The sequence below is a fragment of the Adelges cooleyi genome, unplaced genomic scaffold, assembly GCF_023614345.1.
Source record: "Adelges cooleyi isolate 19-005CV unplaced genomic scaffold, UGA_ACOO_1.1 ACOO_flye_CR_arks_rails_tigmint_CR_PRNA_376, whole genome shotgun sequence".
Lineage (NCBI taxonomy): Eukaryota > Metazoa > Arthropoda > Insecta > Hemiptera > Adelgidae > Adelges > Adelges cooleyi.
This window is the reverse complement of record NW_026096053.1, coordinates 8,431,205-8,719,562: the sequence shown is the minus strand read 5'-3', so window position 1 is coordinate 8,719,562 and position 288,358 is coordinate 8,431,205. Positions and strand designations below refer to the sequence as shown.

At 32.4% G+C, this 288,358-nt stretch overlaps 14 protein-coding genes and 1 long non-coding RNA gene across 24 annotated transcripts; 9 read left to right on the top strand and 6 right to left on the bottom strand.

Moving 5' to 3' along the window:
• The first annotated feature begins 802 nt into the window (after nt 1-802).
• LOC126840580 (uncharacterized) lies at nt 803-4,344 on the top strand. Its single transcript, XM_050576429.1, has 5 exons — nt 803-968; nt 1,066-1,649; nt 2,973-3,014; nt 3,090-3,131; nt 3,447-4,344. Exons 2-5 carry the CDS (start codon nt 1,100-1,102, stop codon nt 3,767-3,769), a joined length of 957 nt encoding a protein of 318 aa, XP_050432386.1. The 5' UTR covers nt 803-968; nt 1,066-1,099; the 3' UTR covers nt 3,770-4,344.
• A 5,468-nt stretch (nt 4,345-9,812) lies between these two features.
• LOC126840766 (sodium-independent sulfate anion transporter-like) lies at nt 9,813-18,532 on the top strand. 2 transcript variants are annotated; one of them, XM_050576707.1, is made up of 13 exons: nt 9,813-10,128; nt 12,318-12,537; nt 13,590-13,837; nt 14,107-14,302; nt 14,555-14,775; nt 14,857-15,064; nt 15,169-15,336; nt 15,427-15,588; nt 16,646-16,786; nt 16,866-17,011; nt 17,675-17,839; nt 17,921-18,081; nt 18,162-18,532. In XM_050576707.1, the coding sequence occupies exons 2-13, from the start codon at nt 12,429-12,431 to the stop codon at nt 18,196-18,198; spliced, it is 1,962 nt and encodes a 653-aa protein (XP_050432664.1). In that variant the 5' UTR covers nt 9,813-10,128; nt 12,318-12,428; the 3' UTR covers nt 18,199-18,532. The 2 variants fall into 2 exon arrangements, with proteins under 2 accessions (XP_050432664.1, XP_050432663.1); XM_050576706.1 differs by having other exon boundaries at nt 9,814-10,128; nt 13,584-13,837; nt 18,162-18,529.
• A 1,097-nt stretch (nt 18,533-19,629) lies between these two features.
• LOC126840606 (coiled-coil domain-containing protein 137) lies at nt 19,630-21,498 on the bottom strand. Its single transcript, XM_050576464.1, has 3 exons — nt 21,258-21,498; nt 20,496-21,000; nt 19,630-20,414 (listed from the first exon to the last, which is right to left on the bottom strand). The coding sequence occupies exons 1-3, from the start codon at nt 21,332-21,334 to the stop codon at nt 20,169-20,171; spliced, it is 828 nt and encodes a 275-aa protein (XP_050432421.1). The 5' UTR covers nt 21,335-21,498; the 3' UTR covers nt 19,630-20,168.
• Nucleotides 21,499-22,567: 1,069 nt separating this feature from the next.
• Nucleotides 22,568-30,548, bottom strand: LOC126840512 (sialin-like). Of its 3 annotated transcripts, XM_050576307.1 has the most exons (9): nt 30,261-30,548; nt 28,392-28,477; nt 27,154-27,608; nt 25,855-25,942; nt 25,562-25,785; nt 24,557-24,709; nt 24,356-24,488; nt 23,572-23,810; nt 22,568-22,901 (listed from the first exon to the last, which is right to left on the bottom strand). In XM_050576307.1, exons 2-9 carry the CDS (start codon nt 28,465-28,467, stop codon nt 22,710-22,712), a joined length of 1,560 nt encoding a protein of 519 aa, XP_050432264.1. In that variant the 5' UTR covers nt 28,468-28,477; nt 30,261-30,548; the 3' UTR covers nt 22,568-22,709. The 3 variants fall into 3 exon arrangements, with proteins under 3 accessions (XP_050432264.1, XP_050432265.1, XP_050432263.1); XM_050576308.1 differs by lacking the exon at nt 28,392-28,477; XM_050576306.1 differs by lacking the exon at nt 30,261-30,548 and having other exon boundaries at nt 28,392-28,643.
• A 502-nt stretch (nt 30,549-31,050) lies between these two features.
• On the top strand, nt 31,051-36,695 carry LOC126840623 (sodium-independent sulfate anion transporter-like). Of its 2 annotated transcripts, none has more exons than XM_050576487.1 (12): nt 31,051-31,181; nt 31,499-31,577; nt 32,487-32,734; nt 33,160-33,355; nt 33,417-33,637; nt 34,447-34,654; nt 34,721-34,852; nt 34,967-35,128; nt 35,423-35,563; nt 35,684-35,829; nt 35,933-36,097; nt 36,170-36,695. In XM_050576487.1, exons 2-12 carry the CDS (start codon nt 31,508-31,510, stop codon nt 36,353-36,355), a joined length of 1,875 nt encoding a protein of 624 aa, XP_050432444.1. In that variant the 5' UTR covers nt 31,051-31,181; nt 31,499-31,507; the 3' UTR covers nt 36,356-36,695. The 2 variants fall into 2 exon arrangements, with proteins under 2 accessions (XP_050432444.1, XP_050432443.1); XM_050576486.1 differs by having other exon boundaries at nt 34,721-34,888.
• A 1,675-nt stretch (nt 36,696-38,370) lies between these two features.
• LOC126840622 (sodium-independent sulfate anion transporter-like) lies at nt 38,371-43,799 on the top strand. Its single transcript, XM_050576485.1, has 12 exons — nt 38,371-38,490; nt 38,606-38,717; nt 39,289-39,530; nt 40,024-40,440; nt 40,634-40,841; nt 41,285-41,449; nt 41,524-41,685; nt 41,754-41,894; nt 41,962-42,107; nt 42,885-43,049; nt 43,127-43,287; nt 43,363-43,799. The coding sequence occupies exons 2-12, from the start codon at nt 38,615-38,617 to the stop codon at nt 43,412-43,414; spliced, it is 1,962 nt and encodes a 653-aa protein (XP_050432442.1). The 5' UTR covers nt 38,371-38,490; nt 38,606-38,614; the 3' UTR covers nt 43,415-43,799.
• Nucleotides 43,800-48,418: 4,619 nt separating this feature from the next.
• Nucleotides 48,419-49,361, bottom strand: LOC126840624 (uncharacterized). Its single transcript, XM_050576489.1, has 2 exons — nt 49,000-49,361; nt 48,419-48,848 (listed from the first exon to the last, which is right to left on the bottom strand). Exons 1-2 carry the CDS (start codon nt 49,104-49,106, stop codon nt 48,506-48,508), a joined length of 450 nt encoding a protein of 149 aa, XP_050432446.1. The 5' UTR covers nt 49,107-49,361; the 3' UTR covers nt 48,419-48,505.
• A 3,972-nt stretch (nt 49,362-53,333) lies between these two features.
• On the bottom strand, nt 53,334-54,617 carry LOC126840471 (uncharacterized). Of its 2 annotated transcripts, none has more exons than XM_050576230.1 (3): nt 54,257-54,617; nt 54,021-54,138; nt 53,334-53,563 (listed from the first exon to the last, which is right to left on the bottom strand). In XM_050576230.1, the coding sequence occupies exons 1-3, from the start codon at nt 54,283-54,285 to the stop codon at nt 53,351-53,353; spliced, it is 360 nt and encodes a 119-aa protein (XP_050432187.1). In that variant the 5' UTR covers nt 54,286-54,617; the 3' UTR covers nt 53,334-53,350. The 2 variants fall into 2 exon arrangements, with proteins under 2 accessions (XP_050432187.1, XP_050432188.1); XM_050576231.1 differs by having other exon boundaries at nt 53,334-53,560; nt 54,257-54,615.
• A 676-nt stretch (nt 54,618-55,293) lies between these two features.
• LOC126840776 (transport and Golgi organization protein 11) lies at nt 55,294-58,034 on the top strand. Of its 2 annotated transcripts, none has more exons than XM_050576717.1 (5): nt 55,294-55,593; nt 55,674-55,877; nt 56,389-56,489; nt 56,754-56,905; nt 57,563-58,034. In XM_050576717.1, exons 2-5 carry the CDS (start codon nt 55,691-55,693, stop codon nt 57,774-57,776), a joined length of 654 nt encoding a protein of 217 aa, XP_050432674.1. In that variant the 5' UTR covers nt 55,294-55,593; nt 55,674-55,690; the 3' UTR covers nt 57,777-58,034. The 2 variants fall into 2 exon arrangements, with proteins under 2 accessions (XP_050432674.1, XP_050432672.1); XM_050576715.1 differs by having other exon boundaries at nt 55,297-55,609.
• A 2,151-nt stretch (nt 58,035-60,185) lies between these two features.
• Nucleotides 60,186-62,266, top strand: LOC126840775 (uncharacterized). The gene is made up of 4 exons (XM_050576714.1): nt 60,186-60,651; nt 60,740-60,924; nt 61,742-61,908; nt 61,965-62,266. Exons 1-4 carry the CDS (start codon nt 60,477-60,479, stop codon nt 62,143-62,145), a joined length of 708 nt encoding a protein of 235 aa, XP_050432671.1. The 5' UTR covers nt 60,186-60,476; the 3' UTR covers nt 62,146-62,266.
• A 28,657-nt stretch (nt 62,267-90,923) lies between these two features.
• LOC126840867 (mucin-2-like) lies at nt 90,924-143,261 on the top strand. Of its 2 annotated transcripts, none has more exons than XM_050576850.1 (3): nt 90,924-91,504; nt 139,427-140,133; nt 141,637-143,261. In XM_050576850.1, exons 2-3 carry the CDS (start codon nt 139,481-139,483, stop codon nt 142,553-142,555), a joined length of 1,572 nt encoding a protein of 523 aa, XP_050432807.1. In that variant the 5' UTR covers nt 90,924-91,504; nt 139,427-139,480; the 3' UTR covers nt 142,556-143,261. The 2 variants fall into 2 exon arrangements, with proteins under 2 accessions (XP_050432807.1, XP_050432806.1); XM_050576849.1 differs by lacking the exon at nt 90,924-91,504 and adding an exon at nt 127,627-127,916.
• Nucleotides 124,596-126,121, bottom strand: LOC126840744 (uncharacterized). The gene is made up of 3 exons (XM_050576671.1): nt 125,882-126,121; nt 124,998-125,349; nt 124,596-124,924 (listed from the first exon to the last, which is right to left on the bottom strand). Exons 1-3 carry the CDS (start codon nt 126,119-126,121, stop codon nt 124,596-124,598), a joined length of 921 nt encoding a protein of 306 aa, XP_050432628.1.
• A 13,132-nt stretch (nt 143,262-156,393) lies between the features above and the next one.
• On the top strand, nt 156,394-195,356 carry LOC126840380 (uncharacterized). The gene is made up of 13 exons (XM_050576063.1): nt 156,394-156,523; nt 166,885-167,012; nt 181,830-181,870; nt 182,734-182,782; nt 182,864-182,959; nt 183,918-184,120; nt 184,216-184,335; nt 189,332-189,430; nt 191,437-191,602; nt 191,676-191,837; nt 193,108-193,209; nt 193,279-193,383; nt 193,989-195,356. Exons 2-13 carry the CDS (start codon nt 166,904-166,906, stop codon nt 194,141-194,143), a joined length of 1,407 nt encoding a protein of 468 aa, XP_050432020.1. The 5' UTR covers nt 156,394-156,523; nt 166,885-166,903; the 3' UTR covers nt 194,144-195,356.
• A 1,899-nt stretch (nt 195,357-197,255) lies between these two features.
• LOC126840270 (insulin-like peptide receptor) lies at nt 197,256-243,157 on the bottom strand. Of its 3 annotated transcripts, none has more exons than XM_050575904.1 (6): nt 242,646-243,157; nt 207,839-209,110; nt 203,387-203,684; nt 200,104-202,683; nt 199,216-199,713; nt 197,256-198,895 (listed from the first exon to the last, which is right to left on the bottom strand). In XM_050575904.1, the coding sequence occupies exons 2-6, from the start codon at nt 208,269-208,271 to the stop codon at nt 198,700-198,702; spliced, it is 4,005 nt and encodes a 1,334-aa protein (XP_050431861.1). In that variant the 5' UTR covers nt 208,272-209,110; nt 242,646-243,157; the 3' UTR covers nt 197,256-198,699. The 3 variants fall into 3 exon arrangements, with proteins under 3 accessions (XP_050431861.1, XP_050431862.1, XP_050431863.1); XM_050575905.1 differs by lacking the exon at nt 242,646-243,157 and adding an exon at nt 242,445-242,547; XM_050575906.1 differs by lacking the exon at nt 242,646-243,157 and adding an exon at nt 242,459-242,541.
• Nucleotides 243,158-258,808: 15,651 nt separating this feature from the next.
• Nucleotides 258,809-284,156, top strand: LOC126840927 (uncharacterized). Its single transcript, XR_007686113.1, has 3 exons — nt 258,809-258,931; nt 259,235-259,296; nt 283,793-284,156. It is a non-coding gene; the product is annotated as an uncharacterized LOC126840927 (long non-coding RNA).
• The last annotated feature ends 4,202 nt before the right edge of the window (nt 284,157-288,358 follow it).

Below are 288,358 nucleotides of genomic sequence, written 5' to 3'. Positions count from 1 at the left end.
AAAGACATATAATTATTTTAGATCAGCGGAATCTGATAAAGATACATTTTTTGTTTATATTGACTATTTTAAACAGGGAGTAAAAACGTTTTCGAAAACTGTTTGAAAAAACGTTTTTTTACATTTTCTTTACACAAATTAAATTTCGGTAATTTTTTTACAAGTTTTTACTCCTTGATTTAAAATGTAATTTTGTATTTGAAATGCATTTTGGTAACTATTTTGCCCATCTCTGATAATATATTAATTAATAACAATTAATAATCACAATAGTTATTGTTGTGTTATCAGTTATCATGTTATATGTACGAGTACATCTTCTTAAACAGTTTACAGTAAAATAGCTAGGTATACAAAATTATTGTAAATTCGTATTTTTAATATCAGAATAGGTATGCGTTTGAGCATTTAATAGTTAATAAAAGTCAAAACTGTACAAAACACTAAACACTTAATAATTGAAGTATAATTATTAAATTCTTATTTATTATATTTACCTATTTACTTCAAGTTCTAAATTACTTCAGAGAGTAACATTGTAACAATTATACAATAAAATATAAATACCTATAATATATTACTCGTTCACAATTTTGTTTTTGGCTCTAGGGGGGTTCGAACCCGACCCCCTCCCCCTCCCAGCCCGTAACCTTAGAAGATGGCCGCCGCGTTTTTGTGTGTTAATTATTATCAGTGTCCGGCGCCTGATTTTGGTGTCTGCGCGGTTGGCAATTGGCATTGTCAATGGTGTCAGCCCTGTCAGGTCACTGTCTGCAGGTGTATAAATTATAATGTATATACTATATTCGTTCCTCCTGATCGGTAGTCCGTTGCGGTTGAACAAAGCATGTTGTTTATAGTCGTTTGATATTTAGTTGTATAATGTGCGGTTTATTGTAATCAAGTAAAATACAATATAATATAATTTATACCTAGTTATTTATTATATGACAATCGATAAAATACAGGTAATTATTTATCGCAATATTATGGTATTAAACGAAAAATGAATTTATTTTACTATTATAAATAGTAATAATGACGGTATACTCTTGTCACTTCTAGGTTCTGTGATAAGTAGGACAACACTTATTGCAAAATGGACAAGTCGTGTGGCTGTTGTGGTGCTGTTAATATCGAGAAATTAGAATTTACCAATTTGCCAAGAATGAGTAATGTTTGGAAAAAATGGAGAAATAGCTACAAGCTGTTTGCAGAACAGTTTCCAGATCAAGCCAACGTTAGTCATTTTCTTGCACACTTGGATGAAAAGTGTATGGAAATCTATGACAATTTCGGATTTGACTCAAAATTCGATTTAGAATGTGTATTATATAACTTTGACAACTATTTTACACTTAAGACAAATTCCATTTACGCAAGATATAAATTCAACAGCTTAAAGCGGAAGCCTACACAAGATGTTGTAGACTTTTACTCTGAATTAGATGACCTTTCTATAGAGTGTAACTTTTATGAGGAAGAGCGAAGAAATATGATTCGAGACAAATTAATTGTGGATAATATGTCAGATGTTGAACTGCGAACAAATTTGCTGCAAAAACCAAACTTAGATTTATTTGAAACACTTGAAATTTTGAAGACAAAATCCAAAAAACCGATCATAAAGAAAATTCCAAAAATTCAAGGTAATAAAAACAACATTATGACTAAAGCTCGGATATTTATGACTGCATATTTTTTTAGTGAAATAAGATTTATACCCAAATATTATGAAAATTTGATTTACTAAGACTAGATTTCAAATTAGCAAACTTATAATGCATATTTTTGCATATTTGACACTTGAGCATATATTTGTCTATAATTTATTATAGATTTAATAGGTAGCATATTTGTATTCTATACAAATTGCGTAATTATACTTAATTATTAAAAATGTGCCATTTTTTTATTATCTTTTATCGTGTTTACGAGTATGAGCTAAATAAATTATACACAATTTGAGAAAAAGTAATATATGAAAATTCTGGTTATACAATATTGTCCAAAAGTTCTAAAATAATTGTCATTGTTCTTTTAATTTTAAAAACTACCAAAATAATTGTAATTCAATGTTATCCTGATGTATAAAATACCTTTTAACTAATTAACCTACATAAATGTTATTTCAATTATGTCAAGTCAGCTATTTAAAAACTCGGCTAACATATTTAGCTGATTTCAATAAAGTCATATAATTGTATATTTTGACATTTATATATGCATATTACCATACCTAATCTTAAATATAATTACCCCAAATTTTAATTAACCCTACTTGTGTCAAAGAGTTGTAAACAAAACAAGTTTTACAAAATTATATATTCTAAGCTCTAAAAATGTTTAAATATATTCATAGTTAAATTTATATTTCTCTTGATATTATTATCGGTTAGAAACCCATTTAGCCAAAATAGATATTAACTTTTTCGGAAACTTATAATTTTAAACTCTAAACCGATAGTAAAATATTTAGTTACCAATAATGTAAAAATGTATATAATATTTTAATTTATAATTATGCCAAGTGAATATTTATTTTTATTTAATATAAGTTATTAAGTGCTGTGCAGCACCGACCACCAATATTCAGTTGTTTTTCGGTAGTCTGCAATATATTATCAAGTATTGCCTAATAAAGCTTTTAAATATTCCATAGAGATGGGAGGGCTCAGTTTATTACTATTCCATCCCCATATTATATTATAAAATTCCTGGACAATCCACTATATACTCGGTTCAAAATAAGAAGCGACCTCGGCGGCTATCTAAAAGCCACATAAAAAACCGGTTTTCAGGTAGCCGCCGAGGTCGCTACTTATTTTGAACAGAGTATAGTCATCATTTATTTTCTGTAATAACCAAATAATTATCAAATTCGTTACTTAAAAATGATTAATGATTCAGTTTCATTTAAGTTACCTGAACATATTTTATGTGCCTATTTATGCTATTATATTCTGTTTTAGAATCAACCAGTACTCATGATATGGATAAGAAACAAAGTAAAAGTAATATTTCAAGATACCCTCCACAATTTTTATGTGCATATTACTTCATTACTATAATATTAAACTCTGTTTTAGATTCATCCAGTACTGATTATGTGGAAAGGAAACAATATAAAAGTAATTTTTCCAAGACACTCTCCACCATGGTTGAAATATACAGGTTATTGCTCTTCGTCTTCAATTGTTGTCTTCAGAAATGAGATGGCAGCATAAGCGGATATTAATTTTTTTACTATTAATATAGTATTTTTTTACTATGTACATATAATATAATTGGTATTGGCTCCCGTTACGTTGACATATTTGTTTTTATCATTAAATATTTTATGAAGAAAGGGTATATGTGAAATAACCTTATATATTTCAGTCATGGCCTCTGCGATTTTTGATGTGCCTATTGTGCTACTGCTCTAATATTTTATTCTGTTTTAGAATCACCAGGCACTAATGATGTGGATAAGAATCAAAATAAAAGTAATATTCCAAGACACCCTCCACGAAAATTCACAGCTAAAGAAGTCAAGTATTTAACAGACAAAACTAAGAAATATAAAGATCTGTCAACAATTGATAGTTCAGTGTATGACCGTATTATTAAAGACAAACGTGCAAGCTTTCAAGACTGTTCAATTGAACAGATAAAAAGAAAAATTAAATCCATTAGAAACAATGAAACGAAATCCTTAAGCGCAGTCTTTGAAGATATTAAGTTTCAGATTAATCCTTATCTTCCTGTACCAAATTGGAAATTATAATTAGAATATCTACTACATTTTAATCCACGTTGTAACGTAATCTATTATCATTTTTATGTAATGTATAGTTTATAAAACATTTCTTAAAAGTTAATTCAATAATTTATAAAATATTTATATAAACCTTATTATTTTAAATTTAATATTAATTTATTTTTTTAAATAATAATATATTCGAAAATGTCAATAGTAAGTTTAGTAGACTACATTAGATAGTAGACCTACAAACGTGGAGCTAAGTTCTGTAGACATAAAAAGTAAAGATTCTGCCAACCACTAATTGTATGTATCTCAATACTGTAGTTAAGTATCACATATTTTCTAATATTGTAATACCTAATGGATATACAGATTTCATATACCAACCCATTTGATGCTAGATATTTTATTTCGATTTAGTTTTAACATCCCCTACTCCTCATAACAAAACATGTGTGCATTTAGTGGATAAGATAACCTCTAAATTCTAATTGGCATTACTTAAGTATTTGATACCTAATAATATTGAACTTGTTTAAGTCTAGTATAAAGTTTTGTGTCAATCAGCTTGAAAACTTAGTTTTAGTTATGCTGTATGCACTCTATTTTTATAAATAATTGTTGTAATTATAATAATAACATGTGATTATTCAACCATTATTTGATAACACTCATATTCTGTGTATTATTAATTTATTATTTTTATATAACTTTGTGTAAATATTTCATAGTTAGGTTGAACTATGTAACTAAAGTTAACAAATAAAATATTTTACAGTGAGATTTTTCCTATTTATTTGATATATAATTCTTTATTTAAAAATAAAAGAAGTTTTTACAATTCTAAATATTTAAAAAATGTGTTTTAGTTCAAAAAATTATAGAATATTAGACAATTATTTTTAATTTACGTAGTAAAATTGTGCTAAGGCGTTATTCTTGTAATTCGTAAATATAATTTAAAATTTTAACATTGAAACTATTTGATAATATCGAATGTAATAAATATATATTTATATATTATATATGTATAACAAATTATGTTATATTATAATAAGGCGTAGATGAAGTTCAATGGCACGTATATCGAAAGATATCTATTACTCAAAGCGTGTGATTAATGAAAGTGCGAAAGTCAGTTCAGGATCATTTTGTAAAATTAACTGAAATAGTTCTAAAAGTAAGGTTGATTCAATAATCAGTCCTAGTTTCATCACCAAGTATAAAAATTCAATTTTTTCATTATTATTCAAACATAATTTATCAAATACATTTTTATATTTATTTGTATTCAGTGCAGTGTGGCAGGGACATAGAACCAATTGCAAAGGCTAAACTAGAGCTAATAAAGATATGCCCATAGAATACTATGGTTTCTATATCGGTGAAAAATGTCTATACCTTGCTGCCAGTCCTGGTGTGTAAACATTTCTACTATATTGTACACATTATTAAAATGATTTAGTTACGTATCTCATTTACTAGACTAGTAGACAATTATCTGCTTCATTAGTTGAAATTAAAACTCATTTTGCAGCTATAAATACACCAAGCGTTTTCACTGCTATCGAGACTGACAAAGTATATACATTGTATAGGTACATGGGGTTATTATGTTAATATGTTAAATAGCCTTTCTCATTGGTTTAGATTAATAATGGTTTAAAATTACTATTATTGCAGTCTAATTTATACTTGAACGTGTTAAACTGGTGAGAACAGCTGTAAGTATAATAGGCTATAAAGTACTAATGGCGCCGTTCTTACCGGTTCAATTTTAAAAATTAAATTTATCAATACTTCAATCATAAGTTAAATCATCCTTAAATGGTGAGAATTTTTTTTTTTATAGATTCTACACAAAATAATTACTGCCAGTAATGGCCAAATTGTGCCTACACTAGAAATTAGTTTCCGATGCTGCCAATAGATCGCGTATAGAGTTTCATGAAATAATTAGTCGTGTATTATAAAAGGGAGTTTATAACGTCAACAGGCTGGCCACTGGCGTTCTCAATCTATACTAGTTTTAGATACAAATCAATGATATCAAATTTTAATAAAATAATAATTTTCTAAAAAATAGTCTCTCGCTTTCTTAGTACAGCTTTCCCAATAGATCAGATGTTTTCTTAACTTTTTTTAAAAGACGAGACATTAGATTGTGTTTTTTTTTAACAAATTAAAAATTCAATTTTTGAGTTTCATAATATTAACATCAAATACGGCTTTTATAAGGCTAAAATGACGGGTTTTGTCAAAATTCTAATTTTTTTGATCCCACTTCTTAATATACGAAATAATTTCAGTTCTAATTTAAGTTTTTGAAAAAAATTGTCTGAACTGGATTTCTTGAAAGGTAGTATGCGTGGCTGCAACAATATTTCAACAAAAAAAAACCATTGTGGCCTAATTAAGTTTTGTAGACTGAGCTAAATCAGAGTTGAAACGCCTAGTGGCAAACCAAAGTATCTACTTACTATTTTAGTAGACAATAAAATTATAATATATATTGTTTAAAGAAAGTATGAATGTAGGTTTTGTCCATTAGGTATTTGAAGGCCCTTTTGATTATTAAAATAAAAAAACTACCAACGTCTAACGCACATTCCTTGGAAAAATTTCATATCATTATATTATTATTATTAATTTCTAATTAATAATAGAATAATTTCTAAACAAAAAGAGTGAGTATTAGATTTCATATATTTTGCTCATACAGATCTCGGCAATAACTTAATAAATATTATCGTTTTTTAATTGTCCAAACAAGCTAACGTGTAGTGATGATCTTATATACATGCAAAATAATAATAATTATTATCTCGGCTATTGGCATAAATGAAAATAACTTGGTAGTCGATTAATTTCAATTAATCACATAGAAAAAAAAACGACCGATGGTTATTAATTCCGCTTTGCCACTTTATAAATACTAAACACTCGTAAATATTATTGTCAGTGCCATCAACTCATTAATAAACTATTTTTAATTATTCCTTCTCATTAATTTGTTGTTTGAAAAAAACCAAACAAACACTTCAATTTTCATCAATTGCAACAGTATTAATGAATAAATTGCATGTCTAATGTCTACGCCAATAAATCACAGGAACTTTAATATTTGATCACAGGAGCCGGCGACCAGAGAGGATTGAACATTTCAATAGTTCTAGTGTTGCTTTTTGGTCCAGATAATTACAGTACAAACCAAGTATATCAATGTAAACCAACAGAGTTGGAATAATATTTTAACTGTCGAGTGTCCAAAGCTTAGGCATTGAAGTTAAAATAAAACCACAAAACATGGCCTCTATGACGAATAATACATCTTATTAAAATAATTATGATGATAATTAGATAATAGCTGTCATCTGTGGTGTATGGTTGCGGCTGAAAAAAAAAATTAAAATTCTGTACAAAATGATAGTCTAGGAAAAAAGTCAACACTCAAAACATTTGCCACTACCACGGCTTTCGGCTGGAGTGAGAGTTCGACAATTTGGAAAAAGCTGAATAAGGCCAATTACTTTTATTGGTGTAACTACTGGCTGTTAATTGTAGTTCTTAAATTTATCACACATCACATAATATACGACTTTTAATATGTCGTAATATAATATAAATTACACACATTTTTACCCAAGAAACTTCACGTTATAAAATTTTCTCAATTTCCCTGTGCTATTAGGAATTGAAAGTATTAAATAGTAATTTTTTTTCTATAAAATAAGTATTTGATAATATTTATTTGAAAAAGCAAAATAGTTTTAAGGCTATTTTATAGGGCAACATTACAACTACCTAGTTAAATAGCAGCCTATAAATTATTTGATTTACCTATTTAAATCACTGATTTTTTCACTTTTATATAAAACAAATAACTTTTTATAAATCTGGAAGTATGTACCTAGTACTATACTATGTATTTACTTCACTTTTAAACATATTTTCGTCATACGTAGGTGTGTTTATCTATTAATTATTTTTACATATTAAATAAACCCATAAGTAATTCGATTTAGTTGTCTTGTTTTTTTCTAAAAATATTATGGATTATTCATATCAATAAAATTCAAAATTATAATTTTACAATAACACGGAAAATACGTCACCTATCTATTTTGTGAAACATTACTTATATATTATACTTCATTCACATTGCTGATACAGATCTCATAATTCAATTAATTTTAATAGATTTAACTAGGTCATCAACATTTCATCAACTTTTGACGCCAAACCTCTATATTTTGACGTTTCATAGCAAATGTATCATTTATCTCTCGAGAGGATAAACAATATTTAACTTTTTAATTTCAAGTGCCGTGCTACACACATTTTGTATGTTATACAAGTGATATTATGTTTATGATATATTTACTAAAAAATGTATTTTATACAAATAAAACATAATATACCTATAGAAAAACCATACTTGATTTTCTTTTTTAAAATTACTTACAAGTTAGCACAGGGTCTAAAATAGTTTAAGTTTAAATTAATAAATTTTATTAGGTAGATGCTAGATAATATCACTATTATTTCTGTTGGTATGTAATACTCGTTACTTTATAATTCATACCAATGTACAACTTACATCTAGATTTCTGAGACTTGTGCTCTGTCACTTATGTATTTTATAAACATTATTCTATTTATAAATTTGTTATTATTTGAAAAAATTCGCTAATAAAAAAAGACTCGGGGGAAGACCTTTTTTAACGGAAATATTCTTTCATTTTAATTGGTTTTACCAATAATGAATGGTTTATAATGTCAGTATTATTTAACTTAACTAGGTAAGTATATTATAGAGTCAGGCGAGGCCATTCCAAATGAATGAGCTAATTGTTAATACCTACGTAAAAAAATAAAACTTTTGGTGATAATTTTATAAAAAATAAAAGACAATTAAGATAATTTAGAACATGTGTGGCACAAAGTACAGATTAGATTTCATAAGTGCACTTAAAATATAACATAGGTACTTAAGAAACATCCATGTGGTGTACAAGTATTGGAAGTCGCTCAAAACGCATAGTTTCACTGGAAGTTTTACTTGTAAGTTTATTAAGTACGTGTATCTCATATTCTATGTGAAGAATTTTCAAACACTGCTCCTGTAAAATTAAAAAAAAAAAAAAATTAGGTTTTTAGTTTTTTGGTTTTATAATAATGTGTTTAAAAATAAAATATCTGTTTAAATTTCAAATAAAAATCATCGAAGATGTAAATTATGTACGTTTTCACCTGTAAGATAAATAACCGCAGTGTTAAGTGATAGGTATATTTATATATAAAATAAAATTTTTTTACGATCGTTAATAATAGAACAGATAAGTACACTTAATATATCATATCGATGGTATTATACAGCACGATCGATTTAACGTGAGACACCGATATTTTTATAAAATAATTGCAATTTTGTAGTTTTTTCTTCAAGTCACATATTAAGTATGGGTTAAATTACAATATTAGACAATAATCAATATTCAAATTGTATTATTTTTTATTTATTTCCAGAGCTCTATCAACTTTTAAAACTTATGGGTGGAGTTTAGTATTGTTATTAACTTCGCCAGCCATTACTCCACCGCACTTAACGTTCCGCCCTAAATTTTAAAAACTTTAGTTACATTAAAAGTTTAAAACCAATTACCAAAACTGGTTATCTCGACCATTCGACATTGTTAATATTAAAAGTTGATTAAATACCATACTTTGTCATTTAAGTTTTAAAATTTGATAGAACCCTGAAAAAAAAACTAAAAACGTAAATATCTATAGTAATTTGATCAATATTCAAGTCTTTTGTAATTGGGCCAGTCCCGTATTTACATATAAATAAATAAATATTGTAAAATAACAAAAAACGAAAATTTTATCAAAAAGAAATATCGCAAAATTGCATTTTCCAAGACAATTGATTATGCCTTGCGTTAAATTGATCACCCTGTATTTACGCCGTCTAATAACCCTCACTAAACACACACGCACACGCAAATCGTCAATCATTATATCATAGCAGTTGCCAGTTAGATGGACAAAAACGACGCTTAGTATATCGGAAGACTCGGCCTTGTGTGCACGGTTTCGTTAACGATTTTAGGTTTAAAACAATAAAATAAAATATCAATATAATATTATGTCGTTGTTATTCGGTCGGCGGTAAAAATATATAAAAAAAAAAAAATAATAATTATTAATTTTTTTAAATCACACGCGTAACGATAATATTACTATCACATGATATGTTATGAGAGTTTGTCTTGAGATCGTGACAAATACCATATTTTATTTTATTACAATATAATAATAAATCTGTGTGTTACCGAAGAAGAAAAAAAACTGGTCTAAAATTAATTTTTCCTCGGGTAAGTAACGTTTTCGTTTTAAATTTAACCGATCACATCGTGTCTGCCTAAGTATATATTTTTTTTAGTCGGTAAATTCACCGTACACTTAATTTTGTATGAGAGTTTTAACGATTTAATAGCCCAACAGCGTAGCCGGTTTGTGTTAAGTCACAATGTTACAGGTGTGTACTTATGGTCTAAATTCTAAAATAACACCGACAGTTCATTTAAATATAATATTATGTTTATATATTTATAAATATAATTACATTAATGGGATAGCTGTTAATTGTACACGGCTCGAGCGTTAATAGACGATGTAATTACAAATACCTGTTGTGTACATTCAGTAATAATATTATTAAATTAAATGATTCCTTTTTGGCCTAGACAACCTGGATTAGGGATCATAACCGAAATTAAAAATAGCGATAGTAACCCATGGTGGCAAAATGACAATTATCATGCACACCAATTTATGGAAAGTCACATTACTACGTTTTGTACATTTCACAGCGGTTGTTCTATAATAATGCACTTAACCCTTTGAGCCATAGTAGTATTATATTGAAAATTGAAATCACCTTTTAAATTTTTTTTTTTTGCTATTGTTAATTGTGGTATTTTATTGAAATCATCGTCAAAATAATTTGAGATAAAAATGTAATGTGCGACTCAAATGGTTTATGTCAACAGTCAATAATAATAAACAAATAGTCTTGTGCAATATTATAATATTATTTTATGGCGTTGATGTTAATCCGTTTTGTTGTTGTTAAATATCGTAGATTGAATTTAACGATGTGACTTTTCGTTTTTAATTTTTTTTTTTATAATTTTTCGATACTTGTAAATGTGACATTTTAAATAAGCGCATTTTTTTAGAGTAGTCAGTTAAACCGACTAATTTCTCGAAGAGTGGTCGAATTTAACCAAAATCAGGTTATGCGTGGGTGTATTTTTGTTATACAATAATCGATTGTTTCAAATTTTAAATAATTGTTTCTACCTAATTGTTACTATGTTTGTGAGTGTTAAAATCGGTTTCCAGTAAACGCTTTGTTGCAAATATAACTTGTAATAAAAAGGTTACAGATTTTTCTCATACCGTAAAAAAAAAAATTTCTTTTTTAAAATTATCATATAAAATATGTTTATAATAATAAAAAAAATGTTACGATATTTCTGAAATAATTGTTTTATGCTTTACTGTCTGGGTCGTATATGGTTTCTATCGTTAATCATGAAAGTAGGTTTTGGGTTTACTTATTGTTATACTGATGTTTTAGTTAAATTTATTTTTATCAGAATTCGTGAAATTGTTAACCAGTATACTCCTTTGCCTCCATATTAATAATATACAGATTAAAAAACGTTTCATTTTTCAGAAAGCAAAAAATGCTCTCATTTCAAATAAAAGTCGTAAAAAACATTTTCATCGTATTTTTGAATTTATATTAAAGCAAAAAATAGAATATCATATTTAATATTTAAATTTGTTCTCGCGGGTAAACAAAAATGATACTATTATTGTTTTTTTTTATAAATTACAATTTTTTTCTTAGGTATTATTGTTTTAACCTTGAATTGAAATGTTATTTTTTGTCAGATGTTCATTCGTTTGAAGTTTGCTTTTAATTTTTATAATCATGGTTAATGCGGCCTCTTAATAAAGATTATTGAATAGACTATCAAAGAATTTTATTAAAAATTATTGGCGACTATTATAAATAATTTAGTCAATGAAATTTGTTTGCTGCTGGTTCTAATCATGTTATTAGGTACCTATGTAATAGATACTATAATACCTAGTTGATTGTTGTGCTTATAATTAATAAATTAAACAAGGGGAGGGGTTGTGTAATCTTATATGCAATATCTGTTGAAATTGCTGCAAATCGTTTTCCGTGAATTTATTATGACTAGATAATAATTTATAGGTATTTATCATAACAAGGTATCTAATTTCGCTTGAATTTATGTAAATTCGTATTAAGTAAACGAAATGCTGTATATTCAAATAATACAATTTTACGTTTTTTTTCTATTTTATTCCCAACTTTATGTGGTAAATGTGATAAAAATCGTGCGGAATGGTTAGTTTGCGTGCATCGACTTTTCACTGTCGATTCAGAACATTATTTACCGAAATATTCAGGTATGCATTTGATTAATTTTGCATTGTACCTATCAAATGTCTGTTGCAGTTTGCTGTGGTCATTGCGAATTTTCAAGATTATTTGTGCCCGTCTGTAAACGCCGCAGTTGTCATAGTTTTGTCATTAATTGGTATGCCAGCAGTCTAAAGATCTCTTTCAATGACACTTACCAAAGATGCAATTGACTCACAGCAACGTAAACGCAGCTCGATGGACTCCAAAAGCAATTTACAATCGGAATATGCTATAGGCAGCAACGATTTTATACGTAAGCTTCGTATCTTTTGTGTTTATAATAATTATTTTTAAGGGAAATAAACTACTTATTAGTTTAAGAAAACAGTGTAAATTATTTGTTTGTCAAAATATTACCAAAAAGTACGGATTTATTGCACATATCCTCTCATAGGATGTTTTTTACACAAATATATCATGTTTTTAACAAGAATAAATAAAAAGGAAACTACAATAACACTGTACATAACAAAAAGAACTAAACTACGTTTTTTTTCCGCTGAATTCGAATTTGGCCTCAGTTTTTATTTTTAAATCGTCTTTAAGTTGTAAAAAACGTTGTTTTCTGATATTATCAACGTGTTTTGTACACTGAAATGTGTGTTTAAGTTTATTTAAAATAAAGTTTAAGGTTCGGTGCGAAGCTGAAAAATGTATTAATTTTATAACCACTTCTAAACCACTGGAACGGTTTTTATTTTCATTATTTTGCTGATGTCAAAACTCACCACATTATTGTGAACAATTTTTTTAAAATCCTAAATTTTGTTTAGGAAAATTGCTTATTATTTTGGAAGCTATTTAAAAAACAAATTTACGTACTAGAAAAAAATTGAATTGTCATGGATTTTCTAAACTTTAAATATCAAAACCTATGGTAAATTTATCTCTAGCCAAAGTAGAGCCCCGACAATAGCAAACAAAGTATCATCAAGTTAGGTTTGTCCAGTTATCATGACGTAGTCTTGTGTTCGAAATTCGTTCAAAAGATGTATTTTTTATCTAACAGAAAATACTGGTAATAATAGTCATCGTTAATTAGTTAGCTAATCCTCGGTTATCTTTAGCCAGATAATGTAACAAATATTAATAACATTATCAACGCGTTAACCAACGGAGCTAATACGAATAACATACTATTTCCAAAAGTTTATATAAAATATTTGAATTAATTAAACATAATATATTTTGTACAATACAAAGTTAGTTATTGTTTACAGTTTAATAAAAATATAGATTGATTAAATGTTGAATAATTGTGTTTTACGTGTCCCATGCAGTTGTATAGTTATTATTTAGTTGTAGATGAAGTTGCCGATAAACCCAAAACCAACGTTAAGCAGAAACTACAATTGATATCGCCTTGTATTATCAACAAGGCAAAAAATACTTTTACGTACAAAAATATTACGAAGAGGTTGCCAATACTGCAATGGCTACCCAAGTACACAGCGGAAGACGGACTTGGAGACCTTTTGGCCGGCATCACGGTGGGACTAACAGTCATCCCACAATCAATGGCTTACTCCGCTCTAGCTGGACTACCGCCTCAAGTAAATAAACCGATTGATTTTGTGAAGTCAGGTCAGCTTTTGCAACCCTTAAATTACCGTTTCTTACTCCAACACGCCAATACATTTTTCGCTGCACTTTATTTTCAAACGTCCTAAGCTTCCTTCATGTTTCTTCCTCCTATATAATCATGATCATTTTCAAAGGGTGTCTGATTAAGATAATACTGTCTGTGGTGAACTCATTCCACGGGCCATGTAAATATTATGTTACGCCTAATGATACATATTTTGTAATATGATAATTTCAGTATGGCCTCTACAGCTCTTTCGTAGGATGCCTAATGTACGTGTTCCTGGGGACATGTAAAGACGTTCCTATGGGACCAACAGCTATCGTATCGCTAATGACGTACAATACGCTTCACGGACTAGGACCTGTATACGGCACCCTTTTATGTTTTATATCTGGAGTCATTCAGCTGCTGATGGGAATCGTGGGCTTGGGTGCGTTTTAAATAATTATATTTTTTTTTATGACGCTCATGACCGGTCGAAAGCTCTACTTAGCCTAGTCCGATCGCCAGTGGTAAACTTTTTTGCTGCATCATCTAAGGTTATGCCAAGTCAGTGATAGAGACCGCCCGTGACCGGATTCGATGCTCGCCGGCACTGCCGTCTTAATCTACTCGGCCTATAGGTTTCCCAAAAAATAATACAATTAAACGAGTTGATGAGTTTGGAAATTTTAATTTAAAGGTTTCCTGATTGATTTCATATCTGGCCCTGTGAGCTCAGGATTCACATCAGCAGTTGCGATACTCATCATCGCGTCCCAAATAAAGGACTTGATCGGCGTCAAGGGCGGCGGATCTACGTTAGTGGACATGGTGATTTCGTTGTCCAAAGACATTGGAAACTATAGGCCAGGCGATGCTCTGCTGGGAGTGGCATGCATTATCGTAATATTATTGTTGCGGGTAAGTCCACCACAAAAAAAGTGGTGCGCGTACGGGTTGAATTTTGTTTCCTACCAATAACCAGTTCTACACGTTTTCAAGGGACTCGCCCTATGTCATGTCGGACCAAAGACCGCCAAAGAACAGACGACTGCCCAGAAAATACTTAATCGCTCAATGTGGTTGATTGGAACTTTCAGGAGCTCGATATTAGTGCTTTTCTGCAGTTATTTAAGTTACTTGTTAATAGAAAAAACCGGACACGACGTCACTTCGGACAACGCACCGCCTATACCGTTCAAAGTAATAGGTACGTGCAATACTGTTGTTGCTTACTATCCAAAACACAACACATATAAATAGTATATATAATATTATAGTAATGGCAATATAGTAATGTTTTGTTTACTTCAGGTAAAATTCCGTCCGGTTTGCCCAGCATTGATTTCCCGGAGTTCAGCGTTGCTCAGACTAACCATACCGCTGTGGGATTCTTTGAGATGGTGTCCAAAATGGGATCCGGGGTCATTGTTTTACCATTAATAGCGTTGCTAGAAAACATATCTGTGTGCAAAACGTTCGGTCAGTATTTTTTTTTTTGTTTTGATAACGCAACATACTAGTCGGCTAAACAGATCCATTAAAAAACGTATGTTGTTTTAAAAATTCAAGCGAACGGAAAGACCGTCGATGCCACTCAAGAATTAGTCGCCATTGGTTTGTGCAACATCGGAAATTCGTTTGTTCACGGACTTCCCGGATCAGGTTCCTTTTCCAGAAGTGCTGTAAACAACGCTAGTGGCGTCAGAACTCCCATGGGAAGTTTGTACGCTGGTGATTTTTTTTTATATCATATTAATACCCACAATTACTAAGTGATCTTTTCGATGGTACGATTTCAGAGCATGATGAATTTCTACATTAGTATTGTACAGGCAATTTTTCACTAAAACTTAACATTAAGCTACAATTTTTAAACGTACTTATTACCACAGGAACGAGGGATCTATTTTGATATTTTATGAGGGTCGTTTTTTTTCAACTTTTATGTACGCATACAGGATCTATTTTTGTACAAAAACAAATGTTTCAACTTCAACCAGAACTTGCCCAAAAAAATTCCAATCTACGTTTTGAAAAAACATTTGAATTCTCCATAACATTTTTAAAGCATCGACCGTGGCACAATTTTAAAATTATTTTTAGTTAATTAATTATTTAAATGTAAGAAACTGAAATTTTTTTTTTTTAACTAAAATAAATAATTAACAAAACATAATTTTAAAATTATGCCACGATCGATGCCTTGAAAATATTATGAAGAACTCAAATATTTTTTTCAAAACTTCAATATGAATATCCTTAAGAAAAGTACGTTTGAAGTAGAATGCGTTGTTTTCGACCAAAAATACCCATGTGGCCCCTTAAGTGTATTTTCTCTTTTATCCCTTTTGTTTGGCAATTGAGCGAAAAACGTAAAAAATGATGGATTCTCACGCGTTACTAATTTTCCAATCGTCTGGTTTTCTCTGTTATAGTGGTTTGATAATAATAATAATTGTTCCATATGTATATCCTCTTCCTATTTGCCGGGGAGATAAAGTCGGTAACCCTTTGTACGCAAAACAATGGTACCTAGAAATAATCCATTTGTGGTGTCATCTTGTTCTCGGTCGGCGATCAAGTTTCAAATTGTCGAGGTTTTACTAAAAATTTCACAAACCTAAAAACTAACTTTGATTAATAACAATATAATGCCTTATTCTTTATTGTGATACTCGGTTATACAGCCATTATACAGACCCGTGTACGATTTCGTGGTGAAGGGTTATTTTAATAGTTCACTGTTCAATATTTCTATAATTTATTATAATATAGCATGTTATTTTAGGAGTATTGGTGATCGTAGCCTTATTAGTTTGCACTCCGTATATGTACTACATACCAAAAGCATCTCTAGCGGCCATCATCATTGCCGCTGTTTTGTTTATGGTCGAAGTCCGCGTGGTCAGACCTATTTACAGATCAAAAAGTAAGTTGTTGTAATAATTTACAAATAAAATACAATAACGAATCGAGTTGTACAGTTATTTCTTATTACTTGTTTTTAGAAAGCGACCTCATTCCCGGGCTGGCTACGTTTTTCGCATGTTTGGTGTTGCCGTTGGAGATTGGAGTTTTGATAGGCATTGGATTGAATTTGGTGTCAATTTTGTACCACGCAGCAAGACCGAAAATCCTAATAGAAGTACACAAGGTAAAAATTATATCATTATAAATATCATAACATTTACATATAACGTTAACATAGGTACTTCAGCGGATTTTTAGCCTGACCGGGAAATATTAGATGGTGGGCAGTTTAGGTCCTTTGAATCAATACAAGTGCAAGTAACCATTTAATATTTCTACTATAGCATATTATCCATATGCGCTGAAGTCTAAAGGCTCGCCGCACATATAGTTTGAATATTAAACGAATACCTACACTCATTAATACGCACCTTACAATATTTAAGGTATTCCGTGGTTTAGAATCTAAAGAAAAGTCGGTAAATCTCAGTTTTTATTTATCTGTTCGCATTATACAGTGTTACCAACCTATTTCTATTTTACAAACATGAATGTGGCGTTTTTCGGAGAGAATATAGATTTGTGTAATAAATACTATGCTAAAAATGTTTTTAAAATGTCATAACATGCCTGCCGGTCAACGCCTCAATCAGAATTCTTAGATTTTGCTAAATTATTTTTTTTTTCTCATCACGCATCAGTCATCTTCATTCAATCTACCTCTATAGTTAAGCTTGTAATTATTTTAGTACCTAATGTCAAACAAATTACAATATTCAAATCTAGTTTAGAATTCCTAATGCCCCACATTTGTATAATTAATAATTAATCATGATTGATTTTTCAGACTAGAGACGGTATTAGTTATTTGATGGTAACGCCAGACCGATGTTTGGTATTTCCTTCAGTGGACTACGTAAGGAATCTGGTGGTAAAGCATAGTCTGAAAAGAGATCTGCCTGTGGTGATTGACTGTTCACACATTTATGGCGCAGACTTTACAGCGGCAAAGGTAAATACATTATCATTATCATCATTGGTTTACTAAAGTTTAAAGATAATTAATACAAGATAATGTGTTTTTACACCGTAGGTGATTGAAATATTGACCAAAGACTTTTCCAAAAGAGGTCAGGCCCTGTTTTTTTACAACTTAAAACCTAGCGTAGTGGCCGTGTTCGAAGGAGTCCAGCCTAAAGATTTCTTCACCTATTACCATAGGCACGAGCTAGACGTTCTACTTAAAACGCAAGCGTTAGTATAAATACGTATTTTCCTTCCATTGATCGTTAGCACACAAGAACACTGTTCAATGTTTTATTTTATTTTTTTAGACAAAAATCGATGCAAAACGATAACATCACGGTCTGATCTGACTTGTCCAAGTGCACTTTGTTACTTCAAATATTACACCGAACAATACGTATAATACGCAAGATTGTTAAGAGAATAATATTGTTATACAAAACATTATATTCTAGTATTATTTTTATAATACTACAATATAATGCTTTATAATAGTATTTATAATACTTTTTTTTTTTTAAATACCATTGACTGTGAATTATTTTTTTAATTGGTAGACACTTTTGTAATAGTTATTTAAATGTATACTAGTATACTATGTTTTAAGCATTATTAGTAGAAAATATGTTCACCAAAAAAAGTATTAATTATAATATAGTGTATTGCTACTGGCTTTTAATATTAATATTAATTTGTTTTTTATCATTTCAAATTTCAATCGCTAATAACCGTTTAACATGTGTTGTGGATTTCCCAAAAACTATAATCGAAAAAACATTTAATTCTTCATAATTAATTATTAATTAAACATGTCTAATATAAAAATACATAAATATATCTGTTTAATTATAATGTTTAGTCGATTAATATTAGGAAATAAGTTTGAATTAGTCTCAATTTAATTTCTAAGGCAAGAATATTTACAAACGAGTCACAATGAATTTCCATGTGTTTTGTAACATAACCAAAAAGGAATTAAAAATGTAATGAACATTTTATTTTCTAAAGAATAATCATAAGAATATAACAAAATAAATAAACATTTGTTTTTTAAACTACATATAAATTTGAGAAAAAAAGTTATTTTGATTACGGCTGTTAACTTTTCTAAGCAATGTGTTAACGTTTTTTGAAAATTTAACAATGTAACACACTTTATTGTAAGAAAAAACACATGCTATTGTCAGAACACTTATTTCAAATAGTTTAATATATGAACACATAAAAATGCACAATCACAGCTTATTCTAGTAGTTCCGAATAACGTTTTATGAACATTAAATATTTTCCTTGTTAAAATAATAAAAGAACAATTTGTTTGGATTGAGTTAAACGTCAAACAGAACCCTCAATCAATATACCAAAATCCATGTTTCTCTTGTGCAATACTTATACTGTAACATTAGATAATCGTACAGATATTTGCAACTGAAGTAAACAATATCTAAGAAATTTGGATCAAGCAACAAAACTAAATACATCACAATATTTTTGATATTTTCAATATGTAGTCAAATATATTTTTAAAAATACGGTAAAAGATAATATATCGACACAAACTTAAATGTTTCAAAGTTGTTATTTAATATATTTAAGCCGTATTTGATGGGTTCTTGAAATTAAATTTGACCATTGTTTAAATTAAAGTTAAAACAATTTCAATAAAAGTAAATATTAATATTAAATACATTAATTGTAATTAAAAAAATAATTTAAATAACAGGTTGTTTGAAAATTCAGATAAAAATATATTAAAACAATATAATATTTTTTATTTATTTGATGCAGTAAATAAAAATGTGTTTGATGACTAAATAAAAAAGTATTTCAAATAAGTTATAATTTTCAAACAATTATTATTTATTTGTTATTTAAATAAAAAATGCACAGGTCTGCTTTATGACATTTTTGAAACATTGAAATTTGCAACATAATGTGTTATTTTAAACATATTTGAGCGTTTTGTTATTTGGGAATTCTATTTTTGATTTCAACTAAAAAAAGGTAACAAATTATATGCATACTTTGTTTAGGTGGTTTTACGTTTTATGAAAAAGTAATTTGTTAAGTCACAACTTGCGGTAATTAATATCAGATGCTCAAGGTTGTTGAAATAATTATTGCCGGTATTTCAGGCCTACACAGTTTAAACGTTCTAGGCAACAACCAAAACAATATGTAAAATATGTAATATGTATTTTGATACTAATTGGTGTAGAGTTATTATTCAAAATAACTATTAATAACAGTTTCTGTCGCGTAGACAGAAAATTAAAATACTTGGTGACATTTAACATTTTAATATTTACTTTTATTTACATATTTTTAGTTATAACATTTTTTTTCAGTTGTCTGTAAGCCGATACGGCTGAATCCCTTTCTTTTTCCAACATACGTCTATCGGACAGTGCTAACTCCCTCCGTTTTCCCGTAAATGCTTTGCGTTTAATATCATTTTTACTAGGTTTTTTTAGGATCACATTGGTTATTTTTTTCACTTTGGCCATATTTCCAGGATCCGCCAACATAGACTTCAAGAATAAATCGTCTTTACGGCCAGGCTAAAACAAATACGGATGGACATAAATTTCACAAATTTCTTTTAATAGTTGAATGACATTAACATATTATACAGTATTTACTCGATTTTCAAATTCGTTGACTACGGCTTTTCTGGGTTTCACCAACAGACTTGGTGGACAGTGCACTGTTTCTCCAAATGCAATATTATCTTTTATGTATTCTTTATCGTGTTCAACTTTATTTTGAACTTCTTCGTCGTGTTTTTGCTTTTTTTTCTCTTTCTTTTTTTCTCTTTTCAATTTACTTTTCAGTATCCTTTTGCGCTTGGCTTGTAACAATTTTTCTTTCGTCGACTGAATAGTTACTGGCTCATTAACGACATCAGTAGTGGAGACTGTATCATCGATTTTTTGTTCCTCTTCTCCTCCAATGTCAAATGCACATTTTGGCGATTGTCTTGGTAGCCTACTGCCACCGATGTTTACGTAATTCAATGATTTTTGTTTTAAAATAACTTTTGCACTTTTTTTTGCGAGTTTTTTCAATTGTATAAATTCTCGTAAACTTCGCGGAACATCTTGATATTTCGGATCTTTGGGAGGCTTATTTGTTTTACCCTTTAATCTGAAACAAATTTAATATAGTTAAATAAAACGAAAAATAAATTTACTTTTATTATATTTAATTAAAAAATTAGGTGTAGAGCTAACGTTACGTAGTTAAAAAACAAAATAGCTGCCAGAAATGTACAATTATATTGTTTTAAGTACGACAAAAATAAGAACGAAATAAACATTTTTTCATTCTTTTGTAATAATAATGTCAATAAATATAATGTTTGTTTAATTAATAGTTATATAATTATTAACTTAGGAACTCACTCTTCGTTTCGCTTAGCAATCTGTTCGAATACATCCTTCACACGTTTCTGTTTTTTACTTTTAAATTTTCGAGCCATTTATTTGAATACAACTAAAATATATTAGAATGATAGTATCGATTCGAAAATTCTAACTAATAATGGCTAGTTGAATATAATTATTGTAGACAATAGTTTTTAAGTTTTAAAAATTACACAATTAGAATTTAAAATACAGCGCACATGTTCATTCCATTCCAATATATTTGTTGATATTCGCACGTGTTATCAGAATTGTGATAATATACAAATGATAATGCTTATCAGTTAGAGCTTATCGTTTTATTCCATTCCTGGTTATAACCAAGGTTTAAGAGGACGTCACACACCCGTTATTTTCTTCAACAAACCCGACTTGCGTGAATTAATTTTACAAAGGCTATAATCAAAACTAAGAAACCAAATTTTTACGTAATATAGACAACAACATTGTCCGTGTTCTACCATCGCCTTTTTTTTAATATTTCAACCAGTTAACGAATAATTAATTAATTAAGAAAGGACTTTTTTTCCTTTTTTAAAAACGATATGTATTATATTTATCGAAAAAATACGGATGATTGAACACCGATAATTTTATCATAAATAATATGTATGAATTTCTTTCCTTAACTATATATGAAGCCTGAGATAAATTAATTCGCGCAAAGCAGTTTTAAAGGGAAAAAATTGGAATTTATCCTATAGAAATGACTGTGATAGTCTGACGAAAAAAAATGGCAATCAACAAAGTATCCTCATTACTGTATTAATAAGTATGCATTATAGTTCAAACTCTAAATTAAGTTTTTTCGAAAGATTAAATTAAAAAATTACCGTAATTTTTTATTGTTATAAGCTGTGTAATGCTGTAAGTAGTGCTATGGATTTAAGCGCATATATATAGATAAAAGGTTAATGCAAATAGTAGCAAAACATAAATCCATAGATTTTATAATATTATAATTTATATATTAGTAAGTATACTGATACACGTTCAGCTTATTTAACTTCGATGTGGTTTTATAATAATTGTTTTTTAACGCTGTTCGTTTAACAAATTGTTAAAATTTATTAAAATATTTGTTATTATTTATTTATAAAATTAACTAACAGAAGAAATATCATAAAATAAGAACTATGTTTGACACAAAGTGTACAATCTAATAGTACAGTGTCCGAAAATACCATACATTTTTATCAAAATTCACAATAAATTTATTTAATTAAAAAAAAATGCACAGATTAAATAAAACAAATCATATATTTTATGATAAAAAATAAATATCAAGTTATTAAAAAAAAACAAATCACTTCGGTTAGTAACAAAATTAAAAATATTTAGGTATATACATACAATAAAAAAACATCTACCTAAAAAAAATTCATTCGAAATAAACAGTTAACCTAAACGTTTCATTTTCATCGACGTGTGTTAATCTGTTATTTGTGCATTGTTCATTTTACCAAAAGTCTTCAGTTTATTGTCTAGATTGTTTCCCAAATTGTTGTACGAATCGTTCCAAGGTTGGAGCTTGGCACTTCCAAAAATTATAAAGGTAATAGTCGAAGTCATCATTATGATCAACATTATCCAAAACACTAAACGCCATTCTAGTACAGTTCTCTGAAACAATCCCAAGTGAAATTTTAAAAGGCTAATTATACTAATTTTTAATATTACAAATTATTCTCTGAACCCTCGTTTGTAAAACGTTTTATCAACCCTCATTCTCAATATTAGATCTCTCCTGACCCGTATTTCCTATAATGACTAAATTGTACAGTATGTTTGGGTTAAAGGTCACTCGAGGATCTTGGAATCGATACACTGCTGATTCCCTTGCTTTCTTAACCGCCTCCTTTAATTGTATGCAGTCTGTTTTTAAGGAGCTTTGTATAGGCAATATTTCAGAAAACATTTTTATTATAAATTTCGACCATGTTAATTAATTTTCCGGTTAATTTTGTATAAGTTTCAAGGTATTATTTTTAATTTATGTAATTTTTTCTAAGAGTAAAAGTCATTTTGGCTTATTTTGGGCCAAGCTAGACAAAATTTCGACTACCTACTTAGAATGGTCCAATTCAAACGTCAAAAAAACCAACCACGTGCAAACCCCTTAATATAGGCACATGAAACGTCTACTTTGGTCATAATCTTCTTTCCGCATCTGCTCCTTTTTCGTCTCTCTCAATTCCCACTTCATACTGCACCTACTATGTTCCTACTATGCTCCACTATTGTTTCCATAATAATTACGTTAAATAATACTTATAAGTTGAATGATAATTACTTGTGTCGTTAGAACTCCTGTAACGTACGGTGAAATCATTCCTGTCATAGATCCAATACCGTTGACTAAAGCCATTATCGAGGCTGAGTAGTTTGGCGACAAGTCCAAAGCGTTAATCCTAATGCTGGAACAACTAAAGCCCATCATAGACATACCCAGCGTGAAGAAAAGCGTCGTTGCAACTGTGTCACATCCCACAAACGACGCGGCCATCACCCCGTAAGCCGGCAATATGTTACCTAAATCGCAAAGACATCAATTTAAGACATAATATATGTATATTTTGCAATTTTAGTTTCGACGAGGAGCTGAGATACAAGCTGAGCTGAGCTGAGTATTTACAAGGATGTTTTTTTAAAATTTATATTTTTGTGTCTATCCACATTATGTTCTAAGCCGCTTAACCTATATTTTCGTGTAGCAACTCTATAGATCAGAAATCGTACCTGTAAGGTACTTTGTTGGGCCGAAAAATAAAAAAAATTCACCCCTCCCCCTTCAAAATCGAGAAAAACACCCTCAAAAATTACAAATTTTTCAACTTAAAATTATGATGCTCTATAACTTTTTTAAAAATAGTCAAATTAGTTCCAAATTTGATGAAATTATTCTTTAAACATAGTAGAACCGATTAACATAACTCAATTAAAAAAAAAAAAGAAAGTTAAAGGCGTAAAAGGTAGTAACTCGAATCCATATATAAAAATGATGAGGAAGGGGGAAGGTATAAAACATATTCTATAAATTACTTCAATTCGAGAGGTTTTTTTTATTACTAATTTACCGACGGCAGCAAAAGTTTTCCTAACAGCCGTGACGGACATGTAGTTTTTTTTTAACAGCCAATCGCACAAGATGCTCGAAGAAATCGACGTGATCCATTGCGCCATGAACGGAATCGACGACAATAACGCATTCTGAAAAAAAACAATACTAATAAAATCGATCGCCGTTAAAAAAAAAAATATTCACACAAATCATTTACTTGTTTTATGGAAAAATGTAGCACGTCGTTTTGGTACTTTGGCAGATCTGTCATTATAGTGTAAAAAGCCCAATCGTGTCCACATTCTATTACGATTAGCGCCCAAACGGGCCAGGACGTCAATATGCGTTTCCACGGAGTAGGCGCTAAATCCTTTTGAATTCATAAAAATATAGTATTTTTTTTATATAGTATATTATGTTGTTTGATGATAAATTTATTTGCATACACAGCATTTCCTATTAGACAAGACTTGTCAAAACGATAGTTAAAAAAAAACTAGCCCAGTTAATCTTTTTTGGAGATGGGAATACCTCACTAAATTCTATTTCCAACTAAGATTAGGGTTTAGCCGTCCAAATATTATCATTATGATAAAATCGTCTCCAATAATAAAGAACTACACTTGATTAGTATTAAAACGACCTAAAACATATTCTATACATAGGGTACTGGTTAAAAAAACAGGCAAGTCACTAATAATGGCCATTTTGTTGTTATAAAATTCGTTTTGATATGAAATGATCTGTTCTTTCATTTCAAACATGATTTTCAAAAATAAATTTTAATTGTTTTTTAAAAAGTTTTAAACATTTTTTAGTATTATTTAAACATGATTTTCATAGATTTTAAAAAAAATTGATTCCTGGGTTTTTCCCTGAATCCTTTACATTAAGTCTAAAATTAATCGAAATTGTTTTGACATATACATCTTTTGGTAAAAATTGGCGTCATAACACGTTTAGTGTCTCGTTGAACTACCACGGTTACAGGGACGGATCTAGAAACGAAAAAAGTGTGGGGATATTTAAATATATTATATTATAATAAAAACGATACAATTTTAATGGATAAAAATTACTAAGCACGTAAGGGAGATCCTTCAGCACTCATATCCCCTACCCCTTGTATCCACCCCTGCATGGTTACCAACGGGCTATAAACAACGCGTTGACAACATATTGGATCATATAACTTATTTTTTCTCTATTGCAAAATTCTTACTTCAATTTTTTCCACGTTTCCAATGGACTGTTTAAGATATTCTCGTTCTTCCTCCGAAATGAACGGATGCGACTCCGGATCGTCGTAGACGACCATGCACCAGACACAAAACCAAATAATCGAACAAGACCCGTATATATAGAACACGTTAGGCCAACCGCCGGGCACGTAGACAATAATCATACCGCTCAACAGGATTGCCAGTATGTTTCCGATTTGAGCACCTGATTAACATTTTTTTTTAAAGTTATAAAACAATTTTTGACTATTATTTTAAATAACTGTTCGCTCACCAGAAAATACAATGGTCGACAGTCTTCCTTTTTCAAGCGGCGGTGCCCATCGCGCCAACAGCGTACAAAGCGCCGGGAAAGTCGAACCCTAATATTGATATTTTGTTAAAGAGATTAACACAGTATTATACAGAGGGTTTCAAGAAGGATAAGACACTCGTTTCCTCTTAAAATAATGATTGCGGTTTTGTAGTTTTTCTTTTTAAGAGATACTCTCATTTAGTTGATGTCGGTTTACTATATTCGAATTGTTATCTTGTTCATTTTTATCCAGAGCTTAATCGACTTTTGACACTTAAAGGGTTACGTGTATTATAATTTAATTAACCGTTTAAATTAAAAATTATTAGCCGGATAATTGCTTTTAAGGTTACTGAAATTTTAAACGATTTAAGAAATTAGGAAGCGCGGTAGATAATAATACGTGCCGATAAAAATACATTTTTAACATTAAAAGTAATTATCCAAAATTGGTTATTCACAAGTCAACATTTACGGCAAATTAATTTTAATCTAAAAAGTTACGCTAAATGTATACATTGCCATTTAAGTTTTGGACATTTTTATAGAGCGCTGGAAAATACTAAAATAGCTAGTACAGTGGGGTCGAGGCATAGTGGGAACGGGGAGGTCACAGGTCTATAGGAATTGTTATAATTAAAAGTGATAAAACCACTTTTAAATAAACGCTTCACGTCGAATCTGTGGTTTAATAAATTGAAAAATATGTTTTCACATTTACATTTTTCGGGCGTTTTCCTTGATTTTGAAAGGAAAGAAGGGAATTTTTTTAATTTTTGGCCCAATAAAGAGCCTTTTATGTACGATTTATAATCTATAGAGTTCCTACACGAAGAAATCGGTTTAGCCGCTCAGAAGATATCGAGGGTATAGACGCAAAAAGAAAAAACACATCATTGCGCATTGAAGCTAAAATTTAAAAGAAATCACTGAATATTTTTGTCAAAAAAAAAAAAAATCTGTTGACGGAAAAGTAATAGTAAATAGTAATGGCATTGAGTATATATTCTTAAAATATATACTCAATGGTAATGGTTATTATTTATTTAAAATTCTCAAAAAAATCGATCACTATCTTATTATATTATAAAATAAAAAACACATCAACTCCGCATCGAAGCTAAAAATGTGTAAAATTTAGTAGTTTTTAAATATTGTAATGATAACATATACAATATTATTTTAAAAGATATCGAGCGTCTTATCCTTATACTGAATCACCGCCATGTATTATTTTTGCGAATAAATAAATAATAGTGATTTTGTATGATATTTTACCTCGCCGAGACCTTCGACGAACCGCAAGGCCATCAGCGGCGTCGGACCGAAATGAGCGACGAACGGCGTGAGCAACGTTAGCACCGACGAGCAGAGTACGCCCAGGCCCATGATGTACTTGCCGCCGTACTTTTGCGCCAAAATGCTGCCCGGTATGTGCGTGATGATGTAGCCGTAGAAGAACGCCGACAGGACCATTCCTTGCGTCGGCTGGTCCCAGTCGAATCGGTCGCCGTAGTTCTCCACGACGGTGGTGGTGTTGCCATCACCCAACTTGACCGACGGCGGCACCGGGCAATAGATGGACTTTCCCTTGTCGGCCGCCGACTGAACGTTGTTGACGGTCGCCAGCACCATCTGCGTTATGGTGACGCTCAGCGAGGCTCGCATCAGCATGGTCATTGTCAGGCCCAACGTGGCCATGGCGGCCATGACCCATCTCTGAGGGAAATATTCTGCAAAAAAACACAAACCACCATACATTTTTCAGTCATTTCTATATTCCTACCCCCCTTCCAATCTAATTGTTTATAAATCTACTTTTGACACAGTAACGCATACATTTCATTGACTTTTTAAAATGAGAATAATGTACTAAACATTTTGACTGGTCGATTTACCAGTTTTGGATAACTATTTTTGAAGTTATTGAAGTTTCAAGTTTAGGACAGGAGGAAAGGTGGAGTGTAGTATTATTTTTAACTGCGCGCATTTCCCAACCGCACTTCGCTTCCCATTCTAACATTTAACACTCTTATACATTTTAAAATTGTAACTAAAAACTGGTTATCAACTAGTCGACATTTTAGTAAAATATTCTTAATTTTAAAATTTAATGACATATGTTGCTATCAAAAAAACTAATTTGGTAGGGGGGTCGGAACAAAAAAATTTGTGGAAAATTGTCATCACATTATATAAAAAAGAACTCTACGCGCACTTCCCCTCCTAAACTCTCCTAAACTTAAAACTTCAACAACTCCAAAAATAGTTGCTCAAAACTGGCTATCAACCAGTATATACATTATCATGCTATAATATATACGTTATCATTTAAGTTTCAAAAGTTTATATAAAAAAAATTAGTTTGGGAAGAACAAAAATAATTGTGAAAATAGAAATCAAATTGTATAAAAACACTTTGACAAAAAAAAATTAATTTCTTTTTAGTTATTAACCCCTATGAAATATTGAATGGTTCACGATCAAATTATCGTTTTCTATCAAGGATTACTCACTAATATTTATGGCAATGTTATTTTTATATTCTTCGTCCGATTTGTCAACGGTCTGTATGGAGGTTTTCATTTTCATATTTTCTCATCTGCGCGTAAGATTTTAAACAATCGAATAAAAAGGAAACAAAAGGCCAAGCCAACAGTGGACAATCAAAAATAATACAGTTGAGTGAAACGTTTTTTTTTATAAGATTTTACAAAACACCATATTATCTTTGATTATTTCAACCATTTAAATTCATTTATAACGACAATTACTCGTAAATTTAATAATTGTAACGTTGCGCTTGTAATAAAATTAATGACAGCCGCAGACTATTCCAAATCGGATAAACAATTTTAGCATCTGGCCATACAAACTTATCGAAAAATCGTTTCAGCAATTATAACAATTATCGTGTTTATCAGGCTCGTACAATGAAATAATTTGGTGTAATACAATATGATAACACCGCGTAGAGTCTTGGTCGAATATTTTTGCACAAAAAGTGTTTATTTTTGAAGAAAAAATTTAAATAATAAAAAAATATCAAACATTCTGTTGCAAGTTGCCAACGCAAGTTTCATACTTTTAAAATAAAAATGATGGCTTTATTTTCCTTAAGACACATGGTAGCTGTTGTTAGTGTAGTTAGATGTGTTAATTAAAATCCTCTGAATGTAAGACTTTTTCAATTGAAACTACTTTGTTTTATGATCGTTCAAAATGGGCTTTGCGCGGAACATAAGAGGATTTTTGGAAAAGTAGTTTATAAAATCTACCCATGTTTTGTTACTTTTTTGTTTGTTTATTAAAACTTAAAATAAAGGCATTAAAAGTCCGAGCGTTTTAACTATAAATAAATACGATTAGAACAATTACATACTATTTACCACTAATAGTATTAACCAAAGCTATCCTACAAAAAATAAAAAATAAATTATTCATTTGCAAGTGGTTAACAGTAAACGTATAATTTTTTTTTTTTAAACGTTTGGCTACAAAATTACAATGACATAATAAAGTTTATTCCGTTTATCTTTTACTGGTGTTTTAATTCTTATTTCAACTGCGAACGAGAATAATGGATTTTATTATTTATAATTACATGATTCATCAATGATAATTGATAATGACGACCGACGAAGACTAGAAAGTAATTAAATGTTGATAAGAACCGACGAAGAAATTGTCTGTTTTCACATTACATACAAACAATACAAATTCTTGCGAGTGCCGTTTAGTTTTTTATAAGCGTGCAAAAAATATTTAAATATCAAAAAACGTGATTAGATACTATGATTTCGTAAGGGCCAAACAATTGATTAATAGGGGATAAAAAAAAACTAAGATTATCACTCTACAAATAAGACGTATATCGGCTAAGAAAAACAACACAATAATAATAAATGACGACACTATTTAACAACGGTTAAAGCCTAGTAATTATAGAAATAAATGTTGTTAAGCTGATATTTCAATAAAAAAAAAACAATGGTTAAAGCTAATCTCCACGATAATAAATTATTATTCATTGCATTGTGTAAATAATGCAAACACTCGTTTATTTACAATCTGATGGTCGGTATAAGACGATATCATATAGTTTACTGGTTTATCGGAAATGGCCTTGTTTGAATTATTTTGAAAAAAGCTCTTCGCTCAATATCATATTTTACCAAAAAAAAAACGTCAGCCGCTTGTAAATGCATTTGACGAATTTAAATTTGAAATCACCGGTTAGTCGGTAAATACTGTTAAAAAAAAAGCAGATGCAGTGTTATAAATAAACTATTATTCAGGAAACCCAAATAAGGCCACCAAAATTGTACGACGGACAAACAAAACTGAGCATTTTGAGTAAAATTTTAATAACTTTAAAGACTTACTTTGGTCTAACATTTCTGTAGTGTTACAACGTGATAAGAATTATAATAATATTTTCCGTTTGTGTTTTGCTAGATGCAACTAATTTATTAGTGAGTTCATTACGAAAACAAGAACAATAAAATTAAATAACGATACATTTTTAAAAAAGTAATATTTGCTCGAATAAAAACCAAAATTTAATTGTCTGAAGTGTCTTTTTGTACATCTTTCGACATGCACGTTATTTGCTATTGTGGGATCATATTCATTGTACCTATCATCTACATTCTTACAAGTTGTATATTGTAGGTACACCAACAGAGTTGGCAATAGCAGTTGACCAACGGTTGGGTTCATATTATTTGATTAGAGTTTATGTACAAAATATATAAAACGGGCAAGCGTTGAATAGTATCACCTAATAAAAAAAACCAGTTTTCGACTATCCGTGAGTTATTTTAAATCATGTTATACAGAGTGGTTTATTTGTTTTCGGAATTCGATTATTGTCATAAACTTTGTTTTTATACGTAGCAGCGTTCCTTTTAGACTAGAAGAGAAACATTATTTACAAGCGAGCTTAGAAGTTTTAATTTTCCATTTTCTTCGGATAATGTTTTGGTTTTACTTCTATTGACGTAGTGGGCCGTCATAAAAAACGTTTATCTCAAATATACTTAATGATACCTTAACTAGTCCATATAGACCTACAATAAAATGTCCCTACATACCGTATACTACTACGGTTTGTTAGAAAACACTTTCATTAAGTTGTTTTAAGATATTAACTCCAATAATATAAAGATAATACAATAAGTAAACAGCAGTTGTGTATAAGATGTGAACACCCAACACCGTCCGTATGCATATTTAATAATCAGGGCTAGGAAGTTGTAACATTTATACATTTTTTTTGGTAATTCTTAAAACATCTAACCCAGGTAAGATACAAATGTGTTTTACATTTCCCTAAAGTCATAAACGACATTTTTTTTTGTCAATTTTTGCATAATATTTACATCCATTTTTTTGGCAATTTTATTTTTCATATTTTCTAATACTTAAATGCTATTTATTGCGCAAATTTTAAGAGTATATTAAAGCGCTAAAAAGTATTTTTTAAAATTTTTGGTAGTGCTATAACTTCTGAGTCCAGTTAATAATTAATTAAAAAATACAAACGTGTTCAATTTATATATTCTAATTTTAAACTACCTACTTGTTTTACTACCGTGTAATATAAACTATGTTATTATAGGAATAAAACATGCCTATGAATATATTTAATGGTAAAAGACACAGTGGATCATACGATAATGGCAGTTCTGATTTTAATTGTAAGTAGTTATCGAAATTTACTTAAGCTTTAAACATTTTAAACGTGAATGCACGCGGGAAAAAACCTTTTGCAGCAAGAAGAGTTTGATCCAATTCACATGAAATAAACATGTATTATTGTCAGACTAACTTATACATTTTTCAAAATAACTTTTATTCAGTGAATACAACTATAAAATATAATACTAATCTAATAAAAAAAAAAACAAAATTAGTCTAAGCATAAATATAATTACACGAATGAGAATTAATTAGTATTAAAATGCTGATTTGATAGGAAATTTATAGATACCCAAATTTAACGCATTGCCTAAGAAATCAAATAATTTTTCACCCAAGTTTTTTCGAGTGTTAATAATTTCCTAGAAAAAAATAATAAACCTAGCAAACAAATATGATTTATTGGCATAAGATTATGATTTAAGATAATTTATTTATTATTCCTAAGCTAGTTAAAAAAAAAATGTAGGTCTATTAACTCACGAGCATACCCTAAACTTCTGCTATCTATTTTTTAAAAAAATTTTAACATTCCATAAAGAAGAGACTAGGAGAAAATTTCTGAATGAAACATAAAACATTATAATCCAATGTACTCATTTAGGAGTTACGTGGGTGATAGGAAGGAAGTAACTCAGAAGAAAAGAAAAAAGGTTCAGACCCCCCTCTAGAAACTAGCCAATTGTTAAGTAATACAAATCAAAGAGTAGCGTTGCTCATGGAAGTAGGAGTGAAGTGAGGTTATGAACTAAAGAAATAGCAGACTTGGCCACAATGTAGATATCACTACTTTAATAGGCTGAATTTTTTGGGAGGGTGTCTGGAACTTGACCCTTTTTCACTGTTATGTTTTTGTTGGAGATTTTTTTCACGTTGACCGTTGACGTTTAGTTATTTTGATTTTTTAGTAGGCCAGTTGGAGGCAGACGACAAAAACTCTACATACGGACGAAATTCCACAAAGACATGTTTCGTTAAGACGACTAAAGAATTGTTTACCTACAAGTTTTTGATTAAACGGCTACCGATACTGCAATGGCTTCCAGTATACACGGTGGAAGACGGACTCGGAGATCTTATGTCCGGCTTGACGGTAGGACTTACGATAATCCCACAATCGTTGGGTTACGCCACAATAGCCGGTTTACCGCCTCAGGTAAATTTCAATTGGCAATCACATAATAGGACGACATTTATCAGAAGGGAACCAAACTTGATCCGATCAAATAAGATTCGTGTCAATCCAAAATTTGCGTGCACGGTCGTGTCGATAGAGTATCAATAGTGATGTATACAAAAAAAAAATAGTTAAAGTCAGGGAAGGGTAGGTGCCTAATTATCGAATCTAGAAACAAGGATAATCAACTGATAAGTCGCAGAAAATCAAACGATCATAAGACATGATCCATTGTCTTTTCCACGAGGAATTCTTTTTTCACAAACATAATTTTACTCTTACTTTCCATACTCCCCATCCTAAAACATTCAGTCCTATTCAAAACTGCTCTTGACTCGGGTTTTCTTGTAATAAATGCCGTCGTCTGATCGACAACCGTGTAAGACTTGACAATCATTTTTCAGTACGGCCTCTACGGTTCATTTCTTGGCAGCATATTATACGTGTTTCTGGGAACTTGCAAAGAGATCTCCGACGGTCCATCGGTCATTCAATCGCTGGTAACGCACAAAGCGCTTAACGGCCTTGGACCATTGTACGGACATTTCTTGTGCTTTATGACCGGACTGATTCAGTTGGCCATCGGAAGCCTAGGACTAGGTGCGTGCCGTTCGAACGGAATCATCAAAATAAATATTTCAAACCTTTGTTTTTTTCGTAGGATTTTTCGTGGATTTCATTTCGAGCCCGGTTACTTCGGGATTCACGTCGGCGGTCTCGTTGTTGATTTTGGCTTCCCAAATAAAACACCTTTTGGGAATCAATGCGGTCGGTGTCACTATGCTGGAAGTAGTCGTTTCGGTATCGCGAGACATAAGACATTTCAGAATTGGCGATACGTCGCTCGGGATCGCTTGTATTATAATTTTGCTCTCGTTGAGAGTAAGTCGTAAACGATATAATATATATTATCTGTATTTTTCGCACAGAACCACTCGAAAAGTCTACTCGACCGAGTAAACACTTGACCTAACCTAACCGAATACCCAAAGCGCAGTTATGATATGACGGGTGCTTGCGGTTATGTTAGCTTTTATTCGACCATACAACCTAACATTTCTATGATTTATCAAATATATGACCACAGACTATATAAAAATGATCTGTGATATGCATAGATATATATATATACAAGGTGATCAACTTATCGTGAACCACCTAATATATCACTGGGTTTATTAAGAAATTAAATGTTTTCTTTACATAAGGTTTTATGCAATGTGAACTCAATTTTTCTACAATTTTTTAGTTTTTACCCTTCTCTCAACTTTTGAAATTTAAATGGTAACGCATACATTTCATTGACTTTTTAAATTGAGAATAATGTACTAAACATTTTGACTGGTCGATTTACCAGTTTTGGATAACTATTTTTGAAGTTATTGAAGTTTCAAGTTTAGGGCAGGAGGAAAGGTGGAGTGTAGTATTATTTTTATCTGCGCGCATTTCCCAACCGCACTTCGCCTCCCATTTTAACTTTTAATCTCTTGTATGAAATACTCTTATTATCTAATAATTATATCTAATAATACTCTTTCTATGAAATCAGTACACAAAATGGCTGCCTCCCAAGTCGGGACATTTTTTAACCTTAAAACGCGTTCCATAATATATTGAATTCAGTGTTTACGGGTTTAGCTGGTTATTATTATTATTTTTTCAAATAAAATATAAATATTATACTTTTCAAGAGCCTCGTCGAATGTCGTGTCGGACCGAAAAACCCAAAAGAACAAACCAATTTCCAAAAATATGCCAACCGCGCCATTTGGATTGTCGGTTGTTTTAGAAACGCAATTGTTATTATTGTTTCTACCTATATTAGCTACGCTTTAGTCAACTCGACGGGACACAGTGTCACTTCGGATTTGCCACCGCCAATACCTTTCAAAGTAATAGGTGTGTGTATTAAAATTAACCCGCAAAGTACGACGTTTCAGGGACATTTTTTTTTTTACTTTCTAGGTAAGCTCCCGTCGGGTTTGCCAGGTTTTCATTTGCCACCGTTTAGTTACACGCAAAGCGACGAATCCACGACAGACTTCTTCGGGATGCTTTCCAACATCGGTTTCAGCGTGATAGTCGTACCGTTAATAGGTATAATGGAACACATATCCATATGCAAAACGTTTGGTCAGTACAATGTGCCATACCGTCGACCGTGTATCGATGACGATGCTTTAAACGGATTATTGATTTGATCGATTCTAGCAAATGGCAAAACGGTCGATTCTAACCAAGAGATTATCGCGATCGGCTTGTGCAATATTGGAAACTCGTTTGTCCTGGCGTTTCCCGGTACGGGATCATTCTCTAGGGCGCCTATAACTAGCACCAGTGGCGTTAGGACGCCCATGGAAGGTCTTTACTCAGGTAACATGGCCGTTTTAACGATAATTGTGCATAAATTGTGTTTACACAGAAATGTTACAACAATAGTTGTTTATTTCTTATTATTTTTAACATGGATATGTTTTTGGGCTGGGGTCATTCCCCACGTCACGTCACGTCACGTCACGCCCAAAAACATGGCCGTGATTCAATGTTTTTTGTTGTCGCCCCTTAGATACAACGTCGAAATCACTATAAATTACTTAGCGCTTTAGTCGTGAAATTTAGCGTTTTCCATTCGCCAATGGCGAGAAATTGAATAAATTCTACTTTTAGGCACTCTGGTGATATTAGCGTTGATGTTTTGTACCGAATTTTTCTATTACATCCCAAGAGCGTGTCTGGCAGCAGTTATCGCGACTAGCGTTGTGTTTATGATAGAAGTCAACGTCGTCAAACCCATTTACAGGTCGAATAGTATGTAAAACCCGATTGAATTACAGTTGTATTAATCGCATATACCAACACTATTATTATAGTAATATTATATGTTTCGATTAGAACGATAAAACGTTTTTGCTTTTTTACCCAATACAGAGAACGACCTTATACCGTGCTTGGTGACATTCATCGGGTGCCTGTTACTGCGCATAGAAATCGGAGTTATGATCGGCATTTGCGTTGACATGGCAGCCATCCTGTACCATGCCGCAAGACCTCAAGTTACCGTTCAAGTGAAAACGGTCGGTAACACACATAAATAAGATATTTCGGGGACGTCGTCACGATGATACTATGTTCAACCAAAATAATTGTTCATTTTTTAAAAATTGTTTTGCGTTTTAGTCAGGAAATGGCGTTCAGTATTTGACGATAACGCCCGACAGGTACTTGGTGTTTCCGTCGGTTGACTATGTTAAAAATCTTATAATCAAACACAATAAAAAAAAAAACCTGCCTGTCGTCATTGATTGCTCGCACATTTATGGGGCGGACTTTACCACAGCGAAGGTCTGACGCGCTTGTCCGCTTGTTTTAGGAAGTCGGTTTGAAACTAATTAGAAAAAAAAAATGTCAATACAGGTGATAAAAGTGCTGACTGATGGATTTTCAAAAAGAGGACAAGCCCTGTTGTTCTACAACATGAAACCTAGCGTGGTGGCCATTTTCGAAGGAGTCAAGCCGAAGGATTTCATATCGTATTACCACAATAACGACCTAGAGTATCTATTGAACAAGCAGACTTCGTTAAATACCATATGTGCTTAATAAAAATATACATATTTTCTTTTGTATACATACAATATAGTCGTATAGATACCATTTACGTAATGTCGGTTTATTGTCTACAATTTATACAGTAAAAAGCAATTTTGTCCACCTTTTTAAAATTCTTACATAACACGCAGTGTAGTATTATGTTTGACAAAGCGAATTATTTGTAAAAATAAAATACTTAGTGTTTATTCACACCCGCGCACACACTGCACATGCATATTCAGATGTTTACCATAATAATACAAAATGTAAACTGTCGCTGTCTTTAAAACACACGACCGGGTTCATTAATGGTGTAATGAATCATAATAGACATTTTAAGTGGTTGTTCAAACATCAAACAGTGGCCAGTGATTAGTTCAATTCACCGTTAAAATTACCAATCCGTTTGTTCGTGCGACCCAGAATTTGCATAATTAAGCACCTCTGTAAGTTTAACAGTTATATGGCAGTTGACTCGACAACGGTTTATTTTTTAACAAATCAATTATCTTTACAGTTAATAAAAGTAAAAACATGAATCGTGGTACAGCACAATAATCACAGCGTTTTCTAAAAAAAAAAACATTTTTATCAACTTACTCGAGTGGTTTTTTGTTTCCTATAAGATATTATGCTTTTCTTAAGTAATACTTCATTTTTATTTTGCAAAACGTTTTTAGTTTATGTTCTACTGTTAAAGTAACTATTTATATTCGGCTATTCATCGAATAACTAAAATAAAATAACTAGGTAGGTACATAATAAAACTGATATGGACACTTAGGATTTTTACAGAAAAGTATCTTTAATTATACGACAAATGAATTAAGTAATTTTTATGTTTTAATATACCTACAGTAATTAGTATACAGAAAGACGCTTAATAACTGACTAATGTTGTACTTATTGTGTGACTAATACTAACATTGTAAAATTAATAAATGACAATTGTTGTAAGTAGGTATGATAATATTATCTACGCCAGTCAACTGTTTTTTTTTTAATTTGATATAATTTTAAATGTCAGGTTGTACGTTTCAATATAACTCATAAGAATAATTAGCGGTACAAAAATTAAAGATAAGATCTCATTCGCTTTGTTGTATCAGATGAAACACGAGTTATCTGACCAAAAGAGAATTATAATAATAAAATAATATATTATATTAATTAACAGACAAGGGAGAGACACGGTGTTCCCCGAAAATGTATCCACTGTAGAAGAAAATTTAATTTTTTTTTATATGAAACTATCATTTGTGTCGTTTTACCTGTTATTTTTACAGCCCAAAATAAAACATTAAAACTTTTATGTGTGAATATTTATTAAAATTTAAAATATCTATTTGTATAAAAAATGGTTTACTCGAATGTAATAATTGGTCAATAACCAGTTTTGAAAATACAGTTAGATGGTTAGATGGAAAAAAATATGTTTAGGTACCTAATCTAAACCTCTCTTCAGTCGTCCTTTATAGTAAAATATAATTTTCTTATGGCTATTTTTTGGTTTTACGAAGAAAATGTATAAAATTCGTTTTTTCAGCGTTTTTCAGTATTGAAATATTTAAAAAGTAAAATTTTTTTTTTCTTTAAATGGTATTTTCCTTCTGAGAAAATGTAGTGCACCCTGTACCGCCTCGTAAGATGCGCCCTGTATGCATACATATTAATTTAATTACATCAAAAGCATTTTTTTTTTATAACTGAATGATAATATTTAATGTTTTATTAACGACTACTTTTTGTTTTATAGCCGTTTATTATCAGTTATAGATAATATTTTAGATTTTACACATAATTACATAACGTTCAAATAATTTCCCACTCGTTGTGGGTTGATTTAAATTATCGCAGAGTATACAGCTGTGAAGCCGTAATAAGTTATTAATTATTATTAATATTACATTACAGACCTTGAATGAACACTGGTCGACACGACTAAAACCTTAGTACGTTGACCGACAGACCCGATTGACCTAGTGTGCCTTCTAGGTACGTTGCAGCAGCCGCTCATCTGCTGATCTCAGTTCAGTGCTATATTATGTATATTATGGTTTATCAGATCAACATATTATTTTGAAAATCGCATAGTTGTATAATAAATTAACCACGCGATAATTACCATTACTCATAAACATATGGTATGTAATTACTTTCCGTGTTCACGGTACACATAATTTCTTTATTGCAATGTTGTTACTTTGATTTTTTTTTCAAATGTAATTAGAGGTTTTTTATATATATTTAATTGTTTAGATTATTTAAATGGACAACCCAAGTTTTAAAAACGACAACAATTATGAATTGCGTCAGGAAACGACAGAAAACAACGACCGTCTGCGCCAGTTGGATGACCGCGAGATTGTTTGTAAGTATGCTTTTCGAACTTAAGTAGAACATCGGTTATAAGCATTTCTTATTTAAAAAATGTTCACCTGTGCGTTAAGCCTGTTACCTATGCGTTTATTTGTATTCTTTATATTATTAAGAAAGTTTTATCCAGCTTGATATTAAAATAGATGCACTTATTCTAATAAATATAACCAAACACAGGTTGTCCGGGTTTTAGAATAAAAAAATAGCGCGTGGAATCAAATTAAAATGGCAATTTTTATAATCACAAATTGTGTTCACACGCGAGAAAATCCTCATGCCGGACTTGTATAAAAATAATTTACATTACAATGTATGGGCCAAAGTCCATGTGATAAGATATTTTTTTTATATCTATTGTCTATAAATCAACGTTTTTGTTTTATTATTTATTAATTCGGTGTCCTTATCCAAAACAGTAGTATCTCTGTTATTAAGAAAGTGTTTTTATAAGGAGATGCGTGTGCCCATTAAAATATATAAGTATATATTTTTTAATCAACGCACGTTGTCATAATATTACGAGTTAATAGACCATCTATTTTAATAATATTGCCAATTAATAGTAACTATTGAGAACTTGGAGTTGACTCCACAAAATCAACGAAACCACTTTCGGAAAAGAAACGTTCATCAATGGCCATCGACAATAGCGGATTACTCAGTTGCCAAACTGTACATTCTACAATGGTTGCCGGAATATTCGTCAACCAAATTTGTAGGCGATTTGTTGGCCGGATTGACCATAGGCTTAACTGTAATACCCCAGTCGATGGCATTAGCGAGCATAGCTGGATTGCCACCACAGGTGAGTGCATATAATATACACATTTTTCTTAGCATTATTCGCCAATGGAAGTTCATAAACTAAATAAACAGTATAAAATAGAGCGAATAGACTTGATCATTTTCTACAGTTCCAGTGAAAACGTTCGTAACTTATATACTATTGACACATTATTCCTTAAAAACTATGTATTTGCTAGAAATTCGAATCCACTGCAGAGTTGTTTTCGGAGCTATGGTCTCAGCCTCATTACTGCGATAGCATTTCAAAACGAAACAGCTCTCAGCTCTTAAAATTCTATTATTCCCTTACCCCCACGCACTCAACGAGACCACCTATGGGTGAGGTTCTTGACCGATTCAACCAGAAAAAACACGGGACCACCTTAGACTGTCCCAGAAACTCAGCGGGAACTTCCATTGGCTGTGACTGTTAGGATTATGGATAATAATTTACAGTTGTGTACCTAATGAAAAAGGATCTGACTTCATTTTTTTTATTATGTCGTGTGTAGTATGGCCTGTACAGTTCGTTCGTCAGTCCATTGGTATATGCATTGTTCGGAACCAGTAAAGCGGTGACTATGGGTCCATCGGCCATAGTCGCACTGCTGACTTACAACGCCATCCGAGACCGCGGTCCGGCTTACGCGACCCTGTTGTGCTTCCTGAGCGGCTCCGTCCAGCTGTTGATGTCGTTCACCGGCATGGGAATGATTATGAAATTCATATCGGAACCGGTGTTCAAGGGTTTCACTTCGGCAGTGGGCATTCTCATCATTTGTTCGCAACTAAAAGACCTGACGGGCACCAAGGGCCACGGCGCCACCTTGTATCAGATGCTGAGTTCGTTTTCCGGAGACATCAAGAACCTCAGCTTCGGAGACACAGCGATAGGAATAGTGTGCATTATAACGTTGCAAATTTTAAAAGTACAACTCCCATAATTCGAATCATAAAACAATTTATTTAAATTTTGCATCAACTGTGACACCTCTTCTTTAACTTCAACTCGAACCAAAAATGGATTGTTTTATCCTTAGAATTCGATATAAAAGTTATTCATTAATTTGTTTATTTCTGCAAAAAAATATCTTTTTAGCCACCTGATATTGTTTTTTGCAGTCTCTAAGCATAATTCGCGTCGGTTCGAAGATAAAAGAGTTACAAACTCCTACTCACAAATTCATAAACAACAGTCTTTGGATAGTCGGTGCATTTAGAAACATGTTTGTTGTCATCTTATGCAGTGCTATCGGCTATCATTATGTAAAACATTCAAACCACGACATCACGTCCAGCGTTAAACCTCCTATTCCGTTTAAAGTCATCGGTAAGTACGCTTGTGAAGTATTAGTCTAGTATGTATTACTTGGTGGTATATTAGATGATCGACCAGAACGACATTTAAGTCAGGCAAGTGTGCTTTCAGGACTCGAAAATGTATCTATCCTTTTTCGAAAATACTTCTCTTAAGCGTTTAAACGGTTGCGCTATCTTTATCAATTTTAACCTTATTACATTTATACTCAAATGTACTACATACTGCTAGAGCTTGTGATATATAAAACTACTGTTTTAATAGTAAATATAGTAATGGTAAGTGTCTTTAAAAATCAGGATCCGTAAAAACGGTAGATGCAAGATTTCGATTTGTCTCTGTTTCGAGATACCTATATTGAGACCTGAAACACCGACGTTATGATGTGGGATATTCTGTAGTGTACATTTTGAGATTCGCCATGAATACATAGTTTGCAAATCTTTGTCTTTCAGATAAAATACCGGTCGGACTACCGCAGTTGAGTTGGCCGGAATTTAACAGAAACGTGGACGGTAGAGTAGAAGGTCTCTACGAAATGATCTCTAACATGGGCCTCAGTGTAATCGTGGTACCACTCATCTCGTTGCTGGAAAACATTTCGCTTTGCAGGAGATTCGGTATGTCGAACTACTGTAATAATTGTGTAGTCCAATCGCGGTGAGAGTAATCATTGGCGAAATTGTCGTTTTAGCCGATGGTAAACTAGTAGACACGAACCAAGAACTCCTGGCATTGGGTCTGTCAAATTTGGGCACTTCATTCGTACACGGTTTTCCCGTGACCGGGGCTTTGGCCAGAGGTTCCCTGAACTATGCCAGCGGCGTTCAAACACCACTCGGAGGGCTGTACACGGGTACAGTAATTGTTTGCTTACCATAATACTATCGAACAGAAACGACTTTAATGTAATTTAAAGTTTAGGTTTATCTGTGATGGCGGGCTTGATATTTTTGACGCCATACTTTTATTATATACCCAAGGCTTCGCTGGCGTCCGTCATAATTGCCACATCATTTTGCATGATCGACGTCGAATCCGTCAAGCGGATTTACAAGTCTAAAAGTATAGTTTTGCATGTCTCTTAAACACCGAACCAGTTATATTATAACCGTATCCGTTTGTTTGATAGAAAAAGATCTGCTCCTCGGGCTGTTTACGTTCTTCGCCTGTCTGGTGTTTCCGTTGGAAATGGGAGTGGTAGCCGGTATTGTCTTCGACATCGGCTTCATACTGCACAGCGCTGCTAAACCCAAGATAACAGTCCAAATGCAAAAGGTAAAAAGTCAATAAAACGTTGTTATAAGTGCCTCCTCTTCGTCTCGTATCATACAAATGGAGTAGGCCAGCTAAATCCTCACCGTCCACAATTCTTTATTGACGGACATATCTTTTTCCACGCCACACATCTCCATGCATTTGTTTATGATCTCTATCTCTAATCCGTTTTACTATTTCGTTTTCTCCCTTTGTCTAACATGTCCAAATTTGTGCCTCTTTCATTTTCCTTGCTTGTTCGGCGCTTTAAAAACTTGATCTTGTATACTAATTATTCCTTATCCCATCTGACGTCATACATCCGCCTTGACATTGGTTTCAGCTACTTCTATTGTTTTTTTGGCCTCACTAAACGGAACGTTTCCGTCACATAACATTCCTATTTTGGCTCTTCCGCCTCACCATCTTTTACCCGTCTATCAAACTGTAATGCAATAAGATCATATTGTAACGCCCTATACTCAGCAACGAAGTAATCAAGAAGGCGAGCGACTTTACGACGACCACTTTAAATAAAAATAAATACTTTTTTATACATATCAGATAAATTCTAATCTGACAATGTGGTAATATTATAATTGATGGATAATATGTTATTCTATCGCATGGTTGCTGTAGAGAAACAAATTAAAAATATTTAGGCACGAGAGAAATGTAACTTTGTCATTGTGGTCACACTGCAGCTCGGCTTTTCGCTTGCTTCATAATATTTTACTTATTGCGAGTACCTCCTGGTACAATAATACAGTATTTACGGTAAATAATAATTTGAAACAGAGCCCCGACGACGTTAAGTACTTGCTTATGACTCCGGACAGATATTTGATTTTCCCTTCTATCGAGTACGTGAGCAAGTTGATAGCTAGCCATAACTGCACCGAAAAGATTCCAGTGGTGATTGACGGAACAAAAATATTCGAAGCGGACTTCACGACGGCCAACGTAATTCCGGGTTTACACTGATTATTCGGCTTTTGTTTGTTAATTTATAAGATGTGTACCTGTAATTTGATCGACAGGCGTTTTCAATACTCTCCAAGGACCTGGGTAGAAACGGACAGAAAATGTACATGTACAATCTCAAGTCTAGCGTGATCAACGTGTTTAAAGGCATTAAAAACAACAGTATTTCCATATGCTCGGATAAAAAAGAAATAGAAGAACAACTAAAAAATCAAATGTAAACAATACAACTTATGCTTATATTATTATGACGTGTTTGCTGTTTTTTTTTTAATCTTGGCGTATTTCACAGGATTGCACTGCAAACCGCAGGAAAAGTGGTGACAAGATCAAACTTGATATGATTAGGCACTATTTTTTAATAAACTGCTTATAGTTAACTTTATTAAACTTGACAACTATATAATGGTAATTGAACAATATGGGCTTCTATATTGAAAACTGTATAAACATATAAAGTAATAATATGGTCCAAGAGAAAAAACGTTAGATATTATAAAGTGAAATCCATACAACAAAATAACGGGGAAAGAACAGAAGATTAGGTTCTCGCGAAGAGTAATAATATAAGTATGTCTTTTATTTTATATAATATATTATTATAATGTAAATGCTAAAGCTATATAACAATCATGTGAAAATCAACACACACCCCTTTATTAGACGATTACAAATGTATTAGGTATTTTTTTTATATGTATTAAAATGTGTAGAAAATATTGTTATATTATTAAAATATATCTTTAGTTTTTGTACGACGATTTTTAATATTTTTTGCTCATGAAATAGTATTTAGGAAAGTAGTAATTTGTCTCGGTCATCTATAGTAAGAATACTTTTACAATTTAATGGTGTCGTTTATTTTTGGAATAAGTTACTGAATAATGAAACCGATAGCTCCGATATACTTGATATCCTTCACATTATTTTTTATACGTTATACAGGTTTGAAAGTTTCCAGTCGGTAATTGATATACATACATACTAAATATTTAATCTATGTATATACATAAATAAAATTAATATTGCACAAAATGTAAGTAATCGGTGTTTATTTAAAAAAAAACCAGCGATTTTGGATTTTTAAAAGTCGTTAAGACGTATTGTATTTTAAAAAAAAAATTTTATATAACATTTAAAGAGATTTTGAAACACTAAAAAAAAATTACATTATAAATAAACGTAAGATGGAAAAATATATCCTTTTCCTCGATACTGTTTCCAAATTTCCAATTCTTTTTTCATCCTGAGTATCGTTACGTCATTCCTTTTTTTAGCGCAGTCTTTAACGGAGCACTTTAATACTTGGCTACAATAGATTTTAAAATTATCATAAAACCGTTGATAACCCATGTAAACTCTAACTAAAAAACAAAACAAAATGTTTAAATTTAAATATAAATAATATTATGTTATTGTAGGGGCATGATGTGGTGCAGTCTCGTGTAAATCAAACATATTATTAAATGATATGTAACGTGTGTACTGTGTAGTTAATATTTACCTTCATCTATCTCCAAACATGGAGTATGGTTTACGTAACTAATCGCGATATCAAATTCATTTTTGTTATCAGTCATGTATTCGGCAAAATCCCATTTTGTAACAGTTGGAACTAATTCATCTCTTCTTAAACCGATGCTCACCCATGTTCTACAAACGTTGTACGCATTTATTATTATAATCTGAAAATTGTTTTCAATGCAAAGTTTAATTCCATCCGATTATAAAATTTAAATATAATTATAAATTTGAATATACGTATAACGTGAGTTATACACGTATAACTCACGTGCTAATTAAAAAAAAAAATATATATATATATATATATATATATATATATATATATATATATTATATTTTTATTACTATATTATTAATAAAAGTATACATTTTATTTATTTATTACTATTATTTTGTTAATAGGGAAATTGAACTTTATAATTTTCGTATTTTTTACTAAAAATAAAATAAAATAAATAACTTGGATTCCAAAAAAAATTAAAACTTAAAAATTGTTATTTTTTAAAATTAATTTAGAAAATATTTTAGTTAAAGTAGCTGGCATAACTGCTTCATGAGTGTACACGTCGCATTATTACAATTTTTAATATTTTATTGTTCAAACTAAAAAATCAAAATAAAGATTATATAATTTAGTTTTTGAAAATTATGATTCTATGTTTTCATGTTTTAGTAATCAAATGAATAAATTATAATTTATATACAATTTATTATAGACTTTTATTTATGATTTTAAAAACAATTTCATTTGTATTTAGAATATATTATTTCTTATGTTTGGATTTACAAATACAAATAATTAATTATTTAATCAAAGTGTGGTAGAACCTAATACAGGGTGGGCCACAAAGATTTGACAAATTAAATAACTTTTATTCTAGTGAATATTTTGTAGATTTTTTTTTAAAATAAGTTATACTCATTTGCGCTATAAGCACCACGGTTTTTATTGCACTTACCTGTTTTACTTTTTTTTATTTTTTTAAAATTTTTATTTTTTTCAAGCCAATTATATACCAATAATTTTTAAAAAATAGTTGAGAAAAATTTGTATTTTTATACATCCGTTCAAAAGTTATATTCATTTGAAAGTGAGGATGACTAATGACGGGAGGTGGAGTGCGGTAGAGTAAACCGCTAGAGTTATTTTTATCTGCGCGCATTTCTATGCGTATGCTATGCTCAAAGGCTTTAAGCTATAATAATAATAATTTCCTAGATAAGAATGGCTATTTAGGAAAACTTTTTCCTTTATTTTATAAATGATTCAGAAAAATATTGATAAAAACCTAATAGTTTTAAAATTATATTATAAATTACCCTCTCTTTAGCCTCCATATCCAGCTCGGCTTCGGTTTTCTGTCCAGGTGAAGCTGAACCGGAATATTCATTTATTTGTATTCTATGCTCAAAGTCTTTAAGCTATAATAATAATAATTTCCTAGATAAATATGGCTAGTTAGGAAAACTTTTTCCATTATATCATAAATGATTCGGAAAAATATTGACAAGAGCCTAAAATAGCTTTAAAATAATAGTATAAATTACTTTATCATTATTATTTTGCTCTTTATGTGCAGTTGAACCTGAATCTTCATTTATTTGTATTCTATGCTCAAAGGCTTTAAGCTATAATAATAATAATTTCCTAGATAAATATGGCTATTTAGGAAAACTTTTTCCATTATATCATAAATAATTCGGAAAAATATTGACAAAAACCTAATAGTTTTAAAATAATAGTATAAATTACCTTATCATAATTTTGTTGGGTTTCAATTTCCTCTTTAGGTGCAGCTGAACCTGAAGCTTCAGGCTGGTCCGTATTCGTACAACTAGCCGCTAGGATAAAGAATAGAAACCAAATAGACTTTAAAAACATTGTGTTATTCTATAAAGTATAATCTGAAGTCAAACTGTGAGGTAAAACGAATGAATTTTACCGTCTTTGAATGTCTATACTGATATATAAATATATAAAATATTAGATGTGGTCTGGATTCGAATTGACAGTATTCGCGAATGGAGTGTACTTTATTCTTGGATTTATATACACAGATGTCATAATATGTTTTTTTCAGTTGCTTTGTCGTTTGACATTTTAGAAAAACAAAATAAGACATTTTTAACAAATACCGTGTACGCAATATACAGAAAACGGCCATTTTACAAATTTTAACACAAGAGCAAAAAAAAAAAACAGTCTACAAAATGTAGGTTTTTGTCAGACAGACCGAATCAGATAGAATATCTTATAAAATACATACCGAGTTATTACTAGCTAATAATAATATCCTCAGTTGCTCAGACTTCAATGTATAAAAAAACAAAGTAATTGCTTTTGAAAAAAAAAAAATGAACAGTAGGTAAATAGTAGGAACTTTATGTTGTAATAAAATTTTACTTTTTCAAGCAAAGTTTTAGAAATTAAAGTCTGAAAATTAGACCAAAGGTAGAATTGAATTTATAACATATACAATTTAGACACTTATTAGAACAAGGGCCCGTTTCGGTTTTTTTTTGTAAAATCCGTTTTTTTTATAAACATTATTTTTTATTATTATTGTGGTAGAATATTGGACCAGTATGCACACCGGAACGTACTGTAATAAGAAAACATAATTTTATTTTATTAGAAAATCGACCTAATAAGTGTTATTTTAACTAAATTGTGTTTTTTTCAAATAAATGTTTAATTATTATTTATTTTGTTTTGACCACTTAAGTTCATTAAGTAATTTTGTTCGGCTTTTTCATATAAATACTTTCTCATATGCGCTGTTTGTATTGTAGTATTTTCATAATATTTTTTTTAGGTTATATCTATAACTTTGAAATTAATAAAAATATTAATGTTTGTAATAATTATCTAGAATTTATCAAATTACTTAAGATGGATATTTAATTTAATGTAATATAACCAAAATCCGAATCATTCGTTGTCCAACTTTGACCAAAAAAAACTTCAATTTTAAAACACTTTCAACCTTTCTCCCGGGGGTAGGGAGTTTATTAAAATATTTTCGAACACATACAATTTCGACACTTTTGCACACATGAATGTTTTAGTATATTACTTTTTAACTACCATCAATAAATATTCATAAATGTAGTATTAAATTTTAAGCAGAAAAATACGCCGATCTAAAGACAAAATAATATACAAAATTGTCAACGTTTGAATTTTTTTTTTTTGTGCACTTCATTTTTAGTAAAATATTCTTAATTGAAAAAAGTTAATAAAATATCCACGTTATCATTTAAAAGTTTATATAAAAACAATTAGTTCGGGTGGGGTTAAAAACATAAAAATTTGTGAGGTATTGAGATCACATTGTTTAAAAGCATTATGCAAAAGAAAAATTCAATTACTAATTAAATCCTTTGAGATTTAATAGTGAGATTCAATAGTGGCTCACGATAAAAAATCACACTGTATAATATCTATAATAAAAACGCATGACAGTAATAGGATAACACAAGAAAATGTGATTTTCAGAGGACATAAGACGGCAAACGTTTTTTTTGTACATCTAATTACATATTTTAGTTTGAGGTAATTTCGTTAGATATATTTCAAGATTAAGTCAATATAACAACGTGACATTATGACATGGATGACAAATTTAACAAAGGAACGGATTATCCATGTACACAATGTTTAAAATAACATAGTTACAATATTATAAACAAATAGTTTTAAAAAATAATCATAGTAATAAATAATAATAGTTAACAAAAATGCGCGTTGAGTTAAAATAAAAATAAACAAAAACGCCTTACTAAGGTTACTAGGAAACAAAAATGTAAATGTAAATAATTGTTTTTAAAAAAATGTGTTACGGAAATCAATAGGTTTTTTTTTTGTTAGCCAATCAAAACAAGATTAAGCCATACATTTTTGTAAAATCTTAGGGATTTCTATTAGTCGGTTGGCGTCCACACAAGAACAACGTGGCTCTTAGAATGTCTTCCCTTAAGTGTTGTCGGAATACCGATTTGAACGTGCACACGAGAAGAGTTTCGGCCTTATCCCGAATGTAGTCCGGAAGCGTTGTGTTCGTCTGGACGGCTAACCGGACGTTGCCGGCCGTGCGGTCCCTTATAGCGGAAAATGCCTTCTTTAGCCATACGTGGAATTTTTCATCCGAGTTGCCAAAGTTGCTGAATACGCAAATTATCACCGATCCGTTCGCCGGCAACATGAGGACTTCGCCGACGGCCATGGGTTTTATGTTGATCTTCTCCAAAAGTCTGAAAACAACAAAATAATCAGGGAAGACTTTGAGCGCACCCGAAACGGTCTGGATTTCAGAGTGTTGGTAGTGTTATCATGTTAACTGTACGGGTGGTGGGGGGGGGGAGATAATTCTTAACCAACGAGTGTTATCAAAATTCAAATTACAGGGCTTTGAATGGATATTTAGCGTCCACCAGCTCGACGACTTCGTCCCTCCAATCGTCCATCAGCATGACTTGCATGTCGATGAACATTACAATACCGTAGCCCATGACCAGCTGCCAAATATTTTCCTCTATCGTCTTTACGGCCAGACTGATTGGACGATTTGTGGCAACGGCTGTTGAAAAAGCAAAGGTGCATTGTGTTTAATACATTCGGAGAGTAGGTAAGAAGTACTTAAAACAAAATGTCAATCAAACGGAATGTATCCGAGTAGTCGGATACTAGTACATCCGCTGCACGGAGGTATAATTAAGTGATGGATATGTCTTTATGATGTACTAGTATAATATAGGATCCTGGCACTTTGGTACCTCCATTACTAATCACTTATCCCTAATCGTTTATCTATTATCTCTATTATCTCTATTATTACTTCCCAGGCTTCTGTTGATCGAGTGAAGTTGCCGGTCGTCACTGGGTTCGCCGCACAACCAAAGTTCGCCGTCCCTTTTGTTGAACACTGAGCGGAATTCTGTTTGAAAATCGCGCGCGAGCAATCCGCGCTGCACCGCCAAACACCTGTAACCGGACAGGCAACGCCGGATCATCCGAAGTCCTTTTTCCATGTCGGCCGACCGCCTGCGACTGGATTCCGCGGAACGTGTGTCCAAAAACAAGCAACAAACGTTTACCACGTTCATTCGGATTATAAACACCAGGGCGAGTTTGCCGTACTCACGGTTGAAGCGCAACAGTCTACAACAACGAATAACATCACACATTGCGCGTTACTTGGGAAACGTTTATGGCTACAACAATAAAACTATAAAAAATTAACACTCGTTTTCTGGACAATTGTAACAACGCGTTTAAGTTTTCACTCCCTCGTGTAAGTTTGGAACAGTGGCATATTTACAAGAGATGAGGTGATCAGGGTGAAATTTGGAGCCTCTATTTTTATAAATATATTATTACTTATCTGTTTGCTAAGTAGAAAAATCTTTTTTTAACGTACCTATACATTTTGGACGATATGAGACAAAAAACAACAACATTTTTTTGAAATATATTAAATTTGTCCCAACTATTAACTACAAAAGTATAAAAAAAAATAATTAAAAAAAATAATACCTTCCAAGTTATTGTTGACTGGGACTTGGGTCATAGTTGACCAATCACTCGGTAATAGGTACTAGTTTAAGTGTTATATTTTTATAATATAGTGGTATAGCGTAAATTTTCATAATCCTATCCGCCTGACAAACATGTTTTTATGATAAGAAAACTTTTAAGCATAAGCACTAAGTACATTTATAGTCTATACAACTATTTTTGTATTTGAATTTAATAATTTTTTTTTTTATTTGGAAGTGTGCTCATCGCTTTCAGTTATATAATAGTTTTTAAAAACGTTTGACCTCGTTGTGTTAAATGATTTTTGTCTTAAATGAATTTATAGCTATGTCCATTTAATATACCTAGGTCAACCAAAAAATGTGTGTGCGCGCGTTCAACGTACAACCGGTGTTAATTTCTTAATAATTAGACTTTGGAAAATGAACAAGTCATTTTGGTCTCATTAGGTATATAAATGTTTCACAGAGACACATACAAATGCACTAGTTACGTTGTAAAATTACATTTGGTAAAACGACAATAATATTATGTTCCTTAAATTATTCCTTAAAGCTGTTGTTAATGTTATTTCTACAGTCGTTATTTACGTAAGTCGTAAAGCTTTCCTATTGTCTTGAATTTTTAAAATAAAAGGCGAGTGAGTCATTATTTTTTATTTGTATTTTGAACTACCAAAGTTATACAAATGGTTTCTAAGTTATTCTTAACTTTTTAAGAGGAACTAGTTTTTGTTAACTGTCCAACTTCGCCTAGTGCACGCTTAACCTACATATTACAATGCACTTAACATCCCGCCTACATATTTTTTAAACGCCAAAAGTATTTTTTTTTCTTTCAAAATTTGACCAGGAAATGATTTTATTAATTAAAAACACGTGGTTATTATTACTCATGAAGGAACAAGTATTTCAAATGTACACTGTTAACGGTTTCAGACCAATGGCCGTTATCGAGCATTTGTGAATTGACAAACAAGATGATGTCCACTCCTTCCTTCATCTCCCATACGTTGTTTCTGATTCTTCTTACTTGCGACATTTTTTTTTTTATTACTGTAATTTAATGCAAAAAAATATCAATCGAACTAATAAAATAATTTAAAAGGGTGTACGCCCAGATGGCCATAAGTCATCGAGAGAGTGACAAATGAAGAGGTACTAGATAAGATAAATGAAAAACGACAGTTATGAAAGAGTATTGAATCCAGAAGAGATAAGAAGATAGGACACATTGGAAGAGGAAGACCAAGGGCCAAATACATGACCCAATTAATGTAGGATATGAATAAAGGAAAATACAAGGACCTGGACGAATTAAGCTACAATAGACAAGCATTAAGAGCTGCAACGAACTAATCCAAGGACTAATAACTCAAAAAAAATTAAAATAATGTTAGGTAGGTACTATTTTGTTGGTTATACACTGTTATGTTACTGTTGTACGTACCGTGTTCTGGAGTGTAGGTAAGCTTAAAAAACAATTTACTATTAAACAATATGTAATAAATAATACGAAAATATTTATTTTCTTCGGTTTCATTGGCAATCGTTTTCACAAAATGTCTTAAATTTAATATGTCAAATTTTAAATATGCGTGTAATTATCAATCGTACGTTGGAACAAAAATAAGATTAATAGAAAAAATTATAATAAATGAGAAAATAAAAAGTTGTTCAATCATGTAAAATTATAAGTACAAATGGTAAATCAACGATGGTTTTTACAATTTTACATGGAGAACATAACAAAATAAAACTATCTTTTATTTCTATGATACTACAATACATATGATAGGTTCATAATAATTGAGTATAAACTACTAAGCAGTATATTATATAAATAATTTATACAAGTCAGAGATTGGGAATTATGATTGTTATTCGACATGCAATATTGTAAGCCATTATTAGGTACTGAGGTAAAAAAAAAAAATCCTACATTTATTGAACATGTATATGTACAAGTATTAGAGATAGTGCAAATGCAAAAACGCTTTGTAAAATCGTGGATTTTATTAAAATATATACTTCAAACAGGAGTAAATCTGTTAATTTGTTAATATGTTTTCAAAATATTATTCGTGTGTACAAATAATGTTTGGGACAACTCAAGACAAGTATTTATTGTTATTAAAATTATATTTTAAATACAATATAATATAATTTTTATAATAATAGCTGCAAGATAAGTTATACAATAAATATTAGCAAACTTCACTTTTTATGATTAATCACCACAAAATGTGATTGTTCGTAAACGCAAATACTGTTAATTTCACAGATCAAGTTTAAATGTTGACCAATTTCACAGTGGCAATTGTATGTAAAGTGCGTTTGAAAATATCTCAAATCCAAAGTTACACTTAAAATATTCAAGTTTGTATAATTAAAAAGCAATTATTTTACAAGTGTGTAATAATTACAAAGAAAAAATGTTTGTATACAAAGGATAGATTAAAAATATATGTTTTAATATGTATTTGATTAACAAATATACAAACTATGCTTAGACGTCAAAATACAGGAAATGAGAATACTGTTGGAACAAAAATCAATTAAAATTAATATTGATTGAACATGTTTGTATATTTTTTAAATAGTCTTAATGACATTATAATTGTAAATAGTGGAAAACCTTGAAAAATAATACAATTATACTACATCTGTCATTTATATCTTATCAAGACTTATAATACAATAAAAATGGCATCTTTATTTTTACTATGATAAACATGGAAATGTATAATAAATAATAATAAAAATAAAATTGAACAATTTTTTTTTTATGGTTATTATGCCATTATAGTTTCCTCATAGAAAAAGAGAAAAAATAAATATTTGTAATTCATTTTAATTAGATAATTGTATACAGAATAAATATATGTACTTTTTTCTTATATTATTGTTATTATTAATTTAATTTAATTAATAGATATTTAAAGCATGTCAAATTGTTTTTGTCACTAGGGATACATAGACATTAACAACAAAGAAGTATACTGCCTAAACCTAGCTGAAATAAGACACCTCGTTTCAACAAAATCTTAAAATAATAATTAAATTATCGAATCCGAATGCTTAAAATCTGGAAACTTTTTAACATAAATTATTAAATACTAATCGGAAAATAATAATAATAAACACATTCCACGAGTGACTTTTGGCAGTAAATATTAATAATTAAAGAAAAACACAATATTCATTTTACAATAAATTTAATTCTGGCCCTGTCGATGTAACCTTTCGACATACAAATCAAACAACAATTTATTACTTTCATAATAATATGGATTTTGGTCTGAAGACAGATCTGGATCATACTGTAATTGTTCTTGATTTTCATTGCTATTATTATGTTGGGCTTCTAAATTGTTATAATTAACTGCAACCGAATGTTGACTATTGAATAATGACGTTGACGCATCCTGCTGGGTGAAAAAAATTATATTAAATTATATTATATGTGATATTAAAATAAAAAAACAAATTAGTGGCCGAAAGCATTTTTCCTTGTTTTGCTACAATGTGGCTTAAACTAAATAGCGGACACGATAAACCTTTTTTTTTATATTTAGTTTAATATATATTCTATATTTTATCTTGTAACTTGATGAGGTAATATATATACATGTATATAATATATACTACGTTTATATATATACCAATGCCTTTCCCCTCATGATTACCTCATTGTAGTTACAAAATAAATTAACGAGAATACAAACTGAATTCAACAGCTAGGGCTCGGAAGAAAAAAAAGAAGATAACAAAAGGACAGCGAATAGAGGAACAGAAAAAGAGAAATCAGGGTGGGTCAGCCAAGGAAGGAAAAGATAAAAAAATGTATTACTGGAACAACAAAAAAGTAATAAAGACAATACTAACCCCGTGGATATTGTCATTTAAAAGATCTCCAGTTACAGGTGCATCTAATAAATACATGCTGTGCATGCGCTTTGACAGTGGTTTATAGTCATCATCATAATCTTCTAGGGATCGTTTCCTTAAAAAAAAAATCAAGTTTTTATATTCAATATGCCAGTCAGTCAGTATATCTGTATAACGACTACATTGACCGTATATTGATAATGTCATACGTGCTACAATTTCGATATAACTACCTGAGAACTCGAAGCGCATCGGCAGCCATTGTAGATGTAAAAGTGTATCGAAATATGATTTAACGAGATCAAAAGAATTGTTTTTATACAATGAATAATGTTAACTTGTTGTTGTCATGACGTTTGTTTTTGGTTATTGTTTGACTTCGACGAACGGAATGCGTTTGATCAGTAAAATGCAATTGCCCAAAGAACTATTACATTGTCTCTGCGTATTTAATTGGATACTGTAACGTTACCCTATTTACCAGGCGAGTTAATCAATCATGAAAATATTTTAAGATCTCAACTTTTTGAAACCCACGTCTATGAAAAAAAAAAGGTTTCTCGAGCTGGAAAATTAATAAATGCGTAAATACTGATAATCAAACATCAGCTGACTCATTGTATTTGTTGATGATAACGCTGGAAATCAGCTGATCGACAATTGCCAACAAATGACAATAAATTAGTAAAATATACCTTTATTAATAAAATCATAGATTTAAATATACTTAAATAATAATCTATGATCAAACAAACAGGAAAGCGGACTGTTCAAACGATTGAGTTGCCTAAGAACACACTAGTTTACCGGTCAATACGCGAGTACAATAGCAAATAGAAAATTTGAGGTTTGATATAGATTTAAATACAGAGTAGAAGATAATATGTAGTTCCCAATTACCAGTTTGTATTAATAATTCACCAGTTAATAATACCAATTCATATAATAATTTTACATGGCAACTATCCAATAAGTAATAGGTATGCCGGTTAGTTGTGATAACCGCATAATGGCAGTTGCTGATGGCGGTCAGCCGAATATTTTTTGAGGAGAATGACCGGCAGCCATGTTGTGAAAATTGATAACGTTAGTTGTGGGCATACCTTTGTCCTTTTATGTAGTACAGCTAATCCATAAAGACCATAGTGCATATATGTCATATAGATATTGATTGTATTTCTATGGGATAATCGAATCAACTAATTCTTAATTCTTTAAAGTTTTATTAACACATAGTTGTTTTCTTTTCTTTTAATATGTTTTATTAAATAGTACTACAATGTATAAGAAGTTCTTTTTAAATTTTACACAGCATACTTTATAGTTTATAAACTTTATACATTTTGGACTTCGTTTTCTTTATCAGTTAGATTTTAACGGATGTTTTTCTTATCACATAACATTGCATAGTGTTTTCTGCAGCCTGGAGAGCTGCTATAAACGTATAATCTGTGTAAAAGCTAAATAATATACATTTTCGAAATTAATTCAACTTAAATTTTATAAAGTTTTATCCAAATAATACATTTTAACCAAAAAAAATTGTGTATCTGGTTTAAGTATCCATCAAGTATCTAACTTTAAAAGTAACGTTTATTATTTTCGGTTTAATACCGTTCTGATTGTAAGCATTGTTTTGTTTTTTTGTAGTATTTTAATTTTCAATAATGGAAGACTACAATGGATATGATTCGAACTTCACTGAAGAAATTAGTAAAAAGATGCAAGTGCCAAAGAGCATAAGAGCAAACGGAGATTATTCTAACTTCCGGCCAACTAGTTTTTACTCTGACGAAACTAATCCCTATGGCGATAATTTTGACATGCAAGTTCCTGAAAAAATCGTACTTTTAGGTAAAAACCAATTTTAGTTAAATGTATTACCTTTTTTTGGTAAGTTACAAGCTTATTGTATCGTAATGTTTAGCTAGAATTGTATATGTATGTGATACCTGTATTTTTTTTCTATTATACACTTTTAGTTTGCAAAATTTGTTAAATATGTTGGCTTAACATACAATTTAATCAGAAAATATTAAATCAAATTGCCTTTTCCATCCCTTCGGACTAAATGATTTAATCAGTGTCTTATTGCAATATAAACTATTGCGTTTAATCCCTTTTTTAAGACTACATATTTCGTTAAATAAAACTTATTTTTTTATTATTTTTTTTTCAACAATACTTCAATACTTACGGCAAGACAATTCTAGTTCTGTTGTTATAGCTATGTTATGAAAAAATGAGTTTTTCTTTGTAAAATCTACTAAAAGGATCTGTTTAAGTATATTTTATTCATAGTATTAAATGTTTTAAAGTGTTAAGAGCTTTTATATAAATGTATGTTTTCATTTAACGTGCATAGGTCACAATCAACATATGGGTACTTCATCAAAACCAAAAGAATTTGCGATAGACGATATAATCATACCACAACCCCCACCTGAAGAGATACTTCGCGTTCAAGTAAGTTTTCATGTGATACAGTGAAACCTGTCTTAGACTGAACCGCACAGAACTAAAAGAAAATTCTGTATTGAGCAGTTTTCGGTTTTATTGAGGGTCTGTCTAAGACAGGTTTAATTGTTATGATACAAAGTGTTGACTTTGTTTAGATAATAAAACATTTGCTAATTTTGTTTTACCATTAGTGTGTTATATACATAATTGGCTACACACAACTATAGCTAATAAAATAATAATACTAATACCTTAATAATTGTGTTGCAGACTCCACCGTCAAAGATTACTATGTCGAGACATTACTTTCCATCTGTTTTGGACGATTTTGATAGAAAGCACACGCAGTCCGAACAAAGTATTCCACCAGAAGTACAACAATCTGACGGCGTTCTTAATTCAGTTCAACAAGGCGATTTAAAGTATGAACATTTTTTCTAGTATTATTAAAATATAAATTACTATTTTTTCATTTAAGATTATGGTTTTATATTTTTTATAATTAAAAAAAATTCAATGTTAAAACGGGATTAGGACAGGGAGAAAAGACGCACTGTATGATATGCTTTTTATTTAGCATTGCATTGGAATCAGTGGCTAGAGGTTTGTTAGACACTGACATAGGGATTAGACTACAAAATAAAAAAAATTAATTTAATAGCATACGCGGACGATATTGTGTTAATTGGAAATTAACACAATATCTTTCCAAGACAGAGGAGCAGAATTACTTAAAGAGAGAAGCCGGTCTAATTAAAGGTTAAAAAACAAATATGTATGATATTATGGTGCAAAAGTAATCATCAACAAAGTTTAGTGGTGAACGGAATGCTTTTTAAAAGAGTAAATACCTCGGGGAAGGAACTAAGCGTAAATAAAGATAATCACAGAACAATTAGGCATAAATGGAGATAATTACAGAGAACTCCAACAAAGAATTAGTACAGCTAACCCATGTTTCTTTGCACAAAACAAAATTATTAATATTTTAGTGTTTGTACGATATATTAATTCTATTCTTAGCTGTTTGAGATTATTTATTTATATTGTTTTATAATTTAAACATTTTTTTTATTCAGCACGACCTTTTTCAACGCGAGTTTAAGCGAACCGATGACATTGGCCGAGGAAGTTGCACATTTACGTCAGCAAATGAGTAGAGCGTCGAGGCGAATCATTGAATTGGAGCACAGAATGTCACAACCATTTTACGTTAGGGAAAAAAAACTCGTTATAACAATTGTGGGTAGCTATTTACTATTGAAAATGGCATCGTGGTTGACAAAACATTAGGAATCTAGAATCACTTCTCTCCCGAGTGTTTACGTTAATGCCATAATATTATAAACACTATTTCACATTTAATTTTTAACGGTTACGTTTACTTGGCTTTTATTATGTATCCTATAAATTATGACTTTTATTAGTAGTAGTTGCATAAATAATCATTGTTATGTATGAATACGTTAAAAAAAAATATTATTAGCAGTACTAAAATTGTGTGATGCTGATTTTTTCTAGTTTAAAAAATATATTTATTAACAAACCTAATTATTTATTCCCCCATATTATCGATAGGAATTAGTGACTGAATTTTTCAGAAAATGTTGCGTATTGTGTCTGTCCATATTTTAAAATGATTGACACGTTGTTTGTCAATCATTATTATGAAAAATAAAAAATATTAATTTTATTTATATATTTTCGGGCTACAAATGGATAATAATAATGATTATAAATATTATCTCCATTCGATGATAATTACTTTTTATTAGTAAAGGTGAATTTTAAAAAATAACTAATACTTAACAGAACGTGCTAACAGAGATTTAGCACGATTCGTAGGTTCATAACGTGTTACATTGGCTATTTAAAAACTTTTTGTATGACACTACTTAATAAAATAAAAACTTGTTTGTTATTTACATCCCTGTATTAAATGTATCGACATATTTAAAATACATTTCTTTTGAAATAACAAATATTATATTTTTTTCATTTCTAACGTTTGCATAAATACAAATTATAATGCGGTGATCTCCGTTTTCGCTTGATTGTAAATGTTATATAATTATAATAATAATAACTTTAATGACCAATTTGTTATCTATAAGCCGCTTGTATGTAACATAATCGATCAAGAGGTTTAAAAGCTTATTGAAGATCTTGACACAAAAAAAAGTTATATATATATAATTACCTCAATATTTTGAAACCAATAACTTTGCTTTGACGGCTCTGTATCGAAGATGAAAATGTTAAACAACTTTCGATTATAATTAAGTCACAAAATTAGGTTTAGGAACACTTTATGTTCACGCGTGTTTGATTAATATTCAAAAACAACATTGAACTTGGACGCTTGGAGAAAGATTGGGTACTTATTATTTTTTCTTATTATATTTTCTTTATAAAATTATCAAAATCTTCAATTCCTCTAGAAAACACATTGAGAGCGCTAAAATCGATATTTTCCTAGCTCCTGTATTTTTCCTTGACTTATTTCTTATAGATCAAAATTATTTTTCCTATCCACATTGTCTGTCGGTAGTTAGCTACATTGAAAAAAAAAAAGACTTAAATGAATATACTTTCTTTTAAGCTTGTATGTAATAACAGCTATTCTTGTTTTTTTCGCCTCATCCCATACAAACGGTATAGGCAAGCTAAATAAGCTCTCACAACAAATTTCTATTCATCACCATTTCATTATTCCCTCAACATACCTCCCCTATCTCTGTCTATCACGCCCATCCACATATTCTTCCTCGGTCTACTTCAAGGGATGGGCAAAATACAGTTACATCGATTTTAAGATACAATTAAACAGGTTATTTTGTATCTTGCATCGGAAATACACTGAATAGGGCCCATGTCTGTCCGCTTTGACTCCAAATACCTGTGCCGTGATTTCTAACTTGTTTTACTATTTCAAACCGTCTCAACCTGTTTATCTCTTTCGTATCTTCTGCTACGGCACAACTTCCAATATATGCTCATTCCTTGCTCTGTCTAAGTTCGGCTCGTTTTAGCCACTTCTATTTTCCTTCCCTCCCTCGTATCCATTGTTCGATTCCCACTTCCTTACAACGTTGCTGGTCTTGTATTGAAATGTACCTGTACATATTGAATGAAAAAATACATTTCTAAAAAAAAAGCGAGGTTCACTATAAAATATCAGTTGATTGACATAAAAAACGGTGAACAGAAAACGGAATTCACGATGCCAAAACAAATGTCAATTAATCTGTGGAAGTGATGATTTCATACTCAAATACTTAAAATTGATAAGTGTATATTGTGGTGTGAATCATAGATTAAATACATCAATCTCTATTATCTGTGTACGTAGTATTGATCAGTAAACTGTGTCACAAGGCAACTTATGGGAGTGAACAGTCCCCTCGTTTGAAATATATAAAAAGTTTGTGTAAATGAATAAAAAGCTTACTGACTAGATTACTGTTAGTGTTTACAATTCCTGAAGGCTGTGATATTGCTGTCTCACTGTACTAGCCATTACACGTTATCTATTTTAGGCTACATGTAGTCAACAGTTGCCAACATGTTGTTGTCCCGTTTGTACATACTTAACAATTTAGCTAGGTACTTCATAACATAGTTTGCGATACGATAAATAGTATAATTTAACCACTTGAATAATTGATTCAAAACGCTAACACATTTTATTTGTTGTTTCAGTATGTAGTTTATGCGAGTTGTGCGATGTCAAACATGCTGCTAAAGTTTTTCTAACAATAGTGGAAATAACTATTCTCATTATCTTTTCTAGTACCTTAATACGTTGTTTTTGATCATCTTCATTGTTTTAAATATTATGAACCCGAGTATTTCTGCAGTCTAGATACCGTTGTACTGGCAAACGAGCGAGACACGTGAATTCTTTTTAATAAGCTAAATCCTTCGTTACGGTGTGAAATAGCTCAATACTTACCAAGTCCACACCGTCTGCAAGTAACAGCCACAAAAACAATGGGATGGAAACGCCCGGCGGGTCCGCCTCGTGTGTGGCAAACAGTAAACGTGATTGAAGAAAACGGCAAAGCCCGCGTGTTCTCAATTGAAGAAATACCGGAAGGTCGATACGAACAAGCCTTGGAGCTTTTGGTTTCATGTTACATTCCGGACTATCCTCTGTGGAACGCTTGTAGGTGTCCATCACATGGTCGACTATGTAGAACAACTTAATTATCAAGTTAAATGTCTTTGGTAACAAACATTGGTTTTCGTTGCAGGCAAAACCCGCGATCCGAGCACAGTGGAATACTTTAGGAAACGGGCAAAACTGATTCTTCAACAGGGAATATCTATTGCCGTATTCGAACATCTTGCCGACGACGGGCAGACTTCCATTCTTGCCGGAGTCAACCTTCTTTCCTATTCGGATGACGATCACGCCAATGAATTAAAACAAGTCGAGGTAAAGCGATTTAGACACAGAGAACCACACTCGATTAAAATGTCAAGTCTGTCTATTCATCGAGTTCGCACTTGGCAACATATCATATTTTACTTCTCCCCGAGTCCTCTACAATGTGTCTCGACGTGGCTTTACTAAGAAAGGGAGGATGGTCATTATTAATAATATTTTTCGGTTTCTTTATCGCTAGGTCAAGTTGATCGCAAGGTTAACAACGGTTCATTAAAATTGTACAGACCAGTCACTGAATCGATATTGATTTATTAAACCAGCAATAAACGTTCTTAGTGTCTATTTGCACTTATTTGTTACTTTGTCACAACTCTCCCCGCGAAATTCTATACAATTATCTAGGTATAACATTCAATATATTCTGTATACAATATATTCTACCTTTAAATCTTCTATCTGTTGTCATTTTGACTTTCATTAAATTTCAACATGCCCAAATCTTCTCTAATCTATTGTCTTCAATTTTATGGCGCATTCCACTTTAATCATTAACGTTTTCTCGATTGATCTATCTTTTGTTTAATGTCCAAAAATTACTTCTATTTGCTATTTTTGGTCTCGCTAGTGTCACTCGGCATGTTCTATTAAATAAGAGCTGTGCCATAATTTGACAAGCAAATTTATATATATATATATATATATATATTATATATATCCACTGATCAATTGCCCTAGCTTTTAAGGGATTTTTTTTTCTTAGACATTATCTTCACCGACTTAATTATCTTTCTCATGATTCCGCTGAATCTGGTTCACTCGAAAACAGTTACAAATCGTTATTAATAATAATAATAAATGTGTACAGCGTTCCGGAGAAGTGATTCGATCGCGCGAGACGTTTTTCAATGGCATATACGATAAGTGGGATCCGAAAAAGTTGTACAAGCTCAACAGCTTTTTGGCTGATTGGGGTCTTGGCGTGAAACCGGCATACCGCAAAATGGGTCTCGGCCTACAAATGCTAGAAGCTAGGTTTGTGTTTTTCTGCGAGGTTAGATAATGATAATGCATTTGTGCATTTGTTTCAGAGGCAAGATTGGCCGTGAATATGATTTACCGTATACTTTCACACTGTTCGGCGCGTCTGCCTCGCAAAGAATTGCGGCAAAAGCAAATTTTTTCGAAATTTCGTCCGGAGATTTCACAGACCTGCAATGGCCAGAACTAGACGGTCAGACTTGGAAGCTAATGGGTAAACGTCTATTTTGAAAGCACGAGTACGTCCATCGGAAACACTATACGATACGATAATTTTTAATTCGTGTACAATTCTCGTCGTTAAAGGGTCATACAATTAAAACCAATAAAATATTATTAAACAGCTATGCAATTGTGTAGTACATCGTGTTTGGAGTACGAATTATCTACTGTATACCTAAGTCCATACCGTATAAAGGTGTTATCTATTGGGTTCGTCAAGAGTTATTCAAGTTAATCCATACTAGTCATCATGGCCAGAATAACCGATGATTAACGTTGTCTGTGGTATTAGGGACAATAATACTTTAAACAACTATCATTTGAGTTATTCAATTTTTTAGAAATCAATAAAGAATTTTGTTCACAAGAGCTGTTTGTAGCGTTATGCATACATCATTTCGGACTTTGTAATCGGCCACTGGGTATCCAATATAAGTATATTGGACATTAAATATTGAAAACGCATTTTCAATAATCGTCGGTGGCCAATTCAAAACAACCGAACAGTGTTTTGTTTGTTTGTTTGTGTGTATATGCGATTGTATAAATATTTACAAACGGCGCACAAATGCGTAGTGGGTGGATTCGATTGGATACACAACGGAAACTAAAATAATTATTCAAGAGCAATAATATAACACATTATACACAAACCGACAACAACAGATGTGCACAGCCCATCACGTCGTTCGACGATAAAGCACGGCGCAGATCGCAATTAAAAAAAATCGGTTCACAATAAAAAAACAAAATTAACAAATCCATTAAAAGACTTAAGCCATAATATTTTCTTGCAATAATTACTTTTGGACGAATAATATCCGTTAAAGTCCGGTCCCGTGAACATTAAGGGGTTTGGTATAGGCAATTTCCCTACAAATCCTAATTTGTAGGGAAAATATTAATTTGAATTATTAATCGATTTCTTGATTCGTTATGACTAGGTTGTTTGATTTTTGTTTTTACCGCTGGTTAACTTTATTTCTGAAGTTTTGGCTACTTAATTTTTATGTCTGACATAGGCATTAAATCAGTAATAAGATTGAGCGCCCAGTCATTTTAGAATTTAGTTTGTATTGTTGGTTTTTTTTTTTGTGAATTACTGAATTTTTACTGCACTCTACTTTGCTATATTCTTCTTGTTTTTCAACTAACTAGCCAAAGGCTTTCGCCTCCTCAATAAATCTTCATCCACCGCCAATTTTTTATTCACCTCACTCATTCCCTTGCCTTTATTATATTATAAAATCTAACTTCTTCTTCGACCTACCTCCACCTCTAGACCCATTTGCACGTCTAATCTTTATGTCGCTGTACTACAATAGAATATTTCTAATAAAATACATAATAATATTACAATAACATAATTAATCAAAGTCAGCCACAATAAAAATGAATTGAACGCTTTTAAACAATTCACATTTCAGTCAACGAAAGGCGCTCATACATACCAATTAGTATATATTTGAATAGCAGTAGATCTTGTAAGTGTCGAAGGGAAGGAAAACTCGCTGTTAGTTCAGTAAGTAACTTTTTAGGGGAAAGTGTATAGTAATTAGTAAAGATAAACGAATGGGGGGGGGACGTCAATGCAATTTATTTAACAGAAAAACCCAATAAATTTTGTATTTTATTTAATTACGTAATACAATTACTTAATACTTCAATTACGAATACAAATTGTGGCTTATTTTAATTCAAAAAAACCCAATCATATGTACGGTTATCTTATTTGCTTACAATAACCTTACTTGACATTAATAATTGAGTAACTTCATTTAATAATAATGTTTATCTTGAAAGGTTTCTTGTAAGAATACTACACCGCCAATTCATAAAGCAATAAGGAAAAAAAATTGTTTAATATAAATTTATATCAAGCTAAAAATATATTCATAATCACATATTATTACAGCAATTAGAAATCCGCCATTGATTTTTAATATTTGTATTGAATACAATACAGTTAATTAATGTAATTCGCAAATTTTTATCACAAAACATGCTACAGAAGGTAAAAATATGTTATTTATAACCAAATTAGTTTTCTAAAGTTTTTAGGGTAATAAATAAATATAATTTATGTTTTTCTCCGAAAAAATAAGATCCTAAATTCAATTTAATAATTATACTGAAGATATTTTTCACGAGTTCTCGTTTAGCCAAGCGGAAGGCCACATAAGCCGGACAAAGCTAAAATATATATAATATAATAAAACACTTAAATGTAAACCAATAAAATTTTACAATTTTTAGTAAAGCAATTAATAATAAGGATGTAATTTTAGTAATTGCTATCGCCGTTGGGACCGACAAATACAAACTAAGGTACAGTCTCAGCCGTGAATGAAGTTTTTTAATAACATGAGGATGCGCTCCAGTCGGTTTTTTCATTGCGGTTTTTGTTTATACAAAATATGTTTTAAGGTTAGGCGTAGGTTACGGTGTCAAATTCTATATTTTCGGGTTGACCATTTTTATGGTAAATCAAAATCTATGTTAAGCTCAGCTGTGGCAAGCCTGTTTTTTAGTCAAACTCGCATTCGTGTCACCCAGAACCAGATACGAACAGGCGGATTGCGACGGTAACGTTTGTTTTGTCTTTATAATGTTAATAGGCCAACGAAAGTGAATTAAAACTTTCGAAACTAATAAAAAACAAGTTCGACGGTAAATTCGTACATCGTTTATTAACACAAACTCGTTACACGGCCCATTTGATTACATTGTAGGCATTAATACCTTTTAATTAATATTAAGTAGGATGTCTTCAGGCTTGTTAAGTGCTATTACAAATTATTGTTGTCCGCCGAGTGGGTGTTACATTGCCAGATGGATTGGCTTCCAGTTAGGATTTACATATTGTACGGTTTGTGTATATTTTAATGTTTAGTTCCGCTTTGTGCTACCAGCTAATAGCTATACCTCTTTTATCTACTCGATTTCTTACAATTTCTTATTCCGTACAACCCAGTCGATTCTCACATCCCTACAAACATTTTCAATAATTCAGCTACTTACATTTTATCTTCGCCTCTTTTATTCTAAGTCCAACACTAGCTTCTATTCGTCTTTGCTGGCCTAATTTCAACTTTGGATATCAATTATAAACGTGCACCAACTCTAAAAACGTGTAAATTAACCGTAGGTACCTAACAAAAATTACATTTCATAATGACAACAAAGACAATTTATAAAACCAACCACCGTTAAATGGGTACTGATTTAACCTGATTTTGTCTGATTTGGTTGCACATTTCACATTGCATTGGCTTGCGGAGAAACCATTGTGTTGTATAGTTTGAAAATAATATTATTATTCTAAATTTTTTATGCAAATAAGGTTTTTTTTGGAGATGACATTGAAATTATTATTCCTAGAACTGAGATAATTGAGGCTTTGGCATTTTTCTAGAAAAATATTTAAATATTGGCTTTTGCTGAAAAAAATTCATTGGAAATCGTTAATTGAAAATCAGCAACTCCGCACTTCTAACAGCTTGATCACATGTTTTAAAAAAACACTAAGTGCGTTTTATATAACAATATAATATTCATGCATACATTTTTATTTCACCTGCATTTATTGTAGTAAGTTTTTAGTCCAAAAGTCTGTCTTATTTATTGGTTTATAAATTTCCAAATATTGCATCCAGGCCTTAAATTCAAAATTCATATAAACACTATGTACCGCATTACAGGTGTCAACAGTTGATAATAATATAATTATCAATGTCAATGCGAAACTGACGGTAACTATACATACACAAGTTACAGGCATCTTCCGGTTTTAAAGGATAAAATGGGTTTTCCATTGAAAACTATTTTTTTTTTTCACTCAGAGCCTCGACTTATTTGAAGCGGAGGTCGAAATCATTAGCATACCTAAAATAATATACTGTTACCGCCTTGTGCTGATCGGTCTGTACTCTGTGGGAAGGATACACGTTAAATTTGCGGAAAATTCATAATTACCGACTTCACAGAGTCCATAAACCCGACACGGGTCACGCTACACCAAGGTGATCAATTTAAGCAGGATGTAAACAAATCCCCAGATGCGAAGTATGTGTTTCTTATAACCGAGATCATTTTTCGTTGATTACTTGTTGGACATGACGCGCTATACAGGTAGGTACTCGCCGCTTGGTTAAATTAGAAAACATCTATTACAGTACGTTAACCCACCGTGACGCAATGTGAACAGATAGACCGAACGATTCTAGCAAAACTCTTTAATTTATTAAAAAAAAAAAAAAAATGTTATAATCGAAAATTATTTGATTATAGTTTTTAAGCGGAAAAAAAATAATACTGAAATTGTCTAGGTTTAACAGCTAGTAATTAGGACAATATTAGATTAAATTGAACGTTTAAACCAAATATACATATTTTATCTATTAATAATCAAAATTTATTTTAAAAAATTATACAAATAATTTTAGCTTTAGAATTAAATACATTTCGATATTAACAATCGAAACAAATAACAAATAACTGAAACAAAATGATTAAAAAACATTACACAACAATTTAACGTTAAATGTATTTTATTGTATTATCATTATTACTTTTTTAATTAATGGTTCATTTTTTCATTTATTCTATACTAATTTTGAGTATTAATAATACTTAGTTGTTAAGCTACATAATACCAGTTAAAAAAATATGTGTCCTGATAATTATAAACAAACTAAAACGGACTTATTTGAATTGCCTCTAAGATAGGTTTGGAAGAAATTCTGTTAAAAAAGTTCGCCTACCTAGATTTTGGAGACAATTTGGGTGCATCCAAAACTGTTACGGGTTGATCGTTTATGCCGTGATTGCTACGAATTCTAAAATAAAATGTTTGAAAGACCATTGTTAGCTTTTTTGTTATTTATTTAAGAGCCGAACATGACAACATTTGTACTGAAACACTACGCACCTACGTGGGAGTATGGCGTGTAACATCTGGTATCAATAACGTCATAACAAAAAACATATTATATTGCGTCTAGATGTTTTTGTGTGCACATTGTGGCTTTCCGGGATCAGAATAATTTGCTTTGGAGCGCAGTATGGTGATGGTGGAATTTGTTTGTATTTTATTGTCGTTAGCGGTGGCTTGTCAGTGTACTATCGGAGGCGCGGCCATAGCAATTAACGATGCCGAACAAGACGTTCTCAACAGCCGTCGCAGACCCCGAACGGACTTGGACGAAAAACGGTCAATGACCAAGAAGGAACTGAGAGACTTACAAAACGAACGGCTCAACCTTAAGTCGGAATACCGGTGGTTGTTGTCGCTGAACTGGGGCGGTTTTGCGGTCAGGCCCAGCTCGAAGAAATCCCTGGAGAAATACTCCGTTGAGCAGCTGCGCAAGTTAGCCCGGCAGGCGTACGTGGACATCCAATGCGGGTTGGTCGGCATGGAATTGCTTCACGCCCGTCTCACCAGCACCGTGTTGGCCGGCAGCGACAAAAGCATTCAGCAGCTGCGTCAGCTGGGCATCGGATTCATCCAACGGGCGCTGTACATCGACGAGGCCGTCCAGATACTCAGGGTGTGCCACGGCAACCAGTACCTGAGCAATTACATGGACCTGTTTTGGATCTACTACGTGTATCAGGAACGGGCCAAAGCGTGCGCGCAATCCGTGATTCTTTCGGAAGCCGGACCGAAACCCGCAATGCGGGTCAGCCCGGTAGCTCACAATGCGGTCACGGCGCTGCTGGAGGAATATGTCGGATCCGAACGGTGCACGCGAGTGGACCCGGCGATCGCCGAACCGCAACCCCCGGAAGACTTGCCGACGGCCGATAAGATCAGAGCCATAGCCGGCGGGTCGCAGGACTTGCAGGACTCGTTGAGAATGATCGACGGCGTCAAAGATCAATTAAGCTGCCAAATGCGCGACAACGAACGCAAAGGCCTCAGCATTGCCGGCAGGTCGGAATACCTGTTGGACAAGCTCGGTTTGCACGGGGTGATCGACGATGAACCAACCATGGACATGTTGGTGGTAACGTTGGGCGGGTTGACCGACTGGCAGCGTCTTAGAGACCACATGCGCCGGCTCTATGCTACGGCCACCGACCACGGCAATTCTACTTTGCTAAGTCAACAGATCCGGTCGCTGGCAGAATTTCAATTGGATTTCGTTTACCTGCTAAAAGCGATAATGCTGAGAATCGTTTACAAATACCTGGCGCACCTGACGACAATGTCCCGGCTTCGGCTACTGCAAACGCTGTTCAGGACGGCGTATCTCAACTTGAAATTGTGTAGTATACTGAAGAAATTCGCCAAGTTCATGAGGCTCGATTTCCGTGACAAGTATATCAGACCGGTGATCGCCATGTTCGATCATCCGGTGTACAATAACTTCACGGCCAGCCAATTGAATTCGCGCAAGAGAGCCGTGGTCGTGTTGCTGAAAAACTGTTCGCTGAAATTGAACTTGCTCGTCGATTGTTCGGACGAGATCAATTTGGACGAAGCCTCGACGAAAAGATCCATGGATAATCTGAGAAAAATAGGAAAATTGAACGAGTCAACGGATGGCATCAGCGAGAGTGTGCTGAGTGCACGTGTTTTTGTCAAGTGTCTCAAAGACAAGTTTCACGACATTAACTTTGCCCTTTTTAAGTCGTTTATGACGATGAGACTATCAGAGAGCTTTGGCCGTTTAAATGAATTAGAAAAAAGAGAAATTGATAATTTGAACAGCGATAATGATGATCTATGATAATAAGACAAAAAATTGTACTTGACTCTAATGATATTATTACATTGTAATTATAATAACATATAAATAATTAAAGTCTTATATTTTTCTTTAATAACAATTATTAAATGACTGGAAAGAGTAAGTGTTCTTTTTTTAGTTTTTGACTACACAACAGTAGGGTTTTTATACTTATACCTAAAGAATACTTTAAACAATGTTAGTATATACTATCATGTACTAATTGCACTATTTGTTTGGTAAGTTATGGTATAACTTATTTTTTAAGTTGTAAAAAATGTCGACTGAAGGGGCTGGGAGCAACGACCAAATAAATTCACATTTTAATACTTACCAGGGCGATTAAAAGAAAATCCGTGAACTCATTAACTACAATGGCCGGAAAAATGCGTTTTATAATATCATTGTAAGTATTAGTCCAATTTTGCTGTTTGTTGCACCAACATGTAGATTACTTTTCCACGAAATAACAACGTTTGTTTAAAATTAATTTATCTGGTTGTTTTGTTCCAAGCCCTTCAATTTTGTAGGTACTTCGTTGATTTTGAAGGCGGTGGACGTATGAATAATAACATATTTCATGCTAAGAATCTCAAACACAATGAACTCTTTAAAAAAAGTTGTCACAATTTTCGTTGTGTTTAAGCTGATTCGAAAACGTGACAGACAAAAATAATACAGACCAAAGCGCTTAGTTACACTTCGAGTTTAAACTCCCACTGTAGGCCTCTCACTGTAGTTTATGATAGATCATGGCAAAACTTCAGCTATAACCTACAAAAACAACCTTAACATACATGACCCTATGTAGATAACAATTTATGTTCATGAACTGGACCACCGACATTGTTTGAGTAAAATTGACTATAGAAGAGAAGCAACCCCGGATTGGCCAAATGTACAAATAATTGTATGCCAGCAACTATGCCTGCACAAAAAATTCTATCATTTCGAAATTATTTAGTTGGTATAAAAAGTGGTGATAAAAATTCAACAATGCAAAACAAAAAATCAAATCATGTGCAATATTCTATTGAATGAAGTGGAGCTTCTGTTTGTATGCAAATATTTTTTTCAGTGTAGCACCAGATGTGTAACGAGAATTTGAAAATAATCTTTTATAACATTGGGTATTGCGTGAAAACAAACTATTCGATTTAGCCTAAGCTATGTTATTATATTCAGATAGAGTTCTGGGCAAAATTTATATTTCCGAGGCGATCAACTTAGTAACAAAAGTGGTCAGCTCCATTTCACACAAACACTACTTATTTAAGAAATTTTACTATAATCATTATATTTAAAGGTATAAAAATGATTTTGTTTATTTCATACACAACACACATAGATATAGTTGGGTATAAATATTTTTTTTACATTTATTTGTTCCTTAAATTGTTAAATTTGTTTTAATTTACCGTTAAATTGTAGGTCAATGCAAACCAATTAAAATCAATATAGTATACATATTGACCTTACTAATTTACAGTGATCCCTATTGCACACGTGAATTTGACTGCTTGCCTTAACCCTATTAAATGCTAAAATTCAGCAATACTGGTAGAATTTAGAATTAAATAAAACTGATTATCATATACATGTAATAGTCATTCAATCAAATTGTGAGCTAGTAAAGTATTATTTATGCTTAGTTCAATAAATTAGTCTGTACCACTCACCATTCTTTAAATTTTCAAATGAAGACTATTATAAGTCAAGAAGGTTGAACTGTGAGAATGTTTGCTAAATAAGTTATTATTTTTAGGTACAGGTATGTGGTTCATATTGCGCAACAGTATAATATACACCGAGCTTATCTCACTGGTGCACATTTTACGTATTATATTTTATAGTTAAAAAACCATTTTGTTTTTTTTACCTTTCCATGAACATTGTTATACGATAAGGATTTCGAATTCGAATTTCCCATTTAGTTTATCAGAATCCGGTTTTTTAAGTTAAAAAAATAATTACCAAATTGGTTAGGTACTATCTTTGTCGATCAGAAAATATCCCTTTTCTCAGAACTTTTCACAGACATATACATTATACATGTAATTTACCGAAAGGCGAAGTCATTAGCAAAATGATTAAACTTCAAATATAAGAACATTATAAATGTTGCTATTATCAAACTATAATGGGTGTCTAGTATGAATGAATAATAATAGCTATTGAATTTTGTTATTGCGTGAGCAATGGACCTCCCAGGTCATAGCGAGAGTATATTATATATTATTATTATTATAGATCCTACCTATTATGTATCCATGTCCGTTTTACTGTGCATTTTAACGTGACCGACTGCGTACAGTGTACCTATGTATTCGTGTTCAGTTATGCCCTTGGAGATTATCTATGGGCAAGACGCATATCATAGTAATAATAATAATTATTATTTTTGCCTAACAAAGTATTTTTAAAAAATGCAGCAGTACTTATACTGAAAATTCGCTTTAAGGTAACATAACAGTTAAAATTGTTTTATTCAAAATGAAATTGATTTGGTTATTTGGGAAATATGTCCAGAAATTCAAATTTTACAGGAACCACAAAAACTAACACATATAATAATTACAAAACAAAATAATAATATTCAAATAAAGTTGAATACATTTTGTTATTTTTGTAAGAAATTATTTTGATTTGATACCACTATTAGAAGGTTTTAGACCTTAGTAAATCTAATAATACTACCCTTCGAACAGGCTTTTGCTTAGAATATTTCTATTTGATATGAATCACGTCTTGGAAAACAATGATCTACTGCAGATGTTATTATTTTTTCTAAATGCGAAAATTCAATTTTTACAGTCATAAGGCGTGAATGTGCAATAGACAGGTTTTCTATTACATTCATGATGTGCAACGTCGAGTTCCGTCTCGGAGCAAATCCTCGGCCACCTATTAAGGTCATTGGATAGTCGCCAAAATTAGTGGAGAAAATTCATTATATTTTATTCTACCGCCATTAACACTTGTGCCACGCGTACTTGGGATTTTCAGTAACACAATAAAACTTATACCTCAATCATAATATAACGCACAGTATTTGTGATGGACAATTACAGTGCTCATTTTCAGGAAACTGCAATTTTTTGCTATTTGGTACCTTAAACGAATTTGAATTTTTATTCAAATTAGTAATAACGACATGTGGCGTAAATTTAAATACACTTAAAACAAACACCATTACAATATTTTATCCGCATCGAACTTCGAACAAGGTTGTTGTTGTTTGGGGAATTTTTATTCTGTCTTTTGTATTTTTTTTTTCTAAACAGCTACGAGGATATTTTTCAACGTTACATAATTCAATTTGATAGAGCATACAAAATAAATAATTATGTTATGATATTCAATAAGAGGTGAATACATAACAAATGTTAATTTTACCTATTTTATCTACACTCTTTGTAGCAGCCACACCATCATTAAACGAAATAATTGTGAATTATTATTGATTTATCATTAAATCACGTGTTAATATTTTATACAAGCCAGTCGTTCGTTAAATATAAAATATTATGTTGTCCATATTTAAATAACTAATAACTAGCACGTCCTGTACATGAATTGTTGTATTTATGTTGATCATTTCAATTTACCATTATAATGTTATACAATTAAGATAGTATTGTTCTAATAAAATTGTCCATTTGTTCATTTCTTTTTGATACAATACACAATTATTGTACATAAATATTATATTATGTATTATATCATATTATATTAATTCAGTCGGGTCATAATGAACAATAAGGTTTATAGGTTAGCAATTTTTAAAAAAAATGTTTACACATTGTTACTTGTTTGTCATAATAATAATAATGTATTATACTAATTATATGTTAAAACAGCGATAGTAAGGTCAATGTTATACTAGGTCACGCGCAGGTACCTTGAAATTCGTTTTGATCTAAATTTGATTAGTGTAAGTGTATTATAGTGCTCCGTCATTGGTCGACTCACGAAAAACTACAATTTAACGGGCACGGGCAAAAAAACGGACTTAAAAATAGTATCTGGTAAAAAGCAGTTGACGACCGAAGAAGGTATTTACACCTTCTTATACCCATAAGAAATAGCTATAGTTGCTGTTAGGCCGAGCCCCACTCGTCCGGTAAGTGTATTTCGAGACTAAAGTGTCGGTTTCCAAAAAGATAACAGTATTGCAGGTAAAAACAACATTTTTGTCGTTATCAATCCAAGGTAATGCGATTTTGGAACCCGAAAATGTCTGGAGAAAAAAATTCTATATTATATTTTCTACAACAGACAGTCATCGTGCCCAACCAAGAACAGCGGCTAATAACAATTAATTCAAAACCATATTAATTAGTTTATCTGCAAATTGATATCCAACATAAATTGGTTAAAAACAATTAAATATGCACGTATTTCATTCCATTAAGTCCTGTCTATAGTGCTAGAATGGCTTAAAACAACATTGTTGAGGGAAAAACGAAAGGGCCAGAATAATAGATTTAAGTTCTAAAACGTCGTTCGGGTATTGATGTAAAATTATTAATGTGATGTTATAGCTATTGTTGAATATTTGTTTTCCCTAAAGTTCACCACAGTTATTTAAATATGTAAAAAGAGGTCCTGTAACAATCAAAAAATTGTTTTTCCTTTTTCTTCGGCTCTGTTCAAATGCATTTTTTAATAATTCAATGTCGGCAGCAGTTTTTTTTTCAAAAAGAGACAGCCAATAAAAATAATAAACACTTACATGAAGCATACTACATATATAAAAATGTTCTAAATTTACTATTTATAAAATGTATTCTCTTCAAAATGTTCACTTAAAATACAAGCAGTATTAAAAACAAAAATAATATTGAATATTTACCAAGGAGAACGATTCGTGTTGTAAACGAACGTGTATTTTTATTACACATAAAAACAATATCATACTAATATAATATTTTAGTGCCTAATATAATATACTGCCGTATTACAAATACTGAATTATTTATTTAAATGTCATATTCATAAACGTTTCCAGTAAAACGCAAGGGCGATTAATTGATGTTTCATAATATTATGATATTGATCCAATATTATCTAACTGCGTACATTCGAAGTGAATTCCACGGTGTATATTTAATGTGTTTGAAGCAAAAAACAAATTCAATGACAAAATAGTTTTATGACATATTAATGTAACTTAAATTATTAACACGTCAAGACATTATATTATTATAAACTATTATGACACAATATTAACTTATTTGCTATTAAATATAAAATTAAGGGTGATATACATAATAGATATTTTTGTAGTATGTATATATTTACATTTAAAGTAAAAATATATACTCTATATTACATTTTTCATTGGCGTAGGTATCTAAAATATTCTCAACCCTTAACCGCACGAGCTGGTGCAAACTTTAGTCAACTTATTTCTGGTTTTTTTTGTTAAACAGATTATTACAATTAGGTACGAAAAATAGCAATAGACTTCTCTAATAAGCGAATAATTTATAATAAATAAAATTAACTGTTACAATACTAATATTATGGTTTTTTGTAATTATTGAAAAAAATAATAAAGTTAAAAGTCCAAATTTAAAATTTGAATTAACATGTACAAACGTATACCTATGGATAGTATTTTAGGTAATAGATTCGAATAACATTAATGCGCGTTACAAACGAGTGTATATTTTTTACAGTAACCGGATTACCTTAACTCCAATTAAGGTAATACTCGTTTGGTATGCATTCGAACGTGATAAAACTGTCATATCTCTAAAACTCACTTGTGTTTATGCCACTGGACATTGTGTATCGAAATGGGATTTATCCGGTCGTTTAATGTCAATAAACAACTAGATAGGGTTTAACTAACGTTAATCCCGTAATGATTTTTTACAGTAGCTGTTTTGTTTAATCCACAATAGTAATATTTAAAGGTCAATAACCGTTTTAAAAATGTAATCTCTAATTGACTAATTAAATACATCTATTAGCTTTTGTTGTTATAATCCTCTTTGATTAGGAATTCTTTTTAACTATATGTTTATAGAATTACTATACACGATATTGTGTACAGAACGATTTTTTTTATCGTGGGTCACTCAATATCTAACAGGGTTTAATTAGTAATTACATTTTTTATTTTCACAGTGTTTTTATATAATGTGATCTCAATTTTTACAAATTTGTATGTTCCTATCCCCTCCCAAATTAGTTTTTTTGATAGCAACTTTTGAAACTTAAATATAAATAATACTACACATACGTTCCTCCTGCCCTAAACTTGAAACTTCAATAACTTCAAAAATAGTTATCCAAAACTGGTTATCGACCAGTCAAAATGTTCAGTACATTATTCTCAATTTGAAAACTCAATGAAATGTATGCATTACCATTTAAGTTTTAAAATTTAATTTTTAAATAATTAGTTTGGGAGGAGGGTAAGAGTATAAAAAAGTCTGAAAAACTGAGATCACATTACATAAAAACTCTACGAAAAAAAAAATCAATTTTGATCCAGTGAGATATTGAGTGGCCCATGATAAAAAGAAGACCCTGTATTAATTATACTATCTCTATGTAGTGATTAAGGCCGTTTGATTTAGAGTCATTACCGATGTAATCTGCTTGTTTAACATAATATAGATATTAATAATTTTTACAGTTACACCGGTTTATTGGTAGTTATGTGTTTTTTTTTTAATCGGTCGTCTACCGTAGACTTGATAATAATTAAGTGTTAGACAACATTATGCGGATTTGGAAAATGCGAATTGTTTTTGAATCACTAAACCGGTGAAACTTTAGAAGAGAGAGTGATCCGTAATGAATTCAATATTATGCTATATTTTATCTTGTGTAAATCCACTCAGAACCGTAGAAAACATCATGGCGCGTTGGCGCTGCTAATTTTCAGCTGCCGACACTGTTGTTTTGATTTCTATGTGGGATTGAAAAGTCTTTTTTAGTATAAGTATCTCAAGTTCACTAGTGCGTTTCCTCGGCAACAGCTGCGGTCGCGGTGGGTTAAGAATAATAATAATACAAAAAAACAATAGAACGACTAACACAAATAGGTTAACACGGAACGTTTTCCTAAAGGAAATTCTGTAAAAGGTGTATAAGGAATAAACAATAAAACAGTTACAACATAATCTACTTTGAAATAATTACACTCAAGTTGTAGATGACAAAACGTGGTTTTACATTAAATAATGTGTTTTTTACATTATATCACGTTAACTTGCCTTTGGAGTATGCAAGTGTGTTTTCCATATTATTTTCTTTGGACCGACACAAGACTTAAGTAATGCTGACCGGGGATTTACGTTGATAGTATTTAAATGGAAATTAGTGAAAATCGACTGACTCTCCCAACTTGGTTGTGTAATATTATGATGTTTGGGCAAAGGTATATACTAAACTCTGAACCCGATTGACGTGGATCGAAAAGTTGACAATCATTTTGGAGATTAAACGCGATTGTTCAATCACTTCGTTGGTTATTGTGTGTGTGATGCAAAATGCATGTATTATGTTCATATACATCTAATATTGTTATGATTTATGTGTTATGCAATGCAATTGTTGGTTAAGTTTGGGGCCGTTATCGGATGCTCGTTTTAATTATTCGTACACAATCCGTTTGATTTGATTTTGTCATCCTCAGAGAAATTACTTTAGACGTTACGCCATTATATTAAACACATAAGCGGTCGACTCGTTTCTACTATTTGTATGACGTTAAACAAGCGCATTCTTCGTTTTAGATGTTATGTCAATGATGTTTTGTGCAATATTTTGTCACCAGACGCTGGTGATCAATTATCACTAGGTATATACTTAATAGACTACCCAAAATATGCGGCCCAGAATTAATAGCGGTTCTCAAGTAGAAAATCTAGAAACAGAAAAGGTTTCTCAAAAAACAATCTTTTGGTGTTGTAATGCGGTAACGGCTAAATTGATGTTTATTCGGGGTTTTAACCTTTGGCCGGCGAATTAGGCTGAATAAGGTCGACCGGCTTTGGGTACTAGGATAACACAACCGGCCCGAGGAAGGTCTCCTACAATATTCTTAGAATTTTTTTTTTTACCTTAGTTTCGTTATAGATTTGAAGAAAGACGAAGAAAAGAGCAACAATAAGAACTACAACTAAAATGCATGTAAAAGGCATTATAAAAAGACACCCCATCCCCAAAAAACAGTTGGGCAGAACGTTCTTGATTATCTAGAGTAACCAGAATATCCAAGTATTGAAATCCGGATTAAACGGATTATGTGGATTTTTGGACTTAAATCCAGGTACAAATATAACAATACTTGTGTTACAAAACGTGGGAGTACTTAGGCCAACGGGCCTTGTTTATTCAAGCTATTGTTGAGTCTGGTTGAAGAAAATATAGGTATTCCGAAAACCGGATAATCCGTCAAATCCGGATGTCCTCATCTCTAATGCCCGGTGGATGTTGAAGATAACCTGTCAGGACAATTCATCTTTATCAGTCGCATATTATGACTATAAGATCGTTTGAAGACACTCCAGTCCGTTCCTTCGAGTGATCTAGTCGCAGAATAGTCGACATTCGTATAGTTAATTCCCGTATGATTTATATCGTGTAATAATCCACAGGATTATTGTTAAACTCAACACACCAAGGCCACAAATGTACCTATATCCGGATATACGTCTTAGATATGTGGTTTGAAACGAAAAACTGTTGCGATAACGACTCAATATTATTGTAGTAAAAACATGTAATGATTATTATCAAGTACACATTACGGTATTGAATAATAATAATATGTTATTGTTTATCGATAAATAATTGTAAGGTGCAACGACGACTAAGTTGTTGTTTGGGAAAACTTACACAAACATTGTTATCAAAAGTGATACGATGTTTATCTTAATTGTACAGTGTACACTAATTTACTGTTATCGGTATAATTCAAATATCCAAGTAAACCGAGCAATATAATAAGCAAAATATACAACAATTTTATTGGCTTCGTTGCTCGTGACGTGACTCATATCCCGAACAGTTTTGACGAACCGTTGTAAAAAAAAAAAATTCAATTTGGAAAAAAACAATAAAGGTAAGTACGTCATACTGGCGTGTGTATTTGTGTTTTTTAAATGGTGTTTTGTTTATCGTCAATTAAACACGGATCGTGTTTTTTGTATTTTTTTTTTTACTAAACATTTGTGTTTAACAAAACTCCAAAGATTCGACTGTATATATTGTAAAACCCCTATATAGTGTAAAAACATCAGTTATGCTGTATTATGCGGGATGTAAAAAACAAATAAATAAATAAAAACTAGAGTATTTAATAGGCCAAATCGGTTTAGAACTTCAGCCCATATCAAAGCCATTCGAAGCGAGGCCAACATAAATGAATCGAAAAATATCATATTGATAATATTAATGTAAATAATTTATTTAAAACATTTTTTTATAGTCAATAATTATTGGTCTTACGATAAATTTTTTAAACTATTATTTATGGTTTCTTTTGATATCTGATGAAGTCCATCTCTGTCTAAGGTTACCGCTAGGGCCGTGTACTTAACTAAGATTTACCTAAATCTGTGTCCTGTGAATTGAGACTATTTTATTTAATCTATTTTGAACCGAGACAAAACGCCTGTAATACAACATAACATAATACTTATTACTATCAAACGTGTTTAGTATTTATTTTTTGACTAGTTTCTAATATTTTAATCAAAAACAAGGAAAACGCTTATGATTCAACCAAATTTACTAATTACACGATAACATGTTTACATCTATTTATTTAACAAACAAATTGAGGAAACCCATATTATTCTATTGTGGCAGCGGTACCGATTAAAATCTATAATTGAGAGAAGCAATCTTTATTAAACACGATCGGGTTGCCTACGTGACACAGTGTAGAATATTCAGACATAATTGTTGCAAGATTACATAAATAATATAAACAATAAAAATAAATCTCACAATTTACAGTGTAAAAAATAGTCTTGAAATACAATAATAAAATAATATAATTTAAAATGCTATAGCCTATTTTGATAATAATAAAAATAATAATTTGTATAATTTAATAATTATTTATGGCAATATAAATGTTTATGTAAAATATTAAGCGTGTCACGCATGATATTTAAACACATTTCTTTTGGTTCTCTCAGTTCCAGTACATTATTTTGAAAAATCTACCGTTGGCAAAGGTCGTGGTCATTATGGTCACGTGCACGACACGGCCGTACACAATACAAAATATAATAACACAACAGCGATGATGTAATATGGTTATACGTACACTGCTTTATTATATTATCACATAAAGGGCGCACACTAATATCGCCGGGGTCTTAGCGGTAAGGAAAGATAACCGAAGAAGCCAAGAGAGGGAGAGGGACAAGATACTTCCGCCGTCGTCGACGGTTACTGCGATAAAATATTTTACACAAAAGTGAGCACTCTACAAGCACTGGGCATGATGAAGTATTGGAAAGGCAAACACATCATACTCAAAAAGCAGGTAAGTTTTGCCGCTGCAGTTTACTTGTCGCGAGATGCTCGACAGAGGCGTTTGTTTTAAGGGTTTCTTTTTGGTTGTGAATTTTTTTTGAAAAAGTCTTTGGGAAGAGGCGATGCGATAGTTAATTTTCCAAACAAATCCACTTTTTTTATTCAATTTTACCACACCGAAATTTTAATTTGACTATTTTATTGTGTAAAGTAACTCGGTTAAGTTAAAAGTAACTTTTAGAACATTTCAACTCGTCTATCATCGGTCTTGCTTCAATTGCGACAAACGTGAAACTTCAACGTGGAAATTTGAATGAATATGAATTGTTTCTGAGTAAATTTACCCGTTTGCTAGGTACTAGTAACAATTAGTGCCACCCTGAAGGCATCGCATCACTTCAGAATTCAACATAACCATTAATGAAGCAATATATTATGTACAGAAAACAGAGTTCTAAGAGAGAACTCAAAATTAAAATGTGAGTGAATTCAGCAACGATAGTAGTATAATTTATATAGTCCATTCAATATTTGATTAAAATATTGAAACCCAAATAGAAATGATCAGAAACGCCAAATATTTATTTTTTATACAATATGTTTCTTTTGTCTGTCTCGCGAGAAGTGGTCGTCGTGTACATGTGTCATGTTTAAAGCATTCCCGTGGCTTTTTTTTTTCTATAAAAAACTCCTTTAAGAATAATATAAAACTTTAAAAAAATACACCAAATGCATAAAGCCTTAGTGCAATTAATGTTATATTTATTTACAGGACAGAACCCAAACGACATAGTGTTATATTTCTAAAGTCACTAAATTATCCGTTGTCAACATTTAGAAATCCATTTAGGGCATAATAATATATAGAACACAACGAACTGTATTAACCTACAGCCTACAATCTGTATGTATACTTATGTGCGTCAATACTTCTTCTTGTGTGATCACGCACCACCTATGATAATATCGTTTTCAAATATTATTAATGTAAATCAGTAATCGTTGAACAGACAACGTTAAATTTAAAAAAAAAAACAACTGCTGATATACATAGTGAACCTAGTGAAACAATATGACGGACAAGAAAACGCGTATGTATAATGTGTTAAACGATAACTTAAGTAATAATAATAATAATATGATGGAACGAATAATAATTGAGCGTTGAACAGTAAGATTTTCTAAAACTCATGTCGGAGTAATGTTAGCTGTTTTACTAACAATAGTTTTTCTTCTGTGACTCATACGAGTACAGACACAGACAGCTCAATCGTTGTACTTAGACATGCCGAATCGCCATTTGTACAGACAAATGATAAATTCAACAATTAATTAAAATTTCAGCAAGCCGATTACAGGCCACAAAATGTTGTTTCCCAACTGGAACCATTGAATCGATTCGATAAAACTTTAACCGTAACGTTGGTGCGATCCGGCAATGGGCTGCAATAGAAGTATTTTATTGTGTAGAACGGTTAAGTAGATTTAGAAAGATATTTTTTTGAAAAATGTGTATCCTTAACAGAAGTGTACAAAATAATACGGGTAACTATTGCACAGATAACGGTATAGTCTGTCAGTTCGTTGACATTGCGAGTACTTTATCATATTATGGATATTTTTTTTGAATGTAAATAATTTGCATTTATTTTCTCACCGCTTAAACGTTTGGTCAAACGAAAAACTATTCTTTTTACTAGTGACGCTTAATCGTGTATGGTATATAATGTACTCTTATTTTATAAATATTTAGTTTTTATAAAGTATTTTTTATTTAATTTTTTCGTTTATTATTTGAACTTGTTCAAGCAATCTATTAATATTATGCGTTATTTCTTACATTAGTGGAGTTTGTTTAAATGTATTCAATCCGTTTTGTTCTAAACATTTTGAGGGGTGGGAAATCAATGGTATGATTTGTTCACGATCAAATTCGTCTTGTCCAATGGTCTACAATAATTTTTTATTTTTATTTTGTATACACAATCTATACAATTACAGGTATATATGCTAATTTTGATTATAGTAACATGTTAGACTTGAGTAAAAGGCCACCTCCGACGACACTTCACTGGTCTACAATTATTAAAAAAAAATTAATACACACACGGTGAAAGGATTTTACCCTTAAAAAAAATACTAATCGTATGATGTATTTGATAAGCAAATGCTTTAAAGTATAAACCAGAACAAAATTATGGCCATCTTATTTATTTCAGAGTCTGGTAATTAAAAAAATATATAACTTAACTTCACTTTGGAGAAATAAAACTTAAATAATTTTGTTTTTCTGAACCTTTCCGGTAACGTGAACTTTAGCACGTTATCGTTTGACTTGCGAAAAAAATTAGCGCTTTGTTATATTGTAATTTCTCATAAACATAAATTATTATGTTATGTTCACTAATAGTGAAAAAAATAATGATGGCAATACTTTTGTAGTTTTATCCCTGAATGCGTTTCTATTGAACTTTATCAGTGAACAGTGTTATTATTTGTTGTTAGACGTCAATAGTATGTTATTGTTTGTCCATTCGGTACTCTCGTTAACTTAATGGCTATACAGAAGTTTGTTTACTTATGACTGTCTACGAAGGATGTTGTACGAATACGGATGTTTCGATGAAACGGCATTGAACGAGATTCGAAACGTTGCCCGTTGCACCGTTACAAGCATAATTATTATGGTAAACACATTGGTAAAAGCCGTTGTCGTACACTTCTGGTCGATGGATACATACTTTTGTTGTTGCTGAATACGGTGTTGTATAGGTCATCGGTTAAGACGCTATGCGGACTTGGGACGGTCTATAATAATTAATAAAACCAATAAAAAACGTCTCTGATGGATTGTTTTTCAATATTGATCGGCGTTCGATTAAAAAACGCGTTGCAAACAATAATATTTAAACAGCTGTCTACATTGGTCACACTTAATTCAATATATTATGGAATTGCCTATAGTCGGTTGCCATTTTGTGAACAGTAATTGGTTCGTCCATTATCTTTATTGTTTTTTCTATGATTTATCAAATTTATGACGGAGTTATCATCGTATAATCATCATGTTATCATCACCCAACCTAACATTTTAATATGTTCATAAGGAATGATAAATAATAATTTTGACATGTTCCAATATCATGGAAAAGTAACGTAGCATTTTTACTTTCCATGAAATTCGTACACAAAATGGCTGCCTCCCAGATCGGGACATTTTTTAATCTGAATACGCGTACCATTTATTAAGTCAGTGATTGGTCAGCTTAATTAGCTCGAGCGTACGCGCTAGCACGAGTATGACCTGGTTTTCTAATCCCGGGAAGTCCCTGGGGTGCACATGTCTCCGGATTTCCCGTTACACAACTTTTAAACTAAAATATTCACATTGCAATTTTAATTAAATCTACTGTCATTCCAGTTAAATAACACTAGATATGGGAACACAGCACCCTCCCGTGTAAACTTATTTTTAAATTTAAATTTTCCCTGAGCTATATTTTAGGGAAGAAATTTAATCTGGAATAATTAAGCCGCCAGAGAGTATGTGTGGTCTAAATATAGATTAGGTGTTGGGTAAGAGTACATTTTGAATGCTAGTAAAGTTATGGTACGATAAAACTATAAATTTGATTTTAAAATTAGGCCCAAAATATAATTAAATCTTAAAAATTACTCCATAAACGCAATAACTCGAGTCACGATCAGTATTTTTAGCTGAAGTTCAACGGTTTTTGAATAGCTAGTAAAAAATTAAAACAGAATAAAAGTTTTCACTCGTTCTGCTTCCAATACTACCAACTATTTAAGACCAGTTAATTTGTAAACTAATCAGGACTTATGTCAACCCTGACATGATCATATCCATGAGGGTAATGTGAAGGGTATCCGGGGGAAGTTCAAAAGTTCCTTTAAAAATGTCAGTAAAAAACAGGAAACTCTTACACTATCTGTTTCTGACATGGTTTTACATTGTTGATTGTCCCACTTAGTTCAAGTTACCCTATATACCACACACATTGTCGTCCTATTTACTTTTGTACACGACAAATTGGAAATTAGCGACGATTTTAATTATTATTAAAAAAATACTAAACAACGACTAGTCATTTAATCGGTTAATTTGTCCTGTGCACAACCGGTAACCAAACGAGTTGCCGATGAATGAAGTAACCTGTTCGGCTCCCCTTTAGGATTTTTTAATCTATGGACGACCGGCTTCGTAGAAGTTATACGAATATGAATGGATTCGAGATTAAAACATATTATTGTACACACGACCTAGAGATGTGCTACAACAATCGTTGATCGTAATCAATAAATAATTATAATAATATTAATGATTTTTTTTCTCTCTTAAAAACAAGTAGGTTCGCACGCGAGAAAATGCAGTTATCGATTTTGAGTTCAAGATTCAAAGGTCGTCGGTTCAATCCGTATCACTAGCTACGCATTTCATGCATTGCAGGTAAATTAAATACAAAAAATATTCTAAAATAAAAAACATGACGTGTTTTGTCTACTTTATGAATGATACGCAGATTGAACCGAATTATTTAGGGACTATTTTACGCCAACCGATACGCATAAGGATTAAATTTAATCTCTTCCGTGCTAAATAATAAACGGGTTAACCTACCCAATTTTCAGCATTGAAAGTGTAGCACGTACCACATTTTACATATTAAAACCATATATATCTTGACTGAGCAATTTTAAAATCTAAAAGTTAGAAACTGTATTAAAAAATTAAAAACCACACCTTTACTTGAGGTTTGATGCATACGATTTGTGATAAATGAAATTCAGAAGAAAAATTTTAAACCACAAAATACGTTTGAAATTTATGTCTTGATGTTAACAAATTGTCTACATGTGTACTTTTACGCTATAAAACTGTTATGTTCCTCAGAAAAAATGTACCAATGGCAAATCGTGTTACACGAGTTGAATACAAAATATATTACGTATCATCAAGATTAATTTCTCATTGCTGTGTTTAGTAGAAGACTATGAAAGTTTAAACTATTCACATCGAGTTTTTGTCACAAAATAGCTTTGAACACTCACTGTTATTTCTGAACGTTCATTTATTTAAGAAGCAAAACAAATCATGTACAGTTACAAAATTCCTTTGGTTCAACTTTAAGCTACTATATTGATTGTCGATTGATGAAATGCTGACCATCGGGAGTGGTAATTTCTAAATGGCGTTTACAGAAAAATTAAACCAGAAAGTAAAATACCTTCGCTGCGGTTATAACCCGTTTTGAACGAATTATTTTTGCAATTTTTAATTAGCAGACATTCCTTTAACAGAAACGGGTCCAGACAAATTTTAATAAAGGGTGCCACTCAATTATGAAATTGGCAAAAACGATCACGTTTACACACCTTATACACGGTATAATTTTTAGAGATAGACACACGATGGGAAAAAAATATTCCGGACCTTGTAAAATGTCCAAAACTCGCGTGTAGTACAACAAATGTAATTAATTATTCAACGAATTCGGTAAACGTATAAAGTAGTCTAAAAGACTTACGATTAACTACTCTTCGCCTTTCTCCAAGCTATGAAAACTTCCCGCTAGTAAAATTATTCATTATTTTTAGTTTCGTTCTGGGTCTTACAATACGAGTAGTAGTTTCAGATAAGGCATAAGTGACAAAGAGTTGCAACATTAAAAGTTGTCAGTTGTGTTATTCAACAAAAGAATGACTATAATTATAATTTTGCTAATCAAAACTGATAATTTAAGTTCGTACGGTTAACATTTTCTATACAATACAATTTTGCTATTAAATAACACATTTTAGACGGAAGCCGTGGTGTGAGAAGTTGCCGGCAAAAAAATAACCATCAAACTAATTTTTTAATTTATGCTACAAAAATTCTGAATTTTATGTATTATTCAGTCAGGAGGTTGCGCACAAACTTTCGGGGAAGAGAGTTTTAATAATAATATTATTTACCCAGCCTAAATGCGCCGTTCCGTTAATGGACTTTCGATTTGTTTGAATAAACTTCCAGCGCGTCAAGCCTAACAACGGTTGCCCGAATAATGAGTAGACATTAATTATATGCACGACTTGATGATTGCCCCCCCAAAAAAAACAGAGGTCGAAACATCAATCAAGTTTACAAATACCGAGTAACCATTAGAGTATGCTAATTTATTGGCGACTTATTTATTTTACTCTTTAACGGGGCTACACCGTATCCAAAATAAAAAAAAGAATTTAAATGTACCGGTTAGGTTAGATACCTACACCGAAGAATATTTTAAGATCCCACACAAATATAATATTATATTAATTTAATATAAAAAAAAACAATTAACAATAATTAAATACTAATTAAACAACTAATAATATAATACTAATAAATAATGATTAATTATTAATTAAAAACAATTAGCTGCTGCAGTATTGTTGATGATGTCAAAATATTTGTACCTATCATATTTTGATAGGAAATCAATCAAATCAAATCTTAATCACCCAAATGGTTCAATACTATACAGGTGAACCAACTGACGTAAGGCACTTATTTTCTCGGAAAATATAGAAATTTTGAGATTTTTTTAACCCTTATACGTAAAACAAGTATCGACTTTGTTTCTTTAAATGGAAACGTATGTTTTAAATTTCATAAATATGTAGACAAAGTTGAACATTTAAAATGTTCATTAAACACTAAAAATTGAAAATTTATATTTTCAAAACATCATAATGAATATCATACTTATAAATAACAATTACATAATTTTCTATTATCAACACAAAAACGGACAGATAAGTGAACAAAAAAAAAAATGGTATTATGCGTTTATCTGAAGCACTCAAACTCTAGATACCACAAAAATTACGTTGAAAAAACTATGTACCTACCTGGCGTTTCGATTTCTTACAAATTGAATGACGAATTTCTTATCATCCATCATATTATTATCAGTACCGTTACTGTACGATGCTTATGCACAATGCGAAACACGTTTCTATAGTAATAATAATATAATATGTAAAGAATTCGAGAATTTTACATGTTTGAGTATAAGAAAACATTTTTAATGTCCATTTCGACGAAATTTCCGTTTTCTTCGAATCGCACACATCCATTCGTTGTTGAATTTTTAATTTCATATAAATGTACATATTATTTTTTATTTTATTAGGTAAACGTGATGTTATAATACCGTTGTCGTTTCAACCCGCATAGTTCAAGCAATGAATCATAATAAAATTGTGTAAAAAACAAATTTCTAAACGCCTAAAAAATATATTACCGCGATTTTCCGGATAGGTCGCAGCGGTTCTAGTTAACAGCTATTGGAAATAGTGATATTTTGTGGGGTTTCTCATCGCCGGCGACAATAGTAATAATTGTTATTGCAGCCACAGATCGAACAATGGCCTTTGACCAACCACCACCCTATAACGAACAAAATATAAATAAAAAATACACACTCAAAGGTTAGGTGACCCGTCGCTACTATACAGAGGGTTTTTTGTAATATTTTTTTTTTTGCAAATTAATTGTTTTCGTGCCAGTCCAGACTCCACCGTTTTTTTTTTTTGTTAGCTTTTTTAAGTTCATTGAATCGAGTAAACCGTTCGGTTTACTTTATATAAATCGCCAAAAATACTGTTTGCTAATATATTTCTACCTGGTAACTGGTATCGGCCAATCAGTTGCTGCTCACCGTGAGATGTCTGACAAGAACTCTCATTAAACATTAAAATAGGTATAATACTAATGTACGGTTTATGCGAAATATTATATTTTATTCAACCGTTTGTGTAACGAGAGTGCAATATAATATGTTTTAAAGCTAAAATTGAATAAGCAGAGGTCGCTTTAGGGTAACTAGCATTTAATTTGTCAATTGGTTTTTTTAGCAGTAAAATTTCATTGTTTTCGACGCGTTTATTAATTAACCGTGTAATGGACACGAACCATATTGTATATTGATTGATGTATACATATATTAATATGACATTCGTAGCTTAAACATTTTTTTTTAACAAATTACTTTTTTTTTGGACTCTCTATGCGGGGGGACTTGTACACGGGAACATATTATTTGTCTTGAACCCGCATTGTATTGTGTATTGCCCGTCAACGGTTAAGTACATCATTATTAGTTTTACAATATAAAAGGTAACGAGGGACTGCATCTCACACGTGACACGACAAAAAAGTCAATCGACAAAAATATGTATGGATACTTTTAAAATACTGTCGAAAATGTTGTTCATATATTTTGAATGTTTTAAAATTGTCTTTTGCCAAGAGATTAAAATATGTTACAAATATATCACCTACAAAATTTGGTGTAAGTATTATAAAAATATTTCCGTTAGTAAGACACTTATTTCCAATATATTATAATAATGTTTTCTATTTTTTTTTTTGTTTTTGTTGAATAATATTTTAACAACGTTTTGTGGTTTTGTTTAATATTACTTTTTTTTAAGCATTTAATATCCTTCTTAAACATACATGACTGTAATATTTTTTAAATACTAACATACTTTTTACTGAAAGCATTTAAAAAATATTAATATTTACAATTTATTATATACAAATAGAATAATTACATTTGATTAAAAGATTACAGTATGCATAATATTTGTCAACATAATTTTTGATATTACTTTATCGACAAAAAATCAAATATTAACAACATAACATTTCAGTTATATTATTATATTTATTACCTATATAATTATTATTATTGTTATTATTAATATATATTTCAGTTATACTACTGTTTAAAACAACAGAAATATTTTATATGTACCTACTTATTTTTATTGCTTATTTTTTCAAGTTGTTTTTGCATTTAGTTCTTCTGTTATATTATATTATCATCTTTAAAAATATATTTTCGTTTTCATTTTTGAAATAAGTTCGAAATTTCAAGAAAAAAGTCTACCTATATAATATTTTCGAACAAACCTTAAAATATTAAGAATATTTTAATTTTGAAGTGTGAGACGATATCGTTCACACGTTAAATAAAAACTCACGTTCCATAAAGTAGACGGTTTTGGAAAACAACACATCTAAAATTGTATTTAAGTGTGACCAAGAGTGTATTTGACAAATGCTAGCGATAGACGTTCTAATAAACGTTCAAAGACAAACGGGCGACTTTCTAATTATTATACGAATAATAAAAAATATTTTAATTACTTGTCAGGCGACCAGAAAGCGTTCAATCGGACAAACTAAATTATCCTACTATGACTAGACGGTTTAGGTGAAACAACATTTTGCCACTTTCAGGGTCAAGGTTATGTGATCCGAGTGCCACACCCCGAAAAACTGTTATTATATTCACATTATAACGAAAGTAATCCAACGGGAATCGACCGAATTTGTTTTACATATATTTACTGAACTTATCTGCAAGATAAATCTACTACTTCTACGGGTAAGTAGGTAATAGGTGTTTCATTAAGAAAAATTCGAAAACGGTTTGCTAGATTTACTGCAAAAGTTAAACAAAAATTTACCGTTCGGTTATATTCGCACCACTCCTTGAGAAAATAATAAACATATATTATTATAATATACGTGTATATAATGTATACAGCACACACTAAACGAAATAGCAATTAGCACGATTAATATTTTAACGTCGTCGGTGTCTTGGAAGACTTGTCGAAACGAAGCGTGAGACCCAAAAGCGGGTATCGACCCTCTATAAACTTAACGACCACGTGGCCTGACGTTTACTACCCTAAGTGTATGAAGTGTATCCCATACGACGCGTTAATCTCAAGTGTATTACTTATATTGTACACAAGTGACTATATATACAGTATTGCCGTAACACATGTCAAGGAACGGCTCCAGATGGATCCAGATGAAGAACACGGCGATATTAATACTGTGATGTGAGCTGCATGACATGATTTACATGCCGATTGTCTGTAAATTGGCTAGTAGTCAATAAAATATCATAACAATTATTAAAAAATACTAATTATCGATTATCAAATATGTATATTTATACATTTTAATGTGTACATTAACGTTTAAAAATAATTAATCGAAATATTGGTTTACATTCTTCTCGCCAAATAACTGGCAACAGTTTGTTTAGATAACAAAAAACTTATAAATACAGAAGTAATCGAGTGAGACATTCATTTATATATAATGTATATTTTTCCTTATGACTTATCTTTATTTTCACCCAATTACATCCAATTATTTTGACACCACTCTGCTAAATCTAACAGAGAGCTATGAATTAAATAAATGTCAAAACGCGATCAATTCAATTTTCTAAGCATTGTATATCTATAAATTAAATTGCTAAAAATACTCGTTTAATTCGTCAATAATACCATGTATACAATTATTTATAATATTTATATAGATAAAATTGAAATTGAAACATGACATTTTTTGATTATGTATGTAATTTGGTTTTATCAAATCATTTCACTTAATCAGAATTTTTTTGCAAGTTAAATTATAATATGTAGATATAAATGCTTAGAAACTTTATTCGAGAGCTATTTGATTCCTTTGTCTGGACTCGACCAGTAGCTTCATTTTGGGAGGAGCCAGGGTGGACATTTGCCGTTGATATGATTCGTGCCGGCGTATATAATAAATATAGGCTATCTTTTTAAAATACAATTTTAAGCACATTATTGTCTTCTCAATCTATTTTTCAATACCTATATTTTATATTGTTACTATCTACAGTTCACATCGAAGCGTTTATCTGAAGGTTTTTGTTTTAAATTTCAGAACGGGTTCAACTCTTTAGTGACTGCTATAATACTATTGTTCCGTTTTTTTTTCCTCTATTCCTAATTATTTCATTGACCATGTACCTGTTTTAAGTACATTTCTCAAACACTATAGATGTTTTTTTAGAGCTCTTTCCTGTGTACTTCGTGTTTAAGATGCTGGAGAGCAGAGAGAATTGGGAGGTTGATTTTGGAATTTGTGGAGAACGTGATGGGACGTAAAGAAGATCAGGAGAGGGTGAGACAGTGAGCAGTAGTAGACCTGACCCCCTCTCCTCGTGGTCCTAACCAGGCTGACCCCTGAGGGTCCGGCTAACGGGGGGAGGCATTAGTTTTAAGTTTAGTTTAGTATTATTAGGCATTAGGTAGATCTTTGAAGCGGGCCAGAGGGTAAACGAAGTGCCTAACAATTCCCCCTCTGGTTAGGTTAGGTTCAACGTTAAGTCGGATGCTAAGCGATACATGTTGGGTTTAATATACTACACTAGTCAAATTACAATACATCAGCTATGCGACTGTCTGCTAGTATACTAAACTACTATAGTACCGTGTTAGAGTTGCACAGCATGTACGACGTGATAGTGTTGTACTTCTTCTACCACGACCGTGTGCCGAGTGGCAGCAGGTATAGGTACTATCACTACTACTACTACTACTACTACAGCTACTACTACTACTTTCTTCTCTAATCAGCTGACCTTCCGGCCAAAACGTTGGCCGGCGTGCTACGGAGGAACGCGTACGGACGACTAGCGCGAGCAGTCAGTGCACGCATACGCGACCATACGCATACCCGTCGACAGACTTACAACAGGACGGATCGAAAAAAAAATTGTAATTATCGATTATAAAAAAAAAAGCTAAAAAATAAATTATATTAATCATAGTTGTTTTTTTTCGTGTGAACGTCCCCGCGCCGGGTTTTTATTATTTTGTTTTAAATACTTTTTAACTTTGATAAACCGATATAAGTTTTTATTCGACACTTTTTTTAATCAATTAATTTGTTTGGTGTTTTCGCGTTGTTGTCCACATGTTTGCCCTTTGACGATAATAATAAATATATTTTATAAAATTATTATGGGCTAAATTCTCAAACGGCGAACGCGTTCGATTGAAAAACATGTGAGATAATTTGTTTTAACAACAAATATTATTAATATTCGTCGTTGTGCCGCGAGTGACAGTTGCAGTTTCTTGGTTATTTCCTAATTATTGGTGTTTTTTAAATATTTTTTTAATTAATATTTCAATTCTTCGGATACGTCACGCGGAAGTCTGACCGGGAAAAAAGCACGTGCCCGCCGGCAACAGCTCGTCGAATAACTTCGAAGATACACGTAAGTCATACATATACAAACGCATACATATATTTTTTTATGTTATTATTATTATTACACTATTATATAGTTGTTACAATGTACAACTGTACACTTGTAAACTTGTACAACCCGTGCACGGGCTCTTACGCGAGGCAAGGGGAATACCCGGTCGACGGTGTTCAGACTCGTCTTAGAGATTTCCTCAAGTTCTGCCTTCCAAGTCCAAAGGGGCTAAAGCCCGTTGGTTTGATGCCGGCCGTTAAACTGCAGTTGTTGTTATCAACCGTAATTGACTTACCTACCACTGGCTGCAGTTGTTGATTCGGTCAACGCGTTATCAATATTATATTTTACCGAAATAACATATTTTATTATAGGCTCGCTGGAAATTTTCAATAAACCGTTCAATAGCTTGCTCTCTTTCTCTCTTATCACAACACACAACGTGGACCTTTATTACGTCGTATCGCATTAGTCACCGTGTGAAGTACATTTTTTTTGTTTATTTATCGACAAATTCAAATGACCGGTGTTTTGTATTCTTGTCAATATTGTTTTCACCAAAAAAGTGCTATAAAACATGAAAAAAAAACTCTTCCTCAATGCTATTACACGACATGCGCATTTTGAATGGCTAAAAGTCACATAGAATATGTAACTCTCTCTGAACTATGCCAAAACAGTAATTATAGAATATTGTGCATTTTAATATATATTTTTTTTATAATATCTTCTTTTTAACAAATAATCAGTAAAACATAATATAACACAATTGGACGCATTCGAATAGCATGTTTAATAATCGGATCGTTAACATAATATAATATACCCAATAAATGACCGTCGATCATTAGTAGTACATGGCTGGGTACATTAAATTCCATTTATATTGCATTTGTACATTTTCTTTTGTGGTTTTTAGAATTTTTTTTTTAAAACAGCACATGTCTTCAATCATAATTAGAACGGTTAAAACAAAATATAATACCAATTATTTAATTATTGCAAGTAGTAACAGTATGAACATATTATAGTTACAAAGTACATGTCCATCAACATGGCGTTGCCTATTGCATGCATAATTTGACTGGTAGACGTGTAAACGTGTTGAAAGAATTTCTGATACTTAGACAAATGGCAAGACCGAAAACTAATATTCAAAGATGAATGGCGATTGTAAAATACTGTAATTAAAAAAGAGAAAAAGAAATATTTAAATGTTAGAGTTATAATGCAAAATTCTTTATAGCGATAGTACGTTACATTTTAGTTAAAATAAAAAAAAAATCCAGCTTACTATCGGGGTGAACACCTTAGTTTGAAGGTAGTTGTAAATGTTGAAGGTAAAAATTTTCTAATTGTTTTCACCACTGACGTTTTGATATTATGACATTGATGTTATAGTTTGAAAAAAATAAGTCAACAGTTTAAATTTAATGTCACTACTGTTGAGGTAGTTTACAGAGAATGAATACTTTTGTTTTCTTACATATTATTATTGTTCTTAAAATAATATAGTATCTTCGATTAAATATTACATATTTTAATGTAAATAGCAAACATAACATGATGAAATATTTTTAAAAAATTATGCCGATTTTTTTTTATTTATACAGCTAAATAAAAATATTAATTTATTTTTAATAAGTGCGCACACACAGCATTATCAAATACAAGTAAATTTGTTGAGATTTGGTCGACATTTTTTTGAAGTTGTGAAAAACAGTATTGTATAAATATTAGCTGTATAATATTTAGAAATGTTTGAGTGTGTTAATATTTGATTTCCCGCCAAAACATAATGTAAAAGTATTTTGAAAATAATTACTACACAAAATATTATATTTTTCAAAAAACAATTTTATTACAAATTGTCACATTTTTTTTTTATAAATTTTGTCAAATTTTTAATACCGTGTTTTGGCAGAAAAGCAAGTATTAATAAGACTAATGTTTTAGTACCTAATTATCGCCGAATTATTTTTAATACATCAAACAAATATTTTAAAATCTGGAAAATATAAGATTTTCCAATTGCAGTATCTATTTTATTGTTTTGTTTCCATATTGCTTATGTACATAAAACATTCGCTATTTACCCCCCCCCCCCCCCATTTCAACCCATTAATATAATGCTCCAGTTTTTCTACTTTTACAATGTTCGGTGATTGGAAACGAGCAGTCATGGATTTTAATGAGCGCTTTGGGGGTTTTCAACCGAATTATAATAATGGTAATATAACAATAAATAATAATCGATTTGCGTGCGGCCGTTTTGATTATTGGACAATCGTATCGATATTTAAATCTACCATTAAGGTAATAATTATTAATGCGTTGCACTTAACCTCCAAACGTCTGGTCAGTCTGTTATAGCATGTTGGCGTGCGCCGGTATTAGCTTTACTAATAATAATATTATTGCATATCTTTATAATTTCTTATAATACGTACCTTGTGATTTATACCTACTCATATTGCACGGGTTGTATAATTGTTATTATTATTCGTTTATATATTATCATATTAATTATAATAATATAGTACCGTTAAAACCGATAGCCCCCCCTCCCCATTTGAAATACTGTTTTAGTTGGACCCAAGTTGTCTTGTCGCCGGTGAACGTATATATTTTTTAGACAGTTCAATGTTATTGTTTCCCATACTTGCCGGCACCCTTCCCTTTCTAATCGGTAATGGATGATAACAATATTGTTGTACTTTCGAAAAACAATCGTATGATGATTATTATCCTACAACACTGTTGCCATATTAATGTATTTTCGTGTTAATGCGTCCTATATTATGCATTAGTTCAAGAACAACCAAAAAAAACACAACGCTGTTTTCGGTCAATTACCACTATTAACCCGAGTAGCTTTAGGCCTAGGTCCGGGGTCCTACCGAAAACGAGAGTTTTATTATTCTTTTGTTTTCCAAAAACACTATCGTTATAGACGTTTAGCTTGAGTATTACATAATAATCATTTTTAAACAGCCACGACCACACAGCCGTCCTCGGGTGTCGGTTAGGAGAAAGAAAAAAAACATTTGGAAACAACTTTTTTGGAAATGTCCGCCAAGAGACGCCAAGAAGTCTTATGTAGATTTTTTTGTACAAAAAAAACAAAAAACTGTTTGATTTAAATCTATAATGTTTGTTGACGATAATACATAATAATATTGTACACAAATTAGTGCATCATTCGAATAAAACGTTATCTAAATAATACATTATTCAAGTAAAAGTTATTCTAATGAAAGATTGTTTGAATAATTATTTCAAATTCAATTACCTATTCAAAAAAGTTATTCAAAACATTAATTTAAAATTTATCATTCGACTAAGTAAAAAATATTAGTTTGTAAGTGCTTTTTACAGTCAAGGTTGCGCCTGTCTTGAGAAACGATCTGACCGTGAAGACCTTCGTTTAAATTTGGGACTGTATCAGGACTGCTGCCGTTTTTTTATTTTCCGGCTATTTCTGTGATAATATATTTTTTCAGAAATCCCTAGGGCCTAGACGATCGTTATGGATATGTATACGAATGAAGCGATCGTCGTTATAATATAGACCTATATATAGACCTTTGTACTGTAATTTTTAAACTACAATACATGTTTTTGATGACCTTTAACACCTGAGGCATGTATAGTAATGCGGCAAGGTTGAATCAAGAATAAAAGATACTTATCGCTGCTTCGGGTAATGTTCTCAAGAAAAAAAATTAGCTACTGCCACTACATCAGAAGTGGCACAAAATGAATAAATTTTTATTCAATTTTTTTCTACAACATTAAACACAACCTACATTTTGTTATTAATTGATGTTCGTTAACCGTTTGTGGGAAGACACGATAAACGAACTAATATTGTTCTTATCGTGACCCCTTCCTTACACGGTTGTGGGTTGTTGGAAAAGTGGAAAATATTGATATCTTTTACATACATACACGGCGATAAGATTACCTACGGCTAATGATTTTTCATTAGCAAACGAGACGCTAATGGCGGTGTAATATATTATTCCAACGACTCGTTATTATTATTATGCAATAATTATAGTAGGTACTACTTACGCTTACAATATGATGTAGTTATTAGCTAGGCCGCAGTTGACTTCACGTTGAGATAAAATTAGCTTGGAGCCGTTACACATGTTAAATTTTCTATTGAAATAAACGTGTTTTTTACCCACTCTGAATTTACTACTGTAGGGTTAACTTAAGGATAGTCAATGGGGGTTTGACGGGAAAAAAACTGTTTTTTTTTATCATAATTCAACCAAGGTGAGTGCAAATATTTTAACGATAATCGAGTTTCTCGCCATAACATGTACTTATATGTATTTATATATTGATAAGAAAAGTTTCAAATTGAAGTTCATTAAAGTGGAGTGTAAAAATATATTATGTTGTTTTTATTTATCTGGATTTCATTAGATCCGATCGGCATACGGCTTACTTTTATGTATTTTTATTTACCTATAATTTATTAACAATTCTTATTATTAAACTTACATTCTACTGCACGGCATGATGTAGTTTAGTGTGTTAAAAACCAGTTGCTTTATCTACAACGAAAACCGCTAAACTGTTTCTACGAATTCAACTTATATAGGTAATAATCGTCGGGCCATAACAAATAAGTAATATTATATAGGTTTTCTTTAGAAATTTTTTTTGAAAAATGTGTTCTTCGAAATATTTTGTCCTATTAGTGGGACTTACGACTTACGTTCCATACAAACTTTAAAATATAAAATTACAACATTATTGGCAATCAATTGGCGCAAGGTCGAAACCGTTTAATAAGAACATCTTGTATCATCTCATATTATAGTAGTTTCTAGAATAGAGTATATTGCAGATGATAAATAATTAATGTGAACATTATTAAAGTAATAACATTTTGACCTTAAAAGTTCGTTGTGCTTGTATAAATTATACGCGCGAACGTTCGTGCTACTGCCATTATTGTAGACATAAATTAAAAAACAACAATAATAATGCGTTAACAGTAATTTAGACAGACCCGACGCAGCTTATACTTAACTGTAAGCGATGGCACTCATCAAAATTAATGACAGTCTTTGATCATAACGGAATGAAGTTCGAAAGGTTAAGTCCTTCTCGAGTTTAGCATACTATAGGGATTCTATTTACTTTGATCACTTTGAACAACGTGTGACCGTCTCAAGTGCTTAGCCAACATTATTGTACATATACATTTTGTGCTTTAATCCGACACATACTTACTGTATACTTACTTATCGTTGATCGGCAACTAGGAAGTGTAAATCGCACAGTATAGCTAAAATGTACAATTGCTATGAAATGAATAGTTTGGAGAACTCTGAAGTGTATAGAACGTATGGTTTTTCAATGGTTCATGACTTTGTTGTTAAATGTTTTTCTTTTAATAGAAAACGGTCCTGAACGCGGCCCAACGCAAGTGTGTTATTACGTCTGAGGTATATGTATATTATGTTTTTTTTATGTGCAAAAATAAAAGTAATAGCTACTGAATTACAAGCGACTAGCTTGCACCGCTTTGAGAAAGATCCGGTGCGGCGTTAAAAAATGAAACGATTTTACTTTTTTCAAGACAAAAAAATTTGCATACCGGACCAATTTATATTATATTTACCTCGTGGTCGTGTCTGTGTCACTTTCGACATATCGGTCGGTGAATATATAAATAATTGTTCGGCCTTTCTCTCTCTCTCTCTCTATCTTCTCTCTGCCCAAAAGTCCACATAATACTAGCTAGCCGACTATCGCGCTTAGCCGAGCTGTAAGTGCACGTGTGTAATATGATAATAATATGTATATATTTTACACAGCTTTGGCATATTATTAATATTAATTTCCTATAGCCGATGACGAAACGGTCCCAAATTCCTGCGCGTGTCGCCGACGTTGTATAATAATGTTGTGTTTACGCTTAACTAACGTGAAAATTGTGTGTGAGTGTGTGTGAAACGCCATATCCCATTTATACATATACCTATACATATACACACGGGCCTTACGTTATAACTTATTACTATATGTGTGTATGTTTTGGACTTGGGGGGCTAGTCGTCGCCGATAATCTTGTCTGGCGCCGGTCGACCGGTTGCTGCAGCAAAAAAAAAACCGTATAATATTTACTTAAACACAGCTCTTGGATTCCACGCTGGATACGCAGGTACACCCCTATAATAGATATTTATGCGGTAGCCGGTAGCTTTTTTTGTATGTAAACCTACTACTATTCACATCTCTCTTTCGCTCTAGCCATGTACCTGCTCGTCTGATATCATGTGTCGGGCCGACCGCATAATATAATAATATACCTACCTCGGTTACGCAACTTTTACAAATAATTATCATTTTTTTTCCTCCTGCAGACATGGCGCCGATATAATCCACCTATATAATATTATTACTATCATCACAGCACACGGTCCATGTCGTTCGGCGAGTTGTCTACGTTCAGCGGTAGCTGACCTTGTTGTTGTCGTTATTTACAATTACAAAATTGCCAGAACCGTGTTTGGGGAGCTCGCAGATCTGTATAGGAGATGATGCGAACGAAAGCGATAAAATGACTGATAACGAAACGCTTCGATTGTGTGTAAAACTTTATGCTTCTAACCGAGTTATTCGAATTTTGGGGTTTCCTCTCTGAACTCAATATATAAAACGCGTATTGCCTATAGTGGGATGCTTATGAAAATGTCCCCTGGTAGGAGCTTGTTTTTCTCGATTTTAAAATAAGGAATAGGTCCGGTGCGGTATAGGTATAATATCATAATATTATGTACACACTGTTCACTGTGTAACTCGTGTGCTGTTACTACACGTCTACAAGAGATCCACCATTATGAAGATGCTGTTTTAATAGTAGAATATACTGGTCGCCGTGGAGAACCTATGAATCCAAAACCTTACCGGTCGCGGTTCACACGGTAAACCGGAAGTAATAACACGGATTGTATATTATTAGTATTAGATTAAACTCGGACGGACCGCAGACGAGATGCGATGGACGCGAGGCCATCGATATTATATATGATATTACTATAACTATTATACATATGTTTGATCAACACTCGTCCGAGAGTACTTAACACTTGTGCGAGTGCATTATGTTTGCAGCAAACGATTTCTCTTATGTCTTAGATCGTTTATATACATACCGCAAACCGTGCACGTCCCCAGCAAAACGGAACCGTTTCATGTCGTGTACACACTTCTGTGAACGGTAAATTATTATTACTATTATTATTATTGTCCTGTTTGTCTTCCCCAAAGCCTTTACCGGAACGAGGATATCATCTTCGATACACATAGTAGGTACACGCGGACTATTAATTTTTAATAACTATCATAATGTTGTGCGATTTCCCGCTGAAGAAAATAATTATTGAACAAAACACAAAAAGGGCTGTTAACGAGCTACAAAACACTGTGTTTACAATGATTTATTTATACAATTAGACCGCTCGTCCATCCGGAAACGTTGAAATGTATGTCACAAGTTACTATTTGCAGAGAAAGGACTTGATATTCAGATCACCGTATACTCATCGACCGATCACGTGTCCAAAGTATAATATATAGAACGTCACGATTTTGTTTTTTTCCTCAAAACGCAAATCTTATCAATCAGAATGCGAGTGAAGATATATTTGATTAAAACATATCGAACATAGCAGCATAATCCGTGTTGTATATTATTAACATTCAGCTACTGTGGTTGTATTGCGGTATTCAGTCTTCAGATGAGCTATCGTTAATCATTCCCAGCTGTATGATTTTTAGACGTATTTTTTTCAACGGCGGAGGGTTTGTTTTTTTTCACTTGTCGTTCCGACTAAATTGGTTCGTAACGAAATTAATCGTGCCGACACGGCAGACAAAAAGTATTTTCACGCTTGGAGGCATTAGCATGCGGTCAAGTTCACGGACATATATTGCGGTTTTATATTTGCTATTGGCGTCGTATACATCAATAAACTACAGAAAAAGGGGGAAAAAACAATATTATTAAACTTGGAAAGTTTCGAATAGGCGGTGGTCCGGCAAGTGGCCCGAAAAACCCATCTCGGCGGATACAATAAAAGTTATTAGAAATCCTAAGTAGGGTCGTAAAATATATATTTTTTTGGCGTTCGTAGAGTGTGAACCTTGTGCGTGCCTTTTGGGCTTCTGGGATTTCGGACGGACTCGGAATTGAGGTTTAAAAACAATAAAAAATTGATACAACGTGTCGTCCGGTTCGACGGTATAAACCGGATATCGACCAAAATGTAATACAATGTAAAATTATGCTGATTCGGAGTGGCAAATCGACGTCGTTCATGCAGTACAACAATAATGGTGTTATTACGTGCCTGTTACAATATTATATTTGATGATGATACGGTATCTTGTATCCGGCGTGTGATAACAGTTTGCGTTATTTTTCTCTGTCCGTCCACTAGAACAGTTGCATACGTGGTATGACCGTTATCATTATTCACAATGGCCATACGATTATTAATTATGTAACACACATTATCAGAATTTTGTCTAGTTTTTTTTTAATCAGAATAACCGAGTATGATATTACAATATTTTATAATTTTTTTTAAATTTTTTAATTTTGGGAGTGGGGACGGAATAGTACATTATTTATACATTTGTTAATTAAAATGTATTACAAGTCTAATTGTTTAAAAATATAAATGTTTTATTACAAGTATGATATCATACTTTATTATATTGTATACTAGGCGTAGACAAAAAGAAAAAAAAGAATGATTAGTTTGGTGAAATATGTGAATTGAATGACAAAAGGATGTAGACTTTAACGGCATAAGAACCAAGTTACAATGTATTATAGTTTGTAAGCGTTAGTTCCATACTTCCATTCTTAGCTGATGGAATCTTGGTCCGATAAAAGTTTGTCCTGTTTGGGAGTTTATACAATTATTACGGTAACTATTAATAATATTGCTGTACTGAAAATAATAATATAATGTAACCAACCGGTCTCGTCCCGTTAAATAAATGAATAAATAAGTTTGAGGTTTCCAAAAAAAAATGTGGAAACAAAATAATATGTCTTCAACAAATAGCATTGTCGTTGTCACATGGATCATCGTATTAAAAATATAAAAAATAAATAAACGACTTACCGACGTATGTAATTCCATCATCGGTAAAATATATTTATATGGTATATTATACTTTCTCCTTCGTTTCGGCGTCATACGGGTTTGTAAAAAAAAACACTAAAAACCCAAATACAATAATCGTCTCCGGCCGACAATGTTTTTTGTGAGTAGTGCGGCGGATGGAAGTTATAGCAATTGAACAGCTTTTTGTTTTTTTTTCTTTTCTGCTGTTCTCCAACAGTCTATAGTCGAAATAATTAAAAAACCTCATTATATTTAAACAGTTAATAACATATTATTTTTGTCGTTGTTTGTTTCCGATTTAATCACGTCTAAGGCGAGTGACTTTTATACGCAGGTACAATATTTACAATATATATATATATATATATATATATATATTCAAGTGTTGAGTGATAAATACTACCAGTATGTGTTACCGGATAGGTACCGGGCCGACGTTATTCTGTAACAAAAAATAAAATAATATCTTTTCTGACATAATTTGACGAAGTTCGATTCGGTTTCACCGCCGCTAATGATCAATACGGTACGGTTCTATCATCATAATAATATTATAATATATATTTTATAGTTAGCGATTAACTGTATAGTATTACTGTTCTATACAGCTGTACTGCAACGTTAGTTAAAATAAAAACCGTGTTTAATTTTCTCAACACGCACACGAGATGACGTGGCCTCCTAATTTGTAAAACAATACTACAAGTGCATCATGTGAAATACACACACTCTCACCGAGAAAAACATTAATAATTTGTGCACTCATATCGTCGGTGAACATTATCGGCCGGGACTCTTTTTTTATTCTTTCTCATAAAGCGTGTATCCAAAACAATAAACGAAAAAATTAAAAAATTAAAAAACATCGCGCTCACAACCGGATACCATGTCCTGTTGAGGCGACGCCACCCGTGTCCGGTATCCTTTTTCCTACTTAAAGGTGTATAATATTATATGATCTGCAGCACAATAATATAATATAATATTTACAAAGATATCGTGTTCCGGTTTGTGCTTAAACATAAATTATAATAACAATAAAATATGTCGGATACATTTTATTTAGGAAGTTTTGCACCAGGCCGCAGTCGTCTTCACATACACCTGCACTATAATGTTGTATATACACATTACATTATTATTATTTGTTGTGTACATGGATGTACTATATATTACTAAACAGTAATTACTTTTTTGTTTACATTGAAAGTGACCCTTCTGCTTTTATCTATTCTGCGGTTGCACCATAATTATTAGACCTTTGCTCAGCAACGACCACCTGAGATTTCAGATTTGGAGTTAGGAAGACCGAAGCAACGGGAGTAGGATAAGCACTTCTCGCGTTGTAGAAAACATTTTTTTTTTTTAAAGGCGATACTTTCAAAGCGTTAACAGTTTTTTTTTCTATTTCAGTCGACCCGTCTCTAACTTTTAGCCGTAACGCAGTACGGCCACGTAGGGGAAAAGAGGTTAATATCTATGTATATAACTGCCCAGGCCGGCCACCCTGAGTCGACATATCTTGTACAAACTGAAAATCATTTTTTTTTTTGTTGCACAAGGCTGCTGCTTACTATTCAATTTTTTTCGCCGTAATGAGAAAAGGCGGGCATTGTGCGCTCCGACTCGGTTGTCGAGAAGTTGTGTTGAAGAAAAAAAAATGAAAAGAAAACCTAACCGTGTGCGTGTGTGCGCCTTCATTGTTTATGAAATCGTTAGACAATTTGCATAAGGCAGACGACGCCGACCAGGCAGGTTCGGGTTATTGCTTTGAACTTGGTACCACTTTACCGCGGCGACGGTGACCTAGGCCTACAAAATAATCGTTTGGCGAGTTCCAGTTTTTATTTTTTTCGAAATGCGCGCAGACTGGATTTGCTCGCAGCCGGTCTCGGCCGTGTCGCGTCCATCGCCTTATTCGCATAATAATGTGTTGAAAAAATATACATTTTGTGCGAGGAAACGACAAACGATAAAAAATAATTATTCACACCCGCTGTCGTTTTATGCAATAGGCATACGCGTCGAACGACAAACCATAGTCGCCGCCAAAGTTGTGTAATACTTGGCGTACTATACACAGTGTCGAAGAAAAAAAAAAGAAAGTACAAGACCGTTTTGTTTGTCGGTGGTAATATAATACCGATACTGTGTACATGTAGTAAACAGGAGTGATAATAACAACAGTATAGGTTTCAAAACGCATACAGTAGCAACGGCCGTAACGTACAATGTTTACACATTAGGTACTTTAATTATTTCACCAACAGGATAGACCTACATAATACACTGTTCGGCGCGCACCAGATTATCGTACCTATTAGACTATATTTTATTTGATATAGGTATGTATTTATATATTATTCTGTGGTTTGGGTTTAAAAAGGCCAATGTCAATTTGGGTATAAACATGTTAAGCCACTAAGTACAAACAATTAAAAAAATATAAAACTTGCTATTATTGCTTTGTGGCATCTTCAAACACTATACCTACAGGTTATGAGAATATTCACAATAAGAGTTACTTATTATTATTCGATGATTATTAGAGTTACTTATTATTTAGGGTCAATTCACTCACCCCTCAACGCGGTTTACCTGTTAACCATGTACAGAACGTTCGGAATTCCAAAAATACGGTAGATACCTATTTGTTTTTTCGTGTGAAATAACTGTAGCAACAGTACATTAATACTTTCATTCAAATTCAAATTAAAACCGGCACTCTAATCGGTCATTTCAAAATTATTTGCTTAAAAAACAATTCAATTTTTATACCGAAACAAATTCGTATTGTTCGAATTAAAATTGGCTAGTTTTAATTTATTTATATGGATTATGGTACAGTACCTACACAAACGTTGTTTAAACGAGTAATAATTTGTTATTAAAATGAAATCGCCCTTTCAAAATATAGATAAATTCTTAATCTTCAATCTGATAAAAATGTACTTAAAACTGCTCGGGCCTCGGTAAAATGTGTATTTTCTGGGTTATGTTTTTCCATAAAATAATGTAATTGGCTTATAATGAATAATAATTGGAAAGGGTAATTTTTAAAAGTCAAACGGCAATCTAAAATTTCGGTTAGCGACATTAAAAGCAGGATTATGTAACGAAAAATAATGACCCATTTTGAATAAAAACTTTTATTAGCATTCAAATTGTACCATTGAAGAAATTTACATAAGTCAATTACATAACAATGTGCAGGTTACTGTTCGATTTGACTTTGTACGCTACAAAAACCCGCCTTTATTAAAATGATTAATTTTCAACTTTAACAATACATTTAATTTTTTTTTAAATTTTTTATCATAATAAAGTTTTTGCGTGAAACTTAGTATCTAGGAAAAGAAAATTACCCTGTACAGTGTTGCGACAGCAATAGTTAGTCGATTCAAGTTTGAACAACAAGTGAAGTCGTGTTGTACAATGATTATTATTATTGTAGTTTTTCAATGTTACCGGGTTATAGCCGACTTTACTGGCGGCTAAATGTATTTAACAAGTACAGCTAAAAAAAAGAAAAAACAACTACCAATATTAATCCTGGATTGGCCGGAAAGAGCTCATCGCTTTTTATATATATATAAAAAAAAGTCATATTATTAAAAACGTCATAAACGTTATCTGTTATGTGTTATTTGTTTTTGTTGATCAAACCGTGTAATTCCAAGTTGATACGGTTCTTTTTTCCAAACGCTCGTGTATTTGATTGTTTTTAGATTTTGTTTTTCTCAAAATTATCCCGGTAGTACACCAAGGACGCTTTAAAACAGTCAGCAAATCAGTTATTGGTTTTTTTTTTTTGGAAAAAACAAAACGAACAAAAAAAAAAAATGTAGAAAAAATTGAGATGTAAAAAAGTTGGGGAAAAAAAAGAAATACTAATAACTTAAACGCTGCATTATAACTATGTGTTTGTCCCAGAACCTAGGGATATTGTCGATTTTACCTAACCTAACCTAACCATAACCTAACCTGTGTGGGTAAGAATACAAGTATTGTTTGGCTTATTGTCGACCACTTGTATTTAATTTTTAATAATTACCGTTAAACAATGCGTACAGCTGTTATGCATGGGTGGATATTAGGGGGGGGGGCATACAATTTAAACTTGGCTTTTTTCATAATACCTACATTTATTTTTTTAGCGAGACATTTGATGAAACAAAAAATAAATGTAGCACTAATTTTAAGTTTTAAGGTTTTTAGAATCCCAAGCGCCTCCCCTCTCCTCAAATCTCTGCCAATGCTGTTATGGTTTAAAAACTAAATAGGTATTCCGAATATTTTTTTAAGGGTTTTCTATGAGTTAAAAAACATATAATATACAGTATGAAAATGTAATATTTTAACAACAGTATTTGTGTTAAAAATACTAATTACATGACATGTGGGAAGCTGTTAGATAAAAAAAATCTATCCATTTTTGGCCGATTGTAGAAAAAAAAATGCATTTACATTTTATCGTATATTTGTTTTTACACTGGTTGGTGTACCTAATGTACTACCTATATAAAATTTTAAATGATGGCTGCTTTAATTTGTTTTTTTTTTGGAAATGACTTGAATGGCGGCTTCGGTTAGTGGGGCTTGATTGCACTCACAGGTATAACATTATTTTGTGGTTTCCCATTTATTTTCATATCATACACAGATGCGCAGAAGTCCTAGAAATCGATTTCAGTATTCGTGTCGACTGGTACATGCAAACGATTATACTAATAATATTAAAAAAAAACAGCACGGGGCGCAGTAGTAAAAGTTGTTCGACAGTCGCCATTTATTATATTATATTATTATGACTCAACTCGGTGAAATAATTGAGTAATTTTGCCGTCATAAATATCATTTATAAATGTGTTTATTTATTGAAAAATCGCCTCGGTCGATATTACTTACATTCAGCACCCGTTTATATATTAATTAATTATAATAATATATTAGGTACTTGACGGCTATAATAATAATATTGTACTTTATGTATTACGTTAATTTCGATTATATAATAATAACTATAAAAAACAATAATAGCGGCTGATGTAAAAAAACCTGTGTGTCTGTGTATGATTAAATTTATTTTTGATTATGCTAGTTTAACATAGGTTTACCTTTATCATATTATTATAGCGTTTAACAGAACGTTTATGAAAACGCATTGACCGAGTCTGGTTGCTGCGACCAAAAGCGATTCCACGTTTATTTTTTTTCCAACTATTTTGTATGCGTATTTATATTTATTATTATTGTGACCGAAACGCATATGCGATGGCCGATGAATAACATTGTGTGCGTTTGCATTTGCTACCAAACGAACAGAAACGGTCGACTCGGAAATTCGATCGGTAAACAGCAATTAGGTACATACTACATTCGGTATTTAATTTTAGAGGCGAAAAAAAAGTAAAAAAGGTGTTTTTAGGCCAAGTGGTGAATTTGCCACGACCATTCGTCGGTTGTATGCATAGAAACAAGGTTAAACGCGGTTAGGTTGAACATACTATTTTAAAGATTTCGAAGACGCTCTGATGTGTTGCGTTTATTATATACTATTTTTTCCAGGGAAAACTATTAAATTACATCAGAAACATTGATAGATATATATTTTTTCTTACGGCCACGGCTATAGCTCTAGAAACATGGACCGTTGACGATATGTATAATATTAAGATTGGTAAAACTTTTGAATTATCGGTCAATATTATTATCATGGTGAACGCTTTTTTTGAAATTAGGATATCCTCTTCAAATTTGGGTCGTTTGGCGGCGAGGGCAGTGGCGGTCTATCTTGATTGAGGTCATCTGGCCATATAATAATATTATAGTCGGTCGCGAATCACATATTACACTCGGTGCGGTCGGTCGTTCTACCCAAAGGACTCGGGTAATTTTAACACCGGCGGAGAACGGTGTGCGGTACTTAAAGATTGAAGAAAAAAAATTAAGAGAGAGAGAAAGAGAAGACGTGTTCGTATAAAGAGAAATAAAAACACTTCGGCGGTCACTCGAAGGAAGCTATCTTATTTTTTTTTTCTTATGAATCGCATAAATCACAATCACTGGTGTAAACCGCGACCTTCACCCCGTTTATAAGATTACGATGTCACGTTTAAAACGACACATTATATTATAGCAGTTTTATAGTTTTATACATACACACACACACACACACACCGGTGAAGGTATAATAATAATTATTATTATGTGCTATCGGTTCCTCTGTCGGTTGCTGGTTATACGTTTACTGTTTATCGCGTTTGATTACTAATCAATAATCATATACAAAAATAATTGATAAAAAAAAAACAGGCGCGTTTTTTAACCTAGCTACATGCGATATTCTTCTTCCTATGTATCTGGACGGTTTGGACCGCGTTTATCAAATTCATGCTTGGAGAATTATGAAACGAAAGAAAAAATAATAATAATACTCATCGACCGAACCGATTTGAAATTATCGAACAAAAAAGTTGAGATTAACTGATGTTTTCTTGTTGAAAATAGCACACAATGCGTTCCTGTACTTTGGTACTTGACCTTACTCTTTGTGTGTAGTGTCATTATTATTATTATTACTTATAATTCAACAGGCGCATCCGTTCCAACGCCGGCAATGGTCAGGACCGGTGCCTCTAGGTCTGACCAGCAAACTGGTATATACAAGACCGGGCCGATGCGATATGGTTTTGCAGAGGTCACGTCTATGTACACCTATATATATATATATATGTATAGCTGATATCTGTCTGCGACCATAATAATACAGATGCTACCTAGTGTGCAATGATATTGTTTAATTTGAAGAACAAGCAGCAAAAGATAGACGAGAACGATGCGACTTGGCAGTGGCTGCGATGAGTTTAAAGATTACATAATACATTTTTGTTTTCGTTGAAATTTGCCGGTTGACTCGATGGAGCTTACAATAGCGAAAATAAATATTTCGGAAACAAAATTTCGGTACAATAACCTTTGCCTTTGTAAGATAATATGATTGAATTTATAACTAACGGCGTCGCTGCCAAGATGTTGTCGACAATTAATAATAATTTTGCTCAATGCCAGAGATAACCAATTAATTTTGTTTCTAATGTCATTTTTTTTATTGTTTTTAATCATTATAACTAATTGGTAATTGGTATAATCAAGATTTGCATAACATATACTTACGCAACAAAGCACATTAGAATATTATATTTCAATAATATTTCGGAACTACTAAAACATTACTTTTACAAAATATTGGCATTTATAAATTGGTGATATTACACCAAACGCACTTCCAAACAATTAGTTTCACTAGCCAATATATTATGTATGCAAATTATGTCTAATCTCGGTATATAAGAATCATATACGAATTTCAGCACACAAAGCCAAGATTACCGTGCCGGAGTTAAGTCTTGGCCACCGAGGCCAAGGGCAAAGGGCAAGAGTATTATTTCGAGAGAGTTAAATTTGAAAAGTTTTAAGTAGGATTTAACAAAAAAAAAAAAACACATTATATTATAATACTATAACAACGAATAGATTATGGCATTCGAGGTGGATCTGACAAGATATTTATTTTGCCGTCTTGGGAACATAACCGTGTGGTTATTATACAATAATAATTGAAGAGGTATTATTATTGTAGATATACAGACGTGTTTCGACGGTACTACCGGAATGCTCGCCCACGACGAGATCGGTGAAAACTATAATACATATATTAATAATAACGTTATTATTATTATTGTATACCGACACCGTGAAACCCGTGTCGACGTTAGAACAAATTCGTTTGTAGCATTTTTTTCTTCTTATGTTCCTAAGAATATGGTTACGTTACGGAGGCGGCGGACATTTTCGCTTTCAAAATCGACAACAATAAAAAAAAAAACGGCAACAGAGCAGAGAGATGGAAGAAAACGCGTTAAGATTTATCAACAGCGATTTTTCCACGGCATGGCCGATGCGGTCTGTATAGCACACGGGTATACTGCATAGTGCATACTATATACCTATTCATGTATATATCTGTATCAATGTACAATTTATTTATACATGTATATATTATTGTAGCACATCGACTCAGTGTGCGCTGTAATCGTTTTGGAAAACCTTCCAGAACGGTTTGTGAACGTATACACAAACGATAAAGTATTCGTACCTATAATAGACAAATCAATTATTAGACAATATTCCAGGCCCTTCGAGTTACTGTGTGTATACATCTGTCTTAAGCCCGTCGGTATCCTTGAGTTAAGAATTTAGAATATTTTTTTTACACTCAAAAAACAAGATAGGTCAGAACGTCGCAATATAATGTATTTTTTTTTAAATTCTATTTCGAAACGAGTTTTTGCGCATCAACGTTATAACGGGCTCAAACGAAATAGTGTTTTTTTTATTTTCTGTCAAAAGCCTGGATGCGGTCGAATTGAATTATGCGCCGTCAAACCCTTATAGTACCTACTACACGGCATGTGTGTGTTTAAAATTATATAATATTGCGCAATGTTTTTATCCTTTCACAAAAGGTAAAACAAAATGTACATAAACGACGGGCACCTACTTGAAAATCATAATCATTTCCTATAGACTAACAAAAAAAGGGTTGAAATTTGTTTGTAAAAGGAAAAAAACAATGTCAAAGGTAAAACATTATAGTTGCGGTTGAACCGGACATGCCAATGTCATGTACATGTTGGTAATATATTTTCCAATAATTTTCAAAACTTCAAATGGAGGAATGTTATGCTCCTTAATATTTTCCAGCTAAACCTCAACATTATCAGTATGTAGTCGTAAAACATTTTTAAATTGCCGATTAATGTGTACTTCGACAATAACCGCGATGGAATGTGCAAACATAAATAATAAAAAATAATAACATCTAATAATTAAGTCTCAACAAACACAACATCACTTTCTTCTCGTTGTTGTCGCATATGCTATACAGCAAAGCTTTGAGGATAAAAGTAAAATCGATGCCAATTAAACTCTGCGGGTGTATATATACATATGTATTATTATATTATATAGGTGTATTATGTATATAGTAACGTGCAATCAATCAATCATTGTGCCAGTAGTGATAAATAACGTCGCTTTCAAGAACAAAACAGCTGCCGCTGCCAATGGGAAACAGTAAAAGTTTTATACAGATTTTATAGCATTTTTGTATTTTAACATTTTATAGCATTTCTTGATCGTTAAGCTCTTGTGTGTGTGTAACCTTCGCATAACACAGCTGGACGGACTTGCGGTGCCGAGAAGAGTGTAGATTTTAACGGAAAAATCCTTGGTTTTCTTTGGATATTTTGAAGTGGAAATTTTGCACAAACCTTTGAGGCTTGAACAATGAGTGGTCAGCTTTTTTTTTATCACCAACATTATGGTCGGATAAGACATGCCAACAGAATATTGTTCGTACGATGAATTTGAAAAAAATCTTCTCGATTATATAGCACCTATTATCGATTTGGAAAATCGAAACACCGGACCGGGAAACTATTATATTATATTATATACAGCTCGGCCGTTTCCTTTTTCCCTCGCGGCCATTGTCGTCTGAATGCTAACATAATATAATAATAATGTGTGTACGCAATATATACAGTATATACAATATTGCCAACGTGGGTGCACGTATAATACTTGGGCCTATACACTACTACTGCACACGAGTCTAGGTCAGCCTCAACACTTCTGAAACGCTGACGGTGGCGAAACATATTATATACTTACAGTAGTAGTAGGTATTACGGGCTGGCTGGGTGGATTGATTTCTGTAATTATACGCATTGATCCGGCGACACTATTGCCTGTACTGTGTACTATTATATAGACTTATACTTATTATACTTGCATATCTGAGACCTCGAGAGGTAGACAAAAGTAGTCAACCGTTTCGTTGGCGCGCTACAATTAAAACCGCTCTCCCGGTTCGAAGGTTCGGCAAATCTGTACTATGTAAAAAACAAAATTAACTAAACCGTTTGTTAGCACATTTCTTTTTTTGTAATCATATTGTATCTGCCCAAGCCGAGGTACCAGATAGTTTTTGGCACACCCGAAAAACGTTTCAAATCGGATGGATTAACTAATAAAGTAAGGTACACATAGAGTCTGTAAGGACCTAAAGTTATTGCAATATCAAAAACCGTAACTGGAGTATTTAATCATTTTACACATCGAGTATGAACATGCGGCTGAGTTAAGTGGACGCTACACCGCCCATTTCTAAGGAGTAAAGTATAGGCAAATTTTCGCTAAATCTTAAATTAAAGCTTGAACTATATAGTATACGCTTATTAATTACTTATTATTATGAGTAACAGGTTTTTGAGCTGTTGATCAGAGAAAAACCAGTCTGGATTTATCTGAACTGAACTATCTATAATCACAGAACATATTTATTAAAAAAAATCATTTTCTACAAAATGTTGACATTATTTCATAAACAAGCGATTCAATTGGTGTAGTAATTGTTTTGAAAATAACTAAACGTATAATAATGTTTGAGAAATATCATTAGAAATATTTGTGTTTATTATTATTATTAGGTTTGAGATTCTTTTTTTCATTTTTTCTAACGACTGACTAATATACCGGAAATCGTCCGTTCTGGCAATGGAAAAACAACCGTTGGACGGCAAACGATTCGGTCGTCTACCGGATTTCCAGATTATAAAAAAAAACACTATGAACTATGAACGTTCTCGCCCAAGACGGATGTTGCAGAAAGGTGAAGGACACGTGGCCCGGCTATGGAACAGTATTTTGTAAATATTAGTGTTTAGCTGTTATTATAATATGCGCTTTTCGGTGTGGTACACGTCAATCATCGACCGTGCGCTGGGGTTTAAGACTATAAGCAATAATAATAACACACTTCCCTTCTGATCGAAAGACGTTTCGAATTTACCAAAAAAAATAATCAGAAACAAATCCAAACGCTGATTTCCCGTTTAGTGTAGCAGAGTTTTAACTATTTTGCCCGACAATCGTTGACGGTTTAATCACGTACGTTGGCCAATATAAAGTATATATTGTGTTTAACGCTTGTACGTGTACGACCATATATACATAAGAATTAAGATGTTCCTTTAATATAACGTTGACCTCTCTAGTGTTTCCGCGCGCGCGTGCGTGTGTGTGTTTATAAAATATACAACAATAATAATAAGATCGAAACGGCGAAAACGGTAGCTTACTTTTTTTTTATGATCTTTTTATTTATATTAAGTAGTTATTTTCCTTTATTTATTAATTTTTTTGAAAACGAAAGTCACTACTTGACACGACACGAACAATGATAATACATAATAATAATATTATTCATCGTTCAAGGACTATTATGGCTTATGGGATTTCTTTCCATATAATCACAAACCCGGATCCGGATTCCTTGTGACCGGTGACATCTTCTCCTGTAAGATGGTCGGCCCGTGTGTCGTTATGCAATCCGAGTAGAACGCCCAAGTTCTAACCTAACCTAACCTAACATATCCTAATCCTCTCGAGTCGATCGCCGAATGTGTTGAAAGTGGATCAAGGTTGCCCTTTCATGTGCATTGGTTGGACATTTCGCCGGTACTCGCCCGCTTTAAGACTTATGTTCCCACCCTTGCCGTCCCGAGGCAAGACAGGAAATACTAGGAAAACGATCATCACAGGTAGTAAGTATGTTCGACCGGTCTTTCCGATCCCTCCGAGCCATAATCGAATTTCGTAATCACACCGACGACCGTATTTGCGTTACTCAAACGTCTTGCAGAGTAATAGTATGAAAATAACATATATTATAGAAACCTCCGGTGTCGTTAAACACAATACGGCTCAAGGCTCCAACTCCTACTATTTCTGCACCGGAGGCACAAAATATAAATGTATATCTATTATTACCTCTATAGCCGTGAATCCACTGATGACTACAACGACACGAGAGAGTAGTCACCGTCCATCGCAAACCGATTTATTAAACTCTAATTATTGTTCAATTAACACACTCATGCCGTCGTCTCTTCCGAAACCACATACACCAATATTGCATTATTACAAATATCCGTAGAGGACTATATGGGTATAGAAAATACAAGCTGATCGAGATGGACCGTTTTCTATCCGTTATTTCATCACATGGCGAATAATAATTCCCCTCTCAGCTACGATGATGGCGCCGCTCTCTAAGACCGAGTTAAGTAATTTTAAACTTGTGTGTGTGGCGTAAATCACATAGTTAGTCATGGGATAATTTGTGGTGCGCTAACCTACCCCCCCCCCCAAAAAAAAAACATATGTGCAACGTTTATAACCCTATTGGCTTACACAACAAACATTATAGTCATAGTGTACACTGTCGAGAAGTCGAAAAAAGGACACTAGATACCGACGTTTACCGAGTTGGATATCTTGACAGAGTTATATGTTTTAGATATCATTAGAGATAGGTACTTTCGGCAAGTCCCTTTGGAGTCGGTGTAAGTTCAGTACGAGGCTTGGTGACCGCTCTGTGTGCTATATGTGTATAATACTGTTGTATGTAGCTTTTTAGTAGCTCGACAAATAATTATAAAATATGCGCTTTTACACGTTGTTAGTATTATTATGGTAGCGTTCTATTTCCCCCTCTCTTCAATCGCTACGGTTTTTGGATCTCGGCCATGCACGCCGGGACTTTCTGGAAATCGTCCACGGCGTGCGCCGCTGTACCGTTACACTTATATTATTATTATCATTACTGTGATATTACTGTGTCATCATTATATTTTTTTCTCACCAGTTTTCCTAGAGCTTTTCTTACTGTTCAACAATCTTGGGCAACATATATACCTAATTACTTGTCGCTATAATAAACGGCAAATCGATTTTCTGTTTTTTTTTGGCACGCATTTGACGAAACAAAATCGAAACCCACACAAAAGCGATAATGATATGATAATTTATTATTGAGTTGGTTGCTGTCCTTGGCGAGGAGATACCTATATAATAATAATACTGTTTAGCAGACCGAACAAGATGATAATTGTAAAAAAGGGATTTACCCGACACAATTTCAAAACGACCAGACGGTTTCAAAAAAAAAAACTGCAACCAATCGTTTTTTTTTTTACTTTGTAATAAATGTTACTCGTCGCGTACGCGGTCGGTCTATATCTACTATATAGGTATAATATAATAATAATATATGACAAGTCATTCATATAATGATATAGACATTGGCACAACTAGAGGGGGACAAGAGAAACTCAAATCCTTCTAAACTCGTTCAGGCTCTAAAATAATATCAGCAACCAAGCAGACACAGCCCCCAATTAAGGTTTATAATTTTTCCTGAAATTCTGAGGGAGCTTTCAGAGTATCCAAAGGAGGTCTGAACTTTCGTGCGGCTGTCTTTTTTTAAAAAATGTTTATAAAGCGTCAAGAACGCGCAAGCCCGACCACCATATTAGTAAAGGATAATGGAAATATAAATTTTGCATTTTGTTCAATTTCTAAAACGGTTTTATTTTAGCTTTTTTTAAATATTGTATTGCGCAGTTAATATTTGTGATGATTATCCGTTGCGAAGTTTATGTTAAGTCGAATAATTTAGTTTTCAACAAAATCTTGGCAGTAACGTCTACTGCGGATATAATTCAATCGTGTCTTACACACAACGCCTTAACTAACCTAACGGAGTTGATTATATTTTTATAGTTATATTACAAAAGGGTTATTGTACCGACAATTTTTTGCAAATATATTTTCTCTCTTTATACAGCAAACATAATAATAATAATGCAATAACAGTCAGCAGACGTTGTAGTGTTATTTTGGCAAGTATCTTTTTCCTGTGTAGTAGTAATAATAATAATAATAATCTTCTTGGTTTTCTACCGACTTGGTTCAGACACGACGCCAAAACGCCAAGCCACCGTCCAAAACTCAATGCCTTGCTGCTTATTCTTTTTTATAATAGCAAATACCGTTCAACGAAAAATAGTATAATTAGCCCAAGACGGAGCTATAGTATAATATTGTGTCAAAAAAAAAAATCAAAATATATTACTATTTGGATGTATGCGTTTTTTGTCGTGTACTTTTTCTAATATACATTTTTCTCATTAAGAACTATATACTACACCTTATGACATCTCGACTCTGTCGTCAAACGCCATATAGTAGTGCTATAATATCATCGTGACGGTTATATAGTGCGTTATAATATGTGCACTTGGCTTAAGACCATAAGTGTATAGATACCACATTGGCGTGCGCTTATATAGCAGGTCGTTGTACCCGTGGATATCTTCGGCACTTAACTCTGGTGACGTTCGAATATGCGATTAGGAGATAATTAAATAGAATATTATTATCGATTTGTGCATACATATTATATAATATTATACTTGTGTTTGCATTGGCGGAAATCGGGGAGGGGGAAGGCTTGGGATTCTAAAAATCTTAAAAATAAAATAAGTGCTGAATTGATTTTTATTTCAACAAATCTCTCATTAAAAAAATAATTAAAAGTTTTTCGAAAAACACTGATTTTAAGTATTAAGGTTTTTAGTATTCCAAGCCCCCCCCCTCCTCCCTGATATCTGGCAATGTTTGTTTGTATTTTGTTTTCAAAACGTAAAATTGTTTAACGTCGAGAAAATTCGAAAAAAATGTATGTACATAAAATCGCCTCTGAGTCTATTTGGCAGCTCAATGACCTGTTGCATCGGGTAATAATAATAAAAAAAAACCACTGCGGTGTGTGGTCTATTTCAAAAATAAAAACTACTTGGCGTACCTTCGGTAAAAATATTATTATTATTCTGACCGTATTAGACGGTCGTGCTGTTTGCAAAAAGAGATCATATTGTACGGTGTGTAATTTTCCGTATGGAAAATTATATAAGTACACACGATTATTTTAGTCTGTTTTTTTTCTTACCACTTACTAGTAAAAATTGTCTATTGCTCCGTAAAACGACCACCGACCATTTAACAACATGACTGGTAACCAAATAACGCGGCTTATATATATATATATATATAGTGTAAAATATTATATATGTTACTAGATAGTATTTTTCAAATAGGCATTCTTGTGCAGTAGTACAGCAGCGTACTGGCTACAATAATACGTGTGAGAAGATCGTCGAACCAACCGTCGGAGAGAATAAGATAAAAATACTATGTCAAAAGACGTTCCTTGGAATCGCCGCCGTTAACCGTGCAAACGCGGTCGATAGGTTTATAGTAAAGGGCGCAAAGAAGGAAATTTGACAAAAAATTTACTTAAAAACGATAACAAAAATGTGTACCATTGTGAGCGTTATACATAATATTGCTTTTTTTAAGATTAGGTTAGAACCTAAGTCGCACTATCTTTTTTCGTTTACTTTGGATGCGCATCTACAGAACTAATACTTGTTCAATCAATTTCAACACTATCCGCCTATCACCAACCATTTTTTGCATACAGTGGTTGCACATTATATTTAAAGTTACTGCGCTCAATGTCACATACATATATCTTATACATGCGTATAAGACATTTATAGGAACAAGACTTACTGCAATGCCAGTAAATCACGGTACAGATGTGTATACTAGGTATGTACAACAGTACTTTTTACTTCTTACCTGGCCGTCGTTGTGCTTAACGCATCGCTGAGCCCGCGATCGAAGAAGAAGTGTCGTGCATATTATAATAGTAATATTTTATATTTACTGTGTCGGTCGCGTGGGATAGGTATATTATTCGGAAATGCGTTTATGAGTTTTTCTAATAGCGGTCCGCAAGATCAACGAACCCTGGATGGGGGAAAAAAAGAAGCGGAAGAAGGAGCAAAAAAAAAAAATAGTTATTATTATAATATTAGGCTGTCTGATGAGACGGAAAAGCGCTGGCGACCGCTAAACAACGCCCAACGTGCGCTGTATGTCATGAGGTTTTCATTTTGTTTTGTACTTGCTATATTATACTACATTAGGAGAAGACTCCGCACAAATACAGATATATTATCTAATATAATAACGTTATACTACACCTCTGAAGACGTTGTGATCGTTATACCAACGGGGCTAGACCGATTTAATTGTTGTCGAGGCCGGCCATATAATGAAGTCACGACCTGAAAAATAAAAAATAAAATAATGTTATCAAGTCCTTACGATGACGATGCCTGTATTTTTAATAATAATTATTATTATGCGGTTTTTTTTCACGATCACGAACTCTGAACGGCGATCACTCAAAGGAAGAGGCGATGAAATATGGCTGTTACACGACCGAAATGATATTATTATTTTAAAACTGGCATACAGTTACAATAAGTATATAATATATTACAATGCATTATACACGTTATGATAATGTCATGTCGCCATTTCGATCATAATATTATGCACGTACAAGTCTTACTGGATCATGAAATTATATTATGTCACTATTCGAGGCCGCCTTCAAGAGTTCAAGGACATTTTCCCCATTACAGAGTATACATATTTTTTGTTTTCAAGTATATATTATATATATACATTTTTTTGAAAATTCCGTTACAAATAGCTGTCAAGTCAGCCAAATCAGAGCCTTATTTACTTTGCTTGTCTATACACTATAGTGCTTTTTTCATTGTCCTTAATGGTGTTACCGTTTAAACAACCGTAAATTAAACAATTCATTTTTAAGGTAAGGACAAAATAATAGTCCTCGAAAATGTTATGAGTTTAGATCAAACTTACACGTGCGATTTTATATCTTTTATCTCAATATATATATATATATATAATACTACTATAATTTGTTGGTGGTATCGATAATAATGCTCCCATACTGATACAATAATTACATTTTTCACTTATTTCTTTGGGCGTATACATGTTTCACATCTCATTATAAATAAATGACGTGTAAATCACAATATCATCCGGAGTGAACGACTGACAAAATTGGGTCGGGTCCAACTTGTTCACTTATCCAGACGATTCGTCTAAAATGGTCATCGGGTGTGATTATGAATCAGACAGTATTTGACGTGTATATTTTGTATGTAAAACTATGCAAGATAAATTATTGCAACGTGTTTATTTTACATTATGTACGTTTATTGTTTTACAGTGCTTATAACGATTACTGGTACGCTATTATGTTATATTCAGATATTTTAATATGCCTGATATACACATTTCATATCTATAAACTATTTGAAAAAACCGACTTACCCACCTGACACTTGTGCACTTACAGCTGCTGCCGGAGACTTAAACGTGTTCTCTTTATGAGTTGTGTAGTTTTTCAACATTTGTACACAATATTCGTTTTTATATCTATAAACGTTTTGCTGGTTAAATTTTCTTGCGCATTCATTGCTAGCACCGCTGTACCCATATATTTTTCGGCTTGTCTTTGTTTTGCGCCTTGGTGTTTTTTAGTGTGTTGGTTTTTACCCGGTTAGTTAGCACCCGACCTAACATAATCCGGTTATCAAAGTCAAAATTGTACTTAATTACAACAGCAATTTGTACTACACATAACAGCTGCAACAGAGAACTGCAATTGGGCATCTGGTATTTCGCCAATTGTTTCCGATAAAAAATGTACATGTGCAATAATAATTGAAAGCCCGCAGTTTGTCAGTATGTATAATGTTCACCGAATCGAAGGCGGATGATATAAACACAATATAACATTTATGTATAGCTAAATAACATATGCGGTAAATTTTGTACGTCGAACAAGAAATAGAAAATTCATTTTAAAATGAGAATAAAAAAAAAATAAATACAGCGCTTCGCTTTGGCTGACGTTCAAAACGCACTTCGGGTTTTTTAACGATTTTGAAATTTAACTACCGGCCAATTAGGATTAATAATAATAAAAAAAAAAGTCCTTGGACTCACTGGCTGTTGCTTCTGCCAAATTAACCACCACACGAGTGCCCAAGATACATTTTATCCGTCTTACGCGTTTCGACTTTGCTGTACAAAATGTACAACGCGAGTCACGAATGTTTATGCTATAATGTTGTATATTAGTCTACGCTTTTTTTTTTATTATTCTTTTATTGCATACAAGCAGTCGTTGCCGGTCGGTAAATAGATTAAGAAGGCGAATGCGCCGCAGCATCGGCTACGCAGTGTAATGACGGCTTTCGAGGAGTTTGTTGGATTCTTGAAAAAAAAAAAATAAAAAAAAAAAACTTATATTGTGTCCGGGAAAAAGTCTCGTTCGAAAATACAATCTACACACCGGATATCCGGATAATCGAAAAAAAAGAAAAACTTGTTCATAAATCAAATCTTAAAAGAGCTTAATTGTACATATATCTAATATTATCACAGTGTTGTTATTTAATTTTTTTGTCAAGAAATGAACACACAAATACGACAATAAAATGTTACAAACATAACAATTTAAACGTGTTATGTTCATGTGATCATAATTCATAACTAAAAAACAAGTACTACATTCCATTCCGGACTCATTGTTCTATATTTTGTACCGTGCAAATCTCGGTCTGGCAATATTCACTTGTAATCAACACCATCTTCATCATCATATAATGTTGTTATTACAGTATTGTAATAATAATCTAAATAACGAAACAACACAACGTTGGTTGTATTAGTATTAATATTATTTTCGTTGCTATGAACGATGACGATTCAAACGCCACGCTGTGGAATTCGCCGTTTTCTGGCTGCTGACCCCGAAGACAGTCTTAGGACAATAATGTTTTCAATAAAAAGAAATATTGTTACATATTATTATATGTATGTATAGATGTACCATCTTACCTCCGCCAATAGTCTTATGTGATGAATTGTCGGACAACGGCAGCTGTGCTCGCTATGAATGCCGTTTTCCATATAGATATCCGTATATATAATATATTAATTAATGGTAGGAGAGCACAACCCCCCCCCCCACTCCCAATGGGGCCGTGGCAAGGTCGGGGACGATATAATAATATTTTCACAATGACATTTAAAACCATAGACCACCCACGGTGATCCACCCGTGATGATCTGAATAATTAACGCCGGTTAATCGTCTCGGGGCGTCGTCGTAATCTCAATGTTTTTAAACGCTTAATATACCATTATTATTATTATTTCTTTAAATTCTTCTCCCGTACAACAATAATGCATAACATCTGTGGTGTATTATCCGCTAATTATTAATTTCTGGGCTTTGTGCCGTTGCTGATGTCAGAATTATCTAGTCCGGCGGCGACCGAATCCTGCGCGCTTTGGAATGCCACGATTGTTATTTATTTTATTATAACTATATATTTTTTCCCATTACAACTTGTGTATAACTTCTTTTTTTGTGTTTGCTACCAGTGTTTTTTACCGTCACAATAGATACATAATATTATATGAAATATTTTTCTCCGGCCCGACCGACGGCGGCCACCGCGGTTTTAACTTTTTTATTATACATACATACATATATATATAGGTACAATATTTTTTATTATTTGCAGGTACACCAGTCTGTCAGGTCCACGATAAAACACAATCGAATGCGAATTCCGATTCGTTCCTACATATATATATATATATACAATATATACCTATGTACGCGATAACAATATAAACTACATTTACAATATTATATATATATAGGCGTCTAGAAATAAATAATAATATAATATAGCGATTATCAAAAGATGTAACGCGGGTTTTGTGAAAATTGAATGAAAAAAAAACGTGGGGAAATGTGTGTTTGGGCGATACCTTTAGTATTATAGTAGCAGCTCGAACGGTTTTTGAAATTTATTAACTAGCTTTCATGGATTTTATGTAACCGTTTGCAAAATTCACAGGTATACTCATTACTCACATACCCAGTTTCTTTTTCAGTTTCAGACCCCTATCTATTATTTCTAAGATTTTTTTTTATTAAGTTAAAATTTTTCATTAAAAAAGATCTAACTTGAAAATTAGGCAATCAAATTATTTTCAATTTGAAAAAAAAATTCTTAAAGCTAAAATATGACACTCGGAAATCCATCTTTTGATATTTCGTGATCAATTTTTTTTTTAGCGAGTTATTAAGTTATCAGTTTCAATTTGCTGTAAATTTGATAAAAACTACTTGTATTGTGAAATAACCAAAGAGTGATTTCCAGGTGCCATATTTTAGCTTTAGAAATCCTTTTCAAATTGTATACATTTTGATTAGTTTTCAATTATTAAATGAAAAATTTTAATTTCCCATGTTAATAAAATAATTAAAAAAATCCCTGTCAAGTTAACACAGTGTTAAGCTAAGGATCTGTAATTTTGGAGATTTCTTATTTGAATAGGTTACTATCGATTGGGAGGAGGGGGAGAGAGAGGGTTTAGTAAAAAATACTTTTTTTTAAGACACTGTTTCATACATTTGTTAATATATTATATAGACAATATCCCAATCGTTATCATCCCAGCTGTAGTCGAAAAACTTATTGTGAAAAATCCAGAATTATTGGCCGTTATAATATCCTTCTAATTACATGGGAACTGTCTTCTTCTTCATTTCTTTAGCAGAAATCGTAATAGACCTTTCTCTGAATTTAAATGTAGTTCTAGTTAGGCCACTGCGATTTTTTCCGTCCGACTTTGAGGTTACTTTACGGTGATATATAAAAAATATAAATATATATATATATTTTTTTTTGTGTTTATTAGCACATAAACAGATCATACATGTGAACGTTTAATGTCATAGTTTATTAGTTTAAAAACAACAATTACTACCGTCTGAATCGCGCACGCGAAACGCCCATGCTTGCTTTTGGCATTGATGTATTTATTATTGCGGTTGTTTGCAACAAAAGCATAACAGCATGGCCGCCATCAGAGTTAACCGCGGTTCAAGAGACATATATATATAATAATAATACCATGTGTATACATGTACATAAATATACATAATATACACTGTACTGACTTTGAAAGGCCTGCCGGATAAATCCGAAACGACGCAGTTGGCAAACGGCTAAAATTTGTATTCTTTTGCAATATAGTAGCTGTACACCTGTCGCTGGCATAATAATACATATTATTATCATTATTATAATTTTTACAACGATTGACATTCAAACGATACAGACAAACCGCAGCAGTTATCGTATTATTATACATATGGTACATTTATACGATAATTATTATTGTGTTGTTTATCCCATACCGCCCGCGTAATTAATTATCTAACGAGGCGGTTGACTTCACTATAAATATACCACCGAGTTGTAATAATTATATTGTATTGTTAATAGAAAAATTAAAAGACCACCCACCTCCGGTAATGACAATTGATGAATTATATTTGAAACATTTTATACAATAAATGTTATACAGGATGAATATTTTAACGGCCTACACCAGTTTACTCTTAAAATAATTGCAATTTTGCAGTGTTTCTTTTTGGATTTTTAATAAATTGAGTATTGTCTAATAATGTACTGTAATAACATAAATAAAAATGTTTTCAAAAAGAAACACTACAAAATGTCAATTATACTTTAAGAGTAAACTAGTGTTGGCTATTAAATAATCACCCGGTATATTTGAAATCGATTTCAATCAAATTGTTCTATCCAATAACAATAACAAGTTTTCTTCAAACGAACCCAATTTTCGTTCACATAAATGAACCGTACCGAAGACTTACAAATTGTTTTATTTCAACGCCTAAATTAATCATTATGATTTTTTTTTGTAAATTGCCGTTTAACCGTTATAACTTATAATATATCTTATGTGTAAAACAAAGAATTCAATTGTTTTTTTGAAAGAAATTGAAGAAGCGACCCTCTCAGCTTCGCACCGGAGCTAAAATATGTAATTCCATGTTTTTATGTCTAAAAATCCCTGAGCGTTTAATCGAACGTCAGTCACTGAAGCTGGTTTGCTTTGAACGCCAACAACTTTATAAAAAAACAAAAGTTTTATGAAACAAATTATTGTACGATTTTACAGCTATCACGGTGAATAACATCATAAAAATTAAATAAATAAATACTGTGAAATATAAAATAAAATGTATAAGCACTCGTCTTAACATTGTGAGCAAATCAATTGCCAAAGCAAACCGAGAAGTGTTCATAAACAATATTGTAACCCACCAACGACCTAAGTAACTGATTGTCAGACTAACGTTTTTAGATATTTGAGAAGATATTTGTATCTACAGGAGCGAACGAGCAAAAAATTCAAGATTTTTTTGTATAAAAAAAAATTATGCAAACCAGATACCTATAGAAATTATTAAATACTCTACAGATAATAATAAACACGGACAGGTTGTTAATTCATCATCATTTTTTTGTTTTACACAAAACATGACCTATTATTAATATTATGGAACACGTTGTTTATAGGACTTCTCATTATAAATACTTCACGTTTATAAAGTCGATTTTATTTACGGTGAAAAGATACAATAAAGTGTAACAGCAAAAAAAAAAATACATTAAAAAAATTGCGCGCTATTGCGTTATAATTGGAGGCGGCGGCGGCGATTGATCACAAGCGGTTTATTGTTGTGTGTGGGTTAACTCGCTGGGTTTCAATATAATATCTGTGTAATAATGACCGCATAATAATAATAATGGCGACGAAACAATCGATATTGTGATAATAATACTAGTAATAACGTACGCGATGACAGTGAAAGTGAATCTTGAGAAACAGCAACATTTCCTTCAAGAAGTTTCCATGTGATTTTCCGGCACGTGTTATGCAACTAGCGGCGGTGTTTTTGTGTTTTGCCGTCGACACATAGGAAAACCGCTTCCTGATAAAATTACAAATTATTCGCCAATTATGCACACCCGTGCCGCCACGGTTCGGTTCCATTGATGTTAAAGTAGCATAATATTATTAATAAACAAGGCGGCCAAACGACAGGTGTAATAAGATCTTATAATAGATGCACGCGTTAGCGACTAGCGTTCCAAGCGGACATTTTCAACTGTACATAAATTGTGATTAGAACCACGATCTACATAAATAATAACGCATTAAGATGGGGGTTATCTTGGATTACGGATAGGGGCGGTAGTAGTTAAACGAAACAGATGACATTGGCAGTCATAGTAGTATTATCTTAAATTGTGGTGAGAATTAGTCAGTCACTCGCGAAGCTAGATTGTTTTTCCGCAAACGACCGAAGCTTTAATTGTTTCCCAATTTAACTCCTATTACAATACAATACCAACGTGGCTTTTTAATTAGCAGACAGTTGAAAAGTTCACCCATTTAAGTGGCTATTAGTCGACCGAAGGACAATGACTGGAACCGCCTGTCTTGGAGAGCGCGCGGCCGAGATCACAAGTTCTATTTAGATAATAATATATGACTTGTCACTTTCGGAATGGACAATTAACCCCCCGGACGGTTTTGTTCGCACACACGTTACACACGGTTATCATCCGAGATCTGCCAAGACACTGTATTGTCGAGTGCGCCTATAGGTGGTTCCCGGATGGACGGTGACGGCCTTGTCCAAAGATGAGCAATGATAAGGCGATAATAACAAAAAAAATATCGCATATATTAATTCATCAGTCTTGTGTCGTTTATATCGGATCGCGCGACGCTCGAGCATGACAATAATAGAAAATTAATATTATTATTAATATGTGTCTAAGATAAGTACTAAACAGCGTCGAAGCCTCGAATCCGAGGCCCGGGAGAAAGCCGATAAGACGGTGTAAACAATTTTCCGGCGTTATCAAGTCGTGTAAGAAAATTTGCCAACGACTGTTTTTACAAAGAATATTTTCGGTAAACAGCTGAATAACACACAACATTATGATATCCTACAACGTACGTATATAATATGAATGAGTATAGCTTAAAATAATAATACACATGAAACGAAGGTAAATGAAAATTTGAAAAATTTAACACCTAATTGCTGGCTCTACTACTATGCCTAACGTAGAGCGAATCGGTTATGGAATCATTTAAGGACCGTCGTTGGCAGAATCGCATTCGTTGACCGGCGTGGGTTTGTCGAGAACCGGAGACAGCATCATGTTCGGCCCGAAGCAGCCCACGTTTCCCATCAGGAAGTCTTGGATGTTGCTCTCCAACGCCCAAAGGATGCCGGCGTTGTCCACGTCCACGTGCGTGATGGTCCGGCAGTCTTTGCTCTTGCGCACCAACATGAAATTCTCCTCAAGAAAACTCGTCTTAGCGTCCCAGCCGTACAGGTGGTTCTGGCCTTTGATCCGGAAATACAGCACCGTCTCGTAGCCTACGCCCACAAACACCATTCTGCACGGTTTTCTCCCTGAAAATTCGGACGGTCGGGTCAAGACCAGCTGTCGACGAGAGGAAGTAAACATGAAAGCTGGTCAGCTTACCTATGTTCACCAAGCACTTGGGGTTGATCCGTTTCCGCAAGTCTTTGGTCCGCACGCGAAACACGTCCGGACTGGACAGATACGTGAAGTAAATGTAATTGCCGGTGCACTGTTCGATCAGTGCAATGTAAAACACGTCCATTTCCCGCGATTCCCTGCACCCAAGCACCGTCGAGTATGGCATCTTGACGCGGAACCCTTCGCCGTTGCGCACGTACCATACGATTATGGATCGCGTGCCTCCGTCGCCGACGTACACGGCCACGGTGTCTTTCCGGTACTCGACCACCATGAACTGCAGTCGGCTTTTCAAACGGCAAGTCAGATTGTGCAACGGAATCAAGTGCTTCGCCTATACGCTCGGCACGAAACGACATTAATTTCTCCGCACAAGAAAAGACAAAGAAACATGAATATGTCTTCCCCCTCTCCCTGTCCTTTCACATGGTCCTCTCATGTCCTTCATTCCTCCCCTCTCTGATCATCCGACGTCTTCCTTTTCCTCCTAACCTAGCCTTCTCTATTTAAAATAACATTTAATAAATGAACAAAGTAGCCAGGAATCACAGAAAATTAAAAAAAAAAGGAAATATCTGCGTTCTGGCATCACTGCCTATTTCTCAATATGCCTGATCGTTTTGTGATAAACTTTAAGATCCTCTTCTGTTTGTTCTGTACCTTTATCACTATTCTCTCACCAGAAGCTGTTATTAGATGTCTCTTATTACCGATTACTTATCGTCCGTCTCTTAATGGGATTTCGAAGCAATTATCAGCTGACGTGACGCTAATTGTGGAAAGGTGAACCACCAGCCCGAGTACATATCCATGTTAAAAGGCACAAAACGCACACGTTTCAAAAAATACGCAGCCGAGGGACTTACCTTGCCGGTGGCGACGTCGAATCCAACGACTTTTGCTTCGTTCTCTCGTGTAGGACGATCAGACAGCGTTTCCGAAATGCCAACGTCGAGCACCCACAAAATGCCGTCTTGCCCCATCACCAGATCGACCACGTTATGCAGAGTCCCACTGTCACTCGACGCTCCTTCTTTGGTCGGTTCTAGGTCGTTCGTGAACGGAAAAGGTCTCACATAGTTGTAACACCTGTCTATGTTGGTCATCATAGCGTATCCTAGCGTAAAAGGTACTCCGCGCCTGCAAATGTAAATATCATAATAAAATAGCTCTTTAGCTCCACATCGAAGCTAAACGACGACGATGATGTTTGACGTAAAAATTATGCCAATTTTCTTAATGGCCAATTTTTTTATCATGCTCATAAAGAACAAATCAAAAATAGAGGACTCAATAGTTATAAGGCCACAAGCGAATACCGCGTGACATATACTTCAAGACTATTTTACTCGTTAACAGAAACTGGGACATTCGAACAAAACATAGTAACAGTATCACAACTCACACTCAGTCTCATTTGAGTGCCGTGTTGTGGGAAAAGTGTTCAATGACAGAGGCTCTCTCATCAAAAACCTTTTATAAAAAACGAATTAGTACTTTACAAAGCTTTCGTTCTCGACCGTTTGGAGATAATTTATTATTATGTAAATCGGTGTTATTTTCATTGTTAACATCATTGTCGTCGTGATTATTCAGATATGACAATGGACAACGTTACTTGAGACGGGGAGACGCCAAAAACACCCTGTCGGAGCACAATTGGAACCTGTTGTAGATAATATTTCTGGGTATGTATCGTTTTTCGCAGATAAATTTTTCTTGTTTTTTCGACGACGACCACTTGATGTAATGGCCGTTGAACAGGAGCGGCAACCGTGTGGCGGCGCTTCGGTTTTGTGCTCTGGGCGATCGAAACAAACAGAATAGTACTATTAGGAACGGCCAGCACAATCTCATCGCGTTTGAAAAATCCTTTGGGACGTCCGACAAAAAATGCATCATGCCGACACTGAATCCAAACAAAACCGTTTCCGTAACGTTGACAACCGTCACAGGAATAAATAGTCTATTATCAGCTACAATTGTCATTGAAACACACAGATCGTCCAAATATTTTGATGGCTACACTGATTCGATGGTTTCAGATAAACGTTACATTTAAAACTTTTCATCTCTAATAATTACCCCAAAGTCGTTTGAACTTCAGTTGACTACCAAAGACATTTTGCTGTGTTGTGCGTCGGTACTTGTTACATATATATTCTGATTCGATGTAGGTTGACTGCGACAGAGGAATGCTTATCTGTGAATGTTAATGTGGTTTCTATCCGCGGTAAAAAAGACACAGCGAATTGGTGGTTGACATGGTATTCGATCTATTCTTCATTAGTTATTTTATTGCCCAATGTGTATTTTTTCTTTTTTTATTGCCGGGGAAAGTCACGGATAGCATAAGGTATAACGAAATATATACATGTTAGCCGCGTTGTTCTTGTGTCAGTACTCAGTACGGTTATTGACCAACAGCGTAGCGGTAAGTACTCGCCGGAGGGTTGCTATGTTGGCAACAGTATATAAACAAACAAACAGATGCAATCGGGTGGAGGCACGAGTACTACTTAGATGTGAGTGTAACGTTCGTGAAACTCGACGTCGAGTGCAACAGTTGTATAAGTAATTTACTATTTCTTATTTTTTGATGACTGTGTCGCCTATGAAAGGCATTTCCTCGGAAAATGAGGTCGAGGGGTCCCGGCCGTTGGGATCCGAGCGGTTCCGGTGACTTGAAAACAGGTTTTCCGCAGCTGTCACCGTGTGTTTGTCCTATGGGAGTTAGTGAGAGACAGGACGTTGGGTTCTCACGGCTAAACTAACTCGACGACAAAGTCACCACCACATGCACATTCGGCCCGGGGGCCATGTAATTTAACGAGACAAGTTTTTTATAATACCTTTGGACACACCGCAGTATTTCAGCTAAGCAGATAAGACACTATGAGGGTGAGATGTTGTTAACAATATTAATAATACCGCCACCGGTCTCAGTACCACCGTCTCTTAGAAAGTATCACTTGAATAGTCCTTTGTGGGATAGCCGCTACAATAAATGTGTTTGAAACACTAATATGTATGTATCGAATAATTGGTGCAATTGTCAGTTTTTACGACTAAATTTGTCAATATAAGTATCTTCCTAAATGCACGTAATAATGAAATAATAGTTTATACTTGATTAGTATGATGTGTCAGACCGTCGAGGGTATTAACACCGCAGCTGAAAACGATTACCGTCATTCGATTTCAAATATCGTTAAGTTAATACCAGCAATAACAATTAGAATTATCATACAAATCGTTCACCGGGTTAATGTCTTCTGTCGTTTAAGCGCTGTCTATTAGGTATCGTAAACTTGGATTAGCTTTTTTTAGTTACCATATTATTACACTAATTGATATAATTATTGTTGTTTAACGTTTCGTTTGGGGTTCAACGGGCCGTCGATTTGGCTGTCATTACCGACTTAAATTGCAGGCCTATATCCTATCCTGTATACCGTAGGATATTAAGAAACCAATTATTGTAATCATATTATTATCATGTTAACCGCACATGCACTCCGGCCGCGAACAATGTCGTTAATTTAATTAGCCCGCCACCGCCGTCCATGGGCTATTCATTTTTTTTTTATATTAATAATAATATAAGTTTGTGTGTCTCTGGCGAGGTCTTACTACGATAACATTATTATTATGTACTGAATACGCTTATTATTTTTTATTTTACTCCACTCGAAGGACTCATCTTATGTGTGTGTGTGTGTTTTTTAGCGGGCACGCAAAATAGAAAACTCAAACCAGGTCAAGTAGTCGTGGGCTGCCATCGAAAATAATAATAATAATAATAACTTTTGGATGTTTCAAACTGTAACATTATGTGTTGTATACACTCTCTAGGTCGTCGTCGTCGTCGTACAGTACACCACCTTTAGCCATATCATAACATTAAAAATATATATGTATAGGCTTGATTATTGTTATTAATCTATAACGGATTTAAAAAAAAATACATACTCAATATAAAATAGGCATATATTTATTGCGCTTCTCGCGTAATTTAGTCGAAAACTCTTTCACATTACTGTACTGTACTTATACTATTAAAATGATTAGCCTCGTGTCAGTCTCGGCCTATACAGGCGATTCAAACATTTTGCAATGTTATAATAACTGAAACCGTTACGTCGCGCATATACGTCGTACACCGCACAACTGCTGCAATCTTAAACGATATGCTTGATAAAAAAAAATGTAAAAAAATGAATACTGTATACTTGGAAAAGATAGTATACGATATTAACGCCGCATTGCAGGAATTAAAAATTAAAACGCCACTATAATAATATAAATCACTATATTCGGGTATTTAATTTCCATATGTTAAGTCAGGTACTCTTATCTAGGGTGGAATTCGTCGCTATTGTGTAAAGTATACGGACTATAGGCTATCGAAAAACCATTAAATAGTAAATACCGACCGTTAGCCGGATATAGTAAACCGTGTCTTGACTCGTCCCCGGAAAATTGGCTCAGTAGAAAATTATACTGTCAATGTTAGCAATTATGGACTATTTAAGGAGGTAATAGCCAGTATATATTATACTGCGAATTTACTTAGTAAATCGACCAAGGGAGCACTTCGATATCAGTATGATATACTATAATTTATATCAATATTATCATTGAACAAATATTACTCATTATATTTAAGAAAAATATATTTATCCAACTAGTAATTGTCTTTTGTTTTGGCCGGCGGACCGCAAAAGTCATACATATTATACTAATACGTATATATATATATGAGTCATCGTGGATCCGACACGGTCGGCTGTGTGTGTGTGTACTTAAGGGGGTTGCTCTAACAGGTGTGATTCACCGGCCGCGATCGTCGACTCGGGAAACTAGTTTTTTTTATTTTACCTAACCACCTGCAATTACTACAGTCGAACGCGTGATGAATCATCATCGGGTTACATCCTATTTAAACGGTACGGTACATTATTTTAACCGGGTGTATGTATATATGCTATGATGGTAATATGGTGCCGGCTAAGATAGCGGGTATTAAAACGTCTTGGTGGGTAATTAATTAGTAAAAGTGGAATCCACGATGACTCCGGGAGGAGACTGCTTTCGAGCTACATGACCGAACAGTTTCGACGTTAACATCTCTATAGTAGGTATTGTACATAGTATGCATGTATATGTATATTAGGTGTTAGACGTCCTTAAAGCGTCAGCCGCCAACGCGTCGTATCCTTCTTCTTTGCTATAATACGGTCTGTTCTCCGACGGCTTGACAGGAACATCCTGGTGATCAAACGGCCACCTCTCTATGTAAGTATAAGTTATCTTCGAAATTCTTTGGAACGGTGATTTACCATCAGGAATTCCACATGCCGGACGCGCGACCGTCTTCAGGGATACTGGAATGTCAGTCTTCTTTATATTATATGTATATTCGTATACGTTATGATTTATCATTCATAAACTTAGTATGCCTAACCTAATTCAACGACACTCGTAAATGTGTTGTAAATCAATGTGTACCGCACAGTAATATAGGCTTTGGTATATAGGTAAATCGAGAATGATATTTGTGTTTAGTTGTCGTTGAATTTATTGTTGTGTTATAAAAAGATAGTAGGCTTATAGTGAAATGTTTCCGATGTTAACCTAACGAGTGGATCAAAGCGGTAATCGCTTGGTAAGAAAGTACAAGGATTCTTGTTACAAAAGCCCCGTCCCCCCTTCGAAATAACAATAAAAAAAGAGTAAAATTTGTTGTAAAACATAATGTTATGTTGGATATCGGTCGTGCGCAATTACAGTTAATATCAGGACCTCGTCTTGCTGTGTATATTGTACTTTTAAGTGTAAAAATAATTATCAAATAAAATTAAGATGGCCTAGAGAATCCTAATAATACGTGTAATTAAATACAAGCCAAATGTAGATCCCGGGAAATTATTACTGTCAAATTTTGGATCCTATATAATATATTATTCCCGGTTAGGCGAGGTTGTGAATTGAGTGAATCCAATTTTCGCCCTTTAATCTGCGATGGATGTTATTTTTTTTTGTCTATCAAAGTGCATACATATTTTTTAACCGATAACTTATTGGTTTTTTTTGCCGATTTTGCCATTGAAAATAGTCTGTGCAGCACAAATGGGGTAGGTCGCACAGCTTTTTGACTATTAATAGCCGTGGGGGGAGGGGGGGATGGTCCGTAGGTTACATTGGCGCAACTAGTGAGGAGGGGTTAGGTAAATTTAAATGCTTCGCTTAACTCGTTCAGGCTCAAAAAAACATCAGCAACCGATCAGGCATAGCCCTCAAGTAAGGTTTATGATTTTCAGAGTTTTTAAAAGGTCTAAACTCCCTTAGTCTCCTTTAGTTAAATCAATGGTGGGTTGTCGGCGAAATTCTACTGTAAGTTATGAACTTGCCCTTGGTGCAGAGGAATTGGCGGCCGACTTACAATAATAATAATACAAATATTTTGTCGGTTTAAAACAATTAAAAAACAAACGGATTCGTGTGTTTGCGGCGAATTTCTTCTCCGGTCACGCTCTGGTTGGTCGTCGACTGTGCACACGGTTATAGGCGTTTTATTCTCATCATAACAACAGCTACAAAGACGATGATCTTATTATACATATCTATAATAATAACAATAATATATTCCCATGGCGCGAACACAATTGCACACACACACACAGACCCTTCATCGGTCGTCAGGCGTTTAATATAATAATTATTATTCTTTTCGGTTAGATTTTTTTTTGGTACATTATTTGTTCGAGTTGGGAAAAAAACGTGACGGGTTCATAGTGTGTGGAGTGGACGATAATGACGTTTTTCCTGATAATAAATTTCCCTACCCTGTTGAGTGTAGTCTGTAGATATTTTCTATATACATCTTGGGGGTAGGTACGGTAACCACTTGAGGATCGAACGTTTTTAATATTATTGTAGTATACAATAACGCACGTTTTGACGATTATAGTCATAAAACGGTTGTATTATTATAATACAATTTATTATCTATTTTATTATGTTTTTGTGTACAATTTAATAATCATCATCATTATATTTATCATCTTAGGCACCGCCGGCACGTTATCGGCCCCAATAAAACGGTGTGTTTCAATGCGGCTATTCGGCTTACCTGTTCCCGCGTTTTCCCCATATTTTTCCCCGGACGTTCCTACAACAACCGGCCCATGTGGTCGTCGACGGTCCTCGATAAGGTGCCCAATTATTACTATTTGGCCACAGACCGTCGACCGGGCCGGTGGTATAGCAATGTGTTTACATATTCAGTAATATTATTAAGAAGTGTCTGTTCGAGTAGTTCGGTTTTCGGCATACTTAAAAGTTTTCTGTGTCACACATACACATACACACACACAACGTAGCGTTGATCGTTTAGAATAATAAAAGTATTATTTATAGCTGATAATAATCTTATAAAACACATCAGAACATCTGAGGCCGCGCCCTGGGAGGTCTTTTTCTTGGACCGGACATCTCTGCTGCAGACGACCGATGTAGGAAAAGAAAATTTCCAAAAATAATTTCTCCTTACAGGCCGAGGACTACAGCAAAATACCGTGACCGTATTCGTTCTCAGTAAGTAAATGAACCGTTTGTTGAACAACAATCTACTAAAAAAAATTCATCTTTCAAAAAAAAAAACTATCTTGGATTAAAGTAAACAACGTCTGATGTAACGTCTTGTTGATAATGTTTCTTGTTCTTTTTCTGTGTCTTGTTTCTAATATTTGGGAAAGTAAAAAGAAAACCAGGCCTGCGCATGATTTTCGAAAAATAATAGTATTGTATTTTTAACAATGCGGAAAACGGCTAATTCGATGTCCGTTTGTATTTTAATTGTATTCAAAAAAATAGAACTGGAATAAGTTCTCCAAAATAATTTAATCGCACTCGTGTGTTGGGAACAACACAGTGCAAAAACAATAGGTGGTTTTTACCACTTAGTGTAATTAAAAATGTAATCGGAACGTTTGAATAATATTGTTGTGTGTATTTTTTTTTAAAGTAAATCAAGTGTGTAAAATATATACTTAGGTACACTGAGGTATAAACTGCTTTCACGTGGAATAAGTTTAACACCTTATATATTATGAAGATTTTAATAATGTGTACATATTATTATCTGCCGTTATCATGACAAAAACGATAACCTAAATTATCCTTCGATAAAATATCCCCAAAAATGATATCCCCGAAAAATTACATTCAGAAAATTGGTCACTTAAAAGTATAATTTCCAGATAGAAACACCCCCAAAATAATAAAATGTCTGAAGATCTGATAAAAATGTCTAATATACAAATTCTCTTATAAAAACAACGTTTTTAAGTTCTCACAACTCAACTATAATAGTTTCAGCCTGCCAAAAACCAATTTTTATTACTCCAATAGTGACTATGGGTATTTAAAAAAAAATAATTTACTACCTAAAGCGAGAATAAAACGAAAAAAACACTGAACAAATTATTAAATGTAAAAAAAAATATGAAAGAAAATTGAAAATGATAAGAACATATCAATTTATGTATGTAGTTTATGTAGGTCAAGTTCAAATATTTTGTTTTATGCCTTGCAAATGAAAACAAAAATTACAGCCTTTTTTTTTTAACTAAAATAAAATACATAAATTCTATCTCCGATTAATAGCAGTATAAATTATAATCTGCTACTCGGACTTGTCCCTTCGGATAATTATTTAATTATAATAATATAATTCACCTACTTATTGCCTTGGCGGTGGTGTCTTTGAATCGTTGGGGCATATTTTCATTGGATTATGATAAATTGGGTCTTGGGTTCTAAATCGGTCTCGGTGATTGGTAAGAAAATTAAAAAAAAAACAAAATTGAGAAAATATTGCCAAAATAATTTTCCACGGTATATTGAAAAAAAAAAACAAATGGGATGAATGATCCAAACATACATTGTGGGTAAGAGTGATTTCTGAATGTAAGTGCCTCCGGTTTTTCAACGACCAAAAGAAACCGTCTACGAATTTCAATACAAAAACGGCCCGTTGACAATTTACCGTGTTTTGTGTTGTGCAATTTGTTTTCACACATACATAGAGAGCGTATAACGGTAAGAAGTCCCTGAGGCCAATAATATTATGATATATTTTTATTGTCAAGCATCCGAACACCTCGGGTCTGTTTCGACCACCCGCTGTGTGAAGAATGTGCTCATCCCTGTTTTCATGTTGTAAAACTATGACACGGTCCAGCTGTGATCCCGTTTTTTTCCACAACACAACAATCGTTTGTAATAAATAATAATAATACTACACGAAAACTATTGCAAACGACTGTCGCAAAATTGAGTTGTACCGACTTTTGTAATGGCTTAAAAGATAAATAAAACTATTTTCCGGGTACTCTACGAGTGTAAACGCCTAAATAAAGCCAAAGGGAGTGAGAAACAGGAACATGAGTGAGGCGTGGGTTTCAGTCAAAGAAGTCGTTCGTTTGAAAGAAAAAATCATAAACATATAATATTATAAACATTTTTTTATTATTATTAATATACAATACATTGTGTTAGCGGATAACGTGTCAGTGATTAGAGAGGTCTTGTCGAATGGAGAACAAAATATAATATTCCATGTGTAGACTGCATGACTAGACATATGAATTTCTATGTAGTGTGCTAGGTTACTGGATAGGCCACGTTATAGAGATTAGCCTACCTAACCTATATGTATACACGGACTCAGGATGTGGTTAAGTGAGCGGTGACGGTTTTGCCGGTGGACTTGACGCCTTGAAATCAAAACGCAGATTTATCGAATCGGTTACCGTGGCAAAAATCCTAATAATAGTAATAATATGTTTTAAATATTCACTTTTCGGAATACTTATACCAAAACCGAAGTGGTTAATTGACCCGTCATAATACTAATAAGTAAAAAGATCTCCGGTGCATACCGTGGACCCAGGACCGTATATGTATTATAGACAAAGCGAATCTGTTCATACCTGAAACTTGTTACATCAATTATTAATAACTTGGATTGCCTCCGTCCAATCCTTTTACAACTTATATACCTAAAGCTATTAATTAATAAAAAACTGAATTTGACAAATTTACAACAAACGGGGCCGGCCAGGAAACGTTACTAAGTCATAACTGCCAAGTGCAAACGATTTCCGGCGAAATTTGCTTTTCAAGTTCAACGTGTTTTTAGATGATTTTATGACCGCTAGCATTTTTTTTTTTTTTAATACCGGAAACGTTTATCGTAATGGTTTCTCTCAAATGGATCTGTGACAAGCCAAAACGGGTAGCTGCCTATATCGAATTGCTCGACCATTATTGGGATACAACAATATTGTTTTGGGCGATTAACAAACTGTTAACAATAATTACACCAATTACAGACATCTAATCCTTAAAAAAAAATTTGCTTGAATTATCGTTAAAATTTTCAATCCGAACGTTGACATTGCGACTTGGCCGGGAGCCAGTCTTAATGCTGTCGTTCGTACAAGGGCATAGCCTTCGATGCGGTTCTAAGGGCAAAGGGGACAATGGCTGTGTGTGTGTGTGTGTATTTTTTTTTTAAACAAGTAACAGCTAAATAGTGCTAGCTAAGAGTTTTTGGAATTTTCTTGTACGATAATGATTGAAGATTGCGGTTTCTTTATATCCGACCCGGTCATCGATTTGATAAAATCAACAACGTTTTGTGCCTACTAGATAATATTAAAGGTATATCGTTTTAAGCGACTGTTGTCCAACGTTACTGAATTTGTCGCCGTCGTTTAATTTAGTATGCAAATGGACACGTGCTCCGAATGTATAAACTGTAAGTGTCAGAAAATGTAAAAAAGGTAAAAAAACTAAGTTAACTCGAACAAAACGTTACGCAAGACCTGTGCCTGTCTGATCTTTTTGTGTTGAGCCGTCCTAATCGGAGAAAGTGTAATGAGATTACACACACAGTTCTCGGTTTGAATGTATAATTTACAATATGCTCGATACCCCCCGCCCCCTGTCCACCTTCTCCTTCGACGTTAACCTAACCTGCCCGGACTGACCAACAGGTGTGGAAATTTCCCCGGGAAATTCAAACGGATTATAATACCTACTCATGTGTTTGCATTTCCTTACCGATTACGGCCCGAAACACCTGTGGATCGGGATAACGTCTGGCACGGTGCTGTTATCGATTAGCCTCGGCCAGAGGTAGGCCGGGTTTGTGGCATCAGAACTTATGGAGTACCAACTCCACAAAATCTAAAATTCAATTTGACATCATCCCCATTTGAATCGATTTTATCTATGAAAGAGGATTAGTCCAAACAAAGTTAAGATTTCATTAAAAAAAAACAGTTTTCCACTTACAATTTTACTTGAAAAAAATAATTATAAAAAATATTTCCAATTCTTACTTATTGAAAATTTGTCAAAACCCATTTTTCAAAATATGTATTTTTTAACCAATGGTAAGAGCTTTAATTGAACGAATTTGACCCTTTTTATAAACAAATAAATGTTATTTAACTCTTTTCATAAATATAATTTATAAAATAAACGGAATGCGATGTAAACCAAAACTACTTTACCAATATGTATTTTGTTTTGACTTTAAAACAAATGTAATAGATCAAATATAAAAATCATTAATAGTAACTTGGGTTTGTAAATGTTCGAATCGACGTAATAAAATCAACTATCATATGAATTTGACTCATTTGAAAAACCTAACCGATCCGTCTGTAGCCACAAAACATATTTATTTAATAAAAGTAATTTTCAACAAAATTGTGACTTATCACGTTTCATAAAATTTAAACGATTCAGTTGTGCCTACGTTTAAATTCGCAAAACGTGCAGAGCTAATTAAAATAGGCCCTATAACGGATTAGGTCGGTGTCTTGTCTTGTCTTAGTCCGGTCAAGATGGGTGGGTGGTCGTATGCCATTTGATTTATATACCTAAAAGACGAATCCATACGGTATGCCCTAGTAGCCTAGTGTCCCACATATACTCTGTTGCGCAACATAAATAGATAATAGAACTAAATGTAAATCTGTAACAAGTCTTGTCTGTAATATTATTATGTTTATATATTATAACGACATCTTTTTACCGACACGGGACAGAGATTTTCATCTAGTCCGTTTCAGAAGCATAAGTAAACCGTTCTCATATATCAAACGGGAGTTGTTGTCTTTGGCCTTTGCCGTCGCCCTCTTTCCTTAGTGCCCGTCCCCTCGCCCTAACTTTTTCCACGTGTTACTTACGTTTATATATATATACATATAAATAATATTTTTATTATCGCACGTGTCTATTTTCACATCCAAAGACAAATATTGCGTACGATTTCGATTAATTCTCGTGCCATCCGACGCGTCTCGGGGGTCGACCCTAACCCTTATACATACCTGCAATATTCGTATCCGGTCGGCATGCTCTCATGAACGATCAGCAGCGGGTGGAAGATAAAAAGAGAAACGGACATAAGAAGGTCTTATGCAATATCCAAAACGGAATTCCCCCCGCGGTTAACAAGGCGGTTTCATGGCCGCGCGGTTGACTCTCTTCTCTCTCTTACTCGTGAAATACATAATAATAATTATTATGATACATTGACCATTGACAAAATACCCGGATGCGGTGTCCGGCCCCGCGCTCGTACACGCTTTAAGTCATATTATCATGTAAACTAGGTTCTAAGGTTTTTCAGTGCGGTACTTGTCGGCCTTTCCCAAGAGTGCTGCGGATAAGTTTCGATAGGTCTGTCAAAAGTCCATTTGCAGCGCTAACGATCCTTTTGGGCGTTTAATGTCTTCGGTCGTTTACATAAATGTACAATACAATAATAGTATTATTATGTCTTCTCTCGGCGTCGAATAATACCGTACAATGTCTTAAGACGTCACGATAACGCGCCACGGCGTTTGTTGAGGTTTTAAAAAATAACAATCTTAACGTTAGAATTTTCCTTTCTCGTTTGCCCGATACGGTTGGTACAGTCACAGCGTTTGTCGTTGTGTAGCAAACCGTTTGGTCATAATATATTATGATATTGTTTTGCCCGACCTTTTTCCATCACCGGCTGATATAAAAGAACTCTCCCTTTTTTCCCTACTCGCCATTTATAAACTGCCTTTATCCTTAAACCCACCGCCCACGATCGAATTCATTCGGTCGTGGTTGTTTTTGTGGCCGTTCTGTTGACATTACACTTCCGGTAGCCCAATGCGATTTTTGAAAATATCACAAAAAAAAAAAAAAAATCATTCCCCAATATGTTGTTTGATTATATTGTAAGTATATTATAGGTTTTCATTTTTCTGACGGAGATCAGCTTTGACGGAACCGTCATTTTTAATATTACCAACATAATTTGATTATATTAAGTTTTAAATAATTAGTCAACATTTTTGGCAAATTATTCATTATATTAAATGTATACGTTACCATTTAAATTTCAAATGTTGATAAAGCTCTCAAATATAGTAAAAAAAGACAAAAATAAAAATCAGAGTAACTTGGATGTAATATTATAATTTTTTATAAAATATTTTATATACATATTGTAATAAACGAAAATGTTTTCAAAAAGAAAAACTTTAAAATATCAATTATTTTAACTGGAGAAAACTAGTGTAGGGCGTTAAAAGAATCACTCCGTATATTAATATTTTACTTAAATACTGTTGCACGACGAAGCCCTGCAAACGGGGCGGCATTTAACTGCGCAGTACTGTCAAGTACAACAATATGTGTATGACCCGTGTGACTTGCCGGGCTAACGGACGACCGTCGTTTGTTGACAACACCGAAAGCTTTTAACGTCGTCTAATTTAAATAATAACACAATATAATGTTTTTTATAAAATATTTTTTACGCGTTACAATATCATTTTTCTAATATATATTTTGAGGCTTCAACAACTGTGGTTATTAGCCAAGCACACATATCTAGTCTTAAGGACTAAGTGATATTAAGTTTTTACAAAAGGAAAAAGTCCTTAGACTTTATAGGCTATTTACAATATTTATTTCAGTTAGAAAATCATTTATTTTAGTGCTGACATTGAGAGGCTTCTTTGAAATTGTTCCGTGTGGACATGTTATTTAAAAATATTATCATTGTTACATTATTAGATACGATACAAATGTTATATAAATTAAACATTGGACATATTGTTGATAAGATAAAAACACATACCCAATTATGTTCTGTCTCTCTCACATATACACACCTCGAAACCAAACAATTTCACATGATTACGCAGTCCATATTTTACTAAATAGATGTTTGGACGATACCAATTATGCCGTTGGTCGATAATGTATTTTCGTTTGGCTATTAATTTCTGATTGTTAGAAAGATGAAAAATATCAAAATAATAACATTTTTTTTGTTTTTACAGATATTTCTGTTATATGGAGGAAGTGCAGAGACGTTGTCCGTTCGGTTAAGAGGCATGACCGGATCGTTGCGACTGAGCGCGTTGCTGTTGCTGCTGTTGTCCCGTTGGGCGTCTGCGGACCTCGAAAAGGGCGAGAACGAGTTCGTCCGCAGCTGGGTGATCATCGAGGAACAGCTGGTGCCGCCGTCCCGGGACGAGCTGTTGGCGTCCGGCGTCGGTGTCGGCGCGGGCGGCGGTCGCCGGATCACGCCCAAGTCGGTGTTCGTCGCGCCGTCGTTCAACAAGTGCTCCGACGGGTACAGGCCGGACAGTATGGGCCGTTGCGTCAAGGTGGTCAAGCTCAACCCGACGGCCCAATGGGACTTCTTGCTCAAGCAGTTGAACTCCATGTACGGCGGAGGGCCGCCGATGGCCGCGGCCGTCACCGCGTTCCCGCCGCCTAGCACGACGGTCGAACCGCCGCAGCACAAGACGGAGAGCACGGGCCCGTTTCAACTCAACATACCGCTGTTCAATCAGACGATGGAACAGGAAGACACCGCGGTGGACACCTCAACGGCGGGCCCCGTGTCCAGCGCCGCGCCGCCGACTACCACCGTCGTTTCCGTTGTCCCGACTACCGTCCAACCACAGACCACTCTCCGGGAAACCGAGGACACCACGTTGTTCGACTTGTCCACTGTGGTGACGGCCGATTCAAAGACGAAGTAAGCAACGATGGCCGTCGGCTAGTTGAAACCCGTTTATATTAGTCTGTTAAATATATAAAATAATAATGTCTCTCGACAACAAGACGTTCCCAAAACGTTTGAACAATATCAAGATTTATATAGCCGTTCAGTTTATAGTTAAAAAATACAACAATTATTGGCTAAATTCTACTTGATTGTTAAGTCTATTGGCGAGATCGGACTTAGATAGATGTGAATCTTTTTGAGTTTCACCTGTTTTTTACGGTTTCTTCAACGAGCCGACCTCGAAAACCGATCAATAACCGCACATTTGGCTGTTTCTTAAAATATGCTTTTTGTGTTGGTTTTTACTTTCGGTTTGACTTTGAGTTTTTACACAGTCGCGGTACGATGATGATGATCTTGTGTCTTATTATCGAGGGTGCTCTTTTCTAATGCAAATACAAACCGGCATCTCTATTCGCATGCAAATCGTTTCCGTTGTTGTAGAGCCGAGGTCGTGTTTTGAAATAGTAAAAACCACTCCGACCGTCTAGCATAAAATTGTCGGTGTAAAATATGTTCTCGTGAGAAGGAAGCTACTAGCTAGATTTAAAACTTCACATTAGTCGTGTCGATCTTTGAATCGAGACGAGGAAACGCTGTTAATAAACTGTTGACGGTTAAAATTCATGAGGAATAATATGTACACTGTTATCAGCAAACAGGATGCCGAGTATTTTTCTAGGAGAATAGGTTTCGACGTTTATTTTATTTCAAACCGCCTTGATTCATTTGTTGTATTTTACACCATTAAGGGCGGCCAAGCCAAAGGATTTTCCTGTACCGGCCAATAAGAGCAGGGTTAGATCATAAATGTTTATTTTGTGCTCATCAATCACCTACTGTACATTATTATGCGCCCCGTCCGACCCAAATCCCTACTATCTCGCGATTATAATATATATACATGGTATAAAGTATAAACCTACCTTATTACCTGCTGCTAACCGAGTCCAATACCCTCGGTCGACCTCCGCACACATCCAAACTGAACAGACGATGATTTCGATCAATTCCTATTAACAACACGGTACAACCGAGTGTGGAAATTGTTGAGCTTACACAATTGTTTGCGACACGACGGCTGACCTTTGTCTTGATGTATCTTACAAAATTGTTTACAATGTTAGTCATTCGAAAGCATTTTTTCTTTTGAAAAGATCACACACCATCACGTTTTTACTCACACTTTCTTCGATATATATCTCTTATGTGTCACATTTAATCCCTCTCGATATAATATTTTTTTTTATCTTTTTCCATCACATGATGTTATCATGTTCCTCTATGCACTTGCATAACAATTTCAAATATTTAAGCTTTCAGTATCCTATTTAAAATTTGATTGAGACAGATATTTTAGCTAATTCTGAAAACAGACACTGACTGTTTTGCTATTTAAATTTTTATCAAACTGTTTTGATGGTTTTTTGACAGTTAAGTAGATAATGGTGTACTTATTTTTTTTTGTCGCAGAACCGTGGGGAGCAGGACGACCACAACGGACGAACCGCTGCAGACGACCACAACGACCTTTATGGACTCCGACACTGGCACGCCGCCAACGTCCACTGCTGTGACGACAGAAGAAGATGACGAGGGCATTGGTGGCACGGTCACGATGACGATGGTGGACGCGACGACGACGGCCAAAACGGTGCCGAAGAAGCCGACGACGACGGCCAAAGAGGTGCCGCAGAAGCCGATGACGACGACGTCGATGACACCCGCGACGAGAATCTGGACGACGACCACGACGGCGCAGCCCACCACCACCAGTACGACAACCGCGGCTGGTACGACGGAACCGCCAACCGAGTACTACGATGAGCCCATGGGACCGGATTGCACGGCACCGGATGCATACTACAGGTACGCGGAATGCGCGCCGCAGTATCAACCCGCACCTGAGATACAGGTGTTCGTCGCGCCGCCGCCGCCGTCCAAAAGACCAATGGCGTATCAGCCACCTTCGCAGCCCGTACAACCGGTGCAGCAAGTGGGCGCTGTCCGATTCCCGGACGACGAGGGTCGAGACGACGCGGACGTCGAAGCCGACTCGGCCACCGACCACACCATCAATCTGGTTAGGTTCCCGGACGGCGTGCCGTACAGGACCACTAACAAGATGTACGAGAGCAGCAGACATCCGACGTGGTGGCCGACCGGGTGGGAACAGCAGCAGCAGCAACAACAACAGCTACAGCAGCAGCAACAACAGCTACAACAGCAACAACAACAGCAACAACAACAGCTCCAACTGCAACAACAACAGCAGCAGCAGCGAAGGGACGACGTGGCACGCAACGAGGGTGTCCGATTATGGGAATTCGGGTCCAGACTGCCCAAGACCACTACTGAGGCGACACCGTGGTTCCACAGGTTCTTCCAGTAAATTTAAATACATTTATTTTTATATAACCAATGTGTTTTTTTTTCTAATGAAATTAATCAATATTATATAAATTTTATTAATGTTTTTTTTTACTCAGTATTTCGGCGTTAGCTTGTATATGCGTTAGGTACGGTTAATTATTATTATTATTGTATGTTTTTTTTTGTTGCCATAATATATAACGTCCGTAGAATAACCATTTTTTTTTTTATTAAAGTCACGAGTGTTTTATTTATTGTGTGTGTTTTTTGGTAGTAAATCAATCTTTTTATTGAAAAGGAATAGGAGTGCAAATATTTAATATTAACTTTTGAGCGATTTAAGCCTTAACGGTGTTTTTTTTTATATTATATAATTTGTTTTGCCTCTAACAACACATTAACCGCCGTACTGCTACTATTATTATTATGATTACTTATTATCGTTTATTACTTATACTGTTTGTTTTTTTTTTTTAATTCATGAAGTTGTAAATATCGTTAAGCGTGTTCCTATTATAAGAGATCACGGCTTCTAGTTAATGAAATAGCTGATGCCGCTCGACGTATTAGTGTAAATATATATTTAATATTATTATTATTATTATTATTATTATTATCACGTGTACAGCGAACCATTTCGAATGTTATATATACATATATTATTATACCTATACAATACCATTGATTTAATCATTCACGCACAAATACAAAATATTATACAAGGACATCATCGTACATATTAATATATTATGTTGTATGTTTATTATAATAATCAACGTCAGTTATATTGTAACTTCCTTTACCCAATTCGAAATGATCATCTATAATGTTATAAATAATTATCGAAATTATGCCGCTGTTATTATTAGATCATTTTATTTGTAGAAGACGTCCGAAACGGATCGACATAATAATATTATTCAATTATTGTCGTGCCCGGCCTGTGTGCGTTTCAACAACACAATCATTTTTAATATGTTATTATTATTATGGTCATTACTTTTTTTTTTATGAACATTTAAAGTATTATATAATGACATTATATTCACTTTAGCATACCATTATAGTTGTATCTGAAAACTATATTGAACAATTATCCGGGACAGTACAACATCATTAATTGTATATTATAATAAATAATTATACAAATATAATACCTACAATTTTATAAATATAAAAAAAAAAAATAATGACTATACACAGATTATATACACATATAATATATGAACATTTTTAGCCGTGTCTCGTTTATATTATATTGTATTGTGCATTTTTGTTTTCTAATATCATTCAATGAAAAATATACAATGGAAGACGTTTGTTTATTGGATATTATCTTGTGTGTGTGTATATTTCCACGTCTGTCGGTATTGACAAAATGAGTAGAACCCAACAATTTGATTCGCGTTTTGTAGCGCCTCGCATAGGTCGGGCGTAAAATATAGGCAACCACATTGGCTTGGTGGAAGTTAATGTAAGTGTTGAGTTGTTGTTCAATTGTTTGCTTCACCAATCGCTTAAATAAATGTGTTACATTCAAGATATTTATAAATATTAATTATATTTTATATACTTTAAATACGGATCTTAGTTAGCTATTGTGCTAAAGGTCTTTTGAATCGAATAGCTCGGTTTTAATTAATATTCAATCGATAAACACAGATTAGTATAGTGCATTGAATTCGATTGTACTTTTTGGATTTTACACATTGTGTTTAAGAAACCCGGTTTGAAACGTTTTGTGTTCTTAGACTGCCCCTTATGTATTCATTTCTTACTCTATCTTCCTAGTCACTCCACTCATCCATCTTAACATTCTCATCTCCGCTACACTCATTCTCTGTTTCGTTATCTTATCTACTGCCCAACATTCCGACAGGGATGAGCAGGCATGAAAGCCGCGTCGCAGGCTTGAAATGTTGTCGAATAATTGTCGAACCTATCGTCAAGCCATATGGCATACAAGTAAAATATCCACATTATGGTGTGACAAAAGCTCGCCGATTTAACGACAAAATAATGTACGCGTATTTAAAGTTAAACTTTCTTTAACAATAAGTTTATTTTTCACTTGAATATAACTAGAGAATATTAATGGTGTGGATGTGTTTTCTTTGTTTGTGAATATTCCAAGGCTATAACAAATAGTTGACAATTTTATCCGAAACAGACACACTAGTTTACGATTTGTGCACACAAATGTTTTGATATATTCCGTTCTACTGCTGCTTTCGACTATCTTAAAACAAATATTTAAATCCGTATTTGTACATACGTCGAACCAACGCAACGTCAAAAGAACGTGCGAACTTGTCAAAATTCAAATTTCTGTTACTTATTTGAAATACATAATATATTTATAGCGTTTTCAGTTTATAAAATGATCGCGTTCAAATTTTGTTTTTTTGTGTAAGCACTCAATATCACTACACCATTTTATAGTAAAAAAAAAAACACTTAGCAACACTTACCTTAACTTCCGTCACGCCTTTGCGGTTACCTATATGTTACCCCTAATCTACATAATATGCAAGACGTTACAATAACCAAACAAAGTCGTTGGGTACTAAACATTTTATCAATACTGACAGGCGTGGGCGTCCGAATGAAAAATATACACATACACGCCTTAATATCAGATAAGAAACGTGTCGTTCCATTGTATATTTTTCATTGAATGATATTAGAAAAAAAATTCACAAAAATTACAAAACTTTATACTAAATAAAAAAAGGCTAAAAATATGTATACATGTTACATAAAAAGTCGTTCTTGAAAAAGTAACTAATTTTATGATTGCCTTCCTTAACAACGCTGATAATTAACTAAACAACAAACATTTACAACAACGTGAATGATAACTTCTGTTTATTGAATAATCTTCCAAAATACACTATTCGACGAATGAAAGAATGCCAGTTTTAAAAGGTTATTACTTATTATACTCAGAAAAATTGTTTTACCATTTAGTACAATTAAAAGTTGTCAATAAAACAAAATGTATTTAGTTCCAATATTATTTCATTAATCTTTACTTGATGCACAGGTGATAATTAATCATAAACTAGCACTAGTGAATTTTATTTTTTTCACAACACGATTATAGCTGGCTTTGGCCGTTTTCCAACATCAATAAACGCAGGAGCTCGTCAGTATCGTAAATATTAGAAAGGTCCCTAATGATTTTGAAATCAATATCTTGCAATTTCAGTTTTACATATTCTACAAAGACTATAGCTCTATAAACACTTTCGGGCATCTCGCTAATGTCTTTATTAATGACCAATTCGATTGTGCTTACAATGGTTTCTATGTTATCATTCATTTGTTTTCTTTCTGTCTGCTCATCCTGCGGTATTTTTTCTGTAAAACTGATGAGTAAATTCGATAAAAAACCTTTAGCTATATCATCTAGTATGCCGAGTAAGTCATCTACTCCTTTTACGAGAATGTTTTTAAAATAATTTCGAACATTTAGTTGATTTTTAAATAGACCAACAAGTTTTTTCATGTGCCCGTCGTCGTGCAAATCTAAGAATTCCATGAAGTTTTTTAAAATCTTTAACATGTCTTCATTGTACAATCGTCGACGGTAGGCATGTGGGTTTTTCTCCGAGTCTAAAATATAATACCAAATTATTCTCACCATGATCACTTTTAACATTTGTATGAAATTGTGTTGAAGTTTGCTCAACTCGTTTACCGTGTCGGCCAAAGGTAAGGTCCGTTGAACGCACACTGCATAGAAACTCTTTTCCAGAGTGTGACTCAAAACCACCCGGGGTTTCATCATTCCGAATTTCTCCTGTAAATCCTTCATGACCAGCGTATTCGACACGATATTGTTCAAACAGAGTTGTTCCATACCACAACTTTTCCAGCCCGCTAACGACATTAGACGGTTCTGCTCATATTTCTTCAACTGAGTGGATAACAGTTGTTTGTATCCATATGGGATGGCTTGCAGCGACACTTGAATATCGTCTGTACTTAATTCTCGTTCGGCGGGCATCGATGTCATCGATTCCAGATTAACGACTTTATCCAATATCTCTGAACAGCCTTCCAAATAGATTGCACGTTTCAATAGTTCACAAAGCGCACGGTTGGCAGGCATGAAAACCGCGTTGGAGATATAAAATTCATCCGTTTTAGCACTGACGAATCTATCGTCGATCCATTGGGCATACACGTGAAACATCCACATTAAATCCTTGACAGAGCTCAGCTCGACCGTATTCACCGAAGTGGCTACCATTCTGGACGATTCCGACACAACAGAACCCAAGTTGTACTTCGAAACCAACTGTTTAAAATCTTCAATACGATACGATAACGACCACATACCTCTTACTGTGTTCAAGTAAGTCAGACACGCCAACACGTAGCTACACCTGACGTTTTTGTATTCTCTCTCCAACAATGTTCTCAACTCGTCCACATTCATTTTTTTGATTTTGGCTTCCTGTATGGGATTGTTTTTCACGAATACAGCACCTATTTCTTGAAATTTTGTCAGTTTCCTAATTAACATAACTTTATTTTCGTCTTCCGTGCACGCAGCAAGGTCTACCAGTGTAAAAAATGTCAGTACCGATAATAGCAGTACCGTTTTACTCGCCACCGTCATCTTGTTGAACCACTTAGACCGCATGATTTTTTGAAATAATTATTCTGTTTATTCGACTGTTTACAAACTGCAAGAATATTGCTTCCTAAGAGGCGGATAGGAAATACTGAGTTTTAAAACAACCGCTGACACACCATCTACTTTGACTGCGAAGAAACTTATAAATCAATAAAAACAAAAGAACTAAATCAATATTTATTTTTAAAAAAAAATGTGTCAATCGTTCATCTGTTCCATTTAATGTTTACGGCAAAACATGAGTACTACAATAGAGACTTAACTTTTAGTAAAAAAATTGTGATTATTTTTGTTGTATATTTAATACAAATTTATCATGTGTAATTAATACATTTTTTTTTAGCCAGGGGATGGTGTCTTGACACCGTGGACACCCCCCAAAATACGTCACTGTCCTACAAATTATTAAAAAATAAAACATACGTTTCCTACATAACATAGAAAAGTTGCCAAAGAACTAGTATGTGTTTACAGAATTGAAATCGGATCATCTTAAGTAATCGAAATTTGTTCTGAATTTTTGGTGCAACACTTCAACACAACACTCCGCATGCAATTCCTTTAAACCCTATGAGATATTGAGTGGTTCACGATAAAATGATCACTCTGTATACGTTTTAAAGTAAAATATTCAGTTGGTTTTTGTTCGTTATTATTATTTTTTCATAATACATAAGCCAAAGCTGTTCAAAAAATTGTTTACGGTTTCTAAAAAACTTATTATTGTAATAGGGTCACACCAGATGTGAATTTTAACGTTTAAGTTTGCTCGCATGATAGTACCACATTGTTACAAATATAAATTATGGCGAATACAAATTTTGTGTAAAATAAATCCAAAAATAATGCTTAAGCAAATGTTTTTTCACCTACGTATGTAGTACGTATTCTGATTACCACATTTTTTTTTATTATTGTGTTCTAATTTTCCGTTCTCTTAATATATTAATTTAATCAAATCAAATCAGGTTTAATATTAAGAAAAAATAATTATAAATGTTTACGTTAGGACAATTTTGTTAGAATAATATTGTATCCTAATATACAAAATAGTTATTTGCTATAATCATAGGAGCTTTGGGGTTCTACGGTCATGCAAAAACATTGTTTAAACATTTGAATAGGTAGCCCACACGGTCGTCCTACATAGAAGACAAAACATTAAAAACAGATTTGTTTTCGATAAACAACAAACCATAAAAATTCTTAAGATATTTTTCTGTAAATTGTGCGTGTACTTTGATCATAAACAATGCAATAAATAAAGCTTGAAGGTACCTTGAAAAAAAAAAAAAAGAGCCAAATATTTTTTAACATCAAAGTATATTATGATACTTACAGGTATGTGTAATTCTTAACACTGCGACTGTCGGTATGGAATAATATTTTCGATAAAGAAAACCATAGTTTCGATAATGAAACTATACAAAATTTTACAAAAACACTTTTAATGGGTCAAAACGCCAAATACCAACAGACGTTAGTAACAACGCTCCCTCCATTCTGCGGGACTATTTGAAACTTATCTTGCTTGTCTGTTACAATAAAAATAATGTTTCTGACAAAAATATTGATTTATTTTTTCCAGTAACAGAAAGTCATTGAAATTGAGTTTATATTCTAAAAAGTTGTTTTTTTCGTGTTGCCCAAAATTTGAGAATTTTTCATAGAAAAGTCGCAAAAATAATTTTTTTACATATTTATTTCAACTATATCCAGTTTTTTCCCCGAGTACCTATTCATAACTACCACCCACCTATAATAACTGCAATGGTGGATTGGCTTAGCATTTTCAATGGTAGGGTCGTATGGATACAGTCATAAATATTTTCAATGATACTGTCATAAGTGCCATGGATTAATTTATTCCTAAATTAGGTTCTCATAAGGATTCTTCCCCTCCTTGGTTTTACATACCATCTAAAAAAAAATGATTTGCTTCAAGAAATAGCTACATCCAACTCCTGAGTAAATCTGTATTCTATATTTCTTCCTTGCTTTCCTATAATTCTCGCTCATGTCCTACTTTTCATGTGAGTTCCACTGTCAAAACTACAGTTTTTTCACCCCTTATAACCGTATTTGTATTTCCTGTAATAACTTGCCTCCCTCCTTATTTAAAATTGGCATTAACCCATTACTGATTTAGGTCCGTTTTTACTTAAAAATATAATTTAACTAATGTGATCTTTATATATTTTGTTTAGTAATGTTCAATGTTAAAAAAATATGTTCTTTTCTTATTTTATGATACCGTTCATAATTTATAATTTATTATGCATATTGCATACTTGCCTTCGGGATGTTAAATATATATTGTTTATATATTATTATTATTATTATTATTAATAAAGATTAGTATATTAAATTTGATCATATTTTTTAGCTTTTACACATTTTTCGCGAAATCTGGTTTAAGAAACCAAGTTTGAAACTTTTTGTTTTCCTAAAATCTGTTTTTAAGGATATCGATCATTTCTAAGAAGTTTTCTATAGTACATATTTTTTGTGCTTACTAATTTATGTTAATTCATGATATTAAAATATCATGAAACATAATCGACAAAATAATATTTTATTCGTTCAAAAAACATTGTATTTACACAAAACAAAACATGGTATTACTCATACTTTTTTTTACGCGTTAAATGGAACCGATAAACCGTACAATCTGCTTCACGTATTTTCTAAACAATTATTGGTTTAGTTATTTGGTTCTTAAGTTTCTTCACAGTCCATAGGTTGGTGTGTAAAACTTAAACTCAGCATTTCATGTATGATTTTTAGAAATCAAAATTCTTGCATTCTGTCAACAGTCTAATAAAAAAAAAAGAACGATTTCAAACATTCAAAAGGTCTAAGTGGTTCAACAAGATGACGGTTGCGAGCAAAGCGGTTTTGCTATTATCGGCCTTGACGTTCTTTTACTTAGCTACGTGCACGGGAAACAAAGATAAAGGTACGTTAACTAAGATCCTGACAGCGTTTCAAAATATTAGTGCTGTATTCGTGGAAAAAACTCCCTTAGAAAAATCCCAAATCGATGGAATGGATGTGAACGAGATAAAATTAAACTTGGAGAAAGAATACAAAAACGTCAGGTGTAGCTACTTGGCCGCATGTCTGTATTACTTGAAAACGGTTAGAGGACTGTTGTTGTTATCATTGTTAGATAGCGAAAATTATAAGAAGTTGGTTCCGAATTTTCGCTTTGGTACTTTGATGCCCGAATCGTCCAAAATGGTATCCACTTCAGTGAATACGGACGAGCTGAGATTAGTCAAAGAGTTTATGTGGATTTTTCACGTGTACGCTCTATGGCTTCACGATAGGTTCGCCGTTGAGAAAAAGGATGATTTTTATGTCTCCAACAGGATTTTCATGCCTGCTCACCGAAAGCTCTATGAACTATTGGAAGGCGCAATTCTTACCGAGAGCTGTCCACAGTTATTGGAGGGATACATTGATCTGGAGTCTATGAAAACAATGCTCACCGAACCAATAAGTCCAAACGAAATTCAAGTGTCGTTGCGTGAATTTCATGATGGTTATAAGAGAACGTTATTCTTTCAGTTGTTCCAATATGAGGAGACCCATTTAATGTCGTTGGCAGGCTGGACAAATTGTAGTATGGTACAACTCTGTTTGAACAACATTGTGTCAGAAGATCTGGTCATGGATGACTTGCTGGGGAAATTCGGAATGATGACAAAACAAACTTTCTATAACATTATGAAATCAAGTTACGACAAAGTATGCGCTCAACGAACATTATCTTTGGCCGAAACGATAGACGAGTTGCTCACACTTCAAGAAAATTTCATTCAAATGTTAAAAGTGATCATGGTAAGAATAGTTTGGTATTTTTTAGACTCAGAGAAGATTTTACCATTCTACCTACAACTCCGGTACAGTAATGAGATATTAAAGATTGTAAAAAAATTCACTAAATTCTTAGACTTGCGTGACGACGAACACATGGAAACACTTGTTGATATATTTATTAATCAAAAATTATTTAATGTTTCTTATTATTTAACAAATATTTTTGAAGAAGGACAAGATGTTATACTCGCCATACTAGACCGTATAGCTAAAATTTTGTTATCGAATTTCTCTGAAACCACGTTAATCAATATCCACGAAGACATACCGAAGAATGAGTTCACAGAAAGAAAGAAAATGAACGACATCATAAAAGATATTGTTGAAACAAACGAAATGGACATTATTAAAGACATTAGTTCGATGCCCAAAAGTGTTTATAGAGCTTTAGTCTTTTCGGAATATATACAAATGAAATTGCAAAATATCGATTTTAAAATCCTTAAGGACTTTCGTAATATGGCAGATTCTGAAGCGTTCCTTAAGTTACGTTATAAAACGATCTGAGCCAATCATAATTTAGTTGAAAAAAAAAATTTAACCAGTGCTATGTTATTATTATAACATATGCATTAAGTAAAAGTGTATACAATATTAATTAGACTAAATACATTTTGTTCTATTGACGACTTGTAATAATTGGTAAAACATATTTTCTTAGTTTATAAATAATCTTTTAAAACTGGCATTATTTCATTCATCGAATTATGTAATTTATTAACTTTTCACTCTGAATTATACTATTATATTGAACTTTGTTTTTTTTGAAAAGTGAGTTTTTTATTCGAAATATGATTGAGTTTTCGATTTTGCGGTCGTTATAAGTTGTGTTAACTGTCTATCCTGAATAGATGATGAGGATTTAAATATTGGACATTTAAAAATGCAAAACTGACAATATACGGATAGCTTAATTTAGAGACATTATATGTACCATTATTTTACAGCCGAGATTAACTATACCTTTACACTACTTTATAGTACTTAACCATTTTTTTTATACATTTTACAACGATTAAAATTTGAACAATATTTTTTTAACCACGTCTTTCAAAAAAAAAAAAAAAACAAATTATTTTTTATTAAATATATAAATAAAATATAATAATCATTTTTTGGCCGAAGTTTAAAATGGAAACCGCTTGGGCCATAAGCTATAATAAAAGTTAAAAAGCTATAATTTGTTTAGATGTGTTAGTTGATATATTCTTTTTATTTCTTATATATCTTAATATTACAATTATCATATGATTTTTTTTAACCCCCAAGTCTATTTTTTCGGTTGGCCTTCGGTCGTCGGAACAACTGGCATGTTACCGAATACCGCATAACTGGTCACGCTGTTCGCACCCACCATATACGGTCACATGTGCGTGGATGTTCATACCTTACATACATTTATGAAGTAATAATTGTTTCAAATTTAAATATACACAATATATGATGACTTATCTTCATCATTCGATTAAATGTATTTAATTTAAGATATTTAAAAATATTAAATATATTTTAGATATTGTGAGTACAGATCTTAATAAGTTATAGTACTAAAAGTTATTTGAGTAGAATAGCTTAGTTAACAGTAATCTTGTGTAAGAAACCAACTTTGAAAAGTTTTGTTTACCTAAAATCTGTTTTTAAATAAACCGATGACTTAAAAACGCTGCGTTCAAGTGTACACACTACGTATTTTGTTTTCTGTTTTTTTTTTGTCTTCTGTATCGTTCAGACTGAACTATTATTATACAATCTAACCAGAAGTTTAAACAACGGTTTCAACAAAAAAAAATTTGTTATTATCAGGTTTGACGTGCCTTTGCAGTTGCCGAACTTAAGTCAAAATCGTTGATAAAAACACCTGACTGGAATAATATAATCAATGAAATAAACCAAAAAACATACAACTATTAGAAATGATCATTAAAAAGATTTTCAAAAATATGATTTCATTTAAAAAAATACTTTTAAAATTTAGAACTGGAGGTGGAGTGCGGTTGAGCAATGCCCGTCGATAAAAAAAATACTTCACTCCATCTTTTCTCCCGTCCTAAAATAATTATTCAAAACTGGATACTGATCAATCGACATTTTTAGATTATTATTGTTATATGAAAAAGTTAATATAAAATATAATAAATCTCTTCAGATAAATTGATAAACCTGTACATTTTATACTTAATGTGATATTTTTGTATGTTAAGTTTAAAATTTGTTCTTTTCCTTATAAGAATCGAATGATTCATAATATATCTTTATAATAAAGGGACGAATATATAATTTATCTTCTATAAAATCTAAATAATAAAAAGTCGATTTTTTTTAAAAAACCTATGTTTGATTGTTTATAAAACTATATCATTTTTTTTTTAAACTAAAAATTATGAGTAATAATTTTCATTTGTAAAACTGTATTAATTTAATTCTATTTTAGTATTCATATTTTGATGTATTCGTTTAATGGAACCAAAAAACCGTACAATCTGCCTGACACACTTTTTAAATAAATATTGGTTTATTTTTTTGTTTTTATCGATTTTAAAGTTTTTTCACAGTCTGTAAGTCTGCGTGTAAACGAGTGTTTTTAAATATAAAATCAGTATTTCCTATCCGAGTTTTTTGAACCAAAAATTCTTGTATTTTGTAAACAGTCGAATAAACAGAACGATTTCAAACATTCCAACGGTCTAAAGAGTTTAACGAGATGACGGTGGCGAGCAAAACGGTTTTGCTGTTATCGGTCTTAACATTTTTTTATCTTGCTACGTGCATGGGAGACGAAAATAAAAGTACGTTAATTAGGAAACTAAAATCGTTTCAAGATATAATTTCTGTATTCGTGAAAAAAAATCCCTTGGAGAAGGGCGAAATAAACGAAATGAATGTGGATGAGTTAAAATCAAACTTGATGAAAGAATACAAAAACGTCAGGTGTAGCTACTTGGCCGTGTGTTTGGTTTACTTGAATAAGGTAAGAGGACTGTTGACGTTATCGTTACAAAATACAAATTTTAGACAGTTGATTCCGAGTTATCACTTTGGTAGTTTAGTGTCGGAATCGTCCAAAATGGTGGCCACTTCAGTGAAAACAGTCGAGCTGAGCGCTATCAAAGTGTTAATGTGGATGTTTCACGTGTAGGCCCTATGGCTTGACGCTAGGTTTGCCAATGCGAAACCGGCTGAATTGTATGTCTCTGATGTGGTTTTGTTGCCTGCTCACCAAGCGCTCTATGAACTATTGAAGGCGCAATTCTTTTGGAGGGATGTTCACAGACATTGGTGAAACGGATCGATCTGGAGTCGATGAAAAGAAAGCTCACCGAACCATTTAGTTCAGACGATATTCAAGCGTCGCTGAACTCCTTGGTCTCAAGAAATCGTTATCCACTCAGTTGATGAAATATCAGAAGAACAATTTGACGTCGTGGGAAGGCTGGAAAAGTTGTATTATAGAAAAACTCTGTTTGGCCGACATCGTGTCGGACGCACTGGTCATGAACGACTTACAAGAGAAATTCGGAATGATGAAAAACGAGGGTTTGAGCGAAATGTTGAAGTCAAAGTTCGAGAAAGTGTGCGTTCAACGAACATTATCTTTGGCCGACACGATAAAAGAGTTGAGAAGACTTCAATAAACTTCCATTCAAATGTTAAAAGTGGTGATGGTAAGAATAATTTGGTATTTTTTAGACTCGGAGAAGAATTCCAATGCCCGCCGTAAACGCTCGTACAAAAAAGTGATTATTAAGATTTTAAAAAACTTCACGGAATTCTTAAACTTGCGTGACGACGAACACATGAAAACGCTTGTTGTTTTATTTAAGAATAAATCAATATATAAACCTAAGTATTATTTTACAAATATGTTTGAAAAAGGACAAGATGATATACCTATCATACTAGATAGTATAGCGAAAATTGTGTCATCAAATTTCCCCGAATCCATAGTCATCGATTTCAAAGAAGTGATTCTTAAGAATGAACAGACAGAAATAAATAAAATGAGCGACGACATAGAAACCATTATTAGTACAAACGAAATGGTGATTAATGAAGGCATTAGCAAGATGCCCGAAAGTGTGTAAAGAGCTATAGTTTTTGTAGAATATGTAAAACTGAAATTACAAGATATTGATTTCAAAATAGTTAGGGACTTTTCTAATATTCACGATTCTGACGAGCTCCTGCGTTTATTGATGTTAGAAAACAGCCAAAGTCAGCTTTATTCGTGTTGTGAAAAAAAAATTAAAATAGTGCTAGTTTATTAATTATTATTAATTATAACATGTGCATTAAGTAAATAATTACGATATAATAATTGAACTAAGATTTTTTATTATTATGACAACTTTTAATGTTGTACTAATTAGTAAAACAATTTGTTTATAAATAACCTTTTCAAACTGGTATTCTTTTATTCGACATATTGTGTATTTTGTGAAAAATCTAAATTAACAGAAATTATTGTTCTCATTGTTGTTTGTAAGCTGTAGTCTTTTTAGAATAAGTAATGTGAGTATTAATATTGATCTTAAATTCAAATCTTTACATTGTCAAAGCAAACGAAGATTTGGTGAGGTTAGGTTAGGTTAGGCTAGGTTGATGACTACAGTTTACTTCACAGCACACAGATACATATTAAAAATACTAGGGGATTCGATACCGGCCGTTTTTTCAGTCAAAACACATAATTTTTAGTCCATCGCACAGGCCGAATCAGTGATCCGATTAGTAATCTGAAAAAAGTTTTGAATTTTTTATGAAGTTTACTTCAGATCCTACAAGGCAATTATTAATTTACATTACGAAACTGATAATATTTACGGATGACCTAATTTACAGACATTGTAAGTACGAAATTACTATTTACAGCCGATCACTTTAAATTACACCTTTACAAAAATGTATAGTACTTAATTAATTTTTTTTGTATTATACATTTTACAAATATTAAAATTTAAGCTATTTTATTTACCACGTTTTAGAATAAAAACAAATCTATTTTTTATTAGCTGTATAAATAAAATATAATAAACATTTTTTTGGAAGAATTTCAAAGTGCCGGTTGAAAAAACCTCTCGGACCATAAACTATAGGTTTGTTTGAAAAGCTATAATTTGTTTTAGCTGTGTCATGTTAGCACGCGTACTTTGTGTCCTGTCGTACCTTGGATCGTCGGACTAACCGGTATGTTATATCGATTACCGCGTATCTGGTCACACTGTTCGTGTACACATGACGTCACAGGTGCGTGGGTAGCCGTCAGGAGAGTTGGCGGCGGCCAAAGGGGTGGAATCGCACGGGGAAAGGACAGTGCGGGGTTGTTCGCCCACGGGACCAGCTTTACCCATTTATCATTCATTCAAAACCTTCGGGCCAAACGGTGTATTGTGTTTTCTTCGCGTTCACCGGCAGCACGCACGTTGGTCGTCTCTTCAACCGCATCGGACTCGATTCGTAAGTACCCTTCTGATATTATTATTAACACACACGGTGGGCCTTTAGTTATTTGGTATTGGAAAAAAAAATATGAATTAGCGACTCGACAGAAAAATAAAAAAGGCTTACCCACAGCAGCAGTGTTATTATATTTTGTTGATCAGTTTTTTAAAAGTTTTTAATTGAAATTTTTAATTTTGTTCTATTCCACTTTGTATTACCTATTTTGTTTGTCTATTTTAAAATTTTCATTCAAAAACGTTCGACCCAAATCGAACGTTTCTATAAATTACATTGTGTTTACATTCACCCCGTTAGCATTTACTCTGAAAATATATTTTTAAAAGGTTTCCTTACTTGTTAGCGAAAATACTTACACTTGTATTTGATTTAAGTATTTTATTTATTGTATTTTGTTCAATTAACGTCCCTTGAATAAAGGAAAGTGGAATGAGTGTGAGGGCAGAACACCTATACTTTTGAAAGTAAATATTGCGTTTGAATTGAAAGATTTAACCGTCACTTAAAGCGTTTTAATGTTAAAAATAAAACGATTCCTTATTAAATTTTCCAATTACACTTGCCCAATGTGCAATGACCTCATTTCGTCAAAATTTGCATATAACGAAATTAATGTAAATTGATTTTTACATATTCAGTTAAGTATAAAAATAACTTTAAAAAAGAAAAATAACTAAAACTTACAGCATGTTAACAAAATATGTTGATATTTTCTAAAAACGTTGTATAATGTTTTTTTTAAAGATTTGAAAACAATTTATGTATTACGATTGAAGAACAACAGTTGGCTTCTGCGTGGCAATTGCAATCGAATCTGCAATAACGTCGTTTCGAGTGGTTTACAACAGCTTTATTATAACACTGTTTACTAATTACTTCCTATTACTCGGCCACCGGAACCGGCCTTGCAAAAAGTCTAAGTCCCTTGCACTTAAGTACAGCCGTGAGAGAGAACGTAAAAATTAACAACGGGGCGTTTTTCACTTAAGTAAATGCACAATTGTGATTTTTTCACAGAATTTCATCGCCCGTGGTTAGAAACCACTTTTCCCGCAGCTATATATTACGCAGCCGTACATTATGTTTTACGCTGTAAATCATGTATAATAAGCCACACATTTTATATGAATAATATTTTACTAATACCGCGTGTAAAGATGGTGGACGCCAAGAATAATGCCTCTCGAAAAGGTCGCTGGTGGATGCCTTTGTTTACCTGTTTTGCACTATCTCATTTCTGGTGAATTGCGCATTCAAACGCGGCCCACTGACCTTTTGTCCGACTCGACTAGATCCCATATTTAGTTGATCCAGCGATCGGTGTGAAAAAATCATTCCAACGACGGTCTGACGCTTCTTTTTCAAGTCTGCGCAAGTCTGATGGGAATATAATTATAGGTGTATCATCAATTCAATTATAGCGCGGGCCCGCTCAAAGGGTATCCGTCCCGACTTTTAATCATTTATTATAATATAAGCGAGTCCTCTTTTATATTATACACTATGTGTATTTTAAGTTGGTATTTTTTTGTAAAAAGACTTGTTTTTAGCCGTTAGCAGCGTCGGAAGTGTACGGACCAGATGGGCAACGCTTCCGGCGGGTTCGACCTTGGAGGTTATTTTAAAAAACTTCCACCGAGCTAACTGTACTTTTCTGTTTCCAAAGGGATGTTTACAAACTTAATAATATATTTTCGTATTATCTTACGGACGTCACAAATATAGCCTTTTCGGTGAATATTTGATGTCTATAAGGAAAAAAAAAACCCGACGACATGCCATCATCATTTAATTAACTATTCGCGGCTTTGGGTGTGTGGACAAACAAATTATTTTTGCCTTCGATATAACATATTATAGTAAGAATATCCGATAAACGCCGTTATTGATTTGTACCTACTAAATTTTTTTACCGTGTGAACACTGGACACAACGTCGTAACGTTGAAACGTGTGACCTTTGTCTTGATCGCGCGTGGGCATTTATATACTTACAAAGACCGTTGGGGACCTAGATGGGTTTAAACGGTAAAGTCGCCCACGATTAAAGTCACAAAACAGGGGTCTTGACCAATTGGGACCTTGGAGAGTCTTTATTTTTAAGATTGGCCGAGATAATAAACATTTTAACAACTGTTAACTATTAATTTTCACGACGTCCAATTCAAACGTCAAAAGAAAAATAGAACGACTTAGGTATGTACGTTTTCATCGCCGTCAAAACAAACATATTTATCCATTGATTACATTTGGGGGGGGGGGGAGGAGGAATTATCACATCATAGCCGTTTTTTCGGTGTAGAGTACAGCAGTCAGTGTAGAGCGTTATTCATAATAACAAACAAAAAAATAAATTACTCCAACAGCTATATTTTATTGATTTAAAAAAAAAAACCACTATTAGTTAATTATTCGAATAAAAAATAATTTGATTATTAATCACGACGTTCGCTTAATCGAATAGCTTTTATTTGCGGTTTATTTGAATGTTGTAATATTTAAATTCCACCTTTTTATGTCGGGTAATTATGTTATCACAATAAAAGCACATAAAACGCCGCACGTGCCGTTTTTTTCGTTCAAAAACAAGGGTTAACATTCTGTACACATTTCTGTCCCACATTTATCATACAAAAATGATGTTGACATTAAAAGAAACATCAAGACTTACACAGGATGATCTATTTAACGCAAGGTACTAATTTTCTCTGAAAACAATTACTATTTTGTAGCTTAACTTGGAGACATTTAAGTTAATAGTACTGTACAGTATTAACAATATTTAATTTTTTATCTGGTTTGGTAAATTCTAGTTTTCTTTTAATTTTCGATACTTAAATGGCACGGTATATATTTTATTTACTTTTTAAAATTAAGAATAATTTACATAAAACTGTTGACTGGCCGATTACCAGTTTTGAATAACATAAACGTACATTGTGTAAAAAAGAAATTTTGCGATTATTTATTGTAGATATTGAGTGTCTTACGTTAATTTATCATCCTGTGTTTTACCTTCTTGACGAGATTCTTGTTTATTTTCATAGTAATTTTCCAGTTAACACTAAATTGGAAGATTCTAAAAATATTTTTTTTTTGACACTGAAATAATGACCTGAGTTTTAAAATACTGAAATCAAAAGCTCATCGACAATACTCTGTTTAAGTTCTCTATTTTTTTAATACCCTTAAAAATACTTTTTATTCGAATTGTTGATAAAGTTGTACTGAGAAAGAGAAGGGTTTCTTATCGAGAAAAACGTTTTTCATGGAAGGAAAAATAAAAACTAATAAAGTAATGTTTATTACTATACTTATAAATAATAAATAAACATTAGTTGTAACTTGACATTTGAAAAAATGCAAATATTTTTATTATATTTTAATTATCAAAATTATTTTTTTATCCGAATTATATTCGAAAATGTATTATATTAAATGGTATGTTATATTCTAATAAATATTAATATGTTTTTCGATTTGTTTTTGTTGTTTTTCGTAATATAATTCAATTTTTAAATGGGCGAGACACCTGTATATAAATGTACACACTTGTGTATTTAGTGGCTTCGAGAAATTCCTGGATTGGAAACCCAGTCGTTTTTCAACAATGTAGTCGACCTGCTGAATGTACACTATCCCTTAGGACGCAGCTTTTTGCCAAGGGCTCGGTGTAGTTACTATTTTTTGCTTGTTTATGTAAAATAAAACATAAGTTTAAAAGAGAGCACAGCAACCTAATGAGCTCCTGCATGATACGAGAACAAGTCAAATCCCCAAGACGGTCGTTTGTAAATCACAGTGGTTTGATGGCTAATAATTACATTAATACTATTACCTCGAGTCGGCCATTCGCGTTAATCCCGCTCATTAATTCCACCGAATTCCAACACCTTCAATCCAACCGAAACCACCGTCCACTTAAGGTTTGATCCGTTGACGAATGATTATTATTATCAGCCATCTGGGTATACTGCCCTGTTATGTTGTATATCGCACAAATGAACGGAAAGGACTACATATCGGATACAACAAAATCGGTCCAACTTGTTCTTTTACCCGGTATTGACACATATAAACATACAGCTTTACTACGAGTATTTTCCTTTGACCCGGGTTAACGGGAATTGAACTAAAACAAAAGAAATAAAACATAAACATATATATATATATATATTTATATACATATAAACATATTTATATACATAAACATATATATATATATATATAAATACTTTGGTTATATATATATATAACCAAAGTATTTATATTAATTATTATTTGATCAATTCCAAACACATATGTTATAGAAACCATATACCACGCAGCAATATTTTAAAGAATACAATATAATGGGATTTACTAAAAAAATGTTCTCTCGTGGAAAATATTTTGTATATTTTCTTTGGCTGTTGTGGACAAGAGCAGAATAATTGGCATTGCCCTAGTTTTGGATGTATAAGCACGTTTGCTTGGCATTTGCAAACGTGTAACTACCAGATTTCAGTAATGATCTCATTTTGTTGAGAAATTGCCGACCGTGCGCCCAAGTAGCCTCTACAGGAAGTCAGTTAATTATTATTATTATTCTTACCTCACCGCGTGTAATCTTACCGGTGATCAATAATAAAAAATATTTTAAAAATGCGCATTTTAATTCGGACAAACTTTTTTCGAATAAATTAACTCGCCGAGTTAAATTTTCCAGATTTTATAACAAAATATATTATATGTAAATTTGTTAAAAAACTTACTAATTTACGCGTGGTTTAATTGGTTTGTCGTGTATTTTTTTTTATATAGAATAAAAAAGTAATCAATACCTTATTAAATATGAAAAAAATAACAAACACATAAGTGTTTTACTTTTATAATTTTAGACAACTCGAGGACTTAATTAAATGTATTGTTTTTAAATACCTTGTTCGTTTATTTAATAACAAAGTTTTATAAGTTCATAATAATAATTAAAAGATTAAAAAAACAAACAATACCATAGCTCTAAGTTGAAGCTTGGATAATTATAATAAGCGAAAAAACTTCTCTCTTATTGTTGTAATTTATAATAAATTATATTTAAGAATTTACAAATTGATATAAAATTTTGTGAAGGGATTACATATTTTGTTAACCAGATATTCTGGACAAGTTTAGATGGTAACTGAAAAACTAATAAGACAAATCAACTGAGAATAATGTAGCCGGTCGGTGATCGATTTCATAGTGCAGTGCAGTGACTTAGTGTCTGAAAAATGATAGTCAGAATACAAATATATAAGTTTATAGACTTTTAATCGAATAATGTTGGGAATAGAAATTTTTGTTCCGTAAGGAGAGGCTGGAGGCATTTTATAAATGCGTTTGTTATTGTGTTATTGTCTTTGGGGTGAAATGTTTGGGAGTCGTCTTACAAGAGGCTCGCCCTGTGGTTGTTTTTAGTATAAAATGGTAAAAAAAAACCAATAACGAAAAAAATAAAACAATATACAATGTTGCCATTAGACACGCGATCATTTGGCACGAAAATTATTTTCATTTTGTTGCTTTTTATTGCTCTATTGTGTAAATGGCTTGGTGTTGGCATTGGTCGTTCTATTTCTGTAGAAATAATAATAAACAACTACAAACAATCCAAGTTCACGTGTAAGTTCCATACTAAGTGAAACGTAATAAAATTAATTATTGTTTAAATAATTACAATCATTGTCCAACAAACAATCTCATATTTATTTATGAAATATTGTATAATATTGTCTTCTACACTTTAGGTTAGTAATTTTAACTAGAAACAATTATTTAACGTTGTCAAAGTTTAACAATGTATACCATTAAAACTTTGATTGACAAAGTAGACAGTTACTCTAAATTATATTTTACCAAAATGTAAGTATAAAAAAAGAGATTTCATTGGATTAATATAAAACCACAATAATTATTAAATTGGGTTACACGAACTTGAATTTTCCCCATACAGTTTTAAAAGAAAAGAATATAAGTAATTTTTTGATATTGTCGGACTAGGTGTTAGCTGAGTTACGTTACTATATTATTGTAATGTACTCAATGAATATTATTTGTTTATTGAGAATATTAATTCAACGTTCCATATTTTTTTTATTAGTTTGTTGAAAATGACTAAAAATATACCCAAGTGTTCGTTAATTGTTTGTCGCTTAATAACTACTATAAGTCTTAAGCAGATTTTATGACTAATAAAATGTACATATATAATGTGAACTATTAGCGCGTAGGCGAAGATTTTTATTTCAAATAAATATTCATAAGGTTGAGAGAGTAGAGCACAATTTTAATTTAAACGTAAATGCAAATGTAATAATAAAAAGCCCGTAGGTATAGGGTAAACCCGTAGGTTAAAAATATGTATTTTTTTCCAGTCTTTATGACGCACTCGGTATTATGTAATCAGGTTAAATTTTTGCAGACATTTTCGTCACAGATTAACTCTTTTTTTACCCTAGCGCAACCTGTAGCTTATTTTAAGAGAGGAATACTATTACATAAATTATATAAGCACAAACGCTTAACGCACTTGACTGTGCTTGTGCAAAAATGCAATATTGTAATAAATAATCTCACTATTAGGTATAAAATTAATGGCGTTTAATATATAAACCTGGCGGGTAGTCATGATCAGATTTCTCATTTTTGTTACAGTTAACCTTTTTATAAAACAACTTGTATATTTTCTACAATTGAGCCGATAGCGTATTGTATATTAGTTATTTTGGTTTAGAATTTTTCCAATTTAAATAACGAAAATACTTTTATTTCTCGATATAGAACTAAAAGGGTAGGTTTCCAAGGACATTATAATAAAAAATTATTATAATATTGAAAAAAAAAGCTAATGAACATCAATAAGAAAAACATACTGGAAATACTTTTGCTAAATTCAATAGCGCCGAAACTGAACAAAACCTAAAATATTCATCTGGTAGGTACTAAAAAATAGATAAATTCAACACCCTGGAAATCCCTGATTCAGCGTGGATCTGGCATTAACCGATGGACGCGTGTATATGTGATAGTGTATAACATATACAACTAATATATTATGTATATTAGTAGAGTACCACACGATTGGGTCCGTGTAAGATTTTAATTATTAGGTACATCAATTTGTATGGACTGTTCTTCCGGCTCACTGATGGCCCTCAATAATAGCCCTCCAGCTAGTAATCTTTAGCATTACCTGATCTAATTTTTTTAAATTTTTATCTCATTTCCAACATTCTTGTCACGTTTCCATTTACCGTTGTGTCCCGCAATGGAATACAAATATTATTTCCGGTATCGACATAGGGTGGTTCTTCGCTCTAAGAAAACGTGTCAACCGTTTTCTTACCAAATTCCGTTAAAGGATGGTATTCTAAATTTGCCTTGGATATGGCTGATCCAACTTTAATTGTCTTTTAATCCGAAAATGTATGTGCGAGAAGCGCCCAAACAGTATAGTATTAATTATTGTCACGTACCCAATAATATGTCTATTCAAAGGTAGTCCAATTTGAGTTTAGAGTACCGTGAATTCATTAGCGAGATCATTAGAGCGCACACTATTATGTATACACGTCCTCCACGGTTTTGATAATACATACATTCATACTATAAATAACCACGACCGAAGACTAACAACCGCAAAAGCATATTAAATTGAAATACAAGAGCTGTTAAAGTGTCTCATCGCTGCATTATTATACTGATAGCATCAACCGAGTGTTTTTAACTCAATTAACGTTACACTATATTATAGTTTATTATATCTGTTATTAAAACAAAAATATCAGTCTTATTAAATATTTTCCTTGTTGCACACAAAATACTTTTGGTATCATCTTCCGCTGTAAATACAATCTGTTACTATTGTACATTGTATATCTTTCACAACATAGTGATAATATGGATATAATATAGGTGATACAAAATATCTTCTGTGGACTCGATGGAAATAATGATTGCAGTCGTTTTATATAAAAAGTATTTGAATTGTATCTTCAAGCAGATATTGTGTACATGATAACAATAGAATAGGTTTTGTTTTTTATTCGCTTTATATTCCGTCTATAATATTATGTAAAATCGAATAGGTAGTAGCAATGTCAGCTGTTGATTCGCTTTAAATAAATACATTTATTAAAATAAGTATTTAAAAAAAATAAAAACAATTACAAAACATCTTTAAGCTGCTAAATTAGTCAAAATTCTAAAACAGATTTATGTCATGTTATTATCATGACATGGTTACTTAAAATTGCCTAAGGTGAGTTTCCACAAATCTACACTGAACAGATACGTATTAAAAGTTCAGGCTATGGCACTTATGTTGGCAGTGGTGCTTAAATTGTACGCTGTAATTTTCTCTAGAAATGTTATTAAAATCTTAGCTATAGGAATTTTCTAATCGGATTCGGGTCCTACTGAAATATACTAACTGATAAAATATTAAATAATTACAACCAATTTTATCGTACCAAAAGTTATTAAAACTTGAGTTGGGCGTATTGTATTTACACTATTTACACAACTTACGGATACTCCCACTTGAGTAGCTAGACTTGTCTGCCTATGTCAAGCTCACAAGACAAGCTACTCAAGTGGGAGTATCCGCAAGTTGTGTAAATAGTGTAAATTATATTTTCCTTACACATATTCTCGTAGGAGCTTTTTATTTTTTTAAAATTTACGCCTAAGTTTATTAAAAAACAATAAGCTAAAGTGCTGTATCGTTTTATGTCATCTCGTTTATTATTTATTTTAATAGTTTTAATATTGGATTCCAAACGGATTTATTGCAGAAGCTGTATTCTACAAAATTTACTGTCTTACAGCGCTTTCAATTATATTATACAGCTCATTTATAAACTAAATACATTTTTCTGTTATAAAATAAGACTAAAGTATAGAAAGGTAATAAGTTTAAAGAAGAAAATCGAAGCTGGAACGTGTAAAGTTACAAACTATCGAATATGCCTAAAAATGTCCATACAATTGAGACACCTGAGAAGACATAAAAGAGCGCATAACCGAGAGAAGCCTTTTCAATGTGTAGTCTGACGCTGCTTACTTTTAAAAACGTGTAATAGCGAATACTATTAATAATGGTGAATATAACGATGGGATAAGATTTTTAAAAAATGCTTACAAAATAATAATTTTCCGTCAACATTCTCATTCGTTTAGTCTAACAAGATTTATTTAATTATTTAATATATACAATATTAAGTTAAATTTTGGAAGTTTTTCAAGAACACTTTTAACTTATTTCACCGCGATTTCTAATTCATTAGGTAAGCAATATAAAATGTCTTGTTGTTTTTTTTATGCAGTAATGAAATAAGAAACATATTTATTTTACCGTCTAAGTGCTAATACACACGCAGAGAGATTTAATATTCTTTATTTGAATCGTTATTTCCTTATTAGACGTTAGCCCAAACTATCGGATATTGAATTACATCCTCTTGTGTTGTCACGTGTCGCAAAAATATTTTAAATTGTATTTCTTCTATTTCGTCGACTGTCGACTTTGTCCTCTTGTCCTCGACTTTTGACTTACCCTATTTATCAACCTCGGTAGGATGTTTGCTTAAAGGTCGCTTGTTTTTATCATGACTGTACAAGTATATCCTTCATAGCGATTAATTAAAATCATCCTAAATTATATCTATTTACCTATATAGAATTATTAGTTCCTGACGTGTCAACAGTACTTTGGGATAAACTGCAATCAAATGGGCCATGCGTAACTGCAAAATTTTACATAGAAATATCATTTGTTCTTATTAAAATGCTTTAACATTGGATGGTTAATTTATTCATTCCCAATTTAATAGTTTTAATAATTACTTTGAAAAGTTTAGCGGTTGCACTTGTCTTTTAAGCTACTCCATTTCACTCTATGCTAAACAATTTAACAAGGCTAATTTGAGTTGCAATACAAATAGGTAAAGTTCGAATAGGTATTTTATGTTACTATATTATGGTTCTATAACTATACATAACTATTCTATGAAATTGTAATCCTATGAACAGTTAAAGTGTCTACCATTATGTTTGGAAACTACCTAATTACATAATATTGTAGATACAAGTTTCCAAACGGTTTGACTGTTGTACTGAAATCTAAATACTTATATTGAATGACTTTTGAGTGTATAAATGGACCAATTTTTTATTTTTGTTTGACCAAATTTATAATTTAAACTTGATAAACTACAATCCGGAATAGACTATTAAAATGATATCTTAGAATAACAGAATACAGTTGTAATTGAAAATTGTCACATTACAGTTGCTGACATTTAACAGCTAATAATGATTGCTTTTTTTATTTTATAGATTTGGCGGCTCGTTCAAGATGCAAAACAATTTTGCTTTGTTGTTATCGACCAGCCTCCTGTTGCTGTTGTCGGCTAACAGAGGGGACAAATGTTTCGCTCAAGGCGCACCGATATCCGAAACTTACGGTAAGATGTTTATGCAAAAATTATTTTCATCATTCTAGGTACCCTGTAATTTATTAAGCTAATGGATTGCCTTCAATCAATTTTTTGAAAACACAAACACGATGGCGCAGTTTGTTATTGTTTGCCTATGTAATATTATTCTGTGAGACGGTCAAAAGTTTTTAATGAATTTTTATCCAAACAACGCGGGCAAAACTTATAACTTTATTTCTGCTTAAAGTATACTCTCGATATTTGGTCGCTCGTTAAATCAATCAACAAAAAAGTTTATAAAGAAATATTCGAGAGTTGTACGTTTATTTCAAGCTAAGCAAAAAGAAAACGACAGATTTTTTTTTACACGGGAAATAATATAATTATTAGTAATGTGAACAACAAAACAAAAACAGGATTTCAGTAAAACTATGATATTTTATTATTCTTAATAAACGATGTTATATTATTGCACAAGACTGTGATGTGGTCACAACCGTCGAAACTTTGTGGTAATAAATAATGTTGTTATAGGTAAAATGATTTAAAAACTTTTTAAAGTTTTAAGATTTAAACTCTTTTCCTTTAAATATAGTTAATAAATTAAAAAAACAAATAAACACTCATACTTGTGCCATGACTATTAACAACAACTTGATATTATGTGATGACAATGAACAAATTTTATCTTGATATTATAAATATCAATATAGTGTATCTAAATAGTAGGTACATACACAACAATATGTGTCTTCGAGATCATATTTGAGCGCTTATCCTACGACTATAATATATATATATATATATACTATCTGGTTCGTTGTTGTTTAAAAAATATGAGAGTTCAGATCGTGTCACGCAGCCACTTGTGCAATGACAGGTAATTTAAAATATTTTGAGCAAGACAGAAACACAGAACGCCATGGATGTAAATTCGTGACATTACTACTAAAACACCGAGTGAGACGGTTGTCGTTTAAACAGCCAAGCTTGGTACTGGCTTTAGCTGGAAGCTACCATAATTGTTCAGCCATGCGTCAAGCTGGTACTTAAACTAAACGCACACAACATTGGTTCGCGTGAATTTGTGTGTATTTGCATGTATTTTATATATTTGTATATTAAACATGTGCTTTGCTCGTTTACCCGTGACGAACGGTCGTTAGTGTCTTTCAGTGGTTGTAAAAAAAAAATTAAACCCAAAGCCGTCGCTTCGGGCAAAAGCACTAATATTATATCCAGTCGGTTCGGGTTAAACGTTTTGCAGCTTTATACACGGCTTACTTGCCGCATCTCTGCGCCAGTGACGTGCATATAGTGTTATCGCAGTTCTATTGACGAGATCTTGTCTGAACTATTATTTTATTCAAAACTTATGTTGTGCCATTGGGAGTAGGAACGTGTATTGTGATGGAATTGCATTAGCTGTACCGTCACACGAGATCCGTCGGTCTTGCACTTTGGGGCAATGTAATTTTGGGGCCAGCAAAGTAGTCCGCAAAGACCCATCGACGTTGTCATGGTGACGTACGGAGCTCGATTTTGGGACCTCAGACCTGGCAAGCTGCGTAAAAAGCAAACGCCGGTTGAAGGTCAATATTTCGGACATCTTGGATTTATGTGCTCTTCGCTGGTCGAGACGCCTAACCTAGTAATAAGGCGTTCTCTGCGAGGAATCATGACTTGCGTTTAAAACAATAACCTAGTTTAACAAACAATACCTTTTCAGCTAAGCACCGAAACTTGAACCGTAATTCCGAGTCCTATAGAACAAAAAAATCGATAAAATTAATGATTCATTAAACCATTATTTATGTTTAAGTACCTACATGGTTTGACCCTGAACATTCAAGCTCTGACATAAGTAGAGTAAACGTGTTAGGTATATTGACCGAAATGTTACTCATACGCCAATAATATTTGAACAATGTTTTATTGAAAAACGATAATTTTTAATTATAATCACAATACTTAATTAGTTTTTTTATCATGTTTTTTTTATAGGGAAATCAAATCTAAGAACGTAATCATTATGGCAATAATATTTCTTTAAATATATTAGACAGTCTAAATTGCATAAAACATCAATAACTGTAATTGTATTGAAATATTTTTCACCAAACCTCGCAACAATACATATTTTAACAAAATAACTCGATATCGACCGTTTTTTATAAATAGATTAAGAAATTACAGGGGAAAACACATACACAAGTAGTTTTAATTTAAACAAAACATATTTTCTAACTAGAAATCCGCTTTGCATCTTACACTGTATGCGCAAAGGTCATTAGTATTACACGCATCTAAGGTTGTTTGCCTCACTCCTTGATTAATTCTTATAAAATTGAATTTGTATATGTTTTAGTGGTAGCACTTAACGATGAAAATTGATTAAAATTAAGTTAATCCTGCACGACAGGCAATATGCTTGTATAGGTTCCCGTCGGTGTGGATTAATTAAATTATGCGCGCTTTTTCCATTATAATACAAAACTCCGGTAAGCCTTGTGCAGGCATTCAGTATTATTATAGGTGCCGTAGTAGGATGATTATAGTGGGGCCATTATACCTAATAATAATTATAATTATTATTATTATTATCTAAAACATTCGCGTTCGCAATATCTGCATTTAAAACAGTTACACATTAACCGCAATAATATTGTAATTCAATTCAATGATTGTTTATCCGTTTTCTTATGTTCTACTTGCGAACGCTGCGCGAGTATGCCTACAAAATACATAAGATTTAAAACACACAAGTGATCACGGTAATGGTTAGAAGTAGTTTTCCTTTAACTAATGGACCCCGAGAAGTTTTTGTTTTGCTACGAAAACCGTCAACCGTGGTGACCTTTGGATAGTGACAGCGCCGTTCTCGTGTAGGCGGGGCCCACGCAAGTCCACGTTCATACCCGTTAAGAATAATAAGAAGCTTGCCGTAGTGACGCTTAGTGAGTAAAAAACCAAAAAAAAAAAATTACTTTTTAGAACTATCAAACAAAACAATAAATCTTCGTGAACATTTTCTTCTCTATTTCGACAAACAACATAATATTGTTTTGACCAAAACACACGTTTTGTGCATTAACTCGAGTCATCATTTTGTGTTATAAAATATAGAATAGATTTCTAATTGAAATACTCTTTTCCAAAAGTCCACATACCGCGATATTGTTTTATCTGCGATCTCGTGGTTAGGTTGAGTTTAGCTCACCAGGCGTTTGGTATGTAAGGAATATTCTACGGCTCTATGTGTAGGCAATTTCGATACGTGTATGCTTAGGTGTACTGCTTATTTGAATTCCGTATACACTAAAGTTTTATACAACATGTTGGAAGATTTAAGATGTAAACTTTTTCTTTTACTTGGCGATAAATCTCTTTCTTGTGATGGACTAACGACCCGTGCCAGATAGCAGGACATTATAAGAAACTGTCTCGGAGGAGAACATAGCGGTGACCCTAAATGGGTCGTTACAACTAAAAAAAAAAACAACGGTAATACCCGCAAGGGTATATATTGTTTTTGAATGAAAGAAAAATAATTTCTTAGCTTCTCTTGAAGCTGTGCTTACATATTATCAAAACTATTTCTGTTATTATTAACTTAAGTTTACTAGGTTTACTTAGGCAATGTAATGCGTCGGTATACATTTTTAATCCTAGGGCATGTTGTCGATATTACAATGCGATTGACATTAAAAAAAAAGAAAACAGGCTAACACCCTGTTTGTTTGAGTAAGGCAATCGGTAAAGAAATCCAATTATGAATAGTTAGACGAGTAAATAATAGAATTAGCCGAGAGGTGATAAAAATCGCCAATGTTTCCCTTCTGATAATATTATTATTGCATGTTCGGCCGGAGCGTTGGCGGTAGATTTGGCGCGTGGGTTGTGTTTTATTATGTCGTGCACAACGCATTTCGCAAAAAAACAATTAAAAACCAAGGTCGTGCACGATTCTAATATCTGCCTGAGTCTAGACGGCCACGGGGGTGAGATAACGGAATTTAACCGAGTTGGTTAATGACCTTTCCTTAACCTGCGGCACGACACCCTCCCGAGATGGCGGCGACGACTTCCTCCCTCGCCGTTAGCTATCTTATCGGGGTAACAAGTTTAAACTATAACACTATATCCTATCCAAAAATAGGTTAACAGGCATAATTGACCACAAACCCGACTTGAGCCAAATGGCTACCTTTAACGGCTTTGGCGTGGCGAATTGAATATTATATTGTATTTTTAGGGTGCCGACAAAAAACCTCTACACCTGTCTCCGACGAAATGCACATATTGGCAGAAATAAAAAAAAAAGAAAGCATATGCATATAATTTTTAATACCAATTATCATAAATGGGATTTCGGTGATATTTTATTTCTTTTTCATAGAATATACTATTATCCATACTGTTAATTTTCAACGAATACTTTGGTTAAGTTCCAACCGCATAATACACTTTACCACTGTACAGCAAAAAAAATAAGGTTCCAAAATATTTTAAGTTTTAACATGTATAACAGTAAAAAAATTTAAGAACTTTCAGTTTTTTTTCCAGTTATTAATTTCTACTATTAAAAGAATAGCTATTTCCTGTTTTTTGTTTGTTACGAGTAATTTATTTTCAATATAAATTAAATAAGAATTCTTGAGCTACTGTAATATATTGTAAGCACAGTTGAGATTGTCATGGAATTTATATTAGTCGTTCAATGAAAAAAAAACTGTTGTTTGTACACTTATTTTTACTAGTACTTAATTGATATTCTCAATTTAAGTTGAAAAAACAATTAATTGTATTATCTAAAGAACCTAAGAAGTTCGGCGATAATAAATACATAAAATACATTTTATCGTTGTTCATTTTCACTGGAACTTTGACTTGAATACAAATTATAATATTTAAAGCATAAAGAATTCATGGAATGCGATCGGCGGATGTCACAGATATGAAAGGTTGAAGGCTATTGAACAAGGCAAAATCGTGTTTTATATTAGTTAACGTTTCCTAAGAATAGCTATTAAAAATGGCTTCCGACTTCCGGCTGTCAAACGCTCTTTTCAACTTTTATTTTCGCCAGAGTAAGGTTTGAACACCCTTGTTTTCTTTCTAAGAGCCCCTTTGCAAAATACCCATGAACTTTTATTCATTTTAACCCTTTCGTTACTGACATCCTCGCGAGGATTTAACTTTAAAAACTTTAAAAAATCGAATAAAATATTAACAACGTACTATCATTATCAACAATGTCTTTAAACACAAGTTCTAGTATAGATTGGTGATAAAAAAATCGACACAGCTATATTGATAATCAATATCAGTCCGATACGTAAAAAAATTGTTGATTTTTTTTCGAAAAAAAAAAAATCCAGAAACAAAAGGGTTAAAATATAAATATATATTATTATATTACGGTACACGTATTCGATCAAAAGTATAGTAAAGAAATTCGTAAATTAGTTTAACACTTAGCACGAATTACTATGGAGTTTTAATGGTTTTTAGGTTCTGCGCAGATGCAGTAAACATGTATATTAAAATAGAAATAAATTTGCGTTAAAAGACATCTATGATAGAGTAAAATAATCTATGATAGGATGAAAAACACTTTCATAATAATCGAATTCCTTTTTTTCTACAAAAATATTTAGAATCTGAATACTAATAATATAGTTTGGTCATTTTATATTAATGAGAATATATTACTTGAAATTTTTTTTAATTTATTACTTATTTCATGGGCACCTCACTTACACGCGAACATAATAGTCCTAAATAGCCTAAGGCTTCTTCGGCCATTACTAAACAATAAATCATAAATTAATTTAAAAACAAAACTTACGCTATATAAAATGTTACTTAAACCAGTATGGTCTTATGGTGTAGAACTTTGGGGTTCAGTAAAAATCTCCAACACAAACAGAATTCAAGTGTTCCAATTCCGAGTCCTTCGGACCATCCTTGCCGCAACTCCTTATGTTTCCAACGAAACGCTCCACAGAGACACTTTCTTCCCTACTGTAGCCGAAGTAGCCAAAACTCACTACAAAAGGTTCCGAAATAGACTCCAGGGACATCCAAATCTTTAATTTCCCATCTGGTCTCCAATAATCTTCCTGAAAATCCATCCCGTCATCTAAAGGTACTAAGAAAATAGTGTAGAGACCTGCTAACCTAATCTCCACTCTTCCAGCCATTGGAGTTCCATCACTAGATGGTTTCTTTAAACAAGTGATACACTACTAATTGTATATATTAACCATACCGTATGCCTATTGTACGAATATTGTAGTGTACAGTTTGTATATTTTTTCTAATAAAAAAAAAAGTAGAAACATCTCACTTCTACGTCGATTATTTAATGTAAATTCATGTTTATTTTCAGAATACTTAAACTACAAAACCTAAACAATTTGTAGTCTTATGGATACTCATACCAATTTTCCAAAAGTTATTAAACACGAGATTGGCCCTTTTAGACCTGAGGGGTACAAATTATAGTACATCTCGGCATTAGCTACATGTTTAATTTAATATATTTAGTTTCAAAACTATAATTTAATTGTAACTGTAGTATACAACTAATATCCTTTTTTTTTTTTAAAGTTGACCTTTTTAAGCCCGAGATACCTACAGATTATAATACCATACATCTGAGCACTAGCTATAATTTAACGTCGTATCCAATTTGAAAACTGTATTTTTAATTATAATATTACACTCGCACAAGTTAAACTCATCAAAACAAATTAGGGTCATTTCGAAGGTGTGACACTAGTGTGTTTTTGACAATCCCGCTTGGATTCTTGTGTCCTGACTAGTTTTATTTCAACCGACAGATGCAATTAAAAAGAAAACGACTCGACACGACTACCGTGTGGGGTTTTGCACAAATACATATATTTTGTTCGCGTAGCGGTTTTTATTTTTTTCAGACTTTTGGTAGCGACCGGACGTTACTTTATAATGATCAATAAAGCCTCGGCTGTCCGGCGTTTTTGGCTGGGGTTGGATTTATTTTATGCCGACAAGCTGGGAAACCCGTAAAGGTCACACGTCGGTCGGATTACAAAGACAAATCCGACTACAAGCGATGGTTTTAATATTATTTTGGTTTTTTTTGGGTGGGGGGGGGGTTGTCTCGACACAATCAGATTTTACGACAGACACGTCATTAGGGTTCGTAAAAAAAACGCATCGTAGTAGTGGAAAAAAACAATTTTGTAACTTTGGCGTTAAATATAATAATATATTACACTGCCGACACCGTTTTCCCCGGGTTGTCATCCCGGACAAAGTTGTTTCGTGTAACCCGCCCTCCGAGTACGTACTACATCCCCCCTTAGGCCTATGTACACCGCACGGGGAAAATTAAATTCCGGAAGTTTAAGTCCCGGCTCGTACTACAAAATCGTTTTACAAGTATAATTGTTATTATTATTATTATTATACGTTAAATTTCATTAAAAGTTTCGTCGAGAAACCTCTCTCTTGGGGAGGGGGGACGGATCTAAACAGGCAACAAAAGACACTAAAAATATTGTATTTCGATAACTCGCAATGAGCTTGGCGTTAGCTGATTTTCCACTCTTTCATATCTTTCGAAACGCCAAATGAATTTTATTGTAAATGTATACGATTTTGATTTGTTTTACAAGTGGTCAAAAAAGAAAAAAAAAAGTTCTACTTGTAATCATGCTGGAGTCCGAAAGAAAGGGTGAAGGAACTTAAACCACCATTGGCCCATTGTTGTAGTACAAACCGTAGAACAAAGCTGTAATCTGTTTTTATAGCTTAAAGGATACTTGCTCGTTTAGTCGGTTAAACTATAACAATTACAATTATGAACATAAGAAATAATCATAAAACTTTTCCACTCAGCTAGCTGTAAAATACAGAACGTGTAACTGATATGTTTAAGTACAATTTAATACGCATGTATGTATGTTTATATACAAACTATATATTATACATAAAACTTTAAATTTCAAGTTGTGTTTACGTTTATGATATAAATGGCGATGACACTTTTACGACTTAAAGGCCTATAAGCTTTATAAAAATTACATTTTGAGTACACCCTAATGTTCATAGCCATAGATTATCTACAGCGCTACTTGGTTTGATACAGAAGCATCAATTAGAGAAGTGTGGCTGAGCTAAGCCTATGTAAGACCAATGTCGGATAAATCCCCCCCTCCCCACCATTTAATATAATTTCTAGACAAGAGCATGTATAAAGTATCAAATTAAGCAGCTCGTGCATCAATATACGTTTACTGCGTGTTTAAATCAATACAATACCTCAATTAAAATCGACTACAAATTATAATCTAATTAAACTGCTAGGCGTTCTTCGTCTAAGAACAAATGCGCGTTAAAATAATTACATTAAGTGTATAACTTGGTTAGGTCGAGCTTCGTCAAAATTGTATGTAATTTAAGAACATCAGCCATTTTCACTTATCATAATAATATTATATTTTTTCATTTAACTAGTCACAAAATATAAAATTGCGTTTCGACTAAAAGTCAAATACGTTTACGTTGAAATAAAGATGCGTTTCATAATTTAAAAAAAAACATTTCCATTGTGCAGCAGGTGTCTTATTCATTATTTCTCTGCACTAACTAATGCCATAAATACATAGTATAAAATCTTTTAATATAATATACATATATATATATATATGTATATTATACTGTTATTGATTTTGTATGACCTATTTCCAACGCGTGAGAAAAAACTTTGGTAACGTGGAGATTAACACTGTCAACAAAGAAATATTTTATAAGCTATTTTCAGCTCATGTTTTGACAGTTTCTTTATAGTGGACTATATGTGTAGTATGACAACACTGGTATCACACGATCGAGCTTACAATTAATCATTCATAAAAAATTCATACACATAATATTAAAATATATTTGAATATTTACACACAATTTCACGATAACAGTCTCTTAGTAAGCAATACAGCTTGTAATTTATTATGCAATATATATATAACTTTTTATAAGGTTAAGCAAAAAAAAACAATATGTATTTTTTTTAAATAAACTATTATTAAAACAAACGCCTTTATCTTATACCTATAGTAAATGTAGACAGCAGATTAGTAAATAAATCATTTTGAAAAGAACATTATAAAACTGAATAATGTTTAAATATTAAGCTTTAGGGAGCTGTTTTACATAACATTACGATCGTTTTCATCACAAATTTTATAAATCATTCACAGTAATGGTTTTTTTTGTTTTGTGTTACTGAAACGTTATTATTCTATATAGCTTGATCGTTTTAAAAATAAACGACCTACCCACCTCTTTATTTGGGTAGTATTTAAATAACATCTCCATAAACATGAATCGCAAGCCGTTTTGCATAAATATTACGGTGAGATGAGCGAAATTTATTACCGATATTATTTATTTCATTTCAAAATCATTTGGAATTAAACAAATGCAATTACTCATCTTACTTACTTAGTATACTATTATTTACTGTTATTTTTCAGTATGCACGCGGTTCATTTCGTACTAACCATTTTTAAGGACATAGTTTTTTTTTTTTTTTTTTAGTAGGATTAAAATGCCATTGAAAGTAATAATTTGGTACTTACCACGTTAGCGGGAAAAAAATAAAGAACGATTTATTTACACAAAGTGTGACGTATAATTTGTCGGTTGATTTATATTATGGAACAGTACTAAATTAATGTAGACGTTCAAATGTTGAGGAAATCGATTCGATTTTGGTCATTATTGGTTTTTAAATCAAACAACAAAGAACACCCAATGGCCATAATGGGAGCGTTATTCTATGCCAATCGATAACCTACTAAATTCAGCCATTCTCCCGTGTTAATATTATATCACTTTAAGCAGTCAGGTTAGGCCCAAGTCGAAATGAAATAAGTAATAAATAAAATCGAAAATTCGACCAAAAAAGATTCTTTGAGAAAGCAACTATTTTTAGTCTTGCAAGTTTCTAATAACCATTTTGTTTGTGACTCTTTTTTTGTTATACTATATAATATATATTATAGTATACTCGAATGTGATACATCAATACGTTTAGTGCGATGCATGATATAATAGAGGCGGTTTTTTTTTGTTACAAAACTGTCGGATATATTACTTTTCTAACTACTCCGGACTTTGGATAGACTTTTTGTCAGTTTGAAACGTTCATGACACGGATGGTACGCGTTTCTTTTACAAGGATAATAAATAACTCAAACAGCCCGTTACAGCATACCGAGACCGTAGTATAACACGTTTTATAACTTTACTGCTTTTGTTGTACCTCGACAAAGGCCACGTACCTTTGTCGTGTCAATCTAACTGAAACATATTTTGCCAAAAACGAGTTTCAACGATGTTTGTTTACGAGAATTTATTATCGTTGTACTTGTCAGTTGATTTTTTTAAAAGTAACAAACACATTAATTAAAAACTTTATTTGAGACAAATAAAAAAAACCTAGTTATTTTCTCCGCTCCACGGAAAAAAATTGAATCGTGGATATGATATCTCTTGCCTTCTATTTGTCCTTCCAATATTCTGTGGTGTAGTTCCTCCTCGTGTCTTAAAGTATGTCCAATTAGTCTCCATCATCTTTCTTTGATTGATCTTAATAATCCTCCAGGTTCACCTATTTCATTAAGTACACTGTCATTGGTACGGAACTCAGTCTAGCCAACTCTTAGCATCCTCCGCCAGCAACACATTTCGAAGCTTTCTAAATATCTTTCTTCTGCTTTGTTTATCACCCAGGACTCTGACCCGTATAGAGCCACGCTCCACACAAACACTTTAACTAGTCGTTTTCTCATATGGATACTCATTTTCTTGGAGCATAGTAATTTCTTGCGGTTCATAAATGCGATTTTCGCTTGCGCTATCCTAGCTCTAATTTCCTTAGTGGACTTTCCATCCTAGGTGATTAAACTGCCTAGGTATTTATAGCTGTTTACTTGTTCTATATAGTTATTTCCCACTCGGATTTGGAGTCTTTGTCTTTGTTGTGATTTTTGGCATATCATAACCTTAGTTTATTTAGTTATTTCAGGGCGTATTCTTCAAAACACTTCTGCATCACTTCTAATGCAGTTTCCATCTCTTTTTCGTTTTTGGTTATTAAAGCAATGTCGTCAGCAAACCTAAGCATTTGTATAAGTTCTCCTCCGACCGTCACTCCTATTTTTCGTTTATTGAGCGTTTTCTTTATTTCTTGGATTGGTCGTTCGACATATACATTAAACAACATTGGTGACATGGGACACCCTTGTCTAGTGCCTTTTCGTATTTTTGCTGTTGCAGATTTGTTTTCTATACTTATTTCTGCTGTCTGTAAAAATTGTATATTAATTGCCTATCCTTGTAATCCACTCCTACTTGCTGTAGAGTCTGGAATAACTTTTGCCAGCTCACTTTATCTATTAAATTCCTTTTCTAGGTCCACAAAGGCAATTAGCGTGTCCTTATCCAGTTCTAACTGCTTCTCTAATAGTATTCTGAGACTTAATATTGCTTCTCTTGTCCCTTTATTCTTTCTAAAGCCATACTGGTCACACCCTAGTTGCTCTTCGATTTTATTTTCCATTCTTTTACATACTACTTTTACTAGTATTTTTGCTGCGTGTGCCATAAGGCTTAGTGTACGGAAGTCGTCGCATTTGTCAGCGGTTGCCTTTTTTGGTATTGTAATGATAATACTTTTCTGGAAGTCTTCAGGGATGACTCTTAATTCATATATTTCCTTCACAAGTTTGAATAGCTCTTCTTTAACTGTTTCCCCTAAATTTTGGATGAGTTCTATAGGTATATTGTCTACTCCCGGAGCTTTATTTCCTGTTGAGAGATTTAGAGAGAAAAAATGGCAGGTAGTTGTTAAAATTGTTAAATGCGTTTAGATAAAAAAATTGCGCGTTCACTATAAAACGAATTATGAAATTGAAAAAAAAAATACACAACACAACCATTAGGTTCTTTTTTTCAAATGCGTCATACCGACTACCGTCCGTGTATGCATTTAGTGGCAAACGTGAAGCGAGCTATTATTGTGGACTTTATATGAATATTATGCAGTCGGTTGGAAAGTTCTATTAATAGATACTTAAACTATGAATATAAAATGTGTTAACGACCGGCAATGGTCGGAGTAACATGTATGGCGTACTCGAGACATCTACAAAGCCAATACAAGTAGCCAAACAGTAAAACCAGCTAAAAGCAATTTTTGAACATTTTCACCGATAACACATAATTTCTTCAGATGACCCATTTTGAAACCAACCAACATTTTCCCAACACAGTTTGAGATAGTTGTAATCTTTATTTGGTATTCAATAATAGTTTTACATACCGAGTAATACACTGTGTTTTAACATTTTCAAAATGTATTTAAGCTGGATTTTAAACTAGGTCGCCTCACTTAATCGAAGTCATTCTATACCAGCGTCAATATTATTCAAAATAACCAAACCAAGTACACTATTAAATTTGTACTATAAAACGAAAATGAATAAACATAATAATTACTGTGCGAACGATTTTTTTTAACAAACTGTTTAAAATACTAAAGATTTTACTGGTGTTGGCCCGTACTCATAAAATATATTACAGTATAAATTTATAACGACGAATAAATGATTATAATGCGTTTTTAATTATCTTAACATTGACGTCAACAACAATAAATTGTTTTACCTCATTTAATTTGCCAATCTTACTCCGCCACTAATTTATTATAGTCCCTTTGTCTTGTTCTCTTCAATCAGATCCGTTCACTAGTATCTACCTAACCTAATCTATTGATTGCCGCTACCTTTCAGAGCTCTTGGCCGTTTTCCATCGGTCAACTAACTTAGTTGTTACATTTTTAATTTGTTTTCTCTATTACTTTTCGATTGCTATTCGTCTCTATATTTCCATCAACATTCGTCTCCTATAGTATTCTATTCTTTGCACACCCATACTTCGTACGAAACGGTTACTTTTTAAAACTAGCGTTTGATGACAGAATAGTTTTTTTAAAAGGACAATCGTCTCAGAATGGCATACAATTTTTTTTAATTTTCAATTGATCCCATTGAATATCGAATCGGATAAAAATTCAAGTAATTAAATAAATTCAACTCGACTAGACTTTGTGCAGTCGGGTCGAATGTGAAATTAAGTGTGTCCACGAATTTAACAACCCTACCTCTGAACAAAAACTTGTCATAACGCAGACCACTGTTGAAATTGTTTTTCACGTGCAGTACATATTGCGTTTTAACGGTGAAACGCGGCAGGAGTAAAAATATATTTCAATTTTTTTAGCTTTTCGGTGTTTTCTATTTTTTTTTTTAATAAAATTCAATTCTATAATCTTTTTTTTTTGCTACCGCACCGATAAAAATAATTATTATAACCGACGGGTCGAGCGCAGTCACGTAGAACATCATATTTTTTGCCCGGCCCGGACGGTTTTAAATTAATTTATCTTTTAAACCGCGTGGGCGGTCTAACGGTCGAGTACGGGGTTTGGATATTATGTATTGTATTATGTTTTTCCCTTTGCCCAAAAACAATAAAAACCTGAGCGAACACGTCCTGCAGCGTGACCAAGTGTGAAAACTTGTTGCCCTATACATATATGGCCAATAAGGGTGTATAATATAGAATAAAAATCACGAATCTCAGAGCGGTTTAAACAACATTCGCAAAAATGCACTTCTATTGGCCAAGTCGTTTTTCTCTTCCATTAGTCTTACACAGTACGTTCGGAGTTGTTTTCCAAGTACGGTGTACGGTATTCAATTTAAATCGAAATTCGGTCTGATCCAATTACAGCCGACGGATTTAATGAAATTGCTTTGTCGTCTTTCCGTACCTACCTATATATAACAACCGCGCATTGAGTAAACTGTATATAAACCGTGTTTAATAGGGCGCACGTTTACACCGCCTTACAATTAAGACTTAATTACTTATTTCGTTTAACGTGATTTTTACAATCAAACAACGGATAGGCTAGAGTCGAAACTCACGTGGTCGAAAAAATGAGAAAATCTCTGAGCACCACTGCCTTATAGGATTTTTGACGCTGAATTCGAATGTGTTATCAGATATTTGGAAAACGCAAAAGAACATGTGCATCCAATATGTATCCTCGAACCTAGTGGTTAGAATAAAAATCAACAAGTTCCAATTGACCATGAGAAGTTTAAGTACTGAACTATTTTTGACCCGAATCATTGCTGCAGTTATCAAACGTCATTGACATAATCGTTATGTTTCACCATTTTTTTTATATAAATTATTATGATAAACGCTTTCCAGACCAATGATCAGAACATGATCAGACCAATTATATTTTACCGTGGTTGTCACTGAATGGTTTTTTTGTATACAAAATGTTTATTTTAAAATATAACAATACATTTTAATTTTAAATTAAAAACTTGTACACACTGTTAAGTGTGTTTTGCTCATTACACGAGATGAGTCACCTAAAAAACCTATTTGAAATCCAACAAAATAGAAAATCTGATTTTTTACCTTTTGGCGTCAAAACTCACATAATCCAAACTTTATACTACCAAAAAAAATGTTTATCGACTGAAGTTATATATATTAATGCGGCATCAATAATGCTATATTTGAGTTTTTCAGTCCACGCTACTTCAAAATAATGTAGTATCGATTTTTTTGTCGTTAAGGAAAACTCTCTCCCAGTTGTTTTGCGTTAAATGTCATAATGTATCTATGCAACAAATGCCATATAGTATGTTTACAGTTTATGCTGAAAAATATGAGTATAATGTATCTTATTTGTGTTTTTAGATATTCCACAAGGAACAGAGTTTAAAAATGAAGTTGCGAGGGTAAGTGTGTTAATAAAAAAATTAAAAATTAACCTATTAACGCTCGGAGATCCCTTTTTGGGACTCAGCAAAAAAAATAGTTACGGGCGTTAATGGGTTAATAATAATTAGAAATTTAGTAGTGCATTAAATAAAGCATTGTTAAAAGCTTTGTTAGAATAATGTAATAAATTATAATATTATATATATATATTATATAATAAAAATAAACGAACCGTGGAATTGATTACTAATTGTCAATCGTTAATTTATTGTTATAATAACTATTTACATTTACCTATTTGTAATGAAATTCCAAAACAAATTTGAAGTTCTCACTCGTTTGTTGATTTGAATAAGCGTCATCCATCATTTAGTTTTAGTAATTTTATTTTTTTACATTTCGTTGAACCCAACAGAAAAATTGTAGGTCCAATAACAAAAGTGAGAAAGTAGATCTGTCCTTGAAATTTATATCATACCATCTAAGCGATTGGTAGAGTATTGAACTGAGAAAGGTCGTTTTAACTAAAAAAAAAAAAAATTGATCGTTTGCTATACTTTTAAGTTGCATTTGTTGATTTGAGATGTTTTTTATCACTAGACAATAGCCATTTAATATGCAATCTTATTGTACTCTGCAATGTAACTGAAAATTAATAGTTAGAGGTTTTCCCGGATAGTCAAGTGTAATTTGATGACTAAATAACTGGTTTCTAAATTATATAAAATCTTTATTTCCATTTTAAGTGCCTACTACATTATGACAGTTTCTTGACAGCTATTTTACCTATTCAACACTTTTGTTATGCAGTATACCCTTTTTAGTTTTTTGTATTTATCTAATATGTTAACCTGAAAGATTATTTATTATATTATTACAGACCATCGACCAGGATGTGCAAGAATTAGAAAAATTAAAAATACCTCCAGGTAGGTGTTTTGCTAAATATATTAGACATTTGTATTACAAATAAAAATCTTCATACCTTTAATCATGCTGTGGATTAACAGGCCAGGGCGAGTCGGTGTCGGTGGTCAAGTCGCACGAATCGTTGTACACAAACAAAAACGGCAAAGAAAAAGCTATAGCGAAAATTCAACAACAAGGTGAATGTTTTAAAATAGTTTACTATCTAAAAAACCGTATGTTCAGTAACCAAACTAAAATATCAACACATGTTTCGCGTACTTAGTAAGTTTCTCTAAAAAATTATAGCGTCCAATTGTTTTCTCAACAAACATTTAGTTTGTTCTACGCTTTGTGCCAACTTGAACCGTCAAAAGCTGATGTTTGAGATTGTTTGAGAGATAATATTACTTTTGTTACATTCGAGTAAAATGTCAGATAGAGTGTAGTATCATATCATTCACTAAAGTATATTTTTGGGAAATATTAAAGAATGGATTCGAAGTACCTTCTCGGGTACGATGAATTATTATTGTTATTATTCGAGAAAATATATTATATAATGTCCCTTTTCAAGGGCACACGAGTTCAATATAGTACATTTCTTTTTTTATAAACCTAAATTGCATATTTTATTCGAATACCTTCACGGGCTCTAAAAAACGAAAGTAAATTTATACATGTCTTTAAATAACGGTATATATATAAATACATATTGAAGATGTAAAATGTAATAGTATAATATTATATAATATTTTTACTTTATGTTTACCTCGTTATAAACTCAAGGTTTAAAAAAAAAATCAGAAAAAAACCAGTACGATGGGGTAGGGGACATAATGGGGCCAAAGCATATTGGGGCGGGAGATGTCACTGGTGTACAGGAATTATTATAACTGAAAGTGATGATAAAATCACTTTCAATAAAACGCTTCGATGCGAATCTGTAGATGGTAGCAATACAAAAATCGACAGAAGCATTTTAAAAGTCATAATGTTATAATGTAAAATTAACAATTGAGTTACTAACTTTTTTGCCGGTAATACAGATAAGGAGTATTATCAGTTTGAAGCTAAAATATATATTAAGCTGATTAACTACCCTAACGGCGTTGTATAATAAATCACAACTGTGTTTTATGTTTTGCTTTTTTGTAGTAAATAAAAATGGAGAACTGTTGGCAAAACTAGAACAAAAAGTTTTGTCGCAAAACGACCAAGAAACGGGCGGTCGTCCGGACACCAAAGTCCAAATGTCCGTCGATATACCGAACAAAGGTATACACAAGCAGACCTCGTATAAGTCAGACGAAGAACCTCGGAAATGGGCTACCAAGCGTTTCGGCTACAAGAAATACTCTGTAAGGACTTGCCGCACAAAACAATGTTATACTATCAAATTTTATTATCACCACATGCCACAAGGTACTAATTAAGTTTCGAACTTCGATTTCAGGACTACACAACATCTTTGGACCCGGAAGCGTCCCCCGAGGAAATGGCCGCATATATTTTCTTCACCAAGGACGACAAGTCAGTCACGCAAGCCATCGAGAAACTCATTCAAGACGGAAGGGTGAGTGTGAAATGAAAAAAATCTAGTCATTTTCTCCGCTCCGCGGAAAAACATTAATTAATCGAGGATATGTAATCTCTTATCATTTATCATTTATCTCTTATCGCGTATATCTAATTTCTTATCTCTAACTGAAAGTGAAAGTGTAACGCGAAAATGGCGACATGGAATTGCTTGTACCCAGCCAATAACATATTCATGGTAATTAAATTAAAAAATGATGTTCGCACAATATTATTATTTAAAAGACATTAACTTATTATTATTATTATTAATTTACATCGACGCGACGGGGTAAAAATAACCATTCAACAAAATAACATTTATTAATATATTACAATATGTTATTAAAATAACAAATCGGTAGTCTATATTATAAATTATACAAACAACACAAAACAGCCATAACGAGGAGATTGCATCGGTCAAATGATTGATTACAATTAGGGTATACCTACCCACCCGTAGACACGGTGCTTGAAAATACAGGATGTGTACACATATATCAAGTATTAATCATGTATGCAATAACCATAAATAACCTTACGCGGGCAAAAATATGCTTGCAAAACGCGGACGAATCGTTCGTATAATAATACGTTTGCCCGTTTTTTATTTTATGCTTAAAAATTAATATTTGAATTGATCCGTTCACTCCAAACGTTAGCGTTTAGGTTAATTCGATTTTATAGCGTATCTTATAGGATTTAATATTGAAAAAATTGCAAGTATAATTTATTCAGGAAACTGAATTTTTGAAATGAAAATCGACTTTTTACATAACATTGTAAAGTACCCAAAGAACTCGAATCTCTTTACAGAATTGAAATTGTATTAAGGATAGTAGTCGGACTGAGTAGTCGAATTTTTGTCTAGATTTTTGATTAAAAAAAGGCCAAAATACATTTTTATTCATAGTAAAAATGTATATAAATTAAAAAATAATACCTCGAAGCTTATACAAATTTACAACATGTTCGAAATTTATTAAAACCACATTTTTTTTTTAATTATTGCCTATACAAAACTCATTAAAAACCCTTTAATGCATGCAATCCCCTTAATGACGTTTTCCTATAAATTTTACCCCTGTACTCACCTTTACCAAGTGAAGTTTACCTTTATCAAACTGTGAGTTAAAATATATTTATTTTTTCAGTTGTAAATACAAAATAGGCCATTAATTTGGAAAATATAACTCTTTGGCGGGCGTATCAGTAAAACCATAGTATCCATTAGTGTCGCAAATTCAAAATTAAATTACTGTAATACTTTTTTATTTCTTACAAAAGAAGTTTTTTCTGATTCTCTGCGAACGTGTACCTATATCATACATTCTTAGGTTGCATCGAAAGCCTTTAAGCACATATAAGTTTTTTTTTCTCAAGTCGGAAAATCCGTTGTTTCAAACAAAACCAGCTCGCCACTTCGTTTACGCAAAAAGTTTGAAACTTTACATGTCAGTTTTAATGGTAACTTTTAGGTGCCATGTGGTTTTGTCGTTGAATAATTTCCAGCCGTTTCTCGAATATTAATTGCAACAATAACGACAACTCGGCTGAACGTCGTGCTTGGTAATAAAAAAATATAATAAAATAAAACCTGTCTCTGTCAGGACAGGAATAAATTGATATGTACAAATGTTGTCTTGTTAGCTCGGTACAGCTGTCTAAACTTTACCTCAAGGCTTATGTCGCATTATACTATTTCGTGTAAATTCCAGATATTTCACCAGAATTACCATGATAAAAAACCGGTTGGGCTTATTAACTCTAATATAATTTATAATATATATATATATATAACTAAGTCATATTTAAAAAAAATGGTATATCAAATTAAACGAAAAGGCAAACGACACACGAAAGTATACAAAGGTGTTTAGAGATTTTTAATTATTAATTATTCTTTAGATCCAGGTAAAACGTTTAAGTTGAGCATTATCGCGATTTAATTAACTTAAATTACCAAGGATATTTTTTGATTGTAAATGTTCAAATGTGCTGTTGAGTAATAAAATATTTAACACATTTTTTGAAAGCTATAATACCTACCCAGAAGTTACAAGAGAGACAATAAGGTTTCGGATTTAATTTCAGTTTACTGTTGTGATTGGGATAATCACAACGGGATATTGTTATATAATTTCCCTCAATTTTTTTACTGTTTTCGTTAATTTATACATAAAAAAATATAACCTAGTATAATAATATTTTGGTTTCGACCTAATTATTCGAAAATGTAATTCGATCAAACGAATGAAACAATTAAATGAAAATGTGAAATAAAAAAAAGTGGTATGAAAAATATAAAATTTTTTCCACATATATATTATGCTTTTAGTCTACGAACTGTTAGGTCATTTTGGACAACTCTTGCTCTACTAGGGGCAATATAAAAACAAAAATCTATATCGCTCAAAATACATATTTTTAGTGACGTTCCTTTAGGCAAGTTAATAAAAATGTTGACTAAAACTATATTCTTTTATATTCGCCCATACCATGCTTACAATGAATTAGTTATTAAACTTTAACAAGTACCACTTGGGGCCTAAAGTTTTTTATTGTTATATTAATTTCGTTTAAAAAGCATTTCATACTATTTTCGCCGAATGTAATAATAGTTCTAGTATTTTCTCAGAAAAGCGGAGTAGCAATTGAAATAAAAACAACTTAAAAAGTTATGTTTTAAAGGCGAACAAGAGAATGGATTTTTCTTTTGCAGCGTTTTGCGTAGGAAAGGTAAATTCTCTTAAGTCCTTTTGTCAGCATTCAACCAACGAGTCGAGTCTGTTACAAGACGAATTTTGCTTAACGTTTGTGTTGGTTACAATCTTTATTTTAGTGTATGGATTTTACGAAGTAAAACCATATTTTAACGTATGAATATATAAAGATCTTAAAATGATTATACTGATTAAAAACCGATTTATATTAAAGAAACAAAGTACATATAATTAAGAGGACGCCACTCCGCTAATTTTAAGGAGTAAAGTATAGGCAATTTTTTACTAAATCTTAGCTTAAAGGTTAAACCATGATGTGTAATTATTAGTTCAGTAATTAGTACTCTTAATGATAGCATCATTGACAGAGATTTAAAAAACAATTTTGAGAAAAAATTGTCCGACAGATTAGTTACTTATATCACTTGAAAGTTAAGAACTTTATATGTATCGCTTGACGAGGTTTTTACAATAACTCGATTATTAAAACCAAAATAATTGCTTAATAAATATTTGTTTTACCTTTATTTAAATAAAAAACTAGTTGTGTTTATACTCGTCAAGACGACATAGAAAAAGTTTTTAACTTTCAGATGATATAAGTAACTTTACTGGAAGCCAAATTTTGAAAGAGCTGTATCAAGAAAGCCAATTCGTGTTTTTATACCATACAACAAATGCATGTGGGGTATCCTCCTAGTATAATATTTTGTATCTTAAGTCGAACAACGTGTAAAGACGGAAAATAAGGATAATCAATTGTTAAATTTAAGAATTCGTTGTACCGATAATGATTTGTTATTTTCCGACAAATTCCTTGATTAATCACCAGGTAAAACAGATAATATTTATTACATAAGAAAAAAAAACGTTGGTTCAGATGTTCGCCGTTAGCAGCATAGTAAGCAAAAAATATCTGGTAGCTTACTCGTTCGCCAGACTTCAAAACAATTGAGTTAATTAAAAAATAATAATCTAATTTATCGAATCATTAATATCAATAATGTTTATCATCGGGTCAGCGCCCCGGTGTGCCGCCTTTGTACTATAAATAGGCATAATATTATGAATGTGCATAATCTGTTTGTCATAATCACATGCGGTAGCCTAAAGGCAAGCTCATCCGTGTTCCAAAATAACCGGAGACACAGTCTAAACGACAAGAGGTATTAATTAGAATACATAGATAATTGTAGATCCTGAATAAAGACATACATAGCATAGTAATTATGAACTGGAAATTGCTTGTCAGTCAATATTCGGACCGCAATCACGTTTGATGTAACGGGCGTGGTAATTTCAGATTATTCTTATTAAAAAAAACTATGACCGATTTAATTACAGTAAGAAAAACTATCGAGTTAATTTGTCTTTAAAAAAAATATGTCAAATCAATAGGACTTGTTTAATCAACCTACGCGTATTACAAAATAAATAACTTACAGCTTAACAAGTTGACTGTCTTGAGTATCATATCCAACTCTAAAAAGCTCAAAGCTCTCATATAGCTTACCGTTAACTTTTTAAAGGAAATATAGGTTAACGCGAATAAAACTTATTTTTTGATGTTAAAATAATTGTTCTTTTTTTTTGTAAATTTTATATAGCTAAAATTTGTTTTAAATATAATATCATATTATTACCGTTAATTATTTTTAATTTGTGATAATATTTAATGTTATAGTTATTAATATTATTTGTTTTAAAAACTCTGCAAACAACACTTGATGTTTTAATATACTCAGAGACAGTTCAAGCTACAAGTGTTAAAGTAATATTTTTACCCTACTACCTACTTTCCAGCCGCCCGTGTATCGATTAGCGATTTGACCTACTACAGCTGCTATCGTTGGTGCACTTGCATCAATGCTACTTAGATTCACCTACCTTAGAATATTATTTTTATAGAGCAATATGTAATAATGATCTAAACGATGCTTCACAACACTTAAACTATAAGCTTGACTAAGAAGAATATACGCCAAAATATATATAAAAAAGAAAACAATTTTTTGAGTAATATTTAGGCATTTTCTAAAATTAAATCTAATAAGTATTCCGTCGAAGAGGGGTTCAATTTGTTCAAATAACGATAATATGTTGGTTTCGAAAGCTTAATACGTTGGCTGCAACCAATATTCGAATAATTTAATATTTTACTCACTTGATTTAATACCTAATTATTACACATTCTATGATAACACCGCCATAGTATTTATGCTATTACCGTTGGTCGACTAATTTTTTATTTATTGGTGTATTTTACAGTTGGACCGAGAAGCGGCCTTAGCCTATTTGGGATTGATTGACAAAGAATTGTTCCGATTAGACGCCCGGTATCCGTTGGACTTTAACAGGGACAATGTTGTAAGTTGACACTATTGTTATAGCAAACCAAAAATCGTAGGCAGTTACAGAAACATAATAAACAGTCTAAAAGCGTAGTTTAGAGTAATTAAAATTGTATAGTATTCTGTATTTTGTTTAAAATGTTATAATTTTGTGCCAGTTAAATATATATATATATATATATATTTATATATATATACTAGTGCCCGCGTACCCGGCTTCGCACGGAATTTTACTGAAAATAATAATTAAAACAATCGGAATAATAAAATGAGAAGCAAGCAAGTAATACTTACACGTTAAAATGTTGAAATGTTACAGTCAAGGTGGTAATCTATCGAAGACTAAAATAGGCAACTATAAAATATTAAAATGTGAAATGTGAAAACATGGCATTTTTGGCCAGAAACGATGAATAAAATATATGATCTGCTGTCAACCGTCCATCTATTTCACTGAAATTTGTTTACGTAGCGCCATCTATTGGAATAAACTTTCACTAAAATATTAAATTTTTCTATTTTACCGGGCATCTTTTCCAATTTTTCCTATTTAACCTATCCTTTCTCTCGAGTTGGACCAAATTACACACACTGTGAACAATTTTATCAAGATCAGTTAAGTAGTTTCGGAGTTCATCGCTAACAAACATCGTGACTCGAGATTTTTATATATATAATATAAGGATAAGTATAATATACTATTATTTCTATGATTCTACAATACGGTCTGTTGGTTTGGGGCGGTACAGCCAAAAACGCATTACGGCCACTCATAATACAGCAAAGGCAAATAATCAGGATCTGTCTTAATAAGCATAACTTAGAAGGATCAACTATCGATAACTTTAAATTATTAAATGTTTTACCGATAGAGAAATTATATAAAAAATCTCAATTTTTATTATAATAAAAAACTTATGACTAACATATAACTTATGGGGCGATGCAGAAAGCATATTTGATTAAAGGGAAAATAGAGCATATAATGCAAAAGTTACTTATATTAATAAATTATTTGGTCAAAAATTTGTTGATTATCTTGGTCCTACATATTTCAACACATTGCCTATTAATATTAAAAATAATATACACACTAACTACAAGAATCTTAAACATTTTAATCGCAATAAAATAATTGTTAATTGGTTATTCACATTATTAGATTAATATCTGCGTATTGTATATTCTATTTTTATATTCTAACTATCTAAAATTGTGTTTATATTTTTGGATTGTTAATTTAATCAGTTAATTTAAGTGATATAAATTGTAACTCTCTGCCACCAACACAAGCATAGCTTAAAGGTGGTAGATTCATATTTATTTTAATTTTTTTTTCTTTAAATTTATAATAAATATTTATTAAAAAAAAAATAGAATAATATAGATGTACATATCACACGTGATTTTTAATTAATAGATTCTATTCATAAAATTAACCAATAATAGGTATAATATCGATGGTGACACGGCAAAAGGGTCTAAGCGACATATTTCATAGTTTTCATGATGGCCACTAAACGTTCTTTTTGTGATTTTACTATTTTTTTTTTCTAAGTTCCCAATAATTTTTTTTAGTAAGAATTGGGAATTTTTCAATCATATAATTATATTATAATAAATATGAATTATAATATATTTTTCTAACCAATAGTATAAGCCGTGTTGCTTAGACCCAAAGTGTCGCTTAGACCCTTTTGCCTCGTCACCATCGATATGTTGTTGATTGTTTAAAAAAAAACCTCTTAGATTTTAATTAATTTTGCGATTTCACAATTAATCGTGGTCTGATACTGGCATGGCGATTAATTTGAAGTTGCGGAAAGGTTGTTTTTTATTTTTTTCCTATTGAAGTCGAATAAAATTGTAAAATAACTCTTATTGCACTAACAGATATACGGAGCGGGAAATAGTTAAATGAACTGCACGGAAAATCTCTCTGTGAAGTGAAATAACTAGACCGGTTCAATGTGATTTTTTTTTCTTCATTAAATTATTATTAATATTATTTGTTCACACCAGGAAAGACCGATCGCGTACCACAAAAATTACGATTCGACCGACTTCAACGACATCGTGGACGGGACTTCGGCCGAACTCAAAGAAATGCAACAGATACTCAGAGAGAAATTCGCTAAGCGCGACAAAGTAGTTTACGAAGAAGACGAGGATTCCATGCGGCTCGACCGTACGCCATATTTATCATTTTCGCTCGTCAAAAAAAGCCATTGTCTAAGACATTTTTAATTTTTTCTTCGCAGGTTTCAGAAAAGTGTTGGAAGACAAAATGCACCTGACCGATTCTCAATACCAACAACTGCTGGAAACGCTGTCGTCGGCCGATTTCGCGTACGCCCAAAACATGATGGACGAGATTATCTATCAGCTGGCCAAAGTCATGTTCAATCAAGCCCTCTATATAGGTGAGTCGACTAAATCGAAACGCCTCATACTTTACTTTATGCACGATAAACTAATAATATAATATTATAAAAAAAAAAAAAAAAAAACAACAACAACAAAAGTAATAACACAGATTACAATATAAAACTAGATAGTGTACTCTAAGAAAAACCAAAAAAATCTAAACAAACTTTAATAATCTCAGGGCAGTGTGACTAAACAATAAAAACATATGTACTTCTGTTATACAGTAAGGTCAAAGAAATTGTACCAAACATCCATAATGTTATCACCGCCAACCGTCGTTAATCAACACAGGTCACAGTTGTATATAAAAAAGTAGATTGCTAACTAGTGATAACAATGGAAGTCGACGTCCTCTATTTTCGTGTGATTAATGTGTGCATACACTAGACAGTAATTTATATATAACTGTGATTTTGTGTTATCAACTTAACTTCTAATTGTTTTAAACATATTTTCATGTGATAATGTTCTAATTCCCCCAATGAAGACGGAAAATGGCAACTTCGATTATTTCTATTGGCGGCATGTATACTTAGCAATCTAGTTTATTACATTATATATCTGTGTTAATCAACTAATTTTTATTAATATTTCGTATCATTTCCTATCGATTGTTTTACTATCGAGTGCACTATCTGGTTTTATTTATTCTGTGGTAATAATGCGCTGTTTGATTGAGCTTATGATTACATTTTGAACGTCTTGTGTTTTAAATTGCTATATACCTTGTACCTTATATTTATTGTGTTCGGATGTTTATCGTGTTCGGCATATCCGGCAATCGATAAACGTCAAACAAACAAGTTGAACATTGAGCACAACGCCTTACATATTTGATAAAAATGGAGTCGTGCAAGTGCTCTTAAAATAATAATAATGAACGTAGTAAAGGGCACCTTTACCTATGTCGGCATAGAACATCGATGGTATTCGATCACTTGTCTGACATAATATGGTAAGATCCGGTGGTCTCTTATAGTTGTATTCCGCAGCAATTCGACCGCAATAATATAATAATATCGGACTGGAAATTCAATGCGTTCTTACCCCGGAATACCCCGGCTGCAAGGTCGTTAAAATACTTATTCCCTTCGTCCAATAGGTGTATTCATAGGAACTTCAATATTTCACATATCACACATTCACACCGATATAATTGAGTTTCATAGGGAGGGATTATTGCAACTGAAGTTGGCGTGGAGGAGCGCTCTTCGCCTGTTTAGCGAATCAATAATACTATTGCTAAGCGTTTATACGTTTCAGGTGGATCGGAAGCACAAGAGTCTTTGCAAAAATTCACCGACTTTTTGGAGACGGAAGCGAGTCGAGGACGAATATCCAGAGTGCTGGAAAAGAAAATACTGGGTAAGATAAGACTTTGGACGGCAAAAATTAATATGACTGATGATAATGTTTGGGTTTGATTTTTAACAGAACTACTAATAATGTCGTTGTCGGATACGTTGAACGAGCACCCGGAATTGATGGATGCCGCCAAACAAGGATTCAGTAAATACTTGGACGCTTACCCGAATCTCAGTAAGTATATAGGTGGTGTTCGACTTAATGCGGAGGTCGACCGATCTTATGAGTACATTTTACATGGATAAGTTATTGGACTGGATACAAGAAATTTCATGTCATTACTTTCACGTTACACTAACCATTTCACGTAATAAGAGATAAGATAATAGAGATAAGCACAGATAAACTGTGTAAAGCTAAACTAGATTACTAACTAGTGATAAGAATATTTATATATATATATATATTAGTGTATTATTTTATACACTAATAAATCTCATAAAATGGCCAACGTCGATATATATATATATAATATATCTGTGATTCTGCGTTGTCAACATAACTTTTAATTGTTATAAGCGGTGATAACACTTATAAACAAGTGATAAAGTTCTAATTCCCACAAAGATGGCGTAAAATGGTAACTTCAATTATCTCTATTGGCGGCATGTACACTTATCAATCCGTGGAGATAAGTGATAAATTATGAGAGATAGTAATTACAGATAAATTATAAGAGAAAAAGATAAGTAATAAGAGATAACATATCCATGGTTTAATGTTCTTTTCCGTGGAGCGGAGACAATAACTAGATTTTCTTTTTTAACAACACTTTGTAGACGCCAACGAGGTACAAAAGAAGAACGAGCCGAAAGTTCGAAGGAATACTGCACTGGGCGACGGCAAGGAAAAACCGAAGAAAAACGACACTGGATCGGTTAAACGATCAGTCAAGACGTCCGGCATCGAAGACGGCGATAACGCGAAATATTAAAAAAAAAACCGACAACATTTCAGAATATACATAAGTGTTTTGGACTTGTTCAACAAGTCTACACGCTTATAATATCAGAAACCGACGAATTCCTTTAATCCTCCCCTTACACCGAACCTCCTGTTGATCCCGAACCTCCTCTTTTTCTCCTTCGCCGTTCCCCATTTAACGATAATATTACTATTATTATAAACTATACAATATATTTTTATGTGCAAGACGAGATATTATATATGATTGGAGCGTGCTATTGATTTGTGATAATACGATATATACCATAAAGTTTTTTAATTATAATATACATTATACTATATCCTGTACACGATTTATTAAAATAGACGTATTACTGTTTAGATATAACCTAGAAGTTGTAACTTATGACATACGGTAGAAACTATATCCTTTGATTCCCTATATTGTGTATAAAATATATTTAGAATTGGTTTGAATATACGTTTAGCACGATGGAAATATGATGTAAATTGTTGTTGAACAGTAAAAAAATATATTCTTGGCCTGACCGTGGTAAATTATATATAACTTCTAGAAGTCATTTAACTTTTTTTTTTTCGTAATTGAATTCAACAACATACTTTCCTTACAGCGTAAACTGAGCACAATCACTGAGGTTGCATATTATTGTATACCTAACTTGAACTAATAACTAAAATTTTCACGGAACAAGTATTATATTAAATTTATTATAATAATATACTTAACATGTTTACATCTGGTCAATTTATTTTGCCCGACTATTGTATACTACTTAAGTGTTTCATGTACTATAATATATATCGTGTTAATGTTGAATACCCTGTACTTGTGTTTAAACGGAAATGTGCAAATCATTTTTAACTTTTAATAAATAAATAATAACGATTTGTACGATTCTAATAACATTCTCTTGTCTTAACTTGAGATTGCGTTTCTTTGGCAAATGAATGTCTATGATCACCCGGCCTCAGTCTGAAAGAGTTTGTAACCCAACACTATTTATAAAAAGCTAAAAACTTACTTTTTTTTTTTTAATATCTATACACAGTACTATGTCAAAATTATATGGTGATTATTTTCTGTCGATGACTCTCGTGTAATCGTTGTATCTATTAACCTTTATTAGATTTGTATCTTGTATTGTTGTACTTACATAGGAATAAAAATAATATAATTTTTTTTTTTTGTTAAATGACATTTGAATAAAAGCTTCAACTAAGAATATGCATGCAATCATATACAGGATGATCCAACTAATGTGGGACACTAATTTTCTCGGAAAATATGAATATTTTGAAAATTATTTTTTTCCTATTCTTTTAGGTATAAGTTTTACTATATTTTTCAATACTTTGAAAATTTTTATCTCCATCCTTTATACAATAAAAAGGGTCTAAGTTCACGTTTTCAAACGGCAACATATGTTTTTAATTCATTCATTTGTAGGAAAAACAATTTTTAAATATGTTATCGTTTGAATTTATTATTTTCATCCATCTAGCCGTGAGCTATGACTTGGTAAAGATATTATATTTTCTCTTAAATATTGTTATATTTCTTTGGTTTTCCAAAGACCGGGAGCCAATAAAATACCTAATTATGATCGCATTGTCCAATAGGTGAGTACACAGATAACTAAACACAATAAAATGTTTTATGATACTTTAGTTGAACAGCGATTCATATTTACAGATAACCGACTTTTCAGACACACCGTCATGACAGGTAGATCGAAAGACCTATATTATCAGCGGCTAACAAATGGCTATTAAAAATGAAAATTTTATAATAAAATATAGAAGTTTCATAAAATGTAGAAATTTTATTAAAAATGGAAATTCTATAATATAATATAGACATTTTAAAAAATATGGAAATTTTATAGTAAATATAGAAATTTCATAGTATTTAGAAATTTTATAAAATATAGAAATTCTATAATATTATATACAAATTTTATAAAATGTAGAAATTTCATAAAATATGGAAATGGACACTTAACGGTAAATAGAAAATTGAATTACTTTCTTGGTTCTATTCATACATTTAGCTTTATGTAACTGAATATATGCGTTGTCATTTTTTTTTACAATATTATGCATACATTTTTTGTCCTAACAAATTAAAAAATATCTGTAAGACTACTTGGCCGCTTTTAAATTTTAGTTTAATCCAATAAATTGTCAAAATATTATGCTGTTTTTTTATCTGTCTGCATTATTCTTTATTCAGTAAACCATAAGTATGGTAGATTCTTAAACGATAATTTAGCTTATGACTGAATAAAATACTAATATTCTAAAATACAAAACTTTTTTTTTAGGGTTTTTACATTTCTACTGGTAACCACAAATTTAATAGGAATTTAAAATCGAAAATAATACATCAGATTGCAGACATTAAAAACAGAGTAGTCAATCTACAAATATTTTTAGCCTATTTTATCTTTCGAGCTGTTTTACCTCTATAAAAAAATTCAGCCGAGTCTGCAATCACGAAAGAGCATTTTCATGTCTCGTTCAAGTATCGAATAAATTTAGAGTAGTGGTGGAATTATAGATAATTATATAGTATATTAAAACATCAAATTTCTGGCTAATATTGTAGTGTTTAATATCTGTCTTAAAACAATTCATAGAGAATTTGGGCCCTTAAACTATTTTGAATTTATCATTTAGTTCTAATTTGAACGTTGAAAGTACAACATATCTCTCACCCCCTATCTTCTACCCCCTATCACCAATCCCTATCTCATATCCTCATTTCCATTTCCAACCCCATCTCCGTGTGATAAGGCTTTTTTGTTAACACTTTTTTCAGTTATGTGCCAGAGCTAAGACATGAAAATGTCAATAAATTGTTTGTAATTTAAGTAGAAAAAAAACGATAATACATTGCCATTTATATGGTAAAACTAATTATGATATTTGTATATTATAAAAAAAAAAAAGCTAACATAATGTATTAAATATAGTATTGATTAATAAGATTAACCTATTTAAATAGATATTTTTTTATTGGTGCTAGTTGTTTATTAATTAACGCAAAATATGAATCGTACAATTTTTTATTTAAACATTTTAACAGTTTAAACAAGTAAAAATTTTACATGATTAAGATATTCTCAATAACACGACATTAAAGGGAAATGGAATATAACATATTTTATGAATAATAGCAACAGACAATATTGCTGTAAATACAATTTTCTCGATAACAGCGTTTAAATTTTTTTTCTTTTTATAAAATGCTCAACACGTTTTTCTACATTAGTTTGTACTTCAGTTAACAGTTTGATAAATTAAAAATCTACACAATTTACAAAAGCCGTTATGTTTATTCAAAACTTGGAGTATTCGTTCATAGACCGCTATCCAGCTTGTTGGACGAAATAAAACTGTGTAAAAAAAAATGTAAATATAGAAAAAGTACAATATGAAATTTTCAACTGTTATTTGAAAACCCAAATCGTTCAGTCAACAATAATAATTCATATGTTAAAATACAATAAATACATTAAACGTACTTGAACGTCGAAAAAGTTGGTATAAAAATGTATATTTCCAAGCTACAACAAGAAAATGAAAGGTCAAATTGGTTTTATAGGACTAGAAAATATTGTTGTGAACAAAAATATTGATACAACCGAAATGTTATACGATAAAAAAAAAATAATAACAAAAAAAAGATAATAATAATAATAAACAAGAGTATTATTATCTTGTTTGATTATATTTTCCATCGATGAAAAAAATCAAATTTGTTATAAAATGTTTTAAACAAATCGTACAATTTGTGTGAAAAAAAATTCTTTATAACATCAAATACAAATAATATATAATTTACCTTTGTATTTTTACGTTAAATACATACAATGTTTGGAATTGGCATTTTTAACATTACCGTAAACATAGAATACATATTATTATTATTTAATTTTAATTTTTACAAAGCTCTTGTCACTGGTATAAGATTATTTTACAAAATAGTTGTAAATACAAATATATATTATTATCATAATCAACACTGATTTAGTAATGTAGTAACTTCTTCGCAATGATTTTGTACATGGCTTACATACTTAACAGAAAAAGCGTAAAACAGTAAAATATATTTAACCCGATGGGGCTGAATAATCTTCAATCAATGTGTGTTTACTTGAAACACTTTTTATCAAAGTATGAAAATAACATGTTGTACAGAAAAAAAAACAAATAATAATAATAGTATAGAAATAAAATTAAAAAAAAAAAAAAACAGACGGTGAAGCGAAATGTAACATCCACACGCTGACTAGATACTAGAACAATATGTGTATACAAAATAGGTGGTATGAAAAAAAAGGAAATCACTTAATTTTTTTGATAAAATTACAACATTCAAATATTTCACATTAAAAATTTAACAACAAAAATAATATTATTTAAATATTAAAAAGTAAACGGTAAATGGAACGCTAAAATAAAATAAGAACAAAGAAACCTATATTTTTTTAAAATAATATTAAAGACTTAAATGGTAACATTGAATTTCACTTTCATGTGTCCCGTCATAGAGAGTTATCATATCGACGACAAATGTCCGTTACTAATGTTGTTTTGGTCCACTTGAAATCTACTATAAACGCCTCCGGTCTCGCCTTGGTCCAAGTGGACGCTGTCGGCGTCCACGTTATCTTCGCACGTAGTCGTCGGAGACATGATGGAATATTCAGCAATCGACGAATCGGCACTACGATTATGATAAAATGAAACTTTCCTAAAAAAAAGAAAAACAAAAAATACAACATATTCGAATTTCATTATCATTGAATAAAAAAAACGGACTTAATAAATTGAATCGGTCATTTCAAAAACGACATAAGTCACAAAATTGAAATTTTAAAGTAGCCACAAAAAAACTTCATAACATCATAACTTGTTTTTGCAGTGATTCTAATTTCTTGTACTCAACATTTGTATTAAATATGAGTCTGACAAATTTAGTTTTCACACAGAATATGTAACTAAGTATATAATTATCAAATTTGACAGTCGTTTTTGAAATGACCGATTCAATTGTACGAGTGATTTATTTACTTGAAATCTTTATCCAAAAAGGCGTCTAGTGTTTCGATGATTTGTAGGAACCTCGGTCGTTGGACAGACGTCCAACTCCAGCACGACTTCATTATGCCGGCGAGGACGTCCGGACAGAATATCGGCAGGTCCAACATGTTGCCGTCGAGTACATAGGCCATTACGTCGTTATTGCTCTTGCCCTTGTACGGTTGTTCACCGAGCGTCAGCATCTCCCAGAGCACCACACCGTAGCTCCAGACGTCCGACTGACTGGTGAACAGCCCCTCGGCCATGCTCTCGGGCGCCATCCACCGTATGGGCATTTCGCCTTTGTTGCCTTTGCGGTAATAGTTGCCCGCAAAGATCTGACGACTCATGCCGAAATCGCCAATTTTCACCGTTAAGTCGGTGGCCACCATGCAGTTCCTTGCGGCCAAGTCACGGTGAATAAATTTGTTGTACTCTAGGAACGCCATACCGTCAGCTATTTGCGCCGCCATGCGAATGGTGGTGTACCTAGAAACAATGAATGATTTAAAAAAATACGGATAAGGAGGATTTTGGACTAGTGGCTAAGGACCTAGCCTAAAATGCATTAGTTCTCCTCTTGAAGAAAAACAATTGGACCAAGAATATGTCTCATGGTACCTATAACAGAGTTCATGTTCATTTCCTCCCCACCTTCTATTTACAATCTCCTACCCTCCCCTTGATTTCTGGAGTCTGCATTTCACTGATCTCTTATCATGAGCCATTATCGACTGTCTTTGATCACTGATCCCTTTAACACTTGCTTCTTGTCAACACCCGTAATCAGCTGTTTCTTATCACTATCGGGAAATTAATGTCGAAAATCTTCGACAGACCCCCAGCCTTAAGACATTATGTCAAACCCGTTTTATTTACCTGGACGGTGGAGGCGGATCGCCGTTGTCCCTGGACGAGACCAGTACGCTCTTGAGGTCTCCGCGGCCCATCAGTTCCATGACCAGCAAGGGCGGATAGCTCTTGGTGACCACGCCCAACAGCTTGACTATGTGGTATGCCTCGCTGAACTTTTTCATAATGGACGCTTCGTTGAGAAACTCGGCGTGATACTTCAAAAAGTTGGTCTTGCTCACGGACTTGACGGCGCACGGCTCGTTCTGGGGCAACAGTATGCCCTCGTGCACCGTACCGAACGTGCCTCTGCCCAACACCTTGACGATCTGCACGTTTTCCCTGACCAACTCCCATTCGTCCTCCACGTAGATGCCCACGTATCCGGGGTTGTTGGCCAAATTGTACAGACTGTTCCGTTGTAACAGCTTTTGGTTGAAGTAAGTTCGCAAGAGGAACGTGACGAAAGCGAGCGCCAACGTCAGGAATATCACGACTATCAGCACAACGTACATGCTGAAGATCGATTCGTCTTCGATAACGAACTGTTTGTAACCGGTGGCAGGCCCTTGGCCGGCCAACGACTGAGCTCGGATCTTGAACTGGTAGTCGCCCGGCGACAGATTTCTCAAGGCATACGACTTGCCACCGCGTTCAAACTCTTTCATGGTGATGCACGTCATGGTAGCGGACTGCTCGTCGGCCGGGTTGATACGCGTGTACTCTAAAAGGAAGCTGTGCACTATGCTGTTGACGAGCTGTGGTTCTCGCCACGATATGGTAACCGTGCGGTTGCTGACAGCGTGTTGGACGGAGCTGTCGTCTATGACGTCGGCTTTTATGTTTTTCTCGGTTCGGAATGACAACAACGTCTCGTGACTGCAAGAGTCGCTCTCGTCGGTTTCACCGCGTTCCTGGTCGACGATCTCCCTGCACACCATTATAGACAATATGTACTGGCTGTAGTGGCTGAGCCCGTCCAACTGGTAGGACGTGACGTTTTCGTCGAGATCGTACGCGAAGTGCACCAGGCTGTTGTCCTTTTGCGTTTCGTTTCTCAACGCGTTGCTGATGGACCATTCCTCTTTGCAGTTTTTGTTGGCGTCGTTTGGGAATTCCGTCTCGTCCATGTACTGCAGCGCAAAGCACTTGGCGTCGATGAAAACGTTCAGGAAGTTGCTGCACGTCTCGAACAGATTCTTGCGGCCGTTCAAAACGTTTATGTCCGTGGTCAGCCCGTGCTCGAACATGCTACACACGTCGTTGTTGTTGTTGTAGTTGGCGACGGGTTTTTGAGATTCACACTGGCACGCCGGCTGCTCGAAGACGTCGGGCGGTTTGTTGTTCACGGTTTGCGGTCTGTACAAACTGTCCTTGTTGTCGTTTTCACCCTTGGTCTTGTTCACACAATAGTCGCGTTGGTCCAGAATAGCCCTGTCGTCCTTCAACAAGAACCCTTTGATGGTGTACTTGACAAGCTTGCCGTGCGGGTGCGACGGCGGTTTCCACGACAATTCCACCTGAGAACTGGATATGGTCAGGGCGGTGAAGTTCTGAGGGGCCGACGGTTTGGACGGCAAAGTTTTGTTCCTAAATAAACTACTCTTGCTCGTTTTCGATGCGATCGTGTAGGTCTTGACGTAGTAGTAGTACTCGGTGTTGGGCTCGAGACTTGTTATCACGTGGTCGATGTACGTTTCGTTGTACGACCGCTTTGAGCTAATGTCGTCGATTTTCCAACTGTTGTCCTCACACTCGTTGGTCTCCTCGCGTTCGTTCCACTTGGAAGCCTCGATGAAATACACCAGGAACCTCTCCAGCTGGTCCGTGTCTTGCACCCTGTGCATGCGCAAGATGATGGACTGCGAGTTGATCTTAACCGTGTCCACTTTCAATTCGGTCACGTAGCACGCGTATTGGTCGCCGTTGGACGCGGACGACACTTCAATATCGGTGAACGCCGGCAACTTGACGGTGTCTCCGAACTCGCGGATCACGTTGTAGCACAGCTTGGGGTTGTAATGGAACGACACCGAACCGTTCAGTATGGTCAGGTTCTTTTTGTAGAACCGCTGGTCCCAGGACCACAGTTCCTTGAGGTTTTTGTTGCCGTGCACCACCAGCGACACGTTGTTGCCGGTGGTCTGGCCCCGGATTTCCCTCAGGTTCCGCAGGAAGTTCAACGAGTTGAGCGAGTACGACCGGGTGATCTTCAGTTGAGCTAAAATTACCTCGACCTTGCCTACGATCTCCTCAAGCCGGCGTTCCACTACTTCACTGGTGCCGTACTTGATTTCGATATCCAACGAATCGACGGTGGTGCAGTTGATGTACGACCGATACGTCTGGCTCTTGCCTAGGATCATGTCTTCGGTGATCCGGAAAGCTTTGCAATCGCGCAGACAGCTACCGGCCGCCGTCCTCATACACGGTCTACAGTTGGACTTGTTGAACTGGTCGGAATAGTACTCGAACCCGTACGGACACTCCGCCAGACATAATCCCTTTAATGGAATATAGGTCTTACTGTTTGTCGATTCCTCGGTATCCACCAACATGTATCTTCTACATTGTTCTTCCGTCAAACACGTCCTGATATGGCCGTATCTGTAGAAAAATAAAAACATTATTTATTTTAACTGGTCCATTTGGAAGTACAAGAGAAAAATTAATTTGCCAAATGTTCCGACAGTCAAAAAACCAAACACGCCCCACTGGAAATGAAAAACCATTCGGACACAATTTTACAGGCACAAAATGTGCGCAAACTTACACCAGCATTTGATAGAGTTTAACAAATAGATACCGTTAAAGAACTTGCCAAATCACATTACTTCAGATTCCACTTAAAACTCAATTTAAACTCAAATCCGCTAATTAAACGTATGCACACGACCAGTATCCCCGGTAACCCCCCACGCAGACTAAAACGTAACTGGAATAGAGACCTATTAACATAAAAAAACAACTTAATAACATAATTTAACTTTACATATAGAGGTTTTATTAATGAGTAGCTTCATTTTCAAGATATTCAAGCTTTTAATATAATTTAGAAAATAATTTAATGTACACATTTTTGTATAGATTTGATAAAAAAAAAAAAATACACCTACCAGCAACATTCAGGTGAAAATTAATATAAATAAATAAAAAACAAAAAATAGATAATTTTCACTATTTATGTTACTCGGTTTTTTTTTAATAAATAGTCATATTTTTGAATAGGACTAATCCATTTTATCCGTTGATAATTACTCAAACTTTGAACAATCGCGCACCCTAAGTATTTATAACGTTCTATACTTACAGGCCCGGAGGACAGTCTCGGATGCAATCGCCGTTGTGAACGTACGCGGCACAAACGTAACAGTGTTTGGAAGAATGGGGTTGATAACATCCCCCGGCGCACAGGGGATGACAGTCTTTGAGTTTACCGTGCTGACAGTGTACTTGCGGTTTATGCGACCAGCACTTGCCCTCGGCGCATCCGGTTTCCGAGCACCCTGTACAATGGTCCTGCACATCGTTACCGCTAATTATGTTGTCGTCGTTGCTGACCCCGTTCGTGATTTGGCCCCAATCGATTGTGGTCGCATGACACAAATCTACAAAACAAAAAAACATACAAACAATTTAAATTTTTTAAAAAAAAACAGTATAGGGGGGAGGGCGGCGGGGGAAGTCACACGTCTACAGGTATTATTATTATTAAAACAGAATGTGATAAAATCACATATAAGCAACTACTTTTCAGTTACCTGTTGACTATTGGTTCACCTCACACATTGCAACCTAGAAATTCACTACGGTCAAAGTGTAAATTACCCCCTTTTTACAGGGTTTCTTAAAAAAAAATTGACCACCGACTTTTGAGAAATTTGTATACGTTGTGGTTCCATTCAATATCACAAGACCACAAATGTTAGCATATTCCATACAAATTTGGAACGAATAAGAATATTTTTAAAAAAGTTTGAAAATAAAAAGAGAAGGGATGACCTTTTTAGATTTTTGATACGATTTTTTTACTAAATCCGAATTTGGCTCTCATCATTTTGTCTAGCCTGTCTAGTTAATTTTTTAATGGTCTCAAATTTTGAAAAAAAAACACCTGTTCAGGGTGGTCGGTGCATTTGACAAATTGTCTAAAATTAATTGTAATCTGTGTTTTCTATTCTATTTTCTTTCCTAAATTTATAACTGGTCAGAAAATTGTTGTATAATTTGTATTTTTTTTTTTTACACAAATACAAATTCGAATTGTTTCATTTTCCCAATTTTGTAGGTTGTTTACAACGTTGGTGGTGATTTTTTATTACAACCAGTCGACAATCAACAATCTTCAATCGACCAATCTTTGGCCAGATTTGGATTCAGCGTTACCGAATCCTATAAAATGTAAATGATATTGCTGTTTACTTATTGAAACGGTATAATGTAGATAAATTAAACTTAAATTCTGTATTCAAAATGTTTTTAATAATTTTATTTTGTATTTGCTTTAGTGTAAATTGTAATACGTGCAAACAGTGCGGTGCCATTCCCATAAGGTACCTAGAGAAAAAAGGTTTATATTTTTTCAATTCTAACAAAAGAAAAATGTGCTAATAAACGGATAAACGGTATATTTTCTTTTAGCAAAACAAACTACGCTCAATACTATTTTTTTTTTTTGCTAAGAAATAAAAAACGGCCTGACCAAACTTAGGTAAGTACAATACGGCAAATAAATTGTACCGACGTTACCAATGAACGGTCGTAAAAAAGTCCTGCTGCGGGCGGTCGCCATTGGAGTTCCCTAACGTAATATCATGTATATGGGAAGATACCTAAAGATAATAATATAAAAAACAAAGTGTTCGGTAATATTAAAAAAATACGGTCAGTTGTATTATTCGTTGATTGGACGGTATGCAGTACTGTGTGTATGCTGAGACTTGGAAACTTACTGTACATTCTTCGAACCCCAATAACATATAACGATATTATAAATAGGACGATATCCAAAAAGTTAAGTAATTAAAGGATCATCGCCATAGTTATACATTGACAACTCTAAATAAATGGTACGCACGCTATTGTAGTGTATAGAGAAAGTGGACAAAACATTCATTGATATGCTCCACTAATCCAATTGCTCTTTGGTAAATTGCTATCGTAGCTACTACACGGTACACTTTGGATGATCATTTTGAACAAATCATCCGTAAAATAAAACAAACTGTTTACATCGTACCTATGTCATATCCATAAAAAAATATCGGTTTTATAATTTAAAATATCAGCAAATTATTATTTTTTTGTTATGAAAACCACGATAAGTTTATAACAAGAAAATTATCACTATAGAGCAATATGAGCTTTAAGTGTTTAAAATTTAAAATATTATAGTAAAAAGTTTAATTTGAAGTTCCTATCAAAATGTAGTCTAGTTTAGTAGTTGTTGCAGAAATTGTTGTAATTATTGTTCATCTCACAAACGAGTACAGAAAATATTAATTTTTTCCTTACTTCTTGGAAAAAAAAAGAAGAAGATTTACTTAAAGTGAACAAAAGTTTGACGGGGCCCAATTACTTATAGAGTTACTAATGTTTAAAACTTAGGACAACATGTGGGCGCGTTTAATAACTTAAAAGTAACACTAAAATAGATAAGTATTAAAGTAATTTTTTAATAGTGTAAAATAAAATAAACAAATATGTTTTCAAAAAGAAAAACTTCAACATTGCAATTGATTTAAGCAGAAATCGGTGTCTAATCCTTAATGAATCACCCTGTAGACAAGAACGGCAATAGGTTTTATGCGAGATTACTGCCGTCAACAGAGGTACCCATGTCGTCATAGATTTTTGACGGGCGGGTGGTGAACTATGAAGGGGGTACCTCTGTTGACGGCGGGAATCCCGCATAAACCTATTGTGGTTTTTGTGCATAGCACCGCTTCTCTGTATTATGATGTTGTCAAAAGTGGAAATCTTAAGGGCAGTTCGTAAAAAAAAAAAAAAAACAAATCTTTCGAGGCATATCACGACGGCTTATTTCTTAAGTGTCAAAAAATAACAAATACCTACCTCGGGTAATCGATTATTGTATAATAAAATATTGAAGATTGAAAAAAGTAGTGTAAAATACAGTCGAGAAGAATAGCTGCGTTATTATGATGTATTTTTTTTTTTGATTCCACTCAGTCTTAAAGAATATTTTGGAAACCAAAAAAAAAAATGAAAATATGCTTCATCTCGTTTGGAAAACTTCAACAATAACATACAAGAATTGTGTTTTTTTTTTACTTTAACACAGAGTGACCTATCGGAAAAATAGGCCTTTTTTATTTTCTTCACGTACCTTATGATTAATTCAAGCTCAATTTGAATGTCGGATGTCCCACACAATAAGCGCAATTATTATTAGTATGACCACAGGGCATAGGACGACCGAAGACAAACAACGGCGATAGTTTTGAGGAACCAGAAGTAATAAAGTCTATTTACTTTCAACAAACAGTTGACCAAGCCTAGGGTGAAAATCAACCTTTAATCAAAAGTAAAACGTTTTATTACTTGTATATAGTTTTATTTTATCCCTAAAAGTCCTCTACACTAGTTATTTATAGCCTACCTTTTCGCCACACCAAACGTCTCAAACAAAAGTTATCAATTTTTTTTTAAACCATAAGTATACAAACTACTATAAGATTGGATAGAAAACTGGATGGAACAAAAACAGGTCTTTTTAACGGTAAAACAATGAAAATATATAAATAAAAAAATAACCCCTTAGAAATAGACAATTTCCTATTAATTTAAAGCTTAAACACTTTCAGTTGGCATTTCTTTTGGCGGTTTTCTCAATATTTGGTCGGCGAAGGTTTTTCCAAACTTTGTCCCGCGGGAATATCAACTGGATATAATTTCTGAACGAGCATCGGCAAAACCAATATAATCTTCTCAGTTTCGCAATTAAAACAGTAAATAATATAACACAAGTCGAGTATTGTGTGTATTTGAAATGTAATGCAAAAAGTATGAACTTAAGTTGTATACGCTTGAGTTCGGCCTAACTAATAAAAACTGCTCACGACGGGAGGGATAAAATTAATATTCTGTTGTAGACAAGGTGGTGATTATAGTTATTAGTTAGTCTAAATTTGATATATTTTTCAAAAATATAAACCCCACTCCTTATGTGTTAAAACCCTATGAACAACAAACTATTTTTAATTTAAACATTTGAGATAATATATACGTTATCGTTTGAAAAACTCAAGTTCACGAGGCTTGAACTCATAAGTTAATAAGGGTTATAGCTTATAACTGTGAAACTATGAAAAATAATAAATAAAAAAGGCACAGTGGTGTCGGAGGAGGTCACAGGGCTTATACGAATAAATACAACTAACATATTCACTTTCAAATAACCGCTTCGATGCTAGCTAACCTGTAGAAATCCAAAAATCGATAAAATCATTGTACCTAATGAAAATAATGTACTTAAAAGTGTATCTTGTAATTAAGATGGTTACGACTAGGGTTGATCGTCTGTCTATAATAATTTATTTCCACAGTTAACGTCTTAATTAACAATATAATGAAAATATTTTCTAATATCTGTTGACTGTCTATTGACTCGCACATAGCAACCTTGAAATTGACTACCCGTTTTCAGCAACGCATCGAAGCTAAACGTCTAATGTCGACTGAGTCATAATTAACCAATATTTCTGTATTATAAGGTCTAACTCTATTAATATGTACTCACTAGGATTTTTTGTGATTATAACCGAACCCTGCGTGATGTTGGTCAGGTTGTACAATCCGATTTCCTTGAGATCCGCGTTGTCGTGCACCATCAGCGTCTGTCCGGGGAATTCCGAGTTGTGGTAGGAGCCCCGTATAAGCATCAGGTTTGGAAACAGCTTGCCTAGACTGAGCAGCCCGCTGACGCGGTACACAAGCAGATACTGGGTGATCTCTCGCAGCGCCGGGAACGTCCCGAAGTCGTCCGCCTTGGTGGCGTCCAGCAGGACGATCTGCACGTGACCGTCCACGACGGTGCAGTTCTGCAGGCTCCTCAGGCGGGACGCGGAGTTCCTCATTTCCAGACTGCCGCACACTTGTTCTTCGTAGTGGGGCGGCGCCATAGCGGCCGCCGATAGCGACCACAACAGCAACGCGGCCGACCACGCGTTCATGAACGTTAATTATCGAGCAAAACGATTTTGTACTTCATTTCCGGAACGACAACAGTCGACGACATGCATATCAAATATAGGTATAGATAATATTAAACACTTGTTTATAAACAAACAAAAAAACAAACGGATTGCGCGTTTCCGTACGCCGGACACGCGTGACAAACCGAATGTTTAACAACTATCGTCGTACTGGTATAATATTATGAAAAAAATAAAAACAAACCGCCCGTGTACGACGCCGGGACACGGTCATATGGTGCGCGAGGTCGGTCTCACGCACCATACGCGCACGCGGTGCACCTTACGACAGTGGACTGGACTGTGGACGACGCGTACTGAACTGCGTTCGCGTCCGCCGGTGGCTGTTGCGTCGAGGTGCGCGTCGGGGACCGCGTGCCGGCGGACCGCCCGCCCGAACGCGCGCGGTCGGCGGTGTGGTTTGTTGCCACGGGGGGACACCGGACGGAACACGCTCAAAACAACAACAGTTGTTCAGTTGTTGTGCAACGTCAACGACAAAAATGTTTATCGGTGTCTCGTCGCCGGTGTTGGACACTCGAAAAAAAATCGTTATTTTTTCCCTCGGTGGATAGGCAATGAACAGGACATATTTTTGTCAAAAAAAAAAATATATATGTATCAGTCAACGGACCGACATCGAATTTGGCGGACCAAACGGACGTCGTCGACGGTGGTCGCGTTTCAATCGATCGTCCCACGACGGCTGCCAACCGAAGATGAGACGCTGCTCTTGCTCTTGCTCTTGCTGCTCTTGCTCCTGCTCCGAGCACGACGACCACGCTGGCGACAAAGGCACCGTGTTCATTTCCCGAGACCTGCAGACATAAAAGATAATCTTTTTTTTAATTGGATTTGAATTAAATGTTTTTTGCCACCAGGAGAACAAACAATATCTAACCCTATGGGTGGAAGTTACCCGACGGGGCAAAGGCAAGGGTAACCCGGTTGTTCCTTTTTCGGGACAGGAGACAATAATATTGCGTTCCGTGTAGTGCCGGTTATGGTCAGAAATTCGCAGGTCTAACAGTTGAAATAGGAATCTATTTGTCTCCTCTAAGCGAGAAAATCGTTTGTAAATGGTAAAAACTAAAGGAAAAAAAACTGCCTATCACAGTATAAATCACTAATGCCTTTATTTAGACAGTGGCCAATAAATGTGTTAAGCGATCATGTTATTAGTTTTTCTAAGCATACATTTTTGATTAGATATAAGATATGCCCACGCTATACTTACGATAAGTCTCGAGTCCAAAAAATACACCCCTCCCCTCAAAAGCAAAATGAAGAAACACGTTCTAAAACTCATTCGACGCTAGAAAAGGCAAGGACACCTCAAAAATTACCTGCCAATTCTTAAGCAAAATAAACCTATAAACAAATTGTAAAATTCTCTAACTTATGTGTACTTTAGGCTAATAATCTTTGTAATAGAAGTCTTATTATGACCAATAAAAAAAAATTGGTTTATGAAAATAATCTAAAAATTGGTACCTAATTCGTCAGTTTTAGTACAATATAAGACCGCTTTTTTTTGATAATTAATTACAACTTTTAGTTTGTTTTTGTCGATTCAGAATTCGAAACAGTTAACAATAACCAGCTTAATTTTTTTTTAACCCGATCCAGTTTTTGTGAGTATAAACTCCAACCCATTAAAACATATATTTTTCGTTAAGTACCAAACATTTGCTGAGTGTGGTTTAAATTTTTTATTTTTTTACCATTTCTGTTTTAAAATGGAAAGACTGGTCTTTTGTATCTTTTTCTTAAATAAAGTACTTCTGAAACTTTAAGGATAAACCGAAATAATACCATTAACGCAGTGATAGGCCCGGCAGAGGGGGTTGAATCGCATATCAGATTTAATGATGCGGCTGGGCGACCGTTACACTATACTATAGCCGTATAGGTTTTGTCATTGTTTTTCCACCGAGGGGAGGGGGGCTTCAACCCCACCATCGTCAAAATTAGCCTGCGGGACCGGGATCGAAAGGGGAACGAGGCAAGGGGAAGGAAGAGGGGCGGTAGCAGGCACGTTTATACCATAACCGTCGGTTTCCTCAGAGAGGACCCTCAGGTGTGCGCACTACACTTCTGTTTAATGAAGAGTATTTCTATGGTTTAATGAAATTTCTCAAAAGTTGAAACCGTGTACTTGCCACTCGGAATATCCGTTCGTCTTTAATATAGTATACAGGGTGTTCCCTGAAGGACAACACAATCTTTTTCACTTAAAGTAATAATGACAATTTTGTAGTTATTCTTTTAGAACACACACTTAGGACACAATGGTTATATTCATTGAGGGTAAGACACTAATTTTCAAAAAAATAATAATTGCAGTAGATTATTCTTAATTTAAAAAGCAGAAGGATAAAAACTTGAATATTGTTTAATATATAGTAAAATAACATAAACGAAACTCTTTAATCGTGGACACTAATTGTTATTTACAGAAAACGAACGTCTTATCCATAGTGAATCACTTGCATTGTAGTGTACTAATAATATGCAAGTATAAAAATCAATCTACAAAAGTAAAAATTAAAATACGGCAAAATTATTATCCGTCGAGTTCGGCTGCTGGTTTTCCTTAGGTTGGAGCTTATTATGTAATATACATTTATCAGTTTTTATTTTCAACCAAGACAAGTCACAAAAGTTATTTTTAAATTACTAATGCCGATAAGTATGCCTTAGGCGTGAAACTGGTAATAATATCTCTTTAGACGTGGTCGACGACAAACAAATAGGCCTCCTTTTAAGTACACGGGAAGCGCTCGGAGATATTTTCATACGGTTTTAACTCTGACGGACTCAGTTGACCGGCTGTTTTTTTTTTTTTTTGTAAGTAGTTTAAAATTATCCATTCGATGTTTATTAACACAGAAAAAGCAGCTACATAATTTATTGGAGCAATTGAGTTCTCAAAATTCTTAACGTCATTAAAATTAAAAAAAATTTAAATCCAAGCAAAAAAAAAAAAAAATTTGAAACATAAGGCGTAGAACAGCCGAAAAATAAACGCATTCGGTTTTAAACCACACTGCTGCACATAAGTCTTATTATTTATTAAAGCTATTATATTGATTACCTATCGTTAATGATATCATTGAAATGATTTCAAATGTCATAAATGGTGCAAGACAACATAGTCTGACCTTAGTATTAAAACCAATTATTAAACAGGGCAATAATGTTCACCTTGTTTTTTTCGTTTTAATAAAAAATACTTATTTTTTAACATTAGCAGACCAAAAACCAAGATTTTTTTATCTATTTCATATTTGATCGTTAATTGCTAAAGTTTGGAAAATAAAACAACATTTTTTTATTCGACTTCAAGGAACTCAATATTTTAATAAATAACAAAGAACATATCTGATCCATTTGCAAGAGTCAATTAAAAAAATAAAATAAAAACGCTAAACGTGTACTACTTAAAATCAAATAAAATTATTATGTACTATATGTTGTTTGTGCTGGTTTTTAGTGTATTCTTTTTTTAATGTGTCCAGCGCTATATTATATTTGCACAGACATTATTTTTAAGTATATAAACTTGCCACCAGCACGGACCACCGATTTCAAAATTAATTATACACTTCTACCAGCCAATTTTTTTAATTTTACGGTTGTAAATACTCGTTTTGAAATTCTGATCCGGTTTAATCGGTTAAAATACAAAATAATTCTAATAAAGAACACCTAATAAAACTGATCAGTAAATGATACGTTTACTATGATTTGTACTTACGCCCGTTTCGTATAATGTATATAATTATGTACACGTTGTGTTAACACAGTATAAAACATTGATATTCCTATAGGGCATATAATATATTGTTGTTATATCAAAATATAATGTTGTTTTTTGATCCAGTTGATCCGACCTCGCATAGTCCAATTTTGCAATGACAAGTAATCTCCTCGCATGATGTGTTTACTACAACAGTCACTTATCTCTCACGTTCGGCATTACACACGAATCGGTTTATGGTGTTTATACACGAAAATTAAAATACTATTATTGTGCTCTACACAACGCCAAACGGTATTTCAAACCATGCCAAAATCATTGTATTTACACAATAATATTACTATCTATAAAAACATTGTCAATTTGGTCAAAATCAAAAACGAATACCTAGCCCCACCCCCTCCAAGCCAACTACCATTGGATACTGAACTGAAACGATTACTACAGCCTGCCACCCCTTTCACAATGATACTATCGCAGATTAAATAAAACCAGATGGTGCACTTCTTAGCTAAACAAAAGGTTTTCAAATAACAATTTTTGATTGGTACAAACTTATGCAGAAGGGCCAAATTATAGGGGCAGACATTTTGTACACACTGTTCACAATAATAACGTAAACTGATAAGAATTACTGATCTAACAAGTAGTTGATTAACTCGTGATTGATGGTGATAAGTAATAACATTACAGATGTTTAATAATATTATTACGACCACATTGTATAACGGAAAGATTATTTTATTTTTATTGTTTGGCCACACCGATTTGAGATTATTTAAGTTTGTTTACATTTTTCGATTTTTGTAGAGTACACTATCTGGTTTTATTTAATCTGTGTTATTATTATGTATCAAATGCGGGCCATAGTTAATCCTTTAACAAATGTTGGTGGTAACAACTGTCTTTGACGGTTTAATTTTGTTTTGGAAACAAAAGTTTTTTTAATTACACAGTTTTGAAGTTTCACTACTACCCCCCACCCTATCGACCTTACACAAATCAACGTTCAATTTCCGAATGGAAAATAAATAACAATGGACGGGGTGGTGACGACTTGTCAGGGCTAACAATGTAATATGATTAAACAACGGTGGCTCTCTCCCTCAGCCAAGTAATGTTTTTGATCCGAACAATAATAATAATATAACCGTTTGGTAAATATAAACATAATAATTGGTTATTGGGTGATTAATGTATAAAGTTTTCAATTGCTCGAACAACGGCGGCCGAAACCGATAGAGGGATATAGTATTTTACGAAAACATCATAAAACTAAGTTTGCCAACAAAAAAAAAAACAGCAATTATATGCCACGGATTCACTCAAAATAAAAATTAAAATGTATACAAAGTGCCCCCTCCCCCCTTTTGTTACTCAATTAAATAAAAATGTTTGGGCGTAGAAGGTGCTAATTGTTTCACGGTCGAGTACATGCTTAAAACGTGACAGCCCTTGTTGGAGGCAAAACAAATTCAAGATTCTTTTGTTGGAAAAAAATGCACTTCGTTTAATTGAGTTTATATATATATGTATATATTTACTATAATAGTCTTATTTTTTTTAACTACTCCATTAGGCCTTAACAGCCGTTGTAATATTTTAAAACATTATTTTTAAGATAAGGTTATACCGTCTAACGTGACTTAAAAAAAAACCTTTATCAGAAACAAAATAAAAGTTTTTGTTACAGAGATGACCTGTAGAGATAACGGATAGATGAAATTAAAACACATACACATAAAGATGCGAAAAAAATATAAATAAAAAATACATTTTAAACTGCCATTATTGCTGGTTAAAGTGGTTGTGTTAATCTACAACAAGTATTGTTTACACATTTTTAAAGAGTACCACTTCCTGTAGTCCACACATTACCATAAACTTAAAAACTTTTATGATTGAACACTTATTACGGCCATTGAATTTATGGAAAAGAGAAATCTATATGAGTAAGTCTTGCTCTTTAAAACTATTCAAGTAAGAAATCTCTAAAATGTTTGATCCCTAGTACATCCTTATGAATATTTTTTTTTTTCAATTGATTATCATTTTTTAAATTTTTCATTAAAATAAATCTTAAAGACACTATATGACACTTCAAAATCACCTCCGATCGATGTTGGCAACTGAAGAATGGAGCGCCTAACCTAACCAACCCTATTAGTTTATGGCCAAACAGAGAAAACCGTTTTTGCAAAACAGTTTATTAATATTGTTGTTGTTGTTACTTACTTTCCCAATATCCATGTGTGAAAATATATTTGCGATGGCCATTGACAATATAATAATTGTACGGTCAATAATAATTATTGTTATTAATGTCCGACCACAGACATTACAATAATAACACAACACTTATCTTAACACGATTAACGCGAAGTATTCAATCATGAATGGATATATAGAAACCGATTGTTATTCAATGGATGATACAATTTTTATCATTTAAAATCGTTAACAGAAAAAAATGTCATACAATATGTATGCATTTATATTGTATGCACGTAAAACAAACTCTGCGAAAACCTCAACACTTCTGCATAATATATTTCACACTAATCTCGTTGATCCGACTTAAGAAGGTACTAAAAACCATTTGACTCGCCTATATTATCCCATATTATAAATTATATATTATATTATATTAATGTCCTGTATTATCCCCGGTTTGATTTATTTACTGACTTATAAAGCAGATAATGTAGTAGGTAACATTTATCAGTGTTACATTTTTAATACTTAATAATAATACAAAAAACGACACTAAAAAGTAATGTGTTAATTTGTTTTTTTATATTTACATACATTGTAATTGGTTGCACAACGTGCAATCGTTTATGATAATGTGTGATAGAAATATATATATATACACATCATACACATGTCTCTAAAAAGAGCGGTCGATAGCAGATCAACGACCGATTAAAGCAAATATGCAAGTAAAATACACATTAGTAATATGTATAAAAATTAGTAATAGTATGTACTTTTGTCAACTCGGAGAACAGTTCTACAGACATATGCGATGGCGGGCAAAAACGCATAATGGGAACAACGAGCACAATTTATATTTTTTTTTTACAAGTGCGACAATACTCCATAGAAACAAAACCTACCTAGCAGAAGTATGCGACACAACAAACCAAAATGATACTAAACTACATATATGTATACATTTACCTGGACTGTGATCACTTGTTTATATCTATTACAACAAACTCTGCTATCAGACTAAGGAGCATCATATTATAACTGGATGGGTTAAATAGGAAAAAGGAACGTTTTATTTGAATCGAAATTTATCGTTTGGCATTGAAACGAATCATATCCAAGTATTTATATAGTATGCATATATGTGTGTATGTATACACACTGTATGTATGTAATTGTTTACACGCGTGCTGTTACTTTATGTTTAAAATATAACATTAACAAAATGGAAATTTTACTCCTTTAAGGGAATAGGGTTTGTGATATTTTTTTAGTTTGTCAACGAGTATTATATACATCAAATTTGAAGCTAATTTGACTATATTTGAAAAAGTTATAGCGCACCGTAATTTTAAGTTAACAAATATGTACATTTTTAAAGGGGCGTTTTTCTCGACTTGGAAGCGAGTCGACCAACCAAGTTTTTGGTGATTTTATTTAATTGTTAAAAGTACCTACGATTTCTGATTTATAGAGTTGCTTCACGAAGAAATCGGTTGAGCTGTTAAAAATACATAAAACATCATGGCGAAAGATTGAGAAAAGAACCGGGTAGCAACGCGTCGACCGTTTATTAAATGGTGTTTCCTTGATAAAAAAATAAATATATATATTATACAAAAAAAAAGTATCAAACGACCGCTTTGCCAATTAGTTTTCGACGTAACGGAGTGAGGGTAATGAATGGACACAACACATTTTCGAACACGACAAAACACCCCGACGGTAGTGTGTCAAAGAACAAAGCAAACCGCATTTGTTCGGTTAGGGTTTCAAAAAAAAAATAAAAAAACAACCATAAGAATCGAATATTTTTCGCGACATTTTTCACTGTCACACAACATTTCAGCAGCACGCGGTAGGTCGACATAACAAAGAAAGAGGAAATTATTCACCGTACTACGTCGTAGTATTTTGTTCGGGGTGCAGACAGACTCAATTCCCTAAAGGCACTCGAGCCCACCCTCTGTCGCCGTATAAACGAGGGAGGAAAACCTACATTTAATAACCCTCGGCCGAACGTGTACATAGTAAACAAAAATACAAGGTAATTCGCATCAGGTGCGACACTGCATCGCTTTTATAAGACCCGAGAATTCATCTACTTTATTTTTATAGTTAATTTTTTGCCTTTATCGTCGTTTATAGCTTAACCATCGAGGCCCAACGTTGCAATCGCAAAATTCATCCATCCTTCGCTCTATTATATCCAACTCACTGATCTCCGTCATTCTGCAGAGCTTTACCAGGTCTTTCATGGTTGAATTTTTCCATGTCGTGCGGGGTCTTTTGCCCAGTACCTGTTTAATAGTACATGGCCTAACCATTCTAGTCTTTTAATTCTAATATATATGAGAGGATAATTGAAATTCTTTCTAAGAATCTCTCAAAATTCAGTGTTATGTCGCCTTTTATATCGCTTCGTTTCTGATTTATACAGATTAAGGACAAATAATACAGATAATTGTAAATCTTCCTCTTTTTTTCTAAGACTCCAATTTCAAAACTCCGAAGAAGCTTACCGTCGCCAGAAACCTCGGTCATAATTTTCCCGAAACATCTGAAGGATCTCTCAAAGTTGCTCCAATTTAATTGTAAACAAAAATAAACACATGACAGACAGACTTGACGTCATTGCGTGATTTGATGGTCGCACACGAATTTCAAGGTTTTTTTTTTTTTGTACTTGCAATATTGGTCACAACAGCGTTTCAGGACACGGCGTGTGCAAGGCGGCGGCTCTCAAACGGTACAACATTCAACTCAAACAAACAAAAAATAACCGGATACACAATATAGTAGCAGCGCAAGTATTATAATAATAATATTTTGCGCATTTATTTTTTAGCCGGTGTATAATATGTTAATATGCGTTTATGGCGCGCTAGAAGCGCATATTATTAATTATATACAGGGTGACTGATTTGAACGTAAGACACTATCGTATAAGTAGTTAAAAGCTGTTTTGTACAGGCAATATATAAGAAAAAAATGGTTTCGATAAATTTCTATAAGCTCAAGGTATTGTTTTTAAACTATAAAAATGTATCTACGAGTAAAAGCCTTTTTAACTGGTTAAAAATAAATGCTATCGCTGTAACAAAATCGTAAGACTTCAGCTGATTTCAACTAGGGCTCCATATTTCACGTGAATCACGGCTCACGGATTCACGTGAAATTAATCACGAGTTTATAAGACCCGTGATTGGAAATTGTCCGTGAATTTAACATTTTATTCACGTGATTCACGTGATATTACGTGAATATCACGTGATATCACGTGAATAATATTAATATACGTGATCACGTGAATTTTGTACAACGTATTCACGTGAATTAAACATACGGATTTTATATTACTTTTATTCACGTGATCACGGAACCGTGATCACGTATGTATTATTTCACGTACGAAACCGAGACCCCTAATTTCAACTCAGTAAAAAGATAAACTAAGGATAATTAAGGATAATTTGCTGAGCATTTTTTTTTTACTTGTCGATAACCAATTTTAGATAATGACTTTTAAAGTTATTAAAGTTTAAAATGTAGGACAGGAGGAAGGGTGTTCGAGCGCAGCTGTTGTATTTTTAGGAGGTTAACTTTTAGTAATTTTATATGATACTGTAAAATAACATTCTAAAATATAAAAATGTTTTCAAAAAAAAAACTATAAAATGGTTATTACTTTCTGAGAGAATTATGGTCTTGCGTTAGATTGATCACCCTGTATATAGCTCACAGAGTAAACACGGCATACGCTATTACTGCAACACTTGCACAAACACAACGCAAGACTTTATTTTCTTATATAACAGAAATAACTACCGAGTAGGAAGAAAATATTCGAACCCATTCTATCAAAACTGTAACGGTCAGGTTACCGTTTGTAAGTTTTATTCGTTAAGTTAGGTTTTTCTTTGGTTATGGCATAAGACCTAAATAAATATTAAAACGAATAAAACTTACAAACTCCTATACTAACTATACAATTTTTACAACCACAGGCCGCAGCTGTCGCTCCACTCGTCATGCATAATAGGGTTACTACTTATAAACATGGTTGATATTTTTTATTACAACAAACGCAATACTTACAATACCGGACTAACAAGTAGATCCAACTTTGTGATTTTGTCAAGGAAAATCTAAAGAAAACTCCACTAAAAAATCATAAAATCTATAATTTCTTATTTACTCATAATATGTAATATTCCGGTTTCTCTAGTAATTTTTTATACACACCAAACTAATTCTCAAATGAGGAACACTACTCGTGTCTTATGGTAAAATAAGTTTGAAAGATATCCCGTTTTAATATTCACTGGACGGCCGACAAAAACAAGAGCGTTGTGAGTTATCACTATCAAGTTCAACGACTTCACGCCATCGATCATCCGAAACAACAAAGTTTATTTCACACTTCACAACCGTTATTATTAGTTTCTTCCTTTCTTTTCTTAAAAATTATTGCAGCGTTATTATTATAAGAAATGTGAACACAATACCTGGAAAGTTTTCATTTGCAACTTATGCAAAACAAATAAGGTTCGTTGAACTTTTCGGAGCTTTCCGTAGAAAGCGCTTCAGTAGGTAATATAGAAACTTTTGAGTAAGTCGAGTATCGAATACCAATTTTAAAGATACGATTTTTCGCAATAGAATCATGTTCGGTGTTTTCGGTATTTTAATATTACTGATGATTATTGTCGCGTATCAAATAATTATTTTATTCCAACAATCGTTTTTTGGTAAAGGGGGGAGAGGGGATCGGTAACCGATGTTTAAGTCCTCTTTTGTAGTTACCCTAGAGGTACCTAGAGATATTAGACCTACACATACCTACAAATAGATTATACTATCCGATGTAAAAAATATTTGATAGTAGTTAAGTAAACTTAAAACATGCCCGTGTTTTCCATCGCAAGCTCATGGCGTGGACGTTTTAAGATACACGTGTTCGCCGCGCTGTGCATTTTTAACGCGGTTATTTGAATATTATGCAAAATCTAAATAGCTCTGTGAAAAACAGACCAATCAATTAGTTTATCTCCGCCGTTTCCCCGTAATCGGACCAGCGGAGTGTTTGTTGATAAAAACAACAAATTAATCGTTTAGCGTTTCTACATTGTAAGTTTACAACGCGTAATATGTATACATAATAGACATCCTATTAAAACACCATATATTATAATGTACTAAACGGAATTTTATGCACACACACACCCACCTACAGCATGTGCATGCATCGGCGACGACCATTGCCTGACAACGTGCTTAACAATAATAATAATAATAGTAATTATACATTCACTGCTGTCAACAAAAAAAACCCCCATCAATTCAGGTTGAAGTGTCCGCAGAGACAAGTACCCAAGTTAGCTCCAGTGCGATTATTTGCGCCTGCTGCAATAAACTCTCACCGGGGTTGTTGGATAATAATATTATGACAACCCACTGTTTCTTTAGGAACTACTCAAACTTACCAACGACGGGAGGAGGTCGAAGGGCGCAATAAATAGAAGAAAAAAAATATATATTTTTTTTTATATAATATATATATATATATATATATATATATGAGGAGAATCACTTGTCATGCGCATCTCGATCGACGTTTTACATGGCGGTAACGTCTTTCACAACTCTCGTTTGGACGAGAATAGAATCCGGTATAAAATGCAATGAAATAATAATAATTGTAAGTCGGCCTTTGTTGTAAAATATAATATTGTAAATACTAAAACAAGCAAGAAAAATACAAAATTTCAATTTCAATAAAACGTGCGAGCAATACAAAATATTTAATGGCGATCATATGGAAACGTTATATTATATTTAACGCGTTCAAACCACCTGTGTGGTTACTAATAAGAAAATACTAATATAAGAGCTGGCGCCGCCCAACGACGAGCAAACGAATTCAATATAATAATAATAATACAGTACTTATATGTTATTATTATTGTGTCTGTAAAGTCGATGTCAATAATATGTAAAGCTAATATAATGTAATATGTACGACCAAGGGGCGTAGGCGAGCTTACAAAATGCCTTTTTAATATTTTATTTAAATTTAAATAGTTGATTTTCCTTTTTTTTTTTTATCATATTATTATGATACACTCACTACGTTCATTAAAGTTTCACAGCGGGATATACCTATAGAGTATAGATAATACCTTAGTGTATACCTACACGAAAAATAAGAGATAATCGTAGCAGCATGTTCCCACACTTGTCTGAGTTTGCAAAATAATAAATAACAACACTAGATAAACCACGAACTACATCGGAAATGTATGTTTTCACCAGAATTATTCATATAAAAAAAAAATACGACTGAAGGTTTTGTAGAGCCATGTTACACCCCCGCAAGTGTACAAGTGATGAAATATATTATGTAGAACAAAAAACCCGTAGAGTTAAATTTGAAAAATTTAGAATATAACTAAAATATTATTTTTTTGAAATCATTTATCATCATTCGTTAGACCGTTTTAAAAAAAAATGTGCTAAATATTATAAGTTTCGGGCATCTCCTAAAAAAATAACTATTGATTACGTCATAATACATATACACACATTTTGTCTATAATCAATCCATATTTGGATATCCATTTTTTTTATCTAAACCTTTCAAGTTTCTACGTATCTAAGCAAGACCAACATAATATTATAAAACATCTATGCACAACACTAATGCGTTATGTTTTTAAGATTAAATATCCTCACACTTTAAAATTAAAAATCTAATTATCATTATTCCTGTTAATGTTTCACTTATTAATAATCGATTTTTATAAAAACAAAAAAAAGAAATCCAACCGTTTCCCACATATTTTTTGTTTAAGTCTTTTATGATTATGTTTTTACATTATTACTGCGTCTCAAACTTGTCACCGATACCTGTTCCAATATGATATTGAAAACAATTTTCCAGAACCGGATATAGGTAGGTAATAGCTTTTTCAGTCGCTATATAACATGGTATCCGAAATAAAATCACGAGACAATAATAAAATATTTCCCAACGACTTATTTTCCTTACTTGTGAGTTGTGGGAAATAAGATCCGAAATGTTCAGTAAAGCCGTAAACAAGGCACAGTCCATTCGGTTATATTGATAATAAAAGAATGGATAAGAATATCTAGAAAGCTATTATTTTTTCGGAAATGAACATATTTTAATACACATAATATTATATTTCGAGCCTTTCGAATTTATAAAGGATATTGTTTTTCCACACACATCCTAATGCTATATTATGTAATTGAATATATATGAATTACAATTTTCCTTCTTCGAACACTCATACTTGGCGTACACAGAATTGCAAAATATTATACATCCTTCCTCTGTCAATCCATTCTGACCATGATCAGGCGTAGCTGCTCATTTCTATAGATCACTATGTCATGGCTAGAATATAATACGGCAACAGTCTTTCTCTTTTCTTTTTTTCTCAAACTAGACCATGACCACTAAACGTCGATAGTCGAAGGTATACAATATGGGAGCGGCTTGCCCTTTCTTTTACTATAGTTATGCCGGCTGTTCTGGTATTGTAATTTCGCATCGCGTTAATGCAATTTTCTCTACTTAGGAATGTATATGTATAATAATATGTACTTATGTGCTTGTAACGTTATTAGCTGATGTTAAAGCCGTAATGGACGTTGCCAAATATGTTAAAATAAAAAACGCACGCTGTTTTTCGGCGAATACAGATTATTACCGAGCACCAAGTACTTGGTGTATCCTCGTCATCACAGACTTTCTCTAATTGTCGGTATTATCATTGTACAAACTGTATACAAGGTGATTCGCTAGACATGGATTAGTCACTATCCCAGAATATATTAGACTTTATAGCCGTTATTACTTATTAGTTAATACTATTAGTTGACTGAACTTTTAATTTATTTTTTAGAAATATAATCAGCATTTTAAACGGTAAAAGTATTTTAGAGTAATTTTTTTTTTAAATTATTGTTAAAATGAGTTATTATAGTCGTTTTTTTCTTTTTAATCGTAAATATGGCCTTTTTGTCCATGTAGTTGGGATTCTAACGTGACGATAAAGATGACGAATATTATAAATTTGTTTTACCGCTTATTTTTACCTAAATTCAACTAAAAACTGAGAAAGTGTGAAAAAAAGTCTAATGTCTTTAAAGATATTGACTGGTTAGTGGTTCGTAGCTGTTAGCGAATCACTCTGTACATACCAAAGTAGCATGGTTTGAACGTGCGATATTTGCGACAAGCTAAGATAATAACCGAAGATTATGCGGAAACGACGACAAAGAGACAACAGTACTACACTACACGGCGGCAAACAATGTGTGTCGAAAAATAGCAGCACACGGCTACGTTAATGGACTGTCGAGATAAGCAAATAAGGTTTTGTATGAAATTGCCAACGCGCTACAGTGCAGTGCACTCTCGATATCATAACGTGTAAAGTACACAACTATATTATAGCAATTCGCTTTCCGTGGCCATGAACCATAAACGACCGGAGAATTTTTTTTAAAGGATTTGTTTTGACTGAAAAAAACCATCATATGTCATTACCCTTGGGATTTAATGGCTAATAGAAAAAAAAGTACACATATTATACTTTACCGTCGTTGTATCTAACGTCCTAATAGACGACACATCAAACGACGATGGTCACACCTTCTTATTTCTACCAAGGTAATCCCGGTTAATGTGTATTTTATACACACACACACATAAATGGCAACAGCAGCTTTGCTCGTACAATAATGCGATTTCGTTTTTGAGGTTTTTAGGATACACTTACAAATAAGGTACAATAATAATAATGCTTCACAAAGAGCATTCCGCCGCAGCAATCGGATTCTGTTTTTTTCTAGAAGTAAAAAAAAACACAATGCTAAACCACACACACACAATCAGCACCACGGTGTAAACAAAAATACACAAACGACATAATATAATTATGTTGCATGTTGTTTAAATGCGATTGTGAGTGTGTTGCACTGCACGTTTTCCATGTACAAACGGGACCGAGAAGACGGATAAACAAAATCCCACACGGACATTTACCAGTCTCCACGAGACGACAAAAAACACACGCACAGACTTAAAAAAAATTGTATTTATATGTTTATATTAGCTCTGTCTAACGCTACTATTTAACACAATATTCAAATACCGGCACATGATGCCTACGGGCCAGAATAGTTACTATAAACGAGGCACGGCAGTTGTGGTAATAATATTATTATATTTGACGATGGACATTTTGTAACGGTTACCAACACCAAGACGAATGTATTTTTATCGAAAACTCAATCAAATGTGACTAAGCTTTAGAGAAAATAATAATAAATAGCTTATGTCGATGATGGTTGGCATTCGAACGGTTTTATAAGGGTAAAAATGCAAATAACCGTCAACGCAATATTGGCAATAACAATTAATGGCTTTTACTATACAAATTAGTTTCGGTCGAATGATAATAATCAATCAGCAAAAAAATATAACAATGCGAAATCGTTGCAAGTACATTTGATTTTCATTTATCTTTATTATCGCCACCAGACATTTTATCGTACCGTACATTGTATGTGATATAATAATATAGTCCATAACAACAAACCCCAACAAGCATTTTATAGATGTTCAAAAATCCAAACAAAATCAATACCTCGTACAGCTGTCTAACTGGTGTACACTACAATCGGCTGTAACCGAAGGCCAAAGAAGACGCTTATCAAATAATCCGATCGGTTTTGTTGGCAATCACGACTAGTATTCAAATTAAACAAAAATTCCATTTTACCAAACAATTACGTTTCAGTTTCGCCGCACAAATCTGAAACTGTATTCATACTCCAATATTCTACTGAATACAAATATATAGGTGCGCCTCGAATAGATCCTAACAACAAACGTTTATTATTATTACTACAATGATGATATTGTTGGATAAATATTTAACAACACATTTGTCGAGGATTATTATTTTGACCCGTGTAGAGCCCAAAGTGACATGCTCGTCCAGGTCAGCTGACATTAGACAACAATGATATTGTATAAATATTTGATCAGATGATATTACGAAAAGCCGCGTGTGGTGTGTTCGAGATATCATATTTTCCAAAAACGTCAACCTTGTTTACCTACCCAGATGGATGATTTAGGCGGGGTTTACCGTTACGAAATATTTTCCCAGCATTTTAGTCTAATTACAACTTGGCATGGCGCCCAAAATCATACAACAACAACACCGAGTAAAATATTATATAATATAATTATGTTTGGCGGTATAAATAAACATCCTTTAAAGGCTTCAAACAAATCTACCTTTGCTGAAAACCATTAAAATGCATACATAACTTTCGGAAACTTTAACTCTGTATTTTTTTAACGTATTTTTCTGAGTAAATTAAAATAATGTGTAGTTTGTCTGCATCATATTATACAAAATCTAACTAAGACCGATAATATGGATCAGTGTGTGTGTGTGTGTGTACTACCTACTTCCTTGCGGCCGTTTGACTGTTAAAGGTTCATTTTCGAATTAATATTTTTTTAAAAGGGGGGACAAATTCATCGGCATTACGTCAAGTCCGATTTGGCCTGGCCCGTAGTTTGGCCGTTTTTGATTGATCGCATTCCAAAGCGATATAACCGAGAAGAATTATCATTTTATTGAAAGGAAGTCACGTCTTCCAGGAAAAAAAATATTAAAAACACTACGAGTCGCCAATTATAGAACGGCTGCTGTCTTGCCGTTTAAGTACACATAACACGCCTGAACCGAATCAGAGGGGTAAGTAGTTCCCGAGGGAAGGAGGGGAAACAAGGAGTATTGGAACCCACGCATTTCCTGTAAAATATTAATTTTTCGGCACTTCTACGTTTTCTTGGAATACATTTTTTGTACCCCACCGCTTGTCATTTACAGTCGACCTAACCAAGCATGTAATAACAACGTGCAAACGGTCAATTACCTTAGCTTAATATATTTATAAAAAAAATTGTTAACTCTCAACGTTTTCCGTCGAACCGACAAAACACACTCTGTAGGTGACAACACAACTTTTAGCTTAGCCTCAACACTGTAAAGGCGAGCTTAACAACAACGGGTTTTCCAATCGTCTCGTTATCACACCATCATTTCAATTACTATAAAATGTAATTAAATATAATAAAATTGTTATGTCAGTTATATACAATTTTAGCTGTCCCGACAATGATTTGGTTGTTGTTGTTCAAGTGGAACGCAATGAAACAATTTGGCCGACTAAATGTTTTAAATTTAACGCTATCCAATGCTACTATACTATATTAAAGTGTACTGGAGGACCATTGGGTTTATATTATTATACAACGCTACTATACAATAACAATCGGAATAATTACTCTTTCCCCTCGACTTTTACGGTACACTATAATGCTTTCAAGTCTCCATTTCACTCCCGGAAAACTCCAGCTGATTAATAATCTCTCACACTTTCTCTCCTACTCTCTTGACAAAATGATATATTTTATTTCTTTATATTCTACACCCAATAGTGTCCCAAAGTCAACTTGCGTACACTGTTGCGAATCGATCAATAATACAATAGACATATACACACATACATAGCACATTACAACCGTCGTAAAAGCGAAACCAAGCCTAAATTATGCAGTTATAAAAATAAAAATATAGGTAGGTTTTTATTGCTTTTCAACCCGTTAAAAGTATACGGTTTACGATATACCCTTATAATATAGCTGTGCCGATGCTAATAAAAACATTTTTTTTTAACGCATTCACTCTGAAAATCAAATAAAATTCAAATGCGTTCGGCAAAGGTATAACGATTTAATCAAAATAACAAAACGCGGATTCAATCAAAAATGTATAACGTTTACTAATAAAATGTATGCGTTTGAAATGTTTAATTAAATTTCCAACTTCCTACAGTCCACTACTACAGAATTATTAATCGAATAAAACAAATAACACAGTGTAAACGTATACTGGCGCCAGTAGACAAAAACGATTGCCATTCAATTCATCAACTCACAGTAATAATAAAAATTGTGAGTCGATGAGTTATCGCGAAGCTTCGAACAAGAATTATTATTGTAGATATAATGATAATAAATTATTGGCGTGGGAACTTGAACACGAATTTGAACAGCTGGTTTGTGTTGTTGCGGCTTTTCTTTTTCTCGTTAACGTCACCGTCTCGTTTATAGTTCACCAATACGTTGGCCATTAAGTGTGATGTGCGAAGGGCATTTCTAATTTTGAGAGCTTAGCCGAACATCGCTATTGATTGGACACAAAAGTCAACACACGGGCCGATGCCGTTAATGTGGATACGGTTAGACAAACATACTAAGCCCACGCCGCCCCGAAGGCAAGTCAAAGAACTGTAAAACTCCAATAACGACTTCCAAAGCGACATTCTGTAATTTTTTTTCTCCATATATTATATATTATTTTCTCGTGTGTATCCGTATTATTTTATACTGCATTCTCTACAGTCCATTTATCTGTCTCTTCCATCTGTTTCCGTTATACATGTATCCGGCTCGTTCCATTTTCTCGTCTACGGGCCAACAATAATTCTGGTCCCCATTGTCACCGAAAGCCACGTGGATAACGAATGCTAATATTGTATTAACACATTTAACAGTGGTTTGAGCTCACCGAGGCCTGGCTGGGCATCCATATTATTTACCGCCGAGTTGAGTGTATTATACTGTAATTATCCACTCGGCGATATTTGTCGTCAGAAACTTGTTTTGACAAACTGCATTCCGGCTAAGATCTATTTCCCATAGTGCGAACGTGTAGCTCGACACGAGATTCGAACACAATATTATTTTGCTCAGAAGACTATTCATATTGGAACCCCACACCCTACCATCTGCCTCATCACCTGTCGCCTTATCGGTTTTTTCATCAGCGAGCGTTCGAAATCGTTTTAATTGTATTCAACCGGATTTTGGCAATCGGTTTTACCGATTTCGAAATTCAACAAACATCTGCCACCGGCCACGTTAATTAACCCGCGCACATGTTATGAATAAAGAAAAATTCCTACTTAGTGACATTTTCTCCGTTATGTATCGAGTTAAGCATCGACTCTTGTTTATTTTTAATCCGGTCCACTAAACTAAAGCCATTACAGAATAGCGTCTATATAGCTTTACTCATAATAATATTCAAGCGCCGTTGTGAATATCGTAGCTCAAAATATGTTTCCACGTTTCAGTGAAAAACGATACACGTGTGGAAAAAATGACGGCTGATGAAAGTAAGCTATATTTAAAAAATAATACTAAAACCGCTATGAATGAAATTTTGTTCAATACAAAATGTATAGTATAATGTTCTCGATTAAATATTCCTTTAAACTCCACATAATAAAGTAATTCTACGACTTTGAATAAGCGATGTTCCTTAAAAGAACGCCATCTAACATTTTATCATATTATGTAAAACATATTTAAGTAAACGCACAAAAACTGAAGTGTTTTTGTGTACCTATTTTGAAAATTAAAGGTATTTGATGTAAAATGTTATAACCGTTTGAAAAATGCAATGTTCTATAACTCGATTACTAAATACATTGTCAACATTTTAAAAAGGCCACTGTATTTACAGATATCATTTGTGAATGCTGATATATATATTTTTTTACAAAAAAAAAACGCGTTGTAAAAGTAAAAACAAAATATTTTGAAAATCACCAACTGTTTTGCTTTCTTATTAAGTTTTATTAAGAAATTAATTTTAACAATTTAATTAATAGGTGATGTGGCGTTCTCTTATATGGTTTCTGCTTTAAATAGCGAAAGCCCATAAGAGAAACGAAAAAGACTTTTGTATAGAGTGCTTTAAATTAAAATTATTTGTCGGTGAACAAGATGTATAAAGGTAAAAGTAATTTCCTGAATTCTAATGGGAATTCCAATAGCTCGATTTTCAATTTATTCCTTATGAAGCAATATATATAAATATATATATATACAGCGAAATAAAAATACTTTTCTTCGGCTACAAAAGTGAAAAATACACATCAATAAAGAAATATTTTAGAATAAAGGACTACAACAAAGCAACTAATTTTCAATTTATGAATAGCAATACATTTATATTTGCATAAGAATTATTGTTAATTCAATATCCAAACCCGAGTATATAGTTAAAATAAAAGTGGATTCGAACAAAAAATAAAAACGTACACAACAAGTGTACAATAATAAATAATCAATTATTAAGTAAAACTTTTAACTTTTATTCGAACAAAATTAAATAAAACCTCACTGACAATTTTGAACTCTAATAACTATTTTAAAGTAAACAAGGGTCAAGTGGTGTAAGCGAATAGATCAAACTAAAGTATAGTTTTTTTTTTCAGAAATAACTAACAATGGTTATATTTAATTTAATTTGAAAAAGTCAATTACTTTATTGGAAAAATGTATTTTACATTTGCACCCCAATTGATTTCAATTACCTTCACTTGACCCTATTTGGAATAAAAAAATAATTGGTCGAAGCGCTAAATAAATATGAAGGTATTTCATCAAACGACCGATTTAATACCCTTCGGTGTTTTTTTATTTAAATAAAAATCGCACGGGTTTTGATGTTATCGCCGATTTAAGAAAAATATCGTTTGCAAATATATACGCGACTCCCTTGTCCCCAAAGCCAAAGTGGAAATTAAAATTTATTTCAAAGACAAGCGAAAAAGTTTTCTGGGAAACGTGATGTTCTGCATACACAACTCTCGAAAATAAAAAACAAATTTGGCTTGGCGGTTCTAAGAAACGCAACACGTCTAATCAAAAAATATTCCAAGAACACGTGGGTTGAAAAATAATTTCAAAACGTTTCCATCACCATCGTTGTTCAAACACTCGGCTATGTTGGTCTAACGTTAAGTTTTGTTGAAGTACACAATATTTTTGCCGTCAGCTTTTCGCCGGGTTTAAACTTTTAAGGATAAACAAAAGAAAAAAGCCAGTAAAGTGGTGTCGGGTAGAGTCTGTAGGAATAACTGAAAGTTATAAAATCAAATTAAAAAAAAAGATTCTTCTAAAGCACTCTCTCGATATTTCACGATAAAAATTGTTTTAATCAAGTTAGAACCCATTAAAACTGACAACTTGATATCTTGCTAAAAAAAATGTTATCACGAAACATCAAAAGAAAAATGTTCACAACAACAATCATATTTCACACATATTTAATAAAACACCGTCTACTCTCACATAACTCTGCACTATTCAGTAGCCAGCAAGCTAAAGCATGTTCCATGTTTTATAATTTTAGCCGTTAGGCTTTAAGTAGACTGTAACTCTTTTTTTCAACTACTGATATGTTCCGTTTCATTTCTGTCGATAACAAACATCTGAATGTAAAAAACATCAACAGAAAATGAGCACAAGACTTTACCCGTTGAAGGGGAATCATCATCATCGTCGTCAGTCAGTGGGATTCCAAATTAAAAAAAAAAGGCAGAACACATTTTTTCATTTAACGCATATACTTGCAAACGACGGCGACGTTCAGAGAATTCGAAATGCCAAAAGATAAGACCCGACGAATACAATTATTATCATCACTGCAACCGTCGGTTAAAACGTTTACATTTTTTTTTTTTTACAACGTTAATTATTCCACAATCAAATATTTACAGTACTCGAACAATTAGAGGTCGAGATGCACCTTAAAGGACAGACAAGCATCCTAATACATATCATCATCAGGTCACTACCGCAGAACTTAAGATATGGAAAGCGTATTGCTCATAGTCGGTTACTTAAGAAAATGTCCACTAATAGGAGGCTTCCATTAACAGTTTTGTTATGTTTTGTTTTGTTCACGATATATTGTATTGTTTTTTCAATGGTTTATCAAACATATGACCAGACTATTGTATGAAAATAGCTTGTGATACAACGGTGTTATCATCATCTAAACTAACATTTTAATATGTATCTTGGAAAAGTAAGTAACATGTAGCATTTATACTTTTTATGAAATTAGTACACAAAATGGCCGCCTTCCAGGTCGGGACATTTTCCAATCTGAATACGCGTTCCATATATTGAGTTCAGTGGTCATAAGTCACAACCCATCAAAATCGCTATCTCAAATATCTCCATTTTAAGAGTTTGAACCACCCGTCGACTCTAGCCGTAATAACTGTATTATATTCATATAGTACATATTTTTCTCTCGATCCGTTAGGTCGAACTAAAAAAACACGAAATTCCATTCAATATTATAATATAATTTGCCTATATCATACAGAAGATTGAAGAATAACAACCTCATAATAAAGTTTGTTTACTCCACATTAAAAACCCACCGTCAGAACGAATACACAAGGTATGTATATTTAGAATATTAAGTATATTTAAGTTTGTATATTTAGACTCTGTGGTGTAGTGTTGTAAGACACTGCGATTATACAGGCTGATTCGTTATAGAATAAGACACTAATTTTCTCTTAAAATAATAATTACAACATAGTAGTTCATTTTTGTTTATATTATTTATGCAATATTATAAAATTATACTAAATATTATCTTTTTTTAATATTTTCCAGAGCTCTATCAACATTTGAAACTTAAACGGTAACGGATGTATTTTATAAGCTTTTCCAATTAAGAATAATTTTATGCAAATTTTGACTGGTGTAGTGCGGTATTTTTATATTTATCTGCGTGCAGTACTCCACCTCCTGTCCTAAATTTTAAACTTGAGTAACTATGAAAATAATAATTATTATGATAATAATTATTCAAAACTGAGCATCGAGCAATCAACATTTTTAGCAAATAGTTCTTGATTTAAAATTTTAACTAAATATACATGATAAGTGTAACGTGTATATATATATATAGGTACATTACCATATTTAAAATTTAAAAGTTGATAGGAAAAAGATAAAAATTTGAATATTGTCTAATTTTGTAGAATAACATAAGCTTAAGTGTCTCCAAATAAACAAAACTACAAAAAAGGAGAAAATGAGTGTCTTGTCCTTAAAGAGGCTTCCGCGTATTTTTTGTAGAAACAACTCATTCTAATTTTAACCGTACTCCTAAACGCTGGATTCGACAACAGTTTTATAACAGAAATAGATTTTTTCAAAACTTGATGGAGGTACATTTTTTATTTTCGGTTTTTAATGTTAACGTAAACATCGTTAAAAATTTTCCACATAGAAATTAGTAATTTACTAAAAATAATTTTAAAACTGAACCATGATCAACACCTTGTTAAATGTTATGAAGAATCCAATTTTTTTTCTCAAAACTTAAGTAGAATTATTACTTTTAAGAACGTTCTGTTTCAAGTGAAACATAATATTATGTTTATGTATAAAAATAGAGCGTGTAGGCATAAAGAAGTTGAAAAAAAGAGGTTCCCTCTTTTCTGTGTTAACGTAATATTATATTATTGGTGTTTTAGTAAACAATTGCCTATACAATGCGCCTTCATAAATTCCAGTGTAGATACTAGTGCCTGTGATTTTAAACGTGTAATTTAAATACACGTGTACACGAAACCCGTGTAATTAACATACACGTGTAATTATAAATACACGTGTATTTAAACAAAATTATTTTGTCAAAAATGTTAGTTTGAGTTAACGTATTTACACAATTATACTTGTGTTTGAGTTCGTATAATTAAATAGACGTGATATTAAATGTACAACTAAAATTAATAACAAAAATTATTTTTTTTTGAATACACGTGTATTTATAATTACACGTGTATATACACGCGTATGTTAATTACACGTGTTTCACGTGTAATCGAATACACGTGTAATAGGGACCTCTAGTAGATACCCTGACCGAATCACCCTGTATATTGAGTTTAACATAACATCTTAACGGTAAATCGTCGTTGTTCGATTTGACGTGTCTCAGGTTATTTCCTTTGGCACACAACACTCACGAAGTCCAAAAATAAATCAACCATGGCCAATACCGGACGTCCCAATGAACTCAATACATACAGTAATGTTCTTAAGACAATAATTTATACGTATATGTACCGACGGCAAATTAATACATCAACCCGGCTCGGCCGGTTTAAGTACACATGTGTTACATCTTCTTTGACCGTGTGGTAAGTCGATCGAATAATATTTCCTCGACGGCCAACTTAAACAACCTAACGTTTTTAATAAAACGAGGCGCGTTTCATCGTGAGCCAACACATTTTGTTCTTATTAAATTTTTATCCGCCAAATCTTGGTCAATTATACATAAATAGTTATTCAATAGAAGATAATTATATTATAGCAAAATTACTATTAATAGCAGGCGCGCCGCCGATCAACTGAGTTTTAAATCTTTTAATACAATATTTAAAAATAATTGCAATTTTAATATTTGACCGTTGAAAAGTGTTGCCGGTCTTGCTCGAGTTCAGACGGCTATATATATATATTTAAATAACAATACATTATAAACTGTAAAGTACAAATAAAACACTATGGACGGCCAACAGCTGAAACAAGGCGAATTAGTTGGTAAAAGCCACGAGCTGCACAGATCCAAAATAGCAATCGGTAAAGAAAATGAGTGTCTTACATCTGATGGCATACTCTGTACTGTTATAGTGATTTGTAATGGCATTTGATACAATCGTTTTTGCAATCTACAATTTTACACCGAAACGATATTTTGAAAATTATTTAACCACTTCCGGTTATGATTATTTCTGAAGACTCATTTATAATTACGCACAGCTATTTTCACCGCCCCTATTTAGTTGTTCCGGCCGGGGTAAGTCCAAATATTCTAGAAAGTCAACGTCGAGTCGCGGTTTCAGAAGATTAATATTCATTGGCCCTTGACCGTTAAAAAAAAAAACCTTGTAGAATATTATGAAAGTTTTAAGTAATAAACAAAAAAATACCCATATCAAACCCAGTTAAGCGAATCTGTGACAGGCAGAGCGGCGGTCGTTGTACGTCGGAGAAGTGCGGACAATGCAACCCATGAGAAGATTATAATACTCATTGTTCAATCGGCCGGCAAACAAAAAAACTCGGACTACCTCCTGAAAGGATGATGTAAATCGTGAAACGTGTGCATATTACCTGAATGCCCCGGATTGAATTACAAACGACTGTGCGGTTATGGTAAAAAAAAAATCATAATTATAATGTAGTAGGCCTATAACCTGCTCGCATTGCGTTTAAAGAACGGCTTTTTTTCTCTTTGTTCCACCTCGGGGCAACTTGCGTCAACACGAAAACGTTGACAGAATTTAAATATATTACAAAATATACTAGTTGTACTACACTAGTAGTTGGTGGTCGGCATACGATTACCGTGTCGTGTACTAACATAGTTTTAACATTCAATACCTTACATTTACCCTCGTCCTTTAGATTTCACAAAATCCCAATTGCAGGGTATGCCCAATTATGTTGTTAATAATAATTTGTTAACACCCAATTACCTGGCTATTGCCTCGTCTTTGAAGATGGCTCAGTATACTCTAACTCAGCCGGTTTCTCCTACTTTATTTCTAGTCTAAACATTATTAAATCGCGTGGGTCGCATATAGCAGGTTAATCATGTAAAGTGCAGTATAACGGAGTGAACTGAGAGAGACGAGAAAGGAAAAATTTCCAGGAGATATTCGAAGACGGGACCCATCTCTGAACCGTGGGTGGAGAGGGATGGTGGGACTATTTATGTCATGAAGCATATAGTTTGATGGGAGGGAGGATCATTTAGATTGCCAGAAGCAGGGATTTTAAAAGGATAAAAATGATAATGGAATTTAGTGGAAAATGCAAGGTGGTCGGCTCGCTCGTTTTCAGCAATACCAACGTGACTAGGGAACCACAATAAAAGCTACATAAAAAAAGAAAAAAGACAATACTAATATTAATAATTGCCAATCGAATGAATGGGTTACGTGCAAATATAACATTATTATAATCGTAATGGTAACGGAGTGTTATAATTATTATTGTACAGAGGCGAGTATTGTGTTTTTTAAGTATTCCGACCTCGAACCACGCGGCCAAATTCCATTGTGCCCGTATGGCCCCCGGGATCAATCGAAGCTGATTGCCGGTATCGAAACAGAGAATTTCACGTTACTTAAAACAAATGCCACCGCCGTCGTGTACCGGTTGTTGTGATGGATATTTAATAAAATCAAACCGAACGAAGGCGGCGATTTTTTTGTACTATTTTTTAACCCCAATTTGCTTCAAAACAGGTGGGCAAAAATAAAACAAATTTATATCGTCTGTCAAGTGTACCGCGGCCGGCTATTGCTCAGAGCCACCACAACAATGAACTCGATAAGTCGAAAAGTTGTATTATTACCCAGACGTATTTGATCGGCTGGGTCGAAGACGAGGAAGGGGGGGGGCATTTTGGAAACACGGTTAGGTTAGGGTGCACGAACCAAAGTGAAGTGTATACCAAAACCTATCCGTTGGGTTTTTAGTCCAGAGACGGAGGCTAATTTTTTTTACAGGAAAAATAAAAAAAACCCAAAACTACATATTATGTAGGTACAACTGACTTAAACGAGAATGCACAAAATATATTTCCCTTATATTATTTGTATAGTTTTATCGTGCATATTAAATATATTTTTATACATTTAAATCATATTTTTTTTTCGAACCTTAGAAAATTTAATAAGTAATACAATAAATATAAAAAGTGTAAATCCTGTATTTATAAATACAAACATACAATTTCGTTAATGATACTGGGTGAGTCTTTTAACGTCCTACACTAGTGTATTATTAAAATTATTTCTATTTCGCAGTGTTTCTTTTTGAAAACATTTTTATTTGTGTTATACAATATTAGACCATATTCAAATTTATATTGTTTTTAGTATTTGCTAGAGCTTTATCGAATTCTGAAACTTAAATGGTAACAATTTTGACTGATTGATAATCAGTTTTGAATAATTATTTTTGATGTTATTCAAATCTAAAATTAAGGACGGAAGTGAAGTGCGATTGGGTAATGCGCGCAGATAAAAATATAACTACACTACACCTTTCCTCCTGCCTTAAATTTTACACTTAAATAACTTTAAAAGTAAACATCCGAAACTGGTTATCGACCAGTCAACGTTTTTAGCAGATCATTCTTAATTTAAAAAGTTTATTAAATTATTGTTATGCTAAGTGTCAAATGTTGATAGACCTAAGGAAAATACTAAAAATGGTAAATGTTTAGTGATTTCACAATGTTGTAAAATAACCTAGACAAAAATGTTTTCAAAAAGAAAAAGAAAGAGTGTCTTATCCTTCACAATATAGTGCCTTCTGTATATAATTGTATACACAATATTACTCAATTACTCAATTCTAGCCTCGCACGATAAGTGCTAATGTAACACCCTGTAGCCGCGAGTTTCGTTAGAAATGCAAGTTATTCGTCGTTGTATAATATTTTAATAATAATAATAATATTCGACCGAGTTTTGGTCATTAATATTCTGCTCGTGTTATTTATTTATTTTTCCTGAACAATATCGTTATTCAAAACATTTAGCCGAATTTTTTAAATTACAATGCTGTATTATATAGAGAGAAAGTACAGTCAAGAATAATCGAAAAGTCTGATGTCGAACGTGCCGTTTCTCATAATAATAATATTATGACGGATTATGTTATTGTTAAACTTTTGACAATGATAAAAGGGCGAACAAGTTTTAATTGGACGTCGTAACTTCCGTTGATGATAAAAACTTACTTACTTACTTAGATTCGTCATTGAATAATTGGGTTTAACGTGTAATTTGGTACATTCCATCCGATTGCGGTGAATTTCTCAAAAGATAACAAAGTAACATAACCCCTAAAAGGCATGGCCGTTTACCGCCAGACCGTACCTTTCCCTTTCCGCCAAATGTATAATTCAAATTAGTCGATAAATTGCATAATAAGAAGTTTTCACAAGTCACTGTTACTTATCCAGACAGGACAAAAATCTATGATACATATTTTTGAAGAATTTTATAATATCAAAACAATATTTTACAGGCAACCACTTTTATAAAATATTCAAAGACTTATTAAACATATTCTAAAGACATTTGAACTCTGGGCATTGGCACACGAACAGTTTTAATAAATATTATCATAGCACACACTTTGTTCATTTATACCGTTTTTAAGAAATCTTGTGAATTCATTACGAATAAATTAGCATCATTAATTGACATGTTTTTAGGTTTTTTTTTTTTTTAACATAAATTTCCATAATTTTATTTGCAGTTTAAACTTTTATAATTTCTAAAGCTAACATATTATTTTTTTTTTTTTACATTTTCCATTCCAATACCTATGTACAAAATTATACTTATTTAACAAAAATGTCGAACACGAGTTCATTAATTTTGTCTGAAAAAAAGAATTCCCGTATAATTCATTCAATCCCGCTATCCACTGATGTGACATCTTCTTAGGGTTCTTAATTAGAGCTTAGTTAATATATTAACATATTATAATAAACTATTTATTTTAATAGATAGTTAAATAGGCTTAGCTTAAACTTAATTCATCTACTGATTTCAATCATAATATTTTTTGTTGGCGGAAAAGGATCTCGTCCAAACCAAAATGTCTCCCCAAAAGAAAAACTATAAAACAGCAATCATTTTAAGAGAAATATGAGTGTCATATCCTTAAGGGGCATCTAAATCTGCGTATTTTGATAGAAAACAACTCATTATAATTTAAAAAATCATTAACTTGTTTAAAAAATGCAATTTTTTAATTAGAAATTAATTTTTTTTTTATTACAATCTGTATAGTTTAAAATTAATATAATAAGTATATGGTATTACATACAATAAAAAAGATATATTAGCTGTGTATGGCGTGTTTAAAAGTACCAATGATGGAATTCCAAAGGCTGAAAGAGTGGTGTTTATTAGGTGAGTCGATCTCTTTAACACTTCCTTTTTGGGGTGGATTTTCATCGAGATTATTAGAAGCAAAGTCAGAAATCAAAGGATTAAAGATGTCCCTGGAGATGATTTCTGAACCTTTCGTAGAAATTATTAATAAACTGGAAATTATTTAAAAATTTGTGCCACGATCGAAACATTGTAATTGTTATAAAGAATCCAAATGTTTTTTTTTTCAAAACCTAAATAGGGTTATTTTTAAGAACGTTCTGTTCGAAGTAGAAACACCATGTGTTTTAATATAAAACAAAATAAGAGCCTGTATGAGTTATTCAAGTTGAAAAAAAATAGTTGAACATCAAAATAGATTCCTCTTTCCTGTGTTAATATAATATTATATAATATTATGTTTTAGTAAAAAAATGGCCGATAAAATGCGTCTTAAGAAATGCATTAATGAAGCACCCTGTGTTGTTCGATAAGCGAACACTGTTTTCTCATTGTTTACGGAGGAAAAAAAATACAACCACCGCCAAAAAACCTTGAGCTAATTTACTATGCAAAATATTATTAGTGTTATTATTATTATTATTATTATTGTAATCATCGTTGAAGCCACCAGCAGCTGCTGCCCTAGTGGGATTATGCAAGATAACGGAACGAATTCACTCTGAAATCGGACCCAATGAAAATCAATTACAGGTTCAGCCAACCTTAGTTCTTCGAATTCCTAACAAAACGTAGGTATTCGGTGAACAGATACGCAATATTGTATTTTTATACTATTGTGATTCGAAAAAATAATGACAATAATAAAAAAAAAATCCAATACACGCCGAATGGATTTTCTGAGGACGATGGGCCTCTTGTGAAAAAGAAAATCAACACAGCGCAACAAAAAAGTTATTATTATTTTATAATAGTCAATAGTGAGAACGAGCACGGTTATCTAGAACAGCCCGAGGCCCGTAGCGGTTTTTTTTAAAAAATAATTACCATAATGAATGGCACCTATCCGCAATAATGAAAATAAATAATAATAAATATGTACTTTAACGCTACAAAATATTGTTATTATTACAAGTTTTACAGGACACATTAGCGTTTTTTTTTTTTTTTTAACATTCAAAAGCATAAAAGAAACAACAGCTGTTTCTCTGTAGCACATACGGCGTTATGTGTAATAATTATTCGGTAATTATACTGTATAATAATAATAATATTATTATTATTATTATATTAAGCTCTACGCAGCTGTTCGACGGTATTTAGAAAATAGAGAAAAAATTGATATAAATATATATATATTTTATTTTTTAACCTTATCAACAGTTGTTATTACCACGGAAAACCCAGAAAGGAAGCTTGTAAAAAACATTACAAGGGTTCTTATGAACCGCCTAAGATTGGCAGCCAGCCTATAATTAAATGGACTATTATAGGCAATTCCAGGAAAAAGGGTGATAATTGTACTTGATCGGCAAAAACAAAATGTCTGACACTTTATCAGTCTCGGCCTAAGTTTCCCTTCTGGTTATTCCGTGTCATTATTACAAACTACCCTTTACAAGGCCACCCTCTACCGAGTAGCCTTTTATTTCGGTATACCTACATAATATGTATTTATATAGACTTAAAAACCGTACACAACTGTTGCGTTGTCATTGAATCAAAAAAAAAACTATTATAACGATTGCATTCTGCAAGTCTTATCGTGTCGGTGAAAACCACAAAGTGGTTTTTTAAAACTAATTCGGTGAACAGGTGATACACATAATATTATTGTGTCGACAACACATCAACGCTGCATTATTATTATTATTATTATAGCGACGCAATACACAAATATACGGTAACCGATGAGTCGCACATTGGACAAAACGGAATAAAAAAATTTACCATCGAAGGTCGACATAATAACAAAAATAAAGATACAACCAGCACAGCAGTAGCTGGTGTCATCCAAAACGTTAGTATTTCTTCGTTCTAGAACACAACGGGGCGATACTTTTTCTTCGTTTTTTTGTTATAAATAAATAGCCAATAATGATCCAATGTTTTATTTTAATTTCGCCGTGAAGTTATTAAGTTTATGTATGAATAAAAAAACAAGCATTTAATTAATAAAAAAAAAATGTTATTCTTTAGAAATTTGTGCAGCGAAAAAAAAATGGTGTTGTTTACACACAAACATAACACTCCAATAATAATTGTTTAACACACCAAAATGAAATCATATTGAAATTTCTCGAAAAACATACTCGAAACGAAAATTGGCCGTTTAATACGATTGGTTTCCGCAACTTATTCAAATACCCAATGATGGATTGTATTTTTTTGAAACAACAAAAAATAAACACCGCTTATTTATTTTTACAGGCTTAAATTCAAGAAACTGTTTTAAAATTTTACAATTACTGTGGGCTGTGGCAAATATAGAAATAAACAAATTACATAATAATAAAAAATAATACACATTTTTATTTTATTTGTCATCAATTAATATCTACTGATCTGAATTTAGTCAAATTAGGCAAGATTGTTATCAAATGCAACAAATATAAATCCGATTTTTTTTAAATAAAATAATTGACAGTTTTAAATCTAAGACACCCGTGATTTTTTTAATTAAGCCCAGCAAAATGTTTAATATTTATCGAAAACTATTGGTTATATTGGGTTTGTGCACACCCAAAAAAAATTTAACGGAGAACTAGTATTGTTGCCAACAGTGCTAATATGATTTTTAATTATGGAAAAAACACATAGAGTGAATCGACTAACTTTCCATTTATTTAACACACACCATAAAGAGTGTTAAGCATTAAGCTCAGGCTTAAAAAACAAACAATATTCTTTTTAAAGTTTATAGGAAATCAGAATATTGAATACATCTATATATTAAATGTGTCACACACACTTGAAACGGTTAGCAAAGCGATTTTCTTGATAACACTATTACTCTCCCTTTTTTATTTATTGTATTAACCACTTAATTATAACGTCTGAAATTCGCTATCTAAAACATGACCCATCTTTAAAAACACACTGCGTCTTAATTTTGACTTTATTAAATGATTATATTACAACAGCCAATTTTCTTCAATTTGAACCAATAACAAACGACAAAACTTGTTTATTATCATTAATTCGTTAATATTAAACGAAACAATTTAAAGAGTAAGCAATATCTGCGACACCAATTTGTGGAACCGTATAATGTCATAAAACACAACATAAATAATTGGAATTTAATTTCCAATTAAACCATTATCAGGCTAATCATAATATAATATATCTGCACAGTATAATATATGTAACGACACATTGAATGAAATGTCAAAGTCAATTAGTTGACACTGACTCTGAATACAACTGTTGTCACTTTTCATCAGAAGTATTCCTTTTAGCGAACGTCAATGTTCTGTCGTCATTAGATTGCCAACGATGAATCCAAATGTAGGCGTTTTTTTTTAACAAGTTTCATTGTTTTACAAAACAAACTTTTAAACTAATGAATAAGCCAATACCTTATATATGTTAGGATAGTTTATACCGTTTGAACCTTGACCACAGAAATAGATAGAGGGAAATAACAAATCCGATAAACCTTTTGACGTCTCAAAAGTTCATTTTCTTGTTTATCGCACAAATAACACAATATGTGAACTTCTTGACATTCACAATCATAAAGAAGATGATGCTTACTGCCACCGAATATGTTACACACTTTTTTATTAGCTGACTAATATTACAAGCAGATAAAACCACAATATAAAATAGCAATAACTGAATAAAAAATCACAGAAATGTAATAAGGTTATATATATATATATATTATAAAGTATATAACAATACAACAAAACTTTAGAAACTCTAAATAAAATTTTGACTGTTTGAAACTAAGAATTGATCCTTTTTGGTACCAAAAAGACTTGATGAATGTTTTGCAACAAACAAATGCTATCTGTCAATAGTAAATCCAAAACTGCTAGATCAAAAATACATTATAAAAAATTACACAGAGAAATATGTTTGTTTGGTCCATCGCAGTAGCAACAGTAATATTTGTAACGTTAACAAGAAACGCTAGAAGATACAACTAAAAATAAATTACTACTGAAAATAGGTAATAAAAAACATAGACAAAAAATAGACAGATTAATAAGTGTGGTAATTTTACTCTTTCCATGCAATAAAGTTATAAATTATACATGATTATAAATGCATCAATAATTATTGTCAACGATAAACTGTAATCCACTCAAGTGGTGTAGCATCGAGGTGACTATAACCAGAATTTTTTCTTTTAGCTGTATTTTTTAAATTTTTTTCACTAAAATTTAATATAAGGGGCCAACAGTTTTTGTGTAATAAATATTTCATAATAGTAATTTTAATCTAAACATGTGTTCTTTGGGTAGACGGTACCGAGTAGATTTTTTATAACACCTAATCGTTCTTTCCTATTATCACTTGAATTGTTGGGCATTTTTGGTGATGGTGTAATTAATAATATTATACCAGCAGAGAAATGTTTTTAAAAACTTTTAAATATACATACATTTTATACTATGTAACTTTCCATAACCAACCTAAAAAGTATTAATCATAATTATTTTTAAAATTTATCGAACTGGCTTTAGCCAAGTTAACAAGGAGGGATAAACTAATTATTTTGTTGAAGTTGGTTTTTTAAATAAGGTCATCAACAATAATTGTTGTCAAAGCAACAGACAACAAAAACAAATTTAGGGGAAAAAACTAAAACAAATTTCAACTTAAATTTTTTTATAAATTTCACAGCTGACTTTCGACTTGGTAGAAATATAAAATTGATAAAACTATATTGAGTTTAAAAATGTATTTTTTGTATTGGGGTGAATACAATTAGGGTTAATTTAAAGCGAAATAAAGAAAAAGTTTATACCCCATCTGAGGCAAAGGGTTTTGATACCTATTTATTTGGTTTGACAAGGTTAGAATATGTAAGAATATGCCATACAAATTTAGAACTAATTAGACTATTTACAAAAGTAAGTTATTGAGAACCAAGACTTAAAAGTGAAACGTGTACATTTTTTGCGTGTTTTTTTGGATTTCGAAAGGGAGGTGTGGACTTTTTAAATGTTTAGTACTTTTCTGATACGATTTTTGATCAATAGACTTGCTACACAAAAGAACTTACGACCCAAAAAATTTTAATTAAAAAAAAAAATCATAGCAAAATTAATACTTAATATTACCTTTATAATAATACCTTATCAGCTAAAATGCATCGAAACCAAAAACGAGACAGCTGTACTAGACGAACGTGTACTCGCCACAGTGCTGGTCTCACGACAACTACGACAGTTGGGCGAAGACATTAGCAAATACGTCGGACACGACGGAAACCTCCCCCTCCTGAATTTTTCAAAACGGACCAACCCCGACTGTGGGCTTACCTTAACGGATGGCGCTTGGCCGGACCCAGGTGGTGACGGTTAATAATAATCCAACGGACGTCGCATGACGTGTCGCAGCAAACGGATGGCGGACGCGGATCAGCCGACGTTGGACATTGTCCGGCGGACACCGGCTTGTCGGTTTTCAATAACAATATCACAGGCGAACACACGTCCTTTACAGCGGCGGCAGTATGATATTTTGAAATTTAAAACTTTTGAAAAAAAAATAAAAACCGTAAAATTGGCACTTGCCGGAAAAACCGACTGCGGGCAATCGGCACGGTGCAGTTATACGGCGGCGCCGGCGGGGGGGTAAACAATATTATTATAATAGTACGGTTTTTCGGTAAAAAAAATAAAGAAAACAACAACAATAACTCGTACCTGCGCGAACGACAAAACCATAACCTACAATCGGCGAACGCGACGTGTGTACTGTGTGCGCCGTTTGTGTGTGTGTGCGCGCGCGCGATTGGACGACGACGGAACCTGTGGTACAACAGCTCAAGTCTGTCTGTGAATTTCAAAACACGGCGGCGGCAAGACGGCGGACGGCCGCCGAAAAAACCACCGACGGCGACCACGAGTGGGGGAGGGGGCCCGACAATGTTTTTGTCCTGTCGTTGCGCATGCGCAGTGCAAACGCGACGGCCGAGGTCAAGGTCGGTCAAAATCCCAACGGCGGCGGCGGCGGCGGCCGACGTCAGCGACTTTTGCGAGGCGCGCAATAACACGTGCGTACGGGGGAAAAAAAAAAAGTCATCCAAAAAAAATCAACAAAGACCTGCACTCTGCAGCGTGTGCCCGTAAAAAATAATAACAATAACAACAATAATAGTACAATGTTTACGAAACCAGACGTCCGGTGTTCCCTGCCCCCCCCCAACCAATCAACGGATCCGCCGCCGCTTTTGCAACAACCCGTTCGCATATTGTACACATAGACAAACAAACCAAAACAAGCTTTGCACCCGAATTACATTATATAATAATATTGGCTAACGGTATTACACCGTGTAGTATTGCACATGTGCGGAGTGAGCCCTAGCCCTAGTGTGGCCATCGGCATAAAAAATAATAATGATTTAAAAAAAGTCTAATATCGTCGCAGATATTATTGACTAGGTCATGACTGTTTACCACTCACCCTGTATTCTTTAAAATAAAGTTATACGTAAAACATAGTTACAACTTGTTTTGGGTATTTTGTGGTTTGTATTTGTACACAGTCATACGGGATACATATTACAGCTTTAAGTTCCAATTCGATTCGTAGTTAATGGGTAGTTATTCAATATAATATTATAGCTAAGGTCATTTAATCTCTTTATGTTTAAAAAGAAGAACGAAAATAGTGCAATTTAGTGAATGGACAAAAATGTCAGGCCTTAATTTTGACGTTTTCGCTTACTTCACAACACATACTTTTACCCGACTGTAAAGGTATCGAAATAAGGGTTTAAAGAAATACTAACAACGTACTACACGGCTTCATAATTCAGAGGGGGGGGGGGGAATTCAACATTTTGAGTGACGTATCAATTGTAAAAGGATTTTGCAAAAAATATGTGGAAAATTTTGTTTTTGTTAACATCATTATTTTATGGAAAACCTTAATTTTTTATTACACGAGTGCCATGAGCCACGTGTTAATAATAGTATTAAAATGAAAACCTGGTACTTTAAGGGCGTCCATTTTTATCCATTTTCAACCAACTTAGAGGGTGTCTCCATTTGAAACTCCATCAAACCCAAAATAATGACCAGCCTAAGCCGACATATTGAAATCGGGTTATAATCTTTTTTTTTTTTAATCGAGCGATATCCCAATTTTATTTTGCTTAGTGTCGAATTTGATTCGAAACCGAGTATATACATATACATTTTTTTTTTCGGTGCTGATAAAGTAATAACTCGCATGACGTGATAACGAAACACTAATTAAAAGAAATAAATTTAATTATTTCAAAAATAATACAATCAGAATTCATAATATAAATATTAAATACATAACCAAGAGATGACATTTTATTACAAAAACGGACATTGCATCATAAACTAATGAGTTATTAAGCATTAGTACTTATCACGTTGTAACTTAATGAACAATGTGTCCCCAATTATAAAAAACTCAATAATTGTCCTTGAAATTAACAAATTAATTGGTGTTATTGGAAATTTGTTTATTTTTATGTACGGGTTGTAGGTTAAAACACTGGTTTTTATAATTCGGTTTTTTCATCTTAAAAATATTCTGGTTTTATTGGTTTACGGGTTTGACTTCCATCAGTCATTTTTTTTATGTCATTTTCAACAAAACTCAAAAGAAAAATAACATTACAAGTTTTATTATTAGGCAAACCTAATATTTATTCATTCGTAGTTTCTTTTATAATTCACACACACAAACTATGAGAAATAAAAGTATAATAATTATATACTATTATAGCAATTACCATAGTTAATGTATTTTTCCGTGCGAAGGCATAGTTCCCTAGGAACCGTTTAACTGCTATTAGATTTAATTAAACCTAGGGGCGAATAATTATCAGCTCACCTTTACTATAATGACGTGTCTGAATAGACATTACACAGGCTATATATTAACATAATTGGGAGAATGATAGTTGATCACAAACTCATTAGACCAAAAACTCAAAATTACCACAAACTCGGCTACCACAAAAAAAGGTTATTATTAGGACCTAAGGTAAGATGCCTTATAAAAAAAGTATATCTAAAATTGTTCAATCTATGTTTTTTAGCTCTTTAAAAATTACAGAGATATTCTATTTTACTCCTGAAAATTCTTTCGCAGGAACTCTTGCTTAAGTTTTTTTTTTTTTAATTCACTTGTTAGAAACTTACATTTCTTATATAAGTTCATATTATCAATGGCACACGAGGTAGGAAAAGGTATAAGGCCATAAGGGGTTATGACTTGATGCTCTTAGCTATGACAAGGAAAATATATACTTTCTTAAAACTTGTTTGTCAGTTTTTACTGTTTTCTGTCACCTTTTGTTTTATTGTAATTTATTATTATCTTTTAAAACTTTTCTTTTACCTTAATAACGGGGAAAAAGCACAAAAGTAAACATCCAACGAGATAAGACTAAGGATGGAATTAGCTTATAATCAAGAGTTAAAGTTCTTGAGGGTCCCTATAGTAGAACAAATAACAATGTGGTCAACTCGGTGTGTCGTCACATATTTTTTTTTCACTTCTGAACTAATCAAATAATATCGAGCATCTCATTTTGTGGTAAAACATCAACTATGTGTTAAAGAAATCCATTTCATACAACTTAATGGACAACGGTGACAAAAATCTGGCAACAGTAGAGTTTACAATCCAATGACCGTTCGCCAGAGGCTTTTTTGAATATTCCACTGCGTTATTACAGCGTTTAAACGTATGTTATTTTTAAATAATCCCGTAAACTCAAAAGTACAGTTTTCTTATGACAAACTCTACTGTACAGAGCACAATCTCATTCCTAGTTTGTGAACACGCCAAAGACCAAACATTTACCGAAATCGAAAATAGAAATAAAAAAGCATTAGACAACATTAATTGAAATAACTTTATTCCTGTCGCTTCACAATTCGCAGACTGTAATAAGAAAAACCAGCGGTTTTTTTTTTCTAGTAAATTAAATATTTTATTTTTATCCCAAAGTGTACTCCGTGTGGCCATTGAAGGTTAGGTTACAGTTGTAGCCTAATGAATAATTTATTCAACAAGGGACTACCTAAATCTAAAGTAAAACCCATTTCCCATCCGAGTATCCCTAAGAGATGTATTTTTTGTTCTGATTATTTCTATCCGAATGGCTCGTTTTGTACATCTCTCTCTCTCTCAGCCCACAAGAATTGTGTGTGAACATTTCTATGACAAGCTTAATTTTTTGTCGGGACACCAGCTGTATGTCTGTCCACCAGTAAATCAATATAACTGAATTTGTCCTGTCATTCTTTTTGCTGTATTATATCGCTGCACTGCGTCGTAACTGGAGTGTTTTGTTTTTTTTTTATTCATTATTCAATTTTTTTTTTATAGAGAATACATGTGACAGAGCCCAAAGGGGGGAAAGAAAGAAAGAGAGGGAGAGAGTTATTGTGACGACTAACACATTAGTATAACCGTCAAGAAGTGCAAGACTAATTGCGTTTTTTACAACAATACGGTAGAAATAAACGAAACGCCGTTTTTTAATAATATAAAAAAAAATCGTTTCGATACTAATCTGGGATTTAAAATAAAAACACAATTTTCAACTGTACAAAAGGATACAAATTACAACGCAATAATGCTCTCCTGTCTTGAAAATTTAATTGTAAATGTCTTCGCCTTAACTCGCAGCTCTTATCTATATTACAGTGTTCGATACGGTTGTTCTATCTATATTAATACATTGTTGTGCGATGTTGATTTCAACAATGAATCAAGTGTAAAAAAACACAGATAAGCGATGCAATTATTTTAATCTGTGCTATCCTGAATACTATGTGCGTTCATTCAAGCGAATCGACGCAGCTTGCTTGTTGTACTTTGAATGTTGCCAATTTTGTTTTTGAACAGTTCATTGTGGGTTTGACGGATTGAAATATATTTCATTGCAATTAATATCCATTTTATTAAAAACGACCCCCGCGGTTGTCGGATTTTACTACGGACAGCAGCTATAATAATAATAATAATAATATTATTCATATACCAATACACATATTATGGATTTTATAATCTCCATCTGTTGGACGGCGTGGGCGATGAGTAGTAAAAACACACGAGGGAGATAATATTGCAATAAACCCATACCCCTCAATTATAAATACATCAGTCATCAACGTTTGTTTGATATAATATTTTATATTTTACAACGTTTCCGCATGGCATTAGACAGATAATACTTACCCGTTTCTGGGCGTATACTATCATCGTAAAAACGGTATCTGTATTTCCTGTAGAAAACAAATCAGAAAAACCTGCGCCAAATGTGCGTTCAACATGAATTTAGTCATTGATATTGGCCATTAGTCATTGGTCATTACTCATTATCATCATTGGCTATTGTCCGTGTCTAAGTCGGATCTACGCCACGACCTTCGCGTGCACTACTTTTCATTTATTACTATTACACGCGTTCATTGTCCTGCCGTAGATTCACGCAGTTTAAAAATATAAAACTAGATAGTGCACTTCATCGGTAAAACAACCGATTTTCAAATAACGATTTTTGATTGGTACAAACTCAATGCAGTAGGGCCAGATTACAGTGCCTTAAATATTGTACACGCACTATTACAATACTAACGTAAGCTGACATGAATTACCGATGACAAGTGGTTGATTGACGATCGTTGATGGTGCTAAAATTACAGATGTTTGATGAAAGTTCTTTGACCACATTGTATAGCAGAAAGATTATTATTTTTTTTTTCACTTTTTGGTCACACTGACTTGAGACTGTTAAAGTTTGCTTACAATTTTCGATTTTTTTAGCGTACACTATTTACGATCGTCCTGACGCCAAGACGACCAAAATATAAAACAATCCGGAATCAAGGACTGTGTGGATTATTATAAGGAAGTAATTGAGGGAAGGGAAGTGGTCATTGAACCAGACCCAATTCTGTACGCGTACGTTCGTTACACTTAAGGTATGATAAAACAAAAATCCAGTACTATGTCGATAAAAATCATTGTAAAGACAAAAATGTGTTTAAAATTGTAATTCAAATCAATTTCTGTTAGGTTAGGTTAGTTGCCATTGTTACCAATATAGTATCGACAATATAATAAAATAACTTTGTAATTCCCTCCTCCCCCCTCTTATTATTGGTTTTCTTTAAACACTGTATACGCTTTGTTTTATATGTTGCGTAAAAAATCCCCTTTACCTACTGGTACGTTATATATACATAATACACATAGTTTTCTTAAATACATTATACATTTATATGGCAGCATGTGTCGTTTCCGTTCGGTTCAAACGGTTCAAACGAGCCGTGGCCCGTGTTGAAAAAAAAACCATTTTATTTTTTTACATTAGGTATATATAATTATGGTATATTATTTTTGTTTGCTTTTAACGCCTTGCGACGACGGCCAAACTAGCGTGACGGCACTTATAAATGGACCATTAAAAAAACAAAAATGTCTTAATTGAAACATTTTTGTTGTTATAAGTCAAGTGTTTGATTTACCGATATTATTTCTACGTTTAATTCCATTCTAATGATATTTTTCATCTGATAGTGATGAATGCCCGGGTTTGAATTACTGGATCCAACACATTTAAATCAGTGGGTTTTAAAGGGTGACCCAGTAATAAAACCCAGAAAAACCCAACGGGAAAAAATTAGCAAATTTCAAACTTCGCACTTTAAGTAACAAATAAATTTAAAAAAATTACAATATTAATAACATATTTTATGATAAAATTTTGTTTTACCTTTTCTATAATTATTACATTTTGATAATTTTTTTAAAAATCATACCTTTTTTTATTTAATACTATCAGTATTAAATTTATTAAAAAAATTTTACTTCGCGTTAATAAATGTATAAAATGAATGGACAGCAAATTCGTCTAGAAACCATCATCTCACGATTGAAGGTTGGGCCGCTGTATGGCTTGCATGATAATCATATCATATTAAATGTAATATATTAATCAAAATTATTAAACGTTTTAATTTTAACATCACTTAAACATAATAGATCTATAACATAACATCAAAAAGTATGTGTTGAAATCGGTAAAACCCAATTGCCATTCAACCCCATTAATACCCATTTAAACCCATTAAAACTCGACCTGACTGGTTTTTTAAAAAAAACTGTGGGTTTTTAAACCCTGGACGAATCGCCAATTTCGCCACCGACAAATTTTGTTTTTACTGTAGACTTTTTGGCACACAAGATCTTAACGAAATTAGTCGAATACAATATTATTATCACCGTGAAAGCCCGAAAGCCGCACGATAATTGTGCACATTTGTCAAATTCAATTTAGAGGAAGATAATTGCATTATTCGTTTGGCTCCAATAAACGCGTACAGAGTGATTCATTGCGGATATGGCACTCGTATTCTCTTAAAATAATTGTAATTTTGTAGTTTTCCTTATTGCGCGCAGTTTATTTATTTAATTTGTTTTATATTATAATTAAGGCTTCGACAACGTCTGTTGTTGGGCTGATAACGCTTACACTTTACTCTGCATGTATCACAACACGTAGGTTTGGGTTTCTTGCTAATGAAGTATAAATGGGTTAGATAGACATGCTCTGTTTTTGTACGCATAGTAATTATTATTCCAATTTTCTTTTGATATTTGGATGACACTTCTATTTTTGGACATTGAGCTTGACAGCTCTGAGTTTGTTTGAGAGAGATGACATATTCCAATCGTTCTGCTATGTTTCCATTATTTGGTTTTTGACGGTGCGATGATTGTTTTGGAGAGTGGAGACACTTTAGTGTAAGTGGTTTCACAGTATTAAACAATATTCAAATTTTTTTCCGTTTATGTTCTTCTATACCGACTCTTTTAAAATCGAATTAAATATATACGTTCCCATATAAGTTTTAAAAGTCGATTGAGCTCTGGAAAATACTACAAAAAAGGTTATAAAAATATTCAGTAATTTTATTGTAAAATAAAATAAGCAAAAAAGACTTTCAGGTATCCTAGAAAGAAACACTACAAAATTGCAATTATATATATTTAGTCCTAAATGAACCACTCTGTATACACGAGTTTGCATAATATTATCCTATTAAAACCATATTAATATACTAATAAAGGATGGACGTTATGAATTATACTAGGTATATTATTAGATACGGACTACTGTAAACGTTAAATAAAAACATTTTTAGCTTTGATCGAGACTTTATTTTGATTGTACAACTTGGAATTTCTCCAACCTCGTTTTTATGATAATTTTATAATTTATGTAATGTATTAAATTTTTAATAAACAAAACAATGCGATTGTTCACACTATTAATTTTTTTGTTTTTATTATGCGTGCGCGTTAATTAACATACTAATTATTAGGCGTTGTCGCAGCCAGAGGGGCTGGGAAAATTCTACAGTCTCCTAAAAAAGTTAACGTTTCTGATTTGTATACCAAGCCATCTGAATTGTATGTAGATTTGTTTTAATAAAATGTATGTATATAACATGTGTTTAATTATTAAAAGGAAAAAACAATAGTATAAAATGGAAAACTGGCTCAGCTTGATCGTACTATGTTTACTTACCTAAAATTTTGTCTATCCTGTAATCTAGTATACTGACCTTGTTTAAAGGTTAGGTTTAATTGTGTCAGCGATTAGCTAGAAGTCTGAAATTTATAATTTAAATTTAGATCAGCGTGAACCGTTTGCGTGACACCGATTATGTTAATAATAGTTATTAAACTCTAAAGGTTAAATTAAGTTGTAACCAATAATTATTGAAACATTGTATATTGTAAATACCATTAACATTTATTAATTAATATCACTACGATTATTAATTTATATATATAATAAATACATTTCTACTTAATCGGATCATTTAAACTGACAAATTAGTCACGATGATTATGGTAAGTTACTACTAGTTTTTTATATTTATTTTTTTGTATAAAAAAAAAATAGTCAACTTTTATATGACGTGTTCCATTAGCTATTTATATTTTTATCAATAATTTGTTATTTTAGTGCACAACCTGCAATTAACTATAGCTAGGTACTCTTTGGTCGATCAGGACAAATAGTATTGTTATCTATACTAATATTACCGTATAGAGCATACGATTAAACTATACTTTAAAAATGATTAAAAAACATTATACCGATCAATAGCTGTTTAAGTCAACGTATTAAGTGGAGTTTACCCGTTCCATAATATTATCAGGGCAATTAATGAAATTGCATCAATATAATATAATATCGTGTAATACATACCCAATTTGTTCAATTGCTCTTTATGCGTTAAAATAAATATCCAATTCGAATGGTCGTAATATAATTAATAATTTAAGTGTTTGTACAGTATTTTTGTTGATTTATTATAGATAATATTAACTTATTATTATGAAGTTATTATAAAAATAATAATAATCAAAAATTAGTTCTTGATAAAGGTTAAATTATTAGTTGTGTTAAAATAATGTTTAATATTATAAAATTTAAAAACAAAAAATGTAATTTAAATTTATGGGTGTCGGACATATAATTTTGCCCACTGGTAAAATTTAAATAACTCATTATGAATTAATAACAAAAATAAACATTTTAATTCAATTTTCATTAATATCGAGTGTTAATAATCTCCTCGCGAATAGGTATTTAAATGTTAAAATTTCAAATAAATAAAATATACTAGAACAGAGAACCGAAGTCAAACTCAATAATGAATAATCAAATAATTATTCTCAAACATAAAACAAATTATAAAACAGTTATCGGTATACCGTCTCTTTACTAAACAGTCGAAAGCGATTGTAATTACATTTTTTTCTCGAAGATTAACTCATCTGATGATTTGTCGTATCCATAAGTCGATAGCAGCTAAAAATTACTTGGAAGCTACTCAAGAATTTATTTCAAGAAGAATATTTATTATTATATTAAGTAGGTATTACGTTTTTGCAAGTGTAATATTAATAATAATTGTTTTATCGACGTTTTCTTTTCTAGCGCGTTTTTGTGATGTTTACATGTATTTTCTACAATTGAACAATATGTTTTGATCATCATTATTGCAGTGTCCATATTATAGTAGTTCTGGTCTTTGATGGCGATTGATAGCGATTGGCAATGAACCGAACTCGATTAGAAAATACGGACTTAAGACCCTAAGGCATTCTCGGAATCCTCGTCCCTTGTAATTAAGCACGCTGTCAGAAACATCTATCTACGCGTCGATCTCCGCAACCCCTCCCCCTCCCCCCAAATTCCCTAATTTATAAGTTTTCGGTCTCGACAAACTGAAACTACTTGACAGTCACTTGATCCCGTTAAGCCCTACCGGACAAACTACGCCCCAAAGTCTAGCGTTACTCGGTAGTACCAAATATAATTTTTACAAAAGAATAATTTAAAAAAAACTTAATGCCTATATTCTTAGACATTGGCTGGGTCATAGCTGTTAACCAATCACACTGTATACTAAAATTTAGCCAGATTCGCGAGGAGCATATCTAGTTAGGTCTACTACAAGTGTGGTAAAAAAAAGAGACACAATACCATTTATACCAGGGATAACTAAATAAATAGTTTGACCAAATACATTTTTAGTTCAGTAGTAACTATTTGCGGCCATTTAGTCGACCTAACTATTTATTTAGTTATTCCAACTAAACATTGTATAGTTCTATTAAATTTGATGTTGATAACTTTAAACGCTTCTTGTGAATAGGATAAAAACAAAATGCTACACACTAATAGTGAGAAGATAGATATTTGTCTTAGTTTTAATATAACAGGTAGATCGGATTTCACTCCCAAAATAATGGTTAAAAATAGTATAATGGTTTGAATTTGAAAAACAATCTATTTATTACATCTTATAAACGCTTAATAGAAATTTGATTCTAATTTAATTAGAGAGAGCTTGACAAGAAAATACAAAATATGTATTGAACAATTAAAAAAAAAATTATTAAAATTCTTTGCAATTAAAAAAATTGTCAATTTTAACTAAATTTTTCATTAGCCACGCGGATCACTGAAACCGATGAACGGATTTAGTTATTAAGGGTTTAATAATAAAAGATATATTTTAAATAATCTCCAAAAATTAAAAATCAAGAAAGTCTTCATGCCGACTCCGACTGGTCAAATACCGGAATAGATTACCTGTCAAGTATTCCCACGGAGGTTTTTTTCTTGCAGACCAGTCCTAATTAGTCGAGTTGGCACGTTTATAATATACATTAATATGTAAATTATAAGGTAGTTAAGCTAGCAAAAAGAAAACAAAAAACTAAATATAGTTATAATATCCAATAAACATAAAACTGACTAATTAATTAATAAGTTACTTCTGTTATGTATAATTTGTGAGTAGGATAAATCCCCATTGAATGGATTTCGAGTACAAATTTCGACGAGTATTAATATTAGTAATTAATTTAATCAAGTATATAAATATTTATTAGCTAATTTACTAGAAATAAACCAACTGATCAAGTTAATTGTAGAAATAATTAAAATTAATTACGGCTTACTTACTTAAATAACATATATATATATATATATATATATATATATATATATAACTTTTAATGTTTTTTTTTAACAACTGCGAGTGACTGCGATGTTGTTTTAATCTAATAGAAGTCCTCGTAGGACTAGACAAGATATTTGGTATACATATATTTAAACATTTCATACAACTTTCTATGGCGTTCTTTAAGCGATTAGTAAAATCTTTTACGATTTGTTTTCATTTTTATATTAATTAGTCAAAAGTCATATAAACACAAACGTTACGTCAGTTATGATAAATTAAAACATTTTTTATTTTTTTGCAACATATTTCAAGTATGGCAAATAGGTACACATACTACATGACTAATAAAATCAACCAAGACCGCAACTTCGTAGCAAATATAAAAATTTAATAATACATAATAATAAACCAATCACGCACTACCCCGGACGGAGGCAGGCAAACGCGTTTACCCACAAAATGGATTTGCTTAGGACAAAATTGAGTTATTATACAGTTTTGTTAAATGGTCATTCTGCCCTGTAAATTCCATCCTATAAAGCTCCATAAACTGCTGACGTCCCCTTGGACAAAAAAACTTGACAGCCGTAATGGGTTTATTGTCCGTCCCACGTGTACCAGCCGTCGTGGGAGGGATCAATACTATAGGTTGATAAATCCTCAAGCTCAATTTATTTTTACTGACAATATTTTTTAGTAACCGACACATCGGTGAACACGATTTGGCCGTCAAGACGGACCGGTAAAAGAATAATAAACGAATTGGCCTGCAAAGCACGAAGAGACAAACAAAATGGCTATTTCAACGTATAACATAGTTCAACAGACTAAAACGGCCCCTACACGCACCATAATACAGTTTGCACAACATGATTGATGGTCTAGAATAGATATGCAAGGACTGTGCAATAATGTACCAACACAGTGTTTGATTTCTTCAGTAAATTTGCATAATATTTTGTATTAAATCAATACGATCACAGATAGCTAAAACCAGACAAACTGACAACTGAAACCCTCCTCAATTTAGTGTGACCACATTCTAGAAATGAAATCATTGTAATGATAACACTTTACCACGGAATAATGAGATCAGAAAGGACAGTTTCAATATAAACAAAAACGTGGCGGCCATGTTCTAAAACTGCTATAATCATACATTATACATTATAAATTCAGTGATGTTCAGTTCTGAAACTGTAATTACTCATAAAGAATTTTTTTTCTTACCAGTGGTTACTCTGAGTTAAGGAGGGTTTTGGTTTGTTTGTATTTACAGCAATTAAATACATTGCTTCAATAGGGAGTGCACTAGCTGGTCTTATCTGATCGCGATAATATTGTTCGTATAGGGGCCGCTCAGATGATCTATTCCAAGTGATCAAGCAATAATTTGTTACTAACTTTCTAAACGAACATCTAAGGAATATTCCTGCCCTATGTAAGATGTCTTATAATGGGTACAAGCTACTCGTGGACGCGTTATCGTCTAATACATTCCATACAATCGCTTTCTAATAGTATTTTTTAATCTCATGTCATAACATGACATAATGTACAATCATTATTCATTGATCATACCGAACAACGTGCATCTAAGATAGAGCCCAAGGGCCAAGAGTGGCATGACGGTGATGTGTTAAGTGAACGCCCGCTACACTGAATCGCACGTTATCAGGTTTAATAAGTTGCTTTAACTAAAAACTAATATTAGATATAAATTTAAATAATTGGCCAACGATTTGACATACATATCACAGGAAGATCGGCTTGAGTAGTTATAGGGAGATGTGTCTCTTGCCAAAACATGAGTGCAGAACGTCAAATATGAGTCTTCGAATAACGTTTAAAATGGTGGAATTTTTACTTTCTTATGTCAAATTATATCGCATGTAAATTGTAACTCGGCGGCGTGATAAATATTGACAGATAATTTAAGACTTAACAAACAAATATTATCAAGAGTAGTAATAAAACCCCCAAAAAATATTACAATAGGGGAATTCGCACGGGGGGTTGTGTTTTTTGAAACTACTGTCCTAAAGACTTGGCGTTTTGAATTCAGACGCATCTAGGGTAGACTACATGGGCGCAATTTGTGAAAGGTTAGTTGTACTTAGCACCCAGGTTATTTTTTACTGAAGGGGCGGGCGCTGAATAAAAAACGCTGCCAACGAATCTATGTATTCCATAAGGTTTTATCTCAGACAGTGATAACACTTAATTTTTTTTTTCGGTGTTATCAATTGTGCAACCGCATTTATGTAACGACTAACGATGACGGTTGCAATGACTAAATGCGCGTTTTATGACCGGCGCAGTCGTTCACCTTTACCGTGTAACGATTCGAGTTTTGTAATTTTTTTTTTTACCAATTTTGACACTAATTGGCAAAACTGTTATATTAGCGCACTTCGAAACCGTTTCTGGGCCAAAAGCCTTGCAGTGACCATAAGGGTTTCAGTGTAGCTGTTCATGACGATAAACGACAACAGAAATAATAATATATTGTTATTGATGACACGTGTAAAACATAACGCAACTCGCAAGTCAAGTAGGTACTCGATACTCGGTTGTGTGTAATAATACAAAACAAAAAAAAATAAACCCTGAACGATTATTTAACGACGTTGTTTTTTACAACAACAACAATAATAATAATAATTAAAACTGAAATGAAAATACCAGAGAGGTGTCACGGATGCCTGCGTCAACACTATATAATGATATAATTTAGTGGTTTTTTTTTTTTTATAAAAAAAATGCAACAATTATATTTTTTATTGTTAAATTACATACCAAGCCATAGTAGATTTTGTTGGAAAAACGTGCGACACGTGTGGTACGTCAACCGATACCAGTTACAGGTTAAACTTTTCCTATAGCGGTCAAAACAGGCTGGATGTCTGTTAAATTCCCATTTTCTATCTGGGGGGGGGGGGATTGATTTTCTCACTTTACTCGTTAATCGGCCTACGGATTGAGAAAAAACTAAATCAAAACAAATTCAACAGGTTTCCACTGCCGTCGAATCGAATTAACGTGCGCGATCGTTCGGTACAATAATACAGGGTGATCCTTCTGATGTACGACATTTATTTTTGGCGACAGCGTTATCGACAGAGGACATTATTTTAATGACAAATTTATACAATCATTTGGTAAAAAGATCATTTCGATAAAAAGGAAAGATCTCGGATTTTACTTTTGTTCTATTTAGACAAATTTTTGTTTTTAAATTAAATATGTACTCTTTTTTTTTTTTTTTTTTATGGACTCCATTCGGTGGTGTGTCGAAAAAATAAAGTTTCACAAAACAAACATCGTTACTACATATAAATTCAGTGATTCAAGGGAAAATACCCAGTCCGTAAACCTAACAAAGGGCCTAATAAAATAATTCCTCAGTGGCGCGCAACCGTTTTCGTATTTTATTCAAAGAAGAGGTTAAAGTATGACCTGAATTATAATAATTAGCTAAGCGGTTCCTTGGAAATACTTATTGCTTTTGGTTTCACTTTATCGGCTTTGACGAACAGAAATTGATTTTACAACAGTAATTTTTAACTGTGTACTTTATGGAGCTCATTTATGGAAATTCTCCGTTCAACCTCGTCCAGATTTAAATAGTCAACATTTTTCTAACCATATGACCATATCGACGTGCCCTACAAATACTGACGTAACTAGCTTTTTTTAAAAAAAAAGAACATTATCTTTTTTTAAACTGATAACGCGCGTCTTCTATATTACCTGCGAATAAGGTCGTATCGACCAAAGAAGTTCCGGATAACACAACACAATCGAGTTGCTGTCTTTTTCATCGGTAATACAGAAAACGCGTGTTATCAGCTTAAAAGTTTTTCAAAGTGAGTTACGTCAGTATTCGTAGGGCGCCTCAAATGATGTGCTTAAAATGCTGTTTGAATTTACCCAATTCTAACACCACACATTCTAGTACTACCGTTTTGTCACTTTTCTCTTACTGCACAATTTTCAATGCGTTATATTTTTAAAAAATTCCTAATAAGGCCGTTTTGCAGCGGCTATTAATATTTTTATTTTCTATAGATTGTGGTGAAAAAAAAGTAGCGGTTTAACACAGTAATGTATATATTATTGTTAAAGTTTCATCGCCATCAGTTCAGCATCCGGCTGAATGAAGAGGCTGGGCACCGACGGTAATTGATTTAAATTTATGCATTGAATTAATAATCGTAATTGCCTTTTTTCCCCTAAGTAAATAACTTCGAAACAAAATATATTTCCATTATGTATAAACATTGAGAGCTAATGACCCTTGTCGGGTTGCGGCGCGCGGTTCAACGTTAATAATAACAGCATACAATGTATATTTAATGGAAACTCCGTTAAAATTGTTATATATTAATAATGATAAAATTAAAAAATCAATAATAATGTTATAGTTTTTTATAAGATACATATTATATACTTAAAAAAAAATATATATATATTCTAAATATTTTTACATTAAGACATAGTAATCGAATAATAATTGTACAATATAAACAACTCGCGAAACCTGTAAATATCAACAATGAACGACCTACAAAACAATATTATTACTATTCATTAAAAATTACCCGACAATCAAAACAAAAACATTTTACCCTATATAATTCTAGTTGACGTGCATAAAGTGCACGGCAAACGATAATATTGGAACCAATTATTTATTGGTATACCAGATACCGGAGGAATCGGTCCTTTTACATAGACCGATTTTTACAATTTTGGACCATTTTTTAAACGTCTCCCTTTCAGCTCTAAAAGTCTTTATGAACAACTTTTTGATTGAATTCATATTTACACGCCTTGCGGTTACTCCCATTTGGATATCTTAACTGGTTCGCCAACGTTTCGAAACACTTGCATGTTCTATACTGCAGTCTACGGGAGAACGCGGTACGAACAACATCGAACCAGAGCCCTGAAGATGGAGCATGCAAGTTTTTCGAAACGTTGGCGAACCAGTCAAGATATCCAAATGGGAGTAACCGCAAGGCGTGTAAACAGTGTAAAATGTAAATATAATACCCCATTCAAGTTTTAATAATGAATTAATATTTTTCGAGGAAAATCGATTAGTATTTTAAAATGGGTCACCCGGTATATCGTTACCAGTTTTGAACTCGTTAGTATTTAGGCCAAAGGGTGATGCGTAATAAATAATTATTCTAATGACAACAGATTTTCATTAACACGTTATGTTAAATTTATAAAAAGTTTACAACTAGAAATAGTTGTTTAACGATTTTTTTGACAAATAACTGACTCATAATAAATTTACTTGTATAAATTATATCGGTTCGGTTTTGCTTGTACAGGGACGCCAAAAACATAGATCCGGATACAGCAGACCATCCAGCGGCTCGGTCGACATCTCGGTGTGGGTAATCACAGTGTTTCTTAATATTATGTACATTTATAACACACTAGGACAGGGACGTGAGATATTATCTGGATTTCGGGGAGCATTTATCAAATAAAGTTATTATTGGATTTAGCCATTTCCATAATAATAAAACCAACGCCCATACGCAATACACAATAGCGGGCTTACGAATAAATAATGAGCCGATGCACAGCGACGTTTTCATGCTCGAATGTGTGACATGTTTTATCATAAATAATTTATAAAGATAGGTACACGTATTATACGATAATAAGACGTACGTCTAACGCATTAATCTCTTTCGAATTTCCGTACCACGCCATTTATCCTTAACACAAATGTATAACCGTTTTGGGTGTATCAGAGTAGTATCGTTTGGAATCACTTAAGCTGATTGAGTCGCGTTTTTGTCAAATAGACTTGGGTCGCATTTCACTCAGGTGCAATAATTAATTGCCCTATAAAAGATAATATTGTTATCATACAGCGACATACCCGAGTTTTGAACCTGTGGTTGGAACGTTTATATTTCATTCAGCATTCGCGCATCGTAACTTCCAACTAATCAGATTAACCGTGGTCAAATTTACCATGATCGTATGGTTAAAATATTCATTACAGTAAAATATGCGATTATTATTAAACTTAATGGGGTGGCAGTGGAAACGAACCGTGGTCAACCCCAGTCGTGACGCGGTTAAAAACAATCCGGTGGGAGAAATTTACTTACGAATATGTTAATTTAAAAACATATATATATGTTTAGTCAAGTTTAATGCATAGAATACACAAGTAATATACAAATTGCTTAACCTAACCCAACCCGTATGACTAATATTTGAACAACCGTTAAAATATTATATAAAATAATCAAAATTCAAATGTATATATTGCCACTATTATACAAAGTAGCTTAACATAATACATTAAACCGGCTCTTTAAACTTTTCTCTATTTGCCTTTATGAATTAATCTATTAATAAAATTTATTATAAACTTTAATATTCTATTTAACAGTTGTATAAATCAGGCTAAGTAGAAAATAAATATAAAAAAACCACAGATATTTTATTAATCCACTCTCTGGAGTTGCTTTGTGTTTTTTAAAAATGCCGGGGTTGAAATTTGAAACGTGCTTCTGTATTTCAGCTATGATGGTAAAAATTAAACATTTGTGACGGTTGCCCTTAAAAAAAAATCGGTATTCTTTTTCAATCAAGTGGTTCCTAGCAGGGGCTCCATTAGACCGACCCCATGGCGCTACATTATTTCATAATGAGCCACAGAAGATAAACACATTTTTTTTTATTTCTTTGATGCATTTTAATATATATTTGGTATACTTTTGGTTTTTCTTTAATAAAAAAAACGGTCTGATAAATGATTGTTGAGAAAATTGTATGTTATAGTCCTAAAGGTTTTTGGTAAAATGGTAAAAAGTAAATAATTAGCTATAGTATTATTCATTTTTAAGCATGTTACTCAGAGGTAAGGTCACCGTTTTATGTTAAATTTTTTGTTGTAAGTATTATAATATGCCAATGTAGTCAATATAATTGTACGAGTACAGTATGATTTGTTTTGAATGAAAATTACATATCGGTTATTCCGTTTATAAAAATAAATACAAGAGCAGTACCTAGTTACTTGATAACATAGGCAAACACAAATGCACGAGCAACGTCAGATAATAATGTTATGTTAATGTCATCAAATATTGTTTTTTTGGTGACTTACAAATATCATCGACATGACGTATATTTTAGATTTAGAAAAAAGGAAGTGATACTTTAAAATGGACCAATGCCTTCCACAGATAGGTGTTTTTTTTTTTAACATAAGTATTTTATACAATGTATTGTTATCGGAGTATAGACATTAGTCATTATTAAGCTAGGGCCGTTACAAGTTATTTTAAGTAAAAACATTTAGGAGGCATTTATTAATTTCACAGGAAGCCCCCCCCCCCTAAGATATAATTTGCCTTATGGTTCAAAATGTCTGAATCAAATCCTGATCGCAAATGATTGACCATAACACGCTAAAGAAAATACACAAATGTACTCTGTAAAACATGTATTTTGTATTTAAATAAATTGTATTTAAATAAATACAAAATGTTTTATTCATAATATAAAAGTGTTCTACCGCGTCTACGTTTAATAGCCGCATATTAAGTGGCGTTTACCCGCGCAATACCTAATATTGTTAAAGCAATAACATTAAATCGTTATTACTGTTATCGTGTAATACATTACCAATTTGATCGATTCGATATCTAATTCGGATGGTCAAAAATAATATGTAATTGTACAATATAAATTTTGCGCAATACTATTATTATGATTGATTTATCATGGATTAACCGCACATGACGTTTATAATAAGCGGTCTGTGTACAATAAATAGTCTACGAATATTGTACATGATAATAGTAATAAATATTGGATGATGATGAAATTTAAACTATTAATAATTATTAAAAACGATAAAAAATATTGCACAACATTAATTAATCGCCTGGAATAGAATAAAGGTAATATCGAAGCAATGCACAATATAAAATTATTTATATTGAACAAATCAAACATAAGTGAATTTTTATTACACAATGATCTTACATGTTTGGGATATGATATTGTGAAATATAAATTTAGTACACGGTCTTTGATCATCAAGACGTCTTACATGCGGCAGTGACAGCTGTGCTCTTATTTTGTACGTGCACGTGCCCTTTAGGGCAGTAATGGTATAAGACGGTTTTGGTATAACACAATATCATAATATTCTACCGAACAATGATAAATAATATTTGTTTCCTTAGTACTTATGCATTTGTGTTATTTAAACAATTTACAGACGGTATTATCTTTAATTGACTGTTGATCAATGCTCTTTACACGGGTTTACTCGAGCGTTTATACATTCAATGATGTTGAGACAATGCAATTAAAATAGGTAGTAACTACTCAATAAATACAGTTATTTGTAGGTATTTGTTTGAACCTTTATTTACACTTACAAAAACGTACACAGCTCATCAGTTTTTAACCCGATAACTCGGTGTGTAACCAAATCCGCTGATAATAACTTTAAACACATTTCCACCAATCATAATTATTCGGATCACAAATGTGTTTTGATCATAACACGCTAAGCAAACGTAGGTACAAATGTATTGTGTAAAAATTATATTTTCTATTTAAATAAAAACAAAACGTTTCGCAGCATATCGCAGTGATCTGCTGACGATATTCAATAACTGCATAGGTGGTCTATTAAGTGGCGTTAATAATATAATATTTAACCGAACAATGATAAATAGCATTTATTTACTTAGTACTAATGATGAATTTGTATCAAACCTATTTTCTAAATTTATTTACAGTCAATATTATTGACACGGTATTTTCGATTTACCGTTGACAATGCTTTTTGCATTTTTTAAGTAGGTACAAATAATTTTTGTTATTTATTTTAACTTTAAGCATACACACACATAAATGGTTTGTTTTTGTCTCGTTACACAACAGGCTGTACGCGCACTGTTAGGATTTGTTCAATACTATTATTGATTTATTTTTTTAGATTATATTGCGTTTATAATTTTTATCATATTATTCAATATTCGATGTTGGTATTGGATTAGGAGTTATGACCATACGATAGATAACACGTTATTAATATTATGTCGTTTACAGTTTACACGAGTCACTGAGAACGATTATTTTGAACAAATAATCGAAAATGAACCAAATTTGGGCTTGACCAACTTTTCCAATTATTTATTCCGGATGAACACTTCTGTGATCTGTCGCTTTTGATATTTCCACAGTTAATACAAATATTTTTAGTTTTTTGTTTTAACCTTTGGTTAGGTACGCATACACAAACTTACACATTTTCGTTGTAATTTTTACCTCACTACACAACAGCTTAGTGGGCGTCTAACAAATAAATTGGTTCATACGTTTGCTAGGCTGCTCTAGTTGCCAAATAACCTAACCTTTTAAGATATTGTGTAGCACATACATGATGTGATGGGAATAGGAGAATCTAAAATTGGTAGCTGCTTGGTGCTTCTCGGTAAGTTAAATCTATAATACTATCATCACAATTATTGTTCACCATGCTATTGTAATTACAAATTAATGTATTTCAACCGTGTTACAAAAAACATTATTCACGTGTGATTCGATATTATTGAGCAGGCCAATTGTGTATAGTAGTAATAACAATTATGTACTTATAAGTACCGAACAAAACAGCCGGTTCGGGTGTTTATTTTAGACTATCATAATTTCTGAACTAGGAGTGTATACACTATAATTAAGTTAACGCACAGAGCTAATTACAAAAGAAGACATTGCAAAATTCTACATTTCATAATAAGTTGAGCATTTTTGAAGTTATGAAATTCATCCCATTAAATGGGATAGTGATTTGTTGCATACCCGGGGCGGCGTTGGTGTAGATGGAAAATAACAGTTTAGTCATGAAGGTCATTGATATAAAGAATAGTTAGAAAATCATTTTTATTAATTGAATGCAAGCCCTAACCTTTCATGATACTCCTACAAAGATTATTGTAAAAAATTTAAGCGGTCCTAATATAATTTATTCTTTGTAGAAAAAAAAATTTGTATTTAAAAATATTTAACTATAGGACGTATTATCTTCACATTTCATAAATAACATCATAATTGATTTTATAAATTACTTAATGAAAACGTATAGTGTAGATGCATTACTTATCTATAGGAATCTAATACATTTCAAACATTGAAACATATAAAGTAAATGATTAATGAACTATCTGCTTTAAAAAAAACATATGTCTATGACCTATATATTATTGCTTTGTATAATAAATAACATTGATTCAACGAAACTATTATTAAATTTATTATGAAGCTTTATTTAAAAAAAATGATTAAAAATAATAAATACAATATACTAGTTGTAAGTATAATTAGAAAAATAATAAAGGTGGCCTAAAAAAATAATAACGGATTTCCTTTCGAACCGTTTTGTGTATAGTCCGATAATGTTTAAAGAAATCCAAATTTCCGATGTAGGGGGACCAACTTAATGGAGCCAATTTATTCAGTGAAAAAAAACGAAATAAAAGATCTAATTTACAACGACTTATTGCACTTAATTAATTAATTTCACTTCTCTTATTTGGGTTTTAAGTGTAGGTATTTATAATATATACAAACAGAAAATATCGACCTATTAGATATTACGGTAATTTACAAATGCGTTTCATAAAAAAAAAGATATTATACATATTCTACATTTGTGAGGCGAAAAGGAATAAAGATCCCTTGTCGCAAAAATCAAATTTTGAGTTATTGATTATTCCAAATTCTAAACATTTTGAGACCAGAATCGTTCTCGTAACATTAAAATCCGCTAAGTTATAACTGTTTGAATTTATTTTTGGAAAATAAGTTTTTCGAATGGGGTTAGGGGTGGGAATAGGGTTAGGTGTAGGAATGGGTGTGTGGGTGGAGTTGGGGATTGGTGTGGGGTTGGGGTTGGAGGCATATATGTTGTATTCACAGCGTTCAAACTAGAATTGAACTAAAATGAATTCAATAATTTAAGAGGTCATATTTTTATTATGAATTGTTTTAAGCCACATAATCAACACTAAAATATAAGCCAGAAACTTGATATGTTTACTAGCCACCTTAGATACTAGCTTGTTAATGTACTATTTCATTATATATAACCACCACTACACTAAATTTATTCGGTACTTCAACGAGACATGAAAATGCTCTTTCGTGGTTGCAGACTCGGCTGAAAAACTTATTCCTTAAATATGTAAACTAGTATTCAGCATACGGATCTTTACTGCAGCATTTATAGATATTTTAATTTTTAATAAATTCTTAAAAAATAAATAATAATTAATAGACAATTTTTATTTAACATTTTTCCTGTACAATTGCTATTTTGGACCTTAATTCGTTTAAGCTCCTCAATTATTTTACGGCGTTTGCGGTGACGTCAAACCAAAATGTATATTAAAATTTAAATATATGCATGTTATTTATACGTTGGAAGATTTATTTTTACTTACAAAGTTATTTTTGAGTTACTCTTCCTAGCATTTGTGTATATGCAAAAAATTAATCTAAATTCTAATTCAAATCTAAAAAAGTTTTAGAAATTATATAGTTTAATAATATTATGGTATTCATAGTAGGGTTTAACAAGTATATAGTCGTTAAACTATTAATGTTAGTGTCTGCAAGTTGGTGTACTAATAATATGTTAGACATAATACTAATTTCATTACTGTGAATACTAATTGGTAATTCTTAAAAATTCCACGAAGCTCGTTCGTACGCGTGTTACTTATAGTAATTCTTAATGAGTTTATAAGTATAGTTGCTTCAACTAGTATTGAGTTGTAAAAATGATAATGATATTGTAGCATAATTACACAGGCATCTCCTTTAAGTAAAAACGACTGGGTATTGACCTCTAAGACCGAGATAAATCTAAAATGGAAAATGCCTTAAGATATTATTCGAATCGAATCGAGTAATAGGAATACACAGAAAATTTAATAATAATAATCTCAAATAAATTTATTTATTTTTTAAAATTTTAATCAGTGCATTTATAAATGAGACTTTTGGCTTTATTCAAAAAACTTTTTCAATTGTTATTATTTACGACGATATGTTACTGCGCAATGTTGATTAACAATTATTATTATGAGTTCATTTAAATCAGAAGTAACATATTAAAATTAAACCTATAATATTATTATTTTGATTACTTACGGTGATTAAGAATTAAGATTATATATTTGAATGCCGAAGACTGAGCGAATAGTGCCTCAAACGGTTCAACGAAACATAATTAGCGAATACTTTTTTTTGGTATTTTATTATAAAATATTATATATTAACATATTTGTACATTACGTTAACATATTTGTATAGTACTTAACAGACACTGTTTAAAAATATAAATTCTATCTATCACGATTGATTATATAAAGGTTAATGATAATATTGAAATTATTAATTTGAACTAGATTTTTTTTAATGTGACAATAAGACCGTCAGAGATGATAAGGTAGCACAGTGTTTTTTAACGTTTCTCCATTATACTACAATACACCCGAGTGACTGTTTTTTAGTTGTATTGGGTAACACTATTTGGGCTAAACGGTTTGAAATTGAAATAAATGGAAGTGACTGAAGAGTTTTTTTTTTTACATTTGAAAGTATTATATCATATTGTAATACTGCTATATTGTAATTTGTAAATAACAACGGGAATAATATCAATAATGTTATGTAATGGGGTTGGGAAGAAAAAATAACTGAATCGTTTATAAACATGCAAATAAAAGCTAAAACGAGTTAACGCTAAATGTAAAACAAAAATGTTGTTTTAGATGAGAATACTGAATAGATAACAAAAGTTGATAATATATTTTTGGGTTTTTCGGTTAATCAAATAGTGCTAAAATGTACAACAAGCCTACGAGGTTACTGTAACCCTGAGTTGTCTGCAGTATCGAATGGAACAAAGGAGAAATAATTCAAATTCAATTTTTTCTTTATAGTCGCTAAATATCACTATGTAATATTGTGTATACATGCAATTTTCGCATATTGTGGTAATGGTTAAATCAATAGTAAACGTCATTCGAATTCCAACTTGGCATTTAAATAACTAAATATACTAAAATATAAAATGTGACCAAAAGTGATCTTTTACAATTTCATGCATACAAATAAAAGAGGTAAATTTGTATGAACTATAAACTTTTTTGTTCGTTAGAATATTGGTTATTTTTTAAACATATAACAATAGTAAAGAAATAAAATAACGAAATATTTTTTACATAAGACCCTCAACCACAAATAATGCTACCAAGTATTGCTTAAGTTTTTTGGAGATTATAGCAATAGATACAAATAGATTACACACACTAAACATATGAAACTATAAATCATCTCTCACAAAGTGAGGCTTTGTATAGTATATAGATCTTGAATCAGAGGAAAGTATCAACCATGGACATATATATATAAGAAGAACAAGTTTGTTTTTTGTTCAACTATTCATTATTCCCTTTTAAATAATAAAACTTGTACCGAATTAAGGCAGGCGATCTCAACAACAATCATATCGGCCCAATAATATGTAAAAACCCGACAGTAGTGACTAATTATCAAACTGATAAAAGTGGCTAAAATAAATAAAATTTACTAATTCCACTCCTGCCACTGCTTAAAGACATACACCTAAGGTCAGGCTGTAAACCTTACCTGGATAAATTTCACATTACAAAATAGAACTGGCTATCGGCCGTTTTCGAACCGACAAAAACGTATTGTGTTAGGGTAAGGTTGTCATGTTGTAGTATTGTTTGTATGATTTTCCATAACAAATCCAACGGTTGGCAATCCATCGACCTTGTGCGTTTGTTGTACCGATCAAGATCGTTGCTCGATATTTTGCCACTGACCAATGTGTCACGCCTTTGTTTATGTTTTCGTTTGCACTGTAAGAAAAAAACAACCGTCGATGACCTTGTGTGACGTCAAGAGTCGATGGACTCGCATTGTTCAACTCGGTAATAGTCATAAACATAATAGGGGTACACCACTATTATTATTGTACCTGCATTGGGCACACGATACTCCTCTGATCTGGTGGTCACTGCACTACGATTTTTTTTTAGCTTAGATGCGTAGCTGAGAAGATATTGTTTTCATTAAATTTTTTGTGTCCAAATATCTCTTTAGCCGCTGAACCGGTTTCTCCACGCAGCAAGTGTGCGGATCAAAAATCGTACCTGAAAGCTACTTCAATAGGTGTAAAATGTAAAAGTTCATCCCTTTCCCTTGGAAATTGAGAAAAATATGTACATATTTTTCAACTTAAAATTAATTGTTTTTTTTTTTTATCAAATGACTTCCAAACTTGTATGGATTATTATTCTACGGACACAGTTTTATCAATACGTTGACAAACCAAAAGAAAAAAACATAATAAAACCTAGGTAGGAGACTTTTTCTTTATTTCTGTTTATCGAGCGAATTTTTTGGACTTAAGGTCTGAAAATTACACTGTACGTAGATAATGAAAGATATATAATGATGATATATAAAGAATATGATACCTATATAAAGAATTGACTATAAAATTTAAAGTATAAATACGGCCTTCGAATAATTTTAATAGTGGTTTCATCACTTTCAGTTATAATTACTGTATAGACTTGCGACTCGCCTACCTCTCCCCTCTCCGGCTCCACCATAGGTACAGGAGTTTTTTTGTGTTGTTGGTTTTATCACAGATTGGATAAAATCTAATTTATTAGACTATTAGATTTATTTATATTAATTATCTAATCTCTGCTTTTTAGAAACATTAATAGCCGGTTATTATATCTACCAGTAGTGGACACATAAAAAATATGGAACCCTTTTTAACTGCATGGACCTCATATAGTGTGGTAAACTGGTTAAACATGAACACAACGGGTGTTCATATATTATTATTAAAACATGTAAAATGTACAACACAAACCATTTAAGACGGTTTGTTTTTGGTTATCTCGTCAAATAAGCCTAATTTATAGAAAGTCACAATAAATGTTGTTTGTCTAGGCCGTCAACTATGTATTTTTATTTCTTAATTATGTTAAACAAATGAATACCACAGCCGCAAACTATTATGGTCGATTTTATAAGTTACCTTATCCGTTATTTAATGTTTAAAAATCCGAATAAACGCAAAAGCAAATTTTCGTTTCGTCCAGGTCGATAAAGTCGTGCAAAAGTAATAATTAAATTCGTTGGCAAAATGCGTTATTAAAATTGAGAAGTCGTTTTGTATTTGTTCAAAATTAAGTTGATCAATATAAAGCTATCGTTATATCATTAAATCCAATGAATTCACATAGTATATATTTCACATTTTACAATCTCAAGGATTATAGTAATGTACAAGTCATAATATTTCTGAAAATGTTTGTGGTGTGTTTTGTGGTAAACAAGTATGCATCTGAACTGACTTGAACGTTTAAGATTAGGGTAGTTTTTAAAGTACACCAGCCTATAGTATCCGCACTAACCCGCTTCGTTTATACCGTTTGAAAATAGGCATTGCAAAAAATCAAGAAAAACGGTTGACCTATATAATACTTTTTATCAATACGACGACAGAACTCTGGTGTTGTAATAACGATACGAATAACTTATGAGAATAATATCTATATATGTTATAAACATTTTACCATTGAGAATTCCAAGCCAGACCCATCCAGAACGAATGCGCTGAGTCTTCTTTGTAACCTTTATTTTATCATGATGTGAATGTGTGCAGTTGTACATGAGTTTATTACATAAGAGTATGTTCAACCCTTTAAAAACTAGCTGTAGAACGTTTTTTAATGGGATTATGATGATGTAAAACTGACAGTTTTTTTTTAATACCCAAGTACACTGCATATATCTATCATCGCCGTTGTGTCATGTTGTTAAACAAACAAACAAAATGCATAATATACGTCATAATATTATGGGCTAATAAGAATGGAAATAATATGCGCAGTAAGCCAATGGGATAAGCAAATAACATTGCAGATATTCGAGTGCGCATTAAAAACTTCACGAAGGTAGAATCCGTTGCATAATTTACGATTAGGATAAAATGTTTAGTGACATTTCCTAATGTAATTAACTAATGAAAAATGTATTTATTTATTTCAGGATAATTATAATGTCATTAGTCATTACATATACATTTTAATATAATAAAAAGTACAATTAAGCTAATATTCGTACCAACTGAGCAGTGCTCGCATCTGGCACTCAGAGTTCTTATTATAGTAAATTAGGTTGTGTGTGTTCTTCTCAGTAAAATAAATTGTGTACAAACAAAATCTTTAAGTGTAATATTTATGATTATAATAATTTCAATTGCATTATACAGATAGGTACCACTTAAAAAAATCTACACTATCATTATAAACGTCTTTTTCATGTACATTGAGACTTTAATATATTTTTATCTGTACAAACATTTTCATCTAGGTCATTAACTATCTTACTGCTAGCTCTCTTTAAATGACATTTATTTGTAGTTACATCATTATTAAAAACAGCACAAGTGTCACGGAATGTTTTTTTTATTACAACCTTTTTTTATTAACATCCTTATTCAAATTGTTAATTATGACGTTTGGGATGTATCCTGGTGAACTTGTAGTGCTAGCTAGTGAAATCTGTCAAGGTTTTTTACGAATAATCCTGTTCTCCAATCTATTTTGTGTTCTGCATTAAGGATGCTCTTTTATATGAGTTTTATTAAAATTTGACTTTTATGAAGTTTATGAATTGAGAACATATTATATTTTATTGTAATAAATAAATCTTTTGATGAGTATCTGCAGGTGGTAGAAAATAAGCTAAAAAATAAAAAATGAAAAGTCGTAACTCGTGTGACAAGTGTTTTAGTCGCAAAGATTCTTAAACGGTGTAACGCATATTATTATTATTAATACGATTTGCTCACTTATAGGTCGTTCGGTTAAATTTATCTTAAGTTCATTTTGAATAAATCCACGTCTCGTTAACGCGGTACATGTGGTTATAACCACATTCACAAAAAATATATAACCTGATACGCGTTTAATATGAAACGGTATGAATGGATTACTGATTACCATCGTTATTATGTATTATTTATTATAGCCCTCCATCAATCATCGCCATAAATTATAAATTGAATATGATATATTTATTAAGAAAATATAGGTCGACGAAATTGGTATAGCGCGGTGAACTAGAGGGGGAATAATTGCTATGCGAATAGGGTTTGTTTGTCAGGAATTTCAGAGCACAATTATTGTTTGGCAAAAAAAAACAACTTTGATAAATTGAAAAAAATCGAGTAATTAATTAATAATTATTTCACCGCTCATTATTATTACTAATAATGTCGTCAAGTAAATGACAAATGGACGGAAAAGAGAGAGATCAATTGCAACAATTTTATAGTTCACCGGTCAAGTACTGTAGTAGCAATTATTATGTTTTCGGCCAGCGATTGTTTAGATTTTATTAAACAAAAAAAAAAACCATTATTATCATGTCTAATACAGTTCACGGTCATAGTACGTCATTCGGTCGTTTTACCGATTAACTATTAATAATGCAATTGAAATACTTGCAAAGGAAATAGGTAGCAATTAACCCGACGATAAAAACCAATCATAATAGGGTACGACTGGTGTCTGGTAATTTGTATGGTATGCGATTATTTTTTATTTTAACAATTTATAGTTACCAACTCGAAGGGCCAAAAGAATATATTATTATGTAGTCAACAATTGACAAAAATAAAAAATATCCTTAAAAAATTTCGAGTATAGTTAATAGAAAACAAATATTATTCTTATTAATAATACTTTAATAAAGATTATCCATGCATAATAAAGATGAATACGACACGAGAAGAAGAAGAAAAAGATAATAAAGATAAATGTTACTCCACTGAATACTGTCCAACTTTATAGTAATTTTGTTGTTATCAATAAAAATATGGACTTTATTTAAAAAATATTTTTTACAGATAATAAAAATGGTCATTAGCAGCATGAACACAATACTAGATCTAAACAGTTATACAATTTATTGAAATTCAGTTAAGTTAAAAACTGTCTTTGGTCAGATACGTGTAATTATTAAATATTAAGCAAAAAACAATTAGTTATATACCATCTCTAGATATAAATAACATTACCATATGAAGAGCACAAGGGAAAAACGGTAGTAGTCACACAATGAACATTTTTTTCAAATAGTTTTTTTCAATACATGCCATTATTTTTTTTATTTATGTCAATAGATTGTTTAAATAAATACATTTTTTATTAAAATAGCATTTAATGTGATTTTTCTTGTTCTTATGTAAGAGGGAGAGGAATTCACGAACTTTGTTTTTACTATACAATTTTCATAATGTGACTACTACCATTTTTCCCCTGTGCCCTTTATGTGGCAAGTTTGATGTTTTATGCTTTATTGGGGTCTAAATTCTTCTAGTTTTATTAATTTTTAGTCAAATAGATTATAGACGTTTATTTGTATATACATATCTACTTAAATTAGTATTTTGTTGTAAACTATTATTATTATTTTTTATATAAGTAATATATTACTATTTTCATAATATACATATTGAACTTACCATTCCCTGTCACAAGCTATGCTTATTGGAGGTGTCAATTAGTCACATTATTATAATGTTTTTTTAAATGTATGTTTGTATTGTTGTTGCTGTTGTTGATAAATAAAATAGTAAAATTATTTTTAAATAAATCAATGCGCCTTCTTTGAATTACTGTTTTGTAAAACATTATATATAATTTTTTTTTTAATTTAATATAATTTCAAAATTAACTTGCGTAGAAAAGTCAATCTACTATAAATAAATAAATAAAACTTTACTAATTAGGTACAGTTTCTATTTTTGTCTTAAATTAAATTTACCCTGCTTAATAATTCACTCTTCTTTTTTGCAACTTGGTAAAATTAAAAAAAAAAATTTTTTTGAACAAAAAATGAACATCTTAAAGTTGTATCGAAAGAATTGACAGCTGTATAAGAAGTTCGTGCGGCGAACTTTATATGTGAGTTTAGTAACTTTTACTTTACCAATTACATTGAAATAAAAATATAGGCTCTATAGCAGGCAAATCGTATAAAAACTGCAAAGTTTTTACCTAACTCAGACTTTGAACATGCTAATGGTAATAGTAATTGGTGAGGTACTTCTTGAGAATGGGAAAAATAAGTATAGGGAATGAATTCTGTCAATTAAGTATATTAGTGAAGACTGTCAAAGAGAAATGAGTAAGTGTATTACATCTTCCAAAACGCTGTTTTAAAATACTACATAATATTAGGTATAAAAAATTTTTTTTCCAATATTATATTGACTTTGACACCTATTAAACCAAGTAATCCCTGAAAATTCAAAATATTACCTTAAATCTAAGTAAATGTTTTTTTGCTAAATACAAATACTATCGAGAGATATCAAAATATGAATCATTTTCGAGTGTCATATTTTATTAGCTTTAAAAATCTTTTTTAAAACTGAAAACATTTTTAATTACATTTAAAGTTGAATTTTTTTTAATAAAAAATTAAAATCTACCATGATAACCGAATTTCCCAAAAAAAAAATTACGAGGAAGCACTCAGAGTTAGCTAGTTGAGCTAGGGATCTGAAAATTTTGGGATTTCTATTCGAACTAACTACCATCGGTTGAATGGGTGAGCCGCAGGAAAATAAAATAAAAACACAGTATAGAGTATATCAACATACTAGCAAAGGTAGTCGGTAGTACTATTGCTAGTATGTAATTAGTGTATATTGCTAAAATACTATTAGCATACTATATTATTATATATAATAGCATACTAGTAGATTTTTACTCATCATGTTACCTATTTTTTTCTAAAAAACAGCCATTCGCTCAGTCAAGTACAGTTTAAAAAAAAATTCGCATATAAATAATTTATTAATTTAAGCCAAAATAAGTACGTTAATTATTATTAGAGTTTCCTTCTTCTTTTTTTTTTATCACAAGTAGTTTTCACGCAGTTTATACAATTATTATCTAATAACAATAATAAAGTTTCATCGTTTTATATTGCGCATAAAGCTAAATATAATAACATTTCATAATTACCTTCCTTGTACGCGTTAATAGATATTATTATTCGTCTTAAACTTGAACATTGTTAAAAAAAATATATATATATATATACAGCATGTCCCATACAGATTTGAAAAATAAAAAAACTTTTGTTTTAGCGAATATTTTTAAGATTTTTTTTTTAAATTATTTTATAATTTGATTTACGACATAACGTTTTTATTGCACTTACCTTTATTGTTTTACTTTTTTTAACTATTTTTTTGTTATTTTTTTTTTTAATTCAAGATTAATTCCGTTTTATTAAGAATAATTTGCTGAGAATTTTGACCGGTCGATAACCAGTTTTGGATAATTATTTTTAAGTTATTAAAGGTTAAAATTTAAGACAGGAATGCGATAGAGAAATAAATTCAAAATTAGATTTGTTTAAAACATCATTTTTCTAAGGAAGCAAAGGGTTTATTTACCGGCAGTAATAAAAAACAAGTTAATTCTACCAATGTTTGTCCGGTTATACTGTTACAGGAGAGACGGGTTCAGAAAATGTCGCCATTTTGGTAAACAGTTAAATATTTTAATAACCAACAAGCGTGACCTGAATACACTGTAGTCATTATATTACAATATTTTGTCAAAGCGATTAAGCGTAGTGCCTGACATTGATGTAAATTTAATTTAAACTCCTTCCCAAGGCGGAACAGGAAACGGGAGTTGGGTTTAAGTAATAAAATAATAAAATATTTTTAAGAAAAAACCTATTTATCAGAAAAAGTTGAAACACGTTTACTACTACTGTTGTAAAGTTTTTAAATTTGTTAAAAAACAATTTTATTGTTCATATAAAATTACATGTTTTGCTCGGGGTTTTTTTTTAAAGTAATTATACTTTATAAAATTATCGTTTATTAAATATAATGTCAACGAACCTAATTTAGGTAGTTTGCAAACACTTACGAAGAATTGGAGTACATTCGTTGATAATTATATTATTCCACAATAGTACTAACAATAATTATTACCGTTGCTGTAGTTGTTCTAAGCAAACATTTTCGAGGACCTAATAGTAGTTACGATAAAAGCACTTGGTTGCATAATATAACATTGCATGCATGTTTTACAACGTATAATATGATAATATTTCGAATGACTATACGGATAAAACACCCTACAGCCTACCATATAATTTAATATAATATAAAATAATATAATATATGCTCTGGGTTCCACGTCCAATTTCTATAGCACCACTAGAAATAGTTTCAACGTTTACTTAAACGTCAGCTGGATTATAATAATAGGAAGATAATATTATGTATGTATGTAATACTCGAGTCCACGAAAAACGTAGGTACATACTTCAAGAGCTAAATAGAAAATATATTTTCACCCAGCTGTCCGTTTAAAAGTGTTCATTTTATCGATCACAATATTATTCCAACTACAACCCAAGTCAACTATCGTCGCTTCCGCAAAAAAACCTACCATGTTATAGCCGTAAAACTGTTTTTTTGTAAATTTACAGAATTGCGAAACAAAAATTATAATAACAATTAACATTTTGTCCTTGAATAAAATTTCAAACCGCTATAATAAATGAAAAAAATAAACGTGGGAAAAAATGGAACTGTCATAGTGCATATTTTGTTGAATGGCGTTACCGTATGTAAAAGATTAGACAAAATATTATTATCTACTGTTGTCATAAATCATCGTATCATATTCGTTTGTGGATTAATCCTGTCAGAAAGACATGTTGAAGAGAAATAACATTGCGGGTAAACATCTGATAAAGATATTTTGCCTAACGAATCTCATTACAAAAAAAAAATATATATATATATAAACAAACGTTTGGAGTGACCCCTCCCCCGGATTTTTTTTTTAATTACACAGTATGTCTGATACGCTGAAAAGAATGGTCTCAATTTTTTTTAATTTTTTTTTTCGTATAATTTGGCCATGATCGTAAAAAGTACTTTTAGTTTTTTTCTTGACACTTCTTTTTTATCATTTTTTTTAATACCTACGGTCATCAAAAAAAGTTATAAAAAATTAGTTTCGTATGTAAAATAATCTCAGCTTTCCGAAAAAAATACTGATTTATTTTTTCGAGTAATAGAAAGTCATTAAAATTGAGTTTATAATCTGCTGGTTTTTTCGTGTTGCTCAAAATTTGAGAATTTTTCTGAGGTTTTTTCCAGAAAGCTAATATAATTTTACATAAAACATGTAAATTTCAAATTGGGTTCTCCATAAAAACGCTTAGAAAAACAAAAAAAAGAGGTAAAATTTCATAGCAAAGTCCCAAAAACGGGGGAAAACGACAGTAATCAAAATAGTTGAAATAATTATAACTAAAAATAAAATAATTTTCCGTTTTTTTCATGATGTCTACTTGCTTATATATATTTTAGAACAGTAAAATAATTCAAGTATCTTTCCTGACGATTTCAAGTACATTCTTGTAATTTTTGTTCGGTTTTTTCCACTACAAAATATATATATGTGATATCAGTTGTCATACTAAAGCATTCCGTTTGGATAAATGTATCAAAATACTGATTCGCTCTGTCAAATGTTGTTAAAAATTGGTAATTTTGTCTTTTTTTATGAAAAACTCTAGTTAATACAATTTATTTTATGAACAATGTATTGTTTTGTTGTTTTTAACTCTAACGACTTTTGAAGTTTTAACGGTATTCTACATAATTTAATAACTTATGATAATATATCAAGATTAATCACCGATTGTTTTGCCAACAAACGGTCCACTCACCACTGACGGTTTTGCAAAATTACTTTTTGTGTTTGATAACATTTACCAGACGATCGCAAAGGGATGTGAGGCACCTCGTTCGCGCACTACTTAATTGCTTTTACCATAATGAATAATTATTCAAAACTTATTATCGTACAGCTTATTTATTTTTATGTCTAAAAAAAAAAAGAATTTTTAATATTTCTTTCCTTGAAAGAGCGCTACATTAATAATGTGACTCCATTTTTGATACATTCAGAAATGTTAAAAGTTTTTTTTTTTTTTTCTAGCGTTTAGTTATTTATTTTATTATTATTTATTACACATAATACTATAGCAATTATTATGATCATATATTATAATTTAGTGTTATATATGACAAATATTCAAATAATAAGTATAAATAGACTTATTTGTTTTGTATTTAACGTTTAAAAACATGTAAACGTCACTGTAAAATTATCAAAATGGAAATATAAAATTACATTCTTTACAACAAGGTATTTTACAACAAAGAAGAATAAAGTTGGTAGTATAAAGGTAAATGTTTTACCCTTCATAAGAGTCTAGTATATTAGCATATAATGCATATCTAGTACACAGTCAATGTCCATGTAAATGTTTTATTTTATTAAACGTTCACGACTCGAGGAAGCATCGTCAAATATTATTAAAATAACTATTTTTTCTATCCTTGTAATACAATATGTAAATATAAATAATGGTTAAAACGTGTATATTTAAAAAAAAATATTCCGTTAAAATAATATGTTTATCGTTGGAATATGTTCACGTGAACGGTATTACAGATTACTTACATAGGACGACTTAAATGAGCAATTTAAATTCAAGTCTAGCGCGGCTCAACGGTTGGCCCTTATATATCCTACTATAGATTAGGCTTGATAGCTCTAATACCCGTTTGGTTAACATCCGCTGCAAACCGATATTGGTTTTTTTCCGGTTAAATGACAATTATGAAAATCTCATTCGAATAATTTTTTTACAATTTATTCGAATAAAGAAAAATAAATAATCATACTATTTTAACTTGTAAAAAATATACACAGAGATGCATTTTTATTTTTATTTTATAAGTATTATATTAATAAAAACATGTGTTTTAAACAATAATTACTTGAAACCCGCATTTGCAAATTACTATAATAATTATAGGTTTGACTGTTATTTGAATAATTTTTACTTGAATAATATGTTATCTAAATGATTAATTAGATAACGTTTTATTCGAATAATGCTGATATATTACATAAAAACTTTCATCAGTTTTATTTAGGTAAACCTTCTACAACTAGGTTATACGTGTATGTCCACAATAATTTTGCTTATGTTAAATTCTTAATTTCTAAACTTTTTTGTACTTACATTATATTTCTGGACAGAAGGATACATTTCAGAAACGGTGTTATTTTCTGTACGTTGTATATCTTGGTGGCTGTTTCTTTTGATAAACTTTTAGAACAAATATATTTTAAGGAGATTGGTATTCAGAGGACTCTTCGAACCTATAATAATATGTTAGTGACGCGACTAGCAAATCTTTTGCAGCAAGTCTTTTGGACTTTTAACAACTTGACTACCGCACGAGCTTAGAATATTTCATTTAACTCCGGCGAAACTTCAACGTACAAAAAAAAACCCGGTAAATATTTTTACAAATTAAATTCCGTAGACGGGAATTACTTTAAAAAACATTTTGTAAATTATTCCAAGTGAAAATAATACTTGGTACGCCGTTTTGTGGTGCTATAATAAATAAATACACAACCCATGTTTATAGTCGCTTGTTTCTTTGAACTTGTAAACGTCTTAATAACATTTTCCTTTTTGGATTTAACAGAAAATTCCATTTTAAAACAATGTATAATCTTATTAGATTAGGTTCGCCATAGAGTCGGTAAAGTTATTCCGCTTTGAGTATAAATACTAATACATTCTTAATTAAAGAAAGCTGGATTAGTAAGCCTAATGGAATTAATGACAAAAGCAATAAACGATGGTGATCTTTTTAATTATAAAAACTTCATTTTAACCCCGAGATGATACCGAAAGACTTGCTTACTTATAGACTTAATTAGTTTAATGCGATTAATGTAATTAATATAATTTAAACCTGCGGTCAGCTAAGTTATTAAAAATGCAGTCGAAAACATTCCGGGCCAATAACTGACGTTACTCTAAGTGTCGATAAATTAGCACACAGATTTTAACTATTATTATTTTTTTTGCAAATTTACACAAATAACCTAGCAATAAAGCCCAAAGGGCAACGGTATGCCGAAAAGAAAGCCACATGAGAAATATTGTCGAAACTCGACAACTTTAGCTTTCAAACTGCTTTACTGGCACGACCTCGAATCAGAATTTCTTACCCGGAATTTATTTTTCTTTAAAACGTTGTATCATATCAGTGCACCGAGTATAGTTCTACAATAGGTCTTGTTTCTAAGGCAACGAAATAGAAAGGAACTAATTATTAGCCTGTATGGTAAAAACATTAAAAACGTAGACCATAATATTTGTTGTAAACACTTGCCTTTTTTACGACGCAGAACCCATAAGTGAGTTTCACATCAAGAATAATACAAAATTTACATTAAAAAAGATAAGTTCTACAAACAGCTTTTTGCTATAAATATATATCTTAAAATATAACATAGAGTTGAAAACATTTTTATGTACGTCAGTATATAAACATTGGTTCCAAAGTTGGATATATTTTTAAATAGAATTAGAAAAAAAAAAAAATATATATATATATATGTATAGAGTGATTCATTAAAGATAAGATAAACTTACTGCAACTTACGACGCTAAGACAGAGCAGCGAAATCTCGACAGGAATATATTAATGGAACAAGGGCGGAAAATAGGATTTATTTTATGTGTGGAATATCTAGGTCGTTAATAAGTTTAGATTTGTCAATTTAAGTGGCAGGAGAGTAGACGCTTGTCCCAATTTGTTGTCAAAACATTTGAACGGTCGTTTCGGTTTAGCTATTTTTCATATTTCTTACATTCGGATTGTCACGTTTTTTCAGATCAATAAATTATAGTCGGTTCTACCTTTGCGCACATCAATTTTTTTTTTTATACAACATTTTTGATGATTTTACATTTTAGTATGAATTATCCACATAGCAATTATTATATATTTCTAAAATGTCATATTGGGCGGTGAAGCGTGAAGTAAAAAAGTGATAAAAGCGCTTCGATGCAAGTCTGTAGATGGTAGAAACATAAAAATAATGAGCTTAAAAACTATACTTCGGGTATAAGGAAGGACACGGCTATTGTTAGTTGATAGTGGTTATTTGATAGTTTGTCTATAATAATGTGTTGCCATTGTTGTGTAAGTACTAAATCTCGATCAATATAATATTGTAAAGGTAAAAATGCCTTTAACGTTTATCGATAGTCCTTTATCTTAAAAAAAGTACCATTCTAATTTGAAACTATTGGACTGTTTTTTAAGTTATAGCGCGCTAAATATTTAATCTAAAAATTATTTTAACTTTTTGGGTGTTTTTCTCGATTTTAAAAAAGAATTGGTAATTTTTTTTAGTTTTCGGTCCAATTAAGTACTTTGCAGGTACGATTTCTGATGTACAGACTTGTTACATGAAAAAAATGGTTAGGTTAAACACATCATTGTAAAAACAATATACCTTTTCAGCGCCGCATTGAAGCTAAAAAACACCAACCCTGACAAACGTTGTCTCGTGATTAATAATAAATACCAGGACGTCTGTTGAAGGGTTTTCGGTATGGTTAGTTTTGGGGTTTACACTCAATCGAACCGCCTCGCCTGTGTTGTTGCCACCAATCATTGTTGTTGATCGTAGACCAAATTCCAAAAGCTAACCGATATTAAATAATACGTACAAACACGATGGAACGTTTACTAATGGCGAACACCTCTTTACATAAATTAGGTACATTTCATAATAACCGCCATGGCGTTAGTAATGCTGTTGTACAATGCGAATTTCCATTGTTCGCATTTTGCCTACCAAAATGCAATCGCCGGTTTATAGCTGATAATAATTAAAAAACCGAATTATTATTGTTGTTCTAAAAACGTCAAAAAGCTTTTAATTTCAATCGATATTGATAATTAAAACGCATACTCGTACGTGTCCTTTTGCGGTGTTCTGTATATATATAACTATACAACTATACGTGGAAAATACCGGTTATAAAAATTAAAGAATCAATGGACGAATAAAGGTGGAAAATAATTCAAGAATTTAAGAAGTTAAGAGAAGGAAGAACGGGAAACAATAAGAAAACATAATAAAAATTATTTAGTGCATTGTTTGTATACTTGCGGTGTTTAATCTACAAAAATTTGTTAAATATGCGACCAAACAAAAATATATCTTACTGTCGATTCTCCTAAATTCTTAGTTAAGTTGATTAGTTCATTCGAAAAAAATATGTAGATGCCCTAACACACACTATTATTTTATGTAGCTAAATTAGTCTACACTCGACGCCGTTTCACTCGATCAGGCATGTTTCATGTCAAATTCAAATAATTTAATGATGTAATGTTCGATTTTAAGATAATAGTAAATACCATATAGCTTATACCTAATAGGTATAAAAAGCGTAGTTTAGCTACAGATAAAACCTGGGCATTATTTGAAATATTTTTGAACCAATTTCTTCATGTAGCCGGTTTACAGATCAGATGGAATGTACTTTATAAAGACAAATATTTAAAAATGTCATCCTTTCCCTTCAAATTTGAGAAAAACATTGATAACAACGAAAAAATGTCTTTACAACATAACTCAAACGTGTTCGTCAACATTTTGAAAACATTAAAAAATTTTTGCTGTATAAGTGAACAAAGTGATGATGATGATGATGACTTCAAATGAAATTCACCAGTGCATAATTTTTGGGGTTTTATTGACAATATTGCTATTTGTAGGATATTAAAAAATTTAATATGTATTAAATTAAGTATATAATGAAATTAGTTCTAGTTTTTCAGACACAAAGTGGGTTGAGGTGGGAGTGAGAATGGGGATGGGAATGTTTTAGTGTTCCCAAAAAAGCGTTACGCTGTTATTTGATAAGAGATAAGAGATATGTTGTACGTTCAGATTAGAACTAAATGATAAATTCAAAATAGTTTAAGTGCCCAAATTCTCTATGAATTGTTTTAAGCCAGATATTAAACACTAAAATGTTATCCAGAAACTTGACATGTTTACTAGCAATCTTAGATACATGAAAATATGCTCTTTCGTGGCTGCAGACTCGGCTGAAAAAGGTTTTTGGAATTAATTTTTAGATAACACTTCAAAAAAAAAACTGCTGATACCTCGGATATCGTTATAAACGGTTCCCACTGCGCCGACAAACCCTGTTGCATATTCTGATTAATAAAACACTATTTAAAAACAATTATATTGCAAATTACTTATGAGGACATGGGCTGATTGAGCACCTCAAACTAAAATAAAAATGTGCAAAACAAACAAACTAAAACAATATATTACTTCACAGTCCTTTATCACTTTCAGTTATTCCTGTAAACCTATGTGACCTGGGGCGTAGGAGATCACATGCTCCGTATCCACTATGCCCCCACCCCGCTGTACACGGCTTTTTTTATTTTATCATTACCAAAAATATAATATAATATAGTCGAATTTCTGTGGGTTCACACGCAGCCCTATGCAGTTATCATTCCTCTAGCACAGTATATAGGATGTAGTTGCTCGTCTCGTTAAGTATTCCCGGCGTTCGCGTCCGTGATCGCAATATATTACAATAATAATATTATCACCGGATTTCGTTTTAAGTGTAGGTATAATATTATTATACACGGGTAACGCGCATGTGTTTGTGTACACGGATTAAAGGAAATGCGAAATCCGTGTTCTCGTTAGAAGATTTGAAACTCGAACATAACATCGGCCAACGCGTTACCCGCGTCGAAATAGAGAAACATTTTGGATCGTAATTTGGGTTTATGGTAATCTGTTGTGTAGACAAAAAAACTGAAAAAATCGTCAAAAACTGAGAAACGTCTCGGTCGACGAACCGTACATAAAATTGCCAATGTTCCTACCAATCCCTGGGGATAGACGGGCACGGAAAAAAAGAAAATATCAACCAAGCGCAATTTCATTTTCTCATAATCAAAGATGGCACAAAAACGGTGCACGTCGTTGTACAGATTACAATACACTACGCCGGGCTTTGAGTTTATCGAATCAACGAAATACCAAAACCACAAAGCGATTGTACAGGCGATAATTACACAGTATAATATGCCTCCTAATCATAATATTGTTGTTATGCATTAACTAACTCAAGTACTGCAATGTGATTGGGTTACGATTTTAAGAAGCTCGCCTTTGTATCGAACAGGTGTTGCGTCTTTTAACATGAAAGTTTTTCAGCAGATTCGGATGACGTTAATTGTTAATAATATACGGTTACATTATAAAATATAAGTCGGGCACGTTCTCGTGAAATTTCAAAACAGATATTAGCCTTTAGAATAACATGTATTTATGTGTTCAGTTCTCCTGCAGCTTAATAAAAGCTCAGTATATATATAAGTCTATCTCCCAACACTACCGCTGAATTACAATTTTATCTCTCTTTTTGGATGCTGGTATAAGCCGTAATCCCATTGTGTAACTTCCGGGTTTATCTTTTACTACAGAGCTCTCTCATTTAGTTTTCAGTTTAATTATTTTTCATTGTACATCCAAACATTTCTGGCCGAGACATTCCACCCCCTTTTGCTCTAAACCAAAGCTATGTGAGATCAGACATAATATCGTATGTTCAATATTTTTTTATTGTAAATAATACATAAAATAAATCGTTGATTCAATTTATTTAAAATCAAACTGTCATCGATTGCAATCACCTAGATTTACGTGTTTACTGAAAATACAAAATAGAAACATTTTTCTCGCTGTTTATAATTAATTATAGTTTCTATTGTTTTCCAGAAATTCCCTCGGTGTGCGCCAGGATACGACGAACAAGACAAAACTGTTAGAACCTTAGGCTTGACACCGGAATAGCCTTTTGTGTTGCTTGTATATGTACCAAGTTGAAAGCGACATCGGAGATTCCTAACTTACTTCAAAATTCTTCGAGTTTCCTACTATTTATTAAACTGTTGCTTAACCCTCTACTCTCCACTTCACTCGAATATGTCATGTTTTAGTTATGTGTTCTATAACGTTTTTGGACGCCGTTTCTGTTGTAACAATATTACACTCAATACATGCAGTAGCAGATCTAGGAATGAAAAAAAGGAGAAACTGGAAACAAAGTCCCTTAAAATACATACAAGCAATAGTCATAAAGTTTAAGACACATTTTACATAGTAAAAAAAATGTATATATTTTAATATATTATATTATAAAAAATAAATATAAAACACTTTTAATGCACACAATTTAAGTACATAAGGAACTGAAGCCCCTCCATCCCTGAATACATGGTGTTATATTAATAAACAGTATCTTCAAACGAATCAACTGTCATTATACAACTAATAATCATGAATTGTGCTTATTGTAAAACGTCTAACAATTTACAGTTTGTACATAAGTAACATTTTTTTTTTAAATACTCAATTTGCGTGAAAATTTCATTATTACTATATTTAAAGGAATAGGTACATCACGATCCCCGATAAAATAAAACCAGTACATTTGAGTTGGGGCATAGTGAGGACAGGGGAGATCACAGGTCTCCAAAAATTATTATAGCTGAAAGTGATGAAAAATCATTCTAAATAAAAACGCTTCGGTGCGAATCTGTAGATAGTACAAATATTCAATATGAATAAAAATCATTAAAAAGGCAATAATAATCTTACAATTGTATTTCAATACAATATTGTCTGTTAAGTTAGATTAGGATAAGTTAGTTTCCATTGTTACCAATAGGCAACATCTTATCACCAATATAATACAATTATTTTTAAGATACTTTTTAACTCTCTCATAGCAATCCTGAAATTTACAACGGCCAAAGTGTGATTTTCCCCTTTATTGTTTTTCCTTAATAAAAACCAAAATGTTGACTAAATCATAAATGTTATAGCCCCACCCCAACCTATGAACCTTCGGTTTAATTTTCAGACCTTAAGTCCTAAAAGTTTGCTCAAAAAAGAGATGTAAAGAAAAGTTTTTACAGGGTTTGTGATATTTTTTTATTTATCAACGTTTATTGATAGTACATTATCTTAAGAATACTCTGTAGAAATTCGGAGCAAATCCTAGGGTTTTTTTTAAATTTTATAGCGTGCCATAATTCTAGGCTGAAATATTATTTTATGTAAATTGTTTGGTCGTGTTTTTCGGTTTTTGACAGGGACGTGGTGATCTTTTTAAATGTTTGGCCTACCAAAATGCCTTTCAGGTACGATTTCTGATCTATAGGCTTGGCACATAAAAAAACCGGGTTCAAAAGAGAGAAATGATGTAGTGATCTAGACATAAAAAAAAACCCTTAAAAAACGCATGATTGTAAAAAAGATACCGTCTCAGCGTCGAAGCTAAATGTATTATCTTACAGCGCCGGTAACTTAAATAAATATCTTGCGTTTTACACTTTATATAAGACGTCGAAACGTACTATTACCTTTTCTTTTAGTGCTATACAGAGCTTTTAGAAGTATTATGTTTCACCACCCGCCACCGGCGTGCTGCGCTAGAGGGTGAAAATGTTTTTCCACTCTCAATTGAGCCCTTCATCGGGTATTGTATCTTGTTCAAACACCCAGCTGTCACTCACATATGAAAAATTACACGAAAGGTATCTACACAAATTCACATGTGTATATAAACCATGATAAAGCTATATACACTACGGCGATGGTTCACGTGCAGCTGAACATACACATTGTTCCAAAATGAAATTTTGAGCGTTTTTTTTTTTTTTTTTGGCTGTCTGAGAAGAAAAAAATAAGCACGTTATTAAACGCCATGCCACGCAGGTTTCCAGGTCACGTCTCGCGTACAACACATTACAATGCAATCGAATAACAGCAGAATTCCATCAGATTGTTGTATCATGTTTATTGGAAACACCAATCGTGTAGGATTTCCACAATCGGTTGCACGTGTCATACGTTAAAGTTAAGTCTACTATAACTGTGTAGTATTGAAATTTTACCGACTAAACTCCTCGTTCGAAACTATAGTGACTCGATGATAAATTTCTTTCCATCCGGTCACTGTTGTTTTGAACTTGGCATAAAATATAAAAAGCTAATCGCAAAAGCACTCATTATGTACACGTGCAATATAAAAGCGCAGCAGTGATTCCGAAATTGTCAGACTAAGTCATTAAATGTTGTGTAACGTCTCCTTTATTGTTCTAATATAAAAAACCTATAGGTTTAGTTTATTAATTTAAAAATAATATTGAACATATCATAACAATGCGCGTGCAGATTGTTGTGTAATTAGGTAAACAAAAAACATTTAAATGTGTGTATGCGTAACTAAAAGTTAAAACAAATAATTTAAAATATTTGTATATATTGAGAAAAATAAAAATAATTTCAATTGCTTTGTCTCAACATAGCTGAATGGCATATTAACGTTTAATTTAAATTATGTAAAGAGCATTGGTCATTTTGACCAATCAGAAATACCACATTAGTAATATTGTCTGTAAATAAATTTGAAAAATATTTTTGATACAAATTAATTAGTACTAATAAAATAAGTACTATTGATCGGTATTCAGCTGAATATTTGTTTATATTATATTATACCAGAATCGGCGTATGTCCCCACTGCCCTTAAGGGCATGTGCACGTACACAATAAGAGTGCAAGCGCCATTTTAAAATGTCTTACTCTTGGGCCAATACCCTTTTTGGGGGCCTCTTTACTTCTAGATATGCGGACAAAATACATAATTATAAATTTGGTAATAACGATATAAATTCTTTTCTAATAATAGTATAACGTTGAGTGTTTAATTTGATTTTTTTATCAATTTTATATTATATCTATATTATTAGTGAATGTACATTAACGCCCAATTAAATGTAAAACCAAGTAAAGATCATTGATCAAAATGTTCCATCAAAAATACCGTATCAACAATATTAACTGTAAATAAAATTGAAAAATAGTTCTGATAAAAATGTATTAGCACACAAATACTAAAAAGAAAACGAGTACTATTGATCGGTATAAGTTGAATATTATAATATTATTCTAGACCCGTAGTACGCCACTACTACTGCCCTAAATGGCACGTTCACATGCAAAATAAGAACACAGCCGTCATTCCCAAATGACCAGACTTAATAATCAAAAATCGTGTATTACAAGATATTTAGTACAATGTAATATTCAATAAATGCAAGATCATTGTCGAAAAAAATGTCCTTTGATTATGTCAATGTTAATACTTTTGAATTGTTAACTCCTTCAATACATTTTATTCCAGGCAATTAATTGTTGTTGTGCAATATTTTTTATCGATTTTAACAAATAATAATTTTAATTTTATCATCATCCAATATTTAATTATTTTATGAATCCTGTACAATTTTCATAGATTATTTATTGTAAACAGACCGCTTGTTATAAGCGTAATGTGCAGTTTATCCATGATAAACCAATAATAATAATATTACACAAAATTAGCATTGCATAATTACATATTATTATTATTGACGATAAGTTATTGTAGTGTAATATTTTTTATCGTTAATTATAAACCCTTAATTTTACGATCATCCAATTTATTCAACACTCAATTAAAAAACTATGTAAAGAGCTTCCTGCATAGGTCAATGGTCAATAATTAATAACGTATCAATAAAATTGTTTGTGCATTTAAAAACAGTTTTGACACAAGTTCGTTGGTACCTAGGCAATAAAATACTATTGACTATTTTTCGGTTAATATTAAATACTATTATAGTACACCAGAAACGCCAATACCATCATGGAACGTGCACGTGCAAAATAAGAGCACAACCTTGATCACCAAATCGCTTGACTTAATGGCCAAAAGGTCGTGTGCTATAATATATTGTTCAATATCATATCGAAACAATGAATAATACTATTAGTTATTGCGTAATAAAATATACCGAAAAAAAATGACATTACCAACTTATCCAATATTATTGATTAATATTAATTTTTATCGCATATAATGTAATAACGCATAAATAAATAATAAAATAAAATAAATACATCCTGAATCATCCAGAATAGATGTTTATTATTGTAACATTAAGACATCTGACACAATTTTAAACTATTTAGTATTTGCAACTATGATACATATTATATTATGATGATATTATATGATCTCCCAATTCGTTGAAAGATCCAAACTATCTTTTCAGGTCAATTCCATAAAAGGTATTAATAAAAACATTTAACACAATAATTAATTTCTGTTTTCTCTATATAAAAATAACAATTATACTTTTTTGCCTCTAAACAAATACATTTTTTTCTACATTTAACCTCATCAATCGCAGTCCTGAATGTAGTTTTATTAACGACATGCCTGTCCAATTT

Bases quoted from the DNA above. Each gene is read 5' to 3' on its own strand.
- LOC126840580 (XM_050576429.1), top strand. From the start codon at position 1,100: ATGGACAAGTCGTGTGGCTGTTGTGGTGCTGTTAATATCGAGAAATTA. The intron at 3,015-3,089 runs GTAATATTTCAA...ACTCTGTTTTAG, and splicing joins GGATAAGAAACAAAGTAAAA to ATTCATCCAGTACTGATTAT. The intron at 3,132-3,446 runs GTAATTTTTCCA...ATTCTGTTTTAG, and splicing joins GGAAAGGAAACAATATAAAA to AATCACCAGGCACTAATGAT.
- LOC126840606 (XM_050576464.1), bottom strand. From the start codon at position 21,334: ATGGCTCGAAAATTTAAAAGTAAAAAACAGAAACGTGTGAAGGATGTA. The intron at 21,001-21,257 runs GTGAGTTCCTAA...AATTTGTTTCAG, and splicing joins ATTGCTAAGCGAAACGAAGA to ATTAAAGGGTAAAACAAATA. The intron at 20,415-20,495 runs GTAAATACTGTA...TATTTGTTTTAG, and splicing joins TCAACGAATTTGAAAATCGA to CCTGGCCGTAAAGACGATTT.
- LOC126840744 (XM_050576671.1), bottom strand. From the start codon at position 126,121: ATGACCAACATAGACAGGTGTTACAACTATGTGAGACCTTTTCCGTTC. The intron at 125,350-125,881 runs GTAAGTCCCTCG...CCGAGCGTATAG, and splicing joins TCGACGTCGCCACCGGCAAG to GCGAAGCACTTGATTCCGTT. The intron at 124,925-124,997 runs GTAAGCTGACCA...CCGAATTTTCAG, and splicing joins CAAGTGCTTGGTGAACATAG to GGAGAAAACCGTGCAGAATG.
- LOC126840624 (XM_050576489.1), bottom strand. From the start codon at position 49,106: ATGGGCTACGGTATTGTAATGTTCATCGACATGCAAGTCATGCTGATG. The intron at 48,849-48,999 runs GTAATTTGAATT...TGTTGTTTTCAG, and splicing joins AAATATCCATTCAAAGCCCT to ACTTTTGGAGAAGATCAACA.
- LOC126840380 (XM_050576063.1), top strand. From the start codon at position 166,904: ATGCAAAACAATTTTGCTTTGTTGTTATCGACCAGCCTCCTGTTGCTG. The intron at 167,013-181,829 runs GTAAGATGTTTA...TTGTGTTTTTAG, and splicing joins ACCGATATCCGAAACTTACG to ATATTCCACAAGGAACAGAG. The intron at 191,838-193,107 runs GTGAGTCGACTA...TATACGTTTCAG, and splicing joins CAATCAAGCCCTCTATATAG to GTGGATCGGAAGCACAAGAG.
- LOC126840623 (XM_050576486.1), top strand. From the start codon at position 31,508: ATGCCTATGAATATATTTAATGGTAAAAGACACAGTGGATCATACGAT. The intron at 31,578-32,486 runs GTAAGTAGTTAT...TTGATTTTTTAG, and splicing joins TGGCAGTTCTGATTTTAATT to TAGGCCAGTTGGAGGCAGAC. The intron at 34,889-34,966 runs GTCAGTACAATG...GATCGATTCTAG, and splicing joins ATCCATATGCAAAACGTTTG to CAAATGGCAAAACGGTCGAT.
- LOC126840766 (XM_050576706.1), top strand. From the start codon at position 12,429: ATGACACTTACCAAAGATGCAATTGACTCACAGCAACGTAAACGCAGC. The intron at 14,776-14,856 runs GTAAGTCCACCA...CACGTTTTCAAG, and splicing joins TCGTAATATTATTGTTGCGG to GGACTCGCCCTATGTCATGT. The intron at 15,337-15,426 runs GTCAGTATTTTT...TAAAAATTCAAG, and splicing joins ATCTGTGTGCAAAACGTTCG to CGAACGGAAAGACCGTCGAT.
- LOC126840775 (XM_050576714.1), top strand. From the start codon at position 60,477: ATGGGATGGAAACGCCCGGCGGGTCCGCCTCGTGTGTGGCAAACAGTA. The intron at 60,652-60,739 runs GTAGGTGTCCAT...TTTTCGTTGCAG, and splicing joins CTATCCTCTGTGGAACGCTT to GCAAAACCCGCGATCCGAGC. The intron at 61,909-61,964 runs GTTTGTGTTTTT...CATTTGTTTCAG, and splicing joins CTACAAATGCTAGAAGCTAG to AGGCAAGATTGGCCGTGAAT.
- LOC126840512 (XM_050576307.1), bottom strand. From the start codon at position 28,467: ATGAAAATGAAAACCTCCATACAGACCGTTGACAAATCGGACGAAGAA. The intron at 23,811-24,355 runs GTAAATTAGTAA...TTTGCGATTTAG, and splicing joins GAAAACTTTTGCTGCCGTCG to GTAACATATTGCCGGCTTAC. The intron at 22,902-23,571 runs GTAATTATCATT...GGATTGTTTCAG, and splicing joins CAGGAGTTCTAACGACACAA to AGAACTGTACTAGAATGGCG.
- LOC126840776 (XM_050576717.1), top strand. From the start codon at position 55,691: ATGGAAGACTACAATGGATATGATTCGAACTTCACTGAAGAAATTAGT. The intron at 55,878-56,388 runs GTAAAAACCAAT...TAACGTGCATAG, and splicing joins TGAAAAAATCGTACTTTTAG to GTCACAATCAACATATGGGT. The intron at 56,906-57,562 runs GTATGAACATTT...TTTTTTATTCAG, and splicing joins GTTCAACAAGGCGATTTAAA to CACGACCTTTTTCAACGCGA.
- LOC126840622 (XM_050576485.1), top strand. From the start codon at position 38,615: ATGGACAACCCAAGTTTTAAAAACGACAACAATTATGAATTGCGTCAG. The intron at 40,441-40,633 runs GTACAACTCCCA...TGTTTTTTGCAG, and splicing joins TAACGTTGCAAATTTTAAAA to TCTCTAAGCATAATTCGCGT. The intron at 42,108-42,884 runs GTAAAAAGTCAA...AATTTGAAACAG, and splicing joins TAACAGTCCAAATGCAAAAG to AGCCCCGACGACGTTAAGTA.
- LOC126840270 (XM_050575904.1), bottom strand. From the start codon at position 208,271: ATGAACGCGTGGTCGGCCGCGTTGCTGTTGTGGTCGCTATCGGCGGCC. The intron at 203,685-207,838 runs GTGAGTACATAT...TTTGTTTTGTAG, and splicing joins TATAATCACAAAAAATCCTA to ATTTGTGTCATGCGACCACA. The intron at 199,714-200,103 runs GTAAATAAAACG...CATTGTTTCTAG, and splicing joins GATCCGCCTCCACCGTCCAG to GTACACCACCATTCGCATGG.
- LOC126840867 (XM_050576849.1), top strand. The intron at 140,134-141,636 runs GTAAGCAACGAT...TTTTTGTCGCAG, and splicing joins ACGGCCGATTCAAAGACGAA to AACCGTGGGGAGCAGGACGA.
- LOC126840471 (XM_050576230.1), bottom strand. From the start codon at position 54,285: ATGGCTGCCGATGCGCTTCGAGTTCTCAG. The intron at 54,139-54,256 runs GTAGTTATATCG...TTTTTTTTTAAG, and splicing joins GATGCGCTTCGAGTTCTCAG to GAAACGATCCCTAGAAGATT. The intron at 53,564-54,020 runs GTTAGTATTGTC...TTTTTCACCCAG, and splicing joins TAAATGACAATATCCACGGG to CAGGATGCGTCAACGTCATT.